General features: G+C 43.4%; 1 protein-coding gene across 4 annotated transcripts; it reads right to left on the reverse strand.

The window, feature by feature from the left end:
- Nucleotides 1-1474: 1474 nt before the first annotated feature.
- Nucleotides 1475-239669, reverse strand: ROR2 (receptor tyrosine kinase like orphan receptor 2). Of its 4 annotated transcripts, XM_061163586.1 has the most exons (10): nucleotides 239455-239499; nucleotides 58187-58264; nucleotides 53451-53544; nucleotides 40166-40453; nucleotides 39346-39376; nucleotides 13907-14034; nucleotides 9906-10220; nucleotides 8487-8732; nucleotides 5323-5525; nucleotides 1475-3944 (listed from the first exon to the last, which is right to left on the reverse strand). In XM_061163586.1, the coding sequence occupies exons 3-10, from the start codon at nucleotides 53503-53505 to the stop codon at nucleotides 2499-2501; spliced, it is 2712 nt and encodes a 903-aa protein (XP_061019569.1). In that variant the 5' UTR covers nucleotides 53506-53544; nucleotides 58187-58264; nucleotides 239455-239499; the 3' UTR covers nucleotides 1475-2498. The 4 variants fall into 4 exon arrangements, 3 of the variants coding, with proteins under 3 accessions (XP_061019569.1, XP_061019566.1, XP_061019568.1); XM_061163583.1 differs by lacking the exon at nucleotides 53451-53544 and having other exon boundaries at nucleotides 239455-239649; XM_061163585.1 differs by lacking the exons at nucleotides 53451-53544; nucleotides 239455-239499 and adding an exon at nucleotides 131405-131429.
- Between the last annotated feature and the right edge of the window lie 48689 nt (nucleotides 239670-288358).

The following is a 288358-nucleotide window of genomic DNA, read 5'->3' on the forward strand; positions in this document are numbered from 1 at the left end:
AGTGACATATATCTGAATTATGCAGCTTAGCTCTAAAATCTGTTCTGGAACATCCCACTTAAGTCACTTTCGTTCAACTGCACCAACTGTAAAAGCTCAATAACCTTCCTAAAGATGCAGTAACAAATTTTATTTCAAGCCAAAAAATCCCCCAGATCAAAACCTCCCCCACTCTGTCAAAAAACCCTCCAAGTGTCTTTCTGCAGAATCTTGGCTGCTCGCTCTGTGGTCCCGGCCGTGGCCTCGAGCACCGCCTTTACCTCTGGGTGCTGAGTGACGGGAAACTGAAGCAGCCGCTTGCCTCCCTGGCTAGGTCTGCGGACAGGGCAGCCAAAGGGCTATTTCCCATTTTTCACTCTTAGGTCTCAACGGAACAGTTAAACCATCAGGTGTACCAAATTAGAGATAAACTGAAGTTCCTCTTTCAGATCAGTGGAAATGAGAAGTAGCCCCCTGTAGCCCTGAGTTCTTTTAATATGAAATCCAGACCACACTGGCTGGGAGAGGGGCTCCAGGGGGCTCCTAGACATTCACAGGATGTACACTCAGACATGTTATTTGCTTGTGTGCATGGCTGTATCCCTCAGCAGCATCATGCTAACAGAGAGGAGCAAGAGGTGTACATGATGACCTGAGATGCCAGAGAGCCAGGGAGACCCAGGGTGCTGTACGTAAGGGGCTCTCAGCATTAGGACCCTTTGAGCCCTTGTTAGAAATGCACTTCCTTGGCCCCTCCCAGACTTGCCTGGGAGCAAGTAGGGCAGTGCTTGTTTTGTAACTAGCTCCATCAGATGTTCTGATATATGATAAAGGGCCACTGCTTATGGATGTGAAGTGAATTCCTAGCTGAGCCTTGCTTAACCCAGGGTTGTGGACCCACTCCATTAAACATGGAAAACCACCCAGGCCGTGCCAGGGTTAAAGGGACCCACCTAGGGGAGAGGGACAGCAGGGGCCATTAGCTGGCCAGCAGAAGCATCTTCAGGCCTCATCCAACCCCTCCCCTAACTGGAAGCCCTGGAGCCACTGACCCCACAGATGTACCCTGGTCCAGGTATACCAGAATTCGGCTGGCTGTGCTGCTGACCAACGATGGAATGCAGGCAGCTTCGGGCAAGTGGTGAAGGAAGCCTAGTCTCCTTCACTGTCTCTCCCTCCAGCCCTGCTTCAGGCCTTGGGAAGCGCCAGACTCCAGATCTAAAAATGGCAGGGCCTTTGGGACCTCAGGAGGAGAGAGGTTTAAAACCCAAAACCATCTTCACCTCATCTGCAGTTAATCCCCGCTACAGACTTTACCAAGAAAAGCAATGTAACCTGTTCCCATCATTTATCTGCCAACGTATGATGTATCCACGTTCAAATGAAGTTGCTGCTCCTGGACAAGCCCCAACCATGGCCCAAATCATCACCATTCGGCGTCTCCATCATCCAGCAAACCCCACTGCCTGACATCCTCATGACCTGCAGAGCCAACTGAACCTCCTCTTTCACTTTATTGGGTACAGTAGGTGTGGGAGTTACAAGTGAACTCTATCCCGTGTTTCAGATGCAATGTACTTGTGGGCCTTCTGTCACAGGAGCTCTGAAATGAATGGACCTCGCTTACATATGGTACAAACACAAGCAAACCAGAATACAATCAGGTGGTATCCCAACGTGGGTAACGTAAACAGTTAAATTACGAAGTCATTATTTTAAGTTCAAAATACTTCAATGAAAACGGCATACAAAAACCATATAAATTACATTTAAGGTCTGTACAGAATTCTAAAAAAAAAAAAAAATAACAATAATGTGCTCTGTACAATGTTGCCTCCTTTGTAACATTCCAAGGCCCCCAAACACTTTCCCTTGAATTCCAGAAAATTGGGCAAAATACACATGCAGGATAATTAAAAAATTATTTCACAAGAATACAAAATCATGTGGGTTTCTTTTAAGGCACATAACAAACTCCCATTCCAGGAGCCCCTTCCTCATCAGACCCTGACAGATGGCCACTTCTTGTTCCCATTAATCTTTGGTGGGTGAGGGGAGACTGTTACTGGCAGGTGAGGGGCAGCAGAGGGAAAAGCAGCCTCCTCCATCCTCAGCCTGCAGCCCAGCCACTGGGCATCACAAATCCCAAGGTCCCAACTTGTTGCAGGCCGCTTTTTCCCAATGTTTGGACATACTCAATCCATAGGCAATATGAAGAGAAGATGTTACCTAATTTCCTTCAAAGCACAAGCACTGCTCACTGATGTCAACCTCCGGGGAAATGTAGGTGGCACTGGGGAGTCACTATGTGTCCAGCTGGGTTACTATCCTCGCCTGGTCAGGAGCCATTGGCCAAAAGACCCTCCAGCCAAACAGGTGGGCACAGCGCGGCTCTGGGCACAAGAGGACTGCAGAGGAGGACTTCGCACAGGGAGGCTGCCTCCAGCTCAGCGGCTCCCGGGGCGCCCTCCACCCGAGGCTCCTGTCCGTCCACTCGGTGCCCGACGACCCCATGGCCCTCAGGCTTCCAGCTGGACCTCGGCCTCGCCCATCTGCAGAGTGTCGTTGTCTCCCAGCAGCTCGGTCTCGGGGACCGAGCCGTCCTCCTCCTCCTCCGCTTCCTGCACGGGGCTCTGGGCCACGTCTTCCGGGACATTCTGCGCATCCTCAGTGCCCTCCGAGAGTAGGGCGGCCCTGTCCGCCACCGACGTATTGGAAGGCGCGGTGGTGACGTACCCCGTGCTGGTGGAGCCGCTGCCGCTGTGATGCGAGCCGGGCTTGGGGACCATCTGGGCGGGCACCTGCTGCGGGGCCATCTGCATTGGGATCTGGACGGGGTAAAAGTTGGGCAGGTAGGCCCCATAGGCCGGCACCGGCTGGTACCCATTGACCGGGATGTAGAGCTGGGGAGGGGGCACCATGGGTCTGATCTGGCCCTTCATGGGGATGAACTGGGGCTGCGGGAAGGGCTGGGCCTTCTGCTTGGGTCCCCCGTAGCGGGCGTTGCTGACGTTGCTGACCGGGCTGGTGCTCAGCGAGCTGGTCTGCGTGGCGTTGCTGGCGCCCGAGGTCTGGGCTGAACTGTTGTAGGTGGACAGGTTGCCCCAGGCGCGCAGCCGGCTGTGGATGTCCTTGAAGCGGGGCCGGCGGCTGGGGAACTCGTGCCAGCACTCGATCATCAGCGCGTACACCCAGGCGGGGCAGTCGTCCGGGCAGGGCAGCACCTGCCGGCTCCGGACCATCTCCACCACGTCCTGGTTGGAGTGGCCGCAGTAGGGCTGCAGGCCGTAGCTGAACACCTCCCACAGGACCACGCCGTAGGACCAGATGTCCGAGTCCACGGAAAACTTGCCGTACATGATGGCCTCGGGGGACATCCAGCGGATGGGCAGCAGCGCGCTGCCCGTCAGCTTGTAGTAGTCTGCCGAGTACACTTCGCGGAAGAGCCCCAAGTCCGAGATCTTCACGGTCAGCTTGTCATACACCAGGACGTTGCGGGTGGCCAGGTCTTTGTGCACCACGTGGTGGCCGGACAGGTACTCCATGCCCGCGGCGATCTGCGCCACCACATGCACGAAGTCTGGGGGCTCCAGGGCGGACTTCACCGTGCGGTCGTCGTCTGTGCTGCCCACGTCCGAATGCGGCGAGCGCATGACCAGGAACTCGTGCAGGTCACCGTGCGGGCAATAGCTGAAGATCATGCTCAGGGGTTGGTCCTTGGTCACCACGCCCAGCAGGCAGACGATGTTGGGGTGCTGCAGCCGCGCCCGCAGCAGGGCCTCGTGCCGGAACTCCTCCCGGAGCGGGCCCTCGGCTTTGTCTTTCAGCGTCTTGATGGCCACGGCCTGGGTCTGCTCACCCGGCGCCGGGCCAAACAGATGGCCTTTGTAGACCTTCCCGAACCGGCCCTCCCCAAGCTCCTCCATGAACCTCACGGTGGACAAGCTGATCTCCTTGAGTTTGGCCTGCCAAGAAGAAAAGCCCCAGTGAAACATTTCTGCCACCAAGACACAAGAAGGCAGAGCCAGACAGCTGGAGAAGGGGTCGGGAGGGGGCTCCTAGAGCCACTCCCTAGCCCCACCAGGCGCAGTTTCAGCCTGCATCACCCACTGCTCTCTGCTCTTAAATGCGCTTCAATGCCGTGGGACTGCCTGAAACCTTCAAATGGTCCCAACCAGGCTGCAAACAACGCCGCCACCCCAAGACACATTGCAAAGTGTGTGGGTGAGGGTGTGTGTGTGCACTGTGAGCTCCAGCTGTCCCAGGACACCCTCCCAGCTGTGTCCCCACTAAGGGCCTTTGCTGCCGCTCCCTGCTATGTGCCCATCAACAGGCCCAGCCGCCTCTGCTCGTCAGCAAGGCCCTGGTGTCTATTTCTCTTGAACCCTGAGGTGTGTTTCCCACGATCTGAGTCATTTTTAGAGTCCAGGCCAGCTGCTCTCCAGATGCACCTCAAAGGGCCTGTCTTGCTGCTTCCTCTTGACTAGATTCTTCATTAGATGCCACGTGACAGAAGCACCACACTGGTGAAATTGATTCGGGTCTTGCATCTCTCAGCCTCTACAACTTCCTGCCCCTTCTGTGTGCCCAGCCCTGTCCTCAGAGGCTGTCTGAACCCGGGGGAATCTGTGTCCTCACCTGCTGAACCCCCTTCCACCCCGCCACCCCCTGAAAACATTCAGTGATGCCTGGCTACAGAACTGAATAAGTCCAGCCTCCTCCACTTCAAAGACCAGATTGAAATGATTTTCCCCCCAAAACTTGCAAATACTGTAAATGTCGCTTCACTGAGGCTGGGTGAGCTTGGGGAGCCCTTTTCCTGTGCTGCACATTTCAGTTCGTTCTCGCCATCCTAGGAACCCAGGTTTGGGGTGAGCTGTCCCCACTACCATCTCTATAGGACTGTTGCTCTGTCCTTCCCTGAAAACAAAACAAAGTCAGCCCAAGCCCAGACTGACCAGAAGACAGGCCCTCATTCCTTAAAAATGCGACATTCGACCCTCGAGTTGTGGGGGCCAATCTGAGCCCGTCTTTTGTGTGTCCTCCGGAGGGGACAGCTGAAGCCCTGCAGAATGAGGAAAGCTCATTCCCAGTCCGTGATAACAGAGCGGGCCTCTGTCGAGGCAAAACAGTGAATTCCAAACTCACCTGCCATATATCCCCTAAGGAGGCAAATGTCCTGGTATATTTTAGAGAAGAAATGGCAAAAAAGAAGGCCAGTTTAAAAGAATCATGTGTTGTGAATCAAGCAAATTAAGAAAGTGAGTACTGGGGTTAACCAGTCTCCAGGTAGAGGTTAAGCCTGGGGGAGCAGCCTCTTTAAATAAATACTGGTACAGAGACCTGCTTGTGCTGGTTGATAAGAGGCATTTCCACATCCTGGCTGGGCGAGGCCATCAGTTGCCGCCGCTGTGGTGTAGAGGCAGAAGCCTTCTGTTTATTCCGGCACATGCAGACCAAGAAGAAAAGGCACGCGATGACAAGGGGAATGGCAATGCTTGGGACCAAGATGTACAGAATTCCCATCCTGCTGCTGTCCTGGGGACCTGTGAACAGCAAGGCATCCATGGTTTTTCTGAAAATACCCCCCCTTTTCAACTCAGAGTTCTCCACCAGCCCACCCCCACCTCCAACTAAAATATTTAAACACTAGTAGATAGTTACGTAAACTGCATGAAGGGACAAAATTACAACCCAAACCTCAAAAAACATTATGTACCCCAAAATGTACACCTTGTGAGGCATGACCTAGAACTCCCTGCCAGGGAAGCAACTCAGAATACAGAGCACAAACAACAGACTCTAAAGGTCTTAGAGTAGCAATCACCACCAACATGTTGCTTCCTAATTTGAATCCTGTTGGACATAGATGCTCTGACCTTTTCGTGTTGATTAAACTTGATGAGTTGACTAAACTTGATGAAACACAAGTTTCATGTTTATCCTCAGTGAAAGGAACTGGATATTGGGATTAGAAATGATCCTTGACTTCACTGAACATTTTAGGGTTTTCCTCATGTTTTGTACAATGAACATATATTCTTAAAAGACAATCATTAGAAGTGCATATGATTTAAAAGAGCACTGGCTCTTATGCAGCAGGAGCACACAAATTCTTGAAAAACAGTGGTTTAAGATGTACAAACACTGAGGCTTCAGGGTGTTTTTTTTCTTTTTTTTCTCTCTCTCTTTTTTTTCCTCTTTTTTCCCGCCTTATGGTGAAGAGCAACGCACTGTCTACCCCTACAGGATTTACAGGAAAGCACAGAGGGCATTGGGCTGCAAGGTTCAAGCACCTCAGTGCTGCCCCCTGAGGGAGAGTTAAGGCTTCTTCTCTGTGATGTGGAAAGCATGTTTTCCAAAACCCCGCCCCCGACTGCCCCCAGCAGTTTTCATCTTAACCTTGTGAATAATTAATTACACGGGAACTTGGGCTTCCCTATAACCAGTGGTAATGAGCTTTCCATCAGAAAGCAAACAAGTGATTTCTGGTCCATGTGGTCCCTTAAAGAGCTAATTCAGTTCTAAAAATCACCACCATCACCAGCATTGTCTCAAACCCAGTCTTGTTCCCTAGTCTCCAAAAGAAGATAAAAATCAAATACAACCACACACAAAACCCTCCTGGTCCCACTCTGGAGGCAGATGTTCTCAAAGCCTCAGGGGCAGTGGTGATTCTGGGTCATTTTTCCTGATTAAGGGCTAACAGGGAAATTTCATGATCCTCAAGCCAAGATGAGATGCGAGCACTATCCATAGTTTTGTATATCCATTTATTTTATCATTATCTTTTAAAAATCACTAACAGAATACATGCTTATTAATAATTATAGTATTAGGGAAAATTGAATATTCTTAATAGGTAATTTGCAAATGGCAATCCACTCTAATATTCTTGACTAGAAAATTCCATGGGCAGAGGAGCCTGGCAGGCTACAGTCCATTGGGTCACAGAGTCAGACACAACTAAGCATGAACCCTTTTCACTTTATACTATTAACAGGTTGGTATTCACTTATTTTTTGATGTGTATATTTAAGTTGAACATGAAATAACCAATATTCAACTAATTTGACATAGAAGAGGCAGCTCATACAATTTTTAAGAATAGAATTTAAAAAGAACTCATTTAAAATAGAATTATATCATCCATATTTTCCTGCTCCTGGTTTTGTGGCAGAATAATATACTAGACTATAAGGGCTTCCCTGGTGGCTCAGTGGTAAAGAATCTGCCTACCAATGCAGGAGATGCAAGTTCATTCCCTGGGTTGGGAAGATCCCCTGGAGGAGGAAATGGCAGCCCATTCCAGTATTCTTGCCTGGGAAATACCATGGACAGAGGAACCTGGCGGGGCTACAGTCCTGGGGTCACATAAGAGTCGGACACAAATTAGCAACTAAACAACAACACCACCATATACCAGACTGTGTTTCTTGAAGAACACACCATGCCAGCCATTCATCAAGAACTGCACACTGTCCCACGGCACAGATGAACTTCTGTCTAATCCCTCGTTGGTAAATAATTGCCTGTTTATTTAGCTATCAGAAGTGATTCTGCAACAAATATCCTTGCATTTCTGCAAAGTGAAATTGCCAGAGGAAAGAACATGCATATTTCTTTATCTCTTGATTAAATTTTAATTACAAAAATAATAACTGCTCATTGTAAAAACATCTTGCAAGTGTGCTAAGTCACTTCAGTCGTGTCCAACTCTTTGAGACTGTGACCTGCCAGGCTCCTCTATCCATGGAATTCTCCAGGCAAGAATACTGGAGTGGGTTGCCATTCCCTTCTCCAGGGGATCTTCCCAACCCAGGAACTGAACCCACATCCCCTGTGGCTCCTGAGTTGGCAGGCGGATTCTTTACCACTCAACCACCTGGAAAGCCCAGAGATAACGATGTCTGTAAAATCTGCAACCATGAACTACACATTTTTCTTCTAGTCATAATTTAAGAGAGAAACTTCAGGGAAAACAATTAGAGAGACTTAAGTTCTATTTTCTCCTCACTCTGCTAAGTCTACGTGTAACAGTTGAGCAGAGGGGGAGGTGTGGGAGGAGGAATAGCAGGCCTGCGCCCCAACCACAGATGCTGGTCTGAGAAGCTGGTTTTAACTGTAATGGGAAGCATATTCATTAATAGTGGGAAATGCTTGACAATGTTCATTGAGAAACAAGATGCCAAATTCAATATCCCAAGACCACACAGGGAAAGAGGGCTGACAGAGGGGCTCCCAAATGTAAACAGAGGTCTCTGCTGAGTGGTGAAATTAAAGGTGATTTGCACATTCTTCTTTAGTTTTTTTCCTTCTATAATTTAAAAAGTCCTGTAATGACCAGGTATTACTTTTATAACCAGCCACGACTTTACATAAAACAAATAATCATGGTGGTGAAACATGGTGGGTGGGGGATCCCAGAGCTACCAGCCTCCTGGTACCATCTCATCACAGAGTACACCCCCCAGTTAACATTTGAAAAAAAAAGAGAGAATACATACTACAAGAGGGTACGTCACACAGTTCCATGCGTACGTTTTTATTCTGCGTGAAGCACCAGGGGCCTTCCATCTGCCCGCCAGGGTTCCGGCAGTAGGCGTGCCCCCCTCCGAGCTCGGGGAAGTCGGCGCTTGTCAGGTGGTGGCTGTGGGGGTGCTGCAGGACCCAAGGCTGGCACTGGTGCCCCGACTTGGTGGTGCTCGCCGTCCCTCTGTAATCCGTGCCCGAGCCGTTGTAGCACTGATGGTCTGAGAGAGAAGGTTTGTCAGGAGGCCCGAAAATGAAGAGGAAGCAGCAGCCCTCCTCTGTGGGTCCAGGGAGCACCCGTCTTCAACTATTCCAAAAAGGAATAACCAAACCACCTCGCCAAATCGGAAGTGCCAAAAGACCAAGGGATTGGAGGTAACGTCCAAGAAAAGAAGTGCCCAAGCCCACAAACTAAATGGATGGATGCACCAGGGACACATGTGGGGAAGAACCTGGTCAGAAGTTTATGACCCTGAAATAGCAGGCACCCCCACTCTACAATGACGATGTCAACCCTAACCTCACGTTCACTTGCATTAGAAACAAAACCAGACTATACAGGAGGGATGAGAAACTTCCAGACCTGACCCCCAACCTCAGTGAGGACGGGGCTCAGCCTGCTGTGAGCAGAGACCCAGGCTCCCTTCACTCCCAGGGGAGACCCAGGGCCTCTTTGAGCCACACCTGGGCTGTGTGTTTGTTGAATACCAGTTACACTGTGCTTGTTGTGTGCAGGCACTGTGTTAAGAACTTTCTAAATACTAACTCATTTAATCTTCGTTCCAGCTCCCGAGGTTAGTAGTTATTATCGTGGTGTAATATGAGGAAACTGATATTTAAGCAACTTGCCAGGAGGTTCATGATGTCAGCTGAGCTGCCAGGCTTTGGGTGGTGCAGTGGGTCTGGAGAGCAGGCTCCGGCCACCCTGGTGAGGAGCTCTGCTGCTCTAGGGAACCCCGGCCTCACCAAAGAAGCGAATATTTCCCAAGCCTGGGGGGAAGTTGACCTCTTTTCTGGGTCGGCTCCCTTCAAGGAGCACCACTATACCATCCTCAGTCAGCGGCTGAGAGATGCTTGTGCACCACAGGGAAGGCTTGGAAGGGGGGCTCTGTTTTCCCCTAAGCTCCTTTCAGCCTTGGCGGTAGGCCCAGAGTCCTCCCGTCTTGGAGAAGCCAAGTGTGGGGCTCACTGGGATAGAGTGACTTACTAGGGACCCACAAACAGGCAGGGTCAGGAGGGCTGTGCGCTCAGAACTAGAAGACAGGGAGTCTGCACCCGGGGCTGCCCTGCCGGCATGGGGCGGGTCTGTGAGACTTTCCTGGACGGCTGGAATGGGGTCCCCAGGTTCTAAGAGGCAGGACCCAGGTCCCGGGGGAGGACGCGTGGGGACTCACAGCGGCCCAGCCTCTCGGGGGGGATGCCGATGCGCATGCAGTTGGCGGCGTCGGGGCTCTCGGGCATGGGCAGCGCCTCGCACTTGGGCAGCTGCAGCCGCATGAGGATGAGCGGGTTGGAGCGCGCGATCGTGTATTCCTGGCGGCACAGGTCACTCTCCAGCACCTCGCACTCGTCCCGGCACAGTTCGCGCGGCTTGGGCGCCCGGGAGCGCGCGTCGCACAGCGGGAACACGAAGTGGCAGAAGGACGGGATGGCGAACTGCGAGCACTGGTCCGATAGGTGCGTGGAGGTGCCGATCATGGTGAAGGCGGCTGCGGAGGAGGCGAGGCCAGAGTTAGGGTGGGGTGGGCCCTGCTTCGGGGCAAACACCCTGCGCGGCCACCCCTGCCCAGTGCCCCTGGTCTCATCTTCGGCCCAGGATCCGTGCTCTGCCCGAGGCCCCCGCTCCCACTTCCTGTCCAGGCCCTCGACCCTGCCCCGCACCCCAGCCCCCATCTCTTGTCTGTGCGCCACCCCCAGCCCTCCAGCTTGACTTCTGCGGGCCCAGAGTGGCTCTCAGGAGAGCCAGCACCCCAGGAAGCACATGGGCTGCCTCGATTTGCACCTAACACAGAAAGGCCCTGGTCCTAGGGCGTCCCTTACAAACATCAAAAATGAAACAAGAAAGGAGGAAAACCAGGCCCCAGATCGCATCCACCTAGATACCACTTCCAAGGCAGAAAGATTCTGGTACCAGACTCAAAACGACTTCCTAAGGTCCTGTTATGAACTGGCTCTGCCAACACGGGGATAGGTGAAGCCACGGGCTGAGTGGCTTCTAGAAGGAGAGGTTGGAGAAGAGGCCCAAGGACGGAGCTTTGGTCTTCCTGACATCTTGGAGCCTGTGTGCAGAGGGGAGGCCTGGCAGGGAATGGACCACCCAGGGTATGAACAGAGCCAGAAAGATGAATGATCAGCCCTGTGGCCTGCAGCCCAAGAAGGAGTACTTGACAATGGGAGTGGATGGTGGGCATTCCTTCAGGTGGAGTCTGGGGAGAGCCAAGAAACAACCAGAGGAGGTTCAAAGTGGGGAGGGGGGCAGGGCTTTGTGATAAAGGACAGCAGAGAAGCAAGCCATTACAGGAGTGTCTGGAGCCCAGGTCGGCTGGCTTGCTTTTGGGGTGAGACATCAAAGGATGGGGCTTGATGGGAAGAACTGACACCTGATATGGACAAAGGAAAGGGGTGGGGGCTGCAGAGACCACGTCTGGGCAGGTGGATGGGAGCAGAGCTGCCAGCAGCAGGAGGGAAGATGTGTACTCCAGGGCCCTCTCCTCCAGGTTGTGGCAGTCAGCACTCAAAGGAAAGCATCCGCTGCCCAACCTGTGCCCACCCCACTTTGACCTGTGGAGGACCTGATTGTAAGGATCTGATCCTGGCCAGTTAGAGAAAGAGAGGTGCCCTGCGCCTAGAGAAAGAGAGGTTGGAATTTAGTCCTTGGGACACTTCAGCTCCACCCATCACTTGTAGTGCCGTGCCCAGCGCGGCCAGCAGGTGGCACTGCTGGCGCCCATTTCCATCCAAAGACCCAGAGGTACCCATGGCTGGCGCTGGGTTAGGTGAGCTGGCAAGGGAGCCTGGTTCTAGCCCGGCCCTGTCGTTTACCACAGGACTGGCAGTCACTCAGTCCTGTCTGTACCTGGGTCTCTATCTGTCAAGTGATCTGTTGAGGCCACACTTTGGGAAATGGAAACCCACGTGGAGCCTATAAAATAGCGCAGGAGGTAAATGGTCCGCGGGGCTCTGGCTGTCTCCGTGTCCTGCACGGGTGCTGGGAACTCCGTAGTGTGCTCATCGTGTCATCCTTAGCCTCCGGTCCCTTCTGGCCAATGTTAAAATTGCGGAACAGACAGGTAAGAGGTTAAGGTGCAGGGTCTCTGAGGGTTGGCTGGCGAACTGGGTTTGAACCCAGTCTCATCATGTGAGCTGACAACTGACTACCAGAAGATCTGTCGCCAATTTTGGCTTCTACTTCCAGGCAGCGAAAGGCCTAAGAAAGCCAGACGTGGCATCACTTTGGGGATATCAACGAAGAGGACGTCAAGGCTGACCCTTACAGGATTGTTCCTCTCCCCCGCCCCAGAACCTATCACATGAGGACTTATTTCTGAAAGATGGTTCTAGGCATCACAGAGATCCAACAACTCATGTCCTTGTTTTTGTTTACATCCAGCACATCACTTTGATGGTTCTGGGGCTCATTCCTGGGAAGCTTCCCGTGTCCCTGGAACTCGTTCTGACAAGCATTCTCTTCAAACAGACTGTCTCCACAACCAACACAATTTCTAAACCATAAGTCAGTCAGTCTAGAGCAACTTCACATTTACATTTTCAAAAATACACAAATCTATAGAGAACCCTCATTCGAAACTTTTATCTTTAAAAAAATGCTATCAAATGAGTCTGCTTAGATATCTGAGTTGTTATCCTTTAAGCCTCCTGAAAAAACAACTGAGAGACCTGTGCTTTGAATCAGTGTTTGCCAATTAGTGGGATACACAATTAATTCTGGAGTCTGTGGCTAGTATTTTAAAAGATGATTAGAATGGAACAGAGGATGTCAGCATGCATGGTTTATATTAAGGCTGGAACCAAGTTTTTTCTTTAATGAAATAAAACTGAAGGGAAAGATTAGCTTGCACTGCCTTTCTTAAAGCGAATGCTGTTTCCTGTAACCCATTTCAGTTCTATGAAGCAGATATATATGTTTACTAAGTCACGATGTAAAGTATACTATATACTATGGGTCGTGGTCAGAAAGTTCAAGAAGTTCTGCTTTAAATGGCATAGGGAGCTTTTCCAATGAGAGATACGAACAAGTTCAAAACATATGCCCACTGGACCAAGACAGCACCTTCCAGGATCTCGGAGTCCCATTACTGCCCTTCCATTTCTCACTGGACACCTGACCCTGTCCTCAGGGGTCTCTGTAGCCATGGGCCAGGCAGGTTAGACCTTAGACCCTCCAGACTGAGGGTGAAAGACAAAGCCAGGGTCAAACTGGACTTAGAAGAACATTCAGTGACACCTGAGTGAGTTTCTACCTGGGGTCCTCCTTTGTACCCTCACAGGGCAGTGCTTTGCCAGCCCCTCTGCAAATCCCTCCAGAATCTCCAGGGAGCCCACATCAGGGATCAGCCTGGGTCAAGAATCACTGTGCAGAGAACCTAGTTCTGCTTTAAACCCATACCTACCATCTTCACAAGATTCTCCTTGTTCCTTAAAGAGTCTAAGGAGAAAATGTAGGGGTTTGTGAGGAGAGCAGAGACAGGAGGGGGAGGAATTTCAGGGCCTTGGTTTAATTCATTTTCTCACTTCTCAAGGAATTTCCCCCAGGAAGTTCTTAACGTCAACTTCTAAAATGGCGGAAAACGAGCTCCTTCACTCCTAAAGGATCTGAACCACTTCTCATATGGTGGAGCAGGTAACCGAAGACCTGACTGTGCCCAGAAACCAAGGGCTGATGGGGGTCTGAGTTCACTGCAATGTCCCTAGGGCACTGCTGATGGCCTGGAACCTCTGTGCCCAATAGTTAAAATCCAGCCCAGGTACTCTGTACCCAAGCCAGGTTCCTTGTAACTCTGAGAAGGCACAAGAGCTAGGAAAGGCAGAACCAAGATTAATCATCACAGGTGCTGGCCTGGCCATGAGGGTAGTGGAGGCAAACAAGACAACGAGGGGCTTGGGACCCGCTCCCCTGACGGAAGTCAGTGTGTTGGTACACCCTAAGCAGACTGCGCTTGCTAATTTGCATATACAAATAGGAATATTTTAGGATAAACTGCAACCCACTTCTGATAAAGGCCTCTGATTTTCTCTTGCAAGAGACATGGCACAAGGATTCACTGGCCGTGGTTGTAAGAGACAAAATACACAAATGGGGTTGAAAACACACCAGTGGGGTGACAGGCAGCTGCATGCATGCTCAATGTCTCAGGACAAAGGTCTGCACTCCTACCTGTGATTCGGTTTTCAATCTCCCCCTGCATCTGGAGAGAGTCCACGTAAATGGTCCTGTTCCCAATGAAACGCGCACAGGCAATTCCCCGGTAAGGCTGGCAGAATCCATCCTCATGGTAGTCGTCTCTGGGAAAAACACACGATCTGTGAGCACACTGAAATTATCCCCAATGATTTTTTTTCTCTTTTTAAATCCAGCATCTGGTGAGCTAGCCATCTTGTCCCTTGGCATCTACCTGAATAAATCGAAAACTTCTGTCCACACAAAATCCTATGTGTGCATGCTCAGTCATGTCTGACTCTTTGTGACTCCATGGACTGTAGCCCGCCAGGTTCCTCTGTCCATGGGCTTTCCAAGGCAAGACTATTGGAGTGGGTTGCCATTTCCTACTCCAGGGGATCCCTCCCAACCTAAGGATTGAACCCATATCTCTTGTGTCTCCTGCATTGGCAGGTGAATTCTTTACCACTGTACCATCTGGGAAGCCCACAAAAACACATACACAGACATTTATAGCAGCTTAATCCATAATTGCCAAAACTTCAAGCAACCAAAATGTCCATAGTGAATGAATAAACTGTGGTACATCCAGGCAATAGAATATTACTCAGCAGTGAAAAGAAAAGAGCGATCAAGAAAAGATATGGAAAAAAAAAAAATGGAGGCAACTTAAATGCACGTTACTAAGTGAATGAAATCAATCTGAAATGGCTGCATGCATACTGTATGATCCCAGTTCTATGACATTCTAGAAGAAACAAAATTATGGAGCAGTAAGAACATAGATGACTGCCAAAGGGTTGGTGATGGGGGTTGGTGAATAGGAAAACAGGAGATTTTTAGGGCAGTGGATCTACTCTGCATGATACTTTAATGGTGGATACATGTCATTATACATTCGTGCAACCCAGAGAATACGCAACACCAAGAGTGAACGAACTTTATCACAAATCATGCTGCTACTGCTCAGCCACTTCAGTCATGTCCGACTCTTTGTGACCCCGTGGACTATAGCCCGGCCAGGCTCCTCTGTCCATGAGATTCTCCAGGCAAGAATACTGGAGTGGGTTGCCATGCCCTCCTCCCGGGGATCCTTCTGACTTCTGCTAATAATAATGTATCAATATTGACTGGCTTATAGCTGTGGTGTTGGAGAAGACTTTTGAGAGTCCCCTGGACTGCAAGGAGATCCAACCAGTCCATCCTAAAGGAGATCAGTCCTGAATATTCATTGGAAGGACTGATGCTGAAGCTGAAACTCCAATACTTTGGCCACCTGATGCAAAGAACTGACTCATTTGAAAAGACCCTGATGCTGGGAAAGACTGAAGGCGGGAGGAGAAGGGGATGACAGAGGATGAGATGGTTGGATGGCATCACCGACTTGATGGACATGAGTTTGAGTAAGCTCCAGGAGTTGGTGATAGACAGAGAGGCCTGGTGTGCTGCAGTTCATGGGGTCACAAAGAGCCAGACACGACTTAGCGACTGAACTGAACTGAACTGAACTGGCTTACAAATTGTAACAAATACGCCATACTAACACAAGATGTTACCGATAGCAGAAATTGTATGAGGAGATGGGGGGAACGAATACCTGAGCTTTCTCTATACTTTCTGTTCAATTTTTCTGTAAACTTAAAATTGACCTAAACTATAGAGCCTATTAATTAAAAAAAAAAAAATCCAGCATCTCTAAGGCAGGGTGGGGTGGGGTGGGAATGGAACTAGTTGAGTATGAAGGACTAGTTGAGTATGAAAGATGGATTGAAAAACGTGAAGTATACACATGGGTGTGTACATGTTCATGCCTATGGTCAAATACACACAGAATATTAACAGTCGATGTGTTCCATCTTGGTCTTAAACTACATTGGAAACATTACACCTCTATTAACTTCCATTGTTTGCAAGCAAGGCTTCTTTGAAGATGATGATCATTCGGAAACTGCGTTCTACCATTAAGCTTTAGGAGAGAATTCTTTCAAATGGAGAAAGGCAATGGAGAGGATGCCAGAGTCAGGCAGGACCTCAAAGAGTTTATACAGTCAGAAGTGCTCATTACACGACAGAGGAGTGACCTCATCATTGCTCCACAGCACAGACCATGAGTGCAAATATGGGGGACAGAGAAGGAGACGCTCACAAGCACAGCCCTCCCTCTCGCCCCCCAGTCCAACCTTCCCAGCCTGGAGGGAATAGCCTGCACATGTCCCTTTGGAGTCTGTGCTAAATTATTTTCAGTAAAACCTGTTAGTCCTGCCTTCGGCCGATGAGATCAGTCATTCTAAGCAGATAGATGCTTTTTAAAGTGGCCCTGAGGATGCTCCAAGGAGACAGGAAAAGTGGGCTAAAGCACATGTATCAGGGCTGCCGTCCACTCTGGAGCAAATGGGGTGTTGTGCTCCCACAACATGCTTCAGCAAGTGCCTCAGGCCGGTAATCTGCTTGTTTTCCAGCAAATCTGCAACCTGCCATAAGCCCAACACCTGTCATCCACCCTACATTGATGTAAACCATCCCCCAGTGAAATCTGGGTTGTGTCCAAATTAACCAAATGGACTTAAGAATCCCTATCTTAGCTTTCTCACAAATGGAAAGTCGGGACGCTTGTGACAGTGGAGAGAATGGGTCTGGCAGGACACAGTCTCTTCAGCCGCCTCTGGCTCTCTCCCTTGTCTGCTGTCTTCCTGAAGAAAATCTCTCTTTCAGAGAAAAGAACTTCGAGCCATAAAAATCGAAAACAGGAGATTCTGGTGTCAGGGAGAGCCAGGTGCCCTTTCTCTCAAGCTCACGGGCCATTATTTCTTTGGGTCAAGTATTCCTTAAACATTGTTTAAATAGGCAAGCACATGTGCTAACAATACACACCCAACCCACCTCTCTCTCTCTCTCTTTGTGAGCTGGTGTTAACTGCTGATTAAACTAAAACTAATGCCTACACTTGCCAAATACAGAAACACGAGTACAAGTCAACTTTGCCCTGGTGTTCGAGTTCCATGTCACCGTTTGCAGACTGGGTTTAGGGTGCTTGCTTGCTATGCCAGGAAAAGCATTAAGATGTGCCTTTTCTTTTTTTTTTTTTTTTCAATTCCAACTTTTTTTTTTTTTAATTTTTTTTTTCTTTTATTAGTTGGAGGCTAATTACTTCACAACATTTCAGTGGGTTTTGTCATACATTGATATGAATCAGCCATGGAGTTACACGTATTCCCCATCCCGATCCCCCCTCCCACCTCCCTCTCCACCCGATTCCTCTGGGTCTTCCCAGTGCACCAGGCCCGAGCACTTGTCTCATGCATCCCACCTAGGCTGGTGATCTGTTTCACCATAGATAATATACATGCTGTTCTTTCGAAACATCCCACCCTCACCTTCTCCCACAGAGTTCAAAAGTCTGTTCTGTACTTCTGTGTCTCTTTTTTTGTTTTGCATATAGGGTTATCGTTACCATCTTTCTAAATTCCATATATATGTGTTAGTATGCTGTACTGTTCTTTATCTTTCTGGCTTACTTCACTCTGTATAATGGGCTCCAGTTTCATCCATCTCATTAGAACTGATTCAAATGAATTCTTTTTAACGGCTGAGTATTATTCCATGGAGTATATGTACCACAGCTTCCTTATCCATTCATCTGCTGATGGGCATCTAGCTTGCTTCCATGTCCTGGCTATTATAAACAGTGCTGCGATGAACATTGGGGTGCACATATCTCTTTCAGATCTGGTTTCCTCAGTGTGTATGCCCAGAAGTGGGATTGCTGGGTCATATGGCAGTTCTATTTCCAGTTTTTTAAGAAATCTCCACACTGTTTTCCATAGTGACTGTACTAGTTTGCATTCCCACCAACAGTGTAAGAGGGTTCCCTTTTCTCCACACCCTCTCCAGCATTTATTGCTTGTAAACTTTTGGATAGCAGCCATCCTGACTGGCATGTAATGGTACCTCATTGTGGTTTTGATTTGCATTTCTCTGATAATGAGTGATGTTAAGCATCTTTTCATGTGTTTGTTAGCCATCTGTATGTCTTCTTTGGAGAAACGTCTGTTTAGTTCTTTGGCCCATTTTTTGATTGGGTCATTTATTTTTCTGGAATTGAGCTTCAGGAGTTGCTTGTATATTTTTGAGATTAATCCTTTGTTTCTTCATTTGCTATTATTTTCTCCTAATCTGAGGGCTGTGTTTTCACCTTACTTATAGTTTCCTTTGTAGTGCAAAAGCTTTTAAGTTTCATTAGGTCCCATTTGTTTAGTTTTGCTTTTATTTCCAATATTCTGGGAGGTGGGTCATAGAGGATCTTGCTGTGATTTATGTCGGAGAGTGTTTTGCCTATGTTCTCCTCTAGGAGTTTTATAGTTTCTGGTCTTACATTTAGATCCTTAATCCATTTGGAGTTTATTTTTGTGTATGGTGTTAGAAAGTGTTCTAGTTTCATTCTTTTACAAGTGGTTGACCAGTTTTCCCAGCACCACTTGTTAAAGAGGTTGTCTTTTTTCCATTGTATATCCTTGCCTCCTTTGTCAAAGATAAGGTGTCCATAGGTGTGTGGATTTATCTCTGGGCTTTCTATTCTGTTCCATTGATCTATATTTCTGTCTTTGTGCCAGTACCATACTGTCTTGATGACTGTGGCTTTGTAGTAGAGTCTGAAGTCAGGCAGGTTGATTCCTCCAGTTCCATTCTTCTTTCTCAAGATTACTTTGGCTATTCGAGGTGTTTTGTATTTCCATACAAATTGTGAAATTCTTTGGTCTAGTTCTGTGAAAAATACCGTTGGTAGCTTGATAGGGATTGCATTGAATCTATAGACTGCTTTGGGTAGAATAGCCATTTTAACAATATTGATTCTTCCAATCCATGAACACGGTATGTTTCTCCATCTGTTTGTGTCCTCTTTGATTTCTTTCATCAGTGTTTTATAGTTTTCTATGTATAGGTCTTTTGTTTCTTTAGGTAGATATACTCCTAAGTATTTTATTCTTTTTGTTGCAATGGTGAATGGTATTGTTTCCTTAATTTCTCTTTCTATTTTTTCTCAAGTGCACACGGAACCTTCTCCAGAATAGATCACATCCTGGGCCATAAATCTGGTCTTGGAAAATTCAAAAAAATTGAAATCATTCCAGTCATCTTTTCTGACCACAGTGCAGTAAGATTAGATCTCAATTACAGGGAAAAAATTGTTAAAAATTCAAACATATGGAGGCTAAATAACACGCTTCCGAATAACCAACAAATCATAGAAGAAATCAAAAAAGAAATCAAAATATGTATAGAAATGAATGAAAATGAAAACACAACAACCCAAAACCTATAGGACACTGTAAAAGCAGTGCTAAGGGGAAGGTTCATAGCATTACAGGGTTACATCAAGAAACAAGAAAAAAGCCAAATAAATAACCTAACTCTACACCTAAAGCAATTAGAGAAGGAAGAAATGAAGAACCCCAGGGTTAGCAGAAAGAAAGAAATCTTAAAAATTAGGGCAGAAATAAATGCAAAAGAAACTAAAGAGACCATAGCAAAAATCAACAAAGCTAAAAGCTGGTTTTTTGAAAGAATAAACAAAATTGACAAACCATTAGCAAAACTCATTAAGAAACAAAGAGAGAAGAACCAAATTAACAAAATTAGAAATGAAAATGGAGAGATCACAACAGACAACACTGAAATACAAAGGATCATAAGAGACTACTACCAGCAGCTCTATGCCAATAAAATGGACAATTTGGATGAAATGGACAAATTCTTAGAAAAGTATAACTTTCCAAAACTGAACCAGTAAGAAATAGAAGATCTTAACAGACCCATCACAAGCAAGGAAATCGAAACTGTAATCAAAAATCTTCCAGCAAACAAAAGCCCAGGACCAGATGGCTTCACAGCTGAATTCTACCAAAAATTTAGAGAAGAGCTAATACCTATCTTACTCAAACTCTTCCAGAAAATTGCAGATGAAGGTAAACTTCCAAACTCATTCTATGAGGCCACCATCACCCTAATTCCAAAATCAGACAAAGATGCCACAAAAAAAGAAAACTACAGGCCAATATCACTGATGAACATAGATGCAAAAATCCTTAACAAAATTCTAGCAAACAGAATCCAACAACATATTAAAAAAATCATACACCATGACCAAGTGGGCTTTATCCCAAGAATGCAAGGATTCTTTAATATCCGCAAATCAATCAACGTAATACACCACATTAACAAATTGAAAGATAAAAACCATATGATTATCTCAATAGATGCAGAGAAAGCCTTTGACAAAATTCAACACTCATTTATGATTAAAACTCTCCAGAAAGCAGGAATAGAAGGAACATACCTCAACATAATAAAAGCTATTTATGACAAACCCACAGCAAGCATCACCCTCAATGGTGAAAAATTGAAAGCATTTCCCCTGAAATCAGGAACAAGACAAGGGTGCCCACTCTCACCACTACTATTCAACATAGTGTTGGAAGTTTTGGCCACAGCAATCAGAGCAGAAAAAGAAGTAAAAGGAATCCAGATAGGAAAAGAAGAAGTGAAACTCTCGCTGTTTGCAGATGACATGATCCTCTACATAGAAAACTCTAAAGACTCTTCCAGAAAATTACTAGAGCTAATCAATGAATATAGTAAAGTTGCAGGATATAAAATTAACACACAGAAATCCCTTGCATTCCTATAAGATGTGCCTTTTCTTATTAACGTCAGCTCTATAGAGGATGTGAGATTTGATTCGGTTGGTTCCTTGGGTGACCCCACAAGAGCGAGTCATTTCCTTTCTCTGCCTCAAGAGTCAGGGACTAGAAAGCCTGGTCTGTCACTGTGGGCTTCTCTTTGGCCACTGGTCACGTGCCCACAGGACTGGGGAAGCAACAAGGGTACAGGCAAGACATACTGAGAAAGGGCGTAAGGCATCACACCGTGTCCACAGCCCACTCATTTCCATGGGCTTCTAATCTGAATGTTAAAGAATGTCCAAAAACACAAACAGAAACGTTTGGACAATGACATCCTCCAGGCTTCTGAACTTTGAGAGAACAAGTGAGACTTACTTGTCAGTCTCAAACACTTACGTCTTATCTTCACCTGGCATTGTGTGGGTCCTCTGAAGAGTGACAGAGCTGCAGAAAGTCTGTAAAACCGGTCATTCAGAGACCAAAGAAAAATGCTGACACAGAAGCTGTCTTCTGTAAAATCCCTTAAACCACACCAGTGAAATAAGCATGCTCACCAAATCTCAGAACTTCAATGTGATAGAAACTCAGTTTTGGAAATCTTCATTCCTGATGCCTCCAGGCACTAGTGACACAGATGAAGAGGAAACCTTTATAGCAACAAGTTCATAGTAAAGGAGGAGAGAGACAGAAATAACTACAATCTTAGGTTAAGATTGGTGGCTCAGATGGTAAAGCGTCTGCCTACAATGCGGGAGACCCGGGTTCGATCCCTGGGTTGGGAAGATCCCCTGGAGAAGGAAATGGCAACCCACTCCAGCACTCTTGCCTGGAAAATCCCATGGACAGAGGAGCCTGGTAGGCTACAGTCCATGGGGCCGCAAAGAATCAGAAACGACTTTCACTTTCACTTTAGGTTAAAAAAAAAAAAAAAACCTACGGGAAGGGAGTTGGAGATTGGGAAGAAAAAGAAAAAGGAATCATTATACTGTGATAGAAAAGGCTTCTTCACAAAGGGGTTAGGAGATGGTAGGCCATGTCAGCACCTTCCCTGTAATGGTACCTGCTAGAAACAAAAACTGGTTTGAAGAAAAGCTTAGAAAAATTCCTTGTTATAAACAATGAATAATCTTTAAAGGAAAGTAGGCTCCTTTGAAGTTGAAAAGTAATCAATACCAAAACTCAAAGGTGTAGGAAAAAAAATTGTGTAGGAAGGTAACTTTTCCCCTTAATTTTTTTGTTGAAACTGGTTAAATAATTTCATAATTGTTACTGTTATTATGAGAAGGTCTGTTTGTCTGTGATAAATAGGCTTCCTACTTGAGGAAAGCAGAGGAAGCAACATCTTTAACAAAAATGGATCCTAAACTCCATAAGCTTCACATGACCTGCTAGTAACCTAGTAAGCTGATGTAACAAAACACTTTTCAGCAGGAGATAACAAAATCTAGAGTATAAACCACAATGTCTGGTGTACAATAAAAAATCACCCATGAACACATGTGAATAGATGGGAAAATATAACCTATGGTCAAGAGAAACAAACCCAGATGTTAGACTTAAAAGATCAGGACTTTAAGGAATCATAAGTATGGCAAATGATATACAAAAGAAAATATAATGAAGATATGGGTAATCTCAGAAGAGATGGAAACTGTAAAAGAATCAACTAGAAGAACTAAGACATATAATCTCCAATAAAACATTTAAGGTATGATACTAACAACAGATTGGATAAAATTAGGAAAAAAATTGGTCAACTTGACAGGCCAATGTAAAATTTCCAAACTGAAACAAAGAGAGACATAAAGATCTACAAAAAAATTAAATGGAGCTTTAGTAAGTTATAGGAAAGTACAGGAGATTTAACACATACAATCAAATTCCAGGAGGAGAAGGGAGATACACAGAGTTGGGAGAAAGGTTTGAAGAAATTATAGCCAAAATTTCCCCAAATTTGATTAAAATACAGTAACACCAATTAAAGAACATAAGTGAAAAGTGAGCAGAATAAATACAAAGGAAACCATGCCTGCTGATATCACAGTCAACTTGTGATAGCCAACTTGTGATATCACAGTCAACTTAGGATAAACAGAAAAGGGAGGTAATAAAAAATAGTGGCTGATTGCTCATCAGAAACAATGCAAAACCGAAGATGGGAGAATGACAGCTTCAGTGCACTAGCAGAGAAACATCAAATGTGAAACTCAGCAAAAACATCTTCCAAATAAAAGGACCTATTAACCAAAAGACATAACATGAATGAACCTAATTATCAGAGTTTCAGAATATATGAACAAGAATTAACAGAACTAGAGGCTAAAACAGAAAAATCCATAATTAAAGTTGGAAATTTTAACACCTGTCTCTCAGCAATTAACTGAACTGGACAAAATTTAGTGAAGAAACAACAGGAACACTAAGGACCCCCTTGACCCTTGGATATATCTGCAGAACAACACCCCCAATGAGACAGCATTCATGCGTCGGTGTACATGGCAGTTCACCCAGGCAGACCATATGCTTTTCATAAAGTAACTCATGATACATTTTAAAAAGTGAAACCATAAATTTCTGATTACACAGAATTAAGTTAGAAACCAATAACAAAAATACATTTAGAAATTCTCCAACTATTTGGAAATTAAGTAGCACACTTCTAAATAACCTTTGTGCTCAAAAAAGAAAATGTCAGAAAAATTAAATAGTATGTTAAATGCAATAAGAGAACATAAAATATGAGAAATGAAAACAGGATACCCCAAATTGTGGAATGTAGCTAAAAGAGTAATTGAGAGAGAACTTTATAGCCTTAAATGCTTAAATTAGATAAGATTTTACACCTTAAGAAGTTGGAAAAAGAATGTCAAGTTGAGCCTGAAGTAATTAGAAGAAAATACTAATGGTGAGAGAGGAAATCAATAAAATAGAAAACAAACAATAAAAAAAATCAATAAAGTCAAAAGTTGATTCTTCAAAAATTGACAAAATCACTAACACTGAGAAAAAACTGATTAAAAGAAAGCACACATTACCAACACCAGGAATGCACAAGGGGACTCACCAAAGACTTTGAAGATGTTAATGATAATAAGAAATTTATGAAGAGATAAATGCACACACCCAACAACTTAGAAAAAAATGATAAATGACAATATATCAAAATAAGTACAAATAGGAGTAAAAACTCAGATTAGCCCCACATCTCTTAGAGAACTTGGAGTTGTAATCAGAAACCTTCCCAAGATTAAAACTCCAGTCCAAAATAAAAGAAACTGGTGGATTCTATCTAGTATTTAAAGAAGAAACTTCAGCAATTTTAAATATATTCTTTCAGAAGATAAAGAGTAAGATGTACTTTCTAGTTCATCTCACAAGGCAAACATGCCTAGATACAAACAGCTGACAAGTATGTTCCAAGGACATTACAGGCCTCCTGATCAAAAGGGCCACAGGATCCACTAAACACTAACAAACTAGACTGAGCAAAATAAAAAGATGATATAGAAATGGGTAATGGGCCAAAATGGGTTAATCCAGGAGCACAAAGTTACTTCATTTAAAAGAACATTTAAAAAACAATTACTGGAAACACAGAGTCAAAGAGAGAAACCATGTAATAATTTCAGTTAATATAAAAGAGTGTTAGTCACTCGGTCCTGTCTGACTCTTTGTGACCCCATGGACTGTAGCCCGCCAGGCTCCTCCATCCTTGGGATTTTCCAGGCAAGAATACTGGAGTGGGTTGCCATTTCCTTCTCCAGGGGATCTTCCCAACACAGGGACTGAACACAGGGATCAAACCCCGGTCTCCCACATTGCAGGCAGACTCTTTACCATCTGAGCCATCAGGAAAGCCCTCATATAAAAAAGGCAGTTGACAAAACCAATACTCATTCATTTTCAAAACTTTCAACAAAGAAAATAACTTTTTCATTCTAATAAAAAAGCATCTATGAGAAACCCACAATGAATTTCTTACTTAATGGTGAAATAAGGAATATTTTCCCCATAGATATAAGACAAAGATATCTGCTCTTACATTTTCTACCCAACATCACTATGAAAGTCCTAATCATTACAAAAAGGAGATAGATAGAAAGAGATGGTAGATAGATAGATAAATAGCTTACAGATTAGAAACGAAGAAATAAAACTGTCTTCAGTCATAGATGACACAATAACTTACATAGAAAATTCTAATGAATATATTTAAAAACTATAAAAATTATTATGGATCTCATAAAGTCACATGATAAGGTCAATATAATCAATTATATTTTTACATTTGAGCAACAATTAGCTAATAAAATTTTTTAAAAACATTATTTACAATAACACTAAAAATATATGGAGGAGTAGTCAAATTATAGGAAGAAAACAGAATGGTGATTGTCAAGGGCTGGGGAGGGTGGAAATGGGAGTGGTTATTGTTTAATGGATACAGAGTTTTAATTTGGAAAGATGAAAATGTTCAAGAGGGATGTGATGATGGTTGCATAACAATGCATATGTGCTCAATGCTGCTAAATTATGCACTTAATATGTTTAAAGTACTTAGAAATAAACCTAACAAAATATGTACAAAACTTCCACACATAAACTTCAAAACATTGCAGAGAGAAAGGAAAGAAAATCTAAATAAATAGAAATACATACCATGTTCATAGATTGGAACACTCAGTAGTTTAAAGAAATCAAGCCTCGCAAAGTGCAATATCATCCCATGAAAATGCTAGCAGGATTTCCTCACAAACTTCCTTTTATTACAAAATAAAAAATAACTACATAATGAGAAAATGTATCTTAACCAAGCAAGGAAAATTAACGTCACCAATAAGGGGCAAACTGATGTAATATACTTTTAGATATGATACCCTGAGAAGGAAACATCACTTATGTTATTTCAGTAAAAAAGGTATAAACAGAATGTAATTGTGAGTAAACATCAGTCAAACTGAAATTTAGAGATATTCTACACAATAAATAGCTCTTCACATATCGAAAATCTTAGTGTCATGAAAGGTCTGGGAACTATTCCAGAGTAAAGAGGACTAAAGTAGAATGGTGAGGAGCCTATATCTAGTAGTAGGGGATCTAAAGAGCATTACTGGGACAATGAAAGATATTGGAGTATGAATGGCAATTCAGACACCCTTAAGATGAAGCTGTTTTTCTGTAAGGAAACATTGCTGGTCTTAGGGAATATACACTGAATTGTTAAAGGGCAAAGCAGTATAATGAATTCAACCTACTCTCAGATGTTTCATAAAACAATAATGGCAAACAGCTATAGAGGGAATGATAAGCCTATGGCAAAATGACAAAAATTGGTCAACCTAGGTAAAGACATATGGGATTCCTTATTACTATTCTTGTAATGTTTTTATAAGTCTGAAGTTATTTCAAAATTAAAAGTTAAAAACATCCTAGTAGGCACTTTGGTAGAAATTGACAAACTAAATCTAGAATTTAAATGGAAATGTGAAGCTACTAGAGCAGCCAAAACAATCACGAAAGAGAGTAAGAATGATGGAAGATTTCACACCTTAATTTTAAGACTTATATTTATCAAGACAATATAGTATTGGAATATAAGGATAGATCAATAGAACATAACAGAGAATTCCAAATGTATCTTCATATGTAGTCAAGTGATTTCAATAAATATACTAAGGTATTCAAAGAAGACAGGATAGTCTTTTCAAAAATGATGTCAGAACAACTGGATTTTTGTATGGAAAAAAACCAAACTGAAACCCATTAACTCACACCATACACAAAAATTGCTTTAAAGATGGATCACAGACTTAAACATAAAAGATAAAATTAAAAGCTAGTAGAAGGATACATAGGAAAGTATCTTTATAGTATTTAGATAGGCAAAAGCAAAGATTTCTTAGACATGATGCTTACATGAAAAAAATGATAAATTAGACTTACCAGAATTAAAATTTCCTGCTCATCAAAAGACAGCATTAAGAAAATAAAAAAGATAAACCACAAGCTGGGAGAAAACACTTTATATATGTGACAAAAGAACTCCCATTACTCAATAGGCAGACATACAGCACAGTAAAAATTGGACAAAAGAACTAACAGATACTCCACAAAAGTGTGTCCTTAGAAGATGGTCCCATTTTCAGTGATTGAGGAAATGTAACTGAACCATGATGAATCATCACAACAAAAGGAACTAGAATGGCTACAATTAAATGACAATATCAAACTTTGGTAAGGATGTGGAGCAACTGAAACGCTCATATCCTGCTGATGGCAGTCTAAAAGAGAAAGATCACTTTGGGGAAGAGTTTGGTTATTTCTTATACAGTTTATATATACACATACCATCTGACTGAGCAATCTCATACCTTGGATTTATCCTAGAAAAATGAAAACATGCTCCCTAAAATTAAACATCCATAGCAGTTTATTTATACAATTATTTATATATAAATTAAAAATTTATATAATTATTTATAATAAACTGGAAGCCCAAATGTCCATCAACAGGTAATAAACACATTGTAATATCTTCATATAACAGAATACTTATGAATAAAGAAGAATAAATCATAGAGAGTATCTTTCAGATGCTATATTTTGTGAAAAAAGCCAGACATAAGAGTCTCCCAGGAGAGACTCTTACTCTAAGTAAGCAGCAGAAGGCAGGATATTTTAGTTTGTGTCTGTTTTTTTTTTCATTCATTGCCCCCCCCCCCCCCACCCAATAACTTAAAACAGGGCCTGGCACATAACTGATCCTCAATATAAAATTGTTTAAAAAAATGAATAAATGATTTAATGATTTCCTTGAAAATTAGGCATCCTACCTTATTCCTCTCTACTTCTGAGATGAAACACAGCATCCAATTATACTGATATCATATTTGATGTGGCAAAAATGTGAACTGAGCACATTCATTCATAAAATCAACACCAACATTCATGTCATGAAATCAAAGTCAGCAGAACCTTTCAGAAACACTGGATTTTGCAATGTCTACCCTTAACACTGGGATCACAGGAGGCAGGAACACAGTGGCTCCAACACTAAAAGTTCCCTGGCAAGTAAACATTATTCTCTCCTACCATGTTCAGGGGGCTGGTCCCTCTCACATCAGCCTTGGAAGACTGGTAACTTTCGGGTGAATCTGGAGGTTAGTATGTAAAAAGTTCTCATCCATGCATAACAGGGCATATTAGCTCATGTGCTTAGTTGCTCGGTTGTGTCCAATTCTTCATGACCCCATGAACTGTAGGCCACCAGGCTCCTAACAAGAATACTGGAGTGGGTTGCCATGTCCTCCTCCAGGGGATCTTCCTAACCCCGGGATCAAATCAGGTCTCCCACATTGCAGGCGGATTCTTTACCATCTGAGCCACCAGGAAAGCCCAAGAATACTGGAGTGGGTAGCCTATCCTTTCTCTGGGGGATTTTCCCAACCCAGAAATTGAACCAGGGTCTTCACTGCAGGCAGATTCTTTACCAGCTGAGCTACCAGGGAAGCCCATACATGGATTCAAATGAAAACAAAGAGTTACTAGGAACATTCGATGTGCTGCTACCATCAACTGCTAATATTATCATTACTACTAAAGCACAAATACTTTCATCTGTGTCACTATGAGATCTGAATTAAGGAGAGTGTGTGTGTATTCTCTGATTACTTTACCTGTGATTGGATTTAGCCACTTACTACTAATCTTAAAATGAATTAAGTTTCTAACTTTTATTTAAGTTCTGCACTATGGGATTTAAGGGGAATTATATTTTCCAGAAAAAAAGAATCTATCACAAGAAGTCACAAAGAAAAAAATTAGGTTGACTTCTCTCCTCCTTCCAACTCAATTTGATTGCATGCTAAGTCACTTCAGTCATGTCTGACTCATGGACTATAGTCAGCCAGGCTCCCCTGTCCATAGAATTCTTTAGGCAAGAATCCTGGAGTGGGTAGCCATTACCTTCTCCAGGGGATCTTGACCCAGGGATCGAACCCAGACCTCCTGCATTGCAGGCAAATTCTTTACCATCTAAGCCACCAGGGAAGCCCACAATTTGATTAGTTGGTGGTTTAATGCATTTAACATCAACTACTAAACGTTAGCCTTTTGTCTGAGTTAGTTTACTTTTACCAACTTGTTAGTAAGGCAGCTTGGTTTCTCCCGAAGTCATTTTTAAATTACCGGCTAGTCAGTTTGGCAGTTTCAGGGTTTTTTTAATTACTGGCTAGTCAGTAGGCAGTTTCAGGGTTTTCTTTTCTTTTTTTTTTTAATAGTGCTGTTTTCCTGTAATTAGGATAAAGTTTGAACTAGGCTTATGACAACTTCCCCAAAATAGCAATGGAAGGACTCTGAGGTACAAAATGGCTGAGTTCTGTTTAGACAGGCAAATTGTGAGGTGCCTGTGAATCATCCCCCTGGAGATGCCCACGATGGGGCCAAACTGGGGGGCCTGAGATAAAGAGATAAGTCAGATTTGGAAGTGGAGATGCCAGGGTCATGAGCATATGGATGGAGAATGGCTGAATCCTTGGAATTATCTGCAGGTTATGAAGCAATAAATGCTAAGGACATGGCCTCAAGGAGAATGATTTCCCAGCGGCCAGTAATTAACATCACTTTTAATTGTTCAAAAAAAAAACCACACTTTCCTTTAAGCAGATGTTTGGTGAAGCACATTATGCATGCACATACTTGTGGGCCATCATCAGGGTGGCCCAGGACAACCAACCAGGAAATATGAAAGCCCTGAAGCTCAGGCTTCGGGGAGCACCCCGAGACCACTGTCCTGCTACCTCATCACCTGACTTCAGTATCACTAGGCTACCCCATCACTGCATGCATGTGTCTATCATCATGAAAATAAAGCACTTTTTAAAAGAGCAGAGAGAACTGAAACCCATACATGAAATGTGAGACACCTAGCCTCACATTAATCCTCTCGCATTACCAAAACTGCTACCTGAGTAAGCTATAATCACTCGGTCTTTGAACCTACATCTGTGGAAAAACAGCTTGTTCTTAAAACCTTTGTTCTCCATATACACACCCGCCTCACCCTCCCTTCAAATGGATGAAAGGAAAACAATGTTTTGATGGTAATAAATCCCTTAACCTCTGAGGATTTCCACCTCACCCCTCACCTCCTTCAACACACACAGACTGATGTCCAGGCAGCTGCTGCTGTCCGTGTGTGTGGATGTGTGAGGGCAGTGGTCCAGGGAAGACAGTGATGAGCCCGGAGGGGATCATCCTTGTTCATGGTTCAGAAGCAGCGTGTCCCAACGCTGACATGCCGTACATGGGGATCAACCAGGGCTATCTGATTATTCACTGTCTCAGCTCTCCATTTGCAGGTATAGGATATGCCAGCAGACCAACAGCAAAAGAGCTCTAACTGCTGTGCATTTTCTCAGGAAAGGGCCCGAGAGAACAGTCATAGCATCAGAAAAGCTACAGATATTCCAGAGATAAAAGCAGAGGACTTATGGATAATTCTGTTTTAAGCCTACTGATGTTCCCTCTTTTTTGTCTTTGTTTTGGTTAAGTTGCAGAGATATCATAAAGGAGGTTAAACACAATCACAGTCAATGGGAAGAAAAGAATAGTGGCCACAAAAAGACAACTGCCTTCGACCATGAAGTACCTGAATAGAGGGTCATCTGCCAACACGAAGTGAGCAGATCAACTCAGGAGCATATTAAAAGAATATGTCATTCTGACCGAATGGATTTCACTCTAGAACTGTTGTTACTCAATAATAGGAACTCTGTTATATAACATCACATTAATACGTTGAAAGCAGAAAACTGCACAATCACCTCTGTATCTGAAAAAGTAACTGCCAAAATCAAACCGCCAAGCAATTCTGATAAAAATACAAACTGATAAAATTCAGATGGAAGAATAAAAGTTAATAGTTAAGATAATTTAGAAGCATTGGTGTAGTAATATTGAAAGTTACTCAGTTGTGTCTGACTTTTTGCAACCCCATGTCACAAGTCCATGGAATTCTCCAGGCCAAAATACTGGAGTGGGTAGCCATTCCCTTCTCCAGGGGAATCTTCCCAACCGAGAGATCAAACCCAGGTCTCCAGAATTGCAGGTGGATTCTTTACCAGCTGAGCCGGGGTAGCTAGATTAGCCAGCTCAGGCTGCCATAACAAAATAGCACAGACTTGGATGCTTAAACACTACACACTGATTTCTCACAGTTCTAGAGACAGAGAAGTTTAATGTCAAAGTGTCACCCTATTTAGTTCCCAGCTTTCAGATGGCTACCTTCTCGCTGTGTCCCCACATAGCAGAGAAAAGAGACAGCGATCTCTAATGTTTCTTCCTCTTCCTATAAGGACTCAAGTCCTATTAGGTCAGAGCCTCACCCTGATGACTTCATTTAACCTTAATAACATCCTTTAAGATGCTGTCTCCAATACAGTCACAGGAAGGGGGATTAAGGCTTCAATATCTGAATTTGGTGGAGGGGAGCACAATTTAATCCATAACAATAAGTGAGACTATTTCTCTACGTATGGAATAAAGATATAATGTTAGAATATTGTGGTATTTATTCCAGGCACAAAAGCTACTAGAACAGAATCTAGAAGCAGATCTACACGTATAGAAATTTCACAGATGACAGAAGTGATATTAAATTTAATGATTACAGATGGGGCTATTCATTATATGATGCCAAGGCAGTAGACCATTGAGATAGGAAAGCATTACGGTAGAACCCTGGCTTATATCAGCATAAAAATCAATTCTAGATGAAGTAGGAACTATGTAAAAACTATAACTTTAAACTCTTACAAAGCAATAAGGAAAAACAAATATCCCAATGAAACTGGACAAAATACAGTTGATTCTGGTTATCTATGATGGTTATTTTCTATAAAGTCACCACAAACACTGAACTAGTAAATACCAAGCCATTGTCCCTAAGGCAAATACAGAGATAGTTTTTCACAAGTCTGTGATCATGACATTTTCATCAACCCATCAATACATAATGTTGTTTTATGTGTGTTTCTGTTTAAAGACATCTTATTTAATGTGGTTAATGATTCATTAATAATGAGCTCTCAGCCAACAGCACTGTAACTCATGCCTAAATGAAGCTTATCTAATGTATTTCTTCCATAAGGCACATCACAGCCTTCTGGTGCTTAGGAACACAAGAAAGCACTTCATGCTGTGTTGGGGCCACTCTAAACAGCAAACTCACCAATAAAAAGCAGAAACGTAAACAGACTCAAAAAAAGACGTGTGTGCACAGTAGGACAGCTGAAACAGATGGCAGACCTCAGCTGCAAATGCATGCATTGGGCAACTCAAATTTTTCACACTGCTCTGTACATATCCATGAGTGACCATGAAAACATCCTGATTATTAATTTAAGGGTTACAAAGAAATTTTACTGAGTAAGAAAATTTGCAAGTATTGAATCCATAAATAAGGAGAATAGACTGTATTTAAATTGGCAATCCAATGGCTATTAAACCAATACAAATATGTTCAACTTCACTATTTACTGGTGAAATCTAATGTAAAACTACTATAAATTACCACTGACACCCAAGACATTGGCACAGTTTTGAGTTCTGATAATACCATATGCTGGGAAACATGAGGAAATAAGAAAATAAGAACTTATGCTTTGCCAGTGGGACTATGAAATTCTTTATTACTTTTGGGACAATCGTGCCATACCTTGGAGAAGGAAATGACAACCCACTCCAGTATGCTTGCCTGGAGAATCCTATGGACCGAGGAGCCTGGCAGGCTACAGTTCATGGGATTGCAAGAGTCGGACACAACTGAGCAACTAAAGAACAATAGTTAACTACAAAGAAAATCTTCATCAATTACCAACTGTAAAATACATCACAAATTCACTGATAATAATACAACAAAAGTCAGAAGACAACAAAAAGCAAAAGCTTATATACCTGGAGGGGAAAAAGATGTAGCAAAAATGATATTTGGAGGAAACTTCATTGTTTTAAATGCACTTGTTTGAAAATCTAATATGACTAATACAGGAATTCCTTTTTTAAGAAGTCAGAATAACATAAAGATCACTGGAACCACTACATACACATAAAGATGGCTCAATTTATTATAGAAAGACCAACCAGATCAAATGCTGGTAAACATTGTAGTAAGCAGAATTCTCCTACCTGGTGGTGGGAGTACAGAGTGGTACAACTACCTTAGGAAAAGGTCTGGTATTTCTTACAAAGCTCAGCATATACATATCTGATAAGTCAGCACTCTGACTTCTGGAAATTTATCTAACAGAAATGAAAATATTCATCAACATGAAAAGGTGCAAACTTCTCAAGTGTCCATCAACAGGAAAATGGATAAATCAAATGAAAGAGTCACACAAAGGGATGCTATTCAGCAATAAAAAGCAGCCATCTACCAAAACATGTATAGCATAGACAATTTTGAGAATACTATGTCAAGTGAAGGAAACCACTTGACATTTAACTCGGATGACCATTATATCTACTACTGTGAGCAGGAATCCCTTAGAAGAAATGGAGTAGCCATCATAGTCAACAAGAGAGTCCAAAATGCAGTACTTGGATGCAATCTCAAAAACGACAGAATGATCAATGTTCATTTCCAAGGCAAACCATTCAATATCACGGTAATCCAAGTCTATGCCCCGAACAGTAATGCTGAAGAAGCTGAAAGGTTTTAAGAAGATCTACAAGACCTTTTAGAACTAACAATCCAAAAAGATGTCCTTTTCATTATGGAATGCATATTTAAATGCACTGTGGAATGCGAAAGTAGGAAGTCAAGAAATACCTAGAGTAACAGGCAAATTTGGCCTTGGAGTACAGATATGAAGTACAGTATGAAGTACAGTACAAAATGAATCAGGGCAAAGACTAATAGAGTTTTGCCAAGAGAACGCACTGGTCATAGCAAACACCCTCTTCCAACAACACAAGAGAAGACTTTACACATGGACATCACCAGATGGTTGACACCAAAATCAGATTGATTATATTCTTTCCAGCCAAAGATGGAGAAGCTCTATACAGTCAGCAAAAACAAGACGGGGAGCTGACTGGGGCTCAGATCATGAACTCCTTATTAGCAAATTCAGACTTAAACTGAAGAAAGTGGGGGAAAAACCACTGGACCATTCAGGTATGACCTAAATCAAATCCCTTATGATTATACAGTGGAAGTAACAAATAGATTTAAGGGACTAGATCTGATAGACAGAGTGCCTGATGAACTATGAATGCAGGTTTGTGATATTGTACAGGAGAGAGGGATCAAGACCATTCCCAAGAAAAACAAATGCAAAAAAGCAAAATGGCTGTCTGAGGAGTCCTTTTTCTGAGAAAAGAAGAGAAGTGAAAAGCAAAGGAGAAAAGGAAAGATAAACCCATTTGAATACAGAGTTCCAAAGAATAGCAAGGAGAGATAAGAAAGCCTTCCTCAGCGATCAATGCAAAAATAGAGGAAAACAATAGAATGGGAAAGACTAGAGATCTCTTCAAGAAAATTAGAGATACCAAGGGAACATTTCATGCAAAGATGGGCTCAATAAAGGACAGAAATGGTGTGGACCTAACAGAAGCAGAGGATATGAAGAAGAGGTGGCAAGAATACACAGAAGAACTGTACAAAAAAGATCTTCATGACCCAGATAATCACGATGGTGTGATCACTCACCTAGAGCAAGACATCCTGGAATGTGAAGTCAAGTGGGTCGTAGGAAGTATCACTACGAACAAAGCTAGTGGAGGTGATGGAATTCCAGTTAAGCTATTTCAAATCCTGAAAGATGACGCTGTGAAAGTGCTAAGCTCAATAGGTCAGCAAATTTGGAAAACTCAGCAGTGGCCACAAGACTGGTAAAGGTCAGTTTTCATTCCAATCACAAAGAAAGGCAATGCCAAAGAATGCTCAAACTACCGCACAATTGCACTCATCTCACACGCTAGTCAAGTAATCCTCAAAATTCTCCAAGCCAGGCTTCAGCAATACATGAACTGTGAACTTCCAGATGTTCAAGCTGGATTTAGAAAAGGCAGAGGAACCAGAGATCAAATTGCCAACATCCTCTGGATCATCAAAAAAGCAAGAGGGTTCCAGAAAAACATCTATTTCTGCTTTTTTGACTATGCCAAAGCCTTTGACTATGTGGATCACAATAAACTTCGGAAAATTCGAAAGAGATGGGAATACCAGACCACCTTAGCTGCCTCCTGAGAAAACTGCATGCAGGTCAGGAAGCAACAGTTAGAACTGGACATGGAACAACAGACTGGTTCCAAATCAAAAAAAGAGTACGTCAAGGCTGTATATTGTCACCCTGCTTATTTAACTTATATGTAGAGTACATCATGAGAAATGCTGGGCTGGATGAGGCACAAGCTGGAATCAAGATTGTTGGTAGAAATATCAATAACCTCAGATATGCAGATGACACCACCTTTATGGCAGAAAGTGAAGAAGAACTAAAGAGCCTCTTGATAAAAGTGAAACAGGAGAGTGGAAAAGTTGGCTTAAAGCTCAACATTCAGAAAACTAAGATCATGGCATCTGGTCCCATCACTTCATGGCAAATAGATGGGGAAACAGTGGCTGACTTTATTTTTTGGGCTCCAAAATCACTGCAGATGGTGATTGCAGTCAGGAAATTAAAAGATGCTTACTCCTTGGAAGGAAAGTTATGACCAACCTAGACAGCATATTAAAAAGCAGAGACATTACTTTGTCAACAAAGGTCCATTTAGTCAAGGCCATATAAAGAAGGCTGATCGGAGAATTGATGCTTTTGAACTGTGGTGTTGGAGAAGACTCTTGAGAGTCCCCTGGACTGCAAGGAGTTCCAACCAGTCCATCCTAAAGGAAATCAGTCCTGGGTGTTCATTGGAAGGACTGATGTTGAAGCTGAAATATCAATATTTTGGCCACCTGATGCAAAGATCTGACTTATCTGAAAAGACCCTGATGTTGGAAAAGATTGAGGGCAGGAGGAGAAGGGGACGACAGAGGATGAGATGGTTACATGGCATCAATGACTCAATGGACATGAGTTTGGGTAAACTCTAGAAGCTGGTGATAGACAGGGAGGCCTGGCGTGCTGCGGTTCATGGGATCACAAACAGTTGGACACAACTGAGCGACTGAACTGAACTGAATTGAAGGAAACCAGATTCAAGTGTCTACGTGCTGCAGGATTTCATGTCTGTGCAGTTGTAAAACATGTAAAGTAGCTCATGGTAGAAAAAGTCAGGACAGTCGTTGCCTGGGGTGGGGGAGTAGTGATTCAGAAGCTGCATCTTGGAACTTTCTAGAATAATAGGAATGTTCTGTGCCTGGATAAGGTTTTAGAGTGCAGAGGTTTTTGCACTTTTGGAGCTTATAAATAGAATACATAAGATCTGTGCATTTCATTGTATGCAAATTTTAACTCAAAAAGAAGAGACGAGAATACTAAGTACACAGATATTGAACTCTTCTTAATGATTCCCATAATATCTCTAAGTGATATCATAATCCATAATGGTATGTAAAATATTTCAGGATAAGTGTACAAATATCTGCAACTTATTGAAATGAATAAAAAATTAGATGACTGATGAATGGAACTGTATGTAGACATAGGCTAGCACAGTAAAATATAAATGGCAGGATCTCACTGGCAGGTATTGTGAAGTGAGCAGAAGTAACACAACTTAGATTAGGAGTAGGCCTTCCTACTATCAGGTAGCTTTCGCTTAACAATGACCACTGTTTGCCAATTAGGACCAATTAGCTTTCACGGATGTTTGCCAACTAGGAAATTAGGAACGGGGCGGAAACCCCCAGGAAAGTCCCGCAGGTGCGAAAGTATTGACCAATGAAATTGCTTTGCAAACGTGTAACCAATCCGCTTCTCACCCTATAAATTTATGTAACAGCTTGGGCTGGGGGCTCTCTGACCCGCACCACTGCGTTGGTTGTGGGCGGAGAGTCCTGGCTCGAGTCAGTAATAAACTTCCCTTCCTGCAAGTTGCATTGTCTTGGAGGCCTCTCTTCCCGCTCAGGGATTTGGACATCAGGCGTAACAGTATATGGATTGGATGTCCACCATAAAATTCTTTCTACTTTTTCATGTGGTTGAATTTTTCATAATAAAATGTCGTGGAAAAGAATATCTTAAAACACAAAGAAAGTGGTCCTTCATAGGACAATTTGATTTAGATATTAATTTTCAACCAAACGTATCTAAAAATTCATTGTAATTCTAATCAAAATAACATCAGAATTTTTCAAGGAAATTAGTGTGTTCTTTAACAAGACAACATAAACACCCATATAATTACTGGCAATTATTAGATGACAGAAAAATATTAACTTCTACATAATCAAGAAATAAGACATTAATTTTTGTCATCAATTTCTGTGATTTTTATTTTTTCAATGTTTTAATCACTTCTTTTTTATTGAAATATACTTAATTTACAATTTGTGTAAGTTTCAAGTGTACAGCAAAGCAATTCAGTTACACATATATGTTCTTTTTCAGATTCTTTTCCCTTATAGGTTATTACAAAATATTGAGTATAGTTCCCTGTGCTATACAGTAGGGCCTTGTTTACCTATTTTATATATAGTAGTGTATATCTGTTAATCTGAAACTCCTAATTTATCTCTCCCCTCTCTACCCCATTATCCACTTTGATAATCATAAGTCTATTCTTTATGTAAATAAGTTTTGTAAATAAGTTCATTTGTATCATCTTTTTTGGTTTCACATATAAGTGATATTGTTTGGTATTTGTCTTTGTCAGAATTACTTCACTTAATATGATAATCTCTAGGTTCATCCATGTTGCTGCAAATGACAGTGCTTCATTTATTTTTACAGCTGATTAATTCCATTGTATATATACCATACATCTTATCCATTCATCTGTCAGTGGACATTTAGGCTTCTTCCATGTCTTGGCTATTGCAAATAGTGCTGCTATGAACACAGGGGTGCAGATGTCTTTTTCAAATTATGGTTTTCTCTGAATATACACCCAGGAGTGGGATTGCAGAATGATATGGTAACTGTTGTTAGTTTTTTAAGGAATCTCCATACTGTTCTCCATAGTGGCTGTACCAATTTACATTTCCACCAGCAGTGTAGGAGGATTCCATTTCCTCTACATCCTCTCCAGCAAGAAATAAGATATAATTATTAAAAATAATTAAGAAACAAACAATGTGAGGATCACAGGCAAAGACTATGAAGAGCCAGCTGACAAAGAAGCGCCATAGGCTAGGAAATGTCTATCACGGCCTCACTGGCGACAGAAAGGGAGAACAAAGCAGCCAGTAACAGTTTTCCTCCTTCCGAGTAGCAGAAATGAATGGATGTGAGAATCATCTTGGAATATGAGAGAAATGGGTCCTCACACTGTGGCAGGGATGTGACCTTCGTGCCCGCCCCCATCCACCCGCCACTGGCAGGTTTTCTCTTATGAGAGGTGCCTCCTGTGTCCCCGCCTGTCCTACTCCCCAGGATCTCCCCTAGAGAAACCGGCCACCAGCCTAACAAAGCGGCCACTGTGGATGTGGGAAACAACAGGAATTCCCGCAGACAGACAGCAGGAGAAAGACCATCAGGGAAATGTAAAACACACTGACACTGTTAATTAAACATGTCAAGTTCAATATTAATTTATGTGAAAAAGTGAACAAAAGTGAGATGGTGCGTTTCCCTACCTCAGCGCCGTGGCCAGTGTTTATGAGGCTGCAGGGGGACACGGATAAGCAGACACTGCTTGGCTGACCAACACAGGGTCTGTGCCACTGCTCAGAACTTTGGGACATGAAGCAACGGCCTGTCCAGGAAATGAGGAATCCACAGCCACTGCTAACCTCAAACACAGGGGCTGAAAAGAGTGATAATCATGGACCTGTGAGGTCCAGAGGAGAAAAGATGCTGCATCAGCAAAAGAGAGGCCTGAGTTCACAGCGAAAACTTGCCCGCAGCTAGGCGAAGTCCAGTGAGCCGGGTTCTGAGCCTCAGTTTCCTCATCTCTGAAGTGGGTCTAAGACACCCCTCCCCACCCCATGGTGGAAGGTCCCCAAGGCTCCATGAACATACATTTCATAGACTGTAGCTGGTGATGTAGTTATGGGTGGTGCTGAGATTTCAGGGTAACTACCTCCCTGTTTGGGCTTCCCAGGTGGCACTAGGGGTAAAAAACCCATCTGTCAATGCAGGAGATGTAAGAGACATGGGTTCAATCCCTGGGTTGGGAAGATCCCCTGGAGGAGGGCATGCCAATCCACTGCAGTATTCTTGCCTGGAGAATCCCATGGACACAGGAGCCTGGCAGGCTACAGTCCATGGGGTTGCAAAGAGTTGGACACGACTGAAGTGACTTAGCACACACGCACCCACTTCCCTGTTTCAAATGTTCTTGGGACATCAGGGTCCTGGCAGCCCCAGCAGAATAGTCTGTACACTTATACTGCCTCCTGTTGTCCTGTAAGGTCATAATCTCTGAAAGCAACTATCAATGTTTTTATGGCTTTTTCCCTAACACTCAACATGGAAAATACAGCCGTTTTCCAGCCCAAAGCAAGCACATTGCCATCCCTGTGTGAAGTCTAGCCAACTTCTAGCAAATTCAGCAAAGACATATGTTTGCCCAATTTATAGCCTGGATTCTTACATAACGGAAGCCCACAAAGAATGAGAAAATGGTTTGAGGAAAGCAGATACTTACTGAAAGTTATGATTTGGGCTGTGTGTTGGACCTAAAAGGAAAAAAAAAAAACGACAAGTTATTAATACTTCATGATTTGGAATAAATTTTTTTTCCAATCTGGCCCGTGGTAAAGGCAACCGCAGCCCAGAGTGCTCATTTGTGGTGAGCCATCTTCAGCCTCTAGCTCTGCCCCTGTCCAAGATTATATGCCAGGGATGGCAAAAACCACTGAGGATGGAAGGGGTGCTCTCTGTTGATGCAGAAACATCAGGAGATATTTTGGGAATTTTTGCTGTCTTGTCTTTCTTCTCATCTAACCTTGATTCACAAGATCTGTCTTACTCACTGGTGACAAACTGGCTGGGGCATTGTAGGGACCTCCTCATAACTAGGATAAAAGGGATACATTTCTGTCTGCCAGTTGATTGCTTTGCATCACCTGTGATAAGCACAAGGGTACAGAATCGCCCTCACCTGCTGTTCCCCACCCATCCTCTGGGCTGGGTCGGGTTTCCCTGGGTGGGTGGGTGCCCGTCTGGATCGCCTGGGCCTCCCCCGTAGGGGTGACCTCCTGACACGCAACATGTCTGGCATTATTTTTTGCACTCCAGGTTTATAGACCCCTCCATCTGTGTCTATTTTCTTTTATTACTAGTAAATGGGTAACAGGTTAAGCTGGGGACCTCATGCACAATGGGAAAGGCCTCAGGGAAGGGTTTTATTGATTTCCTCTCTGTTGCTTGTGTGTGTTCAGTTTCAAACTGCACATTAATCTGTGCTCGGTGGCTGGGGACCTTCCTATTTGATAAGCAATGGGCCTGGGGCCGTGCCCACTCACCGAGTCGCACAAACAGGACGCCGGTGGCAGTGATGGTCTTCACCCCGTTGGTGGCCACGCACTGGTAGTAGCCGGTGTCCGTCGTGTCCAGGTCCTGGATCCGCAGCCGGGAACCGTACTCCGTCTTGCGGATGATGACGCGCCGCGGCTCCTGCACCACTGGGGCGTCGTTCTTCAGCCACCGCACACTGGGTGGCGGGTTTCCGGCCACCTTGCAGTGCAGAATCGCTGTCTGGCCTTGGACGATGGTGATGTTGTTAACTGGCTCCAGAAAATTCAGAAAGTACCCTGCAAAGGAGAAGAGTCAAAGAAGAGCAAATGTCAGTGAGAACGGGGAGAAAGGGCTTCCCTGGGGCACCTTCTAGGAACTGCTTGGGGGAGGTTCTGACTTTCACAAATAAACCTTCTATTCTCCTTATTGGCTTAATGGGGGTAATTATATTCTAGAATGTTGCCTAAAACACTGAAGGAGCAAATAGGGAACGGGCTGCCCCTGAAGAAACACAGGGTTAGATTCCTGATTGCCACTGCTCACAGCACTCTCACCAACTGATCAATAAAGAACCTCGCTTCAGTGTGCTTCAGTTTAAAGACACTTTATTTAATAAGTACTGTTGATTCATTAACATTGAGCTCACAACCAACAGCCCTATAACTTGGTCTGAAAGAAGCTTATCTAACACACATGCTTTCCCCTTAAGGCACATCTTGTGCTTACGGCACCAGACAGCACTTCAGCACCATCATTGGGAGCATTTTAAATAGTCAATCACCAACAAAAAGCACAAAAATGCAAATACATGGGACTAAACAGACCAAGAAAAGGACATTTGTTTACAGTACGAGCTGGGGCATTAGACAGAGTGTTGTTTTGTACAAGCTCATCAGGGAACATGTGCATCAGCAACTCAAAATTTTGACTGCTGTAGGCATGTCTATGGATGCCGTGAGAATTAATTTTGGGGTTATAAATACATTTTAGGTTATCAGTAAACTTGAAAATACGGAATCTGCAAATAATGAGGATCACATTCTCCCTGCAAGCACTAAACCTAATCTAATCTCACTAATTTATTAAGCAAATTCATGCTCAAAAGTCCATCCTCTTTCCTACCACACCATCAAGCACAAGCCACAATAAGGAAATGAGAAAAAGAAAGTATGTGACAAAACAGACACATCCTCACACACAAGCCAATCATTGGTATGAACAGAACAAAAATAACAAGGCTGAGTGTTGCTGAAGGCTCTGTCCCACTGCACCCAGGGCAGAAGCAGGAGGAAACCATCCCAGGTTCGAATTCAAGAGGGAAAACAGAGACTAAAGGTACCCGAAATACTGAGCAAGAGGGGCTGAAAATGCTGCCCTGGAATGTGGGGCCCCATTCAATCACAGTCAGGAGCTCTCCGCTAGTGACACAAACCATGGGGAACAAGAGGAAGTGAAACAGACAGCAGTTGGGTGGGATTTGTGCATGTGTGTGTGTGCATGTGTGTGCACGCACGTGTGCTGTTGGTCAGGGGCTGGAGGGATACTCTCTGTTAAGATAAACATGCACACTAAAATTCCATAACACCAAAAATCCCATTAAGGCTAGAGAGACAAGACCATCAATCATCAGGAGATGAGATCACTGCAGACAAAGACAACTGAGTAATCTGAAAAAGACTATAAAGGATAGTGCTGTTCTAAATCTTTTGTCTTGATTTCTGGTTGGTTTCTTTTTTGTTTGTTTTATTTAAAGAAGTAAAAAGATGGGAAGAGGGCACATATCTGTATTACTGATTTAACTGGATGAAAAATTATAGGATTTCTAGTGGACCCCGGGGATAAGTTTCACAGGCTGGGTGAAGGAGATAGGTAGAAGCTGAAGAGGCAGGAGGCTGTGAATCTCAGGATGAAGATAGTTTCCCTTCACAAGAGAGAGTGGGTAGATATCTGTGCAGAGAGGTGTCACTAACTACTGCTGATTACTATTTGTGACTATTATTAACAACATTATTAGGTTCAACCTTTATTTTCTGCTAGCCAACCCCCTTTTTAATGCAGTGAATTAAGTTGTACAAGAGAATTCTTATTGATGACACAAAGCCAGAAGGTAACTGAAATGTTAATGACAAAACCCTGGAAAGAGGCTACATCAAGCAGGTGACATTCTGGATGTCATGGTTGTTCATTAACCACACAGGCCCAACTTGGGGAGACCTGCATTCCTGCTGAGGCTCCTGCACTAGATCCTGCATTTTTGAAAACAAAATGAGATCTGATCTGACAGTCTGAAGCAGTTGCTATGGTATAATCTGGACAGCCCAGATTATAGCAAACACATCATTTCACTGTGTTCTGGCCAGAACCCAAGTAGTTACAAGTTGTTTAAGATTCAAATGCTTCATTAAGGTCTCATAACACTAAAAAGCACAGTAGGGCATATAAAATAGTCATCAAATCATAACTTAAAATAGCAAATGACATATTAGATTAAAATCACCATGATCTCTTCTTTCTGGTACAAGTTTAATTATAATTCTCATCTCTACACTGATGACAGTTTTTCCAAATGCTTTTGATACTCCATGGCTTCCTGGGAGACACAGACATAGGGGTGTAAGGATCTCTGTCTCCAAGCTTACTAGCAGAAATCTAAAAGGAGCAGGCCGAGAGTTCTGAGGGCTAAGACTGAGTCATCTATTTGGAGGACTGGCTTAAAAGCAGTTCTGCCACCACCTTCCTCCATTTTTAGGGTATTTGCATACATCAACTTGGGACATCTCCTCTGATCATCTAAACATCTTGAAAGATATAGGAGGATCTTCTTCAATGTGGAAAAAAAAATATTAGTCAAGAAAGAGAAGACAGGGAGAGAACGACTCAGAGGAGAAAGTTAAGGAGAGGGTTCCTTTTGTACAAGTTATAGAAGGAAACCTGGGGGGAGTTCGAGACTGTCCTGTTACTCTAAATACAGACTCTCACTGTCTACTTCTTTTCAAGACTATCTTGTTCTTTCACACTGAAGGAGTATGAAAACCTGAAATCCTTCACCACTCCAGTGAACAGATTCTCCTACACCCCTGATTGATAAGTGATGGTGGCTTCGATGTAGTCTTTCTTGCAGGAAGGGTCCTTTTCTGAGAAATGCAGAATAGGGAAGATGGCCTCCTTCTTGGTTTGCCTTCCATGTGGGCACAGAGAGGGTGATATTAACCCTGACCCATGGGGTGGGGCACTGTGAAACCATCTACAGTAAGTCCCCTACATTGGAACCTTCAAGGTACACACTTTCAAAGATTTGAACGTGCATTCGCATGTCTAATCATGTGAGTTAGTTCACATGTCTGGCATACACTGTCACAAGCATGCATTCTCTGCAAGCGGTTGTGCTTTTTTGTGCTTTACTGTATAGAACTGTACAGAGTACAGTAGTATGGTATCTTTATTTCAAGCCCAGGATGTCTGGAAGCAAGGGCAAAAACAGTGGTGATGTAGCTGGTACGACTGTACTTTTCCAAGTACTGTACTGTAAGGTTGAAGATGTTTTCTTAATTTTTTTGTGCTTATTTGTTTTTATGTATTATTTATATAGAAAATATTATAAACCTATTACAGTACAGTATTATATAGCCGATTGTATTAGTTGGGTACCTAGGTTAACTTTTTTGGACTCATGAGTGAATTGGACTTATGAGCATGCTCTAGGAACAGAACTCATCCATATGTAGGGGACTTACTGTAGAGGTGTCAGATGGCTTAACCAGGGATGGTGCCAGCATTTCCCTTTCCGATGCTTATTCAACTGTAGCTAACAAGGACTGGAGAAATCCATTTGTGCTGGAATCAAGCCCCTTACACAGTTGATTTAATCTTTAAAGCACTCTTGATTATATCTGCTCACATGAAATATCCGTAATAGGTAAATCCAGAGACAGAAAACAGATTAGCAGTTGCCAGGGGCTGGAGAAGGGGAATTTAAGGAGTAACTCTAAATGGGTATAGGATCTCCCTTTGGGGTGATGAAAATGTCTGGAACTAGAAAGTAATGATGGCTGCACAACATTAAAAATGTAGTCCCTAGGTCAGGAAACGCCTCCTGAGGAGAGATGGGCATGGTGAGACCAGGGGAACAGACTGGGTAAAAGCAGGTTGAGGGGAGGCGGAGATGTCAGGCAAAGGGAAAGAGGGCCACACTCTTGAAAGCATCCTTTCAAAAGTACTAGCCATCACCCTCAGCTTTGTTCAGACCTAGGGTAAGACTTCCTCTGATTTTCTTCCACCCTGAGGTGCCCAATTTATATGGATTCTCTTCACTCTCAACCAGATGAACACTCACTCCTGAAGTCACAGCTTCCTCAATTTACAGAAAATGAAGGGGAAGCTAGTGAAGTGATCTAGTCCACATGTGGAGTTCTTGACAACTCTTCTCCATTTTATACCATCTCTAAACCAGTGGGGTTCAATGATGACTTCACATTGGGGCCACCTGGAAGCTGATAAAAATATTCACCTGCCCATCATGCAAGTAAGTGCCTGGGAGTTTGTCTAAAGCTCTAAGTGTGCAGCCTAGACCAAGAATCTTGCTTTGAAGGGCTGAGGAAAGAGAAAAACGAAACCCATCCAAGAACGAACTTAGAGCTGACCAGAAACAACACTGAGAAGCATTGCTGGAAGGGACACTAGGCCTGGAGAGAATGCTCCTAAGTGACCAGCACCTACATCTGGGGAGTTCCAAGTACAATGGCATTAAAAGGCCTGTCCGACGGGGAATGGACAAAAGGAAGGATCTCCACAGATATCATCCATGTCCCAACCCAGGCCTGAAATCAGCCTCCTTCATGCTCTACAGGAAACTCAGAGACCAAAACGATGGGTGGATAACACGGCAACTTCATACATTCACAGCTCCCTCCCTAGGCAGGTGAATAAAAATGAGCCCTCAGGAAGAAATCAGAAAGACAAATAATGAAGAAAATCTAATTTATACCCATGGTATCAAGGCTTCTGGTTCTTGATTCTGGTTCAAGTTTCTCTCCCTTCCTATACTCTCCCCTACTTTGAAGGGGGGTGTCCCTTGCTTTTCCTAAAACACATCCATCCAGCTGATCCCTCATTGTGCAGTCAGCCAAGAACCTCTTGTCCTCAGATCTTTTCTATTTCTCATTCTATTTCTCTAATTCTGTGCCAGAAAGTTACCTCTACAAAGGGTATTCTCCCATCAAAACAACCTCTATTCATTGCTAACCTTACCCCTAACACCACTGATCTTGGCCTGCTGCTATGGCAACATCTTTTTTTTTTTTACATTAAGATGATTGAAATACATTTTGACATCAAGAATAACAAATGTTACTTTGGGGGGCATATTTCTTAATTTCAAGGCTACTTCTCTTTCAGTAGAATCATCCTGATAACTTCCACTTAAAAATTGGGATGTTGATGGAGAGATAAGTGCATTTATTATGGGAAAAACTATTAGATTTCCACATATTGTACACATTTCCTACTGTTGCTGTAACACATTAGCACAAACTTAGTAGTGTAACACAACACAAATACACTGTCACACTGTTCTACAGGTCAGAAGTCCAAAAAATCAAGGTGTTGCCAGGATGGTATTCCTTTTGCAGGCTCTGGGAGAGTCTTTTCCTTGCCTTTCCCAGCTTTTGGAGGCCACCTGCATGCCCTGGCTCATGGTGCCTTCCTTATATCACTCTAACTTCTGTTTCCATTATCAACATCTCCAACAAGTGGCTCTGACCTTCCTGTCTTTCTCTCACAAGGACCTCTGTGATTACATTGGGCCATATGGATCATCCAGGATCATTTCCAAATCAAAATCCTGAACTTAGTTCCATCTGCACAGTCCCTGTTCGATGAAATATGGGGACACATTTCCAGGTTCAGGGATTAGGACATGGACATCACTGAGAGGCCATTATTCTATCCCTCGTGTATATTTTTCTTTTACCTTGCCACTTTACTGAATTACCTTAGTTATGATAGTTTCTGAGTTCATTGTCTTAGATTTTCTTTATTGTTTCTTCAAATAACAATAATACAGCCTTTTAGCTTCCAAAATTCATACTGCTTATATCTCCTCTTGCTTCCTATTCAACATTAATGATTTCTGAGCTATTTTTAACACTGAAATGTTGCAGAGAAAATACAGATATTAACACACTAGAATGCATGTATGCAACATCAAGATTTTATGCAAACATTTTACCATATTTGACTTTGTTGTTGTTGTTGTTCAGTCACTAAGTCATGTCTGACTCTTTGAGACCCCATGGGCTGCAGCACGCCAGGCTGCTCTGTCTATCACTATCTCTCTGAGTTTGCTCAAACTCATATCCATTGAGTCAGTCATGCCATCCAACCATCTCATCCTCTGTCGCCCCTTTCTCCTCTTGCCCTCAATTTTTCCCAGCATCAGGGTCTTTTCCAATGAGTCAGTTCTTCACATCAGGTGGCCAAAGTATTAGAGCTTCAGCTTCAGCATCAGTCTTTCCAATGAATATTCAGGACTGATCTCCTTGCAGTCCAAGGGACTCTCAAGCGTCTTCTCCAACATCACAGTTCAAAAGCATCAATTCTTCAGCACTCGGCCTTCTTTATAGTTCAACTCCCACATCCATACATGACTACTGGAAAAACCATAGCTTTGACTATATGGATCTTTGTCAAAGTGATGTCTCTCCTTTTTGATATACTGTCTAGGTTTGTCATAGCCATTCTTCCAAGGAGCAAGTGTCTTTTAATTTCGTGGCTGCAGTCACCATCTGCATTGATTTTGGAGCCCAAGAAAATGAAATCTGACACTGTTTCCATATTTTCCCCAGCTATTTGCCATGAAGTGATAGGACTGGATGCCATGATCTTAAGTTTTTTGAGTGTTGACTCACAGTAATTAAAAAAATGAGACATTCTGAAGTGTAACTAAAGCACACCCTTCCCTTATTTCTCCAGAGAATGAGTATGCACTACTCGAATGTATATTTATATCATTTTATATTTATAGAATTTCCCCTGATAGACCATCTTTGCTATTTTTTTTCACTCAAAGTCAGCTTGGGGTTTCTCTGTTGATGCAGTTCATTTATTTAATTACTTCATAATATTCTACTGTACAAAGAAACCACAATTTCTTTATCCATTTCCCAATTCAAGGGCAATAATTTGTTTCTACATTTTTGCTAGTACAGACAGTGTATAATGACGACCTGTATATATCTCATCCTGTACATGTATGGGAGTAACCTTGCAAGCATCCACCTGCATGCATTAGTGATAAGTCATAGGCTTTGAAATCTTTCATTTATCTATGTCTTAAAAGTGCTTGAAACCATTTGTACTCCACAAAAAGTGTCTGAGTTAAAGTGTTTCCCCTATAACTTGGCCAGCATTTGGTGTTTGGTGGGGGGGAGCAGGCTTTAAAATGTTTGCCAATATGATGGACATGAAATAGTACTATTGTTTTAGGTTGCACCTTAAGAAATCCTCATGAGCTCAAGAATCCTTAAGAAAGTTTACTGGCCCTTGAGCCTCTCCTACGGTAATTATCTATTCAAATCTTTATATTTCTAACTTCTGCAGTTGATAAATTTTCTTCTTCTTTTCTAATGTATGCATTAAATGAGAAATTTCCCAAGGGTTAGCCATCAGAGAAGTTAATTTATTTAATCTCCATATGGCCGGTCATACTCCACTTCTCTTATAATTTATAAATTTTGGTTATGAGTTATTAAAGGTATGCTTTAGTTGTACTGCTGTCACAAAACATAGTCTAGTGTGATGATAATTCTTTGATACCACTGTGATTTGCTTTACAGCCTAGTACAGTCAGTTCCTGAAATGCTCCACATTGATTGGCAAGAATGCATCTTCTCCAATTGTTCAGTGCAGGGATTTATATATGCCCAAAAGATTAAACTTGTCAATTTGTTGCTCAAATTTTTAAAAATAGCTAATTTCAATCCGTGTGTGACCATGCGTTCGTGTGTGGTCTGTCATGTTTGGCTCTTTGTGACCCTAAGGACTGTAGCCCAGCAGTCTCTCTGTCTATTGGATTTCCCAGGCAAGAATACTGGAGTGGGTTGTTATTTCCTTCTCCAGGGGATCTGCCTAACCCAGGGATCCAACTTTGTCTCCTGCATTTCCTGCATTGCAGGCAGATTCTTTACTTGCTAAGTCATCGGGAAACCTTTAGTTTCAATGAGATACATGCTAATTGATACTGTATATGTCAAATCAGTTCAGTTCAGTTCAGTTCAGTCGCTCAGTCGTGTCCGACTCTTTGCGACCCCATGAATCGCAGCACGCCAGGCCTCCCTGTCCATCACCAACTCCCGGAGTTTACCCAAATAGTCATTATTAATTCTGTGAAGTTGAATTTGTATCTTGGAACCTATGTTCCTGGGTGCAATAAACTTCAAGTTTATTATTATAGTCTTTATATCATTATTTAAGGCTTTTGTGTCTAAAAAACCATTTTGTCAGATGTTAATATAGTTACCTCAGAGTATTTTCGGTTAATGTAGTTCTACCCTGTATTTTTAACTTTTAATGATTTTTATGATTATATACGAGACATGAGGGCTTCCCAGGTGGCTCAGTGGGTAAAAAATCCACCTGAAATGCAGGAGATGCTGTTTCGATCCCTGAGTCGGGAAGATCCCCTGGAGGAAGGCATGCCAACCCACCCCAGTCTTCTTGCCTGGAGAATCCCATGGACAAAGGAGTCTGGCGGGCTACAGTCCACAGGGTTGCAAAGAGTCGGACAGGACTGAAGCAACTGGGCATGCGCTAGACGTGAATTTTGTAAATAACATGTAATTTAACACGCTAATTTAAAAGTCTACATGTGTTAACCGACGAGATTGTTAACTGAAAGATTTTATTTTTAAAGTGCTAATTTTGCTTTTTAATTCTTCTTTCCTGTTTTCTTCTGTTTTCCCCCCTTTATTCTCCCTTTACTTGTTCGAAAGTTACACTTAAGTAGTTAGCTTTCTTACTTTTTATAGGCATACCTAATTTGGCAAAGTCTCCCAAATACAATGAAATACAAGCACCTTGAAATGCTGTGAGCTGCAAACACCACCCCAACCACCAGAGCTTTGAATTATTGCTTCCCAATGTTTAGTTACACTCCATTTGTAAGCCCTTAGTGGTCCTTATTACAGATGATTTTCAATAACAAAACATATTTAGCTTTGCCAACTTGGTTAACAAGTTCTTTCCTTGCCAACACTGCCTGCATCTCATTCCTTTTCCCCAGGTTCAACTGAGCTCTTCCTGATTCACATTTGCTCTTTGTGTAAAAAAAAAAGGTTGTAAACACTCTTGGTCATGGTCTAAAATTATCTGCTGCTTTCACACTTGAATACCAGTTCAGCTGGGTACAGAATTCTAGACTGACAATTACACCACTGTCCTCTGTCTTTTGTGGTTTTGTTACGAGTCTTACCATTCTTTTGTGGATAACCTGATCTCTCCCCTCTTTGGCTGCTTTTCCTATTTCCCTTGTCTTTGCCATTCCAAAGTATCACTAGCTATGAACTTATTTTTATTTTAGCCTCAACAGGCCTCAGTGCTATACCCAACATCTGAAGATGCATGCCTTCCACGAATTCTGTAAAATCCTCCATCAGTACCTCATGAAATACTGTTTCTCCCTTTCCCTTTTATTTCTCCTTTGAAATCTCCTTCCAGATATATGTTGAACTTCCTTATAAGAGCCTTCCGTGCTCTTCATCTACTTTTACATTCCTTATCTTTTTATAATCGTTTGCTCTGTGCCATCTACTATCCATCAAGTTTCTCATTTTATCTACTACACTTTTCATTTCTAGAAGGTCTCTTTGGTTCCATTTCAAACCCACCACTGCTTTTTCTTCCTTTACCTTTAATCCTTTCAGCTTCATTGTTTACTAACTCATCACTCATCCTGGGCCTCTCTGAGTGTACTTTGTAATTTTTCACTGCAGGGCTGGTTTTTCTGTGGGAATCCCTTGAGGACTGGGTTCCTGAAATAGGCAGTGCCAAGTTTTTATGTTAATCCTTGAGCTCTTGATTCTTCCACAACATTCTGGTAATGTAAATTTGGTTTCCCGAGGTGCAGGTCTAAGTCTGATTTCTCGTGGGAAAGCCTTCTGTGTGTCCCAATTGGAGCTAGGCTTGAGGCAAGCCCTCTCCTCACCTTCCTAGGCTAATGAGTGAAAATCTCCTCCTCTGTCCATGGAATTCTCCAGGCAAGAATACTGGAGTGGGTTGCCATTCCCTTCTCCAGAGGATCTTCCCAATCCAGGGATCGAACCCAGGTCTCCCACACTGCAGTAGATTCTTTACCATCTGAGCCACCAAAGAAGCCCATATTAAGATATAAGAAATGTAAATTCCTTCATTTCCTAAAACCAAACTTGATTTTTGTCTCGACTCCTTACTTTTCCTGATTGAAGGAAATGTAATCCATCCAATTCCAGTGAAATCAGGAACTTCAGCATATTTAGTTATTTCAGGTAATCTCAAAATCAGGATTTTCTACTTCTGGGTATTTGCTCTAGTGTAAGCTCTTTCCGGAGAAGGCAATGACACCCTACTCCAGTACTCTTGTCTAGAAAATCCCATGAACGGAGGAGCCTCATGGGCTGCAGTCCATGGGGTCTCTACGAGTCAGACACGATTGAGCGACTTCACTTTCACTTTTCACTTTCACACATTGGAGAAGGAAATGGCAACCCACTCCAGTGTTCTTGCCTGGAGAATCCCAGGGACTGGGGAGCCTGGTGGGCTGCCATCTATGGGGTTGCACAGAGTCGGACATGACTGAAGTGACTTAGCAGCAGGAGCAGCAGCAAGCTCTTTCAGCATCAAAGCATGGAAGGATTTGATGTGTCTGCAGTTGCCTTTTGCCTGTACCAGCTTTTGCTAAGGTGTTCTCGTCTTATTGGTACCCCTCTACTCCAGAGTCCATGGATGCATCCACATCTACCCCACGGTCACATGGTGACACTGCCTTTCACTGTTGTAGAGCTCATGTCATAACAGCATGACATCTGCAGAATCCAACTCTTTATCTCAGATAAACCTTTACCCATGAAAATTGTGCCATTCTCTAAGGTTGCAAACAGAATGGAACACCTCAGTGGTTCCTTCCTCAGCAGCCCAGGACTGTCACAATTCTGTTTCCTTCCTAATCCTGGCTCCTGGGCGTTTCTCCAACTCTCCTGCAAGTTCATCTAATCATTTACATCTTCAATGAATATTTTATTGAGCACTCGGATGTAATGTAAGTGGGAGGGTGGCCAAATAAATTTGGTCCACCATTATAACCATCATTCATTCACTGGAGGCCAAAATGAAAATAGAATGAAAGCTCTCAGAAGACTAAGCACAATACTACTTTTCCTCTTGGTGGTTAACTCCCAGCCAGCCACTTCATCTCTCGGCTTCATTTCCTTTATGTGTGAAATATGGTATTTGTCCTAGTCATTGCTAAGTTCTTTTCTAGTTCACAAAGGCTTCCTCAAGAGTTGCTCCAAACCTCTCCAGCTGACACTGAACAGGCCGGGAGGAGCTAGGCACCTATGACTGAGAGTCCAGTTAAGTTGGATCTGGTCAGTCCTCCACAACATTAAGAGAGGAGAAGTCTTCCCTTTTGATTATCCAAAAGGGTTTCCCCTTCCTCACAGCGGAGTCACTTCAACAACTGATGCTAATGAATTCCATCTCCCTGGTACCCAGGTCAGCTCTCTGCTCACCCCTAAACGCTGCACAGTGAGCTCAATCCAAGCATGAAAACACACTAAAGGCAGAGGTAACAAGAGAACTCGTTTCCAGAGGACACCACTCCTGACCTCACAGTCAGATCTGTGATGAATGATTTTTTTACCCCAAATGACCATCCACGTATTCACCAACGTGATTAAATGACTAAAGTGTCTGAGGATCTGCCTGTTTACCAGTTTACCAGGTCACTCTGGCTGGCCTGGGGAGGAGATAAGGAAAGCCATGTGTACCAGGGTCACAAGGTCACAGAGTTTTGACTGGTGGGAAATAAAACAACCTGCCTGGAAAGGCAGGTGACGAGGGGACCCCGAGAGCTGCACGGAGGATATAAAGCTGCTTTTCCCAGAAGGAAGTATTTATAGGCCAATAAATCAGTCAGGGGCAGTGGCAGGGGCCACTCCTGCTTAGATGCTCCCACTGAGTTGTCTAGTGGTCTGCATGGAACCAGTTGCAGAAACGGTGGGAGGAGGGGCTTACCAGGGTCAGAGGAGAGTCTGAGATTAGAAAGAATGAGAATAAGAGACAATGAGAAAAATGGGGAAATGAAATGTAAAGGACCTGAGAGATGGAGAAAAGTATGTAAGAGTGTTTAGAGGAGAAGAGGGTATTGTGGGGTGAAGTGTGTTCCTCCAGTGAGATAGTGGGAACCTGTGAATGTGACCTTACTTGGAAATCAAGTCATTACAGATATAATCAAATTGAGATGAGGACATAGGGATGGGCCTTTAATCAAATGTCTAGTATTCTTTAAAGAGGGACATTTGAATACAGACACAGAAAAGATCACACGAAAACAGGCAGATACTGGAATGATGTGGCCTCAAGCCCGGGACCTGCATGGACTGCCAGCAAAACAGAAGCTCAGAGAGATGTGGATGGTTTCTCCCAGAGAGCCTCCCGAAGGCACAAACCCTGCCAAAACCTTGACTTCAGACTTCTGGCCTCCACAGCCATGAGGACAAGTTTCTGTTGTTTATGGAACTCAGTTTGTGGTACTTTGTAATGACAGTCTCCTTGGAGACTACTATAGTGGGTTTGAAGAAGAAAAGTAGGAGAGAGAAGGAGGGAGGCCATTGGACAAACAGGGTCACACTGGGGTGCTGTAGTCCATGGGGTCGCAAAGAGTCAGACACGACTGAACGGCTGAAGGACAAACAGTAGCACATCCTCTTGAAGGGACAGGGACACAGATGCACACACACACACACACACACACGGATGGTTGGGCACAAGAAGACAGACCTACACCCAGAAAACCAGATGACACGGGCAGACTCAGGGAGAGAAATACACAGAAAAACAGGCAATGGGACTACTCATGAGCCGCTGAATTCCCGGTGGCAGGGTTGCGGGGCGGGGGGGTGGGGGGGTGGGTCTCACAGACAGAAACACACACACAGATGCACACACCTGGGACAGACGTTAGACAAGCACACAAGAACAAGGCCAGTGCAGTTTGGTGTTCAAACCCAGTGGGTTGAGAAAGGACGACTGCCTGTCTGTCACCTTCAGTAGCGACAACAATGGACGGTCCAGCCAGGCACTGGCCACCAGTTACCATGACTCCATCCCAGCTGAGGTGCAGGTCGCAGCAGTTATCCTGAAACAGTGAGAAGGGGACACTGAGAAGGAGAAGGAGAAGCAGAGAGGAAGGCTTGGAGGCCCACACTGGCCTCACCACTCAGAAGCAGGCTGCGTCCCTGCCCTCCCACAGAGCGGGCTCTCATATGTGTATATGAGGTCCTATGCCACCCAATCCACCTTGCATAGGACTTGTTCGCTTTGAAATCTCTCATCTGTAGGTTTGGGCTTTCTCCCAACAATGTTTAGTTTGTTCAGATCCTGGGCAGCCCAATGGGCTCAGAAAATTCTGGCTACAGGAGGATCAAGGGAGCTCAATGATCAGCCTTCAACTCGAGAGTGGCCAGGGCTCAGAGCCTAGAAACTCACGTTAGATTTGTCCAAAGAAGTGGTGCAACATTGGACACTCTCTGCTTACTGTCTAGGGGAACCCCAGATTTCCATGACCAGCCAGGGGCCACTCAGAGGGGAGGTGCAGGGGCCCAGACTCACAGCTTGAGCTTGGCCCCAGGTTCCCAGCCACAGACCTAAGCTAACTGTGTCTGCAAGTAGAGTGCTGTTTTCAAGTTAACCCATCATCCTTGGAGACCCTCACTCTCCATAAACTCCAGGAAACTATCACACACATGCTCACACACACTCACACATGCACCAAGAGTCCCAGAATAAACCAGAAATGCACCCAACACATATGCTAATCAATCCCTGCATCTAGGTGGATCAGGAACCCAGGAAACAGACCTCAGGCATGGTCTCCATGCCAAGAGGGTGAATTCTGCTAATGGCTTTGTTTTCTCTGTCCCAGGAAGTTTCAGTTCAGCACCACAACATAACATGTCACAAATAGAAGGGGGCAGCCTGGTGAGTAAGGCATCAACTCCTGCCCTGTGATTTAGAATGCCCTTGAGATCACCTCTAATTGCAACACAGCTTCAAGTGCAGAGAGTCAGGAATTCCCCTTCTGGTTTCAGCCAGGATGATGAGTACCCTTCTCCTAAGGCAGGAGACACAAGCAAGCGGGTCTATTTTTGGAGGACGCAAGATGAACAATATGAGCACCGCCAGCCCAGGCTCTCAGAAATGATCCACTGCCCACACACATTCCAAAGTACTGATTTTACAAAACCGGTTACATATGCATTTAAAATACAGCCTTGGAACAAAAGAGCAAATGGTTTCTAGGCCAAGTGAACACTTTTGTAAGTATAATAATAATAAATAGTGTATCTAATATAGCAAAGAATATAAAACTCCTGTTAAATACTATTACCAGAGTCCTAAGGCCAGCTTCAGCCCTAACCATGACTTTGGCATATAGAAATTTCAGGCAAACGTTTCAGCTGTAAATCACAAAGCTTTTGTATTCTGTTTTTCCTTCTATATCGCTCTGGGATCTCCCTCTCTGAATACCAACCTCCAATTATATGTTAAGTGCTCAATCCTGGCTCAGTATATCTGAACTCAAATGCTTTTTATGCTTGTAACTAATTCTCAGATTCTGTTTCGTTCAGTGACTGACTGCCCGCTAGCCATTTTCACCTGCCTGCAGTTTTACAGATGCGTGGGCATCATAAATGGTAACTGGATTAAAGAAACAGCTCATACAGTCCATTCAACTATTATTACTTTTTATATATGATTTAAGCCAAATGTGGCCAAGTAGTAATGCTCCCTTAAGCTCTTTAAACAAAAAAAACAAAAAAAATAGTGCATGGATTAATAAGTCTGGCATTGCCAAGCCAGTTCCTTCCATTACTGAGGATGTGAGGAGGAGGCCAGGGGAGCATAAGGGAAGAGTGGGGCAAGTCCCTTTTTGGGCAAGGGCCACAACCCATGAGGGTGGGACCCCTATGATGGGATCTGAGTCTCTATAATACTAGATTGTGGGCTCAATCACACTTAGGAAAAATGACTCCAGAATCTAACCACCAAAAACTACCTTTCTTCCTAAGAAATCTATCCTAAGGCCCAGCATGGTACACAAGTTTCCAGAGCCCTGACCTTGGTTGCCATGGAGATACATCCCTACCTAGCCAAAAGAGGCCCTCTCCTCCAAATATTCTGACTCTGTACGAGGTCACAGTGACCACAGTAGGACTGTGAGGGGGTCAATGTGAGGAAACTAACCTATATATTTTCTGCATAAGATACGAAAGGGGAAAACCATTATCAAGGAGCCTCCACACACAAGGCACCACCAACAGCAAGGAGATCCACACACCCTGTTTGTTCATTTGCTTTACAATTTTTCCTGGACCATAGTTGACATACAGCAAAGTGAATCAGTTATACATCTATATGTACCCATTCTTTTTTAGATTCTTTCCTCATATAGGTCATTACAGAATATTGAGTGGAATTCCCTGCGCTACACGGTAGGTCCTTATTAGTTATCTATTTCACATGTAGCAGCGTGCATATGTCAATACCATTCTCCCAACTTATCCCTCCCGCCCCCTTCCTTCCTGGTAACCATACACTTGCTTTCTACATCTACTACTCTATTTCTGTGAATTTAAACAACTATTCTGAGGCCAGAATGCGGAAGTTCCTCGTGTGATCCCAAGAGGGTCTTTCAGGACACAGAGGGACATCTATTCCACTCAGCTGAGACTGGTGGGCTTGAGGCATTTCTGCTCAGTCTCCAGGAGACCCAGCCTTTGACATGTGGAGGCGAACACATTCCTGAGGGGACACAGGGACCCTCAACATGCAGGGGGCTGAGAAATTTATGGATGTCTGAGCTCTGAATAATGCTTACAAAAAGAAAGTAAACAGAAATAAAGTGGCTGTTTTAACAGTTAATTATTATACACTGAATGGCATGCCCACAAATTTACATGTCGAAGCCTTAAGCATGTCTGTGGTAGTGGTGCCTCCTTTGAAGGTAAGGCCTTTGGGAAGTAATTAGGGTTACATGAGGTCATGAGGGTGGGATCCCTATGATGGGATTCGAGTCTTTATAAGATAAGAAGAGACCAGAGCCCACTCTCTCTCTCTCTGTGAGGACACAGCAAAACTGCACTGTCTACAAACCTAGCATGCCACTAGGACCCAGCAATGCCAGTGCCTTGATTTCAGACTTCCTGTCTTCAGGACCGTGAGAAGTAAATGTCTATTGATTAAGCCATCCAGCCTGTGGTGTTCTGTTGTGGCAGCCTGAGCTGACTGAGGCAATATGGTGACAGCAGATGAAGGAAGCGAAGCACCACTTCCTCAAGTGACTGGGCTGCATCACAGGAAATGACATCTACTGATTTTCAAATCTAAGATGCCTACAAAGTGTGCCAAGTGAGCAGTGATCTTGGCAGTGACCTCTGGGAAAGACTGGAGCAATAAGACAAATAACCTGCTCTTTGGTGACCTGTGGAGGAGGGCCACTTGCCCACCTGAGACGCTCCCTAGTCTGGACAATTACATCTGGAGAACAGCCCGAGAAGACCTTGTCAGCAGGAGACTTCATGGCCAAGCCAGGAGTCCAGGTCCTAAGGCTCTGTTCGGGCCCATAGAGTTCCCTTCAATCTCCTTCCCTTCAGCGGCTATCTGTCTACCCTTGCCCTCTCATCTCCCATCCACCCACCAGTTTCTGACAAACTCCACCCAGCTTTCAATAGCTTCAAAACTGTGTCAAGAGGCATGCCACTGCACCTGATACCAAGCAAGACCCTGTGGGACTCCTGGGCACAAAAGCCTTTCTGTATCCCCCCATTTCTTGATTACAAGAAACAGGTTTCATTTAGCCTTCATGACAGGGCTTCCCTTGTGGCTCAGCAGTAAAGAATCTGCCTGCCAATGTGGGAAACACATCGATCCCTGGGTTGGGAAGATGCCCTGGAGAAGGAAATGGCAACCCAATCCAGTATTCTTGCCTGGGAAACCCCATGGACAGAGGAGCATGGTGGCTACAGTCCACAGGGTCACAAAACAGGAGGACATGACTTAGTGACTAAACAACAAAGCAGCCTTCACGACCTTGCCTGCGTTCCAATGGGCAGGTTCAAACAGTTGCTTAATCAGGGAAGGGAGGAGATGCAGAGACAAAGGAGGAGCTGTCAAAAAAAAAAAAACAATAGTGCAACTTTGGAGTAGGGTCATTGTTCCTCCTCAAGTGGTACACATGACAACATCTTTGAGCCGTTATGCAGATACTGAAACCCCTACCAGGTAGAAGAAGTTAACAGAATGCTGCTCACAATCATATAGATTTTAGACCAGTTGGAACCAGAAGATTGATGGTGTTGACTCCTACTTATCTCACCACCAATCAATCAGAAGAATGTCCAGAAGGTGATCACTCTCTCTTTGAACCACAAAGTTCTTTGAACCATTAGTTCATATAAAACTTCTCACTTCCCACTCCAGGTTGGGACCTGTAGTCTTGAGGACATTAGCCTGCTGTGGCCCCCTCTGCCTGGCAAAGCGATAAAGTTATTCTTATCTACTTCACCCCAAACTCTGTCTCTGAGATATGATTCGGTGTTGGGGTACAGAGGTGGAATTCAGCTTTACACCCACCTATGGGACAGCACTGGGCCATGGGAGACCCTGACCATCCATTTCCGCAGGTCAAGCCTTGAGTATAGTGGCACAGTGAATCACTCTGCATGGTACTCTGAAAACACATTCAAATGCTTGCATTCAGAGAACACTTCACAGTTTACCTTTCAGAGTTGGGATGGGGCTGTCATGTCCATCCAGTTGTCCCAAAGGATCATTTGAGTCAGGAACTTCCGCTTGCCCTGGGCAAAAGAGCAGAGCACACACACTTATGAGACTTCCCTTCAGGGCCTTTTTTCTGCTTTTCACGCAACGACAATAGTGTCTTAGCAAAACTACCCACTGTTTATAGAACACCTAGAGGGATAAGGTGTTACGGTAACATTCACAGGGCTTTTGTAGCATCAGATTTGATACAAAAGCAAAGGTGATTCCTGCAATGTTGCAATCATTTTGCAATCCCAGGAAAAATGCAAATGCTTTTCAGCAGGTATGGAGGAAGCAAACATGTGGCCCAAGTTTCATCTTGGGAAAGAGAGAGAGATTAAAACACCAGCTGGCAAAATTAAACACTTCTGGAGCCAGAGTCAGCAGGTGGTCCTTCAGATATATAGGCCCGTTTTAATTCTGAATAAATTCAGAATTGGAGAGTTTCTTCAGCAGCTCATTCCCTCTTGCCCACCCCAGCCCCCAGACTCATTAGCAGTCAACAGCCAAGAACCGATCTACCCAATAAGCATAAACACAGAAGTTTCTCATCTTTATGGCAATAGTAACCCCACTCCCTCAGAGACTGTGTTAGCAGAAGCAGTCACCCCCAGAGTCATAAACTCCAAGGGCAAGAGCAGAGCTGGTCTGTTCAAGTGAAAGTATGGCACAAAGTCATGGGTCCCCTGTCCTGAAATGCCAGGAGGGATGGGTAGGTGTGACTGATGACCGAGAAACCGTTTGGGGCCTCATATAGTCCTTTCTCCATATCCCAGTGCAGTTTACTTTGAAGACTTTCACCCCATACCTTGGCCTTGGCTGGGGTCCCATTGGTTGGAGGTGGAGAGTGGGGGTAGAAATGGCGAAGCCATGTGTTGTCAGGGTGACGCCGACAACACATCTGGATGAATCTAGATTGACAGTATCAAAGAGCGGGACACACACAATGGCAAATGACGCGGCTTAGACAGAAGGAAACCCCGATACATACTGCAACGTGGGTGGGTTATTCTGAGTGAAACAGACACAGAAAAACAAATACTGTGAACTACTAGAGTAGTCAAATTCATAGACAGAACGTAGAATAGTGGGTGACAGGTTGCTGGAGGAGGCAGAATGGACAGTTAAGTGTTTGATATAGACAGAGTTTCATTTTGGTAAGATAAGAAAGTTCTAAAGATGGATATTGGTGATGGTTATACAACAAGGTGAATGTACTTGATGCCACTGAATTGTGCATTTAATAATGGTTAAGATGATAAATTTTGTGTATTTACCACAAAAATTAAAAAAATTATTATTAAAAAAAAGGCAGTTTATAATTCAATGTTGGGTGACCCAACTTGTCTCCCTTAAATGAGAGGTGAGAACTAACCAAGCACCCAGACACTTCAGGAACCACCCCCAACCCTCAAGATGAGGCCTTACTCAAAAAAACGGAGACCTAAAAGTGGAGTACAAGTGATTTTCAGACAGAATTTGGGTACACAAGATGCTTTAAATTATTTAGCTAAACGAACACTGGCCGGTTTACACTCACGGGTACCCATGTGTCTAAGTGGATCGTCTCTGCCCACTTGTTCCTAAATCCCAGGACATGCGAGGTGACATCAGCTTGCAACGCCCTTAGAATTCAGGCCCAATTCCAAGCAACCAAGAGGGGGGATTATTTCTGAAATGGGCCCATGGCTTTTCACATTCCGTTATGGAAGATTCCTTCTTTCTATCACTGCTAGTCCAAACTTACCCACGTGTCAGAAGTCACACATTCACACCACCTTTCACAAAACATCCCTGATCAATCTTTCAGAAGTAACAACTTTATTCTCTAAAACTATCCCCCGAACCATACACCTCTACTATGGCAATTACATCATCCCCTGAATCAACAGTTGCATACATTTTAATTCTCCTCAAGGGACTGTAAACAGCTGGAGGATATCAGCTGCTGCATCTTTAGTGAAGACTAAAACCTAGACAGAATTTGGGGCTGCTACAGGACAGAGACAGGCATAAGCCGTACAGGCCAATCAATGTGGTTCAGTTTGGGTTTGAAATCTTAAATTGGCATGTTACACATACCATCACTCAGCACTGTTTAAATGTAGAGAGACCACAGGAAATCAAACACACTTGTACTATATACACACATCTGAAAGAGGAATAAAAATTATTAACTGCTTAGAAATTGACAAATGGTGTGAAACAGTCAAATAAATACATACTCTGTAGAAAAATAAGCACATTAGCCCAATTCCACTGTGTAAAAGAGCCCCAGCTCTTCCAAGGCAGCTTTCAATTTGGAAGCATAATTATTTTCGTGTTCATCTGAGCTGGGGGTTGGACATGCACACTCTTGGTGGGAGAAGAGCCGGAGGTGATACAAACATTTCTGTTGACTCATGAGCAGATGTCACCCCACCACCACCCAAACACACACACACAGAGACATGCAAAGTCCCTTTTGACATTAGAAATGCTGAGATTCTCCCTGAATATGTTGCACTGATCAGTACCTTCCCTGGGAATTGATTTTTAGTTTTTTTCAGCCTTAAGCTTTACCCTAGGTAAAATTTAGTTGGGATATTTAAGCAAAAGAGTATCATCTACATATTTGGAAAAACAGGTAAGATTCACTAATTTTCAAGGCTAATATCAGGGAACCCAATCTTTGGGACTTAGATGTGAAAGAGTGCAGAGTGTGAGCTCTAGCAATTTCCTCTGCAAGTCAAATGTGTGAATAAATTCACAATATCCAGTCATTGCTGTCCTTGGAACTGAGGCCTTAAGTTCCAGCAAAACTAGGCCCTGTTGTTGCTTCCTAACTGAGACATAAGGGCACCATTTACAGTCTGAAGTAGACCTAGTTTTATATATATATATATATAAATCATCATTATCCTACACTTTAGAATGGCTATCCTTATTTGAGATGCTGCACCTTCAACAAGTGAAAACAGGTAGATTCTCAGCAGATTCCAGCAGGATTTTTCCTGGCCCTAAAAGGGTTAAGAACAACCAAAGGAAAAAAAAATGAGACAAACACAAAACAGAAACATCTAAAACTGTCACCGGCTATTAGTTATATGAAATTATATAGGTAATTTAAAAGTCCTCTTTTGTTTTCTTTTTCAACATCTGTACAATAAACAAGCACCAAGGTTTTAATTGAAATAATTCACATACCACAAAATTTAGCATTTTAAAGTCTGTAATAGAGTGGTTTTTAATATTGGGTTGTTCAGCAATCTCCACTATGTAATTCTGCAATATTTTATTACCTCCAAAAGAAAGCTTATTCCCATTAGCAGTCTCCCCCACCAATCTCACCTCTCCCAGACCCTGTAACCACTAACCTGCTTTTTTGTCTTTATGGATTTATGTATTGGGGCCATTTCATATAAATGGAATGATATCATATGTGGCTCTTTGAACAAACATCAATTTCATTTGAGTTTTTAAATGTCATTCCCAAAAAGAAAAAAAAAAAAAGGCTGGAGAGAAGCACATTGCACTAGATGATTAGCAAAGGCCTTTAAACGCTTCATCAGCACATCAGACCACTGCCCAGACCCTGTGGGGAAGTTTTGGCTGCCCAAGTAGACAGGATGTGGAGCATGCATGGAGACACAGCAATGACTAATGGATAAAAGACAGAGAACTAATGAAAAGCTAGAGAACCAGGACTACTGGTCCACAGATGTGATGGTTTAGGAGCTGAGAGTCTCACTGAGAAGAAGCCAGCACACGTTCACATTCCTGCTGCAGCTCGTGACAAGGACAAAGGAAGCATTTCACCACCTTGCGTTTAGGGGCCACCGCTTCTCCCCAACTAGCACGTTCTTCTCCAGGTCACCAAGACGGGACAGAGGACTTCTATTCACCTTCTTCATCCCATGACCCACCTTGGCAATCACTGCCAGGCCAGGCCAGGCAGCGACTGGTCCAAGGCGGTGTGAGTCAAGTCACGCCTCCCAGTGGGTGTCCTGAGAGCTTCTTTATACCAAGTCCCCCTTGGATTTACCTTGTGCTGGCATGCTTTCTCCCAACTGGCTGACTGAAAATAGGGAAGACCTGAAGAGAGAAAAAGTTCTGGGAGGACTCGGCTGCCCTAACTCCTCAGGACTTAATTATTGTTTTCTGAAATGAGGTTACTCCTCAGGGCAAATTACAGGTCCTTCGTTTTGGTAAATACTAAAAGCCATGCTACTAATTCTACACGTGTCCATTAAGAATGTGGATGGTCTAACTTTATCCACTGGACATGAGTGAACTTCATCTGAAAAAAAAAACACAGCAAAACAATGTAAAGCTACTGGAAAACTCAAATCTTTGATAGCATCAATCAGGTAGTGGTGATTTATTAGCTCCTTATTGGTTTTTTGATGTTTGAAGAAAGGAGAATATTTAATATGAAAAAAAATTAACTGTGACTCATTGCCTTGCAATGATACATTAAGTGCATAGTTTGATCCAGGTCAAAATTATAGTTTAGGGACTTCCTTGGCGGTCCAGTGGTTAAGATTCTGTGCTCCCAATACAGGGAGCATGGGTTCAGTCCTTGGTTGGGGAGCTAAGATCCCGCATGCCACAGAGCACAGTCTAAAAAAAAATACAAATTCATAAATAAATAAAGTGTTTTTTAAAATTACACTTTGAAGCCTAGAGCAAAGACTAACTGCAATGTGGTAACCAGGGTGGGATCCTAGAATAGAAAAAGGATTCCAGGTAAAGTTCAAAGAAAGATGAATAGTACGGATTTTAGTAAAGAATAATGTATGGACAGAGGAGACTGGCAGGCTAAGTCTGCGCTGTCACAAAAGAGTCAGACACGACTTAGCGACTAAATGACAACCATAACAATGTGTTGATCTTGGGACATCTGCTGTGACAAATGTACCACACTAGCATAAGATTTAATATTAAGAGGAGACAGAGTGTGAGGAATACATAAACTCCTGACCTATCTTCACACAGTAAAAAGTTTTTTGGAGAACAGTTACACATCCTATCACGTTGGTCAAGCTCTTAACCAAGGCTCACAAGCAAAGAAGAGCTGTAAGGGGGGGCTCTTCCCTGGTGGCTCAGTAGTAAAGGATCCACCTGCCAATGCAGGAGACACGAGTTCAATCCCTGATCCGGGAAGATCCCACCTGCCGAGGAGCAACAAAGCCTGTGAGCCACAACTACTGAAGCCTGTACGCCCTAGAGAACATTCTATGGAACAAGAGAGGCCACCACAATGAGAAGCCCACATTCTACAACTAGAGGGTAGCCCCGCTAACTGCAACTAGAGAAAAGCCTGAGCAGCAATAAAGGCCCAGCAAAAACAAAACAAATTAAATAAATAAGTAAAATCATTAAAAACATGTTTTAAAAAGAAGAGCCGGAAAAAAGAACCTGTTTCCAAGTGGCCTTAATGGTGAGAGCCAGGCATAAGCACTAACCATATGAACAAAATACAACACAGATTCATAGGATCTGATATAGGTGGTTCAAAGATTCAGTAACATGCCAGGGAATGCTCAGCAATTAAATCAATTTTGAGAATGCAGGGTTTTGAGCTAAACTGTACATAAATTGTCATGGCATGGTGATATCGGCTCCTAACCTAGTACTTAGCGTGTGTTCTTAGCAGCACTTATTAATGTCCTATATATTCAGGGCTGAGCCAACTGGTTTCATCAGAAGGACCATATGAAAGGATGCATTGTTGATGTTGCTGGGCTTGTTAAGAAGTCAAGGTTTCCCACAGGCCTTCGACAGCTGGATATGCACACCCAGCCCCAAACATGTACAAATTCTGAGTAATCAGAAACTGTGCCCCAGACAAACAGGATCTTCTGCAGGCTTCTCAACGCAGTCCACTGAAATGACATCTTGATTTAAGGCATCAGTAAGATAAGAGAAATTCAGATCCACAAAGTATAGGTGGGTCTGTCCTGATTTCCAGGCTCCTTTCTGGTATTGTACCTCGGCTACCTCATTAAGAGCAGAGACACGATTAAGAGAGAATTTACTAATGAAATTCAACTCACACTCTTGGATTTGAGTCCATGTGCTACTCTGCTTTTGATTTGTATTTCTCTTTAAAAAAATGTTTTGTTATTCAGACCATTCATTAATCTCTAACCTGTTCATCTGAATCAGTACACTCGTTGTGATTTAATTAGATGCAGTCTCTGGCCTATTTGGACAACTTCAAAGCAGTCTCCTTTTAATTAGTGGGGGTATTTCATTCACCAAAGCTTGGCATTCTTGGATTTGGTCATCCTAAGTGAAGGTGTAATTTCCAGAATATGAGAACGAACAGCAATCAAGGGCACATGGGCAAAGGACCACAGTCTGGAAGGGAGACTGTGTGGCATGCTGGGTGCCTCTGGAAGGGCAAGCATGGATTTTATGATGAGTTATGCTGCGTGAGAAGTCAGGATATCCACTGGCAACTGGAAACACCCATCATATGTTCCAGAACAATCACTTAGCTCAGCAACACGTCAAATCAAAAACATCCGTGATGCTGGAAATGCAACAGTTAAGGAAAAAGAACTAATAACTGGAAAGGAGCAGAGTATAAAATCCTAAAAGGTGAGTCCATTAGCCTGGGAACTGGGCCAGAGAAAGTATGTCCATAGTAAAGAGACTCGATAATGTTTCTGGGAATGTGCTCATTAAAATGTTATACTGTGTGTCTCAACTGCCAGCTAGAAAACCACACAGCATTCAAGGTGAGCTGCCAGTACCTAATCGGCAATCATCTTAACAGTTTGTAATTTTTCATTTCATTATTTTGAACTTCGAATTGAGTAAATATTAGCCTCTATGTCTACATTCCTTAAAGGGCAGACCTAACTCTGCTGTGGTAATACAAAGTTAAATCCAACAGCCTGAAAATGGAGTAAGCACTGTCTCTCACCAATTTAACCCTTGCTTTGATTCTACTTCTACAGCAAAAATATCAACCCCCCCCCCCGAAATGATCCAGGCACAAACCCAATTCCCTCCAATATTGCTGTCATAATGTTTTTTCTACCTCTGTCACAGACTGCCCCCCAGAACCCTCAACAAAGGTACCACTGTCAAGGGCCAAGTGAATAGCTGGTTGGAGTGGGGATGAAGCTGCTCAGGAGGCTGAATTGGGTCCTTTCATCAATCTTCTCTCTTTCCCAACACCTGCAACCCCTGGCCATGGTGGCAGGGGGCTGGGAAGCCAGGAGGCTCCACCCACAACATACGTGACTGGGAGGGTGAGACCCCAACACCCTTCACTACGATACAAGCTCCTATTCCAGTGATATTCCCGCTTGTTACTGCAGCAAAACTTGCACAAAAGGAGCAAACAGAATGCCGGGTAAGTACTCCAAGCTCATTGTTTCCATTTGGTTTTACAGAAGACTGTTTGGAGTATCAGTTATTTCCATGCACACAGGAATCTTTTTTTTTTTTTTTTTCATCTCAAACCTCTAGAAGGTGTTTAATTAAAGGTAAGGAGGGAAAAGGTTTTATTTTTTAAAAAAAACACTTATAGAAAAAGAGACTGCGTATTATCCCAAGATAATGCTGGAGGTTACTTTCTGTTTGCTTCAGGGAGAGTTCAACTCCTGTGCTGCAGGTCTAGCAGCCTTGGAACTCATAGTTGTCTGGAGAAATCTCATGGTGCAGTGAATGAGACCCAAAGGGAAGCGGTTCCAAAGGTTTACAGCACCCTGTTTCAGCCAGGAATTTGTGTCCAGCATATGTGTCCAGAGGGGCTTCCCTGGTGGCTCAGATGGTAAAGAATCTGCCTGTAATGCAGGAAGCCTGGGTTTGATCCCAGTTTCAGGAAGATCCCCTGGAGAAGCCAACCCACTCCAGTATTCTTGCCTGGAGAATTCCACGGACAGAGGAGGCTGGTGGGCTACAGTCCATGGGGTTGCAAATAGGAGGACACTAACTAAGCACAAGCAAGCACAAGCAACTAACACTTCAATACCTTCAATACCTAATGTGGCCAGAGGCTGGTCTCATCCCCAGAGCAGGTCAACCAGTTGGCATAATTGAAAGCAGAGGTTTTGTTGGCAGTGAACACTTTGAGTTCATAGAAACAAACAGGATACACATCTGTTATAATCAAAGATGGCAGCAGTGAATTTTTTTTAAGGTAGCCCCTATATGAGTTAGGGCTGCCCCAACAAAGTGAGACAGCTTGGGTGGCTCAGACAACCGTTCTGGAGGCCAGAAGTCCAAGATCAAAGTGTTGGCAGGGTTGTTTCTCCTGCAGCCTCTCTCTTTGGCTTGTAGATGGCCAACTTCTCCCTGTGTCCACACATGGTCTTCCCTCTGTGTGCATACCCCAGTCACAGTGGGTGAGGGGCCCAATCTAGCAGCAGCCTCATTTTAAAGTGAATACCTCCATAAAGAACTATTTCCAAATAAGGTCACATTTTGAGATACTGGGAGTTAGGATTTCATTGTATCTATTTTGAGGGGGACACGATTCAATCCATAACAGGTAGTGCTATTTATCTTCATAATTAATAATATCTTTATAATTAAAGTTGATTTGAAAGTGCTTTTTGCAATTGCATGGAGCAGAGAAAGCCTCAACAAGAAAGAATAAACAGGGGACCTGGACGAAGTACAGAAGGGCCGGGTGTGGGCTTACCCACATGCTGGAGGGACCTGCCAACAACCTGCTAATGACTCCAGCACCCCAACTCTTTCATTTTGAAGGTGTCTCCCTGTGGCTGCCCTCAAACAGACATCAGCTGAAGACACTGCTGTCCTCTGAGCTTCATCTCCCCAAGGTTTCCAGCAGCAGCTGTGGCATCTTACCAGACCCCTCCCTCTCAGGCTGGCATTCCTTCTTTCTCATAATATTTACACCACCATCACTCTTCCCAAAGAGCGGCATGGCCGGCCCGGAGGGAATGCTGTGGGGGGAGGGGGGGATGTAGAGCAGTCGTCTGACCATTTTTGGTAAGGACGCTTTCAGCTTTTACACAGGGCTGCCCACTTTACATGATGCATAGCATCCTCGCAACTCCCTTGACTTGACCTTCCGTGTTTGGATCCTCTCCTGCCTCAGTCCCTCTTGCAAGTGTCTCCTCGTCTCTGCCCCTGTAAATGCTGAAGTGCCCCAGAGCTGGGCCTGCAAAAGCTTCCCCCTTTTTCTGTACCTGTCCCCTTAGTGACCTGACTTCAAATGACAGCCAGATGCCCACAACTTCCCAGCGCACCTTTCTTGGCTGGACCTCTCCATGGAAAGCTAGACTCAGAAACTGGATGGCTTGTTTGCATCTCCACTTACATATCTAATAGACACATCATGCTTAGCTTGTCAAAACACAAATGCAGCTATCCTCTACAGACCGCTCCCTTGCAGTCACCAGCCTCCCTAAACTCTGGCTCCACCATTTCATGGGCTAAGGCCACATATCCTGGTTATCTCTGACTCCTTTCCCTCTCACACCCTACAAGCAATCCATCAAGAAACGCTGTTTATGCGCTGTCTTCAAAATGCATCAGAATGTGATGCTCTCACTCTCCCTGGTCACACACAGTCCCAGCAGCTCCGATCCTGCTGGATCACAGACTGCCCTCCCCCAAACCTCTGTGAGTCCATTCTCCCCTCCCACTGCTGTCCATGCAGCAGAAACACTTGACCTCTAAATAGAGCATCAAACACCATTGCCTGCGATAGCAGGGGTGAATTTAAAAAGCCAAAGGGTGAGTAGAAGAAGATACATATTCAAAATATCTTGCATTATGAAATCCCACTTATTCTACATTCATAAATGGGTAGAGAGGCATCTGTAATGATGGAGGTGAGCAGACTGGTTACATTGGGGGTGATGGTCAGGAAGCAAGGGGACCTTATTCAACATGCCAAACACTTCCCTCCACATTTATGCATACAATCCTGCTACTTAACCTGCTTCCCATTTTTCTATCCCCCTTAGCATTTCCAAGAGATGATGATCTGTTCATTAGTTTGACTCCATTTCCTCATCTTGAGAGCAGAAGGTTCTGCCTGTCTGCTCACTGCTCTCTCCCCAGCACCTGAAGCACACCCTGATGGTTGCTCACGTGGTGAATGAATGAATGCTTCCATGCTCAACAACTCCAGCACCTTCTACCTGCCCCAGAGGAGCAGCCAGAGTCCCTTCTCCAGTCCCTCCACAAGGGCATGTGTGTGCACACACGCGTGTGCACACAGAGACACACACACACACACACACACACTCCTGACCTCACCTCAACTCCTTTCCCCTCACTCTCTCGGCAACAGTCCCAGCCCCTTCTCCCTCTGAAGTTTGTATTTATTTTTCCCTCTGCCTGGAAAACTCTTCCCCGGGCCTCTCTCTAACTCACTGATTACTTCCTCTGCTCCAAGGTTTGCTCATAAACAAGGCCTCCCTTGGAAGCTCTTATTGAAAGCATCTAGAGCCTACACGTGGCCTGCCCTGTCCATGTATGTCTCATATAAGAAGAGGGTGGCCTCAATGATGGGAGGCTCTGGGTGACTGTCTGGTGTCCACCATTTGGAACTCTGGCCTGCAGGAGGCTCTTCATGACCGTGCGAGAAATAAACAAACACTGCAGTGTCCTCGGACCATCATGCTCATGTGTGAGGAGAAGTCCTGAGTTTTACCTCAGATTTTGAAGCATGGAGCTCATACCCGCTCTAGGTGTGGGCAGTGTGCTCACCAGAGCCTCTTCCTGCATCCTGTCAGCTCCTTTTCCCAGAGGCACACAACGATGCTGTAACTCTGCTCCCCCAGGACAGGCTGCAGGGTCTAGTATTTCAAATCACCAATGAACACTACCCTGTTCAGTGGACCCCAGACCTGAGATTCCTGCCAATGCCCCAAGGAGCTCCACCAGGCCCATATTCCATAATCTCTCTGATGACACACTCTTTTGAATGTGCATATACATCTTTACACTCCAAATGAATTGAAAAGAATCTTTTACAATTTTAAAACCAAACCAGGTGCTACTCAACCATAGAAACGATCAACTACTGATACATACCTCTCAATGGGTGCATCTCACATACATCCAGCTAAGTGAAGAGGCCAGACTCATGGGGGACATGCTAGAGAATAAACGTCCAGAATGGTGGCGTGAGGATATTGACGAACTCACTTTCCCTCTCAAACAACAAAAATATAGGCAAAACGACTAAAACCAACCATTTAAGAACTCAAATAAGGCACCAGAGCCACAGAACAAGCTGAAAAATCTATTGAAGAGAAATGGCAGATCCTTGCCAAGACAGCAGGGTTGTGCTGGTTTAATGTGGGATGTGACTATCTTCTCTCCCTCCCCAACAGCCCTGCAGGTGGCCGGCAGATCTGAAGCTTTTGAAGCTCTGTTAAAAGTGCCATCCCATAGTCACTAATTTGTCTGGACTTGCAGCACCCTGGGAAATCTCTAGGTTTGACTCAGAGCTGGGCTGGGCTGGGGTCGTGGGGAGGGTGGCAGCTGGTGCTATCCCTGGAGCATTACCCAAACAACACAAACTGCTGGCAACTCTTCAGCTGCCTAATGCTGTGACTACAACTGCAGTAAACTTTAGCCTGGCCCAGAATTTAAAAGGAAACCCAGGAGAAGTAGAGGGCCTCAGGGAACTTCAAACGTGCCAATGTATTTCCAGGATTGAAAAGGTTGCGCACATATTGAAGGCTATGCAAATGCCCAAGAAAGACCTGGGAATGGAAAAGACACCAGTCTCTTGCTGATGCAATCAAGAAGTGACAGCTAAGGCTGATGTTTGATAGCATGCCTTCTCACAGGATCCCCTTGGCAAAAGGTGCAAGAAAACCTCATAATCAATGAGCGGTTGATCACACAAATATACTTACTCGGATGTCAACCCTAGGAATCAGGCCTTAAAGATGTAGGAGACCTTATGTTAAGTGTTCTTACCACACAGACAAAATAACAGTAATTATAACCACAACAATAATAACAACAATATATAAAGAGGGAAGAGAGGAAGCTTGTGGAGAAGATGGACATGTTTATGGCACAGATTGTGGTTATGGTTTCATGGGCATACACTTCTCTTCAAATTTACCAAGTCATATACATTAAATATGCACAGCTTTTTGAATGCCAATCATACCTCAGTAAAATGGTTTTAAAAGTAACTTATAGATGATAGATAACTCAGTGTTTATACATCAAAGGAAATATAGAAACCTCAGAATTAGCAAAGGAAAACCACTAAATAAATGAATAGCAATTTAAAAAAACACTAAAAACATCCAAAATGAAACCAAAACAAAATGACGACAGCAACAGAAAACTCTGATAGGTTCGAGGAATTTGCTAACAGAGCTGTTGAAATATTATCTAAAATGACAAGCTTAAAACAAAGAACTACAAAGGCATGTGAGGAAATAGGAAAATATGCCACATACATCGGAAAGAAAAAAAAACACCCAACAGAAAATGGGGTCCCTGAGAGGTTAAGACAATTATAAATATATTCAAAGAAGTAAAGAAAAGAATATCTAAAGAATTAATGGAAATTACAACAACTTTATCTCAGTAAACAGAGAATATCAATAAAGTGATGGAAATTAAAAGGCTCAAAAATAAATTCTATAGTTTAAAATACAATAACTGAAATTCACCAGGTGTGCTCAACAACAGATTTGAGCTGATAGAAGAAAAAATCGGTGAACTGGAAGACTGTTTATTGGGAGAGAGACTATAAAGTCTGAGAAGAAGATAAAGCAAATGAAGAAAAATAAGTGGCTAAGAGACCTGTGGGACACTATCAAAAATACCAAAATACCAAAAATAATTCTTTTCTCCAGGAGGAGAAAAGAAAAGAAAAGGAAGTCAGAAAAAATATTTTAAGAAACAATAACCAAAAACCTACCAAATTTGATTAAAAGTATTAATTTAAACACTTAAAAAACTCAAGGAACTGTAGGTAGGTCTACAATATCCACAACTAGACACATGATAACCAAACTGTTGAGGAACACAGAATATTGAAAACAGCAAGAGAAGTGTCTAATCATGTACATGGAATCCTCAAGAAGATTAAGAGCTGATTTCTCATCAGAAATCCAGTGTGATGACATACTTAAAGTGTTGGGGGAAAAAAAACACCATCAACCAAGAATTCTATGTCTAGCTAAACTCTTCCTCAAAAATGAAGAAATTAGGTCACTTGCAAATAAACAATAACAAAAGAAAAAATCTGTTATCAGCAGACTGCTCAACAAGAAATAGTAAAGGGAGTCATGGAAATGAAATGAAACAACATTGGAAGGAATTCTAATTTATACAAGGAAATAAAACAGTACCAGAAAGGTAACAGACACTGTGAAAAACAATTTAAACATATTTTCTTCTCCTATTTGTTTTAAAAGATTACTGCATAAAACTATAATTATAAAACTGTGCCAATGGACTTAAAACACATAAAGATGTAATTTGTATGAGCTAATAGTTCAAAAAAGAGAGGCAAAAAGACTAACATGCTGGAGCAAAATATTTACTTTTGAAATTAAGTCAGTATTAATCTGAACTCATCTTTTAAAGTAACATGATAATAATAATCCTCAAGGCAATCACTATGAAAATAATTTTACTAGGGAAAGAGAATATAAAGGTATTTAAAGTACATTGGGAACTATCTGTTTAACATAATTAAAAGGCAGGAATTAAGTAACAGAGGAATTAAAAAGGGATGACATATAGAATAGCAAAATGACAGAATTAAAACCTACCTTATCAGTAATTAAATTAAGTACAAATGGATTAAGGGCTTCCCCAGTGGCTCAGCAGTACAGAATCTACCTGCAATGCAGGAACCACAGGAGATGCAGGTTCGATCCCCGGGTCAGGAAGATCCCTTGGAGGAGGGCATGGCAACCCACTCCAGTATTCTTGCCTGGAGAATCCCATGCACAGAGGAACCTAGTGGGCTACAGTCCATAGGGTGGCAAAGAGTCAGACACAACTGAAGCGACTTAACATGCATGCTCACACACACACACGTGCATGCACACACAAATGGATTAAAAGGACAAATCAAAACACAGAAATTGGCAAAATAGATTAAAAAATTATCCACTGTTTACAAAATGTCACTCAGTTGTGTCCGACTCTTTGTGACCCCGTGGACTGTAGCCTACCAGGCTCCTCCCTCCAAGGGGTTCTCCAGGCAAGAATACTGGAGTGGGTTGCCATTTCCTTCTTGAAGGGATCTTCCCGACCCAGGGATCGAACCTGGGTCACCCACATTGCAGGCAGATGCTTTAACCTCTGACCCACCAGGGAAGCCCACTGTCTACAAGAGACATTTCATATTCAAAAACACAAATAGGCTGAAAAGATATTTCACATAAATAGCAATCACAAAAAAGTTGAAATGACTATACTAGTATCAGACAAAATAAAGTACAAGACAAAAGTTATTACTAGAAACAAAGAATGACATTTTATAATGATAAGAAGGTTAACCCATCAATCTTTGTTTTAAGTGTACATGTACCTAACAACAAAACCCCAAAATACACAAAGCAAAAACTTACAGAAATAAAGGAGAAAATAGAAAATTCAAAATTATTAACTGGAGACTTCAGTACTCCAGTTTCAATAATGGATATAAGAACAAGGCAAATCAGCAAGGAAATGAAATACTTAAACAATACTACAAACCAAATAGACCCAACAATACAGAACGTTCCACCCAAACAGTAGGATACATATTCTTCTCAAGCTTACACAGAACTGTCTCCAGGATAGACCATTTTCTAGCCCATAAAATAGGCCTTAATATAGTTAAAGGATTAAAATCATGCAAAGTATATTCTCTAACAAACAATGAAACTAAAAATTAATAAAAGAGAAAATTTGGGAAATTCACAAGTATGTAGAAATTAAACAAAATATACCTAAATAGCCAATGAGTCACAGAAGAAATCACAAGGGAGATTAGAAAATAATTTGAGACAAGTGAAAATCAAAACTTGTGGAGTGGAGTTAAAGCAGTGCTTACAGATAATTTTATAGCTTTAATTGTCTATATTAGAAAATATCTAAAAGCAATAATCTAACTTTACACCTTATGGACTTAAAAATGAAAGGCAAATTACACAAAAATCTAGCAGAAATAATAAGATTAGAACAGAAATAAAATAGAGAATAGAAAAAAATAGAGCAAATCAATAAAACAGTAAGTAGGTTCATTGAAAAGATAGAAAAAATTAACAAACCTTTAGCTAGGGTGACCAATAAAAAGAGGAGAAAATTCAATTATTAAAATCAGAAATTAAATAGGGGAAACTACCACCAACTGTACAGAAATAAAAATAACTTTAAGAGAATACCATGAACAACTATGTGCCAACAAATTAGGTAATGTAGATGAAACTGACAAATCTCTACAGAAACGTAAGTACTGAAACTGACTCAAGAAGAAAGAAAATCTGAATAGATCTCTAACAAACAAAGAGATTTTATTAGCAATCAAGAAACTTTACAGAAAACAAAAAAAGCATAGGACAGATGACTTTTCTGGTGAATTCTACTATACATTTTGAGAAGAATTAATACCAATTCTTCACAGACTCAGAAAACAGAAATGGGGAGGCTTTCCAACCCATTCGATGAGAGAGTATTACCTTAACACCAAAACCAGAAAAACACATCACAAGAAAACAAAACTAAACATCAATATCTCTTAGGAATACAGGTGCAAAAGTACTCAACAAAATAAAAACAGACAGCATATCTTCGTTGAAAAGATGTCTGTTCCTATTAGCACATGGAATTTGAGAATCCCAAAACGACCCAAGTATACATGGAAATGGTGATTAGAAACAAGGCAGTTATTCACCTAATTGGGAATGAATCCACAAATGGCTGGAACAAGACAGCTATTTAGAAAAAAATTAAAATCAAAGTTCTAAAATTTTTCATGTAAAAGTAAACTCTGGCTGATCAAAGGCTTATGCCTATAATATAGAATTACGAGTGAATTCTCTGTCCATTCAGACAGAGAGTTAGAGGACATGAGAGTTTGCAAATAAATTCAAATGGCTAATAAATGTATGAAAAGACTCAACACCACAGTGTTAACTCAGTGAAGGTAAACCAAATGGGAGACTAACATGTTGCCTTGGAAGGAAGCAGGCACTGCTTGCCTGACCCAGGGTGTGCAGAATGCCTCAAAATCTCTGCCACGACAGATGGCCATCTCCCCAAACCAGTCAGGTGCTTGTGCAGCAATTCCATGGCCAGGAGTTTATCCTCCAGGTACTCTCTAAAGGTGCAGAGTTACAACTCTAACCTTTTCCAGCCCTGGCTGTCACAGCAGTAGATGGGAGGTACCCAAATCCTGATCAAGCCAGAAGTAGTTTGACACAGAATGGTTAAATGTAATAGGTAATAGCAAACATGGTACATCAACAGTAATGATAGCAACTGTCACAAATTTTAAGCCCTTAACCTGTGCTGGTCGCCAAACCCCTTCTCACAGATTATTCATCTGTCTAACCCTCCAAGGACCCTGTGAGCTTTTATAGTCACCCTCAATCATTGATAAAGAGTTTTAAATGTCTTTATTTCAGGCTTGCAGCATGAAGTGAATTTGTGTACAAGATGCAGAAAGATGATGAAGGCAGACCTAGCTGTGAGCAAAGCAAGATTAGGACTATACACAGCCACTCCGGATCACACACAAGTTGGGCTATTTAGAGTTGCTAAAGCTACATAACAAACATCACTTTTCGTGGGGGACAAGGTAAACCTGTGTCTGAATTGTTTGAGAACATTCAGCTTTTTCCTTTTCAAAAAAAACAAAACCTAATTTTTTGTGTGTGCATGCTCAGTCACTTAGTCATGTCCAACTCTTTGCGACCCCATGGATTATAGCCCATCAGGCTCCTCTGTCCATGGGATTTTCCAGGCAAGAATATTGGAGTGGGTTGCCATTTCCTCCTCCGGGGGATCTTCCTGACCCAGAGATTGAACTCATGTCTCCTGCATTGGAAGGAGCAGTCTTTACCATTGAGCCACCTTGGGTTCCCTCTTTTTTTTTTTTAGAGTAAAACAAAATAATTCACCTTGGAAATTCTTTTTTTTAAAGAATGTTAACAATTTAACAAAGTATATAACAAAATACCTACTGCACAGAATGAGATGAAGCTGTGTTTAGAATTTCCCTGCATGCCCCTCTCCCATGCATTTGAAACAATTTTAAGATAAGAGTCTTTATATTCCATTTCCTGAATATCTTCCACTGCAGTAGATACAATTGTATGATGTCTGATGTCTTCAATGAAAAAGCAAAGATTCTGCAACATCAACATAAACATTTGTATTTTATAGTCACAGTATTGTAGTATTAATATTGAACAGATGAAAGCAATATAAACCATTGAGAGTAGTTATCATAAAAATGCACATAATTGCCAACTGTGATTCTTTTCAATAAATTAAAGCCCTTGTCTTTTCTAAGCTTCTCTTCTAAAGAAAAACATTTACTGAAAGAATTAAGTTACAATCATATCACCAGACACTACTTACTTCCCCTGCCCCTATAAAAAGGGACATTTTTCAATACTTGTTTTACCTAATTGAGACTCTTAAACTCATAAATCATGGTTGTTTCAGGCTTTCCTTTGAGGCTTTTTTATTTTCACAGCCAGAAGCCCTAAACTAATCAATCATGGAAGACTGTCATGGGTAATTACCATGGGAGTGACTTGCCTTTTCTGTCTCTTGAGGCTGCAGGTGTACCCTCAGTTTGGTATTCTAAAGCACTTTTGCTTTAACAACCAAACAACACCAGGGAACCTCTCTCTCTGTCAATTATCACAAAGACACATTTGAAAGTACACACACAGGACACCAAGGAAACAGACACACAAGTGACTCTAGGGCTCAGGGGAACCCCATGGCTCCATCCTCAGCTTTTTTACACTCTCAGTAATCTTAAACCATTCGATTCGGAGGAAAATGTGACCTGATGAAGAGAACAATGTAGGCTGACACATCCCCGGGCACATGGACAGGGGTTGACGTGCCTGGCTCTCAATCCTTGTCCAGGAAAATGGTAGCACAATATGCCTCCAATCAAATCTTCTAGTCCTATGTTCTACTTTCCTCAAGTATAACTCAGAGGAAATCCTATTTCTGCCTATAAAGTATCAAAGGTGGACTTTGGCATGCAGGAATAAGAGATGACTACCCAAAGAAAATAAAATCCCCTTCCTGCTAATCCACAGGTACACATGAACAAAACACCTTTTTTGTGGGAAATCTGCTTATGAAGAATTTTTCAAACACAACAACCTAGTTAAAAGGTTAATTCCGCTCTCTCTCTTTCTCACATGCACACACACACACATCCTTCCCATCCTTCGTCTCCTTTTCCTTCTCACATTAATTTCGTATTTTTCCTTTTTGTTTGGTTCCAACATGTGAAGGTTATAGGAAGTTATAATGAACCCCTTTTCTGTTTCTTATCCCAATTCCCTTTCCACCCTTCCAAAGGGTATCTTTCTTTTACTCTCTTTCTGCTCTGCTCAGCTGCTCAATCATGTCCAACTCTTTGTGACCACAAGGACTATAGCTAGCCAGGCTCCTTTGTCCATGGGATTCCCAGGCAAGAATACTGGAGTGGGTTGCTATTTCCTACAGGGGATCTTCCCAACTCAGGGATCAAACCTGTATCTCTTGTACCTCAGGCACTGGTAGATTCTTTGCCACTAGTGCCACCGGGGAAGCCCCTTCCTTTACTTTAATGGTTCTCAATGGATTAAAAGGATTTTCCCCCCAAGGGACATCTGGCAGCAAGTGGAGTCATTTTAGCCTGTCAGACTCGGGATGGGGGGCACTCTTGGCATCTAGGGGATCAAGGCCAGGGTTCTGCTGAACATCTTCAATGCATGAAGCAACCCTCACAATGAAGAATTGTTGGGCCCCAAATACCAACTGGGAGGAAAAGGGGATGATGACAGAGGACGAGATGGTTGGAAAGCATCACCAGCTCAATGGACATTAGTTTGAGCAAGCTCCAGGAGATGGTGAAGGACAGGGAAGCCTGGCGTGCTGCAGTCCATGGGGTCTCAGACACTCGGACAGGTCTGAGCGACTGAACAACAATGACAAATACCAACTGTGTGATGTTGAGAAACTCTGCTTGACTCTAGACTACTTACCTTTCCTGCAGGCTCTCAGTTTCAAGTCAGCAAGCCTGAGAGTTGAAATAAAATTTAGATAAAACCTCATCCAGCCAAGCTCATCCTTGTCCCAATTCCAGTATAGAAACTGAGCCCTCAAAAGGTGGTGCTGATTCAGAAAAACCTGACCTTACAGTCAGACGCCCATGCAAATCCTGCCTCTGCTGCTTATGAACTTTGTACTGGGGGCAGAGGATATGGCCCACGGGCATCTCTATCTCCCTAGATACAGGATGGCAGTAAGGAGGCTTCACTTCATGGGGTGCCGATTTGATGAGATCCATGCCATTCTCCTCTTTGCACACCTTACACAGAGGTTAATAAATGCTCATTATTTTTTTTCCAACAGTCCCCCCTTTTCTAATTTTTCCTCCTCTTCCAACTCAGTTGAGAGATGCTCCTGATGCCAGCAAGGCCTATGGGCCATTGTGAATGCCTTCTAGACCAAGGTCACAGCCCCATCCTATGTGGAATGGCCCCATGGCCACTAGGGCCCACACAGGCACCAGTACCTAGCACCAACATCCAGTATCAGTACCCAGCACTAGCACTCAGCATCAGTACTCAGCACCAGCACCCAGTACTTAGCACCAGTATCCAGCCCCAGATGTTCCTGACTTGGGATCCCTCAGAAGGAAGAGGTGGCAACAGAGAAGGGAAGGAATGGGCAGGACGAATCTTGGGCCCTCACTCTCCTTCTCAGCGACACTAGCATGTTTCTATTCGTTTCTCATAACAATCTGGCTTCTCAGAGTGACATCATTGAGGACACTGTCATCATCAGTGTGTTGCTTGGCACCCACAGGCCATCCCCCTCTTGGCACCCCAGCTAGATTTACAAAGATAGGTGGGGAGAGTGTTGCTGGCTGGAGGGAGACAGAATTGAGTTACCTAGATATTTGAACTATTGGAGGAAACACATGCCCTTCCACAAGGGCAGGAGAAACTTCAACGGTCTCACCTTCCTGTGTCTCCCCACTGTAATAAAAATGCAACATGAAATAGAAGGAAGACCAGTGAGAATGAAACAAAGGCTGGACCATGAAGGAGATGTGGAAGGAGGTGACGGGCCAGGGGTCACAGTGTGGACACACCAACTCCAAGATACAACCTCAAACCTGCAAACCTTTTCCCAGCTGGTCTCACATTTAGTTACTAGGCCACAATAAAGTTCACAGCTATATTTCCAAAGAGACTAATTATTTATGCAAACAAGCCTTTTTTTCTATGTGCACTGGCTTGCCAACAGCAAGGAGCTCATAATGGGCCACAGCCCCATTTAAAATATGCACCAAAACAGATGCCAAATCTAACACCACGTAAAAGTCAATGAGAGTAAGGCCTGGAAACTCTCCCTCCTGGAGGGTAAAGATTGGCAAAAATGGAGATGCCAGACCAAGGCATCCAATGAAGTGGCTCCTGGAACTCCGCACACCAGCAGCATAGGTGACTCTCATGCAGAAAACTGCATAATTTAACCCCACCTGCCTCAACGTTCCTCCCACCATTGCTTTCATGCATAAAGAATGTGAAGCATGGAAGAATTCTGATAAACTGGGCCCTGGAATCTATGACAAGTCTACTAAGCACAGACGCATCCCATAGAGGAGGTCAGGGAGTCATGGGGTCCCCACGCAGCCCTGCCCCCCAGAGTATGTTCCCTGAAGACACTGAGGATGATTTGAACACAGAAACCAACGCACAGGTAAGATTCGCAGGGCAGGGGGCTGGACGTGGCCTGAAAAGCTTTCAGGTTATCTTCTTTCCAAGCTCATTTTGGACCTGACTGTCCCCAAGGCCTTGTGCTAAAAGGGGAAGTGAAATACAAGAGACCCTGAGAAAGTCTAGAAGGCAGTTTTCATGAGGGAAAATGACAGCCACTCTCCTGGAGTGGATTCACTCTCCTTGTTGAAGACAGAAACAATGCTCTCCCAAGCCACACTGCTACCTCACACAGGGAGAGGAGGCCTTATCTGCTGGGGAAGGCACTACAGGGGCAAACAGGCCGACCTGAAAACCGTCAGAGGTGAGGCCCCCTGTGAGATGCAGGAGGGTTAGAAAAAGATGAACTCGAAAAAAAAGGCTGAACTCCAAGCCTGCTGTGATTGGTCCAAAATCCCTGAAGCCATCTTACCTGTTGACAGGTGGACTGTGGCCAAGTCCTAAGGGGCAGGGCCTTGGGACTCCACTATCAAGTCCTGAGTGACAAGTACATGAAGAGAACAAGACGACGGCTGCTGACAGGCTGCTGAAGGGAGTTTTTTCAGGTGATATGACAGTCAAGTGGAAAAACCTTTGCCATAGAGACCATCACAGCATATGACGGCCCACTTCTGTGTCACTGGCCTGTGAACGGCTCACGAAACAAAGGTCACCTGACATTTAAAAACTGTAGCTGTTTTTCCCATCACCTGGCAAAGACCATGAGGCTGGATCACACAATGACCAGGCCAGGCTGTGGGAGGGTGGAGATACGGCGGCAGGTGTGTAACTGTGACAAATTCCACACAGGACCATGAGCTGGATCCAACATTTACAAAGGCACACACCTGTGACCCAACAATCCCACCTCTACGAAATGTGTCCTACAAAGTGAACTCATATATGTGTGAAATGATACGTGGACATGGTTATTCACTGAAGCACTGGGTTTTCATTTTTTGCATTGTCATTGACCTTTCTTTTGTCTTTTGGTGTACAGATCTATGCTTTTTAATGCAGGAAATAGACTAATTTCACCACAGTCATAACTAATTTCACCACAATCCTAATCAACATATAGAAGAGTTTCATCACTCAAAAAATTCTTCTCATGCTCTCCCTCTACAGTCACACCCACACCACACCATACACACACACACACATGCACATGCACCACTACACACACCACATACTGACTTTTTTCATCTTAACTGTAGCTTTATCTTTTTGAGATAAAATGGAATCACACAGTATGTCACTGGGGATTAGCACCTGTCACTCCCAAATGCACCACTCTGGCATAATTATTTTGAGCTAAAGATAATTGAGAAACAGCAGAGACAGGAATAGCTCTCTGCCCTCCCCCATCTGCCTAAAAGCAGGACATAAATTTTGCTTCATGAAGGTGTCCCCATCTCTTAGACCAGGAAGGGAAGAACCCTTATCACCATACAGGTAGCACCAAGATGAATCTGCATAAACAAAGCTTACTAACTAACCCTTACTTACCATTATTTTCCCACAACATATTTCCTAGTCACTTTCTCACAGTCTACTATCCTTAAAAAGCCCCAACCTCTTTCCTTTGTCTAATCACGTCTCCACAATTTATCGCTCTTTGTTTATATGGTACATAAGCACCCAAGCCAAATTACATCTTTTGATTTTCACTTTTCTTCCATGATGCTGTCATGCACATAAAAATATCAACATCAATAAAGTCAGCAAGACTTTTCTCCTGTTTTCTTTCATCAGTTTTATTCCCAAGCCCCAGTCACAGAACCTTAGAGAGTATACATTTTTTTCCTCCCCTACATAACTTTTTGATACTCGCTCCTTTCAGTCAATAGGATCCTGTGAGAGTTATCTAATTTGATGCCTATAGAGTTAATTATTTCTTCTTTATTGCAAAACAGCAATATGGAGCTTCCCAGACAGTGCAGTGGTAAAGAATTCACCTGCCAATGCAGGAGACCCAAAAGACATGGGTTTGATTCCTAGGTCAGAAAGATCCCCTAGAGTAGGAAATGGCAACCCTCTCCAGTACTCATGCCTGGAAAATTCCATGAACAGAGGAGCCTGGCAGGCGACAGTCCATGGGATCGCAAAGAGTCAGACACGACTGAGCACACCTTCCATGGTATAAATGGACCACAGCCGGTTTATCCATTCATTCACTGAAGGACATCTGCTATTGCCAATTTTGAACAATTTCAAATAAAGCTGTGAAGAACATTTGTAGACAGGTTTTTGTGTGAACATAAGTTTCCATTCTCTGGGTAGCAGCCAGGAGCCGTGAGTGTCTACTCTGAGGTAATCCCTTTGGACCAGCCCTCTCACACGTTAACAAGCACACAAACCACCCAAAGAGCTTGTTAAGTGCAGATTCTGACTCTGTGGGGTGGGGCCCAGGATTTTGCATTCCTAACAGCTTCCTGGCCAAGTGATACTGCTGGTGTGTGGGCCACTGTGAGCAATGAGGTCTTGGCTTCCAGGCAGACAGGCTGTGACCCAGGGAGCCCTTTTAGGTAAGCGAGGTTAAGACTAGCAGCTGTCACCAGATCCTTTGGTTGGTCAGTGATGCTCATCACAAATACACCGTCCCTTAATTTGGAAGGTTTTAGGTGGAGCACTCAACTGGCATTTACATTATACTGGAGCCCCACAGACATTTTGGGTTTGAGACCCCTGCCTAGTCTTACTGGTGGGCAGAAGAAACTGCTTTGAGGGCAACCCCTGTTTTTAGCCCAAGGATATAAGGGCAGCACTTTGTGCAGTAGAGCTTCTTCAAAGGCCATTAAAATAGTCAACTTCAACTATGGGGCTTGGCAAAGAAAGAGAAAGGAGAGGGGCCATGGAGACGGATGGGCACAGAGCATTAAATAGCACCAGAAACACCTCTGCTTTCTCCCATGGGAAATGGACTGACTCCAGCCCGAGTGGGCGATGTGGGCCAGGAGAGCCCAGGTGGAAAGAATATGAGGTTTTTTTGGTTTCCCTGACCACCGGGGAGGCGAAGGAACCACCAGGAGCAATGGCTCCAGGAAGAACGCACAAGGCATTCCAGGGCCATGTAGCAATGCTGACTCATGAAGAATTAAAGGAACTTATCAGAAAATCACAAAGAACAAAAAATAGGCATTTCTCCAAAGAAGATATACACATAGCCAACAAGCACATTCAAAGATCACTAATCATTACAGAAATGCAAGCAAAAACCATGAGAATACAGTAATATTATATTCTTAATAGAAAATAACAATTTTTGGCGAGGATGTGAGAAATCGGAACCCTTGTGCACTGTTGGTGGGAATGTAAAATGATACTGCGGCTATGGAAAACAATAAGGTAGTTCCTCAAAAAACTGCCAGACAGCAATAAGATTGCCATACAAACCAGCAATTCCGCTGCTGAAAGCAGGGTCTTGAAGAGACATTTGTACACTTGTGTTCACAGGAGCATTATTCACAATAGCCAAACGGTGGACATAACCCAAGTGTCCACCAATGGATGAATGAATAAACAAAATGTAGTACATCCATACAACATAATATCATTCAGCCTTAAAAATGAAATTCTGACACATGCTACTACATGGATAAACCTGAGGATATAATGTTAAGTGAAATAAATCAGTCACAAAAAGACAAATATATGATTCATGTGAAGTACTTAGAGCAATCATCAAATCCATAGAAACACAAAGCAGAAATGTGGTTCCCAGGGGCCAGGGACGGGAGAAATGGAGAGATGTTGTTTAAGTGGTACAGAGTTTCAGTTTCGCAAAATGAGAAACTTTTGAAAGTTGGTGGCCCAACAATAATGTGAATATACTTAACACGACTGAACTGCACACTCAGAAATGGTTAAGATACTAAATTTTATGTTCTGTATTTTTTTTTTTGTAATCACTATTAAAAAAGAAAAATCCACACAAGCCAGATGTGAACTCCAGAGAAGGATCTGGTGCGCTTCAGGAAGGACACCCATGTAGAAGGCTTCAAGTGGGGAAATGCCCTACATGCATGTCCTCCTAGGACCACACACCACACCTGGGTGAATACGAATGCGCACCCACTCAGGACCGCCTGGAGCCCTGCACCGCAGGCTAAGAGCTCTGTACTCTCCATGGAGCCTCAGTCACTTTCAAGAATTATTCTGACTACAAAAGTTTTGCTTCACAATTGCCTTTAGAATCTTACTGAACCAGGAAGTGGGCTTCAAGGCCCAGGTCACCTTCTAGGATCATCCCTTCTCTAAGTGAAAGCATTTTAGATTTTCTTTTTAATTGACTGTGACCCCACAAAGGCTATTACCACCAGAAGCACACCCATTTCTAAACGTCTGACATCAGGAGAGCTCCCGGTGGCTAGTCTGCACATTTAGAAATGGAAACATCATCAATAGCACCCACCTCTGATAGCATGAAGAGCAGCCCTGGACACCAAGCCTTGCCTGATTCAGCGGTCACGGTGGAAGGCGCTTAATACCACCTTTGTCCTCTGAAAGAATTGCAACCCAAAATGGAGCTGAAGGATATAAAATGGAAAATCTCACACTTGTGCGCTCAGGAAAACAAAACTGAAGGACTGACTTCTTGGAAATTCCTGATTTATTTCTATATTTATATTTTGATATATAATTATTTATTTACATATATGTTGACATATCCTATCTGTTTTCTAAATGATATGGAGTTGGTCAGAGATTGCCTCCTATCATTAACCTTGGGAAGTTTCCAGAGGCACCAACAAGCAAATGACCCAGATCAGGTTGGTCTTGAAAAATAAGCTGAACTGAGCCCTGATTGTATGTTGGGACTGGTTTTATCTGCTCGAGGAATTCCAAGTAGGTCTCTGTTTGTTTTTTATTTTAACTGACCCTACCTGAACTCTCCCCTCTCTACATTCCCTGCACTTAAATACGGCCTACCCCAAACTCTTGTCCATAGCTTGTTGCAGTGTTCGTCCCGAACTGCAATTCCTCTGCTATTCCCAAATAAACTCATCTTTTGGACAATTTGGAGCTGGTCTCAGTTTACCTCTTTGTTTAGGTCAACATTCCCTTTGTCCACTCTCTCCTCTGTCTTCCTACAGCCCTCTGAGTTGAAATACTGAGCCAACTTACACGTCATGATGACCCAGGAGCTGTTTCAGCAGAGCCCTGCCCCTCCAGCTGCAGAGTCCCTAGCTATCCTTGGAGGGGCCTGTTCTTAACCTGTGGCCCAACTGGGGGCCTCCCAGGGTCCAGGGCCCCCACCCTGGTGGCTGGTCTTCAGGAGGTAACAGGCACAGAATACCAAGGCTCTGTCCTGGCCTGGCACAGAGAAGGAAAGGCCACCCACGAATTTCCAGCGCCTGTGCTCCTGGGCCTGCCTTTGAACTGCTGCTTTGCATTCCGGCTGGCTCTTGCCCAGGGCTGATTCCTGGAGACACCTCCAAAGTTCCCAGGCCACCTCAGGTCCTGGAATCTACCACCAAGAGCAAACGAGTGATGAAACTGCAGCAGTGGGTTAAGAGTGGGGTCGCAGGCCTGAGCTCTGGAGATGAGACACATGAACGAAAACAGCTGTTAAATTCCTTCAGCCCTTGACTTCTGAGTTGTTTTCCTTGGTTTTAATGAACTGGATCACTTGAAAGCTTCATTTGTATTATCCAGCCCTCTCTATTAGTATTTTACCCACCTCGGGAAAATTCCTTTTTCTTTCTTTTATGATTTAAAAGCTTAAACCAAAGGCTCTGCAGGAATAAGGTATGTGCCCTTAATCCTCCTCCTCCTCACCAAAGAGCTCTTACTTATCCAGAGTACTTCACGGTAATACTCAAATAGTGTTTAATCACTGCAACCTACTAAACAGCTTCTGGTCTTCAAAAGCCACATGACTGTTCTCCAGTGCCCCCAGAATCCTTCTCTCAGTATCCCTGGAACACACGGTCACACACAGGCCCACTGCCCACACACAGTCACACAGCACCAACACGGGACTCCCACACTCGACTGTGTAACATCCATGCTTGGCTGACAACGGTCATGGGATGACATGCTTTTGATCCACCTACTTCCCAGGTGCTGAGTTGGGGAAGGAGTGGGGAGCCAAGCTGAGAGGCCCCTCATCCTGGCATTAGTCCTCAGACCTAGGACCTAATTTCACAGGTGAGGATCCAAAGACAGCCCAAGGCACATCTGAGGTCAGAGGAGCCCCTGAGGTCCACCTTCTCCATCTGCTCCTCCTCTTTCGTCAGATTTAGCTCCCCTCCCTCTCTCTCTCTGCCCCTAAATAACACTCTCCATCCTCAGCTCTAGCCAGAAGCCTAGAGAAGCTGCAGCTCCTAGCGTGAGAACTGGAAATTCAAAATGCAGACACTCAGAAGCAAAGGGGACAGCAGAAGAAGAAATGCCCACATGCTCTGGGTGTGTCTTCAGGGAAAGCAGCACTCGTGAGGACATGTGCGTGCGTGCGCGTGCACACACACACACACACACACACTTCTCTTTCACCTCCAGAGCCAGCACCCTGTAAGGTGAACGAAGGAAAAAGGATGGGATGATGGAAATGCACTCAAACTTTCAACTGAATCCCAGCCCATCATCAATACTGCCCACCCCGAAAGGATAAGGACATATATTATTCTCAGCTAACATTCTTCCCAGGATATAGCCAATGGCACAACACATAATCACTGCAGAGGAGGACACATCACCCCACAAAATGTATACTGAGGCAGCTGAGAACCTGGTGGAATTCAGTATAAAGCTCAATTTTAATTTGAGGTTAAAAAGTAAAATTGTGTATGATGTGCATTTCCCTGGTAGAACCAGCTGCTCTGTGACTACGTGTCTGGGTGTGGGGTGTTGAGAAAGGGCCCAGTGGTGATTTATGAACAGAATTAGAGAGAAGACGCAATGGTGGTTTGGCGAGGGAGAAGGACGAATTCCATTTAGACCTGTTGGGGAGGTCAGTGAGATCACTGTACATTATGATAATATGACAGAAGTATGTCTGTTTCCAAACAAGCCCAGGCTGATCTGCCAGAGGAGCCTTTACATTTTTTTTCTGAAAAGGCGCCAAGAAATGGATGCCCGCATTCCGCCCCAGACTGCTGCCTGTATCCCTGCTTGCACCAACCAAGCCCTGTGCCACAAAAGGTCAGCTGCTGTCCCAAACTGGCTTTTTTTTTTAAACTAAAGTACAGTTGATTTACAATGTTGTGTTAATTTCTGCTGTAGAACAAAGTTATTCAGTTATATATATTCTTTTTCATATTCTTTTTCATTATGGTTTATCACAGGATATTGAATATAGTTCCCTGTGCTATACAGTAGGACCTTGTTGTTCATCCATCCTATATATAGCTAATCCCAAACTCCCAATCCACCCCCCACCCACCCTGCCTCACTTTCGAGCATCCACAAGTATGTTCTTTATGTCTGTGAACCTGTTTTTGTTTCATAGACCCATTTCTTTGTGTGGTATTCTAGATTCTACATGTAATTGATATCATGTGGTATTTGATTTTCTCTTTCTGACTTACTTTGCTCAGTATGATAATCTCTAAGTTACCCATGTTGCTGCAAATGGCATCATTTCCTTATTTTTATGGCTGAGTAATATTTCATTTTGTATATATATATATTATATATATAATAAATATATACCACATCTTCTTTATCCATTCATCTGTCGATGAACATTTAGGCTGTTTCCATGTCTTGGCTATTGTAAATAGTACTGCTATGAACAAACGGGCGCATGTACCTTTTCAAATTATAGTTTTGTCTGGATATATGCCAGGAGTGGGATTGCTGGATCATACTGCAACTCTATTTTTAGTTGTTTTTTTGAGGAACCTCCACACTGTTTTCCATAGTGGCTGCACCAATTTACATTCCCATCCAAAAAAATGTAAGAGGGTCCCCTTTTCTCCACACCCTTTCCAGGATTTACTACTTGTAGCCTTTTTAGTAATGGCCATTCTGACCAGTGTGAGGTGATACCTCATTGCAGTTTTGATTTGCATTTCTCTAATAACTAGCAATGATGAACATCTTTTCATGTGCCTATTGACCATCTCTATGTCTTCTTTGAAGCAAACCTGTTTATGCCCACTGTAATGTTATTATACTATGCTACTTAGTTAATTATTACCAAATGTGATGACACAAAAGTGCTAACAAGAAGAAAGTCATTGTTAGAAAAAGTAAGCTGAATACTTCAGGGGAAAAAGTATTTGCTTAAAAAATAATCAGGTACTTGTACACATGAGAACTATAAAATTTTGGCAGGAGTAAAAATATATTAGAATTCTACAAGTTCAAAATATCTAGGAGCTTTTAGTTCATTTTATAGAAATCAAAAGCTTGAAATCACTGAAATGCACTTTGGGTGTGGTTGACTTGAGAAGGATATGTCACTCATGAAGAGGTCCCCTCAATTAAAATATCAGTAAATTAATGCACATTATGAGCTAACATTAAGTGTGTGAAGTATAGGTCTTCTGAATGTTTCCTTATTTAATCTAATTTTTTAGCTGACAGCTCTCATCATATCATAACTAAAGAATCCTCCTCTAACTCCATCAGCAGCCCCCACACTTCCCACTTGTTGACTACTTATCATGTGACAGAGAATGTATTAAGAATTTTACAATATTATCCTTTATTCTTTCAATGACCTTATGACATAGTCATTATTATATCCATGCTTCAGATAGGTAAACTGAGGCCAAAAGGAAGTAAGCAATTTAACCAAATCCAAGGGCGTCCCTTGTGGCTCAGCTGGTAAAGAATCCACCTGCAATGCAGGAGACCTGGGTTCGACCCCTGGGTTGGGACGATCCCCTGGAGAAGGGAAAGGCTACCCACTCCTGTATTCTGGCCTGGAGAATTCCATGGACTGTATAGTCCAGGGGGTCACAAAGAGTCGGACACAACTGAGCGACTTTCACTTCACTTCACTATGCTAAGAGGTGGGACCTCTGATCTTATGAGTTGGATTTATCTGCATACAAGACTCCACTGACTTCTACCTGAAACTGCTCAGATGATAACAAGACCACCAACAGAGCAAGTGTGAAGGAAAATACACAGTAAACTTCCGTAACATTTTGAAAGTAATTATCTTTTAAAAAACTGCAGATTTCTGCTCACCCCAACACATAAATTCAGACCACCAAATCTTCCAATCACTTTTTTTTCATTTATTTTCATTAGTTGGAGGCTAATTACTTTACAATATTGTAGTGGGTTTTGTCATACATTGACATGAATCAGCCATGGAGTTACATGTATTCCCCATCCCGATCCCCCCTCCCACCTCCCTCAAATCTTCCAATCACTTGACAAGCACTTCACCCCTTCAGCTAGCTCAAGGCCTGGCACAGAAAGCTGCAGCTTACCAAAACCTAAATTGTAAACAGCAGTTTCCCAATGAGAGGGAAAGCAGAAGAACAGAATTTGGGGTAAGACCTGTGCCATTTGACATCCACATTGTTTAGGGGGCAGTGCAACAGAAACCAGACAAAACTCCACTGTAAAAATGAGGAGACAGGCTGTAGTCTGAGTGGCTAAGCAGGGGTGTTGACCATGTCAGGGGATCCAGGAAGAATTTTGTTCCAGTAGTCCCCAACATGGTACGTTTCACACATGTCACACGCAGAAAGAGCTCCCTCAGGTCACGGAGGTTGAGACAGCCTTGGTCCCAACTGCAGCCTAACCCCTCACGTAACCAGCACGGGAAACATCTCAGTATGCTGAATGGGTGGGTGAGGACACTTTCTAAGTTTCTGGAATATATGCTAACAAATGAGACAGCGTCCCTGAAAAGACTCGAGACGTGGTTTTGTATCTCAGAACTCCTAAATGCCTAACGGGTGAGTCAGTCATCTGAGCATCCATCGTCTGTCCTTCGGCATGTCACACAAGAAAAAGCAGAGCTCAAGAAACAGCCAGGAAGACCCCCTGTCCACAGCAGGGAGCCAATTCGCATTCTGACCCAAACTTATGGAAGGACCCCTGATGGAGAAGTGCCCCCCCACAACTGGGGACAGCTGGGTCTCAGCCCTGGGGGCACAGCAGACCCACAGGAGATTTTTATATCCCATGCTCCGACTGAAGCCCAGGCCCGCCAAGCTCCCCGGGGCGGGTATCAGAATCGCCTGGGCCCACCCCTGGGGTTTCCTGCTCAGCCCGTCTGGGACTGAGCCCAGGAATCTGCATTTCAAACAATCTTCAGTCCAAGCTGATGCTGCAGGTCCCAGAACCACAGCTCAACTCCAGCTGCTTTGGACATTCTGCCCACAGTCATGTCATTGGAGCCATACCAGAGACAGGCTCTGAGACCCAGATGTCAATTCAGGTCCACTTAAAGAAATGACAACTGTTTTTAAAGAATCCACAGGCTCAGTCCTATTTCTTCACTTGAATCTCACGGCCCTCTCTCTCATTTAGAAACTGCACATGCCCTAAAAGGAAGATAGGTTCCAGGGCTCCCAACATGTCAAAACTTTCTTGCCACCTTGATGGCTGGCTTCCTTCAGGGGTTCTCCAATTGTCTACAAGGTCTTTCCTTCCTCCCTCCTCCTTCTCTTACCCTTCTCCTTCCCTCCTGGGGAAGTATTCTTCTACGCCAACATTCTCTGAAAGTGATGCAGATAATCTGCCCAGTTGGAATGTCAGTACAAAATCTATCATTTTGCTCATAAACCAGCATGGAGCTTATGCTGCATGGAGCTTATACCCAGAATCTGTGGGCTGTTCTCCAGCCCTCTGAGACGTATCAGCAATAACTGGAAGCCAGCTTTTCTTGATTTCCTATTATTTCTGTTTCTTTATAAATGACCACATGTATTTTCAGTCACTCTTCTGGCAAAAGCAACAATTTTGCTTCACAGTTCTCTGAATCCCTTTTGACCAGTCAGTGAATGCCATGCCAGAAACCCCAGACAGAAGAGAAGAGAGGAGGGGAAAGGGACGGGGTAGAAGGGGAAAGACTGGGGAAGGGTGGGGGGGCTACAGAAGAGAGGAGTCAGCCTGCCTCATAGCTGTTTGAAGCCTGTACTAATGGGGTGCTGTGCTGTGCGGAGCCTAGTCGTTCAGTCATGGCTGACTCTGTGCGACCCTATGGACTGTAGCCCACCAGGCTCCTCTGTCCATGGGATTCTTCAGGCCAGAATACTGGAGTGGGTTGCCATGCCCTTCTCCAGGGGATCTTCCCAACTCAGGGATCAAACCCAGGTCTCCCACATTGAAGGTGGTTTCTTTATTGTCTGAGCCATCAGGGAAGCCCAAGAATACTGGAGTGGGTAGCCTATCCCTTCTAGAGGGGACCCTCCTGACCCAGGAATTGAACCGGGGTCTCCTGCATTGCAAGTGGATTCTTTACCAGCTGAGCTAACAGGGAAGTCCACTAATGGGGGTGGGTCCTGCACCAAATCAAATCCTGGTCCTCAGCCTGCCGGCGTGATTCACATCTAACAACTCACTGTCACACGGCAACATCTCCTGTGGGTTTCTGGGGACTGGTGGAGACCAAGGGAGGGCAAAAGTTATGGGCATCCTCACTACTGCATGTGTCTGAAAGTACCTGTGTCTGGGAGCTTCCTTGATCCCCACTGTGACATCCCAAGAGCTAGCGCTAACCTTTAACGGAATGGAAGTGACATCACTAGGAATTGGTTTTAACACATTCCCAAACTCAAAACAGTGTCTAAAGTAAGGAGAGCTATAGCTGACAATGAGAGCCTCTCTCAGACATATAATGTGTGGCAATTTATGCGAAGATTGATAATATGAACCAAGAGGGAAAACACCAGTCAAGCTATGCCATTAACTCTTAGCAACAGTCAGTCAAGGAAATAGCTGGGTTCCCCTCTTGACATGACTGAACACAAAGAGTGGCACGAGGTGACCCCCTCCTACCACATGAGGGGGCTGTGCCCTCCACTCTGGGCGGAGACGGTTTCCATCATCATTGCTGAGGCTGTCCCGATGACAGCCTCTGAAACAGGGCACAAAGATTTCCTGAAGTTCAAGAGTGTCTTGGCACCAGTTCCCACCTCTCTGGGAAGGTTTCACAGCCACCATATCTATCTCACAGGGAAAACCAAGCCCATCCTGAAGCATTCGTGTACAAGGGTATCTGTCACAAACATGAGAACATGAAAAAGCAAATTCCTGCTTAGAAGTGACTGTTGAGACCTGAAGGGCCTGCTGGATTGACAGGTGTGGTTTTGCATTATGCTTAAGCAGATGTTTTCACAGGTATTACTTACCTGTGACATAGCTGTACAGCTCCATAGGAGGAGCCAAGACACACCGCCACAGTCGGAGCCCCTCCCTGCTCTGAGCTCTGGCTGGTTCCAGGCAGAGGCTTGGCCTAGCCCCAGGCCGCCGTGTTCTTAACAGAAGCCCTGGTGCAGCCACACGCAGAGGAGGAAGCCCTGACATGTAACATCCTGCAGTCAGCAGACGGCTAACACGTGGGTAAATTCAACCTCCAACAGGGCGTTAACATCGGGTACCTGCCAGGCACTCCCAACAGAAGCCTGTGTGCCCACGAAGGAGGCCTGCATGGGGTTGGTGTGATGCCCTATGCCCTTTGTCACAGGGGATGGCCTGGAAAGCAGGGACCACTCTCTGTGCTCGTAGCTCAGGCTTCAGAGGTGACAGAGGGCACAGCAGGGCCAGAGTGTCCAGAAAGGCTGGAATCGCCTGAGCAGTACTGTTTAGCCACGCAGAGCACACACATGGAACAAGGTCCCTATGAGAACTGGACTTGCGATGACTTCGCTTTTCTTGGGAGGACAGGGGGTGGGATGGGGGGTGGATAGTAGGTTCGAGCTAAACAGAGCTGCCAAAGCCCCATGTGGCCGGGCCACTTTGCACAGAGAAGAGAGTGGCTCCCGCACCTCAGCCAGAGCCCCCTCCAAAGAGCTAGTGAGTGACAGGGACAATCGGTGAGGCCAAAGGAGCCCCGCTTGCACTTCCTGCCCTGAACCAGTGTTTGGTCCCCACAAGGAAGCCTGAGCCTGACCCACCTGCTCTCTCAGGCTAGCATCTGCTTTGGGCTGAACTGGGTCCCCAAACCCAAGTGTTGAAGTCCTAACCCAAAGCACCTCAGAACAGAAGTGCATTTGGAGGCAGAGTCTTTAAAGAGGTGATGAAGGTAAAATGAGTTCATTGGGGTGGGTCCTAATCCAACGCGACTGGTGTCCCTATAAGAAGAGGTTAGGACATTGACACACAGAGGGAAGACCACGTGAAGGCAGATGGAGAAGGTGGCCGTCGACAAGCTAAGGAGAGAGGCCTCTCAGGAGGAGCCGACTCTGCCCACACCTTGATCTGGGACTTCTAGCCTCCAGGATTGTGAGGAGATAAACATCTGCATCTCCACCATTGCCCTGTCAATAGGGTCATCAGTACCATCCTTCTAGATTCCATATATATGTGTGTGTGTGTGTTAATATATATTTGTTTTTCTCTTTCTGTCTTACTTATCTCTGTATAATAGGCTCTAGGTTCATCCACCTCACTAACACTGACTCAATTGTGTTCCTTTTTACGACACAGTAATACTCCATTGTATATATGTACCACAGTTCCTTTATCCATTCATCTGATGATGGACATCTAGATTGCTTCCATGTCCCAGCTATTGTAAATACTGCTGCAATGAACATAAGGGTACATGTGCCTTTTTCAATTTTGGTTTCCTCAGGGTATATGCTTAGATGTGGGATTGCTGGGTGATATGGTAGTTCTACTCCCAGTTTTTGGTTGTTTTTTTTTTTTTGAGGAATCTCCATACTGTCTTCCATAGTGGCTTTATCAATTTACATTCCTACCAACAATGCTAGAGAGTTTCCTTTTCTCCACACCCTCTCCAGCATTTGTTGCTTGTGGATTTTTTGATGATGGCCATTCTGACCAGTGTGAGTTGATATCTCATTGTAGTTTTGATTTGCATTTTTCTGGTAATGAGCGTCTTTTCATGTGTTCATTAGCCATCTGTATGTCTTCTTTGGAGAAATGTCTATGGAGGTCTTTTGCCCGCTTTTTGATTGGGTTGTTTGCTTTTCTGTTATTGAGTTGCACAAGCTGCTTGTATATTTTGGAAATTAATCCTTTGACAGTTGTTTCATTTGCTATTATCTTCTCCCATTCTAAGGGTTGTCTTTTCACCTTGGTTTGCTACCACAGCATATTTTAAAAAGAAGAGCAGTCAGTAAGTGCTAGGAGGGTAGAGGTGCAGTCAGGAGACCACTGCAGCTGCCCGGGGAGTGGCACTTGTCTTCTGCAGGAGAGCAAAGAGCAGGTCAGCCCTCTCCCATGGGGCAGCTCCTGCCCACTCTCACCTGGCTGTCGCTCCTGTAAGAATTTATAATCTGCTCTTAGCCCTTACTCCACGTGGAAAGTGGGCACTTGAAGTAGAGGAAGAATGCTAACCGGGGGTCCTCTTTCTTCTGGTACTTGATGTCAGAGCCAGCCCTCCTCATACCTGCTGGGCAGAGGACCTGGCCACCTATACAGGCGAGGGAAACTCACAGGTACCTCTGAGGACACACTCCACACTGTTAAAAGACCCACCCTCGATAACGAGAACCTGGATTCCTTCGTTCACGCAGCAAATTCCAAGTGTGACACGGTGTGGGCCTGCCGGGGCAGGGTGTCCACAAAGGAGCTGCGCCCTCCTGCAGCTCCCACCAGCACCAACACCACCAGGACCAGGAAGGACCTGGTCCTCTGCAGGGCAGTGGGGGCAGGGGGTGGTCAGCCTGGGGAGGCAGGTCAGCTGGGGCACAGGGGAACAGGAGGGCAGGCTGGCAGGCCTAAAGGTGAGGATGCCGCAGGGCAGCAGGCTGAGCAGGCGGGAGGGGTCAGTCTGCAGTAGAAAAGATGGCGAGGATGTAGCAAGGCCTGGACCAGGTGGGGAAAACGTCCACAGTGAAGACAGGTGGAAGGTGGAGGGGGTGTTAGGGTTGAACCCCGAGCCATGCCATGGCCTTAAAGGTCCTCAATCTCATTCCATAGCTGTTTTCTTTTTTAAAGTCAACAAGAAGAAATCCAGAGTGAGTCCAAAGTCCTCCTACACATAGAACCAACAGCCCCAGCTTTCCACACTACACCCATCAGCTTCTTCTTAGGATGAGGGTGAGGGTGACATTGGGGACAGTTCATGAAATCTGAGGCCCCACTAGGTTAATACATTTCTGACCTCCAATTAGAATTCTGAAATCAGAGCGTTTAATGACAACAGCATATAAACTATTTGCATAATGGAGTGTGAATGACGAACACATTTCCTGTAGAATTGTGTATTCAGTTCTCCTAGCCTGTGAGACTTCAAGGTGAGACTCACAGGAAACAAACAATAAATCATGAGCAGGTCCCCCAAGCTGTCACCCTGTGTGCTGGATTCCAGCACATGTAAATGTGAGACTATGGCACCTCAAGTTCAAAAAAAGAGAAAGTACCACATCCCCAGATGATGTGTTTGCCCAGAACAGTATTAGTGTAAAAGGTAGGGTGATGCACTAAGATGCACAGACAAGCCATTACAATCTCCTGAGTACCTAGACCATCTCTCTGCCTTGCGTGTGTCAAGCTGGATGCACACAATTAGAGAGCATGCTGGCAACGTGTGGGTGGAAATTCTTCTCAGTGCTTTTTTTCTCACAGTGATGCTGCTTGTTTTTCCTCCACATAAAGTATCAGATAGTTGTATAGTAAATAAACTCTGATGCTCAGTATATTAAGACATGTCTGTGATCCAATTAAAACATCCAAAAAAATCCCATAAATAAATGAAAAAAATCCATAAAATTCAAATAAAATGAATTTCTATTAATACTACACACACACACACACACACACACACACACACACACTTGGGTTTCCCTGATGGTTCAGCAGGTAAAAAATCCACCTGCAATGCAGGAGATGAACCCACAGGAGAGGTGGGTTCAATCCCTGGGTCAGGAAGATGCCCGGGAGGAGGGCATGGCAACCGACTCCAGCATTCTTGCCAGGGAAATCCCATGGACAGAGGAGCCTTGCGGGCTACAATCCATGGGGTCACAAAGAGTTGGACATGACTGAGCCACTGAGCGGCAGCAGCATATAAACAGCTATATATTCAAAGATAGCAGCACATCTATATACTCAATTATATGTCTCCTTGGACCACATTTTCATTCCAAACAATCTGGTAACCACTGTTTGGTAAACATCCTTCCAAACATCCTACCAAATGATGTTTGGTAAACATGCTTCCATATAATTCTCCTGAAGTATCAGATATTGACAGAGCTCCACGCCATTTCTTAGTAGCAACTGATGACCCATGGTAGAAACAGGTTCATGGTATAAATGCACCAGAATTCGTCCAGCTCGTCCCTTGGAGCCATGCATTCACTTTGTTTCCACATGGTTGTTTCGTAACCACAAGTGAGGCTACAGTAAACATCCTTGCACCCTCCTCCTTATGATCTGGTATTAATAATTTAACAGTTCACAGACTAGGAATGAAGGGGCTCTCTTCTCATAGAGGAGAACGGACACACCAATACTCAGGTAACAGAGCTTCTTGGGGAAGGTGAGGACTGCCATGTTACTTGCGTCGCTCAGCCCTTTTCCTGGCAGAAATACAATGTGCAGGTTCACATCAAGAACTAAGGATTCGGTGAAGTTCAGCTGAGTGCAGTGACAAGCAGGAGAGACGCATTCTCCTTCCCTTTTGCCTTCAGGGCCAAGGACTGGGGATGCTGGGGCAGTGGAAGTCGGTGTGGCATTCAGGGTGGAACAGGACACACGAGCCCACTCTGACCACTTCATCCCACGTGGCCACCCAAGAGCCTACAGAATCCCTGCCCAGTACCACACTGCCTCTAGCCCCCTCCCAGTCACCTGTGGGGCAGCCACGTGGACAATGGTAGAAATGCTGACCCCAGGGTGCTCTCCAGGGTGCCAAGTCCATGCCAGACCAGGGTGTAGCTGTTGGGGTGGGGGGCAGTCTGTGTTCGGCCCCTGTGAAAATCTGTCCACTTCCCCCAGGCCCTCCCTCTAGCCCTGCTCTACACCTGGGGTCTTCCTGAGAAAGTTGTTGTTGTTCAGCCGCTAAGTCAGGTCCAACTCTCACATCTGTACACGGCTACTGGAAAAACCATAGTTTTGACTAGATAGACCTTTGTCAGCAAAGTTATGTCTCTGCTTTTTAGTACACTGTCTAAGTTTATCATAACTTTCCTTCCAAGGAGCAAGAGTCTTTTAATTTCATGGCTGCAGTCAACATCTGCAGTGATTTTGGAGCCCAAGAAAATAAAACGTCCTGTTTCCACTTTTTCCCCTTCTATTTGCCATGAAGTGATGGGACTGGATATCATGATCTTCGTTTTTTGAATGTTGACTTTTAAGCCAGCCTGAAGAAGGGACTGTATTAATCACTCCTTAAAGTTTTCTCTGTTTCTGACATCTGGGGCCATGCTGCCTGACCCTAAAGGAACTGCTCCCACTCCCATACTGTGAACTGGACAACATACAAACCAACCAAGGCTCTCACACCCTCAATATCTGCTCTCACCACCCCAGGGCTGGATGAGGCACCCAGGGCAGCCCCTACACCTGCTTAGACTGCTCACCTTGCCTTGCCCATTTCTTCCTGTAAAAACTATAGTGAAAGCTCCCACCCACCTTCCCCTCTGCCTTCTGACTGGCCCTGGTGCTTCCCTATGTGGCCCTGCCTATCCCATCTCCTATTTCTAGGCTCCATGAAGACAAAAACTTCTCTCTTCACAGCAATCATTTCTATGTCCACGTATTTACCAGCTGTGATTTAAACAAATCACAGGCACATTTTAAAACAGGGCCTTGCTGCCAGGGGAATACCCTACACCTTTAAGCATTGCCTCCCTTGTACTCTAGACTCTGGCCTGCCCTGGCATTCAGTTCTCATTTCTACTAAAATCTAAACAATCCCTTTAGCTGTGTGTGTGTGTGTGCACACATGCACACATGCAGAATGAATCGGTATTTCAGCTCCTGGAAGTGGAGACATGGAAGAATGGTAGCAGATTTAGCAAACAGCTAGCTGAGATCGCCTAATCTGTACATCTTCCCAAGCAGGTGCATGCATGCACGTTAAGTCGATTCAGTCATCTCCGACTCTTTGCAACCCCACAGACTGTAGTCCACCAGGCTCCTTTGTCCACAGGAGTCTCCAGGCAATAATACTGCAGTGGTTTGCCATGCCCTCCTTCAGGGGATCTTCCCAACCCATGGATCAAACCTATGTCGCTTATGTCTCCTGCACTGGTAGGCAGGTTTTGTACCACTAGAACCACCTGCAAAGCCCCAAGCAGGGGATCATAATACAAGTATGTCCTCAAGGTCCCATGCTGGGCTGAGCATCTGGGGCATCAGTGGTGGCCTCAGAAGCTAATCTGTGAATTCACAGTGACTGTGAAAATCAACACAAATGTTATTTCCAAACGCAAGGCAGGATCAGCACCTCTGAGGGTCTGGCATGCACACGTGTGTGGCCAGTCACACACACACACACAGGCACACACGTGTGTGTGTGTGTGTGCCCGTCTACCACACTGGGACCCTCTCAAACACACCCTGGCTTGGAGCTGGGCATGCATGAACTGTGCTGACAGTAAGGAGAAAGCCCAGTAATTCCTCACACCCAAGTGACTCTCTTCCTCATCTGTTTCTCCTTGTTTAAAAAAAAAAAAGACTACTTAATTTTACAGCTAAGTTATAGCTCCTGCTTTGGCCAAAAAATAAAAAGGGGGAGTCTTCCTGCTACCCATTCACCAAGTGAACCCTAGCCAATGCTGTGTTGACTTACAGAGACCAGTTTCCTGTGCTCTGAGAGCAGGGAAACGTTAGGCTGGATACCTGGAGCCAACACTGCGGTCCCTGGTCACGTGTCCTTCTCCATGCCTTTGTGGTTTGCCTTTAATTATTTTTTCAGGACCAGGAAAAGAGCAGCAAACCAACTGCAATTCCCCATCCAAAGTCGGTCATGCCAGACCCAGCCCTGCCAGGACGCTCGTTAACACGAGCCACCTATAACGAATACGCAAAGTTTACTTTTGGCCGAAAAATTTTTTTCTGGCAGGTGCTGCCCCCTCAAGATGAATTCACAGCAGAGGAAATATAACAAAGTCGGCCTCCTGGCACAATGACAAAATATACATAAACGAAACGTCGGCTTTCTTCAGTTTACATCACTCACGCCCCTCTCTCTACGAGGGCCTACAAATTACAGCTGTTGATGTTTTCGCATAACCTAAACTTTCACTCTACAGAACTCTTACTTGTCTCAATGTATTTATACTCTCGGTAATGGAGGTGCTCATTATTTACACCGGTTGTTTAAACAGTAACCAGATTGTTTGGGGCTGGCGCGTCTGGGTTGGGGTGGGTTGGCCGTCTGTGGAGCACCACTCAGAACCCACACGCTTAAAAGGGCCAAATAGATGGGGCAGTGGGGAACTTATGACGCGAGAAAGGGTCTTTGTGAATTGTAAATAGGCCTGCATTGTGGGGCCTGTGAAACCACACAGTAAAGGGATGTCAAAAAACATTCCCCCCACAGAAACCCAACTCTGTGGCCCTGGAGCCCAGAGTAGCCTTCCGGAAGGTTCTGTCCTGCCCCAGGCCCTAGGCTGCACTGCACTCGTTACTCAGTAAAAGTTCAGGGCACACTCTAGACAGCTCTCTGAATAGCCTCTCTGGATTTCCCGTCACACAGCTGTTCCATGATCGCCATGCAGTCCTCAGGAGAGAGAATCCATGACCCAAGAATGGGGGAGGAGGTTTCCCCAAATCACAGTGAAGAGAAGGTGAAGACCAGAAATGAGCAGGACCTACCAGAAGAACTGAAAGATGGCAGAACAAGAGATCTGAGGACCCGCTGGACACTGCAGGCACTAGTGACAATTCTGAATGGTACTGCAATTTCTCCCTTCGAAAGAAAAGAAATTGCCAAATAAGATGTTCTGTCAAGAAGAAAAATGTTGAAGGGGGAAAAAACCACAGTGAAAGAAAACCTTGCAGTATTTCTACTCTTGGAAGGAAGGCATCTTCCACCTCTGGAGAGAAACAGCCCAGCTCTGTCAGTCAGCTAGAGAACAGAAAACCACTCCTGACGCCTGCATACTCTGGCCTCTAACACACTAACACAGCCCTGGCGCCTGCTCCGGTGAGGAGAGGGGACACCAGGCCTGCAGGTGCCACAGGCCCCGAGGGGCCAGGTCATAGCCGAGGGGCCTTCTGAGGACCACAGCATGACAGTCATCCTAGATTCTAGTCATGTTCGTGGGTTCTCCCCCAGGGACTATGGCGCTGCTGAAAAGCTGACTTTTGGATACTAAAACAAAAAACACACTTTGGATCACATTTTTTTCAAAGTTACTCTCAGTTCCCTCAAGATTTAGGGATTCCCTCTGTGCTCCTAACTCCTCTGTAAGATAAAAGCAACAGGGTTCCTTCCCGCCTTTCAAGGATCTCAACAGCAGTGGGAAAACAATTCAACTCCCAGAAAAGGGGAGTTTATTGATTAACATTCACCTACAGCAGGCTGTAAAGCAAGAACTTAGGCTTTGGAATTTGAAAGACAAAACAAAGGAAACAGTTCAAATATAGGGTCTGCTGGTTTCCACTAGCTAAATTCACTGGGCAGCTCTTTTCTCAGAGACTGTGAAAATCAACACAACATCTTCAGTGACAAACCTCTGCTTCCCTTGGTCAGGCACAGGCAGCCTGGAGACATGAGTTGTTTCTGCAAAGGACCTTGTCAAATGTTTGCCACCTAGCAGAGATCCCCCCACATCACCTCCTCAAAAACCAGAATGCAGAAAAATGACAATGGTTCTAATTCAAGATCACTAAACAAAAGCAATTTAATTCTTCCAGTGAATCATCAAGGTCTACTTATGTAATGGATTTAAGAAAAAGTTCATGGTTACATAGAGTATGTTTCAAGAAGGAAATCCAATAACGTCAACGACGCTTTCCATACTAAATGATATGCATTACATTTTTTAAATGATCTATGGCTTCCAACATGCCATATTACAGATTCATGGCATATATAAAATGATTTTTCTCTGATGAGCAGTTATTTCAGAGCAGTATAAGCTCCCACTCAGTAGCAAAGAAACCACAGGCATTTTCATTCATAATAAAAGTTATCACATGGTTTGAAAAATAAACTTTAAGGCAATTAGAATACATGGGTCTAAAAAGGTGCTTAAAAGAGAACATTAAATATTTACAGGTAAAATGAGTGTATTTTGTTCAATACTGAGGCATTAAATCAAGCTCCTCTTGCTTTGACAGGGTCATAGAGAATTACAGGATTTTCACTAATCCTCAAATAAACAGTGTAAATACTGTTCTTAGCTAAGAAATTGCCTGCTGGCTATCGAGGGGTATTCTTGACAGAAAACGTGACAGCACCTCAAATGTCAACCTTTGAGAAACTGATGGTCTTCCTGTAAATTCCCTGCAAGCCAAAACTATTTGATATGATGCCAGCGAAATTTTAAAAGACCACTTTGCAATGCAGAGTAGGTCTGGAGGCCCTGTTTCATTGATTAGGAGGAAATCATCAACTCCCTAGGCAATACCCAGATGTCTGAAGATAGGTAGGTTTCAAAAACCCAACAACACAACTAGGCAAAAGCAACAGTCAGCAGTGGGGGAGAGGCTGCCCTTAAATCCGCTTGCCACGGCCATTAATCTGAGTGTGCTCAGGCTCACCGGCAGTGGATAATGGACAACCTTGCCTGTGGCTTCCCTGGACTCCTCTGATAGCTCAGTTGGTAAAGATTCCACCTGCACTGCAGGAGACCCCGGTTCGATTCCTGGGTCAGGAAGATCCCCTGGAGAAGGGAAAGGCTACCCACTTAAGTATTCTGGCCTGGAGAATTCCACGGAATGTATAGGCCCTGGGGTCGCAAAGAGTCGGACACAACTGAGTGGCTTCTCTCTCTTAGAAAACCCTCCTCAATAAACAGTCAACAGCCTCACCTTGGATCCAGCAGCTCAAGGTAAATGCCAAGTTGCCATCTTGCTCCATCCTCCCCTAACCCCGTAGTCAGTAGGTCAGGGGTCAGTTTTATCCCTAGAACATGTCAGAAGTCAGTTCTTTCTCTCCTTCTCCTCTGCCCCTACCTCAACACCAGCCCCCACCATCCTTGTTCTGACCCTCCAACCTGGTCTCCACCCAGGTTCCCTCCTTTCCCATTCAACCACAATGGCATGCCCATCTATTGGCATGCAGCCAGAAGGGTCCCTTCAAAAGATAAACTCTATCACAATGTTACATCATTGCTTCAAACCCTCCATGCAGGCATCCATCCCACTCGAACTGAAGCCCCATATTCTCACCATCCCCTGTAAAAGCCAATCCTCACACTGCAGTGCCGTGGCTCCTCCTTCCAGAGTAGCCACTGACCTCCCTAATGGTTTTAGTCCACCCACGCTCTTTCCTGCCCTAAGACATGCACACGTGTTTCATTGGCCTGGCTTCCATGCAGAAGCCCCTTCTCAGACAGGCCTTCCACGCCCACTTCCCCTGGGCCCCTCCCTGCTCCCCACACCCCATCACTCTACCTCATTCCCTCACATTATTGTCTTCACTGCCATTACCTCTAACTGCAACTCCTTTGCTTATTTTTTAGCTGTTAATTGTCTCTACTCCCCTCCAGCATTGGTGGGTTCTGTATCTTCCAAGGAAAATGACACGATAATCCACAGAGGATTTAAATATGAAATCAAAAGAGTAGGGACTTCCCTGGTGGCTCAGTGGTAAAGAATCCACCTGCCAAAGCAGGAGACACAGGTTCAGTCCCTGACCTGGGAGGATCTCATGGGCCTCCAAGCACCTAAGTCCGTGTGTTCTAGAGCCTAGGAGCTGAAACTGCTGAGTCCATCTGCCCTAGAGGCTGTGCTCTCAACAAGAGAAGCCACTGCAATGAGAAGCCTGGGCACCACAATGGAGAGTAGGACCCAGATCCTGCAACTAGAGAAAGGCCTCACAGCAATGAAGACCCAGCCCAACCAAAAATAAACAAATAAAATTGCATATTCATAAAAGAAGCAAGGGCATCAGGGAGGAGGGCAAAGACAGTCATTTACCATCTGTCACTGGTTTTAAGCCCAGCTTCAAAAAGGAAAAGATACTTATCAATGGGATTTGAGAAATACTGATCACCATTCACTAGCAAATTGTACTGTATTAAGTGGACGTTACCATGACTGTCCTGAAAGTATGACAAAGTGTATTTTAACTGACCACTGATGTTTCTGGACAACTTTGAGGCTGCCATGCATTTCTGAAGGAGAGATGAAGGATTCTCAGGAGAGAGCCCATGGCCTCTGGCACCCCTGCCTTCTGGGCAATTCCCTTTCTCAAGCAGTAGGGAGTGCTGACTCAACCCACACTTCAAACATGACAGACAGCACATCCTAGAAGCTTGGTGCTGGCGAGGACCCTGGCCTCAGTCGTGGCCAACTTGACATCTGAGGTGGATGGGAGAGATGCTAAGACCCAGCTCTGGGGGCAGATCAGGGTGGGTTCCTTTCTCTACCTCCCCATGTTCAGTTAGGACTATGAACTGCCTCCAACACCCCAGGAGGTCTTCTGTGATTTCCAGAGATCATGGTGGTAGCCCAGACCCACATGGCCATGTCAGTCCAGTGGTTAACTGATGAGATCACATGATCAACATAAATGTGCAAAGCAAAGGACAAGCAAGACTATGGCCTTGGGGTGTGTGGACACACCTGAAAAGAGATGGTACCAGAATGAGCCAGAGAAAAGGATTCAAGCCCTGGCAGCCCTGTACCTTTCTGCACACCAGGAAGGCGCCAGTCCAAGATGGCGCCTCCTTTGGTCTGGTCCCCAGGGTCCAAGTGCTGGCGCCCAGGGAGAGAGCGCCATGGCCCTCTGGATCAGGCTGCCCCATGACCATCTTGCCAAGCTGAGGCTCCGTCTGGTATCCATGGGAACAAAAGGAAAGTCAAGGCCGCGTTTAACTACCATGATGAAGATTTACTTAGGGAGTAAAAGCAGAAAGAAACCACAAGCCCAGCGGGTTGTTAATAGAGTGGGGAGAGAAAACAGGAGGAGGGGCGAGGTGAAGGGGGGAGGGCCGCCAAGGCTCTTTCAGTGTCTCCAGCTTTTGTTTATAGCTGTTCCAGACGATCTTAAAATTATCAGGTGGGGGAGAGGGAGCCTGGGCGTGCGGGTCCACGGTGCAATTTATGAAGCATTTCCTTTTCTCGGGGGCCAGAGCTGTGATCACATGAGCCTTTGCTTTTCTAAACTCCATGTTTGTTTTTGTAGTTTCTGCCAAACTAAATCAATTCAGCTTGTGGCAACCTTTAAAGAGTCATGACTCGCTCAAACAGTCTCAAAGCTTGACTTCTTTCCAAGAACGTCGACCAACATTTGTATAGGTTTCACATGCTTGGTGATCAAATCCTCTAATTACTCAAATCTGTGTCACATAACTATACATTAGTGACTTTTAAGATGACAGATTTCTATTCTTTGATATGCACAGCTAAATGTCTTTCATTCACATCAGGCAGAAACACTCAATTTTTCTTAACAGTACTCCCTGTGTACTAGCATCTCTTGAAATGTCTTCAACGGGAATAAAAGGCCACAAACCCCACAAACCCCCTTCCTCCACCACAGCCACTCATCCCTCATGTGGCGTTACCAGCCCTGCCCCACTGGGTCACCCCATTTGCCTGGACACCCACTGGCCGCACTGAAAGTCTGAATCCTTCCTAACAGAGCCCTCTGGGTAGAAGGAGGAAGAATTCATTACAAAGGAAGCCCCTGTGACTCTCTGTGGAAGAATAGGGAACAACTGCCTATGCTGGTTATAGATAAGCTTAACCCTTTTATATAGCAGAAAACAGAAAGAATGGGGCAGAACTTAGGGGCACTTAGCAACTCCCCCAGTGGACTTGCACTGTGGTCTGGATGTAAGTGTCCTATCAAAATTCATGTGCTGAAACCTAATCCCCATGTGGAGGTATTAGAAGGTGGGGCCTTTGGGAGGTGCTTTGGTCATAAGGGTGGAGCCCCCCTGCTAAGCATTAGTGCCTTTAGGAAAGAGACCCCACAGATCTGCACCCTGGCCCCTTCCACCACTTGAGGACACAGCAAGAAGTTAGCAGTCTATAACCCAGAAGACAGCCCTCGTCAGAACCTGACCCTGCCAGTACCCTAGTCTTGGACTTCCAGCCCCCAGAAATGTGAGAAATAAATGACAGTTGTTTACAAGTCACTCAGCCTGTGGTATTTTGTTATAGCAGGTCGAATGTACCAAGACAGCTTAGAAACAAAAAATACCAACCAAAGTGGTGACCGGGAACACCCAGAACTGCAGAAGAATGAACTCTGGTCTCTCTCAGTTCCAATGGCGGCATGAACTCAATGTAGGTCAACTCCAGCCAGCTCTGACCTGTGGACCCTCGGTCATTTCCCTACTTTGACCAGCAGAGCATCCTGTTCTGGAAACAGGACTGCTTGGGTGTGCGGAATCTCCCATCTGCCTCTCTTTCTGCTCTGCTCTGTGTGTTTATTCAAATCTGTTCTTGAAGGATGGTACCCGTCTTTCTCTGCTCCATGAAGAAAACATATTCCTCACTGTTCCCACAGCTCTGCCCAAGCACACACTGAAGAAGCCACCCCTCCTTCCCTGTTTCAGCTCCAGAGAGGAGGAGCCTGGGGGTCCAGCTCTGGTGAAATGCCCACCGCTGAGCAGTCAGCTAGGTGAGCCTGGAGGCTGAGATAACCAGCTTCTACTGCAGCCCCCTGAGGAGTGCAGTGAGTGGGGAACACGCACAGAGGGCTGGGGTGCTGGAGAGCTGAGGATGCACTGGCCCAGGGCTTAGTTCCCCCGTGAAGCACAGTTTATGCCTTTACTGGGGCAAGAGTTTAAAAAGCACAGGAACAAAACAATTACAGAACTTGGCAACTCAGCAACAATAACAGTCACTGCCCATCTTCTTCCATCTTATCATGAAGCGTCTGATTCCTTTACCCACAGGACACCTTGCAGAGTTATCAACACAGAGAATGGCCATGCTTCTCAGTCTCCTCCCAGAGACACCCCAGGCAGTGAGTGGTGAAGTCTGTGTGTGAGTGTGTGCCTGAGTGTATATGTCTGTGTATGTGTCTCTTTGTATCTGTGAGTGTCTATGTATGTGTATATATGCTTCTCTGTTAATATCTGTGTATGTTTGTGTACATGTCTATGTGTGTGTGTCTTTGTCGAATGTCTATGTGTCTATGTATCTGTATATACATGTGTATGTCTCTGTGTGTGAGAGTGTGTGTGTGTGTGTGTGTGCATCTGTGTATCTGTGTGTGCTTGCATATGTGACTGGAACAAGATGAATCAGGAGCCACATGGCAAACAAGTCCATCTTCCCAGAGAGTGGATTGTCTTTTTAACTCAAAATTTAGGGGGAAATGTTAAATATCAAAACAAACATAGAAACAAAATAGAGGAGAATGCAAAACTCATATGAATTTGTATATAAAAAGAAGAGATCGCAAAGACAACATTCATCCTTAGGTCTGCGTGCCTCATCTGGGTTTCACTGTGAGAGGCACACCACCATCGCCCCACCTCTGGGAGGCTGGGAACCTCAATTCCAGCGCAGCTACTCCAGGCACCGAGGAGAGGCTGGCTCTGGACTGGCCTCTTGAGCCACTTAAGTTCCAGTTTCTTCATGTAAAAGGCAGGGGAGTGGAGGAGATCAGAAGAGGGCTGCCTGCATGTTGCAATCAGCTGGGAAATTCAAGCAAGCTCAACACCAGGGCCCCACAGAGAGCAGTGAAATCAGAACCTCTGGGGCTGAGAACCCAGGAAATTCCAATACATGCAGCCAAGGTTGAAAAGATGGAACAGACTCAAAAGAGTTCCACGTAAATGGGATCACATTGGGCTATATAAACTATTACCATGATTCCCTCCACTCAGGTTTTGTCTGCCAAGGTTCTTTTACCTGGATAGGGCAGCCAGTGTTTCAGCCAGGCTGCCTCCACATGTTCACATCTGGGCCATCTGTGGGATCTAGGGGTACCAGGGCTGGGATGTTTACTATTTTCCCCTTTGGGGGTTTTTACACAAATGCTCCAGGCTTCCAATTGGACCCTGGCTCTCCTGGCAACTCACCCCCAAACTTACACCCCCTTCCACCCCGCTTCTTCCTTTCAGATAGAACCCGTGATGCTGAGGGTCTGTCTTCCTCTTCAAAAGGCCAAGCCTCTTCGGTCCACAGGCTCAAGCTCCTGACACCGATGAGTGCCCTTTAATCCCTCCTGAGCAGGAAAAGCAATTTTAGAGAAGAGGTCTGGAGACACCAAGAGGACCTGAAGGAGACTCTCACAGGGAAATGAAAACCTTCTGGTGACCAGGTCCGAACTAGAGCTGAGCATTTGGGAACTCTTAACTTCCAAAAGATGCTGAGGGTGACGGTCCCCAGGACGGGAGCAGTGTGGGCCCTCGGCCTTGCCCTGGAGAGGATGGACACAGAAAGAAAAGCCAGGAGGGAGACATGGGGGTGGTGGCAGCAAGAGGGGAAGGAGTGTGTTTCCAAGTGGTCATGGTGGTTTAGTTGCTAAGTCATGTATGACTCTTGCAACACCATGGACCGTAGCCCACCAGGCTCCTCTGTCCATGGAATTTCCCAGGCAAAAATACTGGAGTGGATTGCCATTTTCTTTTCCAGGAGATATTGCTGACCTAGGGACCTGCAACCTCCTGCATCGCAGGTAGATTCCTAACCACTGAGCCACCAGGAAAGCTTGGCGTTTCCAAGCAGAGATACCTGTAAAAGCAACACACAGCAGATCCGCCTACAGAGAAGTGGAAAAGAAACAACTGTTGTTGACAAGGGGGATGACCTCTAAATTTTAATTAGATTTTGTTACCTACTAATAGCTATGCAAGAAAATCTATCAATAAGAAAATAAAAAATAATAGTTCAGAAATTCCAACCACAGAAGGTACCCAAGCAGCTACATGGTCATCCCCCTACTAATCCAAGAAAAGCAGAGTGTCTGCTTGCCCACTTGTTTGTGGCCACAGCAGATGAAAACTGTTGGAAAACCAAATTTGGCTGTTTCACTGAAAATGAACTAACAAGCTACAGGTGAAGAGGAATGGCCAGACCTCACTACAGGGAAGGGTCCTGGGTGGTCCAGAAAAGGACAGGTGGTCCTGTCCCCAACTCAGAGCAGAGGATGGGCACAGGGGCTTCAACAGGGTCCCAAGAGGGACTGTCACAGGAGCAGCTGCAGTCCAGTCCTGGGGGGAGTGTCTGTCACCAAGCTCCTTTCCCCTCACCCCTCACCCCCAGGTAGGCACGATGTTATTACGTAGCCCAGTGCTTCACAATCTACGTATGTGTAGAATGAACTGTGTTCCCCAAACTCATATGCTGAAGTCATCATTTCAGAGTATGCTTTGGAGAAAGGGCCTTGACAGAGGTCATCAAGTTAAGATGAGGTCATGAGAGTGGGCCCTAACATCTGAGCGGAGTCCTTATAGACAAGGGAGTCTTGGACACAGACACACACGCAGGGAAGGTGATGTGAAGGTACAGCAGTACAAGAGCCGCCTGCAAGCCAAGGAGAGGGGCCTCGGAAGAAACAAACCCTGTGGACACCTTAACCTGGGACATCTGGCCCCCAGAGCTGTGAGACCACAAGCGTCTGGTGTTCAAGCCACCCAGTCTACGGGCTTGGTGACAGCGCCCCAAGACGACCTGCACGGCACGCGACAGGCCTTCACACTGCTTGTTACCATTACCCAACATCCCCGTCAGATAAGAAACGTTCCCGCTCCACCACGGACCGCTGCTCTGCTTTCCGCTCTGTCCCAGCAGCCTTTCCTCCCCCGCTGCCTCGTCTCCCAGCAGCCTACTCACTCAGCGACCCCCGCAGGTCCAGCTGCCATCCTCTACGCAGCCCCTCTGGTCACAGCTCCCACCCTCCACGGTCCACTCACTTGATTCAGGCCAACTTGCCTAGATTCAAGACCTTCAGCCTGTCAAGCACAAGCCTGTCTCAGCTATTCATTCTGGGACCCAAACACCTCTGCTGGGGAGACCTTCACATCTTGATCTCCAGCAAGAACCCCAGTAGCTCCGGTCGCCTCCACACTGGCATGGCTGGCATCATTACTCAGCATCTCCCCTGCCAGTTCTGTGCTGAGAACCATGCGCATACACATGCACTTGACCCCGAGACAACTTTGGGGGCAGGGCACCACTGGATACCCATCATCACCCAAGGAGCCCTTTCTCACTCCACCCTAGCCACGTGATACAGGTTCCCGTAGTCCTGTCCGCAAAACAGAAGGCCCAAGAAATCAAAAAACAAAGTTCTCTTGCTCAGACGCTTGCAGTTCAGTCCCTGGGAATGATCAAAACAGGTGAGGCTGAAGCAGGCCCCGCTGAGATATCCTCAAGAGCAGGACGGCACAAGCAGCCTTGGCTGCCTGTGAGATCCTTCTGTGTCCTGGAGTGACCCAGCAGAAAGGTGACCGGACTGAGACTCAGACCTCGGAAGCCATGCAGCCAACCCACTGCCTCCACAGTGGAGACGGCGACCACGTGTCCATGCAGCCCAGGGCAAGGGGAGACCCGGGCACGGCCACCTAAAGCCTGGCCTGGAGCTGTCCATGGGCACGTTCTCAATCAGGCCCCCAGCAGCTGCACCTGCTCCCTGGGTGCTCCTAGGACGGCTGGCCCAGCGGAGCACATTCAGGGACGGTGGGTTGAGGGCTGGGACTCAGGATGGCTCAGGGTGAGACCCGCTTCCACCAGGGAAACCAAGGGGTACCTGGAGCTCAGGAGAACAGACACAGAGGTTGAAAGAAGTCTGAGAGGCAAAAAGAGCTGGAAAAGGCCCATGGAGAGGGGCAGACACACTCCTGCAAGCAATATTACAAAATGCCTGCATAGGGGTCAGAGAGAAAGAGCAAGAAATCTGGTATAACATCACAGGCTGTTGAATCTGGGTGGAGCATTTATGTGTGCCTGTTGTACTATTTTTCAACTTGATACACCCTTGAAAACTTTCAGCATCAAAGGTGAAGGAAAAGAAAGAGGCCCACAGCGACAGGGTGGTGGTGAGTCAACAGGATTCTGTTCACTTTGGTCAGGTTCTCAGGGAAAGCCCAGATACACAGCACCCTCGAAGTTCCCAATGCGCGAGGCTTCTGGGCCTCCTAAATTCCTTGAAATTCCATACACCCTGGATTCACGGCAGCTCTTCCAACACCTTCACAGCTTGTGGTTGCTCCTGGGTCTCTCATAATGAGCCAGTAGCTCAAAGCAGACTCTCCTTCACACCCTCCCTGCAATCATCTTGAATCCCTGCAGGAGATACTGATGCTGGCATTTTGCACTTCCAGATCAGACCTCAGGAAGGGGACCAGATGGCAGAGTCACAAGGAAGTGGGCACTGAAAGCAGGTGGGTCTGATCCAAGCCTGTGAGGTCCCCATAACACCTTGCTCTGTGGTGACAAGGATCCTCCCCACCCTAAGCCAGGCCCCTGGGAACTCACATGCAGTGGGAGGTGGGTCCTTGTCAGTCCCTAAGAGAAACCAAACTTGGCTGAAGCACAGGAACATGTGTGAAAGGCAACTCTCTGCAGGGTGCAGTGTATTTAAGAGGTCTATTTATAACAGCAAATACGCTCATACCAAGACAAAGGAAACAGGGAAAGTCTTGAAAATCATTTGCCAAAAATGTGAGAGGAAATAGAGGATAACTGACATGCGACCAAATCCCAATGTTCACCAACTTACACCAAAAATGTTCGAATCAGACACATTTGGGAGGGCCTACCCCACCCGAGGCAGCTGTCCGCTGTCTCTGGTATGTGGCGCCCCAGTTTCCTTGATGAGAAACAGGGCATCGGGGTGAAATACACAAGGTTCTCACCAGGCAGGACCTAAAATGTGTCCCTGCTCTCTGGAACCAGCCCATGTGTTTGCAATTAGGCAGCAGCCCGCCCCGGCAGGAGGGGAGGGCCCCAAGGCCTCTTGCCAGCCACAATTTCTTCTCTGCCAAAACAAGGCCCCCTTAACCCAGTGAAGACCACTGCCCGCAAGGCAGCCCAGTCCTCCGGCCTCCAGGAAACGAAGTGAAGAGGGAGCTGCGGGCTCAGTCCTGTGCCCCAAGTCAGACAGGCCACATGGCTGAGCTGCTGAATGTTTCTTTGTGGCCTTATGGAAGCCAGTGACAAACAACATGTGTCTTTCAGACATGGGGACAATAAGAAAAACACACACATCTGTTTCCACCACTGGCAACAAGTCTGTAATACACAGAAGCCCTTCAAACAAGCCTGCCTCCCCGGATGTGAAAGAAAGCCTTCAGGAATCCTGGAAGACTGGGGACTGGCAATAAAGTAAAAGCCAGTGTTCGGCCACTCGCCCCCAAACAAGAGCAGATGCTGTGAGGTATGAGACAGCAGCTGGGGACGGGCTGGAGTCCCACCCCCACCCTGGGTACCTGGTGTGGAGGGGTCAGACCTTTCAACTTGCTCTGCTACCCGCTCACCATTAACTTACCTCTTAGGACTCTGGGGTGAAAACGTGAAACGGAAAGCAAAGTATCCGAAAAACCATCCCTTAGAAGACCTGGAGAGCTGCCATGGTCCAGATTATTTACAGAGATTTCAACAAGGATATCCGGCCAGAGTCCTGGGAGGGGAGAAGGGGGGCTCTGAGGAAACAGCCCAACCCCCATGTTTTGGGACCCACCTCCCAAGAAATGGGGCCACCCATCACATGGCGTGTTTTTCTATACAGAACTTTTGGACTGTGAAAGGAGAAGCATCAATTTAGCAAAGCCACAGAGAGAATCCTCAGATTTTCTCCATGGCCACAAACTGCTGACTTGGCCAAACACTCTGATTTTTAGCAGAAAAAAGAAAGAGAAGATCCCTCCTTTAGCAAACACACCAGTTTTACAGGCATTATGGCTCATTCAGCCAGCCGTGATCAACAGGAGTGAGGGACAGAGACTCTCGGGGTCTCTCCCTGGGCCGTCTATGAAAGTCTAACTGGGTGGGAAATCAGGGAAGATTCTGGCCCCCAGCTGCTGGGAAATAACCGCTTTTCAGGAGGGAATGCCGACGTTACTGGTGTAGATTTTCTTACGATTTTGCTCCCTGGGTTCCAATTCCTGATTAGCCAGTGTGAGCTAGGCGACAGACACTCCCAGGGAACATGCAGGCCTCAGGCCAACCACAAAAGGGGGAAGACGCCTCCCAAGGCGAGATGCAGGAGGACAGAACACAGAATGGCAGCAAGCAGTCCTCCCACACTGACCTTAATGTTTTGTTTTTATACCAATCTGTGTCCCCCATACTCTACCGGTCCCGTTTCTAATTTCACGATATTTTTAACCCTGACATACCCACATCTTTGTGTTATAACCGAAGTGCTCCTAAACAAATAAACAAACAATCCAGAGAAAACCCCAGAATATATCATGGTTAAATTCCACAACCTCGCAACCGTACTTGTTGGGCAGTTCATGGGTTCAGTGAAAGATCTTTTATAAATACAAATAAGCAACAATTACTGTGTCTGCAAATTACTGTGTGTGTAGCACTTTGAGAAAGGGCGTCCAGAGGCAGGGGTTCTTTTTTTAACTTTGTTCTGATTACTAAAATCTAAGTCAGCTTTTACCTTTAAAAACTGAAAAAGCATAAGAAAAGAACACAAAAATCATCTGTGATACTTTGACCCAGACAGACCCAGTGCTAAAATCTGGGCGCCTTTCTTTCCGGCTTCCCAAACTAGAAATGTTCTCTACATACTGATACAAATACTTTGTTACAAGGTTAGAGTTCATTCCTAAACTGAGTTTTCTGTTATTATATCATTAACAGTATATTATTGTATCCCACGTTGGTCTCTATACCCTATAAGGAAGGGGATCCTTCTACATAATTCAGACAGATTCTAGGTGTTTATGGCACCGCCTGGTGAATATCAAACATTCAATATGTCTCAGCTGAATACATGAATATTCCATTGTAAATTTTTTTCCATATCTTTATAGATAACACTGTGTCATGAAGATTTTGCTATATCCTTATGCTTTGAAATGTGATTTTTTAAAAAATCTACAAAATACTTTGCCACGTAACTCACCAACTTTACGTAACTCTTCTCCAGCTAGTAAACGCTCAGACTGTTTCTCCTTGTTAACTGGACCAAACAAAGCTATTCTAAACATCCGCATCGGTAAATCTTTATTTCTCTTCCCTTGTTCTCAGGAAGGATTCCTAGAAGTGAAAGTACTGGGTCAAAGACTGGTCCAATTTACATAGTTACCAGTAGTGCATGAAACTATAATGTTCTAAGACATTTTGCAATTTGATAGCCAAAAAGTAGTAGTCCATAATTAAACTTATTATCTACTTCTGGATTCTTGAAGGATTCTGAAGATGTTGAAATTCTGTATCTTCATTGTTATTTTTTCTCTTGTGAGTTTACAAGTGTCCTTTGCCCACCCCTTCTACTAGAAGTTATCATTTGGGGGCAGCACCATATTGTTTTAGTATTTGCAGCTTTACAACATATTTTTAAACATAATAAAGATTTTTTTATCACTTTTTATGCAAAATTTTCTTGGCCATTTAACATTTCTTTATTCTCCCAGATAATCCCTGGGGTCATTTTGTCCAATGTTCCCCCAACAAAGTCCCACTGGGATGTGGACTGAGATTAAATGTTTGCTACTCTGAGATGAACTGACATCTTTTGAAAATGTAGTCTTCTAAAGCATGAATAAATTATTATCCTTTCTAAAATTTCACTATTCTAATATGATTTCATATCGTTTCGTAAAGTTTTTAGATTATTTCAGTAGAACCTACACACTTTCTGATGGTATGATGGTAAACCAATATGGTTTATCTGGTTTTGCTTTTCTCAATAGAATTTTACCCCCATACAGCTTCTGATTTTCCAATACATTTTTTCCAACTGTATATTCACTAATTCTAAAAAGTTTTTAGTCTATTTTAGTCTATTTACTAGGGCTTTTAAGATACACAGTCTTGTAAAAACAATAACTATATCTGGTACAATCCATTAAATCTCTCCTTGTTTCTGTTTTATGTCTTAGTACATTGGCAAGACTTACAGAGCAACGTCACCTAAGGCTTTTTTAACTGGCCTTGATATTAATGGGAATATCTAGGTTATACCACTAATGTTTGTTTTTAGTTTGGCATAGATATTAATTAACATTGTAAAAAGTTATCCTTCTATCTCTAGTTTCCTACAGTTTTGTTAAATGAGAAATGTGTGATTAATTTTCTTAAAAGCCTTTTGGGTATCTCATAATCTCCCTATTTATACTGTCTAAATGATTACAGACATCAGAAAGTAAACACGAGCTGAGAAAGAGGGAGAATTCCATTTTCAAATGACCTCAAGGTATATAGCTTTAATATACAGTAACTAACCATCATCACACTGTCCCACCTCTAAATAAACTATACTGCATGTGCAGTCACTTTCCTGAAGTGCATTCAGAGGAAGACAAATGAATTACCACTCTGGGCCATCCTTGTAAACACAGGGCCACATTTACATGCACATCTGTAATCAAACACAGGCATCTCCTAGCAGGCAGCAAGCTCAGGCGAAATCTGTTGAGTATTTTCATGTACCAGGAATCATGTGGAAGAAAAACTTAAATAATTATAGCTGAGAGTGATGAAATGAAAGCATACCCGCATTCTGGAATACAGATCAGGCAACAGTTTCTTACCAACACAATCAGGATTTGAAGATGATTGATTAACAGAAGCCAATGACATATGGTGGGAAATCATAAAAGTGAAGTATTCCCACAACAAATATTTTAATTGAACCTAAAACACAGAGATGAACCACCATTCATCAACCTACTGACGAAGAGCCCAGGCCCTTTCTGTTTCTACTGATTTTTGTTTACATTAATTTCTTCATAAATATATCATCTATTTCCTGGTTTGGTCTTCTTAAAGTGATGTGCTTGCATACACCTATGAAACAATACAAAACCCTAATCAATTTTCACTATGACTTACATTTAAATCAACAGCAAGGTTTTAACGAGTTTTTCTCATTCTGTATTTTTAGAGCATTCAATTTGGAGTTTTCATTTCTTTGCATTCTGTATCCCATAGGAGTTATGGGTAATGTAATTAAGCTATGTATGTGTATGATAACAAACACGGCTCCCATGGCAGGCTTCAGAAGACACTTGGCTGACAATACACAGTCCCACTGTGGAAGCAAATATGTGAAGACTTAGGGAAGAGGAACTCAGCAGCCTTCAGTGTTGCTCCGCCGTGGGCAACTGCCAGTTTATTTACAAGGGAAATGGAGCTTCTACTTTACTTTGCAGCCACTAAAAAGAATAAGAAGGAATTATACAACCAATCTTTGAAGTAACTGATATCTATGTTTCAATATTAAGAAAAGAGACATCCCCCACCAAAATGAATATGAACATTTTTTTAAACATACACAGTTTGTATATAGAGAAGAGAAGGTTGGAAAAATAGCCACTGAACCGTTACCAGTAACTACATTTGGTCTTTGAGAAATGGAAAGGTAAGAATTAACATGATACATGTTTTATTACATGCTTTCTATGTGAATTTTTAAGAATTTCATATTATTACTTTTGTAACATAAATTCATTTCTAAGAAAAAGAGTGCAAGCAGGAAGTCTGACTGGAGGACAGATGAATCAAATGATTTCCTGAAAGAAGCCAGTAGAATTTCACTGGTATCAAGGATTTTATGCTGGGGCTTCCCTTGTGGCTCAGACAGTAAAGAATCCGCCGGCAATGCAAGAGACCTAAGTTCAAGCCCTGGGTCAGGAAGATCCCCTGGGGAAAGGAATGGCTATCCGCTCCAGTATTCTTGCCTAGAGAATCCCATGAACAGAGGAGCCTGGTGGACTATAGTCCATGGGGTCACAAAGAGTCAGACGACTGAGTGACTAAGCTCACACACTCAAAAGGATTGTATGCTACTATTTCTTAGAGGCCACTGTCCCTGTAGGATGGCTCCCTTTAAGAAAAGCAGATGAAGCAGACCAGGCTTGCACCACCAGAGAGGACAGTCCCATCTTCCATCCATATAAAAGGATGCTCTGTGCGAGGCCAAGTTCGAACCCATCATGTCCCTGACTCAAGATTTTCCCCGAACACAGGACTCCCTCAGGGCGTCCATCCTATTTGGACTTTTGAGCTAACCACCTGGTGGTCTTGACCAGTCACTGCAAGGCTGACCTTGCAGAATTTGGGTGAGGAATGGAGAGAGCCCACGAGAGGCTCACACAGTACCCAGGACTCAAGCGGGCTGCCAGTTCATGTCATTCCAGGAGGGGGCATCTTTTTTTAGATGACATTGGTACCGCTTTCTTCTTTAAAAGTTAAAGATTGAGTTAGCTACAAAGAAAGCACTGATAATTTTTTTCAAGAAAAAGCATCAAAGAGATGTTAAATGAAGCATTAAGATGGCAGAGAAAAGATGGTGTGATCCCCTCTCATCACCCCCTGCCCCTGCAATGGCCGGGTCCACATGCTGGCTATAGTCTGGCCAGTCCATCAGTGGGTTTGGTATGTGGGTCACCCTAGAAGAGCTGGGTGGGCCCGAATGATCAGCTGACCAGCCTCCAGGCAGGGCAGGGTGTCCCCCAAGGAATAAGGAGATGTGCAGTGCCAGCCCTTGGGGCCCGGCTGTTCACAGCTCTCCCATTAGGAGACCTCAGCACTTCCAGACTTGAAAAGCACAGGCAGGGGCACAGGCGCAGGTGGGGGTCTCCCCCAGACCCCACAATAGCCCACAAGTGGAAACACAGGGCCATATTTACATGCACATCTGTAATTAAACATAGGCATCTCATAGCAGGCAGCAAGCTCAGGTGAAATCTGTGAGTATTTCCATGTACAAGGAACCATGTGGAAGAAAACCAAGCCCATATCACAGCCCCCTGGCCCAGCTACCACACCTCCTCCCCCGGTCCCCCTGCCAACATCCACTCATCTGCTCTGTGATAGCTCTTGGCGGCTCCCCTTCACCAGGAGAACAGCCCAAGTCCCACCCCAGCCTGGGGACCCTATATGCCCAACCACCACCCTCGGGGACTCCTGTCCTGCCAAACTCCCCCAGGGCCACTCTGCTGGGCCCCATGGAGGGAGAGAAGGCTCAAGTTCCCTCCTCCCCATGAGCTGAGAGAGTGAGCTCCTTGAGCCCTGCTGGGTAGGCTCGAATGCCTTGATTAGAACTGCTTTTTCCCAGCCCAGCTTTTGGAAAATCCAAGGCAGCTGTGAACACAGTTTTCCCCCGTGGTCTCACCCCCAGCCTCAGGCACTGCTTGCTGAGTTCAGGAACTGCCCAGGAGGCTGAGGAGAGGGGCTGGCTCGTCCTCCTGGACGGCAGGGCTGTAAATTTCAGCCAAGTTCCATTGCAGCTGATGAATGGAAAGTAAAAAAAAAAAAAAATCCATCTCAGGTTGCAAATTAATCTCCATGACAAAGACCAGTAAATCTTGTTACTCAGAGAGAAAGGCACTGCCCTAGCTCAGGGGACAGGACTGGGAGCAGCGGGTGTAGGAGCCCAAGCAGGCATGCCTCCCCTGGGACACCTATGCGGCACCCGTAAATCCCGCTTCACCAGCAGGCTCTGCCCCCGCCAGGACTGTCATCCCCAACCTCCTCAATTAGGACCTACCACTCACAGCTCACATGGCAGCTGCGAGCTCCTAAAGCCACCCTATTTGAAGGACCATTGTGTTTTGTGCTATATTTTTTAATTCAGACACTGAGTAAACATGAATCCTGACCTAGTCTTGGTGTGTGCTCTGTCTGAATTTTTGTTCTATCTAACTCTAGTGGAGGTGGAAGCCCTCTCGGCCAAGACACACATGTGGAGTAATGGGGAGAAAATGTCCCCCAGCACACGTCAATAGGGCTGCTCTTTAAAGCTGAGCAATGTAAATGTCAGCGAGATTTATGTTCCAGCCCAAAAAAACCCCACAACCCTGGGTAATGGACCCATCTATCCAAACACTTAAAATTCCAAAATGAAAACCTGAAGTGAAATTGAATTTTTAAAACCTTCTCAAAAACTATGGGTCCCAAGTGAAAACCCCTATGATTTTAAGACCGAGAAAAACTTTCGTGAGTCCTGAAAGGAAGGAAGGTGTGGTCCATCAGATGCAGCCCGAAGGTTTACCTAAAAGTTCCGTTGGAGTAACGGCTCTGACTCCCATGGGGCTCAAGATAAACACAGCCCTAATAAAACCCGATAGCGCGGGCTCTGCTCAAGGGAGGCCACTTTATAACTGGACCAAGCCCTCTGCCAGGAAACGATTGCTTTTTCAGTCCAGCCCAAAAATGCGCTCTGCATTATGTCTGAGCACAAGCGTCAGGCGAATGGGTGGGCTAGAGGCCCGCACAGGTCTGAACACACGGCGACAGAATTTAAGATGCCCGAGGCCCTCCAAAAACATGGCCCTTCAGTCTTCACTTGGCCCTGCTGCTGGAAGCAGCTGACAAGTCTTGCTCTGCCAACGCCTCCCACTTCTCCAACCGTTTGTTACCAATCCAGCTAATTCAGCTGGTTCAGAGAGTTCAATTTGGCTTGCTAACGAAAGCAAAGATGTGCCTTGTTTATTTGTGTGGAACAAACAGCCTGGTCCCACTTTGGTAAAATACTCTGATTTCAAAGGCTTCTTTAAGATATGTGCAATTTCACTGGATTGTGGCAACAGTTTAAGGGTTCCATCAATACTTTGGCTACCTGAGGCGAAGATGCAACTCATTGGAAAAGACCCTGATGCTGGGAAAGATTGAACGCAGGAGAAGGGGACGACAGAGGATGAGATGATTGGATGGCATCACCGACTCAATGGACATTAGTTTGAATAAACTCTGGGAGTTGGTGATAGACAGGGAGGCCTGGCATGCTGAAGTCCATGGGGTCACAAAGAGTTGGACACAACTGAGCGACTGAACTGAACTGAACTAAACTGAAGACTGTGGCCTGCCAGGCTTCTCTGTCAAGGAGAAGGATTCTCTGGGCAAGAATACTGGGGTGTATTGGCCAATACTAGTTGCCATACCCTTCTAGAGCACTATATTTCCTGCTCACCTGGCTGCCAACTCCTCTGAGTACCTGGTGCTGCCAGAACCCCTGAAACCCAAGCAGCTGCACCACCTCCACCCCTGGCCTTCACAGGGGCAAACCCAAGTCCTCCAGGGCAGCCTCAGGAGCAAACCCCAGTGGACAACCCATATGCAGAGGTGGAAATAAAACCACAGTTGAAACCCAGGAGCAGTGTGGATAAGGAAGACCCAAAACCTTCCCACCAGCTGTACAAGCTGCAGATTAAATCCACACAATCAACTGGGCAGACTCTGTGTCAATGGAATATATAAAAGGTCATTGAGAGCTCCCGCAAAAGAAAACACACTGGTTCTGATAACTGCGGACACTGGAGGAGAACACACAGGAGCAGGACCAGATTAGAATCTGAGCTGCCCCGACAGCAGGTCCAGAGACCAGCACAGTGTCAGAGGGCATCTTAGGGAGGTGAGGTGGACTGTGACTCAGTGAGGGAAAGGACTCTGACATCAGTGACTCAAGAAAAGCATCTATTATTCTTATGTTTTGACTTATTCTGTAGATTCATTTGCTTTTTTTCCTTTTCCCCCCCTCTGTTGTATGTAGTTGTTTTTATTGGCACTATGAAATCTAATTAAGCTTTTAATTTTTCTCTTCTTTTTCTCAGTCACATTTTTATTGTTGTTATAAACCCCTGCCTCTACACTGGGCTTTTACAGTTCTGTAGAGTTTTCCTTTTTTTTTTCTCTTTAATTTTAATTTTTTTAAACCTAATATTTTTTTCTATGTTTATTCCTTTGTTTGCTTTTCCTACTGTTCTTTTCCCCTTGCAATTAATCTTTAATGTATATAAATCTTCTTTAACTACCTCTATTTAACTTTGCATGTCTATTCTTCTTTCTTTCTTTCCTTTCCTCTCAACATATTTGTTAGTTTTATTTTCATTGCATTATTTCCCAATTGGCACCTTGCTTTAGTTTCATTTTCCAGTTTGTGCTTTAGTTAGTTTTGTTCTGGTAGACATAATTTTTGGTTTCCTTTGTTTGCCAGGTCAATCTATTGTACTATATTTTTGTTGGACTGTTTTAATTTTGTTTATGTGTGTATATGTATATGTGTATATTCAATCACAATTTTTATTGTTATAAACCTCTGCATCTATGTTGGGCTTCTGCAGTTCTATGGAGTTTTCCTTTTTTTTTTTCCTTCCATTTTTTTTTCTTTTCTCTTTTCTATAATTTTAACTTTTAATTCCTTTAAACCTATTATACTTTATCTACACTTATTCCTTTGTTTGCCTTTCCTACTGTTCTTTTCCCCTTGCAGTTAATCTTTAATATATATAAATCTTCTTCATCTACCTCTATTTAACTTTACATATCTATTCTTTCTTTTCTTTCTTTCCTTTCCTCTCAACATATTTGTTAGTTTTGTTTTCATTGCTTTATTCCCCAGTTGGCACCTTGCTTTAGTTTTGTTTTCCACTTTGTGCTTTAGTTAGTTTTGTTCTTAACTGGCAAATATAATTTTTGATTTCCTTTGTTCACTGGGTCAATCTATTGTACTTTATTTTTGTTGGACTGTTTGACTTTGCTCATGGGTGTATATGTATATGTGTATATTCCATTCATCTTTGGTTTCTTGTTTTTCGATATTTGCTTTAATCTCACTTAATGCCATAACAAACCACTTGTGGAATCTTCGTTCCTGACCAGAGATCAAGCCTTGAGCCTTTGGAGTGGGAGCACTGACTCCAAGAACCTAGACTACCAGAGAACTAACCCAAGAGAGTATCAAACAGTGAGAACTCACACAAAGGAAACCACTTGAATACAAGACCTGGCATCACCCAACCACCAGTAGCACCCCGTGCAGAATGCCTCATCTAAACAACAAATAAAACAAAAATACAAACAAAATCTTAAGCAGACATGATTACCACCTCACTCAGCCTTGCCCATCAGAGGAAAAACAAACAAACAAAAACTCAGCACAAGTCTCACCCTATTTGAAGCTTACACAAACCACTGTACCAACCTTGAAGTGAAGTGAAGTCGCTCAGTTGTGTCCAACTCTTTGCCACCCCATGGACTGTAACCTACAACGCTCCTCCGTCCATGGGATTTTCCAGGCAAAAGTACTGGAGTGGGTTGCCATTTCCTTCTCCAGAGGATCTTCCCAACCCAGGGATCAAACCTGGGTCTCCCACATTGTAGGCAGATGCTTTACCATCTGAGCCACAGAACTCAGGAGGGCAGAAACCAAAAGGAAGAGAGAATTCAACCCTGAAGCCTGGGTAAAGGAGACCTCAAACACAATAAGTTTAAAAAAAAATAATGAAAAGGCAGAGAAATACTATACCAATGAAGGAACAAACTGGAAACACAGAAGTCTAAATAAATGAAGAAGAAATAGACAAACTACTTGAAAAAGAATTCAGAATAATGATAATAAAGATGATCAAAAGCCTTGAAAACAAAATGGAGAAAATGCAAGAATCAATTAACAAAGACCTAGAAGAATTAAGGAATAAATATACAGAGACAAACAACACAATTACAGAAATTAAAAACACTCTAGAAGGAATCACTAGCAGAATATCTGAAGCAGAAGAATGAATCAGTGGCTGGAAGATAAAATGGCGGAAATAACTTCTGAAGAAAAGAATAAAGTAAAAAGAATGAAAAGAACTGAGGATAGTCTCAGAGATCTCTGGGATGATATCAAACGTACCAACATTCAAATTATAGGGGTTCCAGAAGAAGAAGAGAAAAAGAAAGGCTACGAGAAAATTTTTGAAGAGATTATAGTTGAAAATTTCCCCAACATGGAAAAGGAAATAGTCAATCAAGTTCAAGAGGCACAAAGAGTCTCATACAGGATAAACCCAAGGAGAAACACACCAAGACATATACTAATGAAACTAACAAAGACTAAACACAAAGAAAGAATATTAAAAGCAGCAAGGGAGAAGCAACAAGTAACATACAAGGGAAACCCCATATGCTTAACAGCTGATCTTTCAGCAGAAACTCTGCAGGCCAGAAGGGAATGGCAGGATATATTTAAAGTACTGAATGAAAAAATCTACAACCAAGATTACTGTACTTGGCAAGGATCTCATTCAATATTGATGGAGAAATAAAAAGCTTTTCTGACAAGCAAAAGTTAGGAGAATTCAATACCACCAAACCAGCTCTAAAACAAATGTTAAAGGGACTTATATAGTCAAGAAATAAGAGAAGAAAACATATTTACAAAAGCAACCCCAAATAATTAACAAAATGTCAATAAGAATAATATATATATATATATATATATATATATATCAATAATTACTTTAAATGTAAATGGATTAAATGTTCCAACCAAAAGACACAAACTGGCTGAATGGATATAAAAACAAGACCCATATATTTGCTGTCTACAAGAAACCTACTTCAGACCTAAAGACATATATAGACTGAAAGTGAGAGGATGAAAAAATACATTCCATGCAAATGGGAAGCAAAAGAAAGCTGGAGTAGCAATCCTTATATCAGGCAAAATAAACCTTAAAGAAGATTACAAGAGATAAGGAAGGATACTACATAATGATCAAGGGATCAACCCAGGAGGAAGACATGACAATTGTAAATATCTATGCACCCAACATAGGAGCACCTCAATACATAAGACAAATACTAATAGACATAAAAGAAGAAACTGACAGTAACAGAATAGTAATAGGAGACTTTAACACCCCACTCACACCAATGGACAGATCATCAAAACAGAAAATTAATAAGGAAACACAAGTCTTAAATGATTCATTGGATGAGATGGAGCTCATTGATATCTTAGGACATTCCATCGAAATGCAGAAGAATATATCTTCATCTCAAGTGCACATGGAACCTTCTCCAGGATAGACCACATCTTGGGTCACAAATCAAATCTCAGTAAATTTAAGAAAATTGAAATCATATCAAGCATCTTCTCTGACCACACTGCTATGAGACAAGATATCAATTACAGGAAAAAAACTGTAAGAAACACAAACACATGGAGATTAAACAACACGTTTCTAAATAACCAACAGGTTACTGAAGAAATCAAAAGGGAAATAAAAAACTTTCTAGAAACAAATGACCATGAAAACATGACAACTCTAAACCTATGGGATGCAACAAAAGAGTTCTAAGAGGGAAGTTTATAGCAATACAATCCTACCTCAAGAAAAAAGAAAAACATCGAATAGACAACCTAAATTTACACCTAAAACAACTGTAGAAATAAGAAGAACAACAAAAAAACCCCAAAATTAGTAGAAGGAAAGAAATCATAAAGATCTGAGCAGAAATAAATGAAAAAGAACTGAAAGAAACAATAGTGAACATTAATAAAACTAAAAGCTGGTTCTTTGAAAAGCTAAACAAAATTGACAAACCCTTAGCCAGGCTCATCAAGAAAAAAAGAGAGAAGAATCAAATCAACAAAATTAGAAGTGAAAAAGGAGAGGTTACAACAGACAATGCAGAAATACAAAGGATTATAAGAGACTATTATGAACAACTATATGGCAATAAAATGGATAACCTGGAAGAAATGGCAGATTCTTAGAAAAGTTCAATCTCCCAAGACTGAATCAGGAAGAAATAGAAATTATGAACAACCCAATTCCAAGCACTGAAATTAAAGCTGTGATCAAAAATCTCCCAAAAAAACAAAAGCCAGGGCCAGATGGCTTCACAGGAGAATTCTATCAAACATTTAGAGAAGAGCTAATGCCTATCCTTCTAAACCTCTCTCAAAAAATTGCAGAGAAAGGAACACTTCCAAACTCATTCTACAAGGCCACCATCATCCTGATACCAAAACCAGACAAAGACAACACAAAAAAAGAAAACTACAGGCCAATATCACTGATGAACATAGATGCAAAAATCCTCAATGAAATTTTAGTAAACAATATTCAGCAATACATCAAAAAGCTCATACACTATGATCAAGTTGGGTTTACTCCAAGAATACAAGGATTCTTCAATATATGCAAATCAATCAACGTGATACACCATATTAACAAATTGAAAGATAAAAACCGTATGATAATCTCAACAGATGCAGGAAAAGGCTCTGACAAAACTCAGCACCCATTTATGATTAAAACTCTTCAAAAAATGGGTATAGAAGGAACCTACCTCAACATAGTAAAGGCCATATATGATAAGCCTACAGCAAACATTATTCTCAATGGTGAAAAACTGAAAGCATTCCCTCTAAGATCAGGAACAAGACGAGGGTGTCCACATCCCACTATTATTCAACATAGTTCTGGAAGTCCTAGCTACAGCAATCAGAGAAGAAAAAGAATTAAAACGAATCCAGATCAGAAAAGAAGAAGTAAAGCTCTCACTGTTTGCAGATGACATGATACTGCACATAGAAAACCCTAAAGATACTATCAAAAAATTACTATAGCTAATCAGTGAATTTAGCAAAGTTGTAGGATACAAAGTCAATACACAGCAATCACTTGCATTTCTATATACTAACAATGAAAAATCAGAAAGAGAAATTAAGGAATCAATCCCATTCACCACTGCAACAAAAATAATTAAATATCTAGGAATTAACTTAACTAAGGAGGCAAATTTTCTGTACACAGAAAATTTTAAGATACTAATGAAAGAAATCAAAGATGACATAAACAGATGGAGAGATATTCCATTTTCCTGAATAGGAAGAATCAATATTGTGAAAATGACTATACTACCAAATGCAATCTACAGATTCAGTGCAATCCCTATCAAATTATCAATGGCATTTTTCACAGAACTTGAACAAAAAATTTCACAATTCATACAGAAACACAAAAGACCCCAAATAGCCAAAGCAGTCTTGAGAAAGAAGAATGAAGCTGGAGGAATCAACCTTCCTGACTTCAGATTATACTACAAAGCGACAGTCATCAAGACAGTATGGTACTGGAACAAAAACAGAAATATAGGCCATGGAACAAGATAGACAGGCCAGAAATAAACCCATGCACCTATGGGTACCTTATTTTTGACAAAGGAGGCAAGAATATTCAATGGGGCAAAGACAGCCTCTTCAAAAAATATTGCCAGGAAAACTGGACAGCTACATGTAAAACAATGAAATTAGAACATTTCCTAACACCATACACAAAGATAAACTCAAAATGGATTAAAGACCTAAATGTAAGACCAGAAACTATAAAACTCTTAGAGGAAAACATAGGCAGAACACTCGATGACATAAATCAAAGCAGGATCCTCTACGACCCACCTCCTAGAGCAATGGAACAAGTAAACAAGTGGGACCTGATTAAACTTAAAAGCTTTTGCACAGCAAGGGAAACTATAAGCAAGGTGAAAAGACAACCCTCAGACTGGGAGAAAATAATAGCAAATGAAACAACTGACAAAGGATTAATTTCCAAAATATATAAGCAGCTCATACAACTCAATGCCAGAAAGAAAAAAAAAAAACCCTGTCAAAAAGTGGGAAAAAGACCTAAACAGACATTTTCCCAAAGAAGACATACAGATGACTAACAATCACATGAAAAGATGCTCAACATTGCTCATTATTAGAGAAATGCAAATCAAAACCACAATGAGATATCACCTCACACCAGTCAGAATGGCCATCATCAAAAAGTCTGCAAACAATAAATGCTGGCGAGGATGTGGAGAAAAGGGTATGTTCTTGCACTGTTGGTGAGAATGTAAATTGATAAAGCCACTATGGAAGATGGTGTGGAGATTCCTTAAAAAAATAGGAATAAAACCACCATATGACCCAGCAATCCCACTCCTAGGCATATATCCTGAGGAAACCAAAATTGGAAAAGACACATGTATCCCATTGATTATTGCAGCACAATTTACAATAGCTAGAACGTGGAAGCAACCTAGATGTCCATTGACAGATGAACGGATAAAGCAGTTGTGGTACATATACACAATGGAATATTACTCAGCCATAAAAAGGAATGCATTTGAGTCAGTTCTGATGAGGTGGATGAACCTAGAACCTATTATACAGAGTGAAGTGAGTCATAAAGAGAAAGATAAATATCGTATTCTGATGCACATATACAGAATCTAGAAAAATGGTACTGAAGAATTTATTCATAGGGCAGCAATGGAGAAACAGACATAGAGAATAGACCTATGGACATGGGGAGAGGGGAGGAGAGGGTGAGATGTATGGAAAAGAGTAACATGGAAACTTACATTACCGTATGTAAAATAGAGAGCCAATGGGAGTTTGCTGTGTGTCTCAGGAAACTCAAACATGGGCTCTGTATCAACCTAGAGGGGTGAGATGGGGAGGGAGATGGGAGGGAGGTTTAAAAGGGAGGGGATATATGTGTACATATGGCTGATTCATGTTGAGGTTTGACAGAAAACAACAAAATTCTGTAAAGCAATTATCCTTCAATAAAAAAGTAAATTAAAAAGGAAAAAAAAAAAAAACTGGCTATATTGCAATAAACCCCTCCACCTTTGCATATTTTATGAACACTGTCCAAAGGTGAGAGATCTCAAGGGGTTTGGGAAGGGGGCCGATCAATTAAAGGGTCAGCAGTTATTCTCAAAGTCTCCTCGTAAATTGTTCATTTCCCAGCTGTCTCATTTTCAAGATGTTTAAACTGTTTTAAAAAGAGAGGAAAGATTCCAATTGTGCACAAGAAGTTTTCTTAAGGGTTCTTATATTGATTTATACACATTTGGCAAGTAGAAAAAAATAATTTTTAAGCACTGTTGTAGGTTTAATCCCTTTTCCCCATACTCTGATTTTGAACTACAAAGCAGAAGAATAAGAGATGTAAAGTCCCACTTGCTCACACATTCTAACTGGAACATGTTAAAAAAAAAATTTAAATCTCAAATAGTAGTTTTCATTGTCAAACTGCCACATTAAATACACATTTAGGAAAAATAGAAATGATCCATATACTCAGTGCCCTCACAAGACAGGTTTCAGGGATGCATGTTGACCTGGAGCTTTTCCTGTCTTGTTCATGAGTTTATGTTGAGATTTATAGTTTATTAGGCAGTTAACATCTTTAGCATATTCCTTAACCTGGGCACACCTGGTGTGCATAATTCTCCCTTTGGACTCTGAAAGATATGTCCACTGCAACTCATAATTCAGGAAAAGAGTATCCCTTTGAAAAGCTCAGCTATGCCTGAGAGCTCGTAAAGACAAACTCAACCAGGCAGTCCGAGGCCATTTTGGGACAGAGCAAGCCACCCAAACCACAAGTCTCAGACTGGATTAGGCTGCAGGCCCAGAGAGGAGGGGTGAGGGCGAGTGCATTAGGGGCCCCCACCAGTTGAGAGGCCCGAGGTGTGCACACATGGGCTGCCAGGGCTTTCCTCTAGCCCCCCGGAGTGGTCCCCCTCTTCCCGAGTGTGCCTCCTGGCCATGGGGTGGACTACAACCCCTCCCAAATTCATGGCACCCAGAACATACCAGAATCACCTGTTCTGCAACCCTCGACCCTGTCTCCCTTCATCGTAAATCACCTTTTTATAAAATAAGACACAAAAATACTGACAGATCAAAACCCAGGGGGGGTTTCACTCTGACGTAAGACCTCAAATTAAAAAATTATCTGCAGCCCAGGGCCTGTTCCCCAACTGGGTGCGCAGTGGGACGCCCACAGCATGGCTCCATCCTCTCTGGAAGGCGGGGGAGTTGGGGGCGGAATCCTCTGAGGACAGAGGACCCAAGCTGTCAGAAAATGTGATAGATCTTACCAAGGCCTTTTAAAAGAGCAAAACAGGCATTGTGTGTTTACGCACTTAACCATTACAGATGTTATGAATTTTCGTGAAACCCAGCATTCATAAAAGCAAACACTCCACTCCAGAGTTTTCAATAAAAAGAGCACAAGGAACAAGAAAATCGTTTTTCAACATACAGTGGAAGTCTGCTTCAGCAGAAGCCAGAGAGAAGGTTTCTTTGTGAGCTCTGAAGGAAAAGTGGACACGTTTCACTTTGGTTGAGAGGAAAATCTCATAACTGATCCTGGGCAAAGAGTCAGAAGGACCTTAAAATAAAGATACTCGGAGCTCAGACCGCACAGGCCCAAGGCCCTCTGCGGTGCAGGGCACAGACTGAGGCCAGGAGACTGGGGGGAATCTGAGTGATTTGATAAGACAAAGAGCCTCATGGGGAGCAGAGGGGGTGTTGGACTTTTTTATTATTTTCAATTAGAGGGTAATTGTTTTACAATGCTGTGTTGGTTTCCGCTGTATAACAATGTAATCAACCATATGTGTACATAGCAGTTCAGTTCAGTCGCTCAGTCATGTCTGACTCTTTTAAGACCCCATGGACTGTAGCATGCCAGGCTTCCTTGTCCATATGCATATATATATTCCCTCTCTTTTGAGCCTCCCTCCCACCCCACCCCCGTCCCTCCCATCGAGTTCATCACAGAGCATGGGGCTGAGTTTTCTGTGTTATATAGCCATGATAGAGTATAGTATGGAGATTCCTTTAAAAACTAGGAATAAAACTACCAAACGACCCAGCAATTCCACTACCGGGCATATACCCAGAGAAAACCATAATTCAAAAAGATACATGTACCCCAATGTTCATTGCAACACTATTTACAATAGCCAGGACATTTATGGGTTTACTTTGTCTTTACCATAACACCTCCTCCAATAGCCTGTGTGCATTTGTGTCTGTGTCTGTGCCTACAAGTATGTATGTGTCTAAGTGTGTCTGCCTATGTATCTGGGTATGTCTGTGTCGATATGTGTGTCTATGAGTGTTTAATATGTGTCTGCCTACATTACTGTGACAGTGTCAATATGTGTATTGCGTGTGTGTGTGTGTGTGTGTGTGTGTGTGTGTGTGTCTGTGACTATGTCTATGTATATCTGTCTGTGTTCCTATATGTGTATATGTGTCTATCTGTGTGTCTCTCTCTGTGTATCTCTGTCTTTCTGTCTGTATGCATCTGTGTCTAGGGAAGGTGATGTATTCATGTGGAGTCAGGGGCCTACAGCCATTTTTCTCACTTTTTCTACAATGTTTTGGTAGATGCCACACGTGGGTTTAATAAAATTTCCCATTCCCCACTACCTTTTATTTTAAGATGCAAGATGAACCATACTCCTTTTTCTTCACAAGCACATTTCTTTCTACTGCTCACAAAAGGCTTTGGTGATATAAAGCAATCTTCTAAGCTACAAGTTTCTCTCTGTGGCATGAATGCTTCTGAAAGAAGTTCTTCCACTGAACAAACATTAATAAATAAACAGTGCGGGCCCAACTTTGGAACGTGCTAACGGGCCCGAAGACAGCCCCTATCAGGACTGGATGAGGCCAGAAGCTCTTTATGAACATTACTTTAAAAAGGCTGTGTCCATTGGTTTATTTAAAGTGATATGATTTTAATTCCAGCCAGTAGGTGATCTACAAAAGAAAGTGGATGTGGGCCTGTAGGGACATCTGCAAATATCACGATTTATTTCCACACAAGAGCATTGGGTCGGGGCTCCTAAGTAGCCTCCCTCCTCCCTTCTGCCCCCAGGTCACCTCCTAAGCTCTTCAGATGGACCGTGGCTCCTCCACTGTTCAGCTTCCAAAGCTGTCCCCACTGCTCTTGGAGCTGACTTAGTTCCTGGCCAGTAATCAAGACCCTCAGTGTTCCAGCCCCTTGGCAGCACTTCCCAGGCCCAGGAGAGGCCCTGATGCCACCCCACTCGGCTACCTCTCTTGATCTTCCTCCTCTTACATTAAGGGCATCTCAACTCCAAGAGGGCTTCCGGGGTGGCACTAGTGGTAAAGAACCCACCTGCCAATGCAGGAGACACAGGAGATGCAGGTTTGATCCCTGGGTTGGGAAGATCCTCTGGAGAAGGAAATGGCAACCCACTCCAGTATTCTTGGGTGGAAAATCCCATGGACAGAGGAGCTGGCAGGTTATAGTCCAAGGGGTTGCAAATAGTCAGACACGACTGACTAAGCACACACAACTAAGCACAATGCCAAGAAACTTGTGCGCTTTCCTCCACCTTCTGTCCAGGACCTGGCTGGAGTCATCTGAGAGCATCTCTATCTGTGCTTCCCAAAGAGAAGACAAGGACACCTTCTCCAAGGCCTGGGCCAGGCCCCTCACCCTACACTCTGCAATAGGCTACAAATCCACGCTTCCAGTGCATTTGAACTCTGCTTGGCCAGTGCTGAACTGGCTAAGAAGAGAGACAATAGGAACTAACGAAAGAAATAGCAAGTAAAAGCACAAAGAGGAAAAACTGTCAAAAACTAGATTTTTTTCCCCCAAGATGGAAAGTCAGCGTGGGAAAGGATTTCTTAGTCTTCTTCCTCCTCCAATTTCTCAAACATACTCCTGGTCCTCAGCCCTCTTGAGTATTTGCTGTATTATTATTCTTGCTGCTACCTGTCTCAAGAATGACCAGGGCATATGGCCTGTGTGCCAGACGCTGGCCCCATGTCATCCCATTTAATCCTCACGACCCCACTGTCACCGCACCGGTCAGCTGTGGACACTGAAGCTCCTCCCAGCCCTGCACACGAGCGCCCCCTGCAGGAAAAACCCGCCCAGGACCGTGCTGTGCTAGCCAAGTCACACAGCCCCCATTTCCCACCAGAGGACAGCTCAGCCAGTTCTAACTGCACACAGCTTCCTTAAATCCAAGACAACGAGGAGAAACAGCCCATGGTGCCCAGACAGTCACTTCTGGACATTTCAACATTTTTTTCCCCCCATCATATGACCCAGTACAGAGCTGGGTGGGGAAGCGGATCCAGACTCCAGCAGGGCATCAGGTGAGGAGACAGGAGTGCTAGTGCCTCGAGAGAGGGCAGAAGTGTCTGGCTCTCACTGCTACCCCAACCCCAGGACCCAGGGCCCTGGGCTGCCCAGCCGTTCGTCTATTCAGTCTGTAGGTCCCTGAGCCACCCACACAGGGCTGGTGGGGGGAGAAAGGTGTGGACACTGAGAGTTACATCTCAGGCTCCTGGCCCCTGATCCACAGGGCAGCATCCTCTCACGGCCAGTTCCTTCCTGTCCCTTGGACCAAGGTACCCACCTGCCCTCCAGTGGAGCCCACCCTCCCTTCGGAAAAGGCTTTCTGGATGGGCTTTTCTGACTGACACTCAGGGGCATTTGCTGAGAGAGTATTAATTTAAAGGAGAACAACCTGTGAAAAGGACCATGGTGAGTGTGTTTAGGTGAGCACAAGCGTGTCAGAACTGAAGGGAGCAGCATCAGTTACCCAGGGAACTGGGCAACACACAGAGGGTGGCTGCAGCCTGGGAAGGAGCCTAGGGGGCTGGTGGACTGTGACCACAGGCCTGTGGACACATGGGCTCCCATCCGAGGGGGGCACTCCACACTCCCCAGGGAGAGGCTGGGGTGCAGGAAGAAGTCAAAGACCCACATGGCCCCACCGAGACATCCTATTTATCCTAGCCTTATTGATTGTTCTTATGTCCCAAATAAAACACCCTGATAGCCACAGCCCCTGTAAGAAATGCTGATCTAGACTGGGGTAGAGGGGGGTGTTACCACGGCAATTTCCTACTTTCTTAGGAGGAAATGGACTTCCCCTATGGGGCTCTGCCCCATTCCCATAAGCTTGCTCCCACTTAGCCATACTGTGTCCACAGACCATGCCCCAAGGCTGGGTTCAAAGTTTTACGTAATAAATGTACAGAATAGCTGGGAGCCTGGAACACCCACTGCCACCCTCCTGCCCCCCTTCCTGGAAACTTCAGCCTCCCCCAGATACCTGGCAGAGTCAACTTGTCCAGGGTGGGTGGGGTGGGGCATCCCTGCCCATCAACAGAGCTGTTTAAAAGAAAGTACCATATCGGACTCACCCAGAACACAGTCTGCACGGACAAACGCCAAAAGCCAAGGGACTAGACCCCACCTGAGGGGAAGAGGGTGGAAAGTTCGCACTGGACCAAAGATGAGAAGGACGAGATGGGAGCCCAGCAGGTCTGGGCATAGGGCCTCGGGTCCCAACCAGCCCCTGCACCCCCTCCATGTGGCATTCGCCCACCTGCCGCCATGAGGAGAAAATCGGCTTCCAGCCCCATATCCACATCTGCTTGATGGAAGAAATTCAGAAAAGCTCATCACCTGTGGAGAGAAGCCACATGACACCATGATGGCACCCCCAGAACTGCACATGGGGGTGGGGACACGGGGTGCAGAGCCACCCTCACCACGAAGCCTGAACTGGCATGCCCTGTGCGAGGCTAGTGCTGCCCCTGCACCTCTTAAGGAAGGAGAACCTCCAACATCAAATTCAAGGGACCCTGTCAAGTTAAAGAGGCAGGGCACAGCTTCCTAAAACTCTCAGTTCAGAAGAAAACGAAGTCAGCCTCAGCGTGCACTTCCCAGCCAGCTGGCCACACATCTCGCCCCATCGCCACCTCCCTGCAGACCCAAGTCCTTTCAACAGCCACTCGCTGGCACTAAAGGCCTTCCGCAAACTCTCCTCCTGAAATGTTTTTCATCCCGGAGTGGGGGAAGAAGAGGGGAGGGGTTAGCATTACTCTGGATGTTTTAGCTAGCTGCCCAGAGCTAACAGCATAAATCAGAATGTGTTTTTAGCATTTCGGGGCAGAGGAAATGGTTCTCCAGCTAAGCTCCCTACCGTTTCTTAAAGTGATTATTTTGATTTAAACCGCTGCCTGGTGGCTAGACTTCTAGCTACCAGCTTCAGGCCGTTAGTCCCGGGAGCCCAGAGCACAAAGAAACACTGTTGGAGGGTCGCAGGCCTCCTCCGAGAAGGCGCGTTGCGCTCTGGACTGCGCTCCTTCCACAGACGAGCACTTGTTTCTTGCCCAGGGCGCTGCCACCGCTTCCCTCTCTGCCAATCGCTATCACATACACTGTGGTTTTTACTCAAGATCCTCGGGCTGTCTGCAGCATTACAGTTTCTCTCGTGTCTGGACTACACCTTGTTGCCACCAGAACCTGCTAGATTGGGAAGATTGAAAGGAATACCAGAACCCAGGGGAAAGCCCTGGGGCCCCAGAGGCCACATTTAGGAATTCTTTTCCATAACCTCAGCCTTTGCCCTGGAGGGTCAGAGTTGGAGGAAGAAGGGGGAAGGAATAATTTCTGCATTTTCCACACATGTGTCCTGACTTAAAGCATCCATTTCACGGTTTGCAAAATATTGCTACACAAAGCAAGATGCATTCGTGACACACTTTGAAATTACGAATCCAATCAGAACTAGGGGAAGTTCCCATGGTCCAATGTAAAGGACAAGTTCTGATTCTCTGCCCTCTCAAGGCCAGGTAGCTGCCCTTCCCATTTCCAAGGTGCTCAAGGCCCAGCCATTTTCTCCTTTGTGACCCTCTATCTGGAAACACAAGGACACAGTGCGGGTTGGAGTGGGCCCTGGACCCTGTCCTCCTAGCACCCCTCATCTTTGGTGTCCAGCCTGGAAGCCCAAAGTCAGAGCTAATTTGGGGGAGCCAGGCCCAAACTTGGGAACCCCTTCTGGGCAGCAACCCAACAGGGCTGCAAGGCCAGGCCTCCCCCAAAATCAGAGACTCTTGGGCCAAATCTGCTCAAAACAGTGCTCAAGTGAGAGGATGTTGGTGGAAACATCCTCCTGGATAACCATCTTTCTTTTCTTCACCATTTAATTCTTACTCAAAACTCACCCACTTGACAAACATATGGGAATTCCTGATGCACGTACTTCACTTCCAGTGCAGCTCACCACCCTGATGGGGCAGGTTCAAATGCACATGCAACCGTGCTGTTCACCCCAGAGAATGAGTCTTACATGTTAACAGAATAAAGCAAATGCTTTTTTAAAATATTTATTTTGGGCTGCATCAGTCTCAGTTGCAGCACACAGGCTCTTTGTTGCAGTACACAGGCTTCTCTCTAGTTGAGGTGCTGGGGTTCAGTAGTTGTGGCATGGCTCAGTAGCCCTGCAGCATGTGGGATCTTAGTTCCCTGACCAGGGATCAAACCCAGCGATCCTTGCACTGGAAGGTGGATTCTCAACTACTGGACCAAAGCAAATGCTTTTAATTCAAAGCATAAAATATAAGAATTTCTACAACACACAATTTCTTCTATTTTGGATGCCTCCAAGTAATGTGATAGGGCATTGTATCTGTAGCTGGCTCTTGGGAGAGTAAGAGGGAATAAAAATGCTTCATTTCATTCTTACAGTTCTTCTGAAGGTTTTACTCTCATTCATAATTTTAAAAATTAGTTCACATATGAATATTTTATCCTAAAATCAAACACAAAACAATGTCACAAAGAAGGACTCTCAGTCAACTATACTGGGTTGCAGTTCACACACAAGAAAACTCACATTTCAGGAGCACATCTTGGCCAACAAGTACAAACACTGATATAAGCAGCACCACAAGCAGCCTTAAGAAGCAGGTGGCAAAAGAAGTGACCACAATGAGTTGGCATGGTCAGCCTCTAAGAACTGCTCCAGGCTGGGCGATTATAGCAGCGGTCTTCCTGGGTGGTAGGGATGCCAGGAGGTGGAGGTGGTTGGCCTGGGTCCCCTGGAATAGCTGGATCAAGTTGAGCCTCAGACTCTTCATTTTAAAACTAAGAGTGCTGTATAGTGGGTTTTGACTTTGCTATGAATGGGCTGTGTAACCCCTGTGTATGTTGAAGCCCTACCCTCCAATGTGCCTATATCTGGAGATGGGGCGTGTGAGAAGGTGATTAAGGTTGAATGAGGTCATGGGGGGGGGGGCTCATCCCACAGGATCCCTTATAAGAAGAGGAAGACACCCAAGAGCTTATCTCTCTGTCATGTGAGGACACAGTGCGATGGGGGACGTTTGCAAGCCAGGAAGAGGGCCCTCACCAGAATACTGTGCTTGCACCTTGATCTTGGGCTTCCAGCCTCCAGAACTATGAGGAGTAAATGTCAATCCTTTAAGCTGCCCAGTCTGTGATACTTTATTACAGCAACCCAGGCTGACTGAGACAGGCTTTCTCTCAGCAGTAAAGCCCTCTCTTTACAGGAAATCTCAGGTCAACCCTCACTATCCAACCTAAGACAGATCTGGAGCCTGCCTACATTATTAGTGGGACTGTAAGCTGGTGCAGTCACCAAGGAGAACAGTACGGGGTTCATGTAAAAATGGAAAACAGAGCTACCGTGTGACCCAGCAATCCCACTCCTGAGCATATATCCAGAGAAAACGCTAATTCGAAAAGATGCCTGCACCCCCAATGTTCACAGCGGCACTATTCACAATAGCCAAAACATGGAAGTGACCTACATGCCCATCTACAGATAAGTGGATACAAAAGATGTGGTACATGTGTGCGATGGAATATTTTTTTTTTAAAGAAACTTATATTTATTTATTTATTTGGCTGTTCCTGGTCTTAGTTGCAGCACATGGGATTTTTAGTAGCTGCATGTGGGATCTAGTTCCCTGACCAGGGATTGAACCCAGGCCCCCCGCATTAGGAGCTCCGAGTCTCAACCACTGGACCACCAGGGAAGCCCCCGTACGATGGAATATTATTCAGCCACAAAAAAGAATGAAATAATCCCATTTGCAGCAATATGGATAGATACAGATTATGATACTAATTAAAACAAGTCAGACTAAAAGACAAATATCATATGGTGTCATTTATATGTAGAATCTAAAAAAGATACAAATAAAGTTATTTACAAAATGAAAGAGACTCACAGACAGAAGGCAAACTTATGGTTACCAAAGGAGAAAGTAACGAGAGAGTAAATTAGAAGGATGGGATTAAAATAGTCGTACTACTATATATAAAACAGATAAACAACGAGGACCTACTGAATGGCACAGGGAACTAGACACAATATTGTAATGACTTATAAGGAAAAGAATCTAAAAACTATACATACACATGTATAACTGAATCACTGTGCTGTACACCTAAGACTAGCCTAACACTGTAATTGCTAAGTTACTTCAGTCATGTCTGACTCTTGGTGACGCTATGAACTGTAGCCTGCCAGGCTCCCCTGTCCATGGGATTCTCCAGGCAAGAATACTGGAGATCTTGCCATTTCCTCCTCCAGGGGATCTTCCCAACCCAAGGATTGAACACCTGGAAAGCCCCTTAATACTGTAAATCAACTATATTTCAGTAAATTGTTTTAAAAAAGAACAATGTGCTGGAGCTACTCTATGCATATGGGTGTGGGGCTTCAGTTTTGAGTCTTGCTGTCCCCTCGGTGGCTGAACCTCCTTTGAAGCCAGAGCTGCTGAGAATGCAGTGGGAAGGCTGCTGGGCGGGGAGTGTCTGCATTTCTTTGCTCCCCTGCCTTTTAAGGAAGATGAGACACATTCCCCTGGAAACACCATGATCCATATATGAACTAGCTTGGGGACAGAACTAATGTGTCAGAAACTATAGGTCAAAGCGCACAAGGATCTGCTAAAGAAAAAGTACCCAACAAATGTGGCCAACCACAGCACATAGATGCAGATGCCTTGGGGCAGAGGCAAGCGGATTTCCCAGGGGGAGGAAAGGGTTGCACAGCTGATGGGACAGCACATGCAAAGCCACCAAGACCCAGAACAGCCTGGGTGGGGGTGGGGAACAGACAGGGGAGGGGGTGAGTCCAAGGAGAGAGGCAGCACTCATGTAACGGGTCTGGGCTCGAAGTGGGCATGACCCCCCCCTCCTTCTCAAAAGTATCCTGGGGCTACTGCAGCTCAGTGAGTCCCATGAGCCCAGTTCCCACAACAGAGGAATGAGATGAGACTCAAGTTGTCAGTGTGAGCAAACAGCAGGGGTGGGCTGGGGCCCGGAAGGGACCATGGTCCCACTCAGACAGGCTCCATGCCAAGCGCTCCCGTGGTGGGGGCACTGTACCTAACCCTTGGGGGGAGCCACTGTGCCTCCCTCCTGGGCCCTGGGCAGGGCTTCTGTCTCTCTCAGCTCCAGGAGGTCCTCTCAGGGCCCAATCTATTGCTAAGTACTTGTGTATATGTGTATACGTATACACATATACGTATATGTACATATATACTGTATGTCACGCACGACTCTGTGCAACCCCATGGACTGTAGCCCACCAAGTTCTTCTGTCCATGAGATTTTCCCAGCAAGAACACTGGAATAGGTTGCCATTTCCTTCGGCAAGGAATCTTCTCAACCCAGAGACTGAACCTGCATCTCCAGCATCTCTTGCATTAGCAGGCAGATTCTTTACCACTGAGCCACCTGGGAAACAAGTCAGCTAAGCACTTAGTATTTGCTAAGTACCTGTGCCCCTACTCCTCTGTACAATACACCCCAAAACAGAAGGCTGTGTTCCACACCACACAGAGGCCCAGATGTGCCCCTGGAAAAGGCTCCCAGACCTATCTCTCCCTTCTCAGCCAGCTCAAGCTGCTGTAACAGAACACCACAGACAGGCAGCTTGCACAACAAACATTTTTCCTCTCACAGCTCTGGAGGCGTGGAGTCTAAGACCCAGTGCTGGCAGATGCAGTTCTGGTGAGAGCACACTCTTTCTGGCTTCCAGAAAGCTGTCTTCTCATGATGGGGAGAGAGAGGGGGCTCTGTTATTGCTTCCTCTTCTTAAAAGGGCACTAATCCCATTGCTGGGACCACATTCACATGGCCTCAACTAAACTTAATCACCTCCCAAAGGCCCCATCTCCAAATACCATCACACTGGGCGTGGGGCTTCAACATGTGGATTTGGAGGCGACATTCCATCCACAGCACCCCCTTGTAGGCAGGCTCCACGGATGCTGGAGGAGACGATGTGAGAGGCAGCACGCAAAGCGACAATTCCAGTCTTTAAACATAAGTCCGAACAGACAAGACCCAGCTCGGCTAAATCACATCTCTCCTCCAGACCTTCATTTCTCATCTCCTGGTCGGGTGTGTGGAGGGTGGGGGAGGACGATCAGGTGAGAAACCCCCCGTCCAGAGCAGACCCTGCTCCTTCCATCCGAGGGGCTCTTGTTGAGCAGGAAGACATTCTTCATGTCTTTGCTGCCACCAAAACTACACTCCCCAGAGCTCAAGTTCCGCTCAGCTGGACGCCGAGTCTGTCTTTGATCTTGAAAGAGGCACACAGACTCACTCTGCAACATGGGAAGTACACAGGCACTGGCTTCGGCAGAACTCCGAGGCCAGCATCCCCCACCCGGCAGTGTCGAAACAGCCCCAAAATGTAAAACAGATGAGGCTTTTAAAGAAAAAGTTATTTATATTGTGGAATATTTCAGAGCAAGCAGAAACTTGAGGTTTATCACCTGGGGCACAAAACCATTGATACTCCAGTCTTCTCACAGAGAAGGGACAGATGTGTTTTATGGAAAATAAAACAAGGAAATGTGTTGGTTTGACTCTATTTCTTGATTTCTTTTTCCAATAACGGATGCATGGTCGGGTGCTCGCAATCAAGGGGAAATGCCATTCAAGGAGCTGAGAGGAGGGCTCTTTCCTGAGAATCCTGTCGAAGGTCAAGGTTAAGCGGGAGGTGTCTCAGGTAATTAAACCAGGGGAGGGAGGTTGTATCTAAACTCTGCCTGCTTTTCAGAAAGAGGTGGGCATCTGTGTGTCTGCCCACCCCCAGACTCCAGGGGATGTGGACTCGGATATTCTGCTGCTTAGGACCATCCACTCTCCTCACCAGTCTCCTTAAAGAGTTCTTATTTTCTCAATAACAGCAGGACATAAAGATGCAGTCCATAATATCATGCTGGACTCACGCTGGCCTACAGTTCGAAATGTTTTTCTAATAATCTTCAAATAATACATGAAGGAAAGAAATGCATTATGTAATACTTTTGTGTTCCAAGACTTTTAAAGCAATTACAACTCTAAGAAGTATTCCTTTCCAGGGATACCAGTATTTTTAATATTCTACCCTTGAGGACTGAGAATTCAAGTCCACAGCCACCACTGTCCACAAGCCCATCCATGTGTCCCCACTCAAAGTGATATACATGATGACAGTGAAGTTGCTCACTGTGTGAGGAGATCACGTAGGTAAACCTGACTGTGGATCGTGGAATTTTATGTGATCTCAGGAGCATTAGAGAAACTGTGCCCATGAATTCCATTTCACATCTCAACCACAGTCACGTAGCACTCCCAGGCTTCTCTTGATATCAACACTGAGAATCACAGGGCAGGTAAAGAGAATAAGAGGTCAGTTGCAGGCGTCCAGAAGGTGCAGATAAAACTTCGACATGAGAACTATTTCCTTCTGACTTATTTCACATGTATGACAGTTCCTAGGTCCATCCACATCTCTGCAAATTGTACAATTTGAGTCTTTTTATGGCTGAGTAATATTCCATTGTACATAAGTACCACGTCTTCTTTATCCATTCTTCTGTTGATGGACATTTAGTCTGTTTCCATGTCCTGGCTATTGTAAATAGTGCTGCAATGAACACTGGGTTACATGTGTCTTTTGGAATTATGGTTTTCTCCTGTCATTCAGAGTGAAGTGAGTCAGAAATAGAAAAATAAATATCATATAATATCACATATATGTGAAATCTAGAAAAATGATACAGATGAACTTATTCGCAAAGCAGAAATAGAGACACGGATGTAGAGAATGAACATATGAATACCAGAGAGGAAAATGGGAGTGAGATGAACATGGTAATTGCGGTTGACGTATATACACCACTATGTTTAAAACAGATAATTAATGTGACCCTAATGTATAACACAGGGAATGCTACTGCTCTAAATGGGAAGGAAATCTGAAAAAGAGGGGATGTATGTATACATACAGCTGATCCACTTTGGACTAATACAACACTGTAAAGCAACTGTACACCAATAATAATTAATAAAAAGTCAAAATACAGCTTGTAGGGGAAAAAAAAGAAAGGAATACATTAACAGACAAGCCAGCTGGTCCAGATGGTGAGAAAACACGATCTCTGAGGGAGACCAAGTGCTTCCTGGCTCGGCCCTTCAACCCTGGGGTTAAGGCTAACACTTGCAAGGAAGGCCACGACAAGGAGCCCCAGCTCCAGCCTGAGACCTCACCCCAGCCACACGGCCAACTTCATACAGAACCTGTAGCCCAAGAACCAAGTTCACTGTCTTCAAGTGTTCACGCTTCCAGGTGATCACTGTAGAATATTTGACCTTTTGCTTCAAAGAAGTTGCCATTGCTTTCCACAATTTCTTTTGCACCATGCAAGTAGTATGTGAATACACTGCCCACCCCAAGTCACACTCGTAAATAAAGCTGAAGTCCACTCACCCCAACTCCCCAACCACAATCAGCTTGTAGTTTGTCCTTCACGCTTCCAAATTTTTCTCTACCTATATAAACGTTTACTGAGTGTTGTTTTTCCCCTAAATAGCAACACTGTACACATTGTTGTTGTTTAGTTGCTAAGTTGTGTCTGACTCTTTGCAACCCCATGGACTGCAGCCTGCCAGGCTCCTCTGTCCATGGGATTTTCCAGGCAAGAACACCAGAGTGGGTTGCCATTTCCTTCTCAATGGGATCTTCCTGATCCAGGAGTCAAATCCGTGTCTCCTGCATCAGCAGGCAGATTCTTTACCACTGAGCCACGTGGGAAGCCCATCACTGTACACAGGCTACTTTGCAAATGACTTTTATTCACTGAGTCATGATCTTTGAGGTTAGAGTCACCTCCCATTTTCCATTTCATTCCTGTATAATGAACACATAATATTCCCTAGGATGAATATACCATGCATGTGAGTTTTTTTCTTGCTTTTTTACCAAGTCCAAAACAATAAATAGTTAATGTTTGTTTTTCTCTCTCCCCAACATCACTGCCGGGCTTCCCTGGTGGTGTGGTGGTAAAGAATCTGTCTGGCAATGCAAGAGATGCAGATTCGATCCCTGGGTTGGAAAGATCCCCTAGAGAAGGAAATGGCAGCTCACTGCAGTATTCTTGCCTGGGGAATGCCGTGGGCAGAAGAGCCTGGAGGGCTATAGTTCAAGGGGTCGCAAAGAGTCAGACATGACTTAGTGACTAAACAACAACAACCCTACTGTCATGAATATCTTGTACAGGCTCCTCTGTGCCCCACACTCAGTGAGACTGCAAGGCGAGCCTTGGCCCCTGGGGATACACTGTGTTAATTTTAAGAAATACGGCTAACTGTCCTTCAAAATATGAGATATGAGAGTTAGACCATAAAGAAAACTGAGCACCAAAAAACTGAAGCTTTTGAACTGTGGGGCTGGAGAAGACTCTTGAGAATCCCTTGGACAGCAAGGAGATCCAACCAGTCAATCCTAAAGGAAATCAGTCCTGAATATTCATTGGAAGGACTGATGATGAAGCTGAAGCTCCAACAATTTGGCCACCTGATGTGAAGAGCCGACTCATCACATGCTGGGAAAGACTGAAGGTGGGAGGAGAAGGGGACAACAGAGGATGAGATGGTTGGATGGCATCACTGACTCAATGGACATGAGTTAGAGCAAGCTCTTGGAGATAGTGTTGGACAGGGAAGCCTGGCATGCTGCAGTCCATGGGATGGTAAAGAGTCAGACATGACTGAACTGCTGTCCTTCAAAATGGAGGTACCAATCTATACAGTTTAACAAAAAGCCCATTTCCCCACACCCTCACCAGCCCTTAACAAATTTCTTAAACCTTATCAAAATGAGGGCTGAAAATCCTAACTTATTGTATGTATGTTTCCTAGTACTAGGAATAATGGTCCACCAAAGATGTCCACAGCCTATTCCTCAGAACCTATGAATATGTTACCTTATATGGTAAAAGTGATTACGTTAAGAATCTTGAGATGGGAAGACAATCCTGAATTATCAGGGAGAGTTCAATGTCATCACCAGGGTCCTGATAAGATTGAGGCAGGAGGGTAAAAAAAAAAAAGTAATGTGATGATGAAGCAAAAGGGGAGAGAGACTGGAAGATGCTCTGCTGCTGACTTTGAAGATGGAGGCAGGGACCACAAGCCAAGGAATGTGGGCAGCTTCTAGAAGCAGAAAAGGCAAGGACACAGAGTCTCCCCTGGAGCCTCCAGCCGGAGCATAGCACACACCAATTCATTTTAATATCTGACCTCCAGAAGTATTTGTTACAGCAGCAATGAGAAACTGATACAACTACTGAGGTGAGGACTTTTTCTAATTTTACCAGATACTTTTTATATTCCTTTCTATAAATTCCTTTTTAAATATCCTTTGCCCAACAGAGTTTCTATTAAGATTTCTCAATCATTTCTATTGTTGTTTTCATTGACTTACTCAAGAATAAATTCTCTAAGTCAAGGTCATAAATAAATACTTGTATTTTTTTTCTGGTGACTTGTATAAAGCAAATCTCTAATATGACTTTCTCCCAAAGGCTACTTTCAATTATTTCAACACTATTTATTGAAAACTTCATTACTGCCCCCACTCATTTGAAAAGGCATGTTTATCATTTAATAAGTTCCCAAATATTTCATGGGTCTATTAATTGATAATTCTATTCCTGTGACCTATTTGTCACACTATTTAACCACTGTAACACATTTTGATATCAGATAGAGAAAGGATTCCATTAGATTTTCTTTTGCAAAACTACCTTGGAAAAAAAAAAAAAAACTACCTTGGATCTTCTTGCTAATTTTCAACTCTACATAGATTTTAGAAACAGCAAGCCAAATCCTGTAACGTAACTTAATAGGTTACTAAATGGAACTGTATAAATTAATATGTCGATTTAAAAAGAACTTATTATTTTTATAATATTGCTTTCCCATTCAAACAACTGGGTTTCCCTCTCCAGTTATTTTAATCTTTTATATACTTCAGTGAAGTCACAGAGCTGCTACACATTTCTTACTATGGTGATTTCTGCTTATCTGATTGGTTTTGTTGCTATTGTGAACAGGATTATTTCCCATCCCATGTTCTCCTAGTTTTCCACAAGTAAATAAAATGATACTGATGTTTCTAAGTTGATCCTAAATCCAGCCCACTTGCCATATCCCCTTATTAGTTCTAAGATGTTCAACCAAATTCCTTTGCATTTTCTATACATAGAAAACTGAACCAACTACAATTAATTTCAGCTTTATCACTTTAAAAAATGTATACCATTTATTGCTGGGTTCATTTAACTTTGTCTCGAAGAAATTAGGCTCTTTGAAACCTTCTAGTGTTCTTGACACTTGCTTCACCTCTCACAATAGTGGATATGACTATCATATAACCACCCCACGTACAATGGGAAGTAAAGTAACAAATTCCATCCCACATGGTGGAGGGGGAGTACACTCAAGATACAATATGGGATCATTTCCTTGAAGAGGTGTAGCAGGCAGAATTTATCCCCAAATGCAGGAAATGTGATCTCATCTAAAAGGTGGTGAGAGGAATTCAGATGAAAGGGCAGGATTATAAATAAATGAAATCAAAGCAAGACCACTGGAGAGTCTATGAGAAGATGTGAAGGAATCGGGGCCACAAAGGAAGAAGAACTGTCCTTCAAAAAAGAAAAAAGAAAGCGCTCCTGATAGGAAGAGCGAGGACAGGATGCTGAGAGGATGAAGATCAAGAATTCGAGGGATTTCCCATCTGAAGCCTTCTTTAGTGTCTGTGAATTAAAAGGCAGGAATGTCTGAAGAGGTGAAGGGAAAGGAAGATTTCTACCATGCAAGAGAAACTGGTCTCAGTCACCCATCACAAGAGCCTGTTTGATCTGCAGCACATTCATTTCACACCACCTATTGTTTATCCACCGGCTTTCTGCCTTTCTCACTCCCTCTTGAGTACAAGCTCCTTGAGGGCAATTGAGAAAAGCTGGCTGAGTGAATGGATAAAAATAACCTACGGGGAGCACAGGAGGATGAGCCCCCAAGGAAGGAATGAGTCTGCCAAGCAATGAGAGCCCAGTTAGGCACACGGATCATCAGTGAACAGGTCTGACCACTCTACCTTGTGGGATGCCCTCCAGCTGTGCACCGCTGCCCAGGCCCAGACTCAGAGAGCATGCCAGCCGGATTTCTCCAAGGCTGGGTCTCTCTAGATGACCCCAGAACTTAATGACCAGAGGGTACGCATGTAAAGACCTGGAAAAAAAAGAGTACTGAAAGGTGACCACACCATAAATAGATAGGATAGTGGTCACTCGGTGAACAGGTAAACGGTGACCATGCCATGAACAGGTAGGATGGACCAGAAGCTCCTGTAAGGTAGCAGAGAAGGTTTTCCCCAAATAAAGAGCTTTAAGAGTGGAAGCACCTGGTGCAGGCGAAGGACAAGGCCCCTGGAGATGAGGAAGTCCAGACCCCAGACATCCCAGTATCAGATGAGCCATCCCGTGGATGAAATTTGCAGACAAGTGACACTGTGAGAAAACCAAGGATACTGCCCTCCACCTTCCCTCCCTCCACTACCCTCTAATCATCAGGAGCAAGAGACTCAGAGGGGCGAAGTGTTGGAGGTGGCTGGGCCCCTTCAGGAGCTCTGCAGAGAGGTGACCACCCCTAGGCCCTCACCCGCCTGATGAACGGGGTCTTGGCTGCTAATTCAAGACGACAGGATGCATTCCATTCAACATCCTGCTATGTGAATTAATTTCACATGGGCTGACATAGTGAGTAAAACATGAACAACCAAGTTCTGTCAAATTCCACATATTAACATGTGTTTAGGTCTGATAGCGCCATGGCACCCACGTTGACAGTGTAAAACGACAGAGACAGAGAAGATAATGGAAAGGGTAAATGTGAGTAAAACAGGGATTCTTGAGATGCGCATGGACAACGTATCCCTGAGCCAAAATCTGCCAATTCTATCACCGGTGGAGTTCCTCAGAAGGAGCTCCTCAGAAGAAGTTAACTCAGAGACAAGAATTTGAGAGCAAACAGCATATTTGGGAAGTTACCCCAGGTGGCCCCATAAGGGTAAACTGTTTATCCACAATACTTCTGGCAGGCAATATGTGGGGTTTCTTTCCCCTACCAGCCAATTCTCCAGGTTTCCAGACACCAAATGGTTGTCCCATATTTAGTGCAATTCTCACATCAGTTACACAGAGTTAGGGTCAGGATCCACAAGACATCCTTATTTCAGATACCAGTCCCAAGATCAGGTCACCAGGGTACCCGCACTTCTGTCCAACTTGGCTACAAAGTCAGGGGTTCCACAACCCTCTTCTCAGACTTGAAAATATGCTAGAACCACAGGAAACTCAGGGAAATTTTATTTATATTTACCAAGCTATTATAAAGGATATAGATGAACAGTCAAGTGAAGAGAGGCACCTAGGTGAAGTCCAAAAGGGTCCCAAGCACAGGAGCTTCTGTCCCTGTGGAGTCGGGGAGTGCAACCCTCAAAGAACATGAATTTGTTCATCAACCTGGATACTCTCCAAACCCTGTAGTTCACAGATTTTAATGGAGGCTTCACCATACCAGTAGGATAAATGTCTCACTCAATCTCCAGCCCCTGTCCTCTCCCCAGAGTGGGGGTAAGCCTGCAAGTTCCAAGCTTGTAATCACAGCCTGGTCTTCTTGGTGACCAGCCCTCATCCTGAAGCTAGGGTGTTCATGACAATCACCACATTGGAACAAAAGATGCCCGGATCACCCAGGAAATCCCAAGGGACTTAGGAGCTCTGCATCAGGGACTGGGGTCAAAGACCGCATAGGGGCACAAAAGATGCTCCTTGAACCCATCACTCAAGAAATGAGCCAGGTTTTAGGAGGTCTGTGTCAGGAACCAGGTGCAGAGACCAAATCTCCATTGGTTATGTCACATCCTGGTAGTGAAGCAGGAAAGCGGGGGTGGGGTGGAACCCCAACCAGGTGAAATGATGAGCAGGAGACACCCCTGGAAGGTCGTGCAATCACACATCATGGAGCTGATCCACCCAATGGCCAAGGAAGCTGGTTTATTTCCTTACTAGGTCCTGGTCATTGCTCATGAAGGACTGATAGAGGGAGAGGGTATAGGCTAGCTCCCCATGCTTCCAATGTATCTTATCCATGGGTCAAGGATGACCTTGGCCAGGAAAGGCTTGAGGCAGAGTCTCAGAGGCTTAGAGTCAGCAGACTGCATGACATGTCAGGGGGTCAGAACAGGTACCAACTGGCGACACTGGTCCACTACATAGTTACTGGCCTTGCACCTTCCTTGTCACATATAGGCTCTATGGCTACTGACATTCTATATGAAGACATTACTCATTTGCAAAATCTTGACTGCAGAGTAATAAAGCAATTATTTTTTTTTTTACTCTAATTTCTCAGTGAAGGTGATCTGACTCCATATAACTTCCCAATGATTTAAATCAAGAAATTAAGAGCAAGCACTCTCTTTAAAGAAACCCAAGTAATGAGAGAGGATTGCAAGATTCATAATCTAAAGTCATTTGATCCTCTGCGGTCTCCAAGAACGTAGCACAGTGGTAGATGCCTAGTAAGCCGAGGATCTCACTTTTAGAATAAGCTCCTTCTAACTTTGACTCCAGGGCTTCCCTGGTGGCTCAGTGGCAAAGGATCCACCTGCCAATGCATGAGACTTGGGTTCAATCCCTGGGTCAGGAAGATCCTCTGGAGAAGGAAATGGCAACCCTACTGCAGAATTTTTCCCTGGAGAATCCCATGGACAAAGGACCCTGGCGGGCTACAGTCCATAGAGTTGCAAAAGAGTAGGACATGACTTAGTGACTAAACAACAACAACAACTTCGACTCCAGTTAGAAGTGAAGTTTGAATTGCAGAGTGTCATGAAAGCAACATTGTCACCAGTTATTTGGCTTGGATAAGCTGACAGAGAACTAGCAAAGGCTTTATTCTAAAAACTGTATTTAGTAGCGATGCCTCAAATATTTTAGAAGAGGCAAATGAAAACTCCTATCAATAGGTTATAACCACAACTGATATTTCTAAAATGCTAAAGAACAATATTTTCAGGAAATCAGAATTATCCTCAAGTTAATGTTCCATATTTAAGAACATAAAATTTAACTCAATTGCTCTTAAAAATATTCTAACCATAAGCTAAGTAAGTTATCACCTACTCTCTCTACTCTCAGAGGAGGCCTTATCTTTCCAGGTAGGACCAGGAAGGATGAGCTGGGCCCTCACTGACACTCATCCCACTGAATAACTGGTGCTTTCCAAGTGTGGTGCTGGAGAAGACTCTTGAGAGTCCCTTGGACAGCAAGGAGATCAAATCAGTCAATCTTAAAGGAAATCAACCCTGAATATTCACTGCAAGGACTGATACTGAAGCTCCAATGCTCTGGCTACCTCATGTAAAGAGCCCACTCACTGAAAAGACCCAGATGCTGGGAAAGATTGAGGGCAGGAGAAGAAAGGAGAAACAGAGGATGAGATGGTTGGATGGCATCACCAACTCAATGGACACAAGTTTGAGCAAACTCCAAGAGATGATGAAGGACAGGGAAGCCTGGCATGCTGCAGTCCATGGGGTCGCAAAGAGTTGGACATGACATAGCAGCTAAACAAGAACTCAGTTCTGAAGTGCTGTCAGATGTCCTCTGGGTCCAGGAAGCTCTTTCGTGTGTGCTCAGTCACTTCAGTTGTGTCCGACATTCTGCAATCCCACGGACCACGGCCCGCCAGGTTCCTCTGTCCATAGGATTCTTCAGGCAAGAATACTGGAGTGGGTTGCCAGTTCCTTCCCCAGTGACAAAGTATGAAATGAGTGAAGTGAAGTTGCTCAGTCATGTCCAACTCTTTGCGATCCCATGGAGTTTCCAGGCAAGAGTACTGGAAAGGGTTGCCATTTCCTTCTCCCCAGGAAGCTTCTTAGATTACTAAAAATTTACCTTAAAGTCAACCCATTTTCACATGTGACAAGAAAGCAATGTTCCCAGAAGGCTCAATAAAAACCCTGGGCCTTTTTTCCCTCTGAGGCTTCTGGGCCAGGACACGGAGGATGTCCCTGTATGTGGAGTTGAGCTGTTGGACAAGGAGGGATGTCATGCAGATTCTGAAGCCCAAACTCCCAGGCGGGCATGAATTCCCTCTTTGAGAAAGGAAGGGGAGAAGTTTCGTCTCCCACAGCACTGGAATAGGCAGCGGCAGTAACTGTACCCCCATGAGTTTCTGGCAACCAGATAGCAAATGGGCAAGTCTGAGAAGTGGACAGGACTCAGGCTAAGAGGTGGACAGGACCTTAGAACTGCCAGCTGCATCAGGGCAGGGGTGCTGGGTGCCCAAGGCCAGCACATGCAGAGCGCAATGAGCATCAGCTAAGTGACAAACCCAACATCCTTCCCCGCTTCCTGCATCCCCTTCCCTGGAGGCTGATGCAGCCCTCCTCCCCAGTCCAGGAGGCAGTGTTTGTTTACACAGGCACTCACAGAGGGACAACCAGGTGAGGATGCAGGGAGAAGGGTCTTCAAGCCAAGGAGAGAAGCCTCAGAAGGAACCGGCCCTGCCAATAATTTGATCTCCAGCCTCCAGAACTGAGACAACAAATGCCTGTTGCTTAAGCCGCCCAGTCTGTGGTCCCCATTGTGGCAACCAGAGCTGACTGATAACAACGCATGGTCTGAGGCCACACAGCCCCAGAGAGACATCCCCTAACCATCGCGATCATTCCCAACCCTTGACAGGCGCCTGCTGTTCTGAGCACCCCACTCATCCAATCACCACAACACCTTCACATGGGATATCACCTTCTGTATCCACAGTGGAGAGAGGATCAAATCCAACCACTCTATGCTGAAGTCACTCACCAGGCTCAGCCTGCTGGCAAGCATCAGCACCAGAATGGGGGCCCAGGCTGTCAGGCTCCAGAACCAATGCTCACCCCACCTCCCCAAAAGGGTCCCTTGGCCAGGGGGGCCAGTGCACCCTGTGTGTGGCTGTGGCAGAATGGGGACTGGACCACAGCCCGCACCTCTGCTCCTGATTTCACTGGTGACTGTTGCCTCTTCTCAAGCACCACCTCCACCTCTCCCTGACTGGCTCTTCAGATCTGGGACTCTGGAGCTCTAAATGCTCCAAGCATCCACGTGGATCACAGAAGCCACCCCATCAGCGTCAGCAAGTTCGTCTTCCCTTCTGCTGCAAGACCATCCCACCTGCGAGCGTCAACCTCACTTGAATCCTTGGGGGACCCTTGCCACCCTGGTCCTGGCAAGATGTAAGGCTTTGTGACCTCCCAGGTGGCACAACCCTTGCAATGTCACCTCTATGAGTCAGCTAGAAGCACGTTCCTCACAGACATCTGCAGAGGGTGGCTGGCGGGCCCACAAGAAAGGGTCTTTATGAGCCGAGCTGGGCACCCGGGCAGCTCACTGTGCCTGAGTTAGCACCAAGGGTGCAGTGCCTCGGGGCAGGGCCGATGCCAACAGGTCAACAGGGCACTCTGCCCTTGGCCGTGGGTCATGCGGGCAGTGCCAGGTGGGCATGTCCCCTTCAAGGCCAATCGGTCCCCCTGAAGGCTGGTTCTTCACTGGGCGCCGGGTACACAGGGCAGCCCTTGTTTCCCTGCAGGTTCAACAATCTGGTTTTCATTGAGTGGAGTTTGGAGGGCTCTCCCACCACATTTTTCTTTAATTATGATAAAAGAGAGTAACTTAATCAAGCATAAATCCTGTTGAAATGAACATGAGAAAATAAAGGGGTGAATGTGCAGAATGAGGGTGGATGCCATGCCATGGATCCTCTGGATTTCAGAAGAAGCCAGTGTGCGGCCGCCAAACCCTGTAACACAAACCAGTCTGGTGCCCACTCAGAATCCGGCCCTAATCCTGTGTGGGAAGAGAAAAACAAAGACAACCCTGGCCCACTTGAAGGCGGCACCTCGGAACAAAAACCATGTCCTTCCAGCCTGTTCCTAAGGGGATGACCCGTGCTCCCGCAGTCCCCAACCTGGGCTCCTGTACCCGCCCTCAGGGCCGACCCAGCGAGGGTGGTGACCACCAGCACCTCGGCTGGGCCCTGGAAAAGGACACACAGACATTCATGTGCACACACATGTAAATGCATGTGCACACACATATGCTCATGCACACACATTCACACACATAGGCTTACAGATGCATACATACATATACATACATGTGCACACACATGCATACGCACCTACATGTACACCTGTGTGTACACATACAAACTTGCTTATTCATACACAATCATGTATCTGTGCACATACACAGGGCTTCCCAGATGGTTCAGTAGTAAAGAATCCACCTGCCAATGCAGGAGACACAGGTTCAATCCCTTTGGTTGGGAAGATCCTCTGGAGGATGAAATTGCAACCCACTCCAGTATTCTTGCCTGGAGAATCCCATGGACAGAGGAGCCTGGAAGGCTACAGTCCGTGGGGCACAAGAGTGGGACACACGCACAGACACACTCCACAGAGCACTGCCTCCCAAAGTGCCTGCCACCAGCAGCAGCCCCAGGAAATCCTTAGAAAGGCAGACTCTCAGCCCCTACCCCAGACCTAGAGAATCCAGTATACTGAGGGTAGGAGCAGACAATCTGTGTGTAACAAGCTACAGTCCACAGGGTCACAAAGAGTCAAACACAAGTGAATGAGCATGCACCCAAGGCTAAAGGTGGAGAGCCACCACTCTGTAGGGCAGATCTTATTCACACAGAGGCAAAGTATTGGTTTAAAAAACAATAAACCATTCATACGATTGATACTAACCAGCATAAAAAGAAATGAACTATCCAGCCATGAAAACACAAGAAGGAAGCTAAAACATCTATTACTAAGGGAAAGAAGCAAATCTGCAAAGGCTACATACTGTATGACTGCAACTGTATGACATTCTGGAAAAGGTAAAATTATAGAGATAGTAAAACATCAGTGATTAACAAGGGTTGCGAGGTTGGGGGTGAATAAGCAAGGCAGAGAGGATTTTTAGGGCAGTGAAACTACTCTGTATGATACCATAATGATATGATACCATTATGATACCATAATACATATATTGATACATTTATTCAAATCCATATGCACACCACCAACAGTGAATCCTAATGTAAACTATGGATTTTGAGTGATGACATGTCAATGTAGGTTCATCAACTATAAGGTGCCACCCTAGTGGGGATATTGATGGTGGAAGAGAGACTGTGGGGGTGGCCTGGAGGTATGTGGGAAATCTCTGAACCTTCACAAAAGGTACCTGTGAACCCAAAACTGCTCTAAAAATAAAGTTCATTTACATTCAAAACAAACAGTGATTTTATGACTTCACTTGAAAACTCTCTTTATGCTCATAGGCAGTAACAGTAAGAGCACTTGGCGTTTCCACACAGCCTCCCCACACCACACTTGTCCTAAACACTGACATGGACCAATTCATCTTCACAATGACCCTCTAAGGCTAGTGCCAGCATCTCTGACTTAGAAGTAAGGAAAAGGTAGCACAGAAAGGTTGAGAAGCAACAAGAGAAACCACCGCAATAAGAAGCACGTGCACCACACCTAGAGAGTAGCCCCTACTCTCCGCAACTAGAGAAAGCCCGCCTAGCAATGAAGACCCAAAGAAGCCAAAGTAATTAATTAATTAATTTTAAAATAAAAAAACTCAACCTGAAAATCTTGACATTTGTGTCATATTATCAGTTGACTGTTCTGGGAAAGGGGTCCTCTTGTTTCTGACACACACCTCGGTGGTTTGGCCAGAATCAAGCAACGCAGAAAAATCTACATTTCATTCTGTCAAAGAATCACTCTGGGTCCCCTCTGGCTCCCCTCCCCTGGGAGCTAAAAACCAGGACTATGGGTATGTGGGTATGCGGAGTAGAGGGCGTGTGGGAATAAGGAAGCACTGCCAATTGCAAAAGGGTCAGGGATACTCCTGTCGGACAATCTTAAGTATGACTTAGAGACATTGTGATTCTCGTGCCAAAGCTTGCAGGGAAACACCACCAGAGATCAAAGCATGTGGAAGGCGCCCCTCCAGGACTTGGGAAAGTCACATGAATCAAGAAGGCCTGCAGTAAGTTGGCCCCCTTGACAGCGCAGTCTCTCTCACATAGCTGCCCTTTCAAGCAGAAGTCGCAAGCATCTGATTCCTATGTCCATGAGGACATGCCAAATGAGTCATTGAGACTGGGATGTACTCGGGATGTACTCATTTTACACAACTTACTTAAAAGATGAATCCTTTTCACCATAACTGAACAAAGGAAAAGAAACAGATAAACTAGAACTTGGTAAACACCAATGTACTGTTCATCTTATTTCTGCTGATGATACACACAGCCCATTTTATCTTCCTTCTGTCTGCTCTAAAGGGGAGGACAGTGGTTTCTAAAGATAAGTTCATTTACATTGCCTTAGCCACAGAATTCCTGCCAAGGGAAAGTCAAATGGCCACAATATTTCCCTGATCCAGGAATCTGTGTGCTTTGCAAAATACTCTCCCCAACAGCGAAGTCTTTGACTCAGTTCTCTGTGATCTGCAACATTCCCAAAGTAAGAGCTAAGGCAAAAGCTTTTTTTCAGTATAGTTTTCAAATACAGTAATTCTAGATGGCAATAAAAAGCTTAAAAGATCTCCACCAGCTCTTTCATAGGACAACAAAGGGAAAAACCACATGAAGGCACTCACTGTTCTTAAGCCCATCACTCGCAGTAAATAGGCAGTTTGCACACTTCCAACCAGCAGGCTCTTCCTGCAACTGACAGTGACACCTCTCTGTAAGTGACACCTCAGCTTAGGAGAACATTCGCCAGATGAGAGACTTGTGGAATCAAATGAATCAATTGTGAAACCTTTTTTTTTTTTTTTAACTGAAAAATGTGACTTTAATCACATTAACTTTCTTCCTCTTTATCTCTTTCCAAATCAGAATACCAAAACCCTGACATTGCAAGCATAAAATTAGGGAGGGTTAAGAGTATTCATTTTTAGAAGCACACAAAGCAACCAAAAAGCAATTTATTAAATAAAAGCACTAAGCTAGAAAGAGGTAGCTTTTTGCAGATAAATCTTTTGTCATTCCTTAAAAAGTTTTAGACAAAGTCATGATAATATTTCAAAATACGGGCCTAAACCGTGAGTCTATTTTAAATGCACAATTATGAGGTCATTGACTAAGTTCCACTTTGGCTTTCAGTTGGAAGCATGGGTAGGGATAGAGTGAAAACTGTTGGCTTGTCCCAAGTCCAGGTCAACTGGCCTCAGGTGACTTCTAAAGGAAGGGAAATAGCTGAATTAGAGTTGTCAGAGCTGTTCAACAGAGCCCCACACCCTGAAATGTAATACAGAAGATGTTTTCTTTAAACGGCTCCACAGGATATGTCTCCAACACAGACACACCCAAATTCAGCAACCTATGTTGAAAAACGGGCACTTCCCGAATTACCTAAATCAAAACACTGCAGTTAGGTGCTGTGTTACAACAGTGGAATCACTGCAAAGAAGCTTTCATGTGAACTGGCAAAGCAAGAAACAGAGATGTCCCTTCCCTGGACCCAAACCCAGGCTTGCCCGCTGCATGCTTTAGAGTGGCAACTGGACAGCAAAGGAGCCACTATGCAGCTCCTTCAGTAGCCACAGGGGACTACTGAAATTCAAATTAACTGAAATTAAAGAAGATTTAAAATTCAGTTAGTCTCACCAGTCACATTCCAAGTGCTTGAGAGCCCCATGACATAAATGGCTATCATATACAAGTGTGGAATATTCCCATCATCCCCGAAAGTTCTATGAGATAGAACAGAGAGAATCTCACAGATACTGCCTGTAGATGTTTTTGCTTGGAACAGAAAAAGCTGGGTAAAATCTCAAAGTGACCTGAAGTCTGTAAATCCTCCTCAAAATGAAGTTGGTGCTAGTGTGTTCTAAGGGAAAATAAAAAATAAAAACTGTAAGTTGTTTATCATGATCAAAATACCTTAAGAGCGGTGGTTCTGGACAAGATGTTGTAAGAACACTCTGCCTGTCTTTCCCACTAAATAAATGAAGGAAGCAGCTACTTGGCACTTCTGCACTCTGCAGACCTGAAATTAACCCAGCCCGAGATTCACATATGGTTATCAACACAGCATAAAGTGCCAGAAGAACTCTTCTGGCTCTTCTTGAGGAGTATAAAGATAAATACAGATCTTCCTCAACTTATGATGGGTTTATATCCCTACAGTGTAAAGTGAGGGTTAGTCGCTCAGTAATGTCTGACTCTTGGCAACCACATAGACAGTAGCCTGGTAGGCTCCTCTGTCCATGGAATTCTCCAGGCAAGAATACTGGAGTGGGTTGCCATCTCTTCCTTCAGGGGATCTTCCTGTCCCAGGGATCAAACCCGCATCTTCTGTGTCTCCTGCATTGCAGGTGGATTCTTTACTGGCTGAACCATCAGGGAAACCCTGTATCCCTATAAACCTACCCCAAATCCACCCTAAGTTGAAAATACTATAGAAATTGAATGCATTTAACACACCTAACCAACTGAGCATCCTAGCTTAGCCTAGCCTACTTTGAACATGCTCAGAACACTTACATTAGCCTAAAGTTGGGCAAAATCATCTAACACAAAGCCTATTTTTATAATAAAGTTTTGAATATCTCATGTAATTTATTGACTACTGTACTGAAAGTGAAAAGCAGAATGGTCATACAGGTGCTGAATGGTCGTAAATGTATCAGCTATTTACCCTCCTGATTGCATGATTGATCAGGAGCTGTGGCTCATTGCTACTGCCCAGCATCACAAGAGAATATTATATTGCATATTGCTGGCCCAGGAAAAAATCAAAATTGAAAATTCGAAGTATGGTGATTACTAGTGAATGAGTATCATTTTTGAAACATCATAAAGTCAAAAACCATATAAGTCGAGCCATCAGAAGTTGGGCATCTGTATATCTTTCCTTACTAGAAGAGCACAGAGAGTGCCCCCAGTTGTTTTTATCATTTTCTTACTTTTTTCACTCTTGCATCCCCAGCCCCACGGGGTGCTATGGAGGTAGTGCTGGAGGTAGCAACAGGTGACTAAAGTAGCCTAAAATTCAGAAGGAGAAGGACCTACTTCCACAGTTAGAGGAGTTGGGGTCCCAGGCAGTGGTCAAATTCATTGCCTTTTCTCTTTTTGTCTTCCAACTGCTTAGTCCCGGATACAGGCACAGTCAAGGTGGGTATGCAACTGAACATGTAACTAAAGCCCAAGGCTTTGTGCAAGGGGATTGAAAATGAGAGTTCCAAGGAACCAGAAAGTATAAGGGAGACCATGGTAAGGGAAAATTCAGAAAAGTGATCCCTTAAAATTGTTTATAAACTCCTGAGACCACCCATGAGCTGTACATGTGTGGATTTGACCCTAAACAGATGTTGAGAATAGAATTAAAAAATAGAACACCACTCAGGTCCCAGACTGGCCACAGCTTGGCACACACAAGAGACAGATCTCATTGTCTCTACAAATAGCACTACACAGGCTTTGAAAGCAGATCTGACACTAGAACCACAAATACAGAAGGCTGCTGGGAGCCTGTAGACAACCAAATGGATCGACTGCCTGCTAAAACAATATTAGCCTTCCGCATAGGAGTTAAGCAACAGTCAAACTTGTAGACAAAATATAATAAGCTAAATCTCCACAATGCAATCCAAAAGTACTCAATATACAGAGTACCAGGAAAAGACAATCAACAGACATTAAAACAAGATGACATAGATATTGGAATTACCTGACAGAATCTTTAATACAACTACTATAAAAATTTTCCCACAAGTAATAAGCACTTTGTAAACCAAAAGAAAGAATGTCTCAGCAAAGAAACTGAAGCTATAAGAAAAAAAACACCTGGAAATTTTAGAGTAAAAATCATACAGTCAATGGAATAAAACCTTGTGAGATGAGACTGACACAAATATGGAAATGATAGGTTTCAATAAAATTTATAGAATCTGGACAAAAAAGAAAAAGATTGAGAAATAAATGAACAAATCCTCATAGAACAGTGGGACAAAAAATGTCTAACGTTTGTATCATCAGAGTCCCAGAAGGAGAGGGAAAAAACTGAAAAAATAATGACTAGAAAAAAACTAAATGCGGCAAAAATATAAACCCAGTGAACTCAGTAAATCCCCAGAAAGTAAACTCAAAGACATCTACACCCAAATATATAACAATCAAACTGTTAAAAAAAAAAAAAAAAAAGAACCCTAAAGACATGGACAAAGAGAAAAAAATCTTAAAAGCAATCACAGAAAAACAAAAAATTATTTTAAAGGAAAAACTACCTTAATGACTGCAGATTTCTCATTAAAAGTAATAGAGGTCAGAAGGATATTGAATAGATATTGAATGTTTAAAGAAACAAATTATCAGCCCAGAATTCTATACCCACTCAACAAAAACATCTTTAAGGAATAAAGGCGATATTTTTAAATACAGGAAAGCTAATAGAATCCATTGTCAGCAGACTGACAATAAAAGAACTGCAAAAGAAGTACTTCATATTGGGCATCTCTGATGGTTCACACAGTAAAGAATCTGCGTGCAGTGATGAGGATCCTGGTTCAGTCCCTGGGTCAGGACGATCCCCTAGAGAAAGAAATGGCAACCCACTCCAGTATTCTTGCCTGGAGAATCCCATGGACAGAGGAGCCTTTCGGGCCACAGTCCATGGGGTCTCAAAGAGTTTGACACGACAGAGTAACTAACTTATTAATACTTCACACAGAAGGGAATTAATATCAGAAGAAAACCTCAGATAATCAATAATGAAAGAAGAATAACAAAACTGGTAAACCGAAACCTTCCTACATTGATGGTGAAAACGCAAAGTGGTACAGCTGCTCTGGAAAACAGTTTCAGTTCAGTTCAGTTCAGTCACTGTCATGTCCGACTCTTTGCGATCCCATGAATTGCAGCATGCCAGGCATCCCTGTCCATCACCAACTACCGGAGTCCACCCAAACCCATGTCCATTGAGTCAGTGGTGCCATCCAACCATCTCATCCTCTGTCATCCCCTTCCCCTCCTGCCCTCAATCTTTCCCAGAATCAGGGTCTTTTCAAATGAGTCAGCTCTACACATCAGGTGGCCAAAGTATTGGAGTTTCAGCTTCAACATCAGTCCTACCAATGTACACCCGGGACTGATTTCCTTTAGGATGGACTGGTTGGATATCCTTGCAGTCCAAGGGACTCTCAAGAGTCTTCTCCAACACCACAGTTCAAAAGCATCAATTCTTCAACGCTCAGCTTTGTTTATAGTCCAACTCTCACATTCATACATGACCACTGGAAAAACCATAGCCTTGACTAGACGGAGTTTTGTTGGCAAAGTAATGTCTCTGCCTTTTAATATGCTTTCTAGGTTGGTCATAACTTTCCTTCCAAGGAGTAAGTGTCTTTTAATTTCATGGCTGCAGTCACCATCTGAAGTGATTTTGGAGCCCCAAAAAATAAAGTCAGCCATTGTTTCCACTGTTTCCCCATCTATTTGCCATGAAGTGATGGGACTGGATGCCATGATCTTAGTTTTCTGAATGTTGAGTTTTAAGCCAACTTTTTCACTCTCCTCTTTCACTTTCATCAAGAGGCTCTTTATTTCTTCTTCACTTTCTGCCAAAAGGGTGGTGTCATCTGCATATCTGAGGTTATTGATATTTCTCCCAGCAATCTTAGCAGGCTTTATAAAACTGAATATACGCATATGACACAGCAATCCCACTCCTACAATTTACCATAAGAGAAACAAAGACTTATGTTCTCACATAAACCAGTGTATGAATAGTAAAGCAACTCTATTTACAACCATCAAAATTAAAATTAATGCAAATGCCCTTTGACAGGTGAATGGACAAGCAAATTGTGCTTCACCCATACAATGGACTACTGCTCAGCAATAAAAAGCAATAAATTACTGATACTTGGAACAACATGGTGAATCACAAAGGCATTATGCTCTGAGGGTTAAATATTTTATAATTCTACTACATGACATTCTAGAAAAGACAAAATATAAGACAGGGAACAAAGAGATCAACCATTGCCAATGCTTTTGGGTGGTGGAAGGGCAACTATAATGGGGTACCTCAAGGAAATTTGGGGAGTCAGTGAACTGTTCTGTATCCTGATTTTAGTGGTGATTACACAAATATATCTTTCCTTGTGATGCTGAAAGCAATACAGCATCAAAAGTGATTTTTTAATGTTGAATAAAATAATAAATGCTGAAACTGGAGACAGCATTTAGTATTTAAGTCAAAAAAAAAAAAAACGCCCTCACATTTCAACCAATCTGGTCTGCATTATTTCATGCAGCCTGTAAATGGCCCTAAGCCACATATTTGGAACTGATTTTTAAGGAGAGTCTGGCTAAGTATGTATAATATTTTTATATACCTAGGGAAAATATTTATTCTAATGACACTCACAGGAGTATGAAAACTCCAGGCATGATCATCCTTTAGTTTTCAGAATTTTATTAGCAAAGTTCATATTAAGTAAAAATACAATCATTAAGATTGCTAATACCTGCATTAAAAATAGTATTGTTCTACAGCTCAGTCAAATTGCTCTTTAAAGTGGCACCTTCCAGAGAGAGGCACTAACATCCAGATTTAAGGACTCTCCAGATCACATAAATCCCTGGTTGTTTCAGCGTGGCTCCCAAGGTGAGAGAAAGTACAAGCTGAGATGGTCTATCCTATGTTGTCCTTCTACAGCTCTAGTATGCAGCTCTCCCCTCTGGAGAGCCTCATTTTCTCTGTTTATGCATTGGGTTCTCTCCATGTGTAGAGCAGCTGTCTGATTGATATATCACTGTTTGTCTTTCTCTAGCTAAACCATTATCTGTGTCTTTTACTCTCTCTTTCTATCATTCTTTCATCTTGTCATTTACTGGCCGTGATACACTGCACAGTATGCACTAGATAAATGTTTGTTGAATGAATGAAAGAATCAGCCTGCAGACTGGAAAAAATGTGTTCATGTACTGTAATAATACAAATGTGTATATGGCTATTTTAAAAGAACTGTATATACAATGTTGATTTTAAAATCTTATGAGAGGTTATATTTTTCCAAAGAAAAATGGAAAAATATCTCCCATTTTATATGCTCTTCTGCAAGGTGACCCTGACACTTCTCCACTAGCTCCCCATCCTCCAAAATCTGGGTGGGCCCTGGCATTGACTGCAAGGAGATCAAACCAGTCAATCCTAAAGGAAATCAGTCCTGAATATTCATTGGAGGGACTGATGCTGAAGCTGAAGCTCCAATACTTTGGCCACCTGATGCAAAGAACCGACTCTTTGGAAAAGACCCTGATGCTGGGAAAGAGTGAAGGCGGAAGGAGAAGGTGACGACAGAGGATGAGATGGTTGGATGGCATCACCGACTCAATAGATATGAGTTTGGGTAAGCTCCAGGAGTTGGTGACGGACAGGGAAGCCTGGCGTGGTACAGTCCATGGGGTCACAAAGTGTCAGACATGACTGAGCAACTGAACTGAACTGAACTGAAGTATCATCAGAAGGCTCGATTGGGCTGATCATCTGAGATGGTGCACTGACATGGAAGATGGTTGAGGCCAATTACTGGCCTAGAGCTCAGGGGGTTCTCTTGGCCTGACATCCCATATGTGGCCTCTCTTTGTGGCTTAGCCTCATCATGTGCAGCTGGTGTCCAAGAACGAGTGTTCTAAAGGCAGAAAGTGGAATCTGGCCAGATTTGGGCTTCATTCAGACTGGCACATGGTCACTTCCTCTGTATTGTATGGGTCAAATCGACTCTCAAGAGTCTTCTCCAATACCACAGTTCAAAAGCATCAATTCTTCAGCAAGTTTCTTTGTAGTTCAACTCTCATATCCATATACGACTACTGGAAAAACCATAGCTTTGACTAGATGGACTTTTGTCAGCAAAGTAATGTCTCTGCTTTTTAATAGGCTGTCTAGGTTGGTCATAGCTTTTTTTCCAAGGAGCAAACGTCATTTTAATTTCATGGCTGCAGTCACGATCTGCAGTGATTTTTGGAGCCCAAGAAAATAAAGTCTGTCACTGTTTCCATTATTTACCCATCTATTTGCCATGAAGTAACGGGACCAGATGCCATGATCTTCATTTTCTGAATGTTGACTTTTAAGCCAGCTTTTTCACTCTTCTCTTTCACTTTCATTAAGAGGCTCCTCAGTTCCTCTTCGTTTTCTGCCATAAGGGTGGTATTATACACATATCTGAGGTTATTGATATTTCTCCCGGCAATCTTGACTCCAGCTTGTGCTTCATCCAGCCCAGCATTTCTCATCATGTACTCTGCATACAAGTTAAATAAGCAGGGTAACAATATACTCCTTTCCCAATCTGCAATCAGACGATTGTTCCACGTCCAGTTCTAACTGTTGCTTCTTGACCTACATACAGATTTCTCAGGAGGCAGGTCAGATGGTCTGGTATTCCCATATCTTTAAGAATGGGGTCTAAGTTTATGGAGGGTGGAAAGTTTTCTGACCTAGGTTCAGCATGTAAACACAGCTGAAGCTATAGTCTCATGTTAGCACTATTCACCCTTGGATCCGTTTGGTTATTTTAATTATGAGTAATTGCATCACTCAAGGAAATCTACTTTTTTTTCTCAACAGATGTTAGATTTCCAACGGGCCCAACAACTCTTCCTCCTTTTCCTGCTCAGCCTTGAGGTAGGATCAGGCAGCATTTACACATGACCAGAATCAACTCTATTTTTGTCAAGACAGACTTCTGTAAGGTTGCTAGTAAGTTAACTCTTCTATCATTTCAGTATTTCCGAGCTCTTCCTCTTTGGCTGCTGCGCGATATATTCTGTAGACCCCCTCATACTCCATGGTGCTCAATAGGCAGCACTGTCAACTATCAAAACACAGGGCCTGCATTTTAATATGTAACCCGGGAGGCTGGGCTAGAAATATAAAAATACACAGAATAAGAACTCCTTTAGCAGTCCCTCAGTATAAATTAGGGAGGCATGGCTCACAGCCAAAGTAACAACACGTGCTGGGGGACAGAGAAGGACCTGGACACTGTGGTCCTGTTCACAGTGAGAAAAATTAAAGCACCAGGACTTACTTTGCCTAAAACTAAGGAACTACGCCCAAGGAGGTCGACAGACCCAGCGTCCCCTTATCTCACGTTTTGTGCTTTGTAAGAGAACCTGAGTACTGTTCTTTGTAAATTCCTTTTTTTAACATAATTTTACTTATTTACCTATTTTTAGATCTTCGTTGCTGCACAGGCTTTTTCTCTAGTTGCAAAGCACAGGCTTTTTCTCTAGCTGCAGTGAGCATGGGTTACTCTCCAGCTGCACTGCGCGGGTTTCTCATTGTGGTGGCTTCCCTTGTTGAGGAGCTCGGCCTCTGGGGCATGGAGGCTTCAGTAAGTTGAGGCTCCTGGGCTCTAGGGCACAGGCTCGGTAGTTGCGGCACATGGGCTTAGTTGCTCCGCAGCATGTGGGATCTTCCCAGATCAGGGATCGAACACGTGTCTCCTGCATTGACAGGTGGACTCATTACCACTGAGCCACCAGGGAAGCCCTGAGAATACTTAAAGTTGACAGAGACTTCACCATTTTCATGTTAGCATCATCACGCTATTTCCCTCCAACTCTTGTTAGCAATGGGATAAGGCTTGTCCCCGTGACTCCTGGCCCTGGTCTGGTTCCTTCCTCTGGATGAAACAGCATAAAGGTTGGTTTTTACCCTCTCCTGGATCCCATCATTCTGCATCTAGGAGAACTGCACATCGACTCATTTACTACTGCTTGTGTGCATCTGGCCCCAAACCCCTTGTCAACCAGTGGCAGTGTTTGGCAAGAACACCAAAATGCCACCAAGGGAACTCAGGGTGCAATAAGGCCTCTTTGTTACAGTCCCAGGGACATCTGAAGTGCATTTTAACCAGGGCAGATGCACACACCACCTCCACAGTAACATACTGTACCCAGCCCAGCAATAAATATTGCTGCATTGACAGCACTGTAATTTATCCAGAGCTGAGCAGCTGAATCCCAGAGTCCAACGTCTCATTCTATATCCAAATTCTTCCATAAAGAGATGCCTTCAGGGAAACTTTTTCTCCCCTGAAAATTCAGGTTGTAAATTACCTTTGACAAATTAACTTTCACTTCTCCTTGGAGACAGATTTTAAAAGGAGAGTGTCTAGGAGAGTACATTAAAGGCTTTGCTGTCTGGTGGTCTGTTGGATGGGCTGGGGCAGTTGGGCTTCTTTTGTTTCGACAAAGACTTACAGCCATAATTCAGTGTCTATCCCTAAAAATCAAGTCAGGACATGAAGCAAGGGTAGCAGACACCTGGAAGGGGGCTGCCAAAGCCCCACTCCCAGAAAGACTCTCCAGGAGCCATTACATTTGGGCTTACACTCAGAGAAAGAGAGAAGACTCTTCATTTCCACTCCAATGGTGGAAATTTGATCTGCTTCACAGCAGGACCATTCCAGCAAAATGCTCTTAACCAACTTCTTCCAAGCCAGCTCCTCTGGGAGTTTCAGGAGGCTCTACGTGGCCCCTGGGAAACACACTGACACTTTGTGACATACACACTTGCCAGAACTCAGTCACATCTGTTCCCAAACCTGCTTATGCCAGCGGCACTTATTATGGTCATTAAAGTACATAATTCAGCATTATTTAAATATATATTTATGAGGAAATATGAAAGTAAAAAGAGTTCTTTCTAGGAAAGCTACATTGGCTTCGAAAGGACTCAGTACAATGAATAAATGAGGTGTGAAAGATAAAACTATAAATGACTAAGAAGATATTATAAACATCTGACTTTATTTCTAAAGAAATCAAAATTTTGGATGTAGTTTACTCAAGGAAGACAACTGGGGACTCCTATCTGGAAACCTGATCTACTTCATAGCAGGATGCTGGAATGGACAATTGAGAGGACAATTGAGGGTCACTTTGGTGACCCTCACCAAAAGACCTTGGCTTTCATTAAAAGTTTGGTGAATTCCTGGATATTTGTATGATTTAAGTTTAATAAATGCTTAATATATTGCATTTATTAAAGCATAATATATTTTCTTATGCTTCACTAACTTTAAAAGACATTTTTGGTTAGCCCATCCAATTACAAGTCCTAGCAGCAGAGGGTAAGCAGGCCTCTCTCTAGTTACAATGTGCAATGCTATCAATGAAATGCTTAAAGATATTCTCCAAGGGATTCATGGTTTTGTTGATACTGACTTTTTAAGTGAATAAGATTTTGATTCAATCATAAGTAACATACATCTGGCAACAAGAAGTATATGTAGAAATCCCAATAGATCACTCAAACCACTTGAGAAAGGTATAGAAATGTAAAGTCTTTTCAAGGAATCTCCAAGTGTCCCTAAGAAAATAACAGGTTAATTGTCTTATTTTTAAGAGCCAGAAGAAAATAGGAGAAGCCTATTGCAGTACTCCTTAAATTATATATCCAGAAGTGAAGAAATGCTGGATTAATCTCATGCTTTTCTCTGTTTTCCTTTCCAAAAGCACCACAAAGTAATAATATTAAATAAAATACGGCATAAACCCATATCAAAAAGAGAACAAGAGAAGGATCACAGGAAATGGGAGCTCTATAAGTTTATAGAAGAAAGTCAACAGACTCATGGTACAATAAGCAGAAAGACCCAAAACCTATGGGATCTAAAGGGATGCAACTGAAAAATGAAATAGTATAAAGGGGGTCCAAGTAGCTAGATAAGTTATAGAAAGAGTCAGAACTCAGAAATACTGACTGAGTTCATCTGAGAGCAAGGCAAAGGTGAAAAATGGTGAGGCTGTAAATCTATAGATGGGCAAGTAGAAATCCAAGCCATCAACTCTCATCCCCACTGGGCCCACAACCCTTTCCCATCTGAGGCCAGAGCAAGCCTGGAGCTCAGACATCCATTTCTTATATTTCTCCTAATGCCTGCAGAGACCAAAAAAAAAGAATATGTCAGGCATACAACATTAAAGTGAACTAGAGCCAGACATCCTGGAATGTGAAGTCAAGGGGATCTTAAGAAGCATAATAATGAACAAAGCTAGTGGAGGTGATGGAATTCAAGTTGAGCTATTTCAAATCCTAAAAGATGATGCTGTGAAAGTGATGCACTTAATATGCCAGCAAATTTGGAAAACTCAACAATGGCCACAGGACTGGAAAAGGTCAGTTTTCATTCCAATCCCAAAGAAAAACAATCCAAAAACAATGCTCAAACTACCACATAATTGCATTCATCTCACACGCTAGTAAAGTAATGCTCAAAATTCTCTAAGCCAGGCTTCAATAGTATGTGAACCGATAACTTCCAAATGTTCAAGCTGGATTTAGAAAAGGCAGAGGAATCAGAGATCAAATTGCCAACATCTGTTGGATCATTGAAAAAGCAAGAGAGTTCCAGAAAAACATCTATTTCTGCTTTATGACTATGCCAAAGCCTTTGACTGTGTGGATCACAATAAACTGTGGAAAATTCTGAAAGAGATGGGAATAGCCGACCTGACTCTTGAGAAATCTGTATGCAGGCCAGGAAGCAACAGTTAGAACTGGACATGGAACAACAGACTGGATCCAAATAGGGAAAGGAGTATGTCAAGGTTGTATATTGTCCCCCTGCTTATTTCATTTATATGCAGAGTACATCATGAGAAACACTAGGCTGGATGAAGCACAGGCTGGAATCAAGATTGAGGGAGAAATAGCAATAACTTAGCTATGCAGATGACACCACCCTTACAGCAGAAGTGAAGAAGAACTAAAGATCCTCTTGATGAAAGTGAAAGAAGAGAGTGAAAAAGTTGGCTTAAAGCTCAACATTCAGAAAACTAAGATCATGGCATCTGGTCCTATCACTTCACGGCAAATAGATGGGGAAATAATGGAAACAGTGGCAGACTTTATTTTGGGGGGCTCTAAAATCACTGCAGATGGTGACTGCAGCCATGAAATTAAAAGATGCTTACTCCTTGGAAGGAAAGTTATGACCAACCTAGACAGCATATTACAAAGCAGAGACATTACTTTGTCAACAAAGCTCCATCTGGTCAAGGCTGTGGTTTCTCCAGTAGTCATGTATGGATGTGAGAGTTGGACTATAAAGAAAGCTGAGCACCGAAGAATCAGTGCTTTTGAACTGTGGTGTTGGAGAAGACTCTTGAGAGTCCCTTGGACTGCAAGGAGATCCAACCAGTCCATCCTAAAGGAAATCAGTCCCGGGTGTACATTGGAAGGACAGATGTTGAAGCTGAAACTCCAATACTTTGGCCATCTGATGCGAAGAGCTGACTCATTTGAAAAGACCCTGATGCTGGGAAAGATTGAAGGCGGGAGGAGAAGGGGACAACAGAGGATGAGATGGTTGGATGGCACCACCGACTCAATGGACATGAGTTTGGGTAAACTGCAGGAGTTGGTGATGGACAGGGAGACCTGGCGTGCTGCAATCCATGGGGTTGCAAAGAGTCAAGACACGACTGAGCGACTGAATTGAACTGAACTGAACTGAGACTACCTAGGAACAGACTTATATATCTTATAATGTACCCAGTCCCAACACTGAAACTAAAGTGAATCCACCTGTCCACACAGGTAAATTGGTCTCACGGTCATATGCTATTGTTTCAATAAAGAATCAACCAAGAACTACCACACATCTGAAGCCCCCAGTATAAAGAGAGGTACCAAGATAAGAACACAAGCAAATTACTCCAGAGAAGTCAAAAGAAAGAAAACTAAACCTTTGGAGACACAAGAGATGGTATCAAATTCCTTAAAAATTACCAGAATGTAATGAAATAGAAATAGTGAAGGAGGAGCTACTGGAAATTAAAACATGATGCCCACATTAAAAACAAAATTCAATAGAAGGGCAGAGTGACAAAGCTGGAATTCCACAAGGAGGAAAACAAGGAAGAAGAGAGTTTTAGAAAGATAAAATAGAAAAAAAAAAAAAATGGAGGGGTTAAAAACAGATACAAAGAACATTCTCAAACTGAAAGACTCAAGTATTTTATTAAAGGAGCCAAGCCAGCACTCAGAACAACAAACCAAAAAACACGTACACCTAATATACCATCATGAAATTTTAGAATGCTAAGGATAAACAGAAGATGGTCAAATCTCTGCAAACAAAAATGAGTCACCAGAGAAGAAATGAAGCTGCAAGTGGCAGTGGACCTCTCAGAAGGCAGCACAAGGTGCCAGGCAACTGTGGGGTGATGTTCCAGGGAACATAACATCCAACTGAGAATGATACCCAGCCAAACTATCGTGTGTGTGTGTGTGTGTGTGTGTGTGTGTGTGTGTGTGATTTAGAAAGATTCAGAAAACTTACCATTTACTTATACAACATTTCTTAGAAAGTACCTATCTTACTTCCCATGACTCCCTTCATTCTTCTTCCAACCTCACTCACCACACTCAAGTTTTCATCCACCCTTCCTGAAAGGAGAATATCAGGAAATCCCATGGATGCCTGGTGTAGGGAGCATGCCCATCCCTAAGTCAGGTATCCAGCCTAGACTGATGGGAGGCAGGACAAAACAGAACAAGCTTCCCAAGGAATTAATGGGTTTTGTGACCAGAAAGGACCAAGAAGATCAAAGACTACAGTGTTAGAAAAAGAAGAGTGATACTATAAGGGCAAAATTATCATTCAGATGTGCCAAAAAACTTGGATTTCCAGGAAACAAATTAAGGGTTGCCAGATTACTACTATATTCACTCAATTCTTGTTCAGTAGCTAATAACTCTGAAGAACCATAGCAAATGATGTTATCAAATCATTGCACAGCTGGAGTTTTTATATAGCAATTATTTTTGTTATGTCCATTGACAGACTACATTATATTTAGGCAAGTCTCTTCATCTCCCAGGGTCAGATTTAAGCTAAAAACAGGAGGAAAAAGGGACCAAAAGGGTAATAATACTTGCCTCCTACCACTGTAGGAGGTTTTGAGATTTATAATTAGATTGTGTTTTCAAACTATTCCAATGCTCCCCAGGGAGAAGGACTATAAATAACTCAAGGTATTATTATCCCCAAAGATAATCAATTATTTTCTCATCAAAAGGAGGCTAACAAAGAAAGACTTTAAGCATAGGGACCCCTTAATTTGTTTAAGCCTCTAGCTTTAACAAGATTTCCAGAGTGTTTAGAACTTCACAGGGCCCAGTACCAACTCTGGCTTCCTCCAACAAATGGAATATTTATGGTATCTGAGAAATCCCTTTCTTGCTTGAAAAATATCAGAGTAGCACTGTAACTGTGCCCATTCATTCAATTCGCTTAGTCTACAGGTACCAATGGAGCACAGGGCCAGGTGGGAGGCAGTAAGAATGAATAGATATTGCCTCAACAGACCATGATAGCTTCCTCCCCTCCCCGGGTCCAAGGTTCTGGGTTCACATCTCCACAGCTCTTCTTATCCTCCACCTGTGAAGATGACTTGTCCCTCAATGTCAGCTCCAGAGGTCACATCTTCTCCACAAAGCTTTCCTGGCTTCACCAGCAGAGGGTCATCAATTGGTATTTCATACAGACCTATCCATCTCACAGTATCTATCAAGATGAACGATTATTCCCTTGTTCAGCTCCTCATATAAAACATAAGTTCCCTAAGGACAGAGTCTGTGTTTATTCATTGTCAGAACTCTCCTGGACTCAACACTTTTTTATGGATGAATGTGACAAATTAGACTCTTTGCAACACTACTCAGTGGCTTAGCCTCTTTGCAACATCAAGCAGAGGCTTCAAGCAAACTGTGGCCCATCATCTTCTTAGAAGCATGAATGTGAGAAGGGCCTTCATTCTCTAGAGGCCAAAATTAAAAGTCAACCATATTTCTAGAATCCTTCTGCAAAGAACTCAGTACAAAAAAATTCCAGTTTTTTTAAAAAGACAAATCCAAAAGAAAGGCATCCCCAAAGGCCTTGCAAATTGACCAAAAAGGAGCTCTTCTTTTAATTTTATTTTCTTTTTTTTTTTTCTTTTTTTTTTTTTTAATTTTTATTATTATTATTTTTTTTCCCCAGTGGGTTTTGTCATACATTGATATGAATCAGCCATGGATTTAATTTTATTTATTTTCAATTGAAGGAGAATTGGTTTACACTATTGTATTGATTTCTGCCATACATCGACATGAATCAGCCATAGTTATACATGTGTCTTCTCCCTCCTGAACCTCCCTCCCACCTGCCTCCCTATCAGATCCTTCTAGGCTGTCTCAGAGCACTGGTTTGAGGTCCCTGAGCCATACAGCAAATTCCCCCCGGCTATTTACTTTACATATGATAGTGTATATGTTTCCATGTTGCTTTCTCCATTTGTCCTACACTCTCCGTCCCCCCTACCCCCACCATGTCCACAAGTCTGTTCTCTATGTCTGTGTCTCCACTGCCGACCTACATATAGGTTCATTGGCACAATCTTTCTTTATTTCATATATATGTGTTAATACACAATATTTCTTTTTCTCTTTCTGATCTACTTCATTCTGTATAATAGGCCTAAGTTCGTCCAACTCATTACAACCGACTCAAATGCATTCCTTTTCATGGCTGAGTAATGTTCCATTGTATATACATACCAGAGCTTCTTTATCCATTCATCTGTCAATGGATGTCTAGGTTGCTTCCATGTCCTAGCTATTGTAAATAGTGCCACAGTGATCAGTGGGGTACATATGTCTTTTTCAATTCTGGTTTCCTCAGGGTGTATGACCAGTAGTGGGACTGCTGGGTCATACTGTAGATTCATTCCTAGTTTTTCAGGAAATCTCCATACTGTTCTCCATAGTGACTATATCAACTTACATTCCCACCAGCAGTGCGAAAGGGTCCCCTTTTCTCCACACCCTCTCCAGCTTTTATTGTTTGTAGATATTTTGATGATGACCATTCTGACCAGTGTGACATGATAGTTCACTGTAGTCTTGATTTCCATGAAAAGAAACTCTCAATACATAACATATATTCACTCACATCACCAGCAAATGGGACTTGGGCTCTATTCCAGGAAACAGGATAGGGAAGCCCAGCATTTTGTACCACTGGGGCAGCAAAGATAGTAGCAACATTCTTCTTAATTTAAGGATGGGGCTTCTCTGGTGGTCCAGTGATTGAGTCCACCTCGCAATGCAGGGGACAGGGGTTTGATCCCTGGTCCAGGAAGATCCCATATGCTATAGGGCAACGAAGCCCATGTACCACAATTACTGCAACCACCGAAGCCCATGCGCCCTACGGCCCAAACTCCACAATAAGAGACACCACCACAATAAGAAGCCCATGCACTACAATCAGAGAGTAGTTCCCTCTGGCCATAACTGAAGAAAAGTCTACACAGCAATGAAGACCCAGTGCAGTCAAAATAACAAACTAAAGTTAAATTATTAAAATAAGTAATAAACAAAGAACAAAGGACAAAGCCATGGAAAGATACACTGACACTCTTTCCTCTCTATTTTCAAGGATAATTTTATTTATCTATTTATTTTCTAAATAAGAGATATATGTACACATACACACACAAGAATGGAACAAAGTTCAAAAGTTTTAAAGAAATGGAAAGTAAGGTCTTCCACTCTTGTTCCCCAGCCACCCATCTCCCTACTCTGCAAAGGCAACAACTCCTGCATTCTTTAAATATCCACAAATCCTTAATCTCTTCTGATGTGCAGTCAGGCATATATGATGGTCAGAACATGCCTACCAAGAAACAAATCCTAGGAAAACTCTTGGTTCTGACAGAAGCCTGACCCTAAAGACTAAGTGAAGATCTCAGCAAGTATCAAAAGAGAACTGGCTAACTTTCACAAAGACCATGGAGGGTTTAGTTCCAACCCCTGCCCTGCCCATGCCTCCTCTTAAACATAGAACCTTTGCCTCGGCTTGTGCTGGCATCGTATGAAAAGATTCTTAGCAAAGTTAAGGAGGACAAACTGAGTGTTCCATCACAGCAAATGTTGGCCAGGTAGAACGTCAAAGCAAAAAAGTCCAGTTAGTAACTGCTTTGGGCTAAGTGCTGTTCACAAAATCTATATGCTGAACCCCTAACTCCCAGTATTTCTGAATGTGACTGTATTTGGAGAAAGAGCCTGTAAAGACATGATTAAAATAAAATAATGTCATTAGGGCGGGTCCTAATCCAATCCAGCTGGTGTCCTTATAAAAAGGAAATTTTGGACACAGACAGACCTATAAAATAAAGAAGGCTGAGCACAGAAAAACTGATGCTTTTGAACTGTGGTGCTAGAGAAAACTCTTGAGAGTCCCTTGGACTTCAAGGAGATCAAGTCAATCAATCCTAAAGGAAAATCAACCCTGAATATTCATTGGAAGGACTGATACAGAAGCTGAAGCTCCAATACTTTGGCCACCTGATGCAAAGAGCAAACTCATTGGAAAAGACCCTGATGCTGAAAAAGACTGAAGGCAAAAGCAGAAGGGGGAGGCAGAGGATGAGATGTTTAGATAGCATCAATGACACGAGTTTGAGCAAACTCCGGGAGAGAGTGAAGGACAGGGAAGCCTGGTGAGTTACAGTTCACAGAGACACAAAGAATCAGGCACAACTTAGTGACCAAACAGCAACAACACCTGTAATAGAAGGGGGCTGTCTACAAGCCAAGGAGAGAAGCCTCAGAAAAATCACCCTGCTGACACCTTGATCTTAAACTTCCAGCCTCCAGATCTGTGAGGAAATAAATTTCCAGGATCTAAGCCACCCTATGAGTGGTTCTTTGTAACAGTGGCCATAGCAAGCTAACACAGCAACAAATATAGTTAAAGTGTGCTTGCAGACACATTTACAGTAGGTCATGATCCAACAATTTACAAGCTCCTGTTCAGTTCAGTTCAATCACACAGTCATATCTGACTTTGCAACCCCATGAACTGCAGCATGCCAGGCTTCCCTGTCTATCACCAACTCCCAGAACTTACTCAAACTCATGTCCATCGAGTCAGTGATGCCATCCAGCCATCTCATCCTCTGCCGTCCCCTTCTCCTCCTGCCTTCAATCTTTCCCATCATCAGGGTCTTTTCTAATGAATCAGTCCTTCGAATCAGGTGGCCAAAATATTGGAGCTTCAGCATCTGCATCAGTCCTTCCAAAGATATCCAGGAATGATTTTCTTTAGGATTGACTGGTTGGATCTCCTTGAAGTTCAAGGGACTCTCAAGAGTCTTCTCCAACACCACAGTTCAAAAGCATCAATTCTTTGGTGCTCAGCTTTCTTTATAGTCCAACTCTCACATCCATACATGACCACTGGAAAAACCATTGCCTTGACTAGACGGACCTTTGTTGACAAAGTAATGTCTCTGCTTTTTAACATGCTGTCTAGGTTGGTCATAACTTTTCTTCCAAGGAGCAAGTGTCTTTCAATTTCATGGCAGCAGTCACCACCTGCAGTGATTTTGGAGCCCAAAACAATAAAGTCTGTCACTGTTTCCATTATTCCCCCATCTATTTGCTGTGAAGCGATAGAACCAGATGCCATGATCTTAGTTTCCTGAATGTTGAGCTTTAAGCCAACTTTTTCACTTTATTCTTTCACCTTCATCAAGAGGCTCTTTATTTCTTCTTCACTTTCTGCCAAAAGGGTGATGTCATCTGCATATCTAAGTTATTGATATTTCTCCTGGCAATCTTGATTCCATCTTCGGCTTCCTCCAGCCCAGCATTTCTCATGATGTACTCTGCATATAAATTAAATAAGCAGGGTGACAATGTACAGCCTTGACATACTCTTTTCCTTATTTGGAACCAGTCTGTTGTACCATGTCCAGTTTTAACTGTTGCTTCCTGACCTGCATACAAATTTCTCAGGAGGTAGGTAAGGTGGTCTGGTATTCCCATCTCTTTCAGAGTTTTCCATAGTTTGTTGTGATCCATACAGTCAAAGGCTTTGGTGTAGTCAATAATGCATAAGTAGATATTTTTCTGGAACTCGCGTGCTTTTTCAATGATCCAACAGATGTTGACAATTTGATCTCTGGTTCCTCTGCCTTTTCTAAATTCAGCTTGAACATCTGGAAGTTTATAGTTCACGTACTGTTGAAGACTGGCTTGGAGAATTTTGAACATTACTAGCGTGTGGGATGAGTGCAATTGTGTGGCAGTTTGAACATTCTTTGGCACTGCCTTTCTTTGGAATTGGAATGAAAACTGACCTTTTCCAGTTCTGTGGCCACTGCTGACTTTTCCAAATTTGCTGGCATATTGCATGCAGCACTTTCACAGCATCATCTCTTAGGGTTTGAATTAGCTCAACTGGAATTCAGTCACTTCCACTAGCTTTGTTCGTAGTGATGATTCCTAAGGCCCACTTGACTTCACATTCCAGGATGTCTGGCTCTAGGTGAGTGATAACACCACTGTGGTTATCTGGGTCATGAAGATCTTTTTTGTATAGTTCTTCTGTGGATTCTTGCCACCTCTTCTTAATATCTTCTGCTTCTGTTAGGTTCATACCATTTCTGTCCTTAACTGCGCCCATCTTTGCATGAAATGTTCCCTTGGTATCTCCAATTTTCTTCAAGAGATCTCTAGTCTTTCCCATTCTATTGTTTTCCTCTATTTCTTTGCACTGATCACTGAGGAAGACTTGTACATAAAACCACCGAGCCACTTAACCCAAAGGAAGCTAGAGGAGTCCCCAGCCGAATCTCGGTCTGGGAAGTCAAGGTACTTGAGTTCTAATCCCTTTCTTCTTTCATCCTTCCTTTCATTGCTCTGTCTGTCAGTCCTGTTCAATTCAGTTCCATCATTCCTCATTCAACACCACCCAATAAAGCTCACCTCACCTGTCCACATGTCAGTTTCTGCCCAACTAAAACCGAATAAACACAGGCAGTAACACACACCAGTCAAGGCCCTCTGCACTAGCATTCTGGATTCTACCTTGCAGTGATGTGTGTATGACGACAGTCACCCTCCCCCCCACCCAGGAATCATGGCAGAGAACTCAGATGCAATTTACCTAATTGATCTACAAAGAGGATTACTCACTCTCCATTTATTCTTGATCATCTTAAAGGAAAAAAAAAACAAAACAGGGCTTCTAGGTACACACAATTTCTACATTCTACATTCTCCGTTCACCATGACTGTTTTCCTGACAGTTTTTAACACTGTCAGAATATTAATGCTGCAGGGCTCTATCTCAATATTCTCACTTATCTGATAATTATCTAACAAACTCGCTCCCCTACTGGAGCATCCCTCAGGCTGCCAAGCACATCCAAGACTGTTCCATCCATAGAGCGTGATTCCACTTCCAGTTTGGCAAAACTTTTGAGTCTTTTTTTTTTTTTAATTAAATGAATGTCAGGATATAATCTGGAGAGATATTAACATGCACTAAATCCAAAGAGTCTTTGGACCAACTTTTCTAAATCATATTTTCTAAATTAAGTCATCGACTTCCTGTGCTGAGAAGGTGATTAATTGGTCGGGGAGATGATGTAGAAAGCACTTTATTGCCTTAACTCAGCCTTTTCTGTTACCCAGCAGAGCTCACTAAGCCTTCTCCCGAGAATGCTAACAAGCCTTGGAGCTCAGCAGTCAGTGGAGACCTGGCAGTTCCCCGAACTTGGGGTGATTGAACAGGCAGCCCTCTCCACCCCAACTTTCCTCCAAACTGGTCAGTGAAAGGCAGGAGTCTCTGCACCCCAGCTCTCTCCCATTTGTTAGCCAGACCCAGGGAGACAGCCTGGCTTCCAAATGGCGGCATGGCCTGCAGCTGGCCGGAACACAAAGGGACTGGGGGGAGGCAGCGGAGGGCCTTGGAGAGGTTAAAAACAAAACAAAAAAAGACAGCCTCTGTAAAAGTTTGTTTTTTTTCTTTTCGGGGGGTGGTGGTTTGCCTATGGTTCTGGAGGTCCATTCCCAGACCTCCTCCACAGGAATGAACCAGCCTCCACAGACCCCCTGTGTCATCAGGCCCAGCAATAGCAATCATGTCAGGGTGACCACTTGTCCTCCTGAAAGTGCTTCACAATCCCTTCGTCCCACCCTTGCGGTGGCAGGGATGGGGCTTCACGGCGGCCAGAAGTAAAGTGTGACCCCCACGCCTAGATCGCTGCACCAGGTGAGTATGACATAGAATGGACTGGAAGCACAGGGCTAGATGTCTCAGTGAAGCGTGGATCCTAAACGGGAGAGGTACCATAATGTAATTCCAACAAGAAACCTCCAACAACGCCCCCACCACAAGCTTGTGATCATCTCCAGTAGTGAGATTTCATTTAAATTAATGCGCTTCAGTCAATCACCCATTTGCAATGTGTAAGACCTTATTTCAATCCTGGTTGAAGAATGAAAAATAAGATAATCATGAAACAGTGAAAGGTGGACACCAACTGCATATTTTATATTATGAAATAATTGTTCACTGTTTTAACTGTGATAAAGGCAGAATGTGCTTCCTTTGTCAAAGAGACCTCATCTTTTTGGAATACATAATAAGATATTTATGTACAAATGAGAGGATGAATCGAAGGGTAGAAGGGAAGAGAATAGAGGTGTGAATAGATGATTATTGTTGGAGCCAGTGGGGAGGGTGGGGTCCACAGGGAGAGGGGTCTGATGCTACTCCCGCTACTTCTAGAGGAGTCATCCTGATTACTCTGATTGATCCTGATTATCAATCCTTCCCCCTCCCCATTTTGAGGGCGCAACACAAGTCCAAGCACACCTGGGCTGGAACGATGATTCAGTCTACACCTCAGACTGTCTACACTGTGGCATCTGAGCAGAGGATGCCAGGATTGGGAGCAGCCGCCCTCCTACACTGAGACAAAGGCCTGCCGCCTCCTGCTCTGGGTCTGCGGGTCAGGAAGTGATCCCTGACCACCCCACGCTTCTCTGGAAACACAAACCAAATTCCGTTCCCCGGATGAGGTTTCTTTTCTTTTCTCCTTAAGAAAATCAGGTTTTCCAGCTCGGGCAGGGGGCGGGGGGTGGGGGTGGGGGTGTCAAAGGGTGTAATTAGAGGGTTCTGGCTGGCAAGCACACAGACCCAGCGCTCTGGGGTGTTTGGCCGGCAGCAAGGAGATTAGCAGATGAAAGGAAAAGATAATATTACCTGCTGGGGTTATCTTTCTTCGCACCAAGGGTCATGAACCCATTACTCACCATTTAAAAGCCCCGCAGGAGAGGGTCCTATGAATATATAAATACAGACCCAAGAGGGGCTCCCCTGACAGCAGGAGAGACAGCCCGCCTTTCTTTTGTCCAAGATCCCAGGATCGTAAGAAAATGCAAACTCTTCAAGCATCAGGAGCAAAACAGTTTTTAATGTATCTGGCTCCCCAGAAGGGACCCACAAAAGCAGGACAAGGCCAGGCAGGATGTGCCAGGTGAGGGCTTTGCTTCAGGGGACAATCTTCTATCCTAGGCAACAGGGTACATTATGGGAAGAAAAGAGCCTTCCAGGGTTCCATTCCTAACCTTCAACTGCTCAAAGATTCAAGTTCATTTGTTTTTCAGGTTTGGAAATAATTTATCTTTCAGATGTATCCCGAAAAAGTGAATGAATAATACAATAGCCAAAAATACAGCCCTATTCCTTTCTCGGTCCCACTGCAAAGGCCCCCACTACCCTGAATTTATATTAATTTAGTATTCCCATAAATAGCTTCAAGCTTCTGCCACATACATCTTTATCCCAAGGCAACAGATTTAACCTTTACGTAAACAGAATCAGGTCACGTGCGTCCTCCTACAGCTAGCTTTTCCTGCTCAAGCTTTGTTGGGAGGGCCATCCGTGTTAGAACCTGTGGCTCCACTCAGTAAGTGAGATCACAGTTCATCACCATCTGGGTTGTTTCCCGTGGACATCTGGGTTGTCTGCAGTTTCTGTGACTACCCTCACTGTGCTTCCCTTCCACCCTGTGTGATGGTTTCTCTGGTACCTTCCTTATTGCGGCAGGATCCAACTTCTCCAGCTGGGGCTTAGCTACCCAATAATGCAGGTATATCAGTCTCAACTCTGGATATAAAATAGACAACAAGGACCTACTGTATAGCATAGAGAATTATACTCAATAGCTTGTAATAACCTATAGTGGAAAAGAATATTAAAAAGGTAGATTTATATGAAAGAAAGAGTATATATATGTATATATAACTGAATCACTTTGGTGTATACCTGGAACTAACGCAACCATGTGTAAATCAACTACACTTCAATAAGTTTTTTAATACAAATAATAAAAATTAAAAAGCAGAAGGCTAAAATCAGGACAAATAAAACTAAAGGGAGACTGAGAATAACATACACTAAAATCAAATATGCACATTCATTTAAAGAAGTGGGTAAAATAACCCAATTATAATTTGTAATTTATCCACATAATTATTCACACAATTCAATAACATAATACAGAAAATGGGAGGTTTTGATCTGAATAGAAAATACTTTGTATTTACAGATTGTTATTAAGTCACCAATTCTGTTTATTTAGAAGCTTAAAATCAAGAACACTCATCTTACACAAGAAATCAGTAAAAGAAAAGAATACAGACATAAATATTTTACCTACACCAGATTAGGTCAAGGGTAACAATAAGTCAATAGAGATCTTAACATTAGAATATGCTTCATACTATTTTAAATAAAAAATATCCTCTTATCTGAAATTGACTAAGTCAATAATCTCCCTCTGCCAGTTTCTTCTCTCAGCGTATTTTTGCCTACACTTGGAATTGTCAGACTTTAAAATTTTGGGGTCCCTGACAGAGGCAAAGTGGTCCCTCTACAGTTTTAACGTGCATTTCCAGATTCATGAGTCTTTCAAAGGCTTCCTTATAGGTGAGTTGCCTATTTATATTTTTTAGTTCCATTATTTAGCTAGAGGGCAATGTGGATATTTATAAAGATTTAAAGGTATAAACAATGGACCACAAACCACACTGACCCATGGAGAGGAAGCGAATTATATCCAGGGAAATACCTGAGCAGTAATCTACCTCCTTCTCCTACCACCCACCTCCCTCCTCTGTCATGCTGACATCCCTTCAGGAGATAAGACATGATGAAACACCAGTTCATGTTAGCTCTGTAGCCAGCTAACCACAGACACTCCTAAGTCTCCCTCTTTGTTTAACGTCTCTGTCTATGGAGTCACAAGGGTGGCAGTGTTGGGATGGAGTGGAACAGAAGTAAATGTTTCTCCCTTCCTACCTAGACATCCTAGACTGCTCTCTGATGCGGGTTAAGCCCGAGGCCACTGCTCAGAAGTAGCAAGACAACATGAGTGTCTGGCCATGAAAATAAAGGCTAAATTAGCAAGGAGAAACCAGTGGCCACCAGGAGAGGAGTTGCTGCAGACCAGAGACAGAAAAGGGCCTCCTCGAGGCCAAGGACTCTCTGGCTCCCAGCGGTGATAGGGAAGAGACTCTCCCCACTATTTCCTGCCCACAGGCCATCAACAAGAAGCCTGCTGGGTTTCTTTTGCCACTTTAACATTTTACAGTAACTGTCCATTTTTCTTTGCTCTTCACTGAGTCTGAACAACCCCTTGGAAAAACAACCCATCACAGGATAACTCTATTTGGAAAAGAGATTGTGTAATAAAAGAGAGATTGGCTTTTCACTCCTCCACACCTAGCCAATACTAAACCTTGAACCCTCTCCAGCGAGACTGGTGGAATGACTCAACAGGCCCAGGGCCCTTCCTAAGCCTGTTAACACCTGAGGCTGAATACGCAGCCCCTGCCTGCAGAGTTGAGGCTGGCAACGGTGAGCCCAAGACCAAGCCTCAGGAGGCCAGACAACTACTGGACCACCCAGCACATCAGGCCCACAAGTGGACACACCATGAAGGTCACTATCTCAAGGCTACATCATGCAAGTCACCCCATAGAGAGCTGAAGAAAATTCTAATATGCAGCCAATGCGCTTGCTGTGGCCAGGTCAGGAGACCTGAGCACTGGATCTGCTGCTCCGAGAATTTTGGACAGACATCCCGCCTCTCTGACCAGAAGACAGGCTTACTAAAAACATCAAGGCCAACGTCAGACTTGAAAACGGCACGAAACACGTTGATTCCCTGAAACTGGGCCCAAAGACTGTCTTCAGAAAGGCTGACTCAGAAATTTCTTGAAGTCTGAAAACTTAGCACTCAAATTTAAACTCTACTTTCATGCACCTCGCCTCTTTAAGGGGCCGTCAGAGTGAGAAATGGGTGTTTTATGGCTGACCCACACAGGAAACCCCCGTGTACCGGACATGTTCCAGAATCATTCTGGCCTGAGCCCCTGAGAATACTGGATGGATGCTGGGGTGGGAGTCACTGTTACCTCGGCCAAGGCTCCAGGCCAGCCAGCCCCAGGCAGAGCAGACAGGACTGGCTGGCTCTGCTTCCTACACGGCCCCGGTCAGGCTACACCCCAGGGGGGCAGTGACTTCAGCTGCCTGAGCAGTGAAAGCCCAGGGTGAGTCTGTCGCTCTTTTCTCAGATTGTTCTTTTCTTAGAGAATGGAAATAAACTCTTTTCCTCAGTATCCTGGAAGAAATGCCAGAAGAGAAAAGTCAGGGGCCAGAGAACAATTCAAAGGCCACTTCTGGGGATGAGGACAGGACGGGCAAGGACACATCTGTGAGCAGAGACCCTCTCCCCCTGGGAGCCGTGCTCAGGTGCAAGCAGGAAGTCTGTCCTTTGGGACAACAGAGCCACATCACTCCTAGGGGAGCATGCCCCCCACCCTTTCAGACTTCTCTCATGATAAGCTGTTAGAACCAGCCCCGGCTTCTCCACACCTCCATCCAGAGAGCAAACCCAAGTGCTCCAGCCTCCCAGGGTTCCATCAGGGGTTCCCCGGAAGCCCTGACTGTGCTCACCCTCGATCCAGATCTTCTGCACCAATTTTATAACTACAACCCACAGAACACCGTTGAGCTTCACAAACCAAAAAAGACAACTGACCACAAGTGAATGTTGGTCAGAGATGGATGCTCACACATGTTGAGTGCATAAATATGATTGCCACGGCTCTTCCAACAGAAATGGGATCCCCTCTATCCAAAGAGCCATTTTTCTTGTATGTTTTGGGGTAAACACCACGATTCTATGCCTGACACACATGGTTTACAGTGAGGGCTTAGGAAGAAACGCTGACGCTGGCTGTGCCATGACTGTGACCTGGCAGAACGTACCGGGATTTCAGTGGTTCTCAAAGCACCTCACCCCTCACAGCACAGCATGAACCCTCAACCCTCCCAAACAGGGTCTCACCAGTCCCCTCCTCCTTAGCCTGGCTTCCTTCCCCCAGAACAAGCACCCAATACAACAGACTTCAAAGTGGAAGATTTTCTCAGGAAAATAAAAGAAGAAATCACTCACTTAAAGATTTCTGCACTATGGAATGATAATGCTACACATAAAGAATGTAGGAATCTTCTCCCACGCAGCCTTTTTTTTTTCCCCACGGAGAAGATGTTTCAGGGCAAGGTTACAGAGTTAACCACTTACATGCCCTTCTTTAATCTTTTGGGTCAATACTCCATCTTAAATTCATTTTTGTGAATGGTGAGAGTAGAGCTCTTCTCCCCAAATGAATACCCAGCAGCCTAGCATCTTTATATTAAATTTAGTTCACACAGACATGCCTCAGTTTTTTGGTTCTTCAGTTTTCTTACTAGGTTATTGTATTAGTATTCCAGGACTGTTGTAACGAAGTCCCCAAGTCTGGTGGGCTTCAACAACAGGAACTCATTTTTTCACAGTTCTGGAGGCCAGAAGTCCGAGCTGAAGGTGTGAGCAGGGTTGATTTCTCCTGAGGCCTCTCTCCTTGGCTTACGGACAGTCTTCTCCCTATGTGTTCACACGGGCTTCTCTTTGCCCGTGTCCAGATTTCCTCTCCTTATAAGGACATCAGTCAACCTGGTTTAGGGCTCATCCCTAATGACCTCATTTTAACTGCGTCACCTCTTTGAAGACCCTACCTCCAAATACAGTCACACTCAGGTCCTGGTGGTTAGAACTTGAGCATACAAACTTCAGAGGGAACATAATTCAGCTCATAGCACTTGCCTATTCCTTTGTCAATATCACACAACTCCAATCATTAGAGCCTCGGACTAGGTTTTGATATCTAGTAAGATAACCTCCCCACTTTTATTGTTAACTTTCAATAGTCATAATTGCTTTTAGGTTTTGCACTTCCACATGAATTTTAGAATCAGCTTGTTGAGTTTGATGAAAAAGCCTTTGGGGGATGTTGGTTAACAATGCACTGAATTGAGACAGTATTTGAGTGGGGCTGGGGGGTGGGGGGCTGGGTCTGAGGGGAATTGGGGAGTGGGGAAGGGGGTGGGGTGGGGGGGCCAGGGTGGGGGATTGACATTTGAACAGAACTGAGATTTCCTAGATGATAACAGTTTCTCCTTTCATTTGGATCTTCTTTGGGGATCTGTTAAGAACGTTTATGGTTTTCCTTTCATGGATGTTGCACATTTTTTACTAGATGTATTTCTAGGTGTTTTACGGTTTTTGGTTTTGTTCTAATAGGGTCATTCATGAGGCATCAGGAAGCGGATGAGTTTTCTATGTTAACTCATTCAGTCATCTTGCTTTCCTTAGTTTTTTTTTTTTTTCTGGTTTTCATAACAGAGTTATTATTTTTTTAATATTTATTTATCTATTTGGCTGCCACAGGTCTTAATTGTAGCTTGTGAAAATTTCAATCTTTGCTGTGGCATGCAGGATCTTTAGTTGCAGTTTGTGAATTCTTAGCTGCAGCATATGGGACCTATTTCTTTGACCAAGGATTGAACCCAGGCTCCCTGCATTGGGAGTGCAGAGTCCTAGCCACTGGACCACTGGGGAGGTCCCAAAATACTTTAATGCTTTAATTTTCTAATGTACTTTTTTTTGGCCATACCAATTGTCACCCTGCTTATTTAACTTATATGCAGAGTACATCATGAGAAATGCTGGTCTGGAAGAAGCACAAGCTGGAATCAAGATTGCCAGGAGAAATTTCAATAACCTCAGATATGCAGATGACACCTCCACTTTCTGCAGATGGCAGAAAGTGAAGAGGAACTAAAAAGCCTCTTGATGAAAGTGAAAGAGGAGAGTGAAAAAGTTGGCTTAAAGCTTAACATTCAGAAAACTAAGATCATGGGATCTGGTCCCATCACCTCATGGGAAATAGATGAGGAGACAGTGGAAACAGTATCAGACTTTATTTTTGGGCGCTCCAAAATCACTGCAGATGGTGATTGCAGCCAGGAAATTAAAAGACGCTTACTCCTTGGAAGGAAAGTTATGACCAACCTAGACAGCATATTAAAAAGCAGAGACATTACTTTGCCAACAAAGGTCTGTCTAGTCAAGGCTATGGTTTATCCAGTGTTCATGTATGGATGTGAGAGTTGGACTGTGAAGAAAGCTGAGCACCGAAAAATTGATGCTTTTGAGCTATGGTGTTGGAGAAGACTCTTGACAGTCCTTTGGACTACAAGGAGATCCAACCAGTCCATCCTAAGGGAGATCAGTCCTGGGTGTTCATTGGAAGGTCTGACGCTGAAACTCCAATACTTAGGCCACCCCATGCGAAGAGTTGACTCATTGGAAAAGACCCTGATGCTGGGAGGGATTGGGGGCAGGAGGAGAAGGGGACGACAGAGGATGAGATGGCTGGATGGCATCACCAACTCGATGGGCATGAGTTTGAGTAGACTCCGGGGGGTTGTGATGGACAGGGAGGCCTGGCGTGCTGCAATTCATGGGGTTGCAAAGAGTCGGACACGACTGAGCGACTGAACTGAACTGAAGTGGCATGAACAATCTTAGTTCCTCAACCAGGCATCAAACTTTGACCCCTTGCATTGGAAGCAAGGAGTCTTAACCCCTGGACCACCAGGGGAAGTCCCTTTTTTAGATTGTCTCCTTGGTATTAACACTTGTGAGAAGATTCTCCTGAATTTTCCAGATAAACATGTATATAACCTACAAATGACAGCTTTCTCCCATTTTTCTCTCAATCATCATGTTGGTTGGGATTTCCTGAACAGCACTGCAGCATCCATTTCTTGTCCCTGACTTTCAAATGTTGTACTTGAAATATAATACTCACTGTATGGTTTCTAAAAGATTCCTTTTATTGAGTTATCTAAGCCTATTTTGTTAATTGTTTCATCAGCAAAGAATTCTGAAATTCAGCACAAGCATTTGTAGCATCAATTGAGATTACTTTCCCCCTCTACTCTGTAAAGGGCTCCCCTGATAGCTCAGTTGGTAAAGAATCCACCTGCAATGCAGGAGGCCCCAGTTTGATTCCTGGGTCAGGAAGATCCACTGGAGAAGGGAAAGGCTACCCACCCCAGTATTCTGGGCTGGAGAATTCCATGGACTGTATAGTCCATGAAGTCGCAAAGAGTTGAACACAACTGAGTGACTTTCACTTAGATTAACTTAGCCTCTCTGTAACTGTGGATTTTTTAAATGACAAATCATCCTAGAATTCCTAGGAAAAACTATTTTTATTATTGCTCATTTAACATAATGCCAGGACTTCTTTGCTAAATTCTACATAGGATTTTTGCATCTTTGTTTTCAAATGCTGAGAAGGCATCTGGATTCAGGATATTTCTCCTGCTTGCACAACAAATTTTCCATAAATTTAGAGGCTTAAAACACCACTCTCTGATGAGCTTACAATTTGGTAGATGAGAGGTCCAAACATGGCGTGGCAGGTTCTCAGCTCAGGATCTTAACAAAGCTGAAAACAAGGTCTTGCTAACAAGGTCTTGCTAACAAGACCTGTATTCCCTTCTAGTGTCTCTGGGCTACTTGAGTTGTCTCTGGCTTAATTCCTTGCATCTGTAGAACAGAGGCATCCATTCCCTTTCTGGCTGTGGGCTAGGGGTTGCTCTCAGCTTCTAGAAGCTGTCCACATTCCTCACCACGTGGTCCCCTCCATCTTCAAAGCCAGACACACACACCAAGTTCTCCTCACAGTCTGAGTCCTGATTTCCTCTCTGTCCTCTAGACTTAGCGGGTCTCATGTGATGTGGCCAGGCCAGACAGATAACCTAATGATGAAAGAGAGCTCCATCACAGTCACAGGCTGGGAGCTGGAGCAGGAAGCTTGGGGGTGCCTAAGCATCCTGCCCACCACCTGCAGAAAGGCAGAACTGAGCTCCATCTCCTGCTCCTTCTCACTCTGACCTTGGGGAGGGTGCTTTTTTTTTTTAACATAAAACCAGAAAACAACTTTCCTTTGCTCAAAGCTTCCCAGTGCACACAGAACAAAATGCAAATTCCCACTATGGCCTGCAAGGCCCTATGAATCCCAGCCCTACTCCTCTGACACCCACCTCCAGCCACACTACTTACTCCTGAAATACACCAAGCTTGTTCCAGTCGCAGGGCCTTTGCACCATTCCCCCCTCTATCACACAAGTTCTTCCTTACACACTCCAGTGTTCTGTCCCTCATTTCCTATCTTCATTCCATTTGCACAGTGTGCCTCAGGCTAATCTGATCTTCACTCACATCACAATATGTACATTTACTAATGGGCTAACACCGATTTTAGATGAGATTGCCACTGAACAGAAAAGCACAAAACTTGAAAATTCTCATAGAGAACTTGTAGGTGCCCAAAATATGCCCAAGACCCTGGTTAGAAACACTGGATGTCCTGGGTATTTAAAATGTTATTCCTGGGGGTGAAAGGAAAGTCTGTCCTTTCCATTCCCTTTAAGGATACTCAACCTTCACTGAAAATTCTTCCTGTTCAAAACACTGTGGCAGGGGGCATAGCTCAAGCGTGCAGCGTTTGACTACAAAACACTGACAACACCAAATGATGCAATGATGTGGTACAGGAGGAACAGTCATTCATTGCTGGTGGGATTGCAACATGGTACACCACTTTGGAAGACTGTCTGACGGTTTTTTATTAAACATACTCTTACCATTTGATCCTGCAGCCATGTTCCTTGATATCTTACCGAATGAACTGAAAACTTAGGTCCACACAAAAACCTGCACAAAGTTTATAGCAGCTTTATAATTGCCAAAACTCAGAAGCAACCAAAATGTCCTCTAGTAGGTAAATGGATAAATAAACTGTGGTACATCCAGAAAATGGAACGTCACTCAGCACTAAAAAGAAATGAGCTATCAAGCCAAGAAAAGACATGGAGGAAATTTAAATGCATATTATTAAGTGAAAATAGCCAACTTGAAAAGGCTTACATACTGTATGATTCCAACACTATGACAATTCTGGAAGAACCAAACTATGGAGACAGTTAAAAGATCAGTAGTTGCCAGGTGTTAGGGATGGGGGAGGGATGAACAGAGAGAATACAGAGGGTTTTTAGGGCAGAACTATTCTGTATGATACTATAATGATGGTTACATATCATTATTCATCTTCCTAAATCATAGAATATGTGACACCAAGAGCAAACCCTAATATAAACGATGGACTTTGTGATGTGTCAATGTGGGTTCATCAAATGTAACAAATATACCACTCTGATAAGGCAAGAGGCTATGTATAAGTGGGGGCAGGAGGAATGAGAAATCTCTATATCTTCCCTTCAGTTTTGCTGTGAACCTAAAACTGCTCTAAAATATAAAACCACTTAAACAAAACAAACAAACAAAACCACTCTTTCTGTACTCGATCATTGGAGCACATGGTGACGCAGAGAAGCCCTGTCCACCGACAACAGCACTGTGCCAGTACTTCTCATCAGGGAAGCGCTGAGACTGCTAGCGTACCAGTCAAGCATTAACTCTTTGCGAGTCTTCTGGGCTTCCCTGGTAACTCAGCTGGTAAAGAATCCGCCTGCCATACAGGAGACCCTGGTTTGATTCCTGGGTCAGGACGATCCCCTGGAGAAGGGACAGGCTACCCCACTCCAGTATTCTTGGGCTTCCCTGGTGGCTCAGATAGTAAAGAATTTGCCTGTAATGCAGGAGACCTGGGTTTGATCCCTGAGTTGGGAAGATCCCCTGGAGGAGGGCATGGCAACCCACTCTAGTATTCTTGCCTGGAGAATCCTCATGGACAGAGAAACCTGGTGGGCTACAGTCCATGGGGTTGCAAAAAGTCAGACACGACTGAACGACTAAGTACACGCAGCACAAGTCATTTAAGAATATTCAAGCAAGCCTCCATTTTTCACAAATGTCATAGTGTTGCAAACAACAGTAAAAGTCAAAGGGTCCAAGTGAAATTAGGACTCATTATTAAAGAGGTCCCCCCCCAAAAAAAAGGTTTCCCTAAAGCTCTCTGCCTTCCTCCCTCCAGAAAGGACCTTCAAGCCGTCTATATCCTATAGTCTATACGAAAAAGCAGCATCAGGCTACTCTGTTAGGCTCTGACAGTGCTGCTCCATTGGGCATATTCGTAGCCCTCAACTTTGTCTCCGACTGAACCTTGGACCCCCTGTTCCTCCACAATTCTGTCTCCATCAGGTTTCTCTTCAGAAACAACAGTGCTTTCAAACCAACAGGACCCACTCTCCTTCAGTTCTCATTTCTCCTTGCAAGGTGATCTAACTCCAGGTTTCTCCCTTCAGCTTCTGGGACAATCTGACCCAAGTGGATTATGTGCAGCAGACAAAACTGCAAGCACCGGATGACATATTCTGCTCACACCCATCTGTTTCTCACTCAGCCTCTAGTTCCCATTATAGAAACTGCCTCATCTGACTGAAGAAAGAGGAACACAACCAGGAACAGAGACGTGTCTGGCCCCTTCCCTCCAAAGTTTAAACCTGTAAGCTAGGTGGAAAAACGTTCACGTGCATGTTGTAATCTCTTCGTAAATGACTTCTAAGGGTCCTTTTTCTTTTTCCTGTTGGACTTAGAACTGATTAAACAAAACAATGTTCTGTCCAAACCTGCATTTTTCTTATTACTTCCTAATCATTTTACCACTAACATAAAGGCTTGTTCTTTTCTAACACTGGGCTCTTTAATCACTCCTGACAGGCCTGCTTTCCGCTTGGCCAGGCCCCAGCAAACACCGCTGGGCTCCACCACCCTCCACCGCTCTCTTCAGACCCTCTCTTGGGGTAACACAGCTCATTTAAAGAGGAAGAAGGTAATCGAGATCTCCTGGCATGCCCTACTCTAAGGCACTGCAGAGGTCTTAGAGCTAATAAATGGTATAAATAGTCCCATGGCTGGGCCCCCCCCCCCCCCCACTAAAAAGTAGTGCAAAATTCCATCACTTCAGGAAATTTTCAAGAGATAAATGCAGGAAGCCATGTGGAGCAGTACTCAGACCCATGAGCAGGATTTTGGACGAATTCCAGGTAGAGGGAACTACCTTGTCAAAGGTGCGGAGTCCCGGATGTGGGGTGAGCTTGAGGAGCCCACTGTGGGTAGACAACAGACTTCCCCAGAGCCCAGAGATGTGGGCATCCAGGCTGGACAATTGTTGGGTCCTGCCTGGGAGCAACTCTGGGAGGACCAGCTCACTCAGAACCTTATGACTCTTTCTAGACGAAAACACTCAAGGCCTAGGACTTCCACTCCAAGGCTCCAAGACCGGGGTCAGGAGGAAGCCTAGAGGTGGACCCAACTGACTCACCGAGAGTTCCCACCCTGAAGTCACCACGTGTCCTGCTCTGCATCACCGTATCCACACATGTATTTGTGGTTACAGAGGGAGCAGCCCTGATGCCTGGAAGCCACAAAGGACAAAGCTGCAGATGCTTGAAGACGGAGGGAACATGAGAGACAGGCCACATGGACACCCAACCGCAGCTGGGCCCCCAGACCCTGGGGTCCCTTAGGCCTCACCATCACGCTCACTACTTCTGGAAAGGATGTCCCAAATGGCTGTCCATGCACATCTGGTGATGTATCCCATGTCAGTTTCTCCTCTATAAATAGTCCATTTACAAACTGCCCTCAGAGGACAAGTGACCGTGGCCCACTCAAAGACCCCAGTGATGATAGCAGTCAACACCAAAGAGCTGGCAGTGTGCTGGGACTCAACCCAGTCACTCCCCTGTCAGGGAAAAAGTGGTTTTCCTTTCACAGATGGACAGTGAGACCCAGGATATTAAACCTGAATGATTAAACATTATACAAAACATGAAGGAAGAGCTAGGATCCAAAGCCCAAAAGGTCCCAAAGAGCCCACGCTTCAGTTCACTTCAACTTTCCTAAAGTGTAAATTACATGTGACAATGTGGACCCCTGGCTGGATGTGGCAAACCCACTCACCTGTGTAACAGAGCCCCCTTTCACCAGGGGGCTTGGGCCAGGGACCTACCAGCAAGAAGGCCATTTACTCAGGTGCCCTTAACTCATGAATTCTTGCAGCAGTTTCCAAGGACACAGTCCCGTTTACAAAGCTGAATTTATCTCCCCTTTCAGGAAACAGCATCAGCCTCCACAGCCGACTGGCAGAGACCAGGTGCCAAGACACACGGGGAGTGGCACCTACTGGCCCCCCCCCGCGGGACCCATACTGTCCTGCCTCCCCCTGAGGCCTCTGGAAAGGCTGGGGGAGACCTGGGATCCCTGCAGGCCATGTGCCCCAAGGCTCTTCTCCCTCATCTTGCCCCTCTGTGCTGCTCAAAAAGCAACAGCAGGAGCAGCTTTCTGAACAAGGAGGGCAACTGAGAAGGTAGAGCCGCCCCTCATTCTCCAAGTGTCCAGGCCATACAGCCACCAGGAGGTACCCGCATCGTGAGGCCAAGTCCTTTACGGCTCTCCTTCAGGGATTTGTGGGCAGGATACTCGCATCCCCCCAAAATCAGCCCATGGGAGCACACAGCTGTGAGAGAGGAGCCGGACGGTAAATCCCACCAGAAAGGCCTGGGTGCAGCGACAGCGGGGAAGGATCCATGAGAATTAATGAGGGAGATAAGTGGGCGCGTGTGCTCACAGCCTCTGCGAGGGGGCTGCAGGCACCGCAGGGGAGACGGATCTGGGGGTCTATAAACATTTGGGTGCAGGGGGAAGAGCAGGGTCTCGGGATGAGGTGCTCACTGCACGTGCGACCAGAGGCTGGGCCGCTTCCTCCTCCATGTGCCCAGGTGTGACTCGCCCTCCCAGCCCCTGGTTAGGTGCACATGAGTGTAAACAGTGAATAGGTTATGCCTGGGAAATGGGCCTGCTTAGAAGCAAAGAAGTCAGCAGGGCTGAGGGGGTGGGGCAGCTGGGAAGACCCTCCCCCATTCAGCGACAGAAGGGCAGGGGGGCTGAGGTATCCATCTGAGACCAGGCTCACCAAAGGCCCCCCTCAAACACTGCCTTTAACCACTGACACATTTACCCCAACATACTTACATGTCAGGAAACTACACATACCCCCATGGACACACTCACACACAAACTCCAGGAAAACTACCCAAACACGCACACACACATTCTCCAGGAAACCATACATACATACATACACACACACTCCAGGAAACTACAAATACACACACTCAAGGAAACCACACACACACACACACACACACACACACACACACATACACCAGGAAGCCAACAGCAAGAGAATTAAGCTTAGAGAAGTCTAAAATCTATGGTGACCTGTGAATGCAGCCTTGATAACTTAGTGAAACATTAATCTCTAAGTACCTAGAGACCAGAAGCATCCAGCCCCTAAGCTAGTGGTTCTCCCACCAGGGAGATTAGTCAGTCTGAGCGGCAGTTGGAGAGGAGGGAATCGGCCCCAGCACTTTATTGGCCAGGGCTCCAGAAAAGCCAGAGACACAGAGTTGAGATGAGGACACGTGTGTGACAGGGGTGCAGGGTCTGGAGTGCCCCAGACCACACAGAATAAGAAGGAAGTGTGTAAGGCGGCCCGCAGCAACCAATGGGTCCCTGAGACACCTGTGTCCCTTAGAAGATGCTAAGGTGGAAAGGCTGAGCGCCGCCATCGGGCCTGGCCACAGACCCCTGAGGAGAGCTCGGGTAGCCCTGCTGCACCCCACTTCCCTGGGGACTCCCAGCTCCACGCAGGCTGGGGCACCCTGTGGCCAGAAGGCACAGCTGCTTTGAGATCTGGGGTCCATTTTGCCCTAAGAGCTTGAGGGGCTGGAGGCTGGGGAGGGGCGGGGATGGGGAGATCTCTCTCGTCACCCCTCACCTCTATCAAAAAACCATGGTCCCCAAAGAGTCACTACAACTACACCCACTTTGCACCTCGATCTTATAAAAACAGAGGGACCTTCTTGGAAGCCAAAAAAAAAAAAAACTTTCAAGTCAAGAATGCACATGTATTTTTAAAGAAAGGAATCCGTTATTAATTAAAGAGCAACTAAGAAGCTGCTGCTGCTGCTGCTAAGTCGCTTCAGTCGTGTCCGACTCTGTGCGACCCCATAGACGGTAGCCCACTAGGCTCCCCTGTCCCTGGGATTCTCCAGGCAAGAACGCTGGAGTGGGATGCCATTTCCTTCTCCAACAACTAAGAAGCAAGACTCTTGAAATTAAAAAACACACCATTTAATCAAGTACTGGATTGTAAATCCCTTTTCCAGGCAGATGAAAAAGAAAAGCTATGGGTCTTCCCTGTATAAGTTAGGAACCTGCACCATGCAGAAGCTCTTTTGCTTTACTGATCACACACGGGCTAATCATAGGGGCACAAAGGCTCTCAAGGAATCACCTGTGATTTCTCTAATTTTTCTCTTATTCAATTAAAGAAACAAGAACTGTCACATCTAATTGTTTTTCTTGAGGCCCATCTGAAATGCAGACTATACTATAAATAAGGATGGTATAAATTAATGGTATATATAAATAGATAAATTACATAGTATATCCAGTATAAATTAAACTATATCCAACTATACCCATTGGAAATGTAAACCTGCATGCTAACTGTTTGTGGGAGTGTTTCAGATACCTCCTGAAAGTCAAAAAACTAATGCAACTAAGGAGAGACAGTTTACGAGTTGCTTCAAACGTAACCAAACCTACAATGACCTCATTGGCTTAATTTCCCTCCAACTTAGAACTACATTCTAGGTTCTCCAACAGGCAGAAAAGCTCTGCGTGATTTCAAATGTTGGCTGAGTATATTATCTACTTCTGCAGAGAGTTAAAAATAAAAGTGCTCTGACATTTCTAAACCTGAGGCATAGGAGGAGCTTGATTTATTCTTCCACAGCTCCTGTGTGAAAGAGGCCATCTGTACCTGTGCCAGGAGCCACTAGCTGCATCTAGAACATCAGGCCAAGAGTGCTAAAGGCACTTGAAAAGAGACCTTCTGCAGAGTACCTCCCTTAATTCTTTCAACAAGTCCCAACACTTTAACCCACATAATGGGGTTGTCGTGCCCATTTTGCAGACACAGAACCTGAGGCTCAGGGAGATAAACTAAATCACAAGAGGTCCACCCAGCTCAAGATGCCAGCTGCAGGGCCATCTGCACTTTCTCTTCCACAACAAATGATAATGTCAAGGCCTGAACAGAACAGGATCTCCTCCAAACTGGCGAGGCTACCTCCAATGGTCATGGAAAAAAACAATCCCGAAATGGTTGATTGGCATTCTACGTACTCTATACTATACTATGTACTCTATAACTAAGAGACTGGGATGTACAAAAATAGAGAATGGTGAAGAAGGAATCTTTCCAAAAGTTTTCCTAGTGTTTTCTTTATCTAATTCTTTCCTACGTGGGAGAAAGCACTTCTAAGCCACAGCAGAATGTTCAGTGTTCTATCCTTACTTATCCCTAAGGGAAGTAAACCTCCTGCTCCCTCTCAGAGCCCTTCGCTTTCCTGCTTTCCTTCTTTCCAGGATCAACCATCCAGGGGGCTCACCGGATTGACCCCAGCCACAAAGCCAGGCCTTACCAAGCCTCCAGCCTCTCCCTCAGCCTACAGCAGCCCCCCACTAAAAGCAGATCTCAAAAAGCAGTTCCTGATGGATGCCACATGTGGGAGGGCTTCCTAACTGCTTGTGGGTCAGGCCATGAGGCCCAGGCCTCCCCACCACCAGATCCCAGGGGTGGGGCTGGCCCCCACTGACACACCAGCCCATTGGTAACAACAAAAGAACATGTTGGAATTTCTTTTAATATGAGTTTCTGGTTCTTCAGAGCAGAATTAATATATGAACATTTACTTGCACTGGCAAAACAAAATAACCATTGTAAAGCTGCATTATCAGGAATGAAATTCTGACACAGACTATAGCATAGATGAACCCAGAAGACATTATGCTTGAATGAAATAAGCCAGTCACAAAGAGACACAGACTGTTTGAGTCCATTCACTGGAGGACTCTGAAACAGTCAAATTCATAGAGACAGAAAGTAGGATGGTGGGGGCCAGGGACTGGGCAGTGGGAATAGGGAGCTGGTGTTTAACGGGTACGGTTTTTCAGTTCTGCAAGATGACAAGTGTTCTGGAGACGGATGGTGGTAATGACCATACAAAACGTGAGTGTACTTAATGCCACCACACTGGACACTTAACATGATTTAAATGGTTAACTATGCAGTGTGTCATTTTACTGTAACTTTTTTTTTTAAAGGCCATATGCTCAAAAATAAAAATAAAAAAATTCTCCCCTAAACTGTGAATTTGAGGAATAAAAAAACTGCCACTTCAAAGAGCAATTGGATCTTTCTGTGCTCCTGCCTGGAAGGACCCACGAGCAGGTCTGACCCCTGCTAGCTGGGAACAGCCTGCATGGACGCCAGGCTGTGGATCCTACCCCAACCCTGAAAGCCAAGGAAACCCCACCACCATGCACCCTCTTACTTCTGCAACACAAGTCCCCCAAATAAATGTACCCCACGGGGTCAATCCAAACATATCAAGTCAGAAACGAAGCCCAGTTCCACACCTCCAAATTCTTCCCTGGCGTCAGTCAGTCAGTTCAGTCGCTCAGTCGTGCCTGACTCTGCGACCCCATGGACTGCAGCACACGAGGCCTCCCTATCCATCACCAACTCCCGGAGCTTACTCAAACTCACGTCCATTGAGTGGGTGATGTCATCCAACCATCTCACCCTGTTGTCCCTTTCTCCTCCCACCTTCAATCTCTCCCAGCATCAGGGTCTTTTCCAATGAGTCAGCTCTTTGCATCAGGTGGCCAAAGTATTGGAGTTTTAGCTTCAGCATCAGTCCTTCCAATGAATATTCAGGACTCATTTCCTTTAGGATTGACTAGTTGGATTGCCTTGCAGTCCAAGGGACTCTCAAAAGTCTTCCCCAATACCACAGTCCAAAAGCATTAATTCTTCGGCACTCAGCTTTCTTTATAGTCCAACTCTTACATCCATACATGACCACTGGAAAAACCATAGATTTGACTAGATGGACATTTGTCAGCAAAGTACATCTCTGCTTTTTAATATGATGTCTAGGCTGGTCATAACTTTTCTCCCAAGGAGCAAGTGTCTTTCAATTTCATGTCTGCAGTCACCATCTGCAGTGATTTTGGAGCCCCAAACAGTAAAGTCTGTCACTATTTCCACTGTTTCCCCATCTATTTGCCATGAAGTGATGGGACCAGATGCCATGATCTTAGTTTTCTGAATATTGAGATTTGAGCCAAATTTTCACTCTCCTCTTTCCCTTTCATCAAAAGCTCTTTATTTCTTCTTCACTTTCTGCCATAAGGGTGGTGTCATCTGCGCATCTGAGGTTATTGATATTTATCCTGGCAATCTTGATTCCAGCTTGTGCTTCACCCATCCCTGGCATTGGTCAGAACAAACAACATCAACCTAAGTGTCCTCCGTAAGGATGACAGCTTTCTCCCTGCAGCCAGCAAATTGGCTCCTTCCCTGGAAGTGGGTTTCCCCCCTACACTCTCGATGTCCAAGAAGGCAGCATGCACCCACCTGGCACCGTCGCCCGGTCCCCTGGTCAGCCCGGTCCCCCTGGGCTCAGTGAAATTGCAAGGAGCCCTACAGACAAAGGGGACTCACAACAGACTCTTCCAGAGCAGGCTGCCTCCAGAGCAGGCTCACCAGGAGCTCATAAAAATACCTGAGACTGAGGGTGACTAGGAATTATATGGCAATAAAAGCCCACACTTGTTTTATGCATTTAAAGGGATACGCTACAGTATCCCTTTGTTTTCTGGAACAAAATCCCAAAGAGGGGATGATGGGAGGGAAATGAGGGTTGGGGCAAATATGAGAGTGTCAAGAGGGTTAAGCGTGGAAACAACTGGGCTGGTGAGTTGTGTGGTGGCCACCAGATCTGACTTCCCTCCATCTTGGGTCCCTTCTTCAGTCGACCATGGGGCTTGACGAGTGTCCCAAGAGGAAGGTGACCATCTGTTCTCTTCTGAACATGGGCCAAAGTCTGCGAGCACTGCCTGGTGGGACCAAGGTGGGGCCATCAGTGGGGCAGCTGGGCAGGGCAAGGGGTGGGCAGGTAGTGTTGGCTGATCCTTGAAGGGCCTGGTGCTAGAGTGAATGCATCACGAGGGCCAGGACTTGGCTAATTTTGTCTGCTGCTATACCCCAGGTCTTAAGATAGAGTCTGGCACAATAAAAGTTTATTTTATCGAATTTCTTTTTATTGAATTATAGTTGATTTGCACAAAATGATTCAGATGGGGATAAAGGTATTCTTTTTCACATTCTTTTCCATTATAGTTCATTATAAGACACTGAATATAGTTCCCTCTGCTGTACAATAGAACCTTGTTGTTTATCTATTTTCTTTGTTTTTTTTTAATAATTTTATTTATTTATTTTGGGCTATGCTGGGTCTTTGTTGCTGTGCCTGCTCTTCTCTAGCTGTGGAGAGCAGGGGTTACTCTCTAGTTGCAGTGCACAGGCTTCCCATTGTGATGTGATGGCCTCCCTTGTTGCCAAAAAGCCAGCTCATTGGAAAAGACCTTGATGCTGGGAAAGGCTGAGGGCAGGAGAAGGGGGTGACAGAGGACGAGATGGTTGGATGGCATCATCCATCACTTAGACATGAGTCTGAGCAAGCTCCAGGAGATGATGAAGGACAGGAAAGCCTGGCATGCAGCAGTCCATGGGGTCTCAAAAAGTCAGACAGGCCTGAGCAACTGAATAATAACAAATGATGTTAGGAGCCCCTGGAGAAAAGGGAAAAATTGTACTGCTCACTGTTCAATGCCTTCAGTACCACCTGCTGCCTGGGACTCACTGAGCTCACGACCACAGAACGCACATTCACATATGGAGATACACACATGCACATGTGTGCATGGACACACACTTGTCCAATATTTTTCTTTATTAAAAGACTACAAGTCCTTGTTCCACATGGTAGATGGACAGGAGAGAAGGGGAGGGAGCAAAACAGCACATTTTTCAAAGAGAACATGGAAACGAAAAGTGAATATGAATAGGGGAAGACAGTCCCAGAACTAAGAAAGGGAGCCAATCAGTATATTCTTTTTTTTGTTAAAAAAATAAAAATAAAAAAGAACAACCCCCCCCCCAAAAAAAAAAATTCTGAGAGTACAACCATTCCTGGGAAACTCTAGATCCCAGCAGAAGATTGCATATTAAAGAAAATGTAGAAAATTACAGGCTAGATTTATGTAAAACACTGAATTGCTGGTTTCGAGAAACTATTATTAATGAAGAGGCAAAAATACTGCTCATTTGAAGAGAATTCTTCAAAAAAAAAAAAAAACCCCAGTAATAACTGCTGAGCGGGCATAATGAAACTAAACTCAGGGGAGGGTTTTTAAACCACACCAACCCCTGAGAGGCGTCGACTGTCCCTGAAGCTCCTGCTGTCCCAGCAGTGACCTCAACCCTGGCTGCAGGAGGCAAGCACAGGGCCCAGGGACCGAATGATCGGTGTTACGCACACAGACGGCAGCCTCCCTGCGGGCCCCTCTAGCCTGGCCTGCAGGGGCTGAGTTCAGGGGAGCTGTATGTCCCCAGGCTGAAGGTGGCTCTTAGGAGAGGGGCACAGACTGATATTTCAGGTACTGGAATGTCAGCCACAGCAAATTCTCAGTATATAAAGAAAATTCTTCCTTGACCAACAGAACAAGGTCTGTGCACTGCAACCTTTAAGAGTCTGGGCATCTGGAGGAAAAGAACCCCTCAAGGATGGCTCAACATCTGCACACCCACCAAACTCTGAGCAGCCTTCCCACCGGCACATGGTGGCAAGATGCCAAGGAACTCAGCAAGTCAAGATCACATGTACAGTCCCAGCTCTGGCCAAGGGACCCTCTCACTGCAGCCAGAGTTGCCCCTTGGTGTCTGACCTCCCGAGAATCAGTGGAGCAGAGCTCCTGACAATTACTCCCACTGTGCGTGGGCCCTTCCTTCACGGAGTTTAAGAAAATCTCTTAGATTTTGTTCTTTCAGTTAAGGTCATATGATCTTCGCATTATTAAATGGACTTCATCTAATTGTTTTGTCTTTATTTTTCTATTAATTCTTTTTGCTATACTTTAGAAAAGCACTGATTTGCCATGACTGGGGAAAAAACCCTGACCAGTTCTTTCCCTGATAGTCTGAGAAGCATAGAGGAATGTTAACAAACTGTCCAGGCTTCAGTTGTACACATTTTCCATCCAGCCCAGGGCATTCAAGCCTCCAGACTTTTTTTTAAAGAGATTTTTTTTAATTGTGGAAAACACATAGCATAAAATGTACCATCTTAACCATTTCTCGGTATGTAGTTCAGTGGCATTAAGTGCCTTAACATAAGTATTCAGCCATTACAATCATCCATCTCCAGAAGTTTTGCGTCTTGCAGAACCAAAATTTTGTCCCACTCACAACAACTCTCCATTGGATCTCATCCATTTTTAAAATCAAGGGAGATAAAACTGCAGGGGCTGAATCACAGCAGCAAATAAAACCTCATTAAGTGAGAAATCTGCATAATGATCTTAAAACCCTAGACAGGAAGCCATTTATTCACTAACTCCCTTACAAGGGGATCAAGCCTACATTCTTGCATTTTTTTTCTCCCAAATGAGGGGTATCACAGCCCCCAGGCTCCTGGTGCCGGTGTCATGGGAGATAACACACATGGGAAGGCCCATTCCAAACACAAACAGATGCAAAGAATTTCTCCAAAATCTACAAGGAAAGGAAGGGAAGAATGGACTTCTTCTGCACTCCTTGGGGACAAAGATTTAGGCAGCCACCCAGCCCAAGTTCTTTCAGGGCATCAACTTGTTAATCCCTAAGTGAGCTGAGATTCTGCAGATGGAAAAAACAAAAAATACAGGACTGGGAAAGGGAATGTGAAAACAGAAGAGATCAAAAATGAATCAATTAAGAAATCTTTGAGAAAACCACACTCCGAACAGCTATACTAAAAGCCTCCTCGGCCAAGCACACCACATGTTTCCATTCACTTTAATGTCTAAAGGGTCAGCTTCCATTCCTTAAATAAAAGTCATCTTCTCATGTTCTAAATGGACCTGAGTATGGAGTGAAATGAACTGTGAGCCTCCTACCTCCTACCAGCCTCTTCAGTACAGGATCAGGGGGCCACCCCGTCCCCAGGCTCAGGATGCATCCGGGAGCCCTCCACGCCCCACATATGCTGCCTCCAGTGCGGGTGCAGCATAGGCTCAGAGTGAAGGGAAAGACAGCCTGGTTTTCGGGAAACAACGGGGGTTTGTGATGCAATGGACTGTAATGGAAAATAACTTCCTTGGAGACTGCAAATGCCACGATGCAATAACTCCATGATGAAAAATTAAAAATAGGATTAGCCAACGATGCAGCAATTCCACTTCTGGGTATTGAAAAGAATTTAGAGCAAAAGAACTGAAAGCAGAGTCTCAGAGAATCATTTGCACACCCTTGTCCACAGGCACATTACTTACAACAGTCAAAAGCTGGAAGCAACCCAAGTGTCCATGGACAGATGAATGAATAAACGAAATGAGGTTTATACATATAGTGGAACCCCAAGCCTTAAGAAGGAAAGAAAGTCTGACATACGCTACATCACGGGTGATTTTTGAAGATATTATGCTGAGTGAAATGAGCCCATCTTTAATGGACAAATACTACCTGATTTCATTCTTGTGAAATATAAACACGACACTGCAAATCAACTGCGTGTGTGTGTACTCAATCTTTCAGTCATGTTGGACTCGTTGCCCCTCATGGACTGTAGCCCGCCAAGTTCCGCAGTCCACGGGATTCTCCAGGCAAGAATACTGGAGTGGGTTGCCATGCCCTTCTCCAGAGGATCTTCCTGATCAAGGGATCAAACCCATGACTCCTGCTTTGCAGGCAGATTCTCTACTGCTGAGCCACCAGAGAAGCCCAAATCAACTATACTTCAATTTTATAAAATGAAGTATAGAGAGTAGACAAATTCAAAGTAGAATGGTGGCTGCCACGGGGCTGGGAAAAGGGGGGCTGGGGATTGTTTAGCGGGTGCAGTGTTTCAATTTGGGAAGATGAAAAAAGTTCTGTGGGTGGATGGTGGTGACAGTTGCAAAAGTCCATGAGTATACTCAATACCAGTGAACTGTTTACGTGCTTGAACTAAATGGTGAAAATGGTCAATTTTATGTTACATATAATTTACCACAACACTTTTTTAAAACCCAAGAAGAGTTATTAAGTGTCTTCCATGCATATAGGCATTTGGGATACTCTGGGGAAGTAGGTCCAAGGTCTCCTCCCCATTCCAGGTTAATAAACTGGGAATCAAGTTGTTCATTACCATAGACACGTGCCAGGTAACGTACCTGAAAAACACAGACTCTAGGTGTCAGAAAGATGTTTCTAAATTAGTACCAGGATTCATGGGTGGCCTCAGTTTCGTCCCCTTGAGAAGTTTCTGATTTCCACCCCTAAATTTGTTGTTTTCCCAGAAACTTGCCTCTTTTGATCAATGCCAGTCTCAGAGGGCTGCCTCCAAAAGCATGCAGTGAAGACAAAGTGAAGAGGGGGTTCAGAATGAAGAGATCACCAAGCTGAAGAGAGCAGAAGCAAGCCCAGAGAAGTCATCCATCCCGAAACAAAGCCAGCCACCCTTTGAAAAGCTCCTGTGCACTGCTTCTGAGGCACTGAAGGTAGAAGGAGATGAGACCAGCTGCCAGGAGTGCAGCCTGGAAGAGAGGGCATGATAAAGGAGCCTGGGTACCCTCACGGCTTCCAGAAGCCACTCCTGAATTCTGCAGCAGCTTGAGTGTCATTGAGGTTCTGTTGAAAGGCATCTCAAAGTGCCTGTGGAGGGGGCAGCATCTCTGCCCACATCTTTATAGCCATGTGAGGCACCCCTGCATCCCAGGCAGAGCTTGAAGGGTATCCTACAGCTTACAGCAAGAACATAATGAGATAAATCTGAGGATCCTACACAGATTTTAGTGGGACCCACAGCAGAGTTGGCAGGCAGGGGACAGACTGGGTAAGACAGAAAGAGAGGGGAATCTAAAATTAGTCTATAGCTGAAACTGACACAGGGCTGTATTATCTGCTGGGGAGGAAGAAGATTGATGTAAGGAGAGGAAGGAGTCAGGAGCAATTCCCCGGCTTCTGTCTTGATCACAAGAGGAGTGGAGGGGACATTCTGTGCCTCAAAGGACAGGCTGGCAGACCCCAAAGGAGGCTGATGACAAGTTTGCTTTTGGAGCGATAGCCTCTGAGGCACCATCAGCACATCCAGCGCAAGATCCGTGGTAGCAATTGATCTATGGAAAACACCCACCAAAACATCTCCCAACTATGGGAGATTTTTCCAATAGAATATTTAGCTAGGGAAAATGTAAGTTTTAAGGACTTTTTAACAAGGAACACAAACAGGCTCTATAGAAGTTATCTTAGCAAACATCAGTGTCACACTCTCTACAAGCCAAGTATGGTCCCAAGGATGTTATAACTATTAAATCATTTAATCCCCAAGACAAGGACCCCATGAGGTAGGTGGGCACTGGTACTTAAGCTACAGAAGGGATGTTTACATAGGAAGCCAGAGAACATCATAATAAACATTAGTCCCAATGAAAGATGATTAAAATAAATCCAATATCCCTCCACTGTTTCTTCAAAATTGATTATTAATTGGTATGAATAGCAAGTAAAATTAATGGCATTAAGAGATTATCCAAAATGAGCCCCACCAAGATTTTAAAACACTCCATAGAGCCAAAAGAAACAGCACTGAGTGTTCAAGTGGAAGGTGCCAATTAAGAAAAATGACTCAAATTCCTAGAAATCAAACCCCTTACAATTTCATTATGGGAACCCATAAAGCTGACACCTTGGGCAGTTGGAGTCTGCTGACCAGGAGGGAAAATTTCCCTTCCATCCCTCCAAATTAGCACATCGCGGTGGATCCGGCTGCTAGCGGCATCAAGCCAACAAGAGGAATTTAAGAAGAAACCACAATGACCCCAAACCTCTTTAATTTACAGAGCACCAGAGTCCATGGAGCCTAACGCAACACACCACTTTGCCAAAAACAACCTATAGAATTTCATTCAGATGAGAAAATTTAAATTGTTTTTAATTGCTTTTCCCATCCAGCAATCTGTCTTCAAGTCTCTGAGCCTGGGCGCACTTCACCCACCAGGGTAGAGCCGAGTTGTGTACCCTTAGCCCCAGGGGTGGGGTCCAGCCCCTCCACACAGCTGCTGCTTCCTTGACCAGGGCTCCCAGGGCAGTGACTCAGACAAGCAGATGACAACAATATGCAAGAGGCTGTGTACTCTGGTTCCCGGTTCAGAAACCAGGAAAGCGCCTCTTCTTTGGGGAATGAAGAGGTTTATCCCCACGGACTGGGAAACCAAGGATGAAGACCAAACCCTCGACAGGCACCCCCACCTGCTTCTGTCTCTCAGACACAATGATTAACTGCACCTCAGATCTGGTTTTCCCCGCCTCTTCCATCTGTAGATTTTGACCCCTTGAAAAACTTTAATTCTTTCAAAAGAAAAGAAATACTGTGGTTTTACTTCAAATTATCTGCTTTTTTAAGCTTTCTTTATGATTCTCATTATTTTTGTCCTGTAAATTTAGTGGAAAAGAAACTTAAGTGGTATTCCCGCTGAAACTACAAACCCTTGGTGGCACACCAGTAAAGAATCCTCTTGCCAGTGCAGGAGATGCAGGAGACTGAGGTTCAATCCCGGGTTGGGAAGGTCCCCTGGAGAAGGGAATGGCTACCCACTCCAGTATTCTTGCCTAGAGAATTCCATGGACAGAGGAGCCTGGTGGGCTGTCCATGGGGTCATAGCATTGGACACAACTGAGGGACTAACACATACGTACATATACATGTATGTGTGTGTGTATAAATATTTGTCTTTATCCATTCATCCATCAGTAGATATTTAGATTGCCTCCATATCTTGGCTATCATAAATAATGCTGGAAGGATAATGGGGGTGCATATATCTTTTCAAATCAGTGTGTTCATCTTTGGATAAATACCCAGATGTGGAATTATGAATCATATGGTAGTTCTAGTTTAATTTTTTTGAGGAATCTCCATACTGTTTTCCATAGTGACTGTAGCAATTTACATTCCCACCAGCAATGCACATGGTTCCCTTTTCTCCATATCCTCGCCAATACTTGTTATTTGTTCTTTGATGACAGCTATTCTGAAATGTGTGAGGTGATATATCCCATTGTGATTTGCATTCTCCTCATGATTAATGATGTAGAGCATCTTCTCATGTGCCTATTGGCCATCTTATATCTTCTTTGGACAAATGTCTACTCAGATCTTCTGTTCATTTTTTGATAGAACTGTTTGGTTTTTTGTTGTTGAGTTGTATGGGTTCTTTACATATTTGGGGCATTAGCCCCTTATCAGATATATGATTTGGAAATATTTTTTCTATTCAGTGGGTTTCCTTTTCATTTTGCTGACAGTCTCATGTAGTCTTATTGTTTATTTTGGTTTTGTTGCTTCTGCTTTTGATATCAGATTCAAAAACATCATTGCCAAGGTTTGTGTCAAAGAGTTTACCACTTTTGTCTTTGTCTAGTTTTATGGTTCAGGTTTTACATTCAAGTATTTATTCCATTTTCTGTTAATTTGGGAGTATGGTGCAAGTTAGAGGCCCAAATTTATTCTTTTGACTGAGGCTGTACAATTTTCCCAATACCATTTACTAATAAGACTGTCTTTTCCCCATTGTATATTCTTGGTTCCTTTGCTGTCAATTAATTGATGATATATGCATGGGCTTATTTCTGGCTCTCTATTGTGTTCCATTGATCTACATCTGTGTTTTTATGCCAAATCCACACTGTTTTAATTACTATAGCTTTGTAATATGATTTGAAATGAAGGCATGTATTCATGCTTTATTCTTCCTTCTCAAAATTTCATTGACTATTCAAGGTCTTTTATGATTCCATACTGTTTTTTTAAAACTGTTTGTTCTATTTCTGTGAAAAATGCCATTTAAATTTTGACAGTAATTGACTTGAATCTGTAGGTCACTTTTGATAGTACGGACATTTTAACAATATTACTTCTTCCAATCCATGAACATGGACTATCTATCTGTGTCTTCTTCTTCATTAACATTTTCAATATATAGATCTTTCACCTCCTTGGTTAAAGTTTTTTCTAGGAATTTTATTCTTTTGATCCAATTGTAAATGGATTTCCTTAATTTCTCTTTCTGAGAGTTTGTTAGTAGCATATAGAAAGTAACCAATTTTTATATGCTGATTTTGTATCCTGCAACTTTACCGAATTTATTAGTTCTAACAGTTTTTGGTAGAGTCTTCAGGGTTTTCTACATATAATATCATGTCATCTGCAAACAGTGACAGTTTTACTTCTCCCTTTCCAATGTGGATGCCTTTTATGTCTTTTTCTTGCTTAACTGCTCTATATCTTCCAATACTATGCTGAATAAAAGTGGAGAGAGTGGGCATCCTTTTCTTGTTCCTGATCTTAAAGGAAAAGCTTTCAGTTTTTCACTGTCAAGCATGTATGCTAACTGTGGGCTTGTCATACATGGCCTTCATAATGTTGATATATGCTCCCTTTATACTCACTTTGTTAAAAGTTCTTATCATAACCAAATATTGAATTTTTTCGAATGCTTTTTCTGTATCCATTGAGATGATCGTATTTTTTTTTTATCCTTCATTTTTGTTAATATTTAAGAACACTGTTATGCATTCACTGTGGAGCTTCCCTGGTGGCTCAGTGAGTAAAGAATCTGCCTGCAAAGCAAGAGACCTGGTTTTGATCCCTGGTTCAGAAAGTCTCCCTAGAGAAGGAAATGGCAACCCACTTCAGTATTCTTGCCTGGGAAAATCCCATGGACAGAGGAGCTTGGCAGGCTATAGTCCATAGGGTCGCAAAGAATCGGACATGACTGAGCAACTAAACCACCAACCAGCACCATGCATTCACTATAGACGTTTCCTCAAATAAATATCTGGGACAAAGGAGGGAACAAGCCCTTGCTGGTCTCCTCACTATGACTCCAACCAACTCTGTCACCTGCTCCTTTTAAAAATAGATAAAACTCAGTGTTCTATACACAGGCTCTCTTTGAAAGTACATATTCCAATTGCTAAATGTAGACAGGATGAAGGAAGTACAAAGCCACTTGATCAAAAATCACGGAATTCTTTTGGTTGGTAAGATCACTGGACAAACCATGACAAGAAACAGGATTTTATTGTACTCACAAAGTATCTCCCTGCAAGAGAGAGAGAGACTAAGGTACTAATAAAAAAGGAAAAAAATTAGAAACTGTCCAGTGGAGAGATCTGGCAGATATGACCTTAAGCAAGTGACCCCACTAACCTCTCCAGCAGAGGGATATGTGGACATAATGCACCTTTGGATACATAATACCTCATCACTTCTGTTCTCTTCCTGCCAAAACTACACCACCTGAATCTAAGCATAAGAAAACAAACAAACCCAAATTGACAGACATTGTACAAAAGTACTGACCAGGGCTCTTCAAAGGTGTTAAGGTCAACAAGAACAGACAGTACTAAGGAACTGTCACAGACGTTAAAAGAAGAAGGAAATGTGTGAATCAAATGAAATGGGGAATCCTGGGTTGGATCCCAGACAAAAAGCAGACATTAATGAAAAAACTGGCAAGATTTAATTAAGGCCTGTGGCTCAATTACAGTTTTATGTCATTAATTTCCTATTTGGGGCATTTGGGGGGGTGCACTGGGTCTTTGTTGAGGCACAAGGGGTTTCTCTAGTTGCGGCTCATGGGCTTAGTTATCCGGTGGCACATGGGATATTAGTTCCCCAACCAGGAATCAAACTCTCACACCCTGCCTTGGAAGGCAATTCTTAATCACTAGACCAACACAGAAATTTCTTAATTTCCTAGTTTTGATAAATGTGCACCTCAACATATGATATTAATATTGGGGAAAGCTGTGTGAAAGGTTAGGGGAAAACTTTTTTATATATCTAAACCTATTTCAAAATTAAAATGTTTGTGTGTAGGGGCATGCACACACATGTGTACATGTACATTCTTCTGCCAAGATGAATTTTTTTTGAAGTCAAAACAAAAATCAATAAATTTGAAAGAATATAAAGAATAAATTTTTCAGAAAATGATTATTAAATCCATCAAACATGCAATAGGTTAAAATTTAGGATCTTTTTTATTTTTTGTTTTAATTTATAACTCTATTCTTTAACCAATGTTTACATATATTAATATTCTATTTCTAATACTGCATTATCATTAATAGAGTAATTAAATCTTTAGTTAATATTTTCTTGAGATAGAAATAATTAAGCAAATAGGCAGCAAAGAGTATAAAATGGTACATCTTTTAAAGGGAAAACTGATAATATTTATTAAAAGTTAAATTGACCACAAAAATCCATCAGATACAACATATGATAGAAAGCCTTCAAATACATTGTTAATAAGGATCCACACTTGATACAAGCTGATCAGACTTTTATCCTTTGGAATGAATCATACTGAAAGGATTAGTCCCTTTCCTCTCTACAAAAAGATCCCAGCCTTGGAAGTCAATGAAAAGGGCATGGAATTCTCTGTTGCATGAGCTGAGAGAATTCACTAGAACTTTTCAGCTGCTTCCTAGAGACTCAATGGCCAAAGCTGACCAAGGGGAAGACAATTACCAATAGTTGCCTCAGGACCCACTGTTAATTAGAAAGATGACATCAATTTAGAGGAAGCTAGTTACCTCCAGTTGGCAATGGGCAGGCAAGAATTAAAACGCCCAAGGACGGTTCTGAATAACAGTGAGGGGCAGAGATTCAACTCAGAATGACTATATCAGGCAAGCACAATGCCAACTTCCTGCTCTATAAAGAACTCCTTCAAGGGCATGAACTCTGCTTCCCAGGAAGCTAACTGCCATGGATTTCTTTTCTAAGCTATTTCCAAACCTTACTCTGTCCTGGCCAGTCAATGCTTTCACAAGCCTTGAGAATTTAAGAAATCTGATTTTTGTAAAGCTTTCATACATTAGGTAACATAAACAGTTACAGAGACAGAAGGTAGAATAATGGGTGCCAGGGGCTAGGCGGGGTGAGGGGAATGGGAAAATAGTGTTTAATTCAAAGAGTTTCAGTTTACAAACTGAAGAGAGCTCTTGAGATGGACGATGGTGATGCTGGCACAGCAATGTGACTGGACTTAATGCTACAGCTGCCACCACCCAGGTGCCCACCTATGTGTTTACCACAGCCTGGCCTAGGAAAGAGGGAAGCGGCAGACATAGAGCTCTGTAAAATTAAGTCAACTTCAAGTTCAAAAGCTAAGAACTCAGGCACAAACTAGCCTCATTTTAACTCGTTAGGTCTGCTTGTAGCTTGATAAATTTTATTTTTCCTACCAAACATAATACAACAATATCACAAAGTATCTACAGAGAGGTTAAGGCTCCAATAAAGTTCAATTTTGTTAAGCAAATCAGTCACTAGAATGAGTCTAAATTCCTGAGAGATATGCATATAGTACAACTCTATTCATGTCCAGCAGTTAGGATGTTTGGGGCTCTAAGTATGACAAAAAAAAATCTTAACCATAAGAGTCTTTAGGAAGAGGTCTGCCTAAGGGAGGGGTCCAGTGACATCATCGAAGCCTAAGGTTCTATCTGTTCATCCCATCATGTTTAGCAATGAGATTTCTATTCCCCTGTTGGTCATGTCACAGTAACAGATGATAGCTCTAGGGATCACACCAGCTACCAGTAGTAAAGGAGGGACAGTGGCCAAAGGCCTTCTCTAATTGTCTCTCCTTATTCCTGTAAGAAGCCCCTCCTTCCCTCACATCTCATTGGCCAGAACCAGGAGATCGACAGGTCCCCAACCATCACTGGTTCTGTCCCCAACCAAGCACAGAAGAATGTGCTTGCCATGACAGGTCCTGGCCAAGCATGACTAGTGGTTAGGTGGGTCAAAGGCTGTGGTTGAAGCCAGAGCCCCCCTCAGCTGCAGGACACCTGAACACTGGCTGCAAGAAGGAGGATAAGGCAGGCCTCAGAAAAGGCAGAGGAAGCCCTCCCATAGGACTTAATCCTCCTATTTCAATAGTTGGTTTCTGGATTAAAACATCACAAGTCTATTCAACACCCCCACTTAAGAGCCAATCGGCCACCATATTTTATATCCACAGGTGGCTCCACCATCCATGTCAGAACACCCCCATCCCCCTACAGTAGCATCTGACCTCAGGACTGCTTCTAGGATAAACAACTGGCCATTCAAACACAGGGGCCACCATTCTGGGAACAGTGGCAGTGGCTTTCCACACCTGGTATTTCCAGGACATCTCAATGCCAGCTCAGCAGCCAGCCTGTGCCAGCCCCTTTGTGACAGAGAAGGGTGAATCCAAGGTTTCCCAGCCTCCTCCTCACACAGGGTCATGCAGTTGATACAAGACTGTGACCACCACATGTGGCCCCCATCCTGTACACGTGGCCTGCCAAAAGTGGTTCCTTCTAACTGGAATCTGTTCTCTCTCTCTGGCACCCTTGGGGAGAGGGCCAATACATTTCTCTTTCTCTTTGGGGAAGAGAGGCAGGGGATGCAAAGGGCAGGCTGCTAACCTAGAACTTAGTGTCTGGCAACTCTTCACATCTCTTCCTCGGTCATATCACAGCATCTGTTAACAGAGGCTCTAAGAGCTCAGTCTCACAATGGACTGTGCCCAGGGGGCCTGAAGTCATGTCTTGGCTACAACGGGCTCCACTCAGGAGAGCAAAGAGAAGGAGGGCAGGGAGCCTCTTCCCAGGAGCCACTGCTGATTTGATAAAATCATGGAAAGTTGTTTCCTCAGCCAGTAATCATCTCGGCACCTGGAACTCTTCCATGGTCTTGCCAGATGTCCATAACTCTGGAATGAAATTAGAAACTTGAAGTCATGAATTAATCTCACATGATTTTTAAGTCCCATTATTTTTGTTCAGGGGAAGCTTCCATGACTTTTCTGTCAGTGAAGCCTGTCATCCAGCCAAGTATTTCCTATGTGTAATGCCCAGCCTGTGAATGCTCAGTCAGCAACCAGCCCATCTCACCACTTCCCTGCTCCTTCCCCAAAGCCTCAGCTGGGCACTTCCCTCCTGCAGAGTAACCCTGGCCTCCAGCCACTCCTACCCCTCACCTCACAAGCCCTCCTTCACCCAACTGCCAACATCCTCTAGACTTCAAAACCAAAAACCCACCTTTAAAATCAGACTTGTAACCATCATCCAACCTATCTCATCTGTTTGCATTAAAATGCAGTCAAGATTTTCCTTAAGGTTCAGATGGCTCAGTCAGTAAAGAATCCTCCTGCAATGCAAGAGACTGCCTGGGATGCAAGGGACGTGGGTTCTATCCCTGGGTCAGGAAGATCCCCTGGAGAAGGAAATGACAACCCATCCCAGTATTCTTGCCTGGGAAACCCCATGGACAGAGAAGCCTGGCGGGCTACAGTCCATGGGGCCACAAGAGTCAGACACGACTGAGCGACTACACCACCACCACCATAATACTTCAGATCTCGAGCAAAGAGCCATATAGATGACAACCACTGTGCTTGGGGGCCTTTCCCAAGCCCTGATAACAGGTATTTCATAAAATCTTTAACAGAAATTTTAAAGAAGAGAAACTTAGCAACACTGTCTAGAATGCAAAACCTCATTACAAAAATGACAGAGAACTACTGCTTTCTCTGAGGAAACAAAGGAGGAAGAAAACCGCAGGTGGCCACCAGCAGGGTAGAAAGACTCGCTCAAGTTCTTTAAAAAGAACAAGCTTCACTTGGTTCCAGGTTTTCCCATTCTCAGATGGAAACTATCTGCCGCCTCTGAGTCTCAGCAAACAAACAAAACCACAAGACACTGTGTCTTCCATAATTCTTTAGTTTTTTACTCCTTCCCAGTGGCTCCAAAATTAATTCCAGTGTTTATTCAACTGTTGCTTATCTGTTTCATCACCAACCATCCCTCGGCAGTCATTAATGTCCTCCTGACCCCACTGCATTCCTCCCACTTTCTTGAACAGTTAAGAGCAACACTTCAGCTGAGCCGTTCTGGGTCTGTCCTGGATTTCGAACTCCCTCTGCAAATGCAATCTGTGTGCTGCCTTTCATGCGGTCTTGTCCCCCACCTCCACTGGTCTGTGCAGGTTTGTAAACTCTTGAGCCACTATGATCTAAAAATCAACTCAGGAAAAAGACTCCAAAACCCAGATACTTGGGTATGGGGGAAAGACATCTGGAGAGAAGCTATCAAGAAAGATGAGCTGTCCTCCAGAATTGTGAGAGCTAAATACGTGTTGTTTATGAGCAGCCTGACTTAATGGTTTTCTTTTATAGAAGTTTGTATGGACTAAGATAGAGGTGGAATGCCAAATTTGGTTTCTGAGCCATAGTTTGCTGACCTGAAACTGTTTTGACTGATTCACATTAATAAATACATTTTACTCCTGGCCCAGTATATATTTACAAGCATGGATTTAAAACAAAGTTTAGCAAAGATAAAATTTTCCTGACTATGTGCAATGTACCCCAGTATCTTCCATCTGCATCAATTTTATTTCTTTAAATAAAACAAAACTTACTAAATTGATTATAAACACTGCCCCCCAAAGAGAAAGATGTGTTGAGGGAAGTATAATTAATACCAAGGCTCGGGACACTGTTCCTTATTGCCAGGTGGCCAAGTCCTGTGCCCTCGCCGTTAGAGGTAGCACTGTGACAACTTCCTGAACCTCTGATTAAAAGAGCCCTCTGTGCTGAAAGAGACAGATGAGCAAGAAACACTAGAAAACTGCCCAGAGGGCCTGGGTACCCAACACCTGCCTACTCGCCCCACCCCCAACCCCACCTTCCTCCACAGCAGGCAGACCCCACTGAACTGCAAGACAGATGGGCCAGCTAACCTCTGCAGCACAAAGGACTCATGTGACACTCAGAAAGTGCCCAGAGGTAGTTTCAAAGAGTTAGACTGGGTCTCTTAAACAAGAGAATCTATTCAAAAGGTAGAAAACAATAAGTGCTGATGAGGATGTGGGGAAATTGGACCCTCAGACACTGCTGAGAGTGGGGATGTAAAATGCTGTGGACACTACATAAGTTCTGGAAGTTCCTCAAAACGTTTAACACAGAATAACTATGTGACCCTGTAATTCCACCTCCAGGGAGATAGATATCCAAAAGAATGGAAAATGTGTGTTCACACAAAAACGGGTACATAAATGTTCATAGTGGCATGATTTCCAATAGCCAAAAAGTGGAAATACATCAAATGTCCATTAGATGATAAGTAAATAAAACATGGTATTTCCGAACAATGGAATACAGCCGGCAGTAACAAGGAATGAGTGGGGACCCAGTGGAACAGCATCAGTGATGAGTCATGATGATACCATGGTCCCTTAATAGGATGTGTGCACCTAACCTCCGTGGTCTCCCTCCCCAAACCCACAAGCCCAGACTAATTATAAGAAAAACACTGGACACACCCTAATTAAGGGACACCACCTGACCACTACTCCTCAAAACTGTCATGGTCATCCAAAACAAATCTGAGAAACTGTCATGGCCAAGAGGAGCCTAAGGAGATCTGACAACTGAAAGGAATGTGGGATATCCTGGAACAGAAAAAGGTCATTAAGTACAAACTAAGAAATATGAATACAGCATGATCTTCAGTCTGATTCACTAATTTTGAGAAATGTACTGTCCTCACACAAGATGTTAATAATTAGGGAAATAGAGTGTGCAGTATTTGAAAACTCTCTGGAATTATTTGCATTTTTTTCTATAAATTTAAAATTGCTCTTAAATAAAAACTTTAATTTAGAAAAGGAACCAAGTACTGATACGATGTATGATATGGGCAAGCCTTGAAAACATAATACCAAATGAAAGAAGATGTCAGAAAAGGCCACCTATTCTACTATTCCATTTATATAAAATATCCAAAACAGGTAAATTGATAGAGACAGAAAGCAGATGATTGGTTGCCAGGACCTGAGATGCAGGGTTTCTTTTTAGGGTAATGAAAATGTTCTAAAATTGCCTGTGGTGATGAATACACAATTCTGTGAATTTACTAAAAACCACTGAATTGTACACTTAAAATTTTTATGATATGTGACTCATATAAAGTCATTAGTATTATTAAAAAGAATCTAACAAAGGGAAAGATGAATCATACAAAACTGCTCTTATTTAACCTTTTGTAATGAATGGCACCTTATTTTTTAGAGCAGTTTAAGTTTGCAGAAAAAAGGAGCAGCAAGTACCACATTTGCAGGTAGTTCCCCTCCCACTGGACACCCTCAACTGTGTCCTGTGGTACGTTTGTTACAATTAATGAAACCATCCTGATACAATATAATTAACTAAAGTCCATAGTTACATTAGGGTTCATTCTTTGTATTATTAATAGAAAGTTATAGGGGTTTTAACCAATGCCTAATTCCCAGGTGGCGCTAGTGGTAAAGAACCCGCCTGCCAATGCATGAAAAGTAGGTTCGATCCCTGGGTCCCAGGAAGATCCCCTGGAAAAGGCAATGGCAACCCACTCCAGTATTCTTGCCTGGGAGATCCCATGGACAAAGGAGGCTGTCATGTACCTGCCATTATAGTATCAGTTCAGTCAGTTCAGTTCAGTCGCTCAGTCATATCCGACTCTGCAACCCCATGAACCACAGCACGCCAGGCCTGCCTGTCCATCACCAACTCCTGGAGCTTACTCAAACTCATGTCCATTGAGTCGGTGATGCCATCCAATCATCTCACCCTCTGTCTTCCCCTTCTCTGCCTGCCTTCAATCTTTCCCGGCATCAGTCTTTTCCAGTGAATCAGTTCTTTGCATGAGGTGGCCAAAGCATTGGAGTTTCAGCTTCAGCATCAGTCCTTCCAGTGAATACTCAGGACTGATTTCCTTTGGGATGGACTGGTTTGAAGTCTTTGCAGCCACTGCAAGTCTCCTTGAGACAAGTGGCTGCAAGGAGATTATAGTATCATACAAAGTAATTTCACAGCCCTAAAAATTCATCCCTCCATTCCTCCCTAACCCCTAACAACCACTGATGTTTTTACTGTTGCCATATTTTTGCCTTTTCCAGAACATCATATGGTTGGGATGAGTGTGTAGCCTTTTCAGATTGGCTGCTTTCACTCAGTGTTCAGTCATTTTCAATCCACCAAGGCAGCAACTCCATACCATTCATTCTAAACTAATAGAATTATCTTCTTTTGGGTATTCACAAAATTACACACACACACACACATACACACATCTGTGCACACACACAACTGCTTACAAAGCAAGTCCCATCATTTCTTCTGACTCTGACTGAGAAGCTAGGGCGCTGGAGCCCACCACAGAGGGGGCTTGGGGTACAGCACTGAGCAAGCCGGGTCACAGTCCTGTCCTCAGGGAGCTTCTGATTCAGAAGGGGAGCCAGGGCCCAGAGAGAGGTCACACTATCCTTGGCCTGGGAGACCCCACACAAGGATACAGACACACTGAAACTGGCATCTTCTGGGAGCAGTGCTGACCAGGCAAACTCGGGGGACTTCTCAGATAGACAAGGCAGCCCCGGCAGGTGGAGGATGTTGAGGGCACTCCCCATGTGGGATGCTCAAGAGAGCATCTGGTCAGGTGAGAAGCAGCCAGAGAGGCCCATGGGAGGGACCTCCCAATTGTGCCCCAGCCCAGGGTCCCTCATCTCAGCTCAAATTCACCCAGTGACAAGTGGACACAGCGCAGACCTTGTTGGTCAGGCAGCTATACATCCAGAAATCGCAGTGCTGTATCAAACTGAAATCTGTTCCTCAATACTTCCTCCAAGTTACCTCACTGTTCACTTCCTACTGTTTCCCTCGGAGGCCAAAGCACACAGGAATGGTCAAGTTCTCACATGTGACAGATTTCAAGGGCCAAGAGTGAGCTGTCCATAAATCTCCTTTAACTCTTCTGCATACATGGGGTTCCTGACTTCCACACACTTTTCGATGGTTTAAGACAAGATGCAGGAAAAAAATCTTCTGCCAGCTTTCAGGAGCAGCTCTTTTAAAACGTTATTTGAAAGCTGGAACATAGAACACTGCCATGCTTGCAGGGTGAAAATGATCAGGGACAGACAATCTTACATGGTACAACCGCCTATCTTGTCAAAACAGGCACACGTGGTGGGCTGCTCCTCAGTCCAATAGTTGTGATGGCTGGATGATTTTGTGACTCCAAAAAACAGTGACTTTCCATGCAGAAAGGGAATTTTATGGTATGTGTACTCTATCTCAATAATTCTGTCGTTAAAATAAAAGGGGTAGGAAATGCCAGAAAATGTCCTGAGCACATAATTTGTGGTCAAATCTAACAGGTTTACTTGAATATAGCAGAAGCTGCTTTCATTACAGATGAACGAAGTTGAAAGAACAAACTGGGACGAATTAGCAGTCAGCCTCTTCTGGTCCTTGTCAGGCCTGTACACTGAGCTCAGTTGATTCCCAGGTCTTCCCTCGATCCCATCCTGAGATCTTCCCTGGATCCCCATCCCCAGATCTCCCCTGGATCCCATCCTCAGATCTTTCCTGGATCCCCATCCCCAGATCTCCCCTGGATCCCATCCCAAGATCTTCCTTTGATCACCATCCCCAGATCTTCCTTTGATCCCATCCTCAGATCTTCCCTGGATCCCATCTCCAGAGCTTCCCTATAATCAACAGCAGTCATTCTCTGGAGTCTACATCCCCTGTTGACCTGATTTTACAGGCCCTTCCTCTCAACATAACCACTGTTTTCAATTTTACATTATTTTAAAATGTATGTAGGCCAGCTTCCCAAACACACAGGAAAATCTCTAAGGACAAATCATGAATGAACTTCTTCATGTGGCCAGGACAGCACTTTGCTCTTAAATGGGCATTCAATAAATGTTCCTTATAGCTACTGACACAATTAGGATTTTTACACAAGATCCCTTACTTCTAAATCGCTGATTTCTCAGACAACCAGAATTCCTCAGCCCAATTGTACAACATGATGTGCTCTGGATTTGGACACGAGCCTATTTTCCTTGAGTCCATTCTTTCTTTAAATACCAAATTCATCCAGTATAAATTCATATTAAAGCAAAGGCCAACTTGTAAAAATAATAGTTCAATAAACCCACAGATCCCTCTCTGTCTCTGAGAACAGGACCATCTGAACAACTAATCCGAGATTTATAACCTTCCAAATGTTATTCCTCATCTCACTTCCAGTATTAACGTTATTCAAAAATCTCAGAGGATCATTTCACACGTTTAACAGCCTCGTTTAATTTTTTTTCTTCTTACCAAACACGAACCTGAGTTCCTACAATACTAATTTAGCTAAGTCTCCAGATGAACTTATTCCCTTTGACAGTTGGCAATACAAATTCCTATTCCAGCCGCTTCTTCCAGCGGGCTCAGGTCTCTAAGCCCGCCAGGTGGAGGTGGGGAGGTAGAAGAGGTGGATCCAGGCCCCCTGGGTCTTGGGTTCTGCTTCCTCTGACCTCACTGAAAAGGCTTCTCTGTACCCCTTGGTCTGTTGTGCATCACTGGGTGGAATTGAGGGAGAGAAGAATGGACTGTCAGTTCCAACATTACAGAATGAGGATTTCCTGAAACATTTTTGGCAAGCTGGTTGGGACTGCTCTGAGCAGGCCTAGCACCCACCCTATATCTGCCCCACCGAGACCACCTACCCTGAATAACCAAAAGTGACCAAAGGCTCCCCCTGCAGCTCCCATAAACCCAATTCAACTCCTAATATTAAAGAGGACACTTGTATGTTAGATGAAAGTTTTAAGAGATATTTCTCTTTTCAGTAACTCATAAAACACTGAAAAGAATCTAACCCTTAGTGAATTACACATGAGATTATATGGTGTTATTGTTAGGACCCAAATATTGATATAGAGCATACGATCTGATCCAAAAATTCTCGAACTACGATGTCCATTTTTTCTTTAACTTTAGGCCTTTGTTTGTTTTAAGGATAAGCGCTGTGCTTTATCCTCCCACAGGAGAATGTGCAAGGGGAGAAGGGGGCAGAGGCCAGTGGAGGAGGCTGGCATCGCACTCACTCGGCAGTGAACACCTGCTGCATTTCAGGTGCCCTTCCAGGAGCCTGGGGGAGACAGCCACAAAGAGAAGGAGGATCTCTGCCCTCGGGCTGGGAAACAAACAAAAAACTAGCACATCATTAATAGATCAAGTAGATGGTACATGCAAACGGGACAGAGCCAAGGACAAAACGGGAAATGGAAGCCAGTAAGAGCACTGAGGAGAGATCAACTACTGTGGCCGCAATCAGACAAGAGCCAAGGGATGTGCCTCAGGGTCTGTATCAAAACCAAAGTTTGAATCTAGTTGCAAAATAAATGTGTCATGGGTATGAAAAGTACAGAACAGAGTCAAAAACTATGTAATATCTTTGTACGGTGACATATCACAAGTAGACTTTGATCATTTTGAAATGTACAGAAATATCGAATTACTAACCATGTTGTAGGTCAATTATATTTCAAAAACAAATCCACAGTAAACCAGCTCAGATTTGTGGTTACCAGTGGCGGGGGTGGAGGGAGAGGGAAGTGGATGTAGGTGGTCAAAAGGTCTAAATGTCCAGTTATAAGATAAATAAGTAGTAGGGATGTAACTTACCACATGATAAATATAATTAACAGTGCTGTATCTTATATAAAAAAGAGAATAAATCTTAAGCATGCTCATCACAATAAAAAATATTCTTTTGTATGTCTTTAATTTTGTATCTATATAGGATGATGGATATCTGCTAAATGCATGAAATGATTGTCAAATCATTACCCTATTATACCTTAAATTTATACAGTGTTGCATGTCAATTATAGCTGAATAAAACTGGAAGAAAAAAATGTTTTGAAAAATAGAATAAATAGGCTTTGCATTTGTTAAAGTATAATGGCTTAAACTGAAATGTGTAAGTTAAAATCAAAACGAATTCTCAGGGAAATATAAGTTTGAGGTTTTCTACAAAGTACTTCCTCAGTTACTAAAATATAGAACAAGCTAAGACTGACACTGGCCAGATGCTGCAGACATTAGCCAGCATCTGATGGCTCTTGGACCTACACCACAATCCCACTCCTAGGTATACCCAAGAGAGACGAAAACTGTCTGTGTGAAGGAAATGTGTCTGTGGGAATCCACACCAACTTCTCCAATATTATTCTTTGCAATCCTGTGAGTAACAGTTTCAATAGTAACTGTATGATGTCCACACTAAACGTTTCATGTTAAGTACACTTAAATAAGGGCTTCCCTCATAGCTTAGCTGGTAAATCATCTGCCTGCAATACAGGAGACCCAGGTTCAAGTCCTGGGTCAGGAAGATCCCCTGGAGAAGGAAATGGCAACCCCTCAGTATTTTTGCCTGGAGAATCCCATGGACAGAGGAGCCTGGCGGGCTCCATGGGTCCATGGGATCACAGGAGTCAGACACGACTTATCGACTAAACCACCACCACCACACTTAAATAATGCTTTAAGAACCATTGGATGGAAAGTTTTTCCAGAGCCTGTTGACTCATCTGTGGCAGCATTTCCTTTCCCAGCAAGCTGGGCAAATCAGCCCTGTGGCTGAGCAAGGCAGCATTGTCCCAGCCCTCCTTCCCGGGTGCACAGCCCTCAGCTCCTCCAAGCACGGTCCCCCACATACGCATCCCTCCAGGGCTCTGTGGGACACGGCCTCCCTTAGCCCCACCAAGCACCCTTGCCTAAGACATCTCCACTTTCACATAAAGTCACTCCTTCACATCAGAGGCTTCTTCCAATCGAAAAAAAAAAAATTAATAATAACATTAAAGGGGATGTTGTTACACAGAGATGCCTGATGTATGTTGTTGAATAAACAGACAAATTAGCATCTCCCAGGCATACAGCAGGTGCTCAAAAACGGACTGGCTGAAATGATGGCAACAAGAGAACACAGTACAGAGCACCACTGCCCAGCAGAAATCTTCCTGGTGATAACAATGCTCTGTATTTGCACGCCTACAGCGGTAGCCACCAGCCACCTGTAGCTGGCTGATGAGCTCCACCTGTAATCTTAATTTTAATGAATTTAAACCAAGCATACACATGCAATTAGTGGCTACCCAGGGCAGCTACAGAACAATGCACCCCCCAGGCATCCTGAAATTATATTTCAGAAATGTCCAAGATAACAAAATTTGCAGCTAGTGAATTTAGGTCTTGAGGAGAGAAATGGTTATGGAAACCACAGCCTGGGGAAAAGATCTGAACACTTTCTTTCTAAAACTTACATGAAAAGCTTTGAAGGCAGCCCATGGGAAGATGACAAACATTATATTTTTCCTAAGTAGCCAATGTCTTATAAATAATTTCAGGCTGACAGCAGTGACTTTAATACTTTAATCCTGACCTAGTTTTATCAAAGCATGTATAAATTTGTGACTTAGTAACAATAACATACAGGGACTTCCCTGGTGACCCAGTGGTTAATAATCCACCTTGAAAGGCATGGGATATCAATTCAATCCCTCATCTGGGAACTAAGATCCCATATGCAGAGGAGCAACTAAGCCTGGGCATTGCAGCTGCCGAGCCCCCACTCTCCGGAGCACACAAGATGCAACTAGAGAGTCATGAGCCGCAATGAAAGGTCCCACATGACGAACGAAGATCCTGCATGCCACAACTAAGATTCAATGCAGCCAAATAAAGAAATAAACATGTTTTAAAAACAACAATAACATACATACCAAAGAGCACAGTTTCTGGACCATAAGCCTATTCAACGGGCATATCTTTGCAATTTGTGAGTCAGGGCCCAGAAATGGAGGGCCACCAGGATTCCGTAGGTGGTGAAAGTGTCAGATGAACTGCCCTATAGGATGCCTGCTGAGAGAACTGAAGATGTCTCAGAGTACATGAGTGTCTTTCTCCAAATTTTCCAGGAGGTTCTGCTTTCACACAATTTCATCGCACACCACACTCTGACCCATGGACTGCTGATACCCTTAATTTTCCTCTGCAACTCATCTTGGCCACACCGACTGACCACTAATCCTTCCCAGTTCTTCTCAGACCACTGTCCCGTTACCCATCTACACTGTGGGCAAATGGCCCAGCATTCCACACAGCTGGGGCTTTGGTCCTCTGCAGTAGCTGACCATTGAGCATCCCTTCCTTTCTTCTTCATCCCATCCCCAACACCAGGACTCCTGCCATCAGGCTAGAGACTGCCTGGTGGTCCCTGTGGTGGAGAAGAAGGAAGAAAGGGCAGAAGGAAAGAGACTTCAGTTTTAATCCCTTAGTGATGACTGACACCCTCAAGGCGAGGCCTCTGCCAGGCTCTTTCTGTCCCAGGTGCACTACGAGAATCACAACTGCTGTTTCTCAAACTTCTGCATACCTCAGAATCTCCAGGAGGGCTTCTTAACACACAGAGTGTGGAGCCCCCACCCAGAGTTTCTGACCAGGGAGGTTCTAGGGTGAGTCCAAGAACTCACATTCCTAACGTGATCCCAGGTGCTGCTGGCCCAGGGACCACGCTGAGACAATCCCTGCTTTTCCTGGAAAAGGACACCCTCACAGCACCTTGCATCTGTTCACCTTGCAGACATTAACAGACACAGCCCTCAGGAACACATTTCCCCAAGATACAGCCTTCCACTGATGAGACCAGAGCCCCCCACCCCCAGTGTGCTGCATCCTCACCCAGGGGAGCTCACTGAGCCAGGTCTTCAGAGATGCTCTTGGCTTCTGGTCTGTGTACACACACACTTGCTTGCTTAAGGTGCCTGGCATAAACACCCACTTCTGCTCAAGCTTATGACTCTTTTCCGCACCAGCATCAATTCCCAATTCCCTCTCCATGACTCTTCCCTGACCCCAAATGCATGCATAAACCTAAGTTGCTTGGATGGCAGCAAATCTACAGACACATGCAGGCAGGCAGTACACAGGAATTCAAACTTGGAATGATCGCAATCCTATATTAGGAGTGCTGGTCAGAGATGAAACCTGGCTCGCTGAACCTACTCATTCCATGGAAAGCAGGAAGAAGATTCCAAAGTGGACACCACTCTGGGTTCAACAGTGATGGAGGCCTGGGCAGAAAAGCCAGCAATAGGACCTTGAAGAAAGGCATTTCCTCTTTGTGAGAAACAAGTAACTTGGCTTCCAGGCACCCTGCCTAATTTCTCCTGCAACTAACTTGCTATACCTAAGATATCCTATCTCTATCCTTCCAAGAAGAATTTAAAACATATCAGTAGGGGGTGAATTTTCAAACTTAAAGTCTTCATCATGACCACTGGTCATCCCTGCTGTGAGATGTAGAAATCCAGAGTCTGCCTGCAATGCAGGAGACCCAGGTTCAATCCCTGGGACCCACTCCAGTATTCTTGCCTGGAGAATCCCATGGACAGAGGAGCCTGGCAGGCTACAGTCCATTGGGTTGCAGAGAGTCGACAAACCTGGTACCAGAGGACAAGTACTGTATGACCTCCACTTAGATGAGATACGCAGAAGTCAAATTCCTAGAGAAAGAAAGTAGAATGATGGGTGCCCAGGGCCAGGGGAGAAGGGCAGTCAGTGTTTAACTGGGGACAGAGTTTCAGCTGTGCAAGCTGAAAAAGTTCTGGAGATGGACGAGGATGATGTTCACACACCAATGTGAATGTACTTAATGCCACTGGCCTGTGCGCTTGAAAATGGTGTCAAGGTGGTAAACTTTATGTTATGGGTCTTTTACCACAACTTTAAAATGTGAAAAATAATCAGTTTTTCTTAAAAAGAGTAATATGCCACTGAAGTTGGTGAAATGGCTCTATTTTCTCCCATCTTACAGGCCAGACTTAGCCTAACAGAGCAAAGTAATCCTTTTCAGACTACACTTATTGGATCAACACTCACTGCGTGTGTCACTCAGTCATGTCTGACTCTTTGCGAACCCGCCAGGCTCCTCTGTCCATGGGATTTCCCAGGCAAGAATACTGGAGTGGGTTGCCATTCCCTCCTCTGGGGGGATCTTTCCAACCCAGGGGTCAAACCGAGGTTTCCTGCATTGCAGGCAGATTCTTTACCATTTGAGCCATCAAAAAGGGAGGTGGTAAATTCTTCTTTCCATAAAATCCCATAGGTACAATCACTGACACACCCATGGCCCATCCCTGGCTGCCCACTGACCCGCAGTGGGCAAACAAAAAGAGGTCAGTGGGTTTCCTTCAAGCATAGTCCAGTTATGAAGAGCACATCTCCAGAAAGCAGGATCCTGGCCCTGCCACCCCACAGGCAGGTCTCTGAACAAGTCATGCTGCCTCTCTCTGCCTCAGTTTTCCCATCTGTAAAAGGGACTAATAATAGTACCTGTCCTAGTGAAGGTTATCATTACTCATGGGACAATTCTAAAGTGCACAGAGCTGCCCTTGACCCAAAACAAGCACTGAAGAATGATTCTGACAGCAGGAGGAATCATACAGATGGTCTGCACTGCAAGTGGACAGCCTTCCTGAGCAATCCCATCAGAGCATAAGGTTTAACTGGAAGCCTTACAAACAATCGGGATACCCTAGCCACACTCCATCCAGTTTAACTAGAACCTTAAGCAGGGAGAAAGAAACCCAAATGCCATATGTTAAGGCTCCCCAGAAATGCAGAGATTCTCATTAGAGTCCCCGGAGACATTTGTACATGACATAGATCCCACTATAGATGAATGAAGCGCTCCATCACTGAGTCCATCTCACAGGCAAGGTTGAAAATCATGCAGAGAGAGTTGAGGAGGCAAAAGATGGACCTGCAGGCTACAGAAGCTGAGACACAATATACCACGAGTGGTGTCCCAGAGAATACAGCAAACAAACAACAAAAAATAAAACCACACACACTCAAAAGTATGACAGATGAAAAGGAACTGAAATAAAGGAAGAGTTAATTAGGCCCCAAGAAAAATGGCAACAGATTATTGGGTACATTTTTGGGGTACAAGCTGATAAAGTTACTCAATTTCAAGAACTCATATTTTCCTAGTACATCTTTGACCTGCTTTTTTACCCTCTAGTAACTTGTAACTACACACGTTGTTACATAAAGGGCTTCCCAGGTGGCTCAGTGGTAAAGAATCTGCCTGCAGTGCAGGAAACACAGGTTCCCTGAGTCAGAAAGATCCCCTGGAGGAGGGCATGGCAACCCACTCCAGTATTCTGGCCTGCAGAATCCCATGGACAGAGGAGCCTGGTGGGCTACAGTCCACAGGGTCTCAGAGTCAGACACAACTGAAACAGCTTAGCATGCACACATGCACTCCACATAAGAGCCAAAGAAAACAAATCAAACAAAAGGGGGAGAAAAAGGAAGCACTGAAAATAGAAAATATAACCCAAAAAGACAACAGATTCAAGGCCGTATATCAATAAACATAACAGGAAAACTTGTTATCTAGAAGAAAAGGACAATCAGGATCAAAACCCAAATAAAGCTATTCATTATAGTTAAAATAGCTATCTAAACCAAACAGATAGGAAGCAGAAAAATCTTTAGAAACAAAGCCTTACTAGACAATTAAGAACAAAAAAAAAAAAAAAAAGAAATCACATAATATTAACATATATGATCTAGTAAGAAGCAAAAACAAAGAAGACACTTAAATTATTAAGGGTACAATCCTCAGGGAGGGACTTTCACTAATATATGTAGCAAATATCACAGTATCCAAAAGACTGAAATAAAATCAGAGGAATAGACAGAAATAATAGCATAGGATACCGAATCTACCTCTCTGCCTTAGGCAAATAAAACAAAAAGTAAAAATAAATATCTTAATCAATGAGGTTGCTCTAAACCGAGATTATATTTAAATTCTCACTCTACATAACATATAATAACCATATTTTTAAGCCATTTAGAACATCAAATTCCCCAACACCAAAATACAGCAGATCACACTCTCTATGAACAACATGCAATGAAACTAGAAAATAACTCCCTGGAGGTATTAAATGTTCTTTTTCACTGTTGAATTGCAGAGAAAATAAAAATTGAGATTAAAGACTATTTGGAAAATAACAACTTGCAACAAAATCTAAAAGCAGTAGCCAAAGCTGCACCCATAGGAAAATTTATAACCTTAAAAAGTTGCCTTACTTATAATAAAATTGTTCTAAGGTTCGTGTGGAAAATTAATGTGACTAGCCAGGAAACTTCTGGGGAAAATGTGCAAAGGGACATTAAACCCTACCAAACATCAAAATTTATAAAGCTATGATAATTAATTAAAAACAGGAAGACAATGAATGATTTGGAAATAAGACCAAACAAACATGGAATCTTTAATACCAAAAAAAAAAAAAAAAAAAAAAAAGGTTGTTTTCCAACAACTGAAAAGGAATACATTATTCAATAAAAGAGTTCAGGGCAACTCACTTCTCTGAGGAGAACTAAAGTTGGATCAAACTTCCATGTGAATGAAAGACTTAACCATGAAAAATGTCATAAAACTTCTGCAAAAAAAGGTTAATTTTTTTAAAATAATCTTGAAATGGAAAAGAGATTCCAATGTCTGACTCAAAACTCAAAATACATAAAATAAAAGCTAGCTTAGCCTGACTCCATAAAACTTTCTGCATGGAAACAATCACAAGCAACGTAAAAGGATAACCTGAGAAGGAAATATTTTCATACACTCTGGAATAGACCTAAATAGTTTTAGAAGTCAGTGAAACAATTGAGAACAACTAGTTGAAAATTAGTAGAGAAAGCAAACATTTATTTCCCAGAAAAAAATGAAAGACTTATGAAAACATTCAGCCCCATGGACAGTTTTTTAAATGTCAATACGAAGAATTAACATGCCATTTCTCTGTTGCAGACTTACTAGTACTAAAATGCCTGACAATTTCCAGTGTTGGTCAGGGCTTGGAAAAACCAGAGCAGCTCACACACCCTCGCTGCCACGTAAATCATTGCCACCTTTGGGAAGTGCAACCTTGTAGAATCTATAAAAAAAAATCTGTATCATTACCTTGGACAAAGAGATTCACTTCTGGGAACTGACTCTACAGGTACATAATGTAGGAGAAATAAAAACGTATGTACAGATGTACCTGTAGCACTCTTTCCTGTAATAGTTAAAAATCATAAGTATCCCTCCATAGGAATCCAGTGAAATAAATGATGTGTATCCAAATGGCAGGTATTAGCAAAGGTTTTTTGAAAATGAAGTGAGTGGCATGCACTAAGATGGAAAGATTTGCAAGAACTACTGTTATAGCAAACCTCGGACCAGTATGTGAGGTATAATCTCATCGTATATAAAAACAACTCGAGGATGCTACAACATGGATGAGCCTTGGAAACATTATGCTCAATTAAAGAAGCCAAATACAAAGGCCACATAATGTATGATTCTATTTATATGTCATTTCCAGTATAGGCAAATCCAGAGAGACTGTAAGTGGCTTAGTGGTTCCAAGAGCCTGGGGATGGGAGTGAGAAGTCACTGCTAATGTAGGAGGTTTCCTATGGCAGTGATGGAAATGTTCTTTAAAACCAACAGAGGTGATGGTTGCACAACACAGTGAATGTACAAAATGCCACTGAATTGTACACTTTAGGTTAATTTTATGTTATGTGCATTTTACCACAATTTTTAAAAATAAACAAAAGAGACGCACAGACAAGCACGGGAACCTAGAAAATGTCTGGAATGAAGTACAAAGACTGTGGGCCAAGTTCACCTGGGACCTTTGCAGGTCTTCCCTGGTAACTCAGAAAGTAAAGAATCTGTCTGCCAAGCAGGAGACCTGAATTTGATTCCCAGGTTGGGAAGACCCCCTGGAGAAGGGAATGGTTACCCACTCTAGTATTCTTGCCTGGAGAATTCCATGGACAGAGGAGCCTGGTGGTCTACGGTCCATGGGGTTGCAAAGAGTCGGATACGACTGAGTGACTAACAGTTCTGCAGGGAAGGTGCGGGGTGGTTGAGAAGTGAGAAGGGCTTTTCATTTTACACCCTTCTCAGTTTTATTTTTTAAGTCATCACCATTTGTCACTGGGGGCTTTTTGTTGTTGTTTATCTTGATCATTACTCAACCGAGGAATAAATGCATAACCATGATTTAAAATGAAAACGGGAAATTCCCTGGCTGACCAGTGGTTTAGACTTTGTGCTTCCACTGAAGGCGACCTGGGTTCAATTCCTGGTCAAGGAACTAAGATACCCCAAGTTGTGGCCAAAAAAAGATTAAAAAAATTATAAAGTAAAATGAAAACAATCCAGAGGAAATTAAATGAAGTTCCTCTAAATAACACCCCAATGCTAGGAGGGCCCTCTAGTAAATATCTGCCTACAGAAAAGACAGGAAGCATTGTTTTGAGGGAGTTTTCACATAGTGATTAAAAAAAAAAAAAAATACTTGCCATCATAAGTAGATAATTGGGCTCAAGCCAAAGTTCCCTCAGTATCATGAGGACATCCAATGCCCCACACAGACACCCAAAACTCAGGGCAGGACCTGTTCCACCACTGGGGAAAAAAGTAATTATAAAGAACATTTTTAAAAACTTAATCCTGGGCAGATCAACTTATACCCATAGTTGGCTTTCCTTCTTTCCTTTTATTTTGTTTTGAATCAGTTTGGGTTTTAGACGCCATAGAAATCTGTGGTTAGTCAACTAGAAGGAACATGATTATCTTGAGTTTTTTCCTTAATTATTATTTCTTTTTAAATAAGAAAATAAAGGGGCTCAAAGTTTAGAGTAGCAAAAAAAAAAAAAAAAATGTGAACCTTATCTGAACTCTGAAAACACTTCACTAATTAGAGGTAATTGTGCCTGGGCACTGCCTTGCCAAGCAAAGGATTTTCCTTCTTCCAAAATAAAATGAGAAAGACGCATCGAATTTAGCAAATAGTGAAGAAAAACTGGGATGTATATAGCAGAAAAGCAGCTGAATTTCAACAATGAAACATATGTGCTTGACCATTACTGAAACAGTCAGAAGGTTGTATCAGAATTACACCTCTTGTTGCCATTTAAGAAAGCATCCTCTGGGCTCCTTCTTATAAAGCTGCCTTCCAGTCAGAAGCCCTAGCAGCCACTTGGTGGAGGCTGACACCCCTAACACATGCTCGTCCTTAAAACTCATTCCCTGCAGGACTCCATGCTTACCTCCCTCTCCAGCATCCAACAGTGCCTACGTCAGGTGCCCCTGTGGGAAGGAGCTGGCCTCATCTCCCCGCATCCCTGCCCAGAGTCTCCAAAAAGCTACAGGGAAGCCCTCTGGGAGTCCTGCTTGGCAAACTCAGGACCAGCCCAAAGTCAGTGCCTTTTTCTGTCCACAGGACCTTCCTGTGGCCTCCAGAGCTACCCCTGCATTTTGGAACAGGACAAGGGGGAAGAAAGGAGCTGCTGACCCAAAGGACGAAGGAACGCACTTCCAAGAGCTCCCTCCCTCACCATCCCTCTCCACTGGCTTGCTCTTTCCTCTCCATTTGGCACTTCCAGGGCCTCCCTGCAGGGCCAGCCTTCAAGGATGCCAACAGCCTCCTGCTTCAAAGGCTCCCAGGCCCAGATAAATCACACAGGCTGACAGCCGCACCATCCCAGCGCCCAAGGATGTGTGCTTTTGTTGGATTTTGTTTTTGTCGTTACACAGGCTCCCCCAAGGGAAACAAAGGTTGGGATGGTTGCCTGACATCTTGGGGCCTCAACAGCCCATCTCTCTCTCCTCTGAGCTCCAGGAAACTCCCATCAAAGCCTCTCTTAAGAGCCAGGCAAACAGCTGGAGGAAGGGAAAGGGGACAGATGGGTAACTGACCAAAGACATCCAGGCCTGGACAAAGGGCTGGTCCCACAGAGGTGCTCGGGAGGCTACACCGGGCTGGCCAAAGCATCGACCAGGGAAGCAGTCCCGAACATCAAGCTTTCCAGGGAGTGGACTTGCCCTCTGATGCCAAAGGACTCGCCTGAGTCAGGACATAGACACACAGAGAGAGCCTGACCGTGCCCACACTGGGCCCGGTGACTCTGACTCCTAACTGCAACACTAACCAATCATGGGGCCAATCCAGTTCGCTGCCACCCCAGGTTGTGATGGGCTCAGTCACAGAAGTGTCCATTAGCAATGGAACATTTCTATCAGTTGAATTCCTATGCAGATCTTCTGAAAAGAAAATCAATAGAAAGCAATACTTGATTAGCCTGCATGCAGGTGCAGATGTGTCTGTATGAGTCAGCTCCAGCTGCCTTGACACAGCACCACAGACTGGGGCGTTTCAACTACAGACCTCCATCCTCCCACTGTTCTGGAGGCTGGAAGTCTGACATAAAGGTGTGGGCAGAGTTGCTTCTCCCGAGGGCTCTCTCCTCAGCTTGCAGACAACCACCTTCTCCCTGTGTCCACACGTGGTCTTCCCTCTGTATCCAAATTTCCCCTTTCTATAAGGACACCAGTTATACTGGATGAGGGCCCACCCACCCCTGATGACCTCAGTTTAACTTGGGTACATCTGTAAACCCCTCTCTCCAAATAAGTTCACATTCTAAAGTATTGGGGATTAGGACTCCAACACTATATCTTTGGAAGAAAACACTATTCAACCTGTAACAGTGTAATATTCTCTTTATGACAAAAGGAATGAACGTCATCTTGCATGCACGCATGCTCAGTCACTCAACTGCGTCCAACTTTTTGCAACCCCATGGAATGTAGCCATAAAACCTTGAAATGGTACATTTTGAAAGACAGCTCCAATCACATTTCCACCTCAAAGTTCTTTTAGATTTCCTGCATTTTGCTTCAGTTTCAGAATATAAGATAATTCTGATTCTTTGTGGCCAATTTCACAAAGGAAAAGTATTGTAACAGTGCTCAGAACAAACTTGGGGTTCTAGGCTTAAACAGAGGTGGCTGCTCCCATCTGCACCAAAACAAGCTGACCCAAAGCTGTCTGCTGAGACACCACGGGGCCGGCATGAAGCAACCCTGAGGGCATTCTGCATGATGCTCTAAAAACATTAAATATGTTCAGAATCTAATTTGTTTTTTCTTAGTATTTATTTATTTGGCTGCCTTGGGTCTTACTTGTGGCACACAGGATCTGTGCTGTGGCATGCAGGATCTTTTGTTCGGGCACACCAACTCATGTGCTTGCTCCAAGGCATGTGGGATCTTAGGTCCCCGACCAGGGATCAAACCTGTGTCCCCTGTACTGCAAGGAGAACTCACACTGGCCCACCATGGAAGTCACCGGAATGGAATTTAGATTGAGTATTTGTAAAGCCCAGAGAATTCAACCCAGAGAACTAGCTGAGCTAGTTTTCTACATCCCCAAGAGCTAGTTTTCTACATCCCCAAACTTCCATCTCTTTACCCATCCATGCACTGTGCCATGCCTAGTCACTCAGTCGTGTCTGAGTCTCTGCAACCCCATGGACTGTAGCCCAACAGGCTCCTCTGTCCTTGGGGATTCTCCAGGCAAGAATACTGGAGTGGGTTGCCATGTGCTCCTCCAGGGGATCTTACCAACCCAGGGATCGAACCCAGGTCTCTGGAATTGCAGGCAGATTCTTTACTGACTGAGCCACCAGGCAAGCCCAAGAACACTGTAGTGGGTAGTCTGTCCCTTCTCCAGGGGATCATCCTGACCCAGGAATCGAACCAGGGTCTCCTGCTATGCAGGCAGATTCTTTACTAGCTAGGCTTCCCCAGAAGCACTTACCACCCAAAGAACAACCCAAAGATCAAGATGCTCCCCTGAAGAGCTTATGAATCACTTACAAACTTCCACATCTCCTCGACAAATTGATTTCCCACATTTTCCCTTCACCTTCCCCTCTGGTCAGAGTTGGACAAGAATTTGTGACAAAGCAAAGAGCAAGATGACAGGAGAGAAGAAGTAATGTGTAACAGTTCCTGCTAATTTATCTAAATGTGTAGACATAAATGTTGTCCCCGGGGGCTCATAGACAGGATCCAGTAAAATAATCCCTAGCACAGGAGGTATGGTGGAATCAAAGATCTTGAAGATTCCTATGATGCCTTCGCATCTCCCCCAGGGTAACCACTGTTGTCAATCTGACTTGTAGATTGGAGGCCTTATTCTAGAGACAGCTTTATCCACAGAGAGAGGAAAGGGGCGTGGGATTATTTTAGATCAATCCCATGGGGCGCATATCCTTCTGCAACTTGATTTTCTCCCTACCCAGAATTTGACTTTGAAATCTCCCTCCGTGGGCATCTACAGAGTGTCATCTTCATTTTAGCCACTGTACAGTAATCCATAGTAGAGACATGGTACCAATTCAATTATTCGGCTTCCATTAAAAGACATGTGGATATTTCCAGCTTGTCACTGTTAGAAATGGTGCAGCAGTGAACAGCAAGTTTCCCAGGCATGCACATACTTCTGCAGAGCAGGCCACAGCATATGCATATTGTAAATGTCACACGACCCTCAAAGCAGGAGCTTACATACCACCATGCCACCCTCTTCACATCGCTACTGACATGCTCCTTATGACCCGTTTCTGACCTCAGGCAAAGCTCAGTCAGAAGTACCTTGGGATAACTGCCTCATAACTTGCGTTTTCTTGAACCCTACTAACACCAAACGCTTCTTGAGTTTTGGGTCTTCTGTATTTTTTTGCAAATTGCATTGCATCTGTGCATTGCATCCCTTTTAATTGGAACATTAATTTTTTTACAAGTTCTTTATGGATTCTGGTTACAGATCTGCTCATCTGTCATATATTTGGTAAAACACAGTCTCTCCAGCAAACAATCTGAATTTTCAAGTGGGGCGTCAAACCATCCACCAGGAAGCACAAAACTGAGTCTTGCGATATGTTGTTGTTGCAAAGGGTAGGAGGGCACAATACACAGCAGAAAGCTAAAATGCCTTCCTCGCTCCCTTTCTACACCCTCACAACCTTTGTGTTAATGAGTCCAGGGCTCTGAGAAGGGTGCGCGCTGGCCCACTCTGTGCAAGGCTCTGCAGGGGCATTTCTCCTGGAGACGGTCACAGGAGCACCCCACCAAAAGCGGATGAATGAAGGGCTGCATTGGACACAGCTCCGTGGGGCCTTCTCTGTGCCCCACGCACACACCACGCCCTTTGCTGCTCCAAGGCGGGGTATCCAGGCCTCTGCACCAGGACCCAGCTCTGTGCACGTCCCTACCACACTCAGGGCAGCCTTGGGAATGCAGAGAAGCAGCGCCTATACCGGCTCGAATTCGGAACCTCAGACCCAATGGGCCTCCCTCTGGCTGAAGGCCGTTCTGATGGTGAAAACCAGGATTTATGGGCACACCTTGCCTGGGTCCCGCTGCAAACAAACCAAGTGTGAAAGGCCATTTTCCAGGAAGTTGGGAAAGCTGGGCAGGGCCTGGGTATCAAGTATCACTTGCTTGTGATAACAGTATAGAGATTATGTGGAAAACAGGTCTTACTATTCATGCTGAAGTATTTACAAGAGAAAAATTAAAGCTGTCCAGGACCCATTAAGTGGGCCGGAAGAAATGAAATGAAATTAACAGAAAGTGTTAACTGTTGAAGCTGGGTGAAAAATATATAGGGGTTCCCTGTACTAGTCTAATTTTATGTATACTTGAAGTTTTCTATAATAAAAGGCTAAGGTAAAAGATGTTAGAAGATCTGGGGATCCAGAAACTGGACTAAGACTTGGTGATTTTTTGTTCTTTAATAAACACAGTGTAGGTGAAAGGCATATGGAGCCTGCCCCACCCCATCCCTAGGTGAGGTGCGACACCATTTCCCATAAAATTATAACCACTTGAGTCTCTCTAAGCAAATCTGTTCAACCCCATTATAGATTCCACTGGCCACAGTCACACATTTGTATCAGTTAACATAATTTTCATGCCTTATTTTGAGATAATTTCAAATTTACTCAAAAGTTGGAAGATTCGTGCATGAAACTCCCCCATACTTGTTACCCAGATTCACTAATTTTTCATGTTTCATCCCACATACTTCATCATTTTCTCTCCATACTCACACTGCTTTTTATTCTGAACTAAGATCTGGTTGCAGACTTTATGCTCTTTATCCATTAACACTTCCTAAGACCAAAAATATTCTCTCACAGAACCTCAATACAATTAACAAATCCAGGAAACTGAACTCAGACCACACTTTTGAAGAACTGACCTCCAAAGTCCAGTTTCATCAGTTTCCAATGATGCGCAGGTCAGTTTTCACCCTAAACCAGTCCTCTTCAGAAACATGCTGCATTTACTTTTCTCATCCTGTAGTCTCCTTTAAATTGGACTCATTTCTGGGCTGTTTTTGTCTGTCACAACATTAACATTTTCTACTACAGGCCATTTTTTAATAAAACGCCCCTCCATTTGGGCTTGCTGAATTTGGTACCATCAGACTCAGGTTCTACATCACAGCTTGAACGCAGGCTAATCTATGTCTTTCTTGAAAGGACAACAGCCACCTGCCCACAGTAGTGATGTGAGTCCTGGTCACCCAGGTAGGTAACGGTGGCTTTCTCTGGTCTGTGGTCACTAATTGTCCCTTTGCAAATAAGGGCTCTGTGGAGAAATATTTTGAGCCATAAACATTCCCTGCTCCCCAGCAAACACAATCTCATTTAATTGCATTAGAGACTCTTGCCCAAACCAATCTGCATAATTATTTGCAAAACATAATTTTTTTCAAGTCACCTCGCTTTTATTAGTTGGCATTTTACTGTATGGAAATGCCCTCTCTTCACTTTCTCTTCTGTTCATTTATGTAATGTAGTATGTTAAACAGTGTTCCCCCAAATTCATATCCACTCATAACCTCAAATGTGACCTTACTTGAAAACAGTTTTTGCAGAAGTAATGAGTTAAGGATCTCAAGATGACATCACCCTGATTTAAAGTGGGCCTAAATCCAATGACTTCTGTCCTTATAAGAGGAAGAGCCACAGAGAGACATCTAGGGAGGAAGGGCATGTAAAGCTGGAGCAGAGATTGAAGCGATGCTGCTACAAGCCAAGGAAATGCCAGAGCCCCCAGGAAACAAAAGGGGTAAAAAGGATTCTCCCTTGGGGCCTTTGGAGGGATCATGGACTGCGACACCTTGACTTTGGACTTCCAGCCTCCAAAATTGTTGGGAAATCATTTTTTATTGTTTTAAGTCACCCAGTTTGTGGTACTTTGTTACAGCAGCCCTAGGAAAATAATACATGAATTTAACTATAGTTGTCCCTTGGTATTCCCTTCTCCCCCTACCCCCTGAGGATATCAAAGTCCAAGGCTGCTCAAGTCTCTTATATAAAATGACAGTACTGTTCACATATAACCCACACACATCCTCCTGTACACTTTAAATCATCTCTAGATGACTTATAACACCTGTTGTTGTTGTTGTTTAGTTGCTAAGTCATGTCCCACTCTTTTGTAACTCCATGGACTGTAGCCAATCAGGCTCTGTCCATGGAATTTCCCAGGCAAGAATACTGGAGTAGGTTGTCATTTCCTTCTCCAGGGGAATCTTCCTGATCCAGGGATCAAACCTGAGTCTCCTGCATTGGCAGGCAGATTCTTTACCCCTGAGTCACCAGGGAAGCCTCCTATAATACCTAATACAAAGCAAATACTATATAAATAATCATAAATACAATGCAAATGCTATGTAAATAGTTTCTGGTGTGCAGCAAATCCAAGTTCTGCTTTTTGAAACTTTGCGGAATTTTTAAAACATTTTTAACCCATGGTTGGTTGAATCTGAGGATATGGAACCCACAGAGAGGCAACTGTACTTATTTACTTATTATTAACATTGAGTAATAGATTCCTATTTTGTTCCATGTATAATCCATGTGTGTGCTAAGTCGCTTCGGATGTGTCCATTCTTTGCAACCCTATGAACTGTAGCCCTCCAGGCTCCTCTGTACATGAGGATTCTCCAGGCAAGAATACTGGAGTGGGTTGTCATGCCCTGGATCTTCCCCACCCAGAGATTGAACCAGAGTCCCTTACATTTCCTGCATTAGCAGGAGGGTTCTTTATGACTACGCCACCTGGGAATCCCTGCTTGTCTTTATGTGATGCTTTACTACCCCAAATGTGACCACTGGAACACCTCCAAATTGGCACCTGTACCTCTGATATGTTCTCATTACTTCTGACCACTTATTTTATATCATAAGAATATGGTCTTGGTTAATCTTCTATTTTTCCCTTTCCTGGCCTCATAGTCAGTCATTTCCCCCAAGGTATTCTAGTCCCTGTATTGTGTGATAGTATTGAGAAACCTAGATCTGGGCACTGAGAGTGCTTATTGCTAGTGAGATGCTAGAAATAATTGTTATATACAGGGAAAAAAGCTATTTTATGAATTATGAATTTCTAATGTAAATGTATATATATATATTTATATATATATATCCATCCATACTGCTATGAAAAACAAGCCCACTGAAAGTGCAAGCCGTGTACTTGTGTTTGGAGTCGCTTTGTTTTTCACCTAGACTGAGGATATATAGTCAAAGTACCGGGTCCACATTCACTTGAACTAGGTTTCTTTTTTCCTGTCAGTGTAGTTACATTGTTTGTGTACAATATATTTAGACTTATTTACTTGTTTGCATTCAGTTTTAGTTTCCTGCCATTTTCAGTGATTTATTTTTTGAACATGCAAAACGTTAACTTACTCCAAAGGTCAGAACTATACAAAAATATATGAAAATGAACTAAGAACAGAAGGAAATTATCTTAACATAGTAAAGGCCATATATGACAAGCTCACAGCTAACATCATGCTCTATGGTGAAAAACTGAAAACTTTTCCACTAAGATCAGGAACAAGACAAGGATGTCCGTTTTCACCACTTCTATTAAACATAATATTGGAAGTTCTGGACAGAGCAATTAGGCAAAAATTTTAAAAAGGAATAAAAGGCATCCAGAATTGGAAAGAAGTAACATTATCTCTGTTCACAGATGCCATGATCTTACATATAGATACACAAAAATTCTATATGAGCTAATAAACACATTAAACAAACTTGCAGAATACAAAGTCAACAGGCAAAATCAGCTGCATGTCTATGTAGTAACAGAAATTAATCCAAAAAAGGAAATTGAGAAAGTAATCCATTCACAATAGCATCAAAAAGAATAGAATATTAATACCAGTAATAATTTTAATCAAGTGGGTGAAAGACTTGTATACTGAAAACTACAAAACATTGTTGAGAGAAATTAAAGAACATCTAAATAAATGGAAAGAAAATCTGTGTTTGTGAATTTTAAGATTTGTTATGGTGTCCATACCATCCAAAGCAATGTACAGATTCAGTGCAATCTTTATGAAAATCTCAGACACTTTTGTCTAAAGAGAAAATCCACCCTAAAATTCATATGTAATTTCAAGGAATTCCAAATAGCCAAAACAATCTAGAAAAAGTTGGAGCACCCATACTTCCTGATCTCAAAACATACTACAAAGCTGCAATAATCAAAACACTGACAAAAGGACAGACATAGACCAATGGAATAAAATAGAGAATCCAGAACTGCCCCACTCTACATGTGGAACAAATGACAAAGATACCAAGACTAATTCAATGAATAAAGAAAAGTCTTTTCAACAAAGGGTGCTGGGAAAACTATATTTCCACATTAGAAATAATGAAGTCAAATCCCTACCTTTCTCAATCTATAAAAATTAACTGAAAATGGATCAAGGACCTAAACAAAAGCTAAAACTATAAAACTTTTAGAAAAAAACAATAGTGGAGAAGCTTCAGGACATTGGACTTAGCAATGATTTCTTGGATGTGACACCAAAAGCACAGGTTTAAAAAAAAATAGATAAATTGATTTTTTAATTAAAAATTTTTGTGCATCAAAGGATATTATCAAGTGTGGAAAAGCAACCCAAAGAATGGGAGAAAATAAGTGCAATCATATATCTGATAAAGAGTCAATATCTAGACTATATAGAACTCCTACAACTCAACCAAGACAACCCAAACAATCTGATTTAAAAATGGGCAAAGGATTTGAATAGTATGTGCTAAGTCACTTCAGTTGTGTCCAACTCTTTGCAACTCTATGGACTGTAGCCCACCAGGCTTCTCTGTCCTTGGGATTCTCCAGGCAAGAATACTGGAGCGGGTTGCCATGCCTTCCTCCAGGGTACCTTCCTGACCCAGGGAATCAAAACCATGTCTCTTACATCTCCTGCACTGGCAAGCAAGTTCATTACCATCAGGGTCACCTGGGACATATTTCCAAAAAAGATATACTAATGTCCATGAAATATATACAAATGACATGAAAAGACACTCAACATCACTAATTATTAGAAAAATGCAAATCAAAGCCACAATGAGATCAAAGCCACTTCACACTCATTATGAAGGTTGTTATCAATAAAGCAGAAAATAACTAATGTTGACAGTATGGCGGTTACTCAATAAAGTAAACTTAGAATGACCATACGCTCCAGCAATTCCACTTCTGGGTAAATATCCAAAAGGACTGAATGCAAGGACCTGAACAGGTATCTGTACAACTATGTTCATAACAGCATTATTCACAATGGCCAAAAGGTGGAAATAACCCAAATGTCTGCCAACAGACAGAAAAAGTGGTAAAGCAAAATGTGGTATATGCAGGGGGTATAGGTACATGTGTGTATAATGGAGTAGTACTTAGTCTTAAAAAGAAGTATTAATATATAGCATGAGATAGATGAACACTTGAAAAGACTGTTAAGTGAAAGAAGCCATTCACAAGAGGACAAATACCATACACTTCCATTTATTTGAGATATCTATGGTAGTCAGATTCCTAAGTAGAATGGTGACCGTCATCGCTGGCAGGAGGAATGGGCCATTGGGGTTTAACGGGGGCAAGTCTCCATCGGGGGGATAAAGACAATTCTGGAGATGGACAGTGATGACAGTGGCAAAAGGTGGAGATACTTAACACTGGGGGACTGTACACTTAAAAATGGTTCAAAGGTCTGTTTTATGCATATTTTACATTTATTTTTGGCTTTCCTGGTGGCTTAGATAGTAAAGAATCCGCTGGCAATGCAGGAGACCCAGGTTCAATCTCTGGGTGGTGAAGATTCCCTGGAGAAGGGAATGCATCCTTGTCTGGGAAATCCCATGGACAGAGAAGCCTGGCAGACCATAGTCCATGGGGTTGCAGAGTCGGACATGACTGAACGACTAACACTGGCCTTTATTTTAAAAAGATCTGAGGTAACTGAGGTCACTTCCTAGTTTCTCCTGTGTTTCTTTTTGCAAAATAACCGGATGCACAACCTGTCCCTCCTTGTCTCATGTTCACTTAAGACAGAGCTCCCCCCTTGTCACCATCTCCTCTGGTAGCCCTTAAGCTGCTCTAGAAATGTACTCAGTGTTATGCAAAGACTACAGTGACCTGGTGGTTATTTCACTGTCTGGAGAAAGACTCCCAACTCCTAAATGTTATTTCCAAATGTTCGCCAAGAGTTGAAAACATAAGGCAACATCCTGCAACAGGACACCAAGGTGGACACTTAACCGAATGTGACCCAGAGGTTGTGCCTGAAAGCCTTCTCAGCTTTGGCCCTCCCTTTCTACACCCCTCTTATCATCCATTTGTGGGTGGCTCACTTTCTAGATGGAACTCTTACATCCCCCCTCAATTCCTCACCATCCCCCAAATCCTACTCATTCTCTTTCCCAACGCCCATTGTCTGCCAGAAACCAAAATGTTGTGTGCGTCCCTCCTCCAGACCCCTAAGGAATAACTGGACATTTCCTTCTGCCTCAGTTTCCTCCCAGGATACTCCTCCACCAGGACCTTTCCTGGGAATTCCCCCAACAAATCCAAGGCCAAGCCCCTTGATTTTTCATGCACCTCCTTTCTGGGGTGCAACTACTACCCTCTTAGCTCCCCTACCACTACCCCTGGCTGCTGCCAACTTAGCCTCTGAAAACACGGCTGCAGCTCACCATATCTTGCCCTGCTTATCGCATCACACCCTGCATTTGCCTGAGAGCTAAGATCCTCACCCTCTTGACTCCACACCATTTCCCCTTCTCTGAGGACGGTGCTCTGGCTGCTCTTGGTTCTGCCTCTTTCCAGGCCTGCCCTTCTCTCTCAGCCCTTTCCCATCTGCAAACACATTCCACAAACACATTCCACTGCATCCCACGTGGTGGCTCCGAGGTAAATGAGACGATCTTAGGAAGGTTGGCCGCTATCAGGCATTATCACAGAGCTGTTGGCTGCAGGAAATCTTTGGCAAATCCTAGCTGAAGCGTATTAAGGCTCAGTTCAGACTGGACTGAGAATTGGTCCACAAACATGTTCTCATGTCATCTCTCCAGTTCCCTGTCTCACCCCTACTGTGATTTCCTTCCCCAAGTGGGAAACTGCTTTTGCATGCCCCAAATGTGCCTGGCATTGTGCGGGGGAATCCAACCAGTAATCAGGCAAGTTTCTTCGTCCTTTCTTGTGCTGGAATTCTTTGAATCTGTGCTTTAAACCTTGATGTGATATTTGTTTCAACACTTGAAGATTCCCCCATGATGTCAGACTCAGTCTAATTTGAATCAACAGTCATCACTATGACCATTTCATGTGCTTTTTTAATGGCACTGAAGCCATGATGTAGCCCTCCCACACATAATGCACACACACAACATGTTCATATAATCTTGCTTAGCCCTTAACATATCAATTCTTTAGAACTAATATTTTCCCCAAATTAGCACTATATGCTATGTAAGTGTATACGCTAGGGTTTAGTTGCCTTGGTCATCACACCTCTGCTAAGCCCCTCTTGGGGAAGCCTCTCTAATCTAATTCTACAGATTAGAGTCAGTCAATCCAGTCCATTTTTGCCATCAAATCTCCCACAGTCAACAAACAGAACATTAAGCAAACAAGGGGAGCCCCTCCCTGACTCTGGACTCCACAAGACATTCCTGAAGCAACAGCATCTAACACAGAGACCCCGGGCAAAGAGGAGTGGTGGTGGACGGGGCTTCCTGCAACGCTGGAAATGCCCTCTGCATTCCTGGACCACCCCAGCCATCTGCCACATTTGCGTGCTAAATCACTTCAGTCGTGTCCGACTCTCTGCAACCCTAAGGACTGTAGCCCTCCAGGCTCCTCTGTTCATGGGACTCTCCAGGCAAGGATACTGGAGTGGGTAGCCATGCCCTCCTCCCGGGGATCTTCCCAACCCAAGGATCAAACCCACATCTCTTGTGTCTCCTGCATTGGCAGGCGGGTTCTTTACCACTAGCACCACAAACATGAGGCCCCTGAAATGCAGCTACTGCAGTGGAGGGACTGAACCTTTCATTTCAGTTCAGTTTAATTAATTTTAACCTGAATAGTTACATGTACCTACACTCCACAGCAGAAGCCTACAATGAGGATTTCTGTCATTTAAGTGCACACTGGGTTAACTAGCCCTCCAGGAGGGCACTGCGGTGTGGAAACCACGAAGCTGGAAGCATTTGAGACTTGGGGAAAACCTTCCCCCACTCCAGGAGGATTTGAAGAAGCTGCCACATTCTCCGCAGATAACATCTCAAAAGTGACTAAGTGCTTACTGAAGCTCGTTCCAATGACAATTAAAGACACACACACCACATCTCACTGGAGCTTAAGACTTTCTAGAGGACAAGTCACTTAGTCTAATCAGGCTAGACTTTTCTCTAATTATTTCCTTCCCTTTGGCTTTTGATTTTTTGGTTCTTTCAGTAGAACTTGGGGGAAAAAAAAAAAAAAACACAGAAATTCCCCAAATCGTACAAATAACACCAACACAATTCTTTACTTTTGAAAAGTTTTCCCAACACTGTTCAACAATTCCTTGGCCACTCTGTTAATATGATTTTAAACAGATTACACCCCAGACATATTTTATGACAACAGCACATGCAAGCAGAGCTGTCCCGCCCTTATTTCCAACTTGGCAAGCTCCTCCGCAAAACCAAATAAATACATACTAGAAGAAGGCTGGTACAAACCCCAGCCAGTTGCAGCCATAATTAGTGGGCCAGAACTGGTCTTGTTGCTTAGATTTTTATTTCAAAACTCAAGAAGCCTGCACTACCCACCAAAATCGTAGCAATTCTTTTACAGTGATACAGTTCTACAATACAAAATCAAAGAACTCAAAGAGTCCCTGAGAAGTGATGTTTTCAAAACCAGTTCTTTCAGTCCAGCTGTCCTTTCATGAAATTGCTATTGGACATGTAAAATCCGGACTTAATCAGCAACACTTCTCTGCAAAGCAAAGCCCTCTGGTTCCTTTACTTTGACACCTTCCAGGCAGGGTATTCATAGGCTCCACCTGGCAGTCACCACAGGGTCCCCAAAGAAAGAAGTATCTTAATGGCAACTTTCTTTACCAGGAACATATCACAGGGGATCCCCATGGGGGAGAGCAGAGTAAACCCAAAGCTTCACAGCCCAGCCCTTCTCCAGGTGGTAACCACAGGATGCTACCGGTCCCCCTCCAGGTTCCCAGGGAATGGACCAGATAAACACCAAAAGGCCCCTGACATCAATGAATGTTTTAGAAGACGGATATAAACCTTGGGTGCAGATAACAGTTAGTAACCCACTTTCTTTTCCCTGACTACAATTTGGAAGTATATAATTACACCTCTCCCAGAGAAAAGAGTTAGCGTGCACAAATTTCCTATACCGAATCAGAGTGGCCAGGGCTCTGCAGATTAGGGGGGGCCAAGTCTTTCACACCCAGTTCCCATTTCAATGATAATGATAACTTTCCACATCCTGGCCTCCCATGGAATGCATTTTAAAGGAGTGCCACTTCTCCAGCTGCAACCTTGCTTTAGAAATCCCTCTTTAGGGGATTAATCTTCCCTACCTGTCAGACAGGCTGTTCCCCTGCCCCTGCATTTCTATCCCACTGATCTCAGGAAAAGATTCCAAAGGCTAGAGCGTGAAACCCAAATTCTTCCAGGTTTCAATGTCTCAAAGGTTAAACCGAGGGTAGAAAGACAAAACACAGGGGACAAGTAATTCATGACAAATCACACCACAACAGAGAGTGACACACACAACAATTACAGCGGTATTTTGACCAAACAACAGGAAAACGGTTTAACAATAAAAATAGAAATGGTATTTCACATTGCCTTGCAAATCTGCAGATTGCAGTCACCCAAAACTCCTGGTCAATGTACCTTTTTAACCCATGTTGCTTTTCTGAAGGCAAAATGTTAAGCAGATTTCTTGTAAGTTTTCTAACTATGATTTGCTTTACTAATCAAGAGTTCAGCCTCATTGACTAGAGCCCCTCGGTCACCCATCACCACTTTTATAAACAGTTCACGACAGCAGCTCACACTGAATGCCACATAGTGGTGGTCATTGTCCAGATGACATTTTTATCAAGTAGACCTGAGGGTTAAACTTGCTTTTGCTATTAGATACTGAAAATTTTCAAATGTGTGCTTCTTCTTTTCTTGGTACACAGCCATAATAAGAAAAACATGTTGCCTTACTAAAGAGTATATAAAAACTTTTCTTTTTCCACAAAGTCTTCTTTTTCAAGATGTTTTCATTTACTTACTTTCAAATGGATCACTATCATTATTTATTACTGCCATCACTCCAGGGATCTGGGCCAGAAGTAAACATTACACTGTCAAAATCAGGGGTGAGGAGACCCCAAAACTCCCAGCCTGTCAAACCCTGGCAGGGGACACAGTCCAAAATTAAGCATTTGTCTCCCTAAGGAACAGAGCCTTCTGTAAAAACATAGAACTTATAAATCCTTTTAGAATAACGTCTCCTTGTTTTTACATAGTAACGTATGTTTTGTGTATAAAATACACTCAGATTACAGGGATTCCTCTTTACAGCAGAAAAGATGCCAAATACTTGAATCTCCTGTAATCATAAAATTGTATTCATAGTTTGAATATGATCTGATTCTTTGCATTTCCACCTCACCTAACATTCCAGAAGAAAGAGAATTATAAACAGCTTCCCTTCTCCCTCCCCTATAGAAATTACTATTATTTTACTGGAGAAAGAAAATTACCTCCACACAGGGTTCAGAAATTAAGGAAAGTGATACTGGATTGCTTTGTTCCTTGGAGACTTCTTTAACTCTACTGGAAACTACAGCAATGTTTAAACTCCTCTGCCCAAAACGCAAGCAACTTTCCAGTCTTGCTGCAATCTTGATTTAAGGAACAGACCCATCACCTTTTCTCACATCACCCACTTCCAACTCTCCCCCTGGCAAATGCAACTGAAACCGCTGGGCCACAGGTTTGCGCGGTAGGGTTTTGCAGAGCAATTAACCCCCACATGACCACCACGCAAATACTGTTCAATGGCAGCTGGTTCAGCCCGGGGTTCAGCCCCTTCTTTCCCCTCCCGCAGCGCAGCAAATGCACCCCTTGACTCGAAACGGGAGAGGGCTTCTAGCGGGAGAAGGGGTGCAGAAATCCAGAGGGATGCTGTTTAAAAACGCACAGACTAACTTAGGTCTGGTTTACTTACCTTTGCACCGTGCACCTTGAGCGGCTTATGCTTTAAGGGACAGCGACAGAAACTCAAACCCCTTTCCCAAATCAAGTAACCAAGGATGTGTGACGTAATTGGCTCTTGTATTAAACCCAAACGCCCCCCAGGAAAGGCTGCCCAGCATTCCTGAATCGTTGGATGGATCCCTGGAGCGCGCAGTTGGCAGCAGAAGACGAAAACCATCGAGCCCCCTTCTCGTGTCTTTTGTCTAATTCTCACCTACGTGCAGAAATGCCGGGGGGAGGGGGCACAATACATGGAATGGGGGACACCGAGACCCGCTTAGGTGTAAGGGGCGGCTCACTCATTTCTGGGTCACGATGTGAACCCCCTTAGCTTTCAAACCTAGAGGTTCCACCGCCCTCCCTCGCTTCAGCAGGGTGCGGGAAACTGGCTGGCTGGGGGGCGGGGGGCGGGCAGGCGGGTGCTGCGGGTATCGGACAGCGTGGCACCCTAGGCCGATCCCCCTAGCTTCCACCGAACGTGATGGCATCTCTTGCTCGCCCTGGGGTCCACGCAGCCCAACAGCGTGCGACCCTCGAGGGGAATGCCACCCGGGAGCCCGGCCCACCCTCCAGCCAGCCCGAAAAAGGCTAGGTCCCCAGTAGCGGGAAGGCGGCCCGGGGACCCCGGACCCCAGGCACAGGAAACGCGGCTTTGGCCACCTCTCGGCGGGGGCGGAGAGGGTGAGGGGCCAACAAAAGGGAAGCCAAATTCCCTTCCAACCAAGGGGCGGGGATCGGGAGCCCCCTTCCCTCAGCCTCGTCCCACCGCGGCGCGGGCGCTGGGGAGAGGTCGGCGCAGACCCGGGCGCCGCGGACCTGGAGCTCTGGAAAGAACCTCGGGGAGCAGGGCCGAGTTAGTGTCCTGAGAACCTCGGACACGTCTGAGGACCCGGGCGCCTGCCGCCTTCACACTCACGACCCTCGGAAACCCCCGGCTGGGGGCTCCTCGCGGGCGCCGGCGCCGCCCGCCCTAGTCTCTGGAAACACTTAGGCGTCCCAGGAGCGCGCCTTATTGAAAGCAGCCCCGGGCGGCGGGGCGCAGATGCGGAGCCGGGCTGAGGTGGGCACGGGAGGGGGGGCCCCCGCCAGGCGCCCCTCGCCCAGGAGCACCGGCGCCGGCGCGGCGGCGGGAGCAGCAGCATCGCGAGGGAAGGGACGGGCGCGCGAGTGGCAAGCCCTCTGCCCGCGCTTGGAGGAGGTGCGCCCGGGCGGACGCGGGCTGGTGAGTCCTACCTGAGGCCCTGGACACGCAAAGCAAGAGCGCGGCGACCGCCCAGACGGCCGGGACGCACAGCCACCGCAGCGCCGAGCCCCGGGCCATGCCGCGGGCCGTAGGGGCCTGGGCGCGGGGATCCGGCGCCACCACCCCTGTCGGCCGCGCGTCCGCTGCCCTTTCTCCTGGGCGCTTGGCGAGTCGGTCCCTTTCGAGGAACTCGCGGTCCTCTTCCTCTCTCGGCCCGGATGCGCCGCTCGGTTAGGGCCGGCCGGACGCGCGCGGGGGGCGGACCGCGGGCAAGCAGGGAGGCAGGGTCCCAGGCTCGCCCGCCCCGATGGGCAGAGCGAGAGGCCAGCGCTGGCGCCCCCTGCTGGACCGACACGCCTGTAGCGGGCGGGGCGCGCGGGCAGCGCGGGGCCAGGACCGGGGGGCAGCCGCTCCGTCCCCGGACGCGCCTCCCGCGCCCGCCCTCCTGCCTGCTCCTCGGAACGCTTGGACGCAAAGGTGGAGCCTTGGGGACGTCCAGCCAGACTTCGCGGGGACTGCCCTCGCCACAGAGACTCCTGGCGCAGTTGGCACCCACCTTTAGGGGCGGGACCCCCGGGAGCCTAACGGTAAATCTGTAACTCAGGACGACTCGGTGCCCCGCCAGCCTCCACCGGGGGCACATCAGAGAGACACCCAATCCCAGAAACCGGTGGCGCGGGAGGAAGAGAAGCAAAACTTTCAAGGAAAAGGGCAGCGTCCCCTCCGGCGCCCTCCCGGCCTCTCCTCTCTACGCTGCAAGCAATGAGAACAACTGCGTGCCTCCAAAATGCTCGGAAACTGCTGGGAGTGGAGCTGCATGGAGGGAACTCTCGGGAGCGCGATGCTATCTGAAGCCACCGTGGCCTCGGGTTTACTGTTAAAAGCAAATTGTGTAATTTTACCCATTAAACGCAGAACACTATTTGTTCTCTGCAGAGCCCCAGAAACATGCATAAGTAATTTGCTTCACTTGTAAAAGACGTTTTGAACGCAATTCAAATAGCATATTTTCTTGCTTATTCTTGGTTTTGCTTAACACATGCAAAGGTCTGAAACTGGAAGGCCTGACCCTCCTGTTTGTAACTTAGGAATTTTCTTTGTTTTTGCTCTCTTGGAGAAAGGGACTCGGAACATTCAGGGACTCGGTTGCTTGCCTTGTGAGATTTATCTTTTAACTGATCAGGGAGCGGTTTGGTTGGCGTTTTTGCTCAAACACCATTTCCGGCTAGCTGGGTGAATTCGAGAGAGTCCTGGCCTTGGGTGCCAGACCCAGAGACCCCTGAGCTTGTCCCCGCCTGGAACTGCCCCTCCACAGCCCCACACATGGCAGGAAATAAAAGTCCTTGCTGTGGTCTCCTGACAACGTGGCTGAGCCGCCCCGCCTGTTACCCCTGTTCAAATTATTTCGGCCTCTGTCTCTGCTGAATCGGTTTGGGTGAACAGATTCCTAAAGCAGAAGAGGGGCTGTGACTGAGACTGGTCAGGGACGGCCGGGGATCCAGGGCAGAATGGGAGATGGTAAAAGCATTATCCAACTGCAGCGGCCCCCGCAGCTGCTCCTCGCGCCGCTGGTGCGGTCTGAACCCGGGACTACTCTCCACGGTGTTCTGCGAACCCTGCCTGGTGTTTATCTTTGGGTTTTTCCTCCTTTTTCTTCCCCTGGGGTCCCTCAAGGATGTTTTAAGAGTAAATAAGCCTTTAAAAGTTGGTCCTGAAGCACTAGTTCCAGACTCCTCCATTATGGTTTTGGCAAAAAAGACAGATGGGGTGCGGGCGTTGGGGGGGAAGGGCAGGGGGGAGCCGGGGGCAGAGAAATCTCCGATGAGACTCGCCCTCAAACCCAGTTAATCGGCAAAGCATTGTCCTTTCTGTAGACATGCACTCCTTTTGCTTTCCACTGCGAATGCTTGAGGTTGTCCTTCCAGACCCGTTTTCTGAGCAGCTCTGCCACTTACGATACACTTACACTTCTTGGTGTGAACTTTGGGGAAATGACCTAATCATGCTTCACCCGCTGTCTTGTGCAATTTTCACACGACTGGATTCTCCACAAACCTGACCCGAGAGTGTAAACAGCAACATGTATTTTTGCTGACAGTTCCTTGGGTGGGGTCACACATGATTTCTTAAAGCTTTTTTAAAAATTATCTTTTCAGGTTTTCTCTTTCCCCAAATTATTCCTGGGGCTTCCCTGATGATGCTAGTGGTAAAGAACGCACCTGCCAATGCAGGAGATGTGCTTAATGAAATGTGCATTTGATCCCTGGGTTAGGAAGATCCCCTGGAGGAGGGCATGGCAACCCACTCCAGTATTCTTGCTTGGAAAATCTCATGGACAGAGGAGCCTGGCAGGATATACAGTATTCCTACCTCTGTCATCTGCTGTACCCCACATCTCCCTCACCCTCCTTTCTCCCCTTTCTACAGGTTCAGAACTAAGGGACAAATGCAATAAGTTTAAGTCACTTCAGTCATGTCCGACTCTCTGCAACCTCATGGGCCATAGCCCACGATGCTCCTCTGTCCATGGGATCCTCCAGGCAAGAATACTGGAGTGGGTTGCCATTTCCTACTCCAACACCTATACATGGGAAGGGCCAAAATATGCATTTTCTAAGTAGTCAGAAGAATGTGGCTTAGATACCAAACCAGGTTGGACCTACTTATTCTCTCAAACCTGTATTAGTTATCAGTTGTTGCATAACAAGTCACCTCCAAACCTAACAGCTTAAAACAGTAAACATTCATTATTTCACATAGTTTCTGTGGGTCAAGAACTTAGGAGAGGCTTAACTAGGCCCGGCTCAGGGTCTGCAGTGAGGCTGAAGTTAGTTGTCATCTGAAGGCTTCACTGGGGCAGGAAGGTCTTCACAAGGTGGCTTACTCACATGCTAACCCTGCAGGTTAGCTCAGGGTGTGGGCAAGAGGCCTCTGCTCCCTCCCAGCAGGAACCTCTCCACAGGGCTCCTTGGGCATCCTCAAAACATGGCACCTAACTTCTCCCAGAGTGAGAGCCAAGTGGCAGCTATAGTGTCTTTTATAACTCAGCCTTGGAAGTCACATGCAGTATCTTGTTGGTTTCTCACACCAGACCTCTTTGTTGTAGGAGAAAGCTGGAAGGGAGGTGTGTATACCAGGAAACTGATTATCACATCACATACATTGAATACAACCATGCTGTCCCCAGGACACGCAGTAGGCAAGAGGGAGAGGAAATGATTATGGCAAGAGCCAGCAAGAATAACAGGAGGAAGCCAGGCCCCCCTTGAAGACCATCAACAGGGAGCCATGCCGCTATCCAGGGAAAATATTCCTGGTGTAGAGATGGGCCTATGTGAAGGTGTCAAAACCAGGGGGTCTGGGGTGTCTGAAGAACAGCCTATTGGCCATTTGTATACCTTCTTTTCAGAGAAGGAAATGGTAGCCTACTCCAGTACTCTTGCCTGGAGAGTCCCATGGACGGAGGAGTCTGGTGGGCTACAGTCCATGGGGTCACTAAGAGTCGGACACAACTGAGCGACTTCACTTTCACTTTTCACTTTCATGCATTGGAGAAGGAAATGGCAACCCACTCCAGTGTTCTCACTTGGAGAATCCCAGGGATGGGGGAGCTTGGTGGGCTACTGTCTATGAGGTCACACAGAGTCGGACACGACCGAAGCAACTTAGCAGCAGCTGCAATATACCTTCTTTTGTGAAATGTCTTTTTAAATCTTTTGCTCATCTTTTAATTTCTTATGTTTGAGTTTTAAGAGCTTTTTATATGTTCTGGATATAAGCCCATTTCAGGCAGATAAAAGACTTGGACGTAGATAATATTTTCTCCCAGTCTCTGGTGTGTCTTTTAATGTTTTTTTCAGTGTTTTTTTTTTTTTTTTCATAAATAGCAGTTTCTCATTTTGATTAAACTCAATTTATCAGTTGTTTTTTTTTTTTTATCTTTTATGGGTAGTGTTTTCTGAGTCTCAGTACATACTAGCTCCAACCAAAAAAAAAAAAAAAAATCAGTAAGAATCTGGAGTGTTTGAGCATACCAAACTTTACTGCCCTAATGTGGAAAGTCGGTAACTACAGTTCACAGCCTTCTGCCCACTGGGCTTTTGTGGGGAGCATGTGCAAAACTAGTGCAGTGAGATTGTCACTTATTCATTTTTTTTCAGTTGGGAGATCCTCAACTGAATTGGACCCTCCTCTGGCCACAGCAAGTGATACAAAAACCAAGTCCAAAGCAAGATAAATGACAGAACTTGTCAAACAAGACAGCTCACTTCCTCACTCCACACTGAGTCCACACAAACAGCTCAACCATAGTCAGCTGGGATTCCCAGACAGTGAAACTCAACAGACGGCTTTTTCCCCCTCTCTCACTCAGCCTCTCTGCAGCACTTTATCATGGGGTACTCATTTACCCTTGGTTTTATGACACCAAGCTCTCCTGGTTTCACTGCTACTTCTTTAAGCTTTCCTCCCATTCTCCTTTGTTCCCTGACCTCTCCATTGGGCAGGTATGCTGGACATGGTCCTAGGCTAAACTTTCTTCTCAATCCACACTCCCAAGGAGAAATCTCTTCCAAGTTCATGGCTTCAGCTAACACCTATTCACCTGGCAACTCCTAAATGTACACATCCATCCTGGGCTAGTCCCCTGACCTCCAGACCTACATTTTCAACTGTCTCCTTGGCGTCTCCACTAGGCTCTCTTAATGGCCGCTCAAACTTGAGTTACCCAAACTTGAACTCATGATCTGCACACCCCCCAATCCTGAACCCTCCCTCAAACCTAGTTTTTCCCCTAAATTCCCTCCTCCACCCAATGGTATCATGTTGCTCTATGAGACAGAAACCTAAGCCCCATCCTTGACACCTTCCTACATCCACCTCATTGCGTCTGCTGTTGGTTTTACCTCCTGAATGCCTCCAGCCCATTGTCGTCCATCCCCATTGCCATCACTCTACTTCAAGACAGAATCACCTTTGCCTAGATAAGAGCCTCCACACCAGTCTCACCATTTCTTCCATCAGCCAACTTCAATATGCTTTCCACACATTTATATGGAAAGATCTTTCAAGCTCAAGTCTAGCCAAGTTTCTGCTGAATATCTTGCTAGTGCTCTTAAGTCAAAGACTGAAACTTTTATGTCCCATAAAGGATCTGACCCCACACAAATGCCCAGTCACATTCTGCACCATGCCATCCTTGCTCTCATTTTCCAGCCCTTCTGGTTTCTCATTTCCTCAAAAGCACAAAAAATAGCAGACTCCCTTCCACGTGGGGACTTTTCACGAGGTGGTCTTTCTGCTTGGAACATGCTCTCCCTGACTTCCTTCACTTTGGTAGCATTTACTCCTCCCATCAGCTGTCACTTCCTCAGGGATGCCCCCTCTATCACCATCATCTCAGGATGGGTCAAGGTTCCATGTAGATTGAGTACCTAGAACCCCACCTGGAGGCACATATCACAGTTGTAATCTCACCCCTATGATGCAAGCTGACATGATTAGGTCAGTTTTCCCTACTGTTCTAAAGTTCCATAAGAAACAGGCTGATATATCCCCATCAATGCCTGAGATGTGGTAACAACATACATGGGAGGGAGGGAAGGAAGGAAGGAAGAAGCAAGGCAGAAAAGTGCTGGTGCTGAACTCTCATTTGGGAAAAATGCAATTTTTTTTTCATTTACCAGCCTACTGCCTTTCTCTCTAATGTGCAGCAAATTTTTATAAAATAAAATAAATGCTAGCAGTTTCTTCATTTCATGATTACATGACTGAATAAGTCTTTATGGGCCTATCCTGAAATTACACATCCATCCTAAACTGCAGTGGTTTTGAAAAGACTATTTTATCTCAAACCATTTATGTCTACATAGAGTTTAGGTAGGCTTTCTTGTTTCCAAAAATTCAGATTCGGGAATGATGAAACAAAGATTCCAGTTTCCACCACTAACTATAAGCTTTAGAAGTTCTAGGAGCTTCTTTCCTGATGGTATCCAGTGGTAAAGAATTCACCTTTCAATGCAGGGGACTCAAGTTCAGTCTCTGACGGGAGAACTAAGATCCCACATGCTTCGGGGGCAAGTAAGTCTCTGCACCTCAGTGAGAAGCCCACACATCACAATATAGAAGCCCCTTCATGCCACAACTAGAGAAAGTCCACATGCCACAAGGAAGAATCAGTGCAAATTTTTTCATAAAGAAAAAAGAAAAAAAATTAAAGTGGAAAATAAATGTAAAAAAAGTTCTAAAGCTTGAACACATCATTTCAACAAAGAAACTTTATCTTCGATTTCCAATCTTTATGTCAAGAAATGGGGGCAGCAGGAGACTAATAAGAAACAATCCCTTCCTTTTTAGTTCATCATTTCATACAAAGGTGACTCCCACCTGGCAGGTGGTCATCTCAAGGAGGCCCGTTACTGGTTGAAGCTCACATCTTAATCTCCTTAATTGTGTTGAGAAGTGTTTTCCTCCTCCAAGAACAAATGCATGGTGTCTCTCCAACATCAATTCTTCAATGTTCCAAACAGCAACTGGGAATCCCATGATTTAACTCTATTCTAAAACTAGCTATGGTCAGTTAGCATCAAATCGCTTAGGTTAGGGACCTGGACCCACAAGACACCCCCACATCAGATGCCAGTCTCAGATACTGGGTGTTCAAATTACCCACTCTTCAGCCCGACTTGGCTGCAAAGCTGGGGGGGGTCCCACAACCCCCACCTCAGGTTTGATAATTTGCTAGAATGGCTCCCAGAACTCAAGAAAGCAATTTAGTGAATATTTCCAGTTTATTATAAAGGATATAACCCGAGAACAGTCAAATGGAAGGGATGCGTAGGGCAAGGCATGGTGCGGTGGGCCATGGCACTCCTGTGTCCTCTCTGGGTGCACCGCCCTCCCAGCACCTCCATGTACTCACTAACTTGGAAGCTTTCTGGTCCTTTTCATCTAGAAGTCTTACATGAAACTTTCATTACAAAGGCATGCTTGACGAAACCATCAGCCATTGGTGATTGAATTCCACCTCCAGTCCCGCTTCCGTCTGCAGAGGTCAGGTTGGGATGCAGGTGGGGGCTGGGAGTGCGTGACTCTCTAATCATGACTTAATTGGTCTTACTGGTGACTAGCCCTTATCCCAAACTTCTCTAGGACCCCTCCAACAGTCACCTCATTACCATAAACTCCGGTAGGGTTGAAGTAGTCATTATGAAAAACAGAAGACTCTTCTGTCTCTCTGATTTCAAGGGTTCTAGGAGCTCTGTGCTAGGAACCAGAGATAAAGATGACACCACTATAAAGATTATACCCATTATACCATACATGTGGTTAGAATATTTTCCTAACAGGGCAATTAAAGATAACAGTTCATTCTTTTCTGAAAAGTCAATAAGATCAAGATGTATTTATATCACCATGGTCACAGCCATAGGATTATTGGATGATAATACTATTATTGCTATGATTCTTGTTCAACAACATTCCATGCCTAAAATATCTTCCTTCTAAATGCTTCTAAAAATAACTTATTTCTCAGTAGTGAAAGCAAATGTGTTAATAGAATCTCTGTCCCTTATGGGTCAACAATCACTAGTCTTATTGTGATTGTGATCAATCACTAGACCTTGATCTTAGACTCTAGCCTCCAGAAGTGTGAGATAATAAATTTTTGTTTAAACCACTGTCCTGGTGCTTTGTTACAGCAGGCCCAGAATGCTAATACAGTGTAATAAATGGATGCAACCCACAGGTAGCCCTTTCAAATTAGTATTAATCACAAAATTATTAAAAATAACATAAGATTGCCCAATATAAAAGCATTTAAACTAGGGACTTCCCTGAATATTCAGTTGTTGAGATGCCATACTTCCATGCAGGGGACTCAAGTTCAGACCCTGGTTGTACAACTAGGATCCTGCATACCACGCATTGTGACCAAAAATAAAAAAGCGAACAAAAAAAAAATGGTGTCAAAACTAGACAAAATGTACACACACACACACACACACATTCCCTTGTCTTAGAGGAAGACCACAGGGCCTTCTCCTTCAGGAGGGAGTGACTGCTGGTCCAGTGATCGCTTCATCCAGGTGGTTACTCTTGTTTTCTCAGGGAGGGGCTGACCTGGTCATCCCAGAACTGGATCCACTCCAAGGGCTGTCATCAGAGTGAGATCCAGAGCTTCCAGGAAAGACTTGATCTCCCAGCTCTAGGAGAGCAGAGCGACAGCATGCAGCCCCTTGGAGGGAGTCATGTCTTCCTACTTAACAAAGCCTGGTATGCTGATACCCTATTGGATGGGTCCCCTGCTACCCCTCCCACACGGTACCCCGTGTCCGACAGAATGGAGCCACTCTGGCACATCACTGCTGAAAGACTGTCTCCAGGATTAGGCAGTCCTCAGACAGGAGCTGACGGTGTATTGTGGCCTAAACAGAGGCTGAGGTCCTAATTCCCTCACAGTTCAGAAGGCCAGTAGCAGGATGCTGTATGCAGTGTCTAGTCTCTCATCATCCCAGAATGGTGTACAGCCATTCTCCTTTTCGATGGAGACTTTGGAAGGGCATTAGTGATACCCACCTGAATATATGACCGTGGAGCTCTTGCGGACAGGAGATTGGCCTTGACAAGGCAGATAGATAAATACCTTGTCTGTCAGCTGGAGTTTGTATCAACGCCAGTAGTACCTGGAAATCCTGGGAAGCTGAGGCACGGAATCACCCTAAGAGGGTAATTGGGAAAGAAGGACTGGGGAAACCCAGCAGACAGTCCTGCTGGTCTCTCCTAAAATAGGCAGTTAACAGAAAAGTCAATATAAATGGCCACTACATAAAGAAAAACAAATATATAACTTAACCAGTAATCAGAGAAACTCGAAATGAAGTAAAATCCCATTTTTGATCTGGCAATCACTTTAGGGGAAAATGGTATTCCTGATCATTATGGCTGCTGTTGTTGTTCAGTCATGAAGTCATGTTTGACTCTTTGCAACCCCATGGACTGCAACACGCCGGATTTCCCTGTCCTTCACCATCTCCTGGAGTTTGCTCAAACTCATGCCCAATGAGTCAATGATGCTATCTAACCATCATCCTCTGCCATCCCCTTCTCCTTTGGCCTTCAATCTTTCCCAGCATCAGTGTCTTTTTCAATGTGTTGACTCTTCGCATCAGGTGGCCAGAGTATAGGAGCTTCAGCTTCAGCAGTCCTTCCAGTGAATATTCAGGGTTGATTTCCTTTAGGATTGACTGGTTTGATCTCCTTGCTATCCAAGGGACTCTCAGGAGTCTTCAGCACCACAATTTGAAAGCACCAATTCTTTGGTGTTCAGCCTTCTTTATAGTATAACTCTCACATCCATGCATGACTACGGGAAAAACAGTATCTTTGACTATACAGATATTTGTCACCAAAGCTCTCTGCTTTGTAATATGCTGTCTAGGTTTGTCATAACTTTCCTTCCAAGGAGCAAGCATCTTTTAATTTCATGGCAACAGTAATCATCCACAGTGATTTTGGACCCCAAGAAAATAAAATATATCACTGTTTCTACTTTTCCCCCTTCTATTTGCCATGAAGTGATGGGATCAGATGCCATGATCTTAGTTTTTGAATGCAGTTTCAAGCCAGCTTCTTTAACCCTCCTCTTTAACACTCTCCTCTTTAACCCTCATCAAGAGACTCTTTAGTTTTGCTTTGTTTTCTGCCATTAGAGTGGTGTCGGCTGCATAACTGAGGTTGTTGATATTTCTTCTGGCAAGCTTGATTCTAGCTTGTGAGTCATCTAGCCCACATTTCGCATGATGTACTCTGTAGAAAGCAGGGTGACAATATATAGCCTAGTTGTATTCCTTTCCCAATTTTGAACCAGTCTGTTTTTCCATGTAAGGTTCTAACTGTTGCTTCTTGACCCAAACACAGGTTTCTCTGGTGGTAGGTGAGGTAGACTGTTACTCCCATCTCTTTAAGAACTTTCCACAATTTGTTATGATCCACATAGTCTAAGACTTTAGCATAGTTAATGAAGCAGAAATAGATGTTTTTCTGGAATTCCCTTGTTTTCTTTATGCTCCAATGAATGTTGGCAATTTAATCTCTGGTTCTTCTGCTTTTTCTAAGCCCAGTTTATACATCTGAAAGTTCTCAGTCAACATACTACTAAAGCCTAGCTTGAGGGATTTGGAGCATAACCTTACTAGTATGTGAAATGAGCACATTTATATGGTAGTTTGAACATTCTTTGGAATTGCCCTTCTTTGGGATTGGAATGAAAATTGACCTTTTCCAGTCTTGTGTCCGCTGCTGAGCTTTCCAAATTTGCTGATATATTGAGTGCAGCACTTTAACAACATCATCTTTTAGGATTCTAAATATCTCAGCTGGAATTATATCACCTCTACTAGCTTTGTTCATACTAATGATTCCTAAGGCCCACTTGACTTCATACTCCAGGATGTTTGGCTCTTGGTGAGTGACCTCACCATTGTGGTTACAGAAGTATTAAGACCTTTTCTGTATAGTTCTTCTGCGTATTCTTGCCCCCTCATCTGAATCTCTTCTGCTTCTGTTAGTTCTTATGTTTCTGTACTTTATTGTGGGTGGGGATTTAAAGTGGTATGCAGCCATTCTGGAGGGTAACTCAGTAGGATTTACTTAAGTTTGATGTGCATGCCTAATGACCTAGCCATTTGGTTCTTTGTATACAGAGTTACTAACCAGTCAATCCTAAAGAAAATCAGTCCTGAATATTTATTGGAAGGACTGATGCTGATGCTGAAACTCCAATTCTTTGGCCACCTGATGCAAAGAACTGACTCATTGGAAAAGACCCTGATGCTGGGAAAGATTGAAGGTGGGAGAAGGGGACGACAGGGGATGAGATGGTTGGATGACATCACCAACTCAATGGACATGAGTTTGAGTAGGCTCTGGGAGTTGATGATGGACAGGGAAGCCTGGTGTGCTGCGGTCCATGAGGCCACATAGTCTGATACAACTGAGCGACTGAACTGAACTGACAGAGTTAAGGAGGGAAGTTGTGCTGTTTGTTGCAGTTTCGCTTATCTATTACCACATAGTAAACCCAACACTTAATACTTAAAACAGCAATTCACGATCATCCCTCAGGTTCTATGGGATGACTGAGCTCAGCTGGGTGATTGCCACTGGATTGTAGAACTCTGAAGGTTCAACTGAATTAAACATCCAAGATGGCTTTTTCATTTACATGTCTGGCACCTTTGTGCTCTTCTACTTGGCCTCTGTCTCCAAGGGAAGTGTGGGGCATGTCCTTCTCCAAGGCCTCCATGAGATGGTCTGCATTTCTCCAGAAGACTATAGGACTTCTTACATGGTGGCCAGCTTCCAAGACCACAGAAGTGAAAGCTGTCAGTCCTTCTAAGCCTTGGTCTTGCAGCACCAACTTCCCTGCATTCTGCTGGCCATGGGGAGTCACAATGTCAGATTCAGTGTGGGAGGGGACTTTTTTAAGGACATGAAAATCTGGAGATGGACTTTATTGGGAGTCATCTTTGGAGACTAGGCACTACAATATACAGTATTATTTGTCATAGGCAAAAATTAGAAATTACCTGAATATCTATCAATGGGGAAATGTCTAAATGAATATATACATGTGTATATTTATCACAATATTGAACTGCATTATAACACCATGAGGTAGAGCTACATATACTGACAGATAGACTTTCATGATATGTTAAGTGAAAAAAGAAAGTCATGGAACAATTCAACAACATAGGATTTTTTGTAAAATAATAATAAAGTAATAATCTCATATCCAATCTGTACTATATAATTGCATATTATAAGCATTTGAAAGATATAGTTTAAGCAGCTAACAGTGTATATCTATGGGGAAAAAGAAATGAAATTGGGGTAAATGTCGGGGTAAATAATATTTATGATTCCAAGTGTTTCCTTATTTTCCTCACAATGATGTCTACCCAAAATTCACAGAAAACTGAAAGTACAACATTGAGCACAGATAAGATTTCTGGAACAAGGATCTGTCTTCTCTACATTCCTCAGTGTGCCCCAAAGAAGAACAACAGTGAATGAGACCTCACCCAAGCCTTTGCCTTGCCCCAGTCAAGCACAAGAAATGAACTTCTTAGTTCCTTCACCCTAGGGCCAGGAATTTCTGAAAATAAACCTCATAAAAGGACCTGACTTTGATCAATGAAACTATCAGGAGGTAAAATTAAAGTGCCAGTTTCGAATTTATAACTTCTCAACAATTTTTCATGTGATGAGAATTGTACCAGCATAGGTTTTGTGCACACCCTGGTGCACCATTTATGTAGAGAATGGAACTAGCACTGTGACGTAGGCCACTGGCCTCAGAACTGACCTACTGTGCTGGCACAGAAGCAGAGCAGTTAACAACAATATCCAATAGATTTGCTTGGGTTCAAATCTGACTCTTGTATTAACATGTCCTTGAGTTTTTGTCAGCGTTGAGTTGTTGGCACATAGTAACTCTTAGGAAAAAATAATTGTCATCTGTTGTTAGGTTCAACCTTGTTAAGATATTACTTAAACCAGTATTACTCAAAGTAGCTGGTCAAAATTCAAATCTTTATGTGAGGATAAAAAAGGAGTTAAATCAATGTTACTAAGAAAAGATCTAGTCTGTGAACACTTCATCAGATCTATGACAATAGAAGGAAACTATGCTAGAAAATGATTCAATGTAAAAAACTTACTTCATCAGGAATTTCTTACCATTACAAAAAAAAGTTATTAGCTGAACTGAACTATGGGCTTACTGGCATAGTTGATTTACATTCTGGCATAAGCTCCTAACTTGTAGCACGTCGGCACACAGATCAAACTTTGAACAGTGCAAATCTTCTTTAGTATTTTTTTGCTAATATTTAAATTGACATATAGTTGGGCTTCTCTGGTGGTTCAGACAGCAAAGGATCCACCCGCGATGTGGGAGAGACCTGGGTTCGATCCCTGGGTTGGGTAGATCCCCTGGAGGAGGGCATGGCAACCCACTCCAATGTTCTTGCCTGGAGAATCCCCATGGACAGAGGGGCCTGGAGGGCTACAGTCCACAGGGTTGCATAGAATCGGACACGACTGAGCTACTAAGCACAGCAGAAAGTCAATTTACAATACTATATTAGCTTCAGATGTACAGCATAGTGATTCAATATTTTTTACAGATTTTACTCCATTTCAAGTTATTACAAAATAATGGCTGTATTCTCTTTCCCAGGGAACAAGTACCACAAGTACAATGTTTCCTTGTTGCTTGTATATTTTATTCACAATAGACTGTATCTTTTGTGGGGTTTTTTTGGCCACACTGACTTGTTGAATCTTAGTTCCCCAACCAGGGATAGAATCCACACTCCATGCAGTGGAAGCAGAATCTTAACACTTGGACTACCAGGAAAGTCTCAGTTGATTGTATCTTTTAATTTCCTACCCAGTCTTGCCCCTTCCCTCTTCCTTTTTCTGACTAGTATATCCACTAGTTTGTTCTCTGTATCAGTGAATTTGTTTCCATTTTGTTATGTACCTTCATGTTCTTATTTTTTAGGTTTCACATATAAATGATAATATACATATTTGTCTTTTTCTGTCTGAATTATTTCACTAAGCATATGCCCTCAAGGACTATCCATGTTGTTACAAATGGCAGAATGTCATTCATTTTATGGCTGAGTAATGGTCCATTGTGTGTGTGTGTGTGTGTGTGTGTATATATATATATATATATATATATATATATATAATGTATATATTACATCTTCTTCATTCATTATCTACTAATGGACACTTGGGTTGCTTCCACATCTTGGGTATTGTAAATAATGTATAAACATTGGGATGCATGCATCTTTTCAAATTAGTATTTTCAGTTTTTTCAGATATGTACTCAGAAGTAGAATTGCTAGATCATATGGTAGTTTTATTTTTGTTTCTTTGAGGAATCTCCATATTGTTTTCCATAGTGGCAGCAAAAAAAAAAATACAGTCTCATCAAGAGCATACAAGGATTCCCTTTTCTCCACATCCCTGTCAGCATTTGTTATTTATAGACTTCATGCAGCTTGCAGAATCTCAGTTCCCACACCAGGGATAGAACCTGGGCCATGGCAGTGAAAGCCCAGAATCCTAACCACTAGGCAACAAAAGGAACTCCCTATTTGTAGACTTTTTGATGATAGTGTTTATTCTTACTTATTTTTGTCTGCTTGATTTATTTGTGTCCAAAAGAAGCTTGTTTACACTGTGATTGTGATTTTGTAAATTTGTCTCCATGATCATGTCATGTTTTGCCTTTCGTATTTCTCAGTGATGATGTTAGGTACGTATGTGAAAAAGTGAAAGTCACTAGCTCCTGTCCAACTCTTTGCAACCCCGTGGACAGTCCATGGAATTCTCCAGGCCAGAATACTGGAGTGGGTAGCTATTTCCTCCTGCAGGATATCTTCCCAACCCAGGACCTAAACCCAAGTCTCCTACATTGCAGGTGGATTCTTTACCAGCTGAGCCAACAAAGAAGCCCTAGGTATATATAAATTTATGATAACTTTGTCTAGTTTGTTTTGTCAATATGTATAATAATTGCAGGTTGTGGCCCACCTCATACACATTCTCCCCTTATTCCTTAGCAGTAACACCCCAGTTTGGTTGGAGTAGCAATATACTCAACTAATAATTTGCAACTACTGGTTCACCTTCTATTTAGGAATAGCCATGGGTATAACCCATGGGTATAATCAAGACCATTTCCAAGAAAAAGAAATGCAAAAAGGCAAAATGGTTGTCTGACCAGGCCTTACAAATAGCTGTGAAAAGAAGATAAGTGAAAGGCAAAGGAGAAAAGGAAAGATATACCCATTTGAATGCAGAGTTCCAAAGACTAGCAAAGAGATAAGAAAGCCTTCCTCAGGGATCAATGCAAAGAAATAGAGGAAAACAATAGAATTGGAAAGGCTAGAGATCTCTTCAAGAAAATTAGAGATACCAAGGGAACATTCATGCAAAGATGAGCACAATAAAGGACAGAAATGGTATGGATCCAGCAGAAGCAGAAAATATTTAGAAGAGGCAGCAAGAATACACAGAAGAACTGGACATAAAAGATCTTCATGGATGGGGAGGAGCCAAGATGGCGGAGGAGTAGGACGGGGAGACCACTTTCTCTCCTACAAATTCATCAAAAAAATAACTGAACGCAGAGCAAACTTTGCAAAACAACTTCTGATCGTTAGCTGAGGTCATCAGGCGCCCAGAAAAGCAGCCCATTGTCTTCGAAAGGAGGTAGGACAAAATATAAAAGATAAAAAGTGAGACAAAAGAGCTAAGGACGGAGACCCGTCCCGGGAAGGGAGTCTTAGGCAGCAGTGCTTGGGGTAGGGTCTGGGCCTGAGCACCCTGAGGACAATCGGAGGGAGCTTCTGTGAGTTGCCAACTTTAACTGTGGGAGACCAAAAGAGAGAGAGAAAATTAACCGGCCGAACACACTGCCGGCCGTTCGCAGAACAAAGGGACCGAGAAAGTCCAGAGAAGAGCTCGCAGGCTACTGACCGGCCCAGCCCCGCTGGAGGCAGGAGGCAGGGGGGAGGGGAAGGTCGCGGCGAGACACAGGGCGCAGGCACCCGACCGGCGCGGGCGGGGACTGGGGCTGGGGACGCGGAGGGCAGAAGGCGCGCGCACCCGACTGGCGCCAGCGGAAACTGAGACTGGGTCCGCGGAAGGGAGGGGGCGCGCCACACCTGGGGAGAGTGCGCCCACCAAGCCCCTCGCTGCCTGGACCGCTCTGACGGGGAAGGCACAGAGGGCAGGCGCAGCTTTTCGTTCCGCGCTTTTGTGGAACACCCGAGGGCTGGAACCTCGCGCAGCGCGGGGCGCGCTCCATATGGAGCAGTCGGGAGCCTGAGCAGTGCAGACGGAGAAAGCAGCGTCAGCCCCTCCCCGCAGCGCCAGCCCATCCCCGCAGAGCGTCGGAACTAGCTACCTGAATAAGAGTCCACCTCTGCCCGCCTGTGTCAGGGCGGAAATGAGGCTCTGAAGAGACCGGCAAACAGAAGCCAAATAAACAAAGGGAACCGCTTCAGAAGGGACCGGTGCAACAGATTAAAATCCCTGTAGAAAACACCGACTACACCAGAAGGGGCCTGTAGATATCAAGAAGTGTAAGCTGGAACGAGGAGCTATCTGAAACTGAGCCGAACCCACACTGACCGCAACAGCTCCAGAGAAACTCCTAAATATATTTTTACTTTTTTTTCTTTTTTTTTTTCTCTTTTATTTTCCTTTAAAATTCCCTACTACTCCCCCATTACTCCTTAACTTTCATTTCCATAGATTTTTACGATTTTTTTAATTAGGGGGGAAAAAAATTTTTTTTTTCTTATTTTTCTTTTTCTTTTTTTTTCCTTTCCTTTTTCTCTTCTGTTTTCTATTTTTCTTTTTCTCTTATTTCTTTTAAAGTCCTCTAGTACTCCTCTACTACTCCTTAATTTTCATTTTCAATACACTATAACCTTACAAAAAAAAAAAAAGAAGAGAAGCCCTATTTTTAAACCGAAGATTATTCTCTCCCAATCTTGACTCTCTGTTTTCTACCTCAGAACACCTCTATTTCCTCCTTTCCCCTTCTCTTCCCAATCCAATTCTGTGAATCTTTGTAGGTGTCTGGGCTACGGAGAACACTCTGGGAACAGACAGCTGCGTAGATCTGTCTCTCTCCTCTTGAGTCCCCCTTTTTCTCCTCCTGCTCATCTCTATCTCCCTCCTCCCTCTCCTCTTCTTCATGTAACTCTGTGAACCTCTCTGGGTGTCCCTAACGGGGGAGAATCTTTTCGCCATTAACCTAGAAGTCTTCTTATCAGTGCTGTATCGTTGGAGAAGTCCTGAGACTACAGGAAAAATAAAACTGAAATCCAGAGGCAGGAGACTTAAGCCCAAAACCTGAGAACACCAGAAAACTCCTGACTACATGGAACTTTAAGTAGTAAGTGATTGTCCAAAAGCCTCCATACCTACACTGAAACCAACCACCACCCAAGAGCCAATAAGTTTTAGAGCAAGACATACCACGCAAATTCTCCAGCAACACAGGAACATAGCCCTGAACGTCAACATACAGTCTGCCCAAGGTCACACCTAACACATAGACCCATCTCAAAACTCATTACTGGGCACTCCATTGCTCTCCAAAGAGAAGAAATCAAGTTCCACGCACCAGAACACTGACGCAAGCTTCCCTAACCAGGAAACCTTGAGAAGCCAATCGTCTAACCCCACCCACTGGGTAAATCCTCCACAATAAAAAGGAACCACAGACCTCCAGAATACAGAAAGCCCACTCCAGATACAGCAATCTAAACAAGATGAAAAGGCAAAGAAATACCCAACAGGTAAAGGAACATGAAAAATGCCCACCAAGTCAAACAAAAGAGGAGGAGATAGGGAATCTACCTGAAAAATAATTTAGAATAATGATAATAAAAATGATCCAAAATCTTGAAAACAAAATGGAGTTACAGATAAATAGCCTGGAAACAAAGATTGAAAAGATACAAGAAATGTTTAATAAAGACCTAGAAGAAATAAAAAAGAGTCAATTAAAAATGAATAATGCAATGAATGAGATCAAAAACACTTTGGAGGGAACCAAGAGCAGAATAACGGAGGCAGAAGATAGGATAAGTGAGGTAGAAGATAAAATAGTGGAAATAAATGAAGCAGAGAGGAAAAAAGAAAAAAGGATCAAAAGAAATGAGGACAACCTCAGGGACCTCTGGGACAATGTGAAACGCCCCAACATTCGAATCATAGGAGTTCCAGAAGAAGAAGACAAAAAGAAAGGCCATGAGAAAATACTCAAGGAGATAATAGCTGAAAACTTCCCTAAAATGGGGAAGGAAATAGCCACCCAAGTCCAAGAAACCCAGAGAGTCCCTAACAGGATAAACCCAAAGCAAAACACCCCAAGTCACATATGAATCAAATTAACAAAGATCAAACACAAAGAACAAATATTAAAAGCAGCAAGGGAGAAACAACAAATAACACACAAAGGGATTCCCATAAGGATAACAGCTGATCTATCAATAGAAACCCTCCAGGCCAGAAGGGAATGGCAGGATGTACTGAAAGTAATGAAAGAGAATAACCTACAACCTAGATTACTGTATCCAGCAAGGATCTCATTCAGATATGAAGGAGAATTCAAAAGCTTTACAGATAAGCAAAAGCTGAGAGAATTCAGCACCACCAAACCAGCTCTTCAACAAATGCTAAAGGATCTTCTCTAGACAGGAAATGCAGAAAGGTTGTATAAACGTGAACCCAAAACAACAAAGTAAATGGCAACGGGACCACACCTATCAATAATTACCCTAAATGTAAATGGGTTGAATGCCCCAACCAAAAGACAAAAATTGGCTGAATGGATACAAAAACAAGACCCCTATATATGCTGTCTACAAGAGACCTACCTCAAAACAAGAGACACATACAGAATAAAAGTGAAGGGCTGGAAAAAAATATTTCATGCAAACGGAGACCAAAAGAAAGCAGGAGTCGCAATACTCATATCAGATAAAATAGACTTTCAAATAAAGGATGTGAAAAGAGACAAAGAAGGACACTACATAATGATCAAAGGATCAATCCAAGAAGAAGATATAACAATTATAAATATATATGCACCCAACATAGGAGCACCGCAATATGTACGGCAAACACTAATGAGTATGAAAGAGGAAATTAATAGTAACACAATAATAGTGGGAGACTTTAATACCCCACTCACAACTATGGATAGATCAACTAAACAGAAAATTAACAAGGAAACACAAACCTTAAATGACACAATGGACCAGCTAGACCTAATTGATATCTATAGGACCTTTCACCCCAAAACAATCAACTTCACCTTTTTCTCAAGTGCACACGGAACCTTCTCCAGAATAGATCACATCCTGGGCCATAAATCTGGTCTTGGAAAATTCAAAAAAATTGAAATCATTCCAGTCATCTTTTCTGACCACAGTGCAGTAAGATTAGATCTCAATTACAGGAAAAAAATTGTTAAAACTTCAAACATATGGAGGCTAAATAACACGCTTCTGAATAACCAACAAATCATAGAAGAAATCAAAAAAGAAATCAAAATATGTATAGAAATGAATGAAAATGAAAACACAACAACCCAAAACCTATGGGACACTGTAAAAGCAGTGCTAAGGGGAAGGTTCATAGCATTACAGGCTTACATCAAGAAACAAGAAAAAAAAGCAAATAAATAACCTAACTCTACACCTAAAGCAATGAGAGAAGGAAGAAATGAAGAACCCCAGGGTTAGCAGAAGGAAAGAAATCTTAAAAATCAGGGAAGAAATAAATGCAAAAGAAACTAAAGAGACCATAGCAAAAATCAACAAAGCTAAAAGCTGGTTTTTTGAAAAAATAAACAAAATTGACAAACCATTAGCAAGACTCATTAAGAAACAAAGAGAGAAGAACCAAATCAACAAAATTAGAAATGAAAATGGAGAGATCACAACAGACAACACTGAAATACAAAGCATCATAAGAGACTACTACCAGCAGCTCTATGCCAATAAAATGGACAACTTGGATGAAATGGACAAATTCTTAGAAAAGTATAACTTTCCAAAACTGAATCAGGAAGAAATAGAAGATCTTAACAGACCCATCACAAGCAAGGAAATCGAAACTGTCATCAAAAATCTTCCAGCAAACAAAAGCCCAGGACCAGATGGCTTCACAGCTGAATTCTACCAAAAATTTAGAGAAGAGCTAACACCTATCTTACTCAAACTCTTCCAGAAAATTGCAGAAGAAGGTAAGCTTCCAAACTCATTCTATGAGACCACCATCACCCTAATTCCAAAACCAGACAAAGATGCCACAAAAAAAGAAAACTACAGGCCAATATCACTGATGAACATAGATGCAAAAATCCTTAACAAAATTCTAGCAAACAGAATCCAACAACATATTAAAAAAATCATACACCATGACCAAGTGGGCTTTATCCCAGGAATGCAAGGATTCTTTAATATCCGCAAATCAATCAATGTAATACACCACATTAACAAATTGAAAGATAAAAACCATATGATTATCTCAATAGATGCAGAGAAAGCCTTTGACAAAATTCAACACTCATTTATGATTAAAACTCTCCAGAAAGCAGGAATAGAAGGAACATAGCTCAACATAATAAAAGCTATATATGACAAACCCACAGCAAGCATCACCCTCAATGGTGAAAAATTGAAAGCATTTCCCCTGAAATCAGGAACAAGACAAGGGTGCCCATTCTCACCACTACTATTCAACATAGTGTTGGAAGTTCTGGCCACAGCAATCAGAGCAGAAAAAGAAGTAAAAGGAATCCAGATAGGAAAAGAAGAAGTGAAACTCTCGCTGTTTGCAGATGACATGATCCTCTACATAGAAAACCCTAAAGACTCTTCCAGAAAATTACTAGAGCTAATCAATGAATATAGTAAAGTTGCAGGATATAAAATTAACACACAGAAATCCCTTGCATTCCTACATACTAACAATGAAAAAACAGAAAGAGAAATTAAGGAAACAATACCATTCACCATTGCAACAAAAAGAATAAAATACTTAGGAGTATATCTACCTAAAGAAACAAAAGACCTATACATAGAAAACTATAAAACACTGATGAAAGAAATCAAAGAGGACACAAACAGATGGAGAAACATACCGTGTTCATGGATTGGAAGAATCAATATTGTCAAAATGGCTATTCTACCCAAAGCAATCTATAGATTCAATGCAATCCCTATCAAGCTACCAACGGTATTTTTCACAGAACTAGACCAAAGAATTTCACAATTTGTATGGAAATACAAAACACCTCGAATAGCCAAAGTAATCTTGAGAAAGAAGAATGGAACTGGAGGAATCAACCTGCCTGACTTCAGACTCTACTACAAAGCCACAGTCATCAAGACAGTATGGTACTGGCACAAAGACAGAAATATAGATCAATGGAACAGAATAGAAAGCCCAGAGATAAATCCACGAACCTATGGACACCTTATCTTTGACAAAGGAGGCAAGGATATACAATGGAAAAAAGACAACCTCTTTAACAAGTGGTGCTGGGAAAACTGGTCAACCACTTGTAAAAGAATGAAACTAGAACACTTTCTAACACCATACACAAAAATAAACTCAAAATGGATTAAAGATCTACATGTAAGACCAGAAACTATAAAACTCCTAGAGGAGAACATAGGTAAAACACTCTCCGACATAAATCACAGCAAGATCCTCTATGACCCACCTCCCAGAATATTGGAAATAAAAGCAAAACTAAACAAATGGGACCTAATGAAACTTAAAAGCTTTTGCACTACAAAGGAAACTATAAATAAGGTGAAAAGACAGCCTTCAGATTGGGAGAAAATAATAGCAAATGAAGAAACGGACAAAGGATTAATCTCAAAAATATACAAGCAACTCCTGAAGCTCAATTCCAGAAAAATAAATGATCCAATCAAAAAATGGGCCAAAGAACTAAACAGACATTTCTCCAAAGAAGACATACAGATGGCTAAAAAACACATGAAAAGATGCTCAACATCACTCATTATCAGAGAAATGCAATTCAAAACCACAATGAGGTACCATTACACACCAGTCAGGATGGCTGCTATCCAAAAGGCTACAAGCAATAAATGCTGGAGAGGGTGTGGAGAAAAGGGAACCCTCTTACACTGTTGGTGGGAATGCAAACTAGTACAGCCGCTATGGAAAACAGTGTGGAGATTTCTTAAAAAACTGGAAATAGAACTGCCATATGACCCAGCAATCCCACTTCTGGGCATACACACTGAGGAAACCAGATCTGAAAGGGACACGTGCACCCCAATGTTCATCGCAGCACTGTTTATAATAGCCAGGACATGGAAGCAACCTAGGTGCCCATCAGCAGATGAATGGATAAGGAAGCTGTGGTACATATACACCATGGAATAATACTCAGCCGTTAAAAAGAATTCATTTGAATCAGTTCTAATGAGATGGATGAAACTGGAGCCCCTTATACAGAGTGAAGTAAGCCAGAAAGATAAAGACCATTACAGCATACTAACACATATATATGGAATTTAGAAAGATGGTAACGACAACCCTATGTGCAAAACAGAAAAAGAGACACAGAAATACAGAACAGACTTTTGAACTCTGTGGGAGAAGGTGAGGGTGGGATGTTTTGAAAGAACAGCATGTATACTATCTATGGTGAAACAGATCACCAGCCCAGGTGGGATGCATGAGACAAGTGCTCAGGCCTGGTGCACTGGGAAGACCCAGAGGAATCGGGTGGAGAGGGAGGTGGGAGGGGGGATCGGAATGGGGAATACATGTAAATCTATGGCTGATTCATATCAATGTATGACAAAACCCACTGAAATGTTGTGAAGTAATTAGCCTCCAACTAATAAAAAAAAAAAAAAAATCTTCATGACCCAGATAATCACGATGGTGTCCTCACTCACCTATAACCAGACATCCTGGAATTCGACGTCAAGTGGGCCTTAGGAAGCATTACTACCAACAAAGCTGGTGGAGGGATGGAATTCGAGTTGAGCTATTTCAAATCCTAAAAGATGATGCTGTGAAAGTGCTGCACTCAATATGCCAGAAAATTTGGAAAACTCAGCAGTGGCCACAGGACTGGAAAAGGTCAGTTTTCACTCCAGTCCCAAAAAAGGGCAATGCCAAAGAATGCTCAAACTACTGCATAATTGTACTCATCTCACTCATGGTAAAGTAATGCTCAAAATTCTACAAGCCAGGCATCAACAGTACGTGAACCATGAACTTCCAAATGTTCAAGCTGGATTTAGAAAAGGCAGAAGAACCAGAGATCAAACTGCCAATATCCGTTGGATCATCAAAAAAGTGAGAGAGTTCCAGAAAAAAATCCACTTATTCTTTATTGACTATGCCAAAGTCTTTGACTTTGTGGATTACAACAAACTGTGGAAAATTATTCAAGAGATGGGAAAACCAGACCACCTGATCTGCCTCTTGAGAAATCTGTATGCAGCTCAAGAAGCAACAGTTAAAACTGGACATGGAACGACAGACTGGTTCCAAATTGGGAAAGGAGTATGTCAGGGCTGTATATTGTCACCCTGCTTATTTAACTTATATACAGGGTACATCATGAGAAATGCTGGACTGGATGAAGCATAAGCTGAAATCAAGAATGCCGGGAGAAATATCAATAACCTCAGATATGCAGATGACACCACCCTTATGGCAGAAAGTGAAGAACTAAAGAATTTCTTGATGAAAGTGAAAGAGGAGAGTGAAAAAGTTGGCTTCAAGCTCAACATTCAGGAAACTAAGATCATGGCATCTGGTCCCATCACTTCATGGCAAATAGATGGGGAAACAGTGACAGACTTTATTTTGGGGGGCTCCAAAATCACTACAGGTGGTGACTGCAGCCAAGAATTTTTTTCCTTTTTTTTTAAATTTATTTTTTTAATTTATTTATATTAGTTGGAGGCTAATTACTTTACAATATTGTAGTGGTTTTTGCCATACATTGATATGAATCAGCCATGGATTTACATGTGTTCCCCATCCTGAATCCCCCTCCCACCTCCCTCCCCATCCCATCCCTCTGGGTCATCCTAGTGCGCCAGCCCTGAGCACTTGTCTCATGCATCAAATCTGGACTGGCGATCTGTTTCACAATTGATAATATACATGTTTCAATGCTATTCTCTCAGATTATCCCACCGTCGCCTTCACCCACAGAGTCCAAAAGTCTGTTCTATACATCTGTGTCTCTTTTTCTGTCTTGCATATAGGGTTATCGTTACCATCTTTCTAAATTCCATATATATGCATTAGTATACTGTATTGGTGTTTCTCTTTCTGGCTTACTTCACTCTGTATAATGGGCTCCAGTTTCATCCACCTCATTAGAACTGATTCAAATGTATTCTTTTTAATGGCTGAGTAATATTCCATTGTGTATATGTACCACAGCTTTCTTATCCATTCATCTGCTGATGGGCATCTAGGTTGCATCCATGTTCCGGCTATTATAAACAGTGAGCAGCCATGAAATTAAAAGATGCTTGCTCCTTGGAAGAAAAGTTATGACCAACCTAGACAGCATATTAAAAAGCAGAGACATTACTTTGTCAACATGTCCGTCTAGTCAAAGCTATGGTTTTTCCAGTAGTCATGTGTGGATGTGAGAGTTGGACTATAAAGAAAGCTGAGCACAGAAGAATTGATGCTTTTGAACTGTGGTGCTGGAGAAGACTCTTGAGAGTCCCTTGGACTGCAAGGATATCCAACCAGTCAATCCTAAAGGAAATCAGTCCTGAATATTCATTGGAAGGACTGGTGCTGAAGCTGAAATTCCAATACTTGGGCCACCTGATGGGAAGAACTGACTCATTTGAAAAGACCCTGATGCTGGGAAAGATTGAAGGCGGGAGGAGAAGGGGATGACAGAGGATGAAGTGGTTGGATGGCATCACCGACTCAATGGACATGACTTTGAGTAAGTAAGCTCTGGGAATTGGTGATGGACAGGGAAGCCTGGCGTGCTGCAGTCCATGTGGTTGCAAGGAGTCGAATATGACTGAGCAACTTAACTGAACTATGGATATAACTTCTGATATAGGTACCACTCTTTCTTCGCATTTCTTTTTTCCCTCTTCTCTCTGGAACACGGAGGTTAGGAGTCATTTTAATATCAGTAGGAAGGCATGAGAATGACAGAACACAGAGAAATAAGCCAGGAGACTGCTGACAGCATGAGACCTGGGATAGGTCTGGCTTGCCTGGCAATGAATTACTGATATTGTTGAAATAAACTCTCTTTGTTGAAGTAACTATTGTTGGGTTTTGTTATAGCCACACATGATACCCTCATTGATCACAGTGTAAAACAGCATCTCTTGTCCTTTTTTATGTCCCATACCTTAAATTGGGTCTTACAGCGTATTTTATTTTTAATTGGAGGCTAATTACTTTACAATAGTGTGGTGGTTTTTGCCATATTGACATGAATCAGCCATAGGTGTTAATACTGCTATGCCAGCTTTGTGTTTATAATACAGTATTTGTCTTCTAATGATTTTGTGCCCATTTATTTTCAATCTACGTGTCTTTTTTTTAAGTGTCCTTTTGGTGCCCCCCTTTCGTATTTAATATGTACCTTTATGTAGCATATTGTTCTATTTTTAATATCTAATCCAATTTTCTCCAACTCTTCAGAGATAGATATAAATATACATATACATACATATAAACCATATGTATCATATGTAACAAAACTTATTTTTAACATCTTATTTTGGGTTTCCAATTTATTAGGCTTTCTCTTTATTTCTAGTTTTTCCTTTTTGACTCCTGTCTAATAAAAATATATTTTTTACCATCTTTACTTGTTTAGAAAGTTATCTATTATATTTATATTTTACTGATTATCTCTAACAAATATACACACACTTAAATTTAAGTCTGAAGTTAGTGAATATCCTGTTCTTCTGGATAAGACTAGAAACTTTAACTTTCCTCCAAGCTATTCCATTTCCATCTCACATGGCTCTGCTTTCGTGAGCCTCCTTGTCCCTTAGTCACTCATTCCTTCCTCACTAGCTTCCTTGGTCTCTTTTCGCAGCCCACTGCCCCTGATGCTGCCAGAAACACACCTCTCTGACAGGCTGGATGCCACGCTGCTTCACCTCCTCCAAGTTCTACTCAAATGTCACCTCCTCACTGGTGCCCTCCCTGACGACTCTGTCCCCAAAGCTGACCATTCCAATCTCCCTTGGCTGCTCTCTATTTTTAATCTTTTGCATGTATAATTATCTATACACTACACATTTTACTCATTCAGTGTGTATTCAACTCACCACATGAGCTGAGTTTAAAATAGTTTTTTTTTTTTTTTTTCTGATTTCATCTCTTCTCTTCCATAAGATATTGTCTGGGCGCATGGGTGTAGCTTACTGCATCCCCATGAGGAGGAGGGGGAAGAGCCTTCACATCCCTGCAGAGAGCACAGCATGGTGGGATGACTTTATTGGTCTGCTCCCTGGTCCCATCTTGCTTTTGGAGGTGATATACCACCACCATCCTTTGGCATCTGTGCCTGCAGCCATGAGACTGCCACCCTGAGTGATGTTTTACTCCTGACCCAGGGTTCTGACATTCCACAGATGTGCTCAGAGTTCCTTGGAGCACATGGGAACTCCTTCTGTCCTGTTACACAAGAATGTATGATTTATTCATCTCTTAGGAGGTGTAGATTATACAAACAATGTATTATGCCACAAATTCCAGCCTTGCTCCTGTCAGTATTTATTTGAGAGTCTGATGCCATATCATATAAATGATATGAACAGTAAGAACTAAAATTTATCGGTAATAGTTGAAACAATAAGATTGAGAACTTGTTGAAATAATAAAACACAAAGTGTTTTTCTTTTTAAAGAGAGAAAGAAATTTAGTATTCACATGGGATGGAAACTAAATCCTTTTTGGTAAATCATGATCTAACCAATGTAGCAAAGTAATATAACAGGACACATACCATCCTCAAAATTGATTACACTTTCAAGTTAAACATTTTCTGAACTGCCATATATAGCAATTCTCATTGCCCTGATGTAAAAGGACTACTTCATAGTGAAATAAGTTTAAATAATATAGCACTGAGAGTGCTGCCTAGTAACTGTAAGTACCATATGAATAAGCAATTATTATTCATTATAGAACTCAGAGCTGCTTGTTACATTATACATTTTACTTTCCACATGAAAAAACAGTTTACAGCAACATTACACTGTAAATCTATCAACTTTATCCCAGTAGCTCTTTTAGAACTTTTTGAGGCCTAAATGAATATGCATTGTCGAAACCATGAATAATTTATGCTAGTAGTTGAATTTCCTGATTGTATTGCATTTTAACCAGGGTCCACTTCACATTTAACCAACATAAACTTTCCTAGCTGAGGCTTGTCAAGGCCCAAATTTGAGAAAGAGGATTTTTGTTTAGTTTCTTGTTTGTTTTGTCTAGGGGCTTAGCATATAGATGAAAAGAATGGACTTTGGATCAGGCAATCTAGGTTCTAAGACTGTGTGACAGAACACAGTTTGTGTGGTTTATAAAATATCTAGAAGTAAAGTGTATGACAATAAGAGAATAAAGAATAGACAGAATAATAAAGAAGAAAGAGAAAATGGAAGTATAGTGTTTTAAGGTTCTCTTATATATGTAAAGTGGTGTGACATCACTTGTAGGGAGGTTGTGATGAATTAAAGATGTACACTATGAACTCTAAAACAACCACTAAAATAACAAAACAAAGATTTATAGCTCAAAAGCCAATAAAAGAGATAAAACAGAATCATAAAAATTCAATTAATCCCAAGGAAGCCAGAAAACAGAGAAAAGGAAATAAAGAGCAGATGGGACAAATGGAAAACAAAGAGCAAGATGATTGACTTAAATGTAATCAATTTAATAATCACATTAAGTATAAATAACTAAATCCCATAGTTAAAAGTCAGAGCTAATCAGGTTGAATTAAAAAAACAAGACCTAACTATATGCTACTTATAAGAAGTGCACTTTAATAAAAAGACACAATTAAGTAAAAAACAAAAGAACTGAGAAAGATATACCATGATAACACTAGTCAAAAGGAAACTAGAATGGCTATATTAATACTTCACAAAGTAAATTTCAGAGTAAAGAATACTACCAAGGATAAAGAAGATTATTTCATAGTAAACAAAAGGGTTAGTTTATCAGGAGGACATGAAAATGCTCCCAGTTCTATGGTGTAAACCTTTATGAACCTAGTAACAAAGTTCTAAAATAATTGATACAAAGAAAAAAGGAGAAAAAACAAATTGGTAATTATAGTCAGAGTTTTCAACATCACTCTTTCAATAACTGATAAAAAATCAGTAAGGACACTGAAGATTTGAACTGCACTATGAAATCTATAGAATACTCTATAGATGCTGTACCATAAAACAGGTCTCAATAACTTTAAAAAGATTCAAGCCATACAAAGTGTGTTCTCTGACCACAAAGGTTTAATTATAAATCAATAACAAAAAAGTCTCTGGAAAATCCCCCAAATATTTGGAGACTAAACAATATATTTCTAAATGACCCAAAGGATGGAGAAGAAATAAAAAGAGAAATAAGATATTTTTCACTGAATGCAAATGAAAACACCACATAGCAAAATTTGTGGGGGTGTAGCTTTAGCAATACTAAAAGGAAATCAATAGCATAAATGCATACATGAGAAAAGAAAAAATCACTTAAATCAATAACCTCAACTGCTACCACAAGAAACTAGGGATTAGAGAGCAAATTAAGCCAAAAATAAGCAGAAGGAGGGAATCAATGAGGATCAGAGAGGAATTAAATGAAACAGACAACAGAAAATTGATAAAACCAAGTCTTTGAGGTCAATAACACTGATGAATCTCTAGCTAAAGTGACACAGTGTGACAGCACTAAAGATTATATAGACATTAAGAGGATAATAAAGGGATATTTTAACAACTTAATGCCAATAATTTCAACAACTTAGATGTAACAGGTTAATTCCTCAAAAGACATAAATTACCAAAGCTCATTCTGAAAGAAACTAAATAACCCTATATCTAGTAAAGACAGTGAAATTGTAGTTAAAAATTTCCTCCTATTGAAAATGCCAGACCTAGATGATTTTATTGGTGAATTTTGCAAATTATTTAAGGAAGAAATAACAGCAATTCAATACACAGTCTTCTATAAAATCAAAATGGAGGAAATAATTCTCAGCTCAATTTTTGAGGCCAGCATCATCCTGATTACCAAAACAATATACATTACAATAACACAAAACTATAGATGAATATCTCTCAAGAACTCAATGTAAAACATTCTAAGTAATATTTTAGCAGATCAAATCCTACAGATATCAAAAGGATTATACATCATGACCAAATGGAATTTAGCCCCAGGAACGCAAATTTCATTACAAAATATCACCGACTTTTTGTCCCATAGAGCTTCTTGGTCTTCCATGCCATCTTCTCCTGAAGGTCTGTTACTTTCTTCCAGTTTCTTATTGCAAAATAACAAACTACACCAAAACTTAGTGGCTTAAAAGAACCATTTGTTTTTAAGCAACAATTTAAAAACAACTGTTGTTTTTAAAACAAAGATTTGATTTTGCTCACAATATGGTAACTCACAATTTTGAGGAGAGCTCAACTGGACAGTCACTCTCTGAGCTACATAGGGTCAACTAGGGTCCCTGGGGCTGAGGCATTCCTTCCAGATGGCTTCTTTACTCAATGTGTTTCAGTGGTCACTGGCCTTTCTTGGCCCTTCTCTCTTTTCACACAGGATCTTACTCTCCAATGAGTCTTCTCACAGTTGGGCTTCTTGTAATGACCTTAGGCTAGTTAGACTTCTTACATGGCAACCCAGGGCACCAAGAGGACAAGATAATAGGTATTGGTCTTAAAGGCTATGCCTGGAACTGGCATAGCTTCAAATCTGTCATATTCCATGGGACAAAACAGGCACAGATCAATCCAGATCCAAAGGGAGGGAAAAGACATCCACTTCTATGGGAAGGGTATCAAAGAATTTGTAGCCATCTTTAGCCTACCTTATATGTTTATCCCAGGGGCTTCCCTGGTTTCCCCAGGGGCTTCAGATGGTAAAGCATCTGTCTGCAATACAGGAAACCCTGTTGTGAGTTGAGGGGAAATAACTCACTGATTTTTTTAAAAAATACCTTCATTAGGTTATAATTTACACACCATACAATTCACCCATTTAAAGTGTACAAGTCAGTGTTTTTTAATATATTCAAAGTTGTGAATATATCATCATCACAATCTAATTTTAAAGTATTTATCTCCACTAAAAGACAGATTTCCCAGCCCAATTTTCCCCAAACCTCCCAAATTTCCCCAAACCCCTTTATACTCACATTCTCCCCCTATCTCCCTAATAACAGCCTTAGGCAGTTATTAATCTACTTTCTGTCTCCAAGGATTGGTCTATTCTTGAATTTTAAGTAAATGGAATACAATATGTGATCTTTAAGACCAGTTTATTTTGTTCAGCAAAATATTTTCAACATCTCTATGCACTGGAAAATATGTCAATTCTCCATTTCTTTTTATTGCTGAATAAATTTCCTTTCAATGCATATATCACATTTCATTCACCCATTCATCTGTTGACAGACATTTGGGTACTTGTTAAAATTTTTAAAATTAATTTCTAGGCTACATTTTAAATATTTTGACCAACAAGCCATATTCTCAATTACTTTTTAAAAATCCTGAAGTAGTTTTGACATTCTGCCTCCTTATTTCAGCTCCCGCTGAAAACAGGTGTCCTTTTTGTGGTCTACTGAGCACCACATTTTTCTCATTTTTGTGCACAATGAAGAGCTGTCTGGTGTCTTAAGCAAAGTAAGGCTGTGATGTGTCATATAAGCTTCTTTCACCCATGAGTTACAATGCTGCTGGCTGTGAGTTCAATGTTCATGAATCAACAGTAAGTATTAAGTACAGTGTCTTTAAATGGAAACCCACATAAAACACGGTTATGTATTAAGCGTGTGCTTGTGTGGGCTCACTCATTCGTGTCCAACTCTTTGCAACCCCATGGACTGTAGCCTGCTAGGCTCCTCGGTCCATGGAGTTTTCCAGGCAAGAATACTGGAGTGGGTTGCCATTTCCCCCTCCAGGGGATCTTCCCAACCCGAGGACTGAATTCATGTCTCCTATATTGGCAGCCAGACTCTATCACTGCACCACCTGGGAAGCCCTTGTATATTAACCAGTTGGTGAAAAGGCGACTAGAGTTTCACAGGAACCTAACTGTATTTCCCTTGGGAACAAATGGTTCAGTATTTGTTAATTCACTGTTGGAGGTGACTTCATAGAACATTATTATAATAATGAGAATTGACAGTATATGTAAATGCACATACAATTTTCAAATTTACATCACATAATACATTGTTTTCCAACTCAATTCTCTAAATGAATGCATGATGGAAACATTTTCATATCAGTACGTTATATCAAATGAAATCTTTTAAATGTATGGCAAACAATCTATAGTCAAATCTGACCTGCTGCCTCTTTTTATAAATGAGGTCTTACTGAAGCACTGCCTTGTTCATTCATTTCATTATTGCCTATGACTGCTTCTGCATTCCAGTAGCAGAACTGAGCAATTGAATATGAGACCATGAGGCATCCACAACCTACAACATTTACTATCTGCCCCTTTACAGAAAAAATCTTAACCAAACTCTGCTTCAAACTGTTGTAGGAGGTTTTGTGTCATGGATATTCAACAATTCAGTCATTCATTTATTTGAAGGATTATAGGTCCTTTATTTATTTATGTTATTTTAAGTAATTATACATGGATCACTGCCAACATTTATTTGTGTGAACTAGTGCAAATGTTTCTTAAAGTTTGTTAGAAGGGGAATTGCTAGTTAAGTGTGTACATGTATTTGAACGCTTGAGAGATACTAGTAAATCTCCTTCCAGACAGCTTGTACATTTACACTTCTACAAGAGTATATTTCTCTTTATCCCTTTAGCCCACACAAGATTATCAAAATAATTGCTTGCCAAAATGATGAATGAAGACATTTTTTTCTCCTTATTGTCTTATTACACTTTCCCCTAATGATTAGTGAGGAAGAATTTGCTATTTCTCTATATTCATAATTATACCACTACCACTTGGGCAAATGGAGTATAAACATATGTGTTTGCTCTCCTACTTTTCAAGACTAACTCACTTAGGTTTTTGCTGACTTTTAACTATCTTCACTCCTCTTTTTACTTCTTTCTCCTGTATTTCACTGAAATAATTGGGAATTGAAATTCCAGGCTATGGTTCACTTATTTAAAAAACAAAAACAAAACAATATTTGCTCCTACTTTTTAAGGAATCCTTATTCAAAAACTGAAGTCCACTTTATGGCCATATCATTTACAACTGTTTATATACATGTATGTTTCTTTGCTTACCATTCTTCTTTGATTTAGGCATCATCTTTTTTCCTGAAGGTTTTTTTCCTTTATATTGGAGTATATCCTCAAATTATTTCTTTGGAAGAGATATAACAGTGTGTATCAGACATTGTTATTTGGCGATCCAGTACCCTTTTTTTCCTTTTTTCTTTCAAAGAAAACTCTTTTGAGGTATTCACACTCCTCTCCTGCTTAAACAGTGTGACTCAGGGCAAGTGATCCCCGCTCCTATTTTGTGGATTAATTTAAGATAATCAGCATGTCACTGACCCAATGGACATGAGTTTGAGTAAGCTCCAGGAACTGGTGATAGACAGGGAAGCCTGGTGTGCGGCAGTCCATGGCGTCGCAAAGAGTGGGACATGACTGAGTGACTGAACTGAATCAGCATATGTTATATTGTGTTGGGCACACACAGCCTGAATCAGTCCCATTAGATTGCAGAGAAGGAAGTACAGTTTCCACTCTTTCTCTCCTGATGTATATAATTTAGGAAACTTGATATCCTAATGGAAGTGAGTTGTAGAATGAAATGGATGCTTGAAATGGTAGAATAGAGAGATGGACAGACAGTAACAGGCTTTCTAGGGCCATCATTAAGCCTTGAAGCAATCCCATGTGACCTCGGCCCTACCTCAGGGTTCCTGCTATCTGCAATCAAAAGCTTATCTTTTCAAGTCCAATGTTGTCGTTGTCTCCCTTCAAATTTCATTGATATTTTGGCTGTGTCCCGGAATCTAAGATCCAAATAATTTCACCTAAGAAGGAAAGCACGGTCTCTTCGTCTCCAAGTGTCAGGTAAAGCACGAGATAAAGACCTTAGTCTAATTCTCATTGTTCATGAAATGAACTGTTTATCTCTTGGAAAGTTTTAGGATTTCCTCTTTATTCCTGATGTTAGGAGTTTCTTCAAATTATACGTAGGTGTGTGTCATACAAATTTTTCTGGTACTTGTTGGATTCTTTACATCTCAAAACTTGTTCATCTCTAGGAAATGTTCGTACATTATTTGGTTTTTTTATTGTTCCTTATCTGCCTATTGACCTCAATCTCTTCTTCAAGGAATCTAACCAATTTGTTTGGCTTATATACATATTTTGATGTCTTAAGTTTTCTCTCACTTCTAATTTCCTTGATTTTACCTTATAGACCACAAATAATTCCTTCTTTACCTACTTTAAGTCAATAATTTAAAACTTCAGGTGAAACCTTTAGTTATAAAAATCACACATATGCATAATTATATATATATAACATATAATTTTTAAAACTTCTAGAAACTTTTGCTCTTCTTTCCTAGCAGCCTATTCTTGTTTTATTGATGCAGTATGCACTTGAATCTATCTAAGGATCATGACTGCAATTCATATTGGCCAGATGATTTTCTTAGGTATATAAAAAAAATAACGTGCATTTTCCAGATAATAAGGCTTTTAATATAAAAATTTAGGGGCTCATACAACTATTTAAAGGTGGGGGGAAATCTAAGTGAAGAAGTCATTAAAATTTTACCCTGGGTCCCCCAAAATGGGTGATTCTCGGAAGATTCCCAGGATGCTACTGCAATTCTCATATATCTTTGGAAGCTCCCATCAACTTTCACTCTGCCATAGTGAGGTGGGTGGTTCTGCACAGTAATCTGGGGAAATGTTCTGAGTTCAACATCTGTTCACATGTTCAGTTATAATTGTCACCTCTAAGTAATGTTCTCTCCTCTTACATCTTCCTAATCTCTTACACATGTCTTTCATGAGCAGACACTACCTCAGAACCATCCAAGAAAGGAGATTATGGGATGTGGCTCCTGGTTCTATTGCAGATGTGGAGGCCATGAATAGAAATGTTGTTGATATTACACTGTCAAGTCCATTCTCAAACTACTGCACAATTGCACTCATCTCACACGCTAGTAAAGTAATGCTCAAAATTCTCCAAGCCAGGCTTCAGCAATACGTGAACCATGAGCTTCCAGATGTTCAAGCTGGTTTTAGAAAAGGCAGAGGAACCAGAGATCAAATTGCCAACATCCACTGGATCATCGAAAAAGCAAGAGAGTTCCAGAAAAACATCTATTTCTGCTTTATTGACTATGCCAAAGCCTTTGACTGGGTGGATCACAATAAACTGTGGAAAATTCTGAAAGAGATGGGAATACCAGACCACCTGACCCGCCTCTTGAGAAACCTGTATGCACGTCAGGAAGCAAGTTAGAACTGGACATGGAACAACAGACTGGTTCCAAATAGATAAAGGAGTATGTCAAGGCTGTATATTGTCACCCTGCTTATTTAACTTATATGCAGAGTACATCATGAGAAATACTGGGCTGGAGGAAGCACAAGCTGGAATCAAGATTGCTGGGAAAAATTACAATAACTTCAGATATGCAGATGACACCACCCTTATGGCAGAAAGTGAAGAAGAACTAAAGAGCCCCTTGATGAAAGTGAAAGAGGAGAGTGAAAAAGTTGGCTTAAAACTCAACATTCAGAAAACTAAGATCATGCATCTGGTCCCATCACTTCATGGCAAATAGATGGGGAAACAGTGGAAACAGTGGCTGACTTTATTTTTTGGGCTCCAAAATCAGTGCAGATGGTGATTGCAGCCATGAAATTAAAAGACACTTACTTCTTGGAAGGAAAGTTATGACCTACCTAGACAGTATATTAAAAAGCAGAGACATCACTTTGCCAACAAAGGTCCATCTAGTCAAGGCTATGGTTTTTCCAGTGGTCATGTATGGATGTGAGAGTTGGACTATAAACAAAGCTGAGTGCCGAAGAATTGATGCTTTTGAACTGTGGTGTTGGAGAAGACTCTTGAGAGTCCCTTGGACTGCAAGGAGATCCAACCAGCCCATCCTAAAGGAAATCAGTCCTGGATATTCATTGGAAGGACTGATGCTGAAGCTGAAACTCCAATACTTTGGCCACCTGATGTGAAGAGCTGACTCATTTGAAACGACCTTGATGCTGGGAAAGATTAAGGGAGGAGGAGAAGGGTCGACAGAGGATGAGATGGTTGGATGGCATCACTGACTCAATGGACATGAGTTTTGGTGAACTCCAGGAGTTGGTGACTGACAGGGAGGCCTGGTGTGCTGTGGTTCATGGAGTCGCAAGGAGTCAGACATGACTGAATGACTGAACCGAACTGAACTGAAAGCTCATACTTCTGTCTGTATTGTCTGTTTCCTACCAAGTCTGTTGTGTTTGCTCATCTTGGTCCATCTCTTTCATGCATGCTGCACACGTTTTAATAATAGAAGGCAACTGAGTGAGCCTTCTTGTGTGTTTCCTTAATGACTTCCCATCAGTCTCCTTTCCTGAAGGTGTTCTGGGGAGAAGGTAGGCATGGCAGGGAGCCATATAACTGTTGATGGCTCTTATTCAGGGCATGGTGTAAGTTCATATATCTCACCCTTGGGGTGAGATATCTTTATATTTCCTTCCAGTTTCCTGTCAGTCCAAAATTACCTCATTCTCTCCCATGCTTCTCTAAGGGAAAATTATCCACTCTGTCATTTTCTCTACATTGTTTAGATCCTTGGGAAATGAATGAGGGCCTTTAATTTTCAGACAAACATCTCTGCTGCCAGCTAATTGTTTGTAATTAGGCATAATGTTCAATTCCCCGATAAACCCTTTTGCTGTTTTTCAGCAAGCTGATGAATTTGTCATTTAAAAGTAAGTTTTATCTCATTTCGTGGGATTTTTAAGGGAAGAAATACTGTGTTCAGGACTCCATCTTGAAGTGGGAACCATAAAGTAACTTAACCAACATGTGGATTCTCTAAGTCCTTCCTGCGCTTGGCACACCAAACTATGGGGGGAATGTGAATGTGGGGGAGGGTCAACTGAGCTTATTAATAGGGTTTCCTTGGGAAAAAATAAGAAAAGAGTCTTGTTTATATTTTTATTGTCATATCTAGAGAACATCTGGAAAACATCGTTGTCGCTAATTCACTCCATTTGTATCATTTCATCAAGAAGTAAAAACTAAAAGGAAATCCCAAATAACAGTGTTTTCTTTTTCAGGGCCAAACATTTTTTGTTATTATAGACATGTTTGATTATAGCTCCTGATAGAGCTCTCAACATTTGGTAAGCCAGGATTATAGGGAGTATACACTGTTACAGATTGCTGTCTATAATAGTTGCTACTGTTGTTAATAAGACGTATTCAGTGAGTACCTCCTATTTATGCAGCGTGATGCTCCAGAATGTAGGAGATACAGCATTTACCTGTGGCTCCTGCCTGCAAAGGACATATGGTTTGGTTGGAGGGATAGTATTAATGGTCCTAGTATAGCCTGAGATCATAAATTGTGTGGTTCTGAAAATGAAGGATCAACAGAGACTCAGGGCATTAGGGTGTTAAAGTATACTAAAGTATTTAAACTGGTCCTTGAAGACTGATTAGGCTTGAAGTATGCAATTACAGTATGTGGGTTGTAGTCATTATCTATTGCTATTTAATATGTCAGTTTAAAACAATACACATTTATTATCTCATAGCTCCTGTGGGTAGGGTATCTATGTGGAGCATAGTCGAGTGATCTGACTCAGGGTCTCTCATGAGACCAAAGTGTTAGCCAGGGCCAAGGTCTCATCTGAGGCTCAAACAGGGAAGGAATCAATTCCAGGCTCTCATGACTCTTGACAGGCTTCAGGTCGTTGAGGGCTGTTGGACTGAGGGGCTCATTCCTCCTGGCTGTTGGTGGAGACTGTGCTCGGTCCTTTACTACATGAACTGCCCCAACAGGGCAGTCTGAATCATCAGTCAGCAAGAGAGAATCTCCTGGCTAGGTGGAAGTTCCTGTTGTATGTAAGCTAATCAGGCCAGTGACCGTCCTTCACCTGTGCTGTATTTCACTGGTCAGAAGCAAGTTCCAGGTCCTGTCCGCATACAAGGGCCATGCTACTGTGCTCACTGCTGTGGACCAAACCTACAGGAGAAAGACAAGCGCTGCATAGAGCATAACACACACAGTGGCGTGGAGGGCACCGTGAGATGCTTCAGATCGGGTACAGGGGCAGTGTGATACGGGCGAGGAGGGGAGGCACAAATCCAAAGGCTGAGAAGCTTGCATGAGATTAAAAGGTGGCACAGGGATCTGTGTGACGAGAAGACACCATGAGAAATACCCACGTGGATCTCCTACAGTGTTCTTGCTAAAAACAGTTAAACTCAAATCTCATCAAACCTTTAGACATAACTCCAGTTATAGGAAATACAGGGACAGAGGACCAATAAAATGATGCCAGCAGGAAACAATCTGGCAAAATCCTTAGAGTGAGAGGTTTCTCATGACAAGTGGTTTGGTCTCTCCGACAAACCAATATTATGCAAATATAAGGGGTTAGGAAGGCTAGTTTAGATAAAAACAGAACACAACACTTGGATCATGGTTCTAAAAAACAACTATGGGAGACATTCGAGATGGACGTTTACATTTGGAAATTATTAATTATGAAGCATTGAAGAGTAAGATGTCATGAAAACCGTAACTTATTTTAAAGAGGTTCAGAAAATACACATGCATAGCCTTGTGTTGGGAAGTCATAGCAGAAAAAGCAAAATATTCTAAGACTTGGGAAGATGACAATACTCTCAAACAGGCTTTGCTTCAAAATTCCAAAAAAGCATCTTCCTTGAGGCCTTGTCTTAGTGAAAACTGTGTCTTTCCCCTCAAATTAGCACAGTGCTCTGCTCAGAGCAACTGCCCCATTATTTCTTGTTACATGGAAAATGTTCAAAGACATTAGGCCACCTTGTTGCTCAAAATGGCTTCAAAAGAGAAGGACTTCTTCTTATAGAACAAGTCTGGAGATAGCCATCACTGTGCAGGTTCAGCTGCTCTATGATGTTCTCTGAGACCATGGATCACTCTGTCTCCCTGCAACTCCATGATTAGTGATGGATTTCACATTCGCATTTGCTGCCCTGTCTGCGGATGGTGGCAGTGGTCTTCAATGCAAGAGGAAAGGGAAGCTTCCCATGGACCTTCACTGACTTATCTTTGACCATAACTGCTCCCATGAGCTGCAAGGGAGACTGGGAAACCAGTATCAAGCCACTTCCCCACCCCACCCCCAATTGAAATATTGTTGATTTGGCTCCGTGGTAAAGAATCTGCCTGCCAATGCAGGGAATGCTGGTTCAATCCCTGGGTTGGGAAGGTCAATTGGAGGAGGAAATGGCAACCCACTCCAGTATTCTTGCCTGGGAAATTCTATGGACAGAGAAGCCTGGCAGGCTACAGTCCATGGGGTGAAAAGAGTCAGACACGATTTAGTGGCCATACAACAACACATCAATAGTTGAACTGCAATGTTGTGTTAATTACTGCTGAATGGGAAAGTGACTCGGTTATATATACATGTTCATTCTTTTCCATGTTCTTTTCCATCACAGTTTGTCAAAGGGTATTGGATGTAGTTTCCTGTGCTATTCAGTAGGACCTTGCTGTTTATTCAAGTATTAAGCCATTCTAAACTCTCTTAGCAGGAAGCAACGGAATTGAAGTTATGAACTGGATTCTAGAGGAGGAGCTAACAAGCAGGTTTGAGCTCCAACTGTTTCCTACCATGTCTAAATGTATCTTCTAAGTGGATTTCTTTAGCAAGTATCCATACACAACGGAAAACAAAAACTTGGGAAAAAAAAAAAACTAATTTGAGAAGTTATTGCATTTAGTATGGATAGAGCATGAATTCTTTCCGTAAATGTTTCACAAGGCCCTGGCTACACACCAAACCCTGGGCTGAAATCCGTGGAGATGGGGATGAATGAGGGATGTTCCATATCCTTAGGAAGTTTACAGTGCAACTGTGGAAACAGGCCTGTAAATGGATTATTACAATATAACGGGGGAAAGGTCCTGTAAAAGAAAGACTAAACAGACAGTGATAAACTAGCCCGGAGACTCAGAAGTGTTTGAGAGAAAATTTGGCTCCAGTGAAGGCCTGGTGATGAGGACAACTTGGCTCCCAAGAGCTGTGAACAGCAATATGTGACCACTCTTGTGAGGACTAGGGTATGTTCTAAGAATTTTCCTCTTTCAGCTTTGCAGAAAATGTGCAAGACGTGGAGTCAAGAGTCTCCTTTTGAGAAAAAAAAAAAAAAAAAGAGTCTCCTTCTGGTCCTGCTGCTGATGAGCTGTGGAAGCTCAAGCTTGAAATTCAACTCAGGGAGTCGCTTTATTTAGCACCTCAATCCTAGAAATGATTCCCGTCCTATAAGAACACCAGTGTTTCACGTGCTGGTTCTTAACGGCGGAGCTGCTGTGGTGATTGGAATGGCAGCCATCTGCCAGCACTTGGTAAATTTTGGGGGTAGAGCAAGTCAGACATAACTTACTATGGCAAATTTGTACCTGGAAATCATGGCATTGTGATGGCAGACAAGCCCTGCGGTCTTGGAGGAGTCTCGCCAAACTGCGAAGTAAAACCTGAAGGATTTCCTGGGACAGCACTGGCTTTCTGATGACTAGCAGCACCAAAACCAACCATGACCAGGAGGAAAACACTTTAAATCAGGAAACACTGAAATAACTTTGTATCTGCCAAATCCAGAGAGAGAGAGAGAGACGGCATGCCATCATCGGTGTTCTAATTTCATTTATTTATTATTTTCAAATAGAAAGCCTTCACCTCTCCTTTTTTGGTCCCTTAAGCTTTCCTTGCTGGTGGTTTGCAAATGTCTTTTATTCCATGACATAGGAAAGGCGCTTTTGGAGCCGTAGTTGAGTTATAAATGACTCTCACACAAGTGTTTTCTATTTCCATTCTGTTTCACTCACTGAGAATGTAAATTGAACTTCAGGGCTATTGTGCTTTGTTCTGCTGCTCTTTGTGGAAATGTGTTCTGAATTAAGGCCCACGAATAAACCAGAGTGGTCCCAAGTATTGCCCTTCAGCTTTTGACGAGCCCGAGAGCCAAGAAAAGATAGAGAATGTGGTTTTATGAGCCCCAGATGGCGTAGTGGGTGTCATGATGTCTTTATGCGGAGGGGTCACGGGTTCAGTCTCCATCTGGAGTCGGCTTGGAGCCACTTTGTATCCAGAGGAGTCAAGATGGGATCTTGGGAAGGGGACGTGGTGCCCTCTCCACCTCCCCACGCGACCTCGATCAGGGCCCATCATCTGCGCCTTTGATGCAGAGTAAAACACTATCCTGAATGATTTCCCCACAATCTCTTGTCTCCACTGACTTTATCTTTGCTACGAACCCATGTTAGCTTCTTCCCTGCTCATTACTGGGAAACTCACAGCATCCTTTTATTTACTCACTCCTGAAGCTAGTATGAAACTCCAGAGAAATACGTTCTGGACATTCTTATGCTATAGTCCTTGGGGAAAGAATAGCTAAAAGAAATTTTCTGAGACCATTTTCTGTCTCTCTCCAGAGCAGACATAAATCTAGACATAGTGATGGCTTGGCTCTTAAATAAAACTGATATGGTAAAATCACAATCGATTTGTGTCATTGTTATTAATCCATGTACCTTTTCTTCTTTTATTTTTAATTAAAAATTTTTTTTAAATTGTGGTGAAATACACTTAATGAAATTTACCTTCTTAACTATTTTTAAAGCATGCGGTTCTATGGCATTAAGTACATTCACATGGCTATGTTACCACCATCCCTCCACAGAACTCTTTTCACCTTGCAAAATTTAAACTCTGTCCCCATTAAACACTAAGTTTGCATTCACCCCTCTCCACAGCCCTGGCAACCTTAATTCATGTACATTTGCTTGACTTTCAGGAATAAGCTGTAGGGAAATCATTTTACCTCCTACACTCACCCACAGCATTCTGAGCTTAGCCCAGAAAAAAGGGATCTCTTCCCGTTCACTTCAGTCACTGCAAGGGAAGAGGGAGACTTCTCTGATGGGTATTTGGTGGGGAGCTGAGGGCATCTGGATCTTCCACGATTTGGGAGATAACAGGCTCTCCAGATCTGGTCATTGGGCTCCACAAAATCTGGTCATTGGGCCTTGCCTTCTCAAGGACTGTAGTGGCTCAGCTCTGCCCATGACTGGGTGGGTCTGGGGGCGGCGGCGGGGGCGGGGTGGGTGTAGATACTAAGAAAAAGTCCTTAGAAAGTAGAGGAAAAAACCTTTTCCACAATCTAACACTCATGAAACTGATATTTTGATCACTGATTGTCTTATGTGTCAATTTGTTCAGAATTCAGGAGAAGAAAAGAAAGGTGCTATTTTTTGCTCCCTCCCAATCTCAACATGAGCTTGAGAACATTGAGCATGTCTTCCATTTTAAACTATGAACATATTTTAGTCAGTTTGTAGGCATATCTTTGAAGAATCCTTTAATTCAACTTTCTTCTCAAGTCATACACCAATCTTGGTAAGAAAGAGCCAGTTTCTCTTATTGTTAATAACTGGCACCTTCCCATTTTGCACAAGATTAAATAAATCTTGGCCTCAATTCTCCTGGGACTGTTACTGTTGCCCATGAGAGAAGCAGTCAGGTCACTGATCAAGAAATCCTTGCCAGGCATGGAGAGCAAGCCCCCATGGGACTTATGATCTGGTGCAAAGGGGGAGCAAATCATTTTCTCTGCTGCCAGGTTTCTTATCTTTATATTTTGACATACTTTTAGTTTTGCAGAAAAGTTGCACAATAGGGCTGAGAGTTCCTGCATAGCCTCACCCAAGCTCTGCTATGTTAACACCTTCCAAAGCATGGTGATCAAATCCAGGAAATAAGTGTTGATAGGAAGCTGCTAGACAAACTGTAGGAAGACCTTACTCAAGTCTCATGTTTTCCCACTATGTCCCATCTCTATTCCAGGATCCCACCTGGCATCTAGTTGTCAAGACTCCTTAGTCTCCTGTTTTGGGACAACTCCTCAGTCATCTTTGTCCTTCATGACCTTGACACTCTTTTGAAGAGCCCTGGTCAATTCCTTCTATCAGATGTCTCTTGATTTGGGTTTGTCTGATGCTTTTTCATGATTAGACTGAGGTTACACGTTTTCAGCAGGCATACCATCCAAATGGTGCTGTGCCTTTCTCACTGCAATGTCCCCTCTCTGGGTTCATTATGTGGGACTGTCTAATTGTTGATGAGATTACCCTCAGTCCCTTGGGAAGGTTGTTTGTTGGGGTCCGCACTGTGCAGTGTCATTGTTAGAGAGGGGATATTTTGAGATAATACAAATATCCTGTTGCTCCTCAAACTTTACCCCAGTAATTTTCACACCCATCAGTGGATCTTGCCTATGACAATTATTATGCCCCCTCCCAATCTCAAGCTTGAGAGCTTAAGAACATTGCTAATTTTCTATTTCCCGCATTCTTTATACCATTGTTAATTGGAATTCACCTGAAAGAGTTATTATTACTTCCCCACTTGTTTACTTACTCAAGATTTTATTTTGTATCAGTATGAACTTTCAGATATTTATTTGTTCAAAGAGTAAGATTCCATTATGTACTTGACTGCTCCACGTCATCCCTTGGGTTCAAATTCTGGTGCCCTGACTCCCTCCTGGCATGTGTGTAATTGCTGCAAAACGGTCCTAAAGTCAGAGGCAGCCCTTTTTTTACATTAGTTACTATTCTAACTGGTGCTCCATGCCAAAGGCACTGGGCTTTTTCTAATAGCTTAATATAATATCCTGCCAATTAATCTGGATTTAATGATTAAATTTTTAGTTATAAAAAGCTTGTTATTCATGTGAGGTTTTGCCAGGTTTTTGAGGGAATCAAATAAGTCCTTGACAAAGTATAGGGGTTCATTAAATGCTAATTGTTGATTATGGTTATTGCTCTGATCTCTCAGGAACAGTATCATTATAAATAGGACCACTCAGAAATATGCAAGCAGAAAAAAATTTTTTTTCTGAATTTCTGAATTTCATTCAGAAAAAAATTCCTCATTTATATATCAGGGAGAACCATAGAAAGTCACTCAAGTCATGTTTAACTCTTTGGGACCCTATGGACTATAGCCTGCCAGGCTCCTTTGTCCATGGAATTCTCCAGGCAAAAATACTGGAGTGGCTAACTAGTCCCTTCTCTAGGGGATCTTCTCGACCCAAGGATCATAGCCAGGTCTCCTGCACTGCAGGCAGATTCTTTACCATCTGAGCCTATATATACATATAGTTTTGCTTTTAAGTGTTATATGGACCATCTTCAAACATGTCTTCTTTAAATGTTACTCCCCTCTCCTCTAAACTAACTCTATCACTAATCAAGTTATTCTTTTCATTGTTACCTTTGTGGAGAAGAATTAAGGGTGATTTTTGTCCTTGTTGCTTTCCTGAATGTTTAAAGTTTTTATACAATGAACACATATTTTTTTCTATTATAATAAAATGTCATTTAAAAGATTTTATAATGTAACCCTTAAGCCCTGCTTGAAATGAAGTAGAAATCTCACTTTGCTGAAGAGACAGGACACCTTTCCTATTCTGCTCCTTGTATTGAAATGCTCAGTTGTTTTCCCCTTGGGCACACACACTTGTTTATTTATACATCAGAATGGTGTTAGGGAGATTATTTTGTTAGCTTGTAACATACACACAATTGGATTCATCATTCTCCTTTTGAAAGTAGTACCACCAGGAAAATGTGATCTGTTCAAATTTCCCCAATACAGTAAAGAATTTTAATTTACTTATGTTTTGGCTTTGAGAAACAGGATTGCTTAAACAAACTCCGTCCAGACCATGGAATGCTGTGGGCCAAGTATTGGATTAAATTCAACAAGCGCGTTTCCTTACCTAACTGTAATCGTATAGGCATATTAGCACTGCTTTAAAACAGTATTTGCTCAACAAGTTCTGTTACTATCTTGAATGGAGTTTTAACCTAGACGGTTAATTCAGAAAACTCTTTCTACGGAAATAAACCTCGAAAGCATTGTTATTCAAGAAAACCACAGCTGCCCAGGCTGAATTCCAGGTGAGATGGAACGAACTAAGCGCCTGTAAGCAGTGTCCCTGATGATTCGGGAAACCCTGAAGGGGCAAGGGAGGCCCTGGCCTGGGAAGGTTCCCCCCAGGGACCCAAATCCCACGGCCTCACAACTTCTGGTCCCTGAGCTGACCCAAGTCCCCAGAGCAATTATTTGTGTAGAATATCCCTCTGGTTAAAATCTCCAGGCTGTTTGCTTGTTTAATGAAACTGAGAGACCCTGTCCTGGGAGAAGACTGGTGGGACAGAGAAGGTGGGGATGGTAGTGGTGATGGAGACACCTCTCATGGGAAAGATTCTGATGTTCAACGTATTGATTATTTTGAACTGAAAACATTTGAGAAACAGCAGGTGAAAGAAGGGCTCTGACCTACTGTTTCCAACCTAAAATCAGGTCATCAATTTCCAGTGATTAAATGCCCTATCCATACGAAGTGGAGAATATTCTTATTGCCTGAGACAGAGTCAACACCGAGATGGATCCTCACAAACAAACCTTACTAAAACTACTGTTATCTTCCATTCGTTTCCCTCATAAATTTATCTTCTTGCAATTCACTGCCCCTAGAAACATAAATTTCTTTCCCTTTGTCCTGTTTCCATACTCTCACTCTTCATTAAAAATGGTATAGAAGCTTTCAGCCCTAACCACTTCTTTGGGGTTTTCATTTTATTTCCGTGAGGCTCCCTCATATGGATATAAAATAAACCTTTATCTCCTCCTAATATGTTTTTATTTGTGTGTGGGGGGTGGTGGTGGTGGTGTCAGTTTAATTTGCATTGTCCCAGGAACAGAACACAAGAGGGTGTGGAAAAGGATTTTTCCCTCTTCTTACAACATCTTTTTTTTTTTTTTCTTACAGCATCTATTGACTCGTCTTTATCTACTTGAGTAAAGCTTGCTCACGGAGCCCCTGCAGCTCAGAGAAATTTGAGCTCTTTTCATTGTAAAAGTAAAAAGAAGAAAGCTCCATCTGTTAGTTTTTGGGGGGAGCTTAAAATTTAGACTGGTAGTTTAATGAGTAAATTAACCCTGTTTGGGATGACGAGCCCTTTTGAGAATCTGATGGAAGCTACAGATTCTCTTCCCAGAAGAACCCAGTTGTGTATAATGAAGATGGGCGGTCCCTCCTTACTGCATTCAAAGGCATTTCTTGCTAATTTATGGGAGATGATCAGGGAACACTCCCCAGGACACTGTGGGCTTGGGAGGAGGACTCTAGCTGACACCTCATGTCTGGGTCCATGGCACCTCATATGTTGGTGCAGGCCTCAACCAGCAGTTCGTTAGAAACTTGAGATGTCCCTGCCATAGCTAAGGAGTGGTTATCAGTCCTTTTCAAATGATCTCTTGTCTAAACAACATTTAAAAAAAAACAAAAAAAACTGAATTGTTGTGAACGCTCCTCCCAGTAGGTAGAAGACCAGAAATTGTTACTTCATTTTGCTTGCCCACTCCAAGATGTCTTGGGCAAGTGTCCTAGCCTCTTTGTTTCTCAGTTCTCTCATTTGTAAAATTGGGGTAATAATAGTATCATCAAGTAGAATTGTTGGGAGGATCAGATAGGCTAGTATGTGTAAAACGCAAAACCATTCCTGGTACCTGGTATGTGTCGTCTAAATAGCATTGATTTGATGGTCAATGGACTCAATGATTTCTAAGGTTCTTTCCTGCTCTAAAAATCAGAAAAGTTACCTCTGTATATTAATCTACTACCCTGTTGACATACTTTGTTTCACTTAATTCCCTAAATAATCCTGAATTGGATTATATTGCCTTGTTAGAAGAGAGGAGGCTGAAGTTGAATAATTTGCCTAAGATCACACAGTGATTGGTTCGGTCTCAAAGATGACACAGCCAATCTATCAGGGAAAAGAATCTGAAAAGAAATACACACATACATATAACTGAATCATTGTGCTGTACGCCTTAAACTAACATGATACTGTAAATCAACTATGTGCTGTGTGCTAAGTCGCTTCAGCTGTGTCTGACTCTTTGTGATCCTATGGACTGTAGCCCACCAGGCTCCTCTGTCCATGGGATTCTCCAGGGAAAAATACTGGAGTGGCTTGCCATTCCCTTCTCCAGGGGTCCTTCCCGACCCAGGGATCAAACCCACATGTCCCGCGTCTCCTGCATTGGCAGGTAGATTTTTTACAATTGAGTCACTGGGGTAAAAGAAACAAATAATTCAGTCTAGAAATGCCTACATACTGGATGATTCTGATTATATCACATTCTTTAAAAGGCAAAATAATGGAGATAATAAAACACTGGTGGCTGTCATGGAGGCAGAGGAGCAAAGGATGAAGAGGCAGAGCTCAGAAAGTTTTTAGGGCAGTGAAACTATTCTGTATAACACTATCAGGATAAACATATACTTTAATACATTTGTCCAAACCCATAAAATGCATAATAAAGTGTACTCTCAGGTAAATTGTGGATTTGGGGTGATGATAATGGATTAATGTTGGCTCCTCCTTGGTAACAAATGTACCATTCTGATAAAGGGGGAAGCTATGAGTATAAGGGGGTAGAGGATTTATGAGAAATTTCTGTACCTTCTTCTCAATTGTTACAGGCCTAAAACTGCTCTAAAATATAAAGTCTTAAAAAAACAAAATGACACAGCCAGAATGCTATGTCATTTAGCCCTAATCTCCCTAAATCACAGACTGTGAGAAGTTATTTTCAACATAGAGAATAAGGGGTTAGAACTTGAAGGAAAAAGAAAGCTTATACATCAGTAAGGAAAGAGCAAGGAATTCAAAGTGTATAAAATGAGAGGACAGTGGACAGTAGAAGAAGAAATCTACAACATGACCAACACATCTGTGATAAATGCCCAGCCTCACTGGCTATCAGCAAATTTAATTACAATGACAGTGGGAGGGCTTCCCTAGTGGTCCAGTAGTTAAGAATTCACTTTGTAATGCAAGGGATCTCTGGTCCAGGAAGATTCCACATGCCATGGGGGCAACTGAGCCCATGCTAGAACCCGTGGTCTGCAAAAAGAGAAGCCATGGCAAAGAGAAGCCCACAGACCACAACTAGAGAAAGCCCGTGTGCAGCAACAAAGACCCACCACAGTAAAGCAAACAAATAAATAAATCTTTAAAAATGACACTGAGAAACCATCGGATAAACCATTTGAAGTGCTGATGAGGACAGAGGGAAATGTGACTTGTTGCTACTAATTTCTCACTAGCTTTTAACTTCTCATATGACTGCTGTAAAGTTCCATGCTACTATTATTCTGATTCTTTGTATGTATATTAATTAATCTGTGTTAGGTAGCAAGGAATTGTAGAAGAGGAAAAACTTTATCTACCTTCTTAGTTTCTGTAGCTGCATTTTCAAATTAAACTGGGAAAAGACTGATTAACAGGAGGAAAAAGCACACACATTTTCTTTGATGTTAATTTAAATTTTTATGCGTACACAAAGGACTTTATAGAATAAAAGTAAGGACCCCAAGGGGTGCTTAGACCTGGAGGCATATATGTCATTTTAACAAATAGTGATTAATTGTAGAGATGTAACAAGATAAAGGAAAGGGGTTTAAGTTAGGCTTCTAGAGGTAGTAAATACATGGGAGAAAGCAGTGAAAGATAAGGGTTATTTAGTAAGACTTGTTTATGCAGACTTATCATCTCCATCTCTAGTAATAAAGGTGATTCTTCCCTCCTGGTACGGGAGAGGGGTACAGCTTCATGAACAGAAACTTTTGCCCTGTTTTTAGGTAGATACAGGGGGGCTAGAGAGCTTTTCCTATAGTTCCCACTTCTCAACTGCCTTCAGTTCCAAATAATCCTTACGCCAAAGTGATATATGTTAGGGTGTTTTCTCCAGATTCTTCCCAGAACATAGCATCTGTCTAAAAATAGCACAAATACGTTGATTGCTCCCTTAAAGAGAAGTGGAAAAGAAAGCAATCCCAAGGCTGGATTCACAACTTCCCATGTGCTTCAAGGCTCCAGGCTCATTCCAGCTCTGCTCCTCCATCAGTGTGTTAGCAATGGTCTTCACTGGGATAAGACGGATGCACCAGCTCCAAACATCACAGCCTGAGTCACAAGGAAAGTAGCAGGAAGTTTAAACTAGTCCCTGTAGATGTCTCCCTGCCTTTCCTTGGTCAGGGCTGTGACATACCACACCTTGTTCAGTAACTGACCAAGGCACCTGGGATGATCATGCCTGGCCGTGACTCTTCCCCTGGGAGGAACCATACTCTAGGCCTCTGTTCCGAGGACATCCACAATGACTGTCACGATAGAAGATCTGTATTTTCCCTCTATGGAAGTTTAGGATTATCAATTCTCCCTGGTGTTCTGGGTGGAAATAGCTAACTCTAAACCTCGTGTTCTTTAATTCAGCTTTGGCTAGAACATTTGGCTGAAGCAGAAGTATTCAATAAAAGAAACCTGGGTGAATGGGAATCCATTAACCTTTAAAATTTTTTCAGTTGTTTCTTTCTACGCCCTGCTGTGTGTGCATGCTCAGTCATGTCCGACTCTTTGTGACCCCACGGACTGGATGTAGCCCACCAGCCTCTTCTGTCCATGAAATTTTGCAGGCAAGAAAACTGGAGTGGGTTGCCATTTCCTTCTCCATCTTTATTTCTATATCTTCACTTAATTAGATACTGTTCATCCTAGAATGATTTTCTAATTCTCTTATATTTTCTTCTATTTTCCATTTCTCCATCTTTCTTACCCTGATATTTCCTTAAGTTTATCTTCCACTCCACCTATTGAACTTGCAAAAAAAAAAATTAGGCTATTTTTTTGAT

This window comes from Dama dama, chromosome 16, assembly GCF_033118175.1.
Source record: "Dama dama isolate Ldn47 chromosome 16, ASM3311817v1, whole genome shotgun sequence".
NCBI lineage: Eukaryota > Metazoa > Chordata > Mammalia > Artiodactyla > Cervidae > Dama > Dama dama.

Coding starts and splice junctions, on each gene's coding strand:
- ROR2 (XM_061163583.1), bottom strand. CDS start 239,542: ATGGCCCGGGGCTCGGCGCTGCGGTGGCTGTGCGTCCCGGCCGTCTGG. Junction 8,733..9,905: donor CCCCGAGAGGCTGGGCCGCT/GTGAGTCCCCAC, acceptor CTTCTCTCTCAG/ACCATCAGTGCTACAACGGC. Junction 5,526..8,486: donor GTGTGACGTACCCTCTTGTA/GTATGTATTCTC, acceptor TGCTGTTCACAG/GTCCCCAGGACAGCAGCAGG.